This window comes from Argiope bruennichi, chromosome 6, assembly GCF_947563725.1.
Source record: "Argiope bruennichi chromosome 6, qqArgBrue1.1, whole genome shotgun sequence".
NCBI classification, from domain to species: Eukaryota; Metazoa; Arthropoda; class Arachnida; order Araneae; family Araneidae; genus Argiope; species Argiope bruennichi.
In genome coordinates this window covers 89771748-90025270 of record NC_079156.1, presented here as the reverse complement: position 1 = coordinate 90025270, position 253523 = coordinate 89771748, and the positions used below count along the sequence as shown (strand labels likewise).

At 28.2% G+C, this 253523-nt stretch overlaps 4 protein-coding genes across 8 annotated transcripts; 1 reads left to right on the top strand and 3 right to left on the bottom strand.

Annotated features, from left to right (window-relative positions):
- Positions 1–1987: 1987 nt before the first annotated feature.
- Positions 1988–7650, bottom strand: LOC129972907 (beta-1,3-galactosyltransferase brn-like). Of its 2 annotated transcripts, none has more exons than XM_056087218.1 (2): positions 7377–7650; positions 1988–4193 (listed from the first exon to the last, which is right to left on the bottom strand). In XM_056087218.1, exon 2 carries the CDS (start codon positions 4166–4168, stop codon positions 2972–2974), a length of 1197 nt encoding a protein of 398 aa, XP_055943193.1. In that variant the 5' UTR covers positions 4169–4193; positions 7377–7650; the 3' UTR covers positions 1988–2971. The 2 variants fall into 2 exon arrangements, with proteins under 2 accessions (XP_055943193.1, XP_055943195.1); XM_056087220.1 differs by lacking the exon at positions 7377–7650 and adding an exon at positions 6298–6941.
- Positions 7651–18593: 10943 nt separating this feature from the next.
- On the bottom strand, positions 18594–22094 carry LOC129972641 (uncharacterized). The gene has a single exon (XM_056086850.1). The coding sequence runs from the start codon at positions 22002–22004 to the stop codon at positions 18771–18773; it is 3234 nt and encodes a 1077-aa protein (XP_055942825.1). The 5' UTR covers positions 22005–22094; the 3' UTR covers positions 18594–18770.
- A 672-nt stretch (positions 22095–22766) lies between these two features.
- LOC129971453 (1-acylglycerol-3-phosphate O-acyltransferase ABHD5-like) lies at positions 22767–42725 on the top strand. Of its 2 annotated transcripts, none has more exons than XM_056085232.1 (7): positions 22767–23103; positions 25145–25329; positions 30046–30324; positions 33079–33339; positions 36686–36800; positions 39197–39383; positions 42039–42725. In XM_056085232.1, the coding sequence occupies exons 1-7, from the start codon at positions 23021–23023 to the stop codon at positions 42153–42155; spliced, it is 1227 nt and encodes a 408-aa protein (XP_055941207.1). In that variant the 5' UTR covers positions 22767–23020; the 3' UTR covers positions 42156–42725. The 2 variants fall into 2 exon arrangements, with proteins under 2 accessions (XP_055941207.1, XP_055941206.1); XM_056085231.1 differs by having other exon boundaries at positions 25142–25329.
- Positions 42726–51450: 8725 nt separating this feature from the next.
- Positions 51451–221511, bottom strand: LOC129971123 (Na(+)/H(+) exchanger protein 2-like). 3 transcript variants are annotated; one of them, XM_056084615.1, is made up of 12 exons: positions 220265–221511; positions 78574–79034; positions 74668–74924; positions 73259–73476; positions 72054–72256; positions 69325–69414; positions 68509–68582; positions 66147–66365; positions 64642–64810; positions 63251–63533; positions 62023–62250; positions 51451–57363 (listed from the first exon to the last, which is right to left on the bottom strand). In XM_056084615.1, the coding sequence occupies exons 1-12, from the start codon at positions 220512–220514 to the stop codon at positions 56825–56827; spliced, it is 2991 nt and encodes a 996-aa protein (XP_055940590.1). In that variant the 5' UTR covers positions 220515–221511; the 3' UTR covers positions 51451–56824. The 3 variants fall into 3 exon arrangements, with proteins under 3 accessions (XP_055940590.1, XP_055940588.1, XP_055940589.1); XM_056084613.1 differs by lacking the exon at positions 220265–221511 and adding an exon at positions 174393–175830; XM_056084614.1 differs by lacking the exon at positions 220265–221511 and adding an exon at positions 101467–102651.
- Positions 221512–253523: the final 32012 nt, after the last annotated feature.

The following is a 253523-nucleotide window of genomic DNA, read 5'->3' as shown; positions in this document are numbered from 1 at the left end:
GTTAGATCTTCAGTCCTTTGCACCCAGCTTCAAAAGAGAAACGTTTAAAATACCTGGAGATAAAACATGTGCAAGTTTAACTACCAGAGAATATTAATACATTCTATAAATAAATCAAGCAATTTATTTAAGGTAACAGAAAGCCTTTTTACCAAAAAATTTTTTCTTGCAAATAGCAATATTAAAAGAAATGATAAACTTCTTTTCATATTGCTTTATAATATTGATTTCAACAAAAAAAAAAAAGTCAGTTTAACAAACAGCATTATTTTTATATTAAAAAATGATATCTTTGCAAATGCTTATTCAGATCTTGATTCATATTAATTCTCATAGTGTACATATATGAAAGTAAATACAAAAAAAATTTCAAGGCTCTATCTTGAACTGAGGAAAGGCCTTGCAGAACAAAGTACGAAAAAATGTATTTAAAATTTAATTTTATGCTTCTACAATATAGAACTCTAATATCTTAATATGTTTCTTTCCAACTTAAAGAATACTCAAAAACACTATTTTAACTCAATATGATTGAATCCATTCTTTTTAACCAGTGTAATTAATATTTTTGCACAATATTAATTACACTGGTTAAGACAATTATTCTGTTTAACCAAATTCATTTAATCAAAGCTTTATATATTCAAAAACAATTAAAACACAATACACTTCTATAAAATAATAATAATCAATTAAAAATACTATCTTTATACATAAAAAAAATGTTCCAATATCTTCTTAATTTTATTTTAGCACAATTTAGGTAGTTCAATTCTTTTATTGCACAACTTTATACTTCACTGATTTTATTTTCAATATCCTCAACATAGTTTGATGGAATAGAGATATCTTCAATTTTATATGCAGTATCAGCATTCAAAACGCCTGTATTTTGAAATCTTGCACAAGTATCTGCAGATGGCTAATTTTCTGAATTGTTTTCACTAGTCTGCTATCTCTTTAAAACATTGTCTTAGTAATTAAAGGTTGTTCTCAATTAAAGAATGAATAAGAAACAACAAAATATCAAACATTATTAAAAAAAAACATTAAAGCAAACAAAACATTAAAGCTTTCAAATAAAAAAAAAAATCTTTGTTTAAAAATTACTATTGGTCTAGAGAAGTTAAGAGTATTAGTTAGATAGAAATGATAATTCAAAGAGAACACAGAACAAACTGAAACCATTTGAGTAATGAAAGATAACTATTTCACCTAGGGAATTGATTTATCCCAAAACTTTTCTTAATTAATTAAATTTCAAGAATGGAAAATTGCTTCAAAATGAAAACAATACTAATCATGTCTCCTTAATTTGAGATTGACAACTTCAAATATCTTTATAACTATATAGAAGTGAAATCTAAAATTTGGTGTGAAGCTTTCTAACTGTATGAACCATTAAAAAATGCAAAATAAATAAAGGATTTTCACTTTATTTATTCATTTTTATGATAGGTTGTATTTTATTACTGTGCAATCTCAATGAAAAATTGCATGTTGCCCTAATAGCTCACGAATGCAATATGTACAAGAAGTAACATATAGTGCGGTTTATAAAAAAAAATGTTTTATGTAATGCACAATAATAGAAAAAAAAAGAAAAATAAAACTTTTCTGAGAGACATATATATTTTTGAAATACAGATAACATTTGAGGAGAAAACATTTAATTGTAACTATATCTATGCATAGAAAGCATCTTGCAGAATTTAACATTTAAAGACTCCCACCCACCAAATCTTTAGCAGAAAATCTGGTACTGTATGAAAATATTTGTTGTTTTAATACTGCAATAAAATATAAATTCAATTTTCTTATTATATTTTTTGAAAAGGCTACTTATATTATGTTATAAATGTAAATAAAGAGCAGATTATAGCAAAAATATATTTTATTTCAATAATATACATATGAAGAAAATCCACATCTTAAATTTATATTTTATTTGTAAGAAACATCTACAAATTATAAAACAATACATTTTGATTGACTAAAATTTCTGCAAAATTTCTGAGTATAGTATTACAAATAAACACAACAAATTCAATACATAACATTTAAAGTAATAAATATCTTGGTCTGGGCACACAATCCATAATTACTTTCATTAAATATTTTATGACTAGTTAATGGAAAAAATTTGTTGCACATGATTAATATTTACATGAAATGTTGAAGCTGGTACATTGAAAATTAAATAAAAAAGCAAATAACCATCAATCTCTAACAAAATTTACAATATACTTAATAAGATTTAAATGAAATACATAAAAGTCATTGAATCACTATTTATTAAGATCAGTACAAAATTCATTATTACATTCATCATATTATCTATTAAAATTTTCATTTAAAGATGAAAAAAAATCAATACTGTTTCAATATGTTTGAAGAAAACAAACCAACATGTTGCAGATTTATGCAAATTCAAAGATTAATTATCCTTCTCAAATAGAAATGCTACAAATAATCATTACATTTGTCAAAATATTACAATTAGATAATGCAGATGCTATAAAATGCTACCAGAAAAACTTGTCATGCAATCAATTAGAGTGTTATCACATTTTATACGGTAAATTCTGCAGTAAATTTTTCATCCCTATCCATTGTGATGCTTTCATCTCTATCCAAATTAGAACACTAAATCCCAAGATGATCAAAATTGCATTTCATTACTACCAACAAAGTAAGCAGAAAAATTGAAGCTATACAAATTACATGAGTAAAATCAAAATTCTATAGTTCCAATCAAATCACAAGTTAATGAAGAGGAAAATTCTAACATTTAAGAGTTTGGATGAATGAGACTTTGCTCCAAATTACTAGCAATAATCAACATTCAATCCCAGAAGAAATAATAGCATATATGTATAGAGAAGGGTTTAATGACATCGACAAATTGAGAACAAATACTTGATAACCAAACAGGGCAGACCCCAATTTCTTCCAGGGAATGAGTAAAAAATTATGCATGGCCTAGACTTCTTTGTTCTTCCCAAATTTTCTTCAATTCATCAGGATCTTCAAAACCATGAGATGCAATGACATTACTGTACCCTTCTTTGCTATACGGTTTTCTCCAAAAATAAAAATGTTCATTATGAAACGGAGAAATTCCACATTTCTTTGCAACTATGCCCAAATACACATCATCAAACTTAAAATGTTGAGTAAACATACTGGTATAGAACAGATCTTCCAAAGCAGGATAAGATACTACATAAGCTCCAGCAGTAACATAAGGTGGATATTTTGAAAATGGATATTCAGCCAGCGATATATACCATTTACTTGATTTATGTCTCATGGGAGATGAAAAAAATACATATCCAGCAAGAAGTCGACCATCAAATGCACTTAAAACTGGATCAAATTCCGAAAGTTTTCGAATATTAGAACTTCCATTCTTTCTTAGAGTTTCAGAAAAATTCTCTTTGGAATAAAAGTTAACCTTATGTTTATTAGAAAGACTTTGACTCATATCTCGTTTCTTTCTAAACCCAACTCTTTTGTTAAAAGGATTTCGAATGAATTTCAATAAATTTTTGGTAGATACATACATATCATCATCAACAAACATAATAAATTGAGCTTTAGGACAATTCTGAACAACCCATTTAAAGCCCATCATTGTTTTTATGGTGTTATTGTAATATCTATCAATAAAATCAGCTTGAACCATATCTTTATTTCTTGCATATTCTTCATCTATTTTATTTTGTAAGTCAATATCAGAACCAATGCCTAACACAAATATTCTTTTAATATTAACATCAGAAAATCGATTTTCCCATCCCCATGATTTGCGGATGGCATCTCTTCTGTTTTGATTACACAAAGCTGATTTGATAACATATAAAATGACTACCTTTTCAAAATTACCATCATTATCATTTACACATTTTTTTTTATTGCTTATTCTATAAGGATAATTAAATTCATTAACAGGTTTATATGGAATCTTTTCATGGTTCTTCAAAGCTAATAAAACTTCCTCCATATTAATGTCTAATGGAAAGGAAAATTCATTATAATCAACTTCTAAAAGATGTAACAACAAACCAAAGTAATCAATGAAATAGAGTGTAACAATTATATAAATAAATAGTGCAGCTCGAGTTTTAAATAGTGTTCCAAACTTGAATAATTTTTTGAACTTCATTGTCCTTCATTCATTATTTTCACACCTAAAAAAAATTGTATCATAAAATATCAAAATAAAATCCATTTTAAATTAGCATAATTGCTCAAAGTCTCACATAAATTGAAAGAATGTTCAAATAAATAAGATAATAAAAGTGTTTAAAACTAATTTTTATGAAATTCATTTATAAGCCTCAGTAAGATAACTTTTAAATAACAGAAAATTCACATCATTTGGTACATGGTCAAAAAATACCCTTATTTTATAGTTTCATGAGAGTGGAGATTTGCAGCTAATGATCACACTTAATAATCAAGAATTCAAGAAACCATGCAATATTACTTTTAATCAGAGATAAATTTCGCAAAGTACAGCAAATCTTCCTTTGGCTGATTTATAATAAGTTTTTTTTGTGTATGTAATCATTAACCTTAAGACAGCCAAAAAAATACTGTTCAAATAGAATTTTAGAAGTACACATACTCTTCATAGAATGCAAATGAGTGCATCTTCACTTTAAATTAAAAGTGTTAATCTTTAGATGCAAGTTAGTTTAGACACAAACTCTATATAGTTAATTAAATACTCTTAAAATTATTTTAATATCTGACCAGTGGTATTGACATTATCATTTCATTCCCTTCAAATGTTATAATAAATATGGGGACCATAATAAGATAATTAAATTCTAATCAATAGCTTTTGATAGAATTCCAAATACATATCTATATTAATATATTGATTAATATATTAATACATTTATTAATATATTGATAGGAAAGAGAAATGAATGGTAATGTATCATATTAAAAAACAGACAGAATATTAAATCCTATAACTTCTGACTATTGAAATAGTCCTAAGAAAACTTTTGTTCCGATGCAATATAGCATTATGATATAAATATCATAGCGTAGTTTTAAAAGATAGGTTATGATTATTCATAGCTCTAGCAAATACTTAGTTTTAATACATGCATACATATTAGAAAATTCCTTTCACAAAATGCTACAGCAATTATTAGTATTTATTAACTCTAATACATTAAACACTGCATTCATAATTTATATTCTAATATATTTAAAACTTGTATACTATCCAAAAATATAATAATTTTTAGGATTGTATGTATTAGCACAACCTTTTCAATGGAAACAACAAATAAATAAAAATCCTGACATAAGTAATAAGACTAGCAGTGTCTGTATTAGTTTTGATTCAGACATGTAATATGTTAAGTTTGAATGGACTAAATTAAAGAAATGGTTGCAGTAAATTGAAAGCAGTCTCTACAAATTATTTTTTAGCATTTTACAATAATTCCATGTTTATACTCAAAGATATCAAAGGCAAAAATACTTTCTTCATAGTTCAATGGATTAGCATCAAAAATGGGGGAAAAATCATATAAATATACAAAAACATAATCATATAAAATAAAATTATAAAAAACTTTATTTTAAATGAAGTTATTGGTCTCATATGATAAATATTTTACGTAACATGAAACATAATTTTTTACTCCTGTATTTTCCTATTTTCAAAAAAAAAAAAAAAAAAAAAAAAGATACAAAAAATTGATAACTAAAAATCAGTTTTAAAACAGTTAATATATTTGAACTGATACTGATTGCTGCACTTTTATTAAATAAGCTATAAAAATAAGTTCCTATTATAAAAAAGTCATTTAAATATTTAATATTTTTATAAATAAAAATAATAAATGATGCCACCAGGTAGTAAAAAAGGTGGACAAATTACCACTTTTATGGATCAGAAAGTTTTATAAAACACATATAGTCCAAAACATATTAGAAATTTTATGACATCTGAAGAATGAAGTTACAATTGAAAACATAAATTAATGTGATAAATCTTTTTCTCTTCAAGTTATTCAATATTTTAATTCAGTATGCTTCAATTTTCTCAAGCTGTAATAAGCAAGAGCAGCTGACTAGGATACACTTTATGGCAAGCCTCTTTAATAAAACGGAATTACCAAAAATTGCATGACTATCAATATTGGAATTATTTAATTTCTATGAGCAGATTTCTGCCTTTTTAAGCAGCACTTTGTAGAAATAATTTATTATTGCAAGGTTATTCAAAATTACTTAACTATCAAAGAATCTGTATTGCATGCCTACCAATATAAGGATTTTTTTCATTTTCTTCAATGCTCTTTAACCATGATCAGATACCTGTTCTTTTGAGAGGTATTTTGTAGAAAGATGGTCATTGAATCCTCGAGATTAATAATCACATAGTTTTTAACAAAAATAACTTCAATATTTGGACTTCTCTAGTTCTTTACTTTATCAGCAAATATAACATAGATTCATGAAAACATACTATGCTCTAAATAGATTCATGTTTTCCATCTCATCTTAGGAAAAAGACCCAACACGATAAAAATTGCTCCAATGGGACTGAACAAATGGAAACCTGGTTATTTTATTTAACTAAAATTAATTTCTCTTAATAAAGTAAAATATTTTTTAAAAAATCATACTTTTAGATAAATTAAATTTTAAAAAATGCTGAGGTTTGAAAAAAAAAAAAAAAAACTACACGAAAAAAATATAAGATTTCCCCTTCCTTCCTTTTGTCAGTTAAATACACCATCTTGATTCAACTGGTATTATGCATTATCTGAATTCTTTTTAGCTGGATGTAATGCAGCTTCATGCTTCCTCTTTATTCTAAAGATCCATATTAATAATGATTTTTTAAAAGGTATTGTAATAAAAATGAACAATTAAATTTAAGTAATATATGGAGATCTGAAAAATAAAATTCATTTACTTTTTAAGTATTTTGCAGTTCCAAGTAATCAATAAATCAATTGTTTATACAATTAAAAATAATTTATATTTTTTATAATACTATTTTACTCTATATGTGATAATTATTTAGCTTAAATATATTGTATTACTTTTTAATTACTTTTTTTTTACTACATTTCATACATGCATACTCTTCCTAAATTCTATTGAATCATATTTTCCTGTATTGTTCTCAACCTCATTTTTTATTATAATAAATACTTTTTTCTTTCTTTTCAATTCAAATTTCAATATATTGACATCAATATTGACAAAAGTTTAAAAAATTATGTGAATTAAATACTGTAAAAATGACGAAAAAAAAAATGTAATGCAAAACTATGTTTATATTATCCTAACGAAACACAAACAGAATTGACTAACTCTCTCACTATGCCAACCTTTTTTAGTCCAATCATGTGCTTTCTTTCTCCTTCTTCGTGGTTTGTTGCTAACATTGGTTATGGGATTTTGAATAGTTAGAGGATTATATGTTTGTTTACATCATAAACGCCAGGTTAAGATGTATATTTGCATTATTACATTAATGCTTATTTAAATACGATTGAGATGAAACACACAAAACAGCTGCCTAAGAAAAATCACTGTTTCCTTTTGCGTTTTAAATAAAAAGAAAAATTTTAGACTCAAAATACATCCTACCCGGCTTCTATCTTAGCATAAAACTACAAGTTGCCATCAGCAAAACGAGACAACTAAAAATATTTTTTAAATAACATTGCATTCTAAAAAAAATTTATTATAATTTATTATAATATTAAATTAAAAATAAAAATATTAATACATTTTCAACATCCGCTGACCTTTTGATTATAAATAATAATCAAAACATAAACCATTATTGAAACACAGTCAAAAGTTTCAAATAATGGCAATATTGTACACATTTTCAATTAAATATAAAAATGAATATGAAAATCTTTAATTAACGGCCGTATTCAATAACTGTAGTTAAACATCAGCTGAGGATTAATCCCTACTCAGCGAGCAAATCGGTATTCTCCAGACCAAATCATGCGTCAAAATTTCCCTTGTTTTGCCCCGTTGTTTGATCATCCGACAACGTATGAACACATTCTGATCAATTGTTTTTCGCACGCATTTACCGACGTTCGATTTTTTAAAAGTAAGATTGAAGCATAAAAATGTTTGAAAATTTTGTACAATTTTACAAAATTTCGCTGTTAGGTTTATTTGAAATTAATTTAATTATCTATCACGAATGTACAGTTTGATATTTTTGAATTATATAACAATAATTCATAATAGTCATAAATTTCAGGGATATATCATCATTAAAAATTGATATACATGGAATGTATGTGTTGTAAAGTTATTATATAAAAACAAATCATCAGTTTCTATATATGAACAAAACATGAAGTCATATTTATTTATTCAAAACTTTTTAAAATAACATTTTGAAGTACTGTATACTTCAGCTATAAAATTTATTAAATGTTTATATTGCTTTCAGTATAATTTTTTGTTTATTAATAGCAAATTTTATGGATTTCCCTTATTTTCTAAACGATAAATGAATTTGTCTTACAGGATTGATTTTTGCACTATAAAAACTTTCCTGTATGATCTATTTCCATAAATCTATTGAAAATTAAATTTTATATGATAATAATATGCTTAAGTGCAAATTTTCTAATGAACATGTAAATTTATTTTTAATAAAGCTAAATTACAAACATATTTGTATTTGGATAAAAAAAATTCAGATAGAAATTGTACTCGTATTTTCTAAATTTTCATAGCTATTCTATGAAATGAAGCTATGATCATTTCTTGTCTCTCAGAATATAATAATTGGGATCAGAATTTGATTCATAATTTTAAGTGTACAAAGATATGTTTCAAAGTTTGTCAAAAAATATCAAAAGATAGTTTATCATTATGGAATTTAACAAATACAATTTTATTGCATATTACTTTTGTAAAAAGAAGTAATACATTTCCATAGAGTTTAGTTACAAAATACAAATGCATGAGCAAACGTTTTCAACAACAGAAAAAATTTCCTATAATATAAATTAACAGTAACTTAAATTACAAATCAGAAAATAAATATTTCAAATACATTCATGAAGTAACAGGATTTGAAATATAACTGTTTTATTTCTACAAACTCATTTGAAAGAAATAAATGAAAATTATGTTAGTTTTCATCGAAACCATCTACTATCATAAAAGTTGGTTTAATTTACAAACAAGTTTTCTTTTCTTCCAATATTTTAAATGCAGGTTTCTAATACATTATTAAGCGCACAAAACATTTTAAACTAAAATATTTTCTAAATATTCTAAGAATTTGGAGGTAAAACCAATAGAATCAGTTTACTCAATAGTTCGGAAGATGTAAAATTTAAATCTACGAGAGTCAGATGAAGAAAGACTTTGTAGCGCATATAAAATAACAGCTGCTACTGCCGTATATATTGAACAGAATTTGGGGAGAGTATGGTTGTAAGAAGTGTTTCTAAAATAACACCAAAACCGATACGATTCATCGTTTGTGAACTATCCGCAAAGATTGTTTTATAGCCGTTGTACTGGGCACGAGGTTCAAAGAATAGTCGCTGAAGCGAATGTGCATCAATATAAGATTTTTTGAAACCAATAAATGGGTTTATATGATATGGATGGTGTATCCCAAGGAGGAAAGTAGATGTGATCAACAGACAATATTCTCACTTCAGGAAGTTATGTGTCAGAAAAGAAAGATTTCATGAGTTCATAAAATGAACGGATAGCTATCGGAGGAGCATTATAAAGTCACTCTAAGAATCGACTGAGAGTAGTGTAAATTCAAGGATGTCTAGGTGTAGATGAAATTTTAAAATAATATTGCAATGATAATTTCTGGCGAAGCTTAGAAAGTGGAAGTTGATGGCATGTCACACATAAGTTTTGCACTGAGGATGTGCGGAAAGCTCCAGAGCAAATCCTCAAAGCAAAATGATGATTGTATCAATTTTTTTCAAAGTAGAAATGCTTGTTGTACCATATGCTATACAACCGTAGTCTATCCAAGATAGAATAAAAGTTTCATAAACTCGGAGTAATGATGTTAGGGATGACGAATATTTTACGAACGGTTATTACGTAACCAATATCATAAAGTCACAAATACCGGTGATCAATACTTTTCAAAGAAGAGTGTGATTCAAATCCTTGATATGATCTTACTGGTGATATTTCGATTACAGGTTTTGGATCACGATAGAAAGTAACAATCGATACGATATCACTGAAATTTACCGGAGCAGTGACTTCACTAGAGAGTAACAATCGATACGATCTATCCAATGGAAGCTCTTGAACAAAACAGAAAAGGAGAAATCTGTGAATGGATTGAAAAGTGAACGGACCGGTTATTAGAATTATCGTATCATTGAATTGCATATCACTGAAATTTATCGAAGCGGTGACTTCACTGGAAAGTGTGAAGTTGCCGCTCCACTTCATGAGAGTAACCTTGACTTTCCGATATTCGCATTTGATGATGCACTATTCCATACAAATCCTTTTTAATTGCTTGTGACTTGACTTTGCATATATCCCGTTTACTGCTGGCGCCATCTATTGGTAGAATATAGAACTAAAGTAAACAACTTAAAGAAATTACATATATATTTAATTAATTTTTTCAGAAAATGGTTTACTCCAATAAAGAAATTAAATAAATAGTTTTGTAAAAAAATCAAATTTAAGAAGTAAGCTGAAATAGATAAATTAATTTAATCACACGATACTTAAATTAGTAAATTAAGTATTAATTACAATTAATAAATTTTATATTTAATATTAAGTAATAATTTTTAATTAATAATATGATTGAAATAACAGATATTTGGAACAAATATTTAAAAATAGTAATAGAAAAGTTATTTGTTATTCAAAAAATCTTGGATTATGCATCCCTAAATGATGTCCGATCAGCCCTCCCCCCTTTAATATATAGAACCTTTAAAATATTTAGCATTTTTTTTACATTTTTTCATAGAAATGAGAGATTTTGATCAAAAATTACTCCGAGAAAAGGAACTTCTGGGACCACAGGAAAAACTCTGCTGCATATATAAATTTCAGATTCAGAATGAAGACTGCGTTTTCTATAAAAATGGACGCAAGAATTTTTACTTGATAAAACTGTATATCCATTCTGATCGCACTATTTGACAAGACTATTCACAATAATTTGCAGCTGCCTTTCCATTAGTCTCTTGTTTGATCCCTGGCATGGAATTTGCAAATCATCAACATACAATGTGTCTAAAACTGATGAAGAAAGTATTAAAAGAATTTTAGAAATGTGAATGATAAAAAGAGTAACGCTTAATACGATACCCTGAAGAACACATTCCATTTGAATAAAAAAGTCAGATAACGCTGATCCAACACGGATCTTAAAATCACGACGAGATAAAAATTTCTTTAATAAAAATCGGTAATTGATCACGAAACTCAAAGAGGATTCGAAGTGTCCCATAACGCCAAGTCTGATCACACGCCTTTTCAATGTCTATGAATAAGGAGACCAAATGATTTCTCCACACATGCATTACGGATTTCAGACCCCAAATGTAGAATTTTGCCTATGGTAGATCTACTTTTGAGAAGTCCACTTTGATGTAATGGTATACGCTGTTCCAATTCTAGTTTATGGATATGTCGAAAATTAACCATTCTTTCAAAAGTTTTGCTCAGACAGCTTGTAATTGCAATCGGGCAATAATTTAATGATATGTAGGATCTTTCCCTGGTTTCACTGGAATTATAATAGCTTCCTGCCATTACGAAGAAAAATTCCTTCATTCCAAATTCGATTATAAAGGCGAAGAATATTGTAAAGTGAAAGAACACTTAAGTGGCGAAGCATTTGGTATAAAATTCTATCGGGTCCCGGGCTGGTGTTATGAGATTTCGAAAGTGCCTTTTCCAAATTCAAACGTATGGAATTCAGAGTTATATGGGAGGATATGTAGTAATTACAAGTTTATTGTTTGTCGCTCAGCACAGTTCTTAATATTTAGAAACGTAGAATTACAACTGTGAGAGCTAGCCACTTTGGAAAATGTTTCACCAATAATATTTTAAATGTCTCATGGTGAGAGTAAGTAAAAGAATATATATTTTTTTTTAAATAGGGAAGGTAAATTCTTGATGCATACCGTTAGCAGCCTTTACTCTTTTCCATAAACGCTTACTAGAAACAGATTCAATATGAGACGCATATTGAACCAATATTCTCTCTGACTGTGGCAAATGCCTTTGCATAATTGAATGCAACGAGATCTTCGACTGGACGACTTCTAAAAATGTCCCATTATTTACTTTGTACCTTCTCTGCTTCACAGAAGGCATTATTCCATCAAGGTTTGGAAAGCTTAAGAGGTCTGGTAGAATTTTTTGGAATTGCAGTATCAGCGGCATATAATATGATTTCAGTTATTTGTGTAACAGGCACTAGAGATATCCAAACAATTAACCACTGCCTTAGTGATTGTGGCCAACTGCTGAAAGCTGTCCCAATCCGCCCGTTGGAATAAGTAGACAGATGGTCGTTGTGCCATCCTAATACTATCAGCAAGGGCAATTAAAATTGAAAAATGGTTACTATTGAACAGATCTCTTCCAACTAAAAAATTTAAAAGTGGAAGCAACATTGAAGAATATACAGCAAAATCTAATGAGTGAAATGAAAGAGTGGATTTGTGAACATATGTTTTTTCATCATTGTTTAACAAGTAAAGATAATGATAAGAAATCAATTGCTCTATTTGCTGGCCTCGAGAGTTAGTGTCCTCATTTCCCCATATAATGCTATGTCCGTTAAAATTACCGAGCAATATAAAAGGAAAAGGAAGTTGATCTACTGAAGAATCTAATTCTTCTTGGGAGAATTTCGAACTCTTGCTAAACGAAGTCTAGATATTTTATGGAGACGTCTTAGTAGAGATGAAAATTTGAGTTCTCTCTACCGTGATTTCATGCGTCAGGACCAAGATTTTGGTCATGTGAAGAAATGTCATTAAAGAATGAATGAAACTGAACTCGCTGTTTATTTGCCTCGTCATCAAATTCTAATTCCTTAAAATCGTCCACAAAACTTCCGAGTTGTCTTCAATGGCTCTGCTCCGACATCTAATGAAGTGCCCTTGAATTAAATTCAGTTAATTCAACAAGACCTGTTTTCCATGATCCATTTTCGTAAACATGAATTTGTATTTACAGCAGATATCCGCATGTATAGGCAAATCTTAATTTATGCTCATCACCGAGATTTTCAGAGAATAATATGGAAGGAACGTCCAGATAAACTAACAAAAACGTACCAACTCAATACAATTAGTTATGGTACAACTAGTGCATCTTATTTAGCCACTAGAACCTTAAATCAGCTAACAGTTGATGAAAAGGATATTTTCCCAGATACATCCAATGTTGTTCAGTCAGACAGTTATATGGACGACATTTAGTAGGCTCAAATACCTTAGAAATTGCTAAAGATCTGCAAACCCAACTAGTGAATTTATTGGAAAAAGGATGTATGACTCTCCACAAATGATGTTCTAACACTGAAAGTCTTTTCAATAACATTACAAATGATAATGATTATCAATTTAACCACTCTAAAGAAATGAAGCCTGTCAAGGTGTTTTGTGGGAACTAAATTGTGACTGCTTTTCAGATATTTGCAGGATATACGATCCTCTAGGCCTGAATGGTCCTGTTGTTTCAAGAGCCAAGATTTTTATGCAAAAGTTGTGGTTATGGAAACCAAATTGGAACGGCCCTTTATTTAAGGATTTCACTTATGCATAGATTGAATTTATTTTACTTCTTCCATACATTGAGCAAAAGGAAATCCCTAGACATTTTCCTTCTAATGACAGAGTTGCCATTCATGAATTTGCAGATGCTTCTACCGCAGTATATGGAGTTGCAATTTATGTGCAGTGTTCTGCATCTAGTAACTCAAATTCTGTAAACTTGTTCAGTTTAACTCTGAACTTAGAGGATGGGAAAATTCTTCAAAGGATGCCGCTTCAAAACCATCTCAAGTTCTAGGACTTTTAAGGGAGCGTAAAGAAGATCTATTCTTTTGTGACACTAGTCATGTACATATTGCCTGTGTCCAGAAGGGACAAGTTGATGCAGAGAATGGCTTCAATTCGAAAGAGATATGTCAACAGTACAGAAATGAAGGATAATTATACTTTCAGTCAGTTAAATGAAAATACATTCGTTATCACGGAAACAGTTGGAGAATCAATTTTTACTTACAATGTAGAATAAATAAATGCTGCCGAATAAAATGCGACCAATGTAATGTGGGCATGCATGCATTCTATCTCTTGCACCTGCATTGATTATTCTATAGAATTTCTAATTCGCAAGCATACGCATTATATTTGTCAAAAGTTAAAACTCACAACAAAATGCAGACAACATTGAAGACAATTTAAGGTACTTTGGGATTATCCCGTCGACCATTTTCGCCAAACTCGATATTATTGCCAAAAGGTAACTTTGCTCCAATATTTGGAAATTGCTCTTCATTATGATGGCACCAAAGGATTAGGAAAACGCGCCAATCCTTTGGTGCATTTTCGCGAGCGTTGACAGGTCGACGGAATAATCCCAAAGTACCCAATTTAATTATACATAAAGATGTACAAATGGAAAAGCAAGATTGTGAAAAAAAAAAAAAATGCAATAGCTACAACTCTTCAAAAATAATGAAGACATAAATTTTAGAAAAAGGTGAATGATTCAACATTTAAAAAAATTAAGAGTCAACAATACTAGAATGGGACATGTTTCATTCTTTTCCAGATATGGAAGAAAAAATCAGAGCTATTAAGTTTTCAGATTGTAGCTGCATCGACTAGTATTTTTCACAAACAAAAGGAACTTCTAAAAATATCCAAAGCTTCACCAAACACACATATCAACAAAGAAAATTTATAGTAAAAAATAAAAGCAAAATCCCCAATAAAATTTTTTTAAACCTATTAGTTTCCGACTGCAAGCTCCCATATAAATACCTAATATTTTTCTTTGTCATTGTTAAGTTTCTTCTCCAATAGTATCGTATTTAAGTTATGTATTATTATAAATAATATTAAAAATATTAGTCCTTGGGAGAGTTTAGTAGAAAAATGTATACTTCTGTATTCATGTGTATATTTTTTAATTTGTGCTTGCATATAAATAAAGTTATTTCTATTTTTTTTATTTGAAATTTTCATGAATTTACAAGGGCCGTCTAATTATGAATTTAATTCAAATTCTCCTTTGCTTCATTTAAAGGAATGCAAATGATTATACAAAATAAATAAAAAATATCTTCGTGACAGAGATTTAAGTAATTGAATGAAAACAAGAGAATAATTAATAAAAATTTGGATAATCAATTTAAACAAAAAAAAAATGGAGTTCCATTACAGAAAAAAAAGGGTACTTATTAATTAAATTTGAAAAACTTGCAAAAATACATTTTTTTTTTTTTGTATAAACGCTTACAGATGTTTGTTTTCTTCTCGTAAATTGGAAGCACTCCCATAGGCTTTAGTGGGTTTTGAGGAGTTGGCTCTTTCATTGTTAATTAATATCAAAATATATTTAAAATTGGGAAAGTATTGCGTAATTTCTAGAAATCTGAAAAAATCAATCAATGATATAATTCTGCATGAAAACCCATATGGTATTTTAAAAAAGTAACATCTTAATGGCAGTTTTTAATAATGAAATATAATTTTTGAAAAAACAGTTGAGTGAATACATTGCAAACGATTTGAGTCCAACAATAACATTAAAGTGAAAATTATATTCAAATATATTTTTTCAAAGGTAAGATGAAAATACAGAAATCTTCATAAATTACTCTTAACCTCAAAAAAACTTTAATCTACAGTTAGAATATATGTAAATAATATTTAAATCACTGGAAGAGTACTTTTAAATAGTATTAAACAGTAGGTAATGTATCCGCAATATGTATTTTCATTCAATCATAGTAAGTTGTTTGCAATATAAAAATTAATTTTTTAAATTATGTTGGAAATATTCACTCAAGGATGCTGATACTGATAGAACATATTGTAAATAAATTCATAATTTTGAGTAGCATTTATTTGATAAAGTGATTAAAAATATCATTTTGTTTTTCAGATAAAGTGTTTTTATAAAAAATTACATAACTTGGATTCTATTATACGTAAAAATAAAACAAACAAAAAAATCTTAACTTTAACTCCATTTGTTTTTTTAATGTAGTCAGATACCTTAAATCCTCAATTTGGCTTTTACACTTATCCAACATAGCTGTGGAAAAAACATGCAATACAGTTGTGGAAGATAAAAAAACCCAACTTGACATCCGCAATAACTACTTACCTACTTATAAAATCAATTCACACATCCAATCTACAATCATGTTGTGACTAGTCTGATTTTTACCATCTTAGCATAGAAATCAGGTTGCCATCAGTAAAATAGACAACTTAAAACATTTCTTCAATAATGTTGTCATACTAAAAATAAAAATATTAATACATTTTCAACAACCATTCAATCTTGTCTTTCTTACTACTCAGCAATAAACTTGGAGCACTGGGCTAACTTATAAATCCCATCAGCACTGCAGTTTTACTTAAGTAAATACTATCTGAAAAGTCAACCTAATGATATAGGAACTATGATATAAAAGTAAAGAGAGGGGGAAAAAAAAAAAAAAAAGGCACACACACACAGCACATATATATTAATTGCAACAAATTTTCTCTTTAACAACTTTAGAGAAGCTGAGAAGTATCACATTATTGTGAATGCTGTTAGCAAACTAAAATACCATACAAACATACTATTAGTGCATAAAAACATAAATTTCTTAAATATTTCCGATTAACAATTTAATAAACCAATGCAATGTATATATATTAAGCCTTTAACTTCCTGGCTATAAGTTTATAAGCAAGAATAAAATTGAGCCCTCTTTCCTTTTCACATCAAGTGTAATTTTTATATAATAATATATGCAGAATATTTTTGTTTTGTGAAGCTATTAAGATTTAATAAAATTAAGGGGAGAATAAATGTTATATTTATTTGAACTGATAAAGACATTTTTTTAAATTTTGAAAGGATCAGCTTAAAATATCCTACATCCAAAATCAAAATAAGTAAGCCAATTATACAAGTTTAACAATACTTTAATAGCAAAAGCTTATTGAATTTGAAATCTTTTACTTAGTAATAAACGTGAAGTTTCATAATGGTCAAAGAATTAAAGTAATGAAATAACCTTTATTGACTTCATAGTAAGAAGCTTGAAAAAGAAAATTTAAGCATTAACGGTATGTTATTGTAGATACGTTCTGTTTCTTCATAACTGATGACAATATTTATGGGAGTTAAGATTCATTCTGGTTCAAATATCAGGAATAGATATAATATTAGAACTATGGCGAAATAACATTTAAATATGAACGTGACTGTCCAAATTAGTACATGTAATCAGACCTATATGCATTAACCGATAAACAGGGAGACAATTAAACAATCTCATCATGAAGCTGATAGACATTAGAAACATTTAAATAATAAATTATGTTGACTACAACTACCAGTCGTATTTCTTTGTACAAGTTTTGGCTTTGTCTGTTTCTTTTCTAAATGAATCAAGCCTGCTTACTTTTCTTTTAAATTTAAGAACAGTTACACTTCCTTTTACTGTTTAATGCAGTAATGCTCGATAATGAAAATATTTCTATTAAATTTCAGGAAAAAATGGAGATAAGAGTCATTGGACAAGCAGAAATTTCAGAGCATAACTGAACTATTACTTATCAAATCCAAAAATTAAAAAACTTAATTCTTTACTCACTTTTAGAAATGTATACTAACCTGGAATGCAAAATCATTGCTTAACAACTAAAAATATAAATAAAGAAATTCAATGTAAAAGAAATGGTCATATATTACATTAGTATCTAAATTAAAATTTTTTTTAAAAAAATTATAGCAGAAGCAAAGCAAGATATTAACCTTTTTTTAAATTACATTTCATGTACACACACACAAAAAATGAACTTTCTTAAAATTAATTCAGCATAATTAAAAGTCCAATTCAATTTATCACAGCTAATCATACAACCTTAAATATAATTCACAATAATGTACTTCGAATCCATAAAACGGTAGGTAGTTCACATGTACACAACTACATCAGTTGTTATTAGAATAGTCTTAGTTTTTATATACATTTTTAGATTTATCATATTAGATGACCTTCGGGAAAATCGAATTTAGCAATTTCTCATTAGTAGAAAAACTTATTTTTAAGAAATTTAGCAAAGTTAATTTTCAAGCAAAAGCTACTTTTTTATATTAGTTTCCTTCTTTTCCTAATTGCTATAAATTTTACTATTAAATCTTAGAAATGAAATCAAAATTAACATTGCTCCAAGTTTATCTTTTCCAGAATCTAACATAGTTTTAAGAAATAAAAACAGTACATTTACTTTAAATGAGTCATGAAAAAAATAAATTCAAAGGAAATAATAATTAACACACAAGAAAACTTTCAAAAACTGACATTTAATGCCATAAAAATTCATCATGATATATAAATCAAACTTAAAGTTAAGAGAACATAAAATTCAACAAGTGAAAATTTTTAATCACACCAACAAGTTTAAGTAAAAATGAGCAAAAGAATATTTACAATCCCTTTTTATACTAGATTAAAATTAACATCAATCTAACAAATGAATTGAATCTGCAAAAGCATCAACACTATTTTGTTCAGAGAAAACTACACTCGATGAATGATTTAAAACAGATTCATCACTTTCAACACCATCTGACAACAACGACACTGGCATTAGCTCTGCCTCAAAAGCTGAACTACTTGCCAAAATACTATCATCATGATATAAACTATGATTTGTTGAGCAGTCATCATGCAAAAAGTTACTTTTTAATAAATGTTCAGAGCTCTGATCATGAAAAATGATAGATGATGTGAGCATTACATCAGATGATTTAATTCCAGAACTTAACTGGCTATTAGACAGAAAACTTTTAATATCTTGATTATCAATACTGTTTTGATTTAATGTCTCAAAGTTAATAGTTTGTTCAGGTTTTTTCAATTCCAAAGAATGATTACAACAATAATCTGTACGAGCACAGCCACTTCTATTTTCTTGGATTAACTTTTCACTAGTCCTTACAGATTTAGGGTTCTCCATTCCACTTACTTTCACAGAAGCCCGATTTTGAGCTTTACTTCGAGATGATTTTGATGAACCTTTAGTTTTTACCTTTTTTACTTTGCCTGAAGGTGAACTAGTAGTTAAAGAAAAAGTATCTTCCTCTTCATGCATCAGGGCATCCGAGTTTTGAAATAACTGAAGTTGCAAATCAGCTGATGGGTCATCAGCAATACCATCATCCAGTTCTAAATATCCTGATGAGCTTTCAGAATTTTGATTTACCAATGATACAGGCATAGTCAATTCCAATTTTTCAGAAATATTCAATTCTTTACCCTCACCTATTTCTTCAGGATGGAACTTCTGCAAATGCTGTTTCAAAGTTGCCTTGCTGTTGTATTTTTTAACACAGGATCTAATAGGACATGGATAGACTACTTTCAACACACTTGGACAATGCTTTTTAACATGAACATATAGACTAGATTTTGCTGTAAATTTTGCACTGCAATTTTCATGGGGACAGTGAAATGGTTTGTCACCAGAATGTATTACTACATGACCTTTTAAATGTTCAGGCCGCATGAAAGATTTTCCACAACCTGGCTCAGTACAAGTGAATCTTCTTTCACCAGTATGTTTACGCATATGTCTAGTCAATTTACTAGCACTCATAAAGCTCCATTTACAGCCTTCAGCTGGACAAGCATATGGTCGTTCTCCAGTATGATGTCTGATATGTTGTCGCAATCGACAGATTTTGTCATATATTTTCCCACAATCTTCAAATGGACACTTGAAATCATCTTCGCTATATTGATGTGTTCGATAATGCGATGCTATACAGTTAGCAGAATAATACTGTTTCCCACATAATGAGCATTTGTATGGGGCTTCAACTTCTTTATGAACCCTTAGATGCAACTCTAATTTTCTACGGTTATCAAAACTCAATTTACAGTCTTTTGAAGGACAAGTTAAAGAGTTTGGCCATTTATGCCGCTTTTTGTGGGTTTTTAAATTGTATACTGTGGTAAATTTTCTGTTGCAACCTTCGAAGTCACAAATGAAGTCCTTGGAACCTAAATGTGTCTCAGCATGTCGTCGTAACCTGTAGGGAGTAGTAAATGCCCAATCACAACCTTCGTACTCACATTTGAAAGGTCTAATCCCACTCTTATGAGTAATCATATGAACACGCAATTTACATTCCTTGTCTAAAATTTGTCCACAGCCTTCAACAGGACAAACCCAGGTTTTTCCTTTTCTTCCTTTGTTAATAGTCACTGGTACATCTGAAACAAGTTCAACAAATGTTGAAGGAACAAAGGACATTGTATCATCCTCTTCAATATAGTCATTGCTTTTATCAGATTCTTGTTCAACAGAATATTCTATTAATTCTTGTGAATCACCATCGTTAAGCTCTATAGAATGTTGCTCACTATTCTGGAAATGTTCTTCAGCAAGTGTATTGTGCAAATCAAGATCTAAAGACTGTTCATTTACATCTATGCTTTCTGTTTCAATGTCATAAATTTGCTGTCCTTGATCAAGTGTCAAGACAATCTGCATCTTTTTTGATGCTTTATCCCGAGTGATTAAAACAGTACCTGCAGATGAGCAATTCTGATTTATATCAGAAGAGTCAACAGCCTCAACATCCGTTATTCGTACAGTAGGTATATCACATATAAGTTCATCACCTACCTCACATAAATTATTTATTTGCGAAACACAGTTAGAATCAGATTCTTTGAATTTAAAATCAGGTGGTAAATTTGCATTGTCCTCTGTCACTGACTTAATGATATTATTTTGATACAAATCACAATTGTTAGGATCATTATTTACTAAAGTATTCATTTCTTCTTTGAACTCAAATTCGTCTTTGCTATTAACAAAGAATTTATCACCATCTTTCAGTGACGTATACTTGCAAGAAAGATCCTGATCTAAGGGTTGATTCCCAGATTGTGAAGGAGATGTCAGCATTTCTAAACTATTAACAAGTTCAAAATTGTGTGCATCATCAGGTAACTGTTCAACAAGATCTAAAGATGACCCTGGAGAATGCAATCCATCACATTTTTCAAAATCGCCAAGAGATAAATCACCAATATTATCACTTCCATCGCCACAAAGATTTTCACTTGCAACTGCCGTAGTTAAATCTTTATTTTCATCGACTTGGAAATTTTCAGGCAGTAAATCTTCCAAACCAAAACTCTTTGCAATAGCAGATATTGCCTCAGTTACATTTCTTTGTTCCTCTTCTAATGCGTGCGATCCATCTTCGGATTCTGTTTTGTTTTCTTTTTGAAAATCTGATAGTAAATAATTGTCTATCTGTTCGTCAAAACCCTGTACCAAACCTTCAATAGCCGAGAAGGTTTCAATTTTACATGGGAATGATGATCCAGGAGAGTCGGGAAATTTAATATTAGTGTCCGAATCTTGAATTGATTCCACTTCCATGGATGTGTTTTCCAAAGGAAGATCAGAAGATTGCAGACCGGCATCACACACAAAACCGCAGAGGATCTCAGATTGTTGGAAGCCATCTTGAATTGAATTGATGTAATCAGCGTTCTCGGAGGTGGAATCACAAATAACTTCTTGAGAATTATTTGGATACTCGTGCTCAACAGCTTTTACAAGAGATGCATCATCTAACGTCTCACCATCTTCGCAGCCATACTTATTATGAGCAAAATTTCCTTTCTCTGACATTGGAATCCCCGTTGTGTAAACGTGCGCGGGGTTCTCCATATTGTTTTCAAAACTTGTTTTTACTTTTGATATGAAGAAGACGAGAAGTCGTTTCTTAAAATTAAGTGGGGCGTTGTGCAAACATTAATGTAATTAAAAATGTCTTAATATTATTATAATTAAAGCTTTAGTTTAGGAATGCGATGTTATGTAAGACATTTATTATTAGAATAAGGAATATAAATATTTATGAAATGCTTTGAATTGATATGGTGACGCAAATATATTTCTGAAAAATAATAAAATAATGTGATGGAAATTTTAAATAAAATAATTAAAATCAGCACAATGTTATTACCGACTAAACAAATTTAAATATTTGCCGAAGCATATCAACTCTTTCTGAATTGCACTTTGATAGTTGTGTCGCAAAAGAAAGAAATCATATAATAAAAAGAAATCAGTAAATGAATTAATAACGCAGAAGAGGTTGTATTTATAAACATCTGAAAAATTTCTTCCCTTGCAACGTCTATTTTAACTTGCTCCATAAACGTAGTGTCCACGAATTCTTCTTTTGGACATTGCTTACATTCTACATTTTAACTGAGGCAAGGTTAGAAGTTGAATTCAATAATTTTATACACCTATTCCATGCTATGAAAATTGATATTCTTTTCTATCACAGGAAAAAGGCATATGAAACTTGCAGGGGCTTCTTAAAAGTCATCAGTCTTCAGGGATATTGTTCTTTACCGGAAGTACGTCATTAGTACCATCAGCTGTTTTGAGCAGTACGTTTTGCGTTTCCGTTTAGTTATGATTGGGTAGCGTCGTGATTGTTGTCATTTTGAAGTATCTGTAGATTGAATAGTAATATATTTGTATTGAAAGATAAGTATTTTGATAAATCGTGACAATTTTATTGCGTATTGGATTTTGATAACAATTTGACTTATATTTTGGCATCTTCATGTAGTTCTCCACGTGATTCTAAGAACTTGCGCAATGTAAGGAAAATAAATTTTCTGGAATAAATTGTCCTATTTTTGTTAAATATTACTCTAGCGTTTGCCATGGCCAATGGTCACGTAAGAGAGATTCAACCAGACGGACATCCAAAAGTGTACCAAAGAATTCCGAGACCGCATTGGATTAGGTGGGTGTGTATTTAAAAATATTGTAAAATTTCCCTCTGTGTTATTAAAATTTTGGTTTTATCGATACTAGAATTATACCTTGAAATTACATCCTAATTATTGATAATTGATTATAATATTTACTTTTGCTTTATTTTTTAGATGGAAAATAAGGAAAGTTTTTTGTCAGTCAGGGAAGGTTAAATTTCCGCCTCTTGCAGTTTTTAAAAATAAATTCTTTGTTTGGTAATTTCTTCGATTTTTTCCTGTTGTTTCTTGTTAATTTCCCTTTTGTTTCTGAAGTTTTCATTTACCTGCTATAGTGATTATTCTTTAAGAAATGGCGTTGAAGTAAATGCTTAATGCATAGTAACTTCTGCTTCTCTTAAAAGGAAAATGTATGGCCTTTGTTAATTTCTTTTCAAAATAACCAAGTTACAATAATTTACAAAATTTCTATTGTGAAATATTTTCAGCTTTTTGTCATATTATTTGAGAAATTGAGAATTTTATTTTTGCAATTGTATATGTTGCAGGCAAATCGAATGAATTTGCTAAGCTATTTTTTTAAAGACTAAAAATATATGCTAATTCTTAGAAATGATTCATACCTGTTGATATCCAATATAAAAATCTAATGAAATTGGCATGTTTTATCTTTCAGAATTTTTTTAAATTAAATTTTATGCTTTTATATCCACAGTGAAATATTATTGCATGAATTCATATATTAAATAGTCCTTGTTGTAAAAATATCAAAGTTACTTTTTCTTGACAGTTTTTATTCTTGATCTTTTGATTTTTCTTGTGTTGCTTTAGAATATGAAGAATGTTTTATTCAAAACATTTAATGCTTATAACATTCAAATTGAAGTATCATTACTTTAGTTCATATATATTTGCAAATTCATTAATTGATATTTTATTGGTATGAAAATGGTGTTATTTCCAAGATAATTTTGATTGACATTATAATAATCATGCTTTGTTCAAAAATTTTTGCTTTGGAAAAAATTGTATTTTAAATCTATTTGTGCAAAATTCGTTTATTGAAAATAATAAGGAAAATATTTACCCAGGCCCAATTAGTGGTTTGACTTTGCTACTTTTTATTTCATTTGAGAGTTCATAACTTCTAGATATATCATCAGCAATCATCTAACTTCTATTTTTGAGAGAAATTGAAAAAAAAAAAAAATACTATTTTATAGCACATTCTACATGGTAAAATCAGTGGCAACGTTTGCCAATTACGATCATTGAACCTATTTAGTAAAATTTTTATCTTGGATGAAAACTTACGACTCTTAGATAATCGTAAATCATCATCCATCATCTGTCATTTTAAAGTGGGGAAAAAATGCTTCTTCACTTTCATTATATGTAAAGAAAAAAATCTTAAGAGTTCTGAGGTTCATCGATGCCACTGATTTCTAAATATTTTATTTGAAAACCCATAATCTCTAGAATTCAGTGATGTCCATACCTTCATTATTGTTCAGTATTGCAAAGTTTCCAACATTGACAATTTGATTACACAAATTTTTATTCCAGCTCAATGAATGTGATGAATTATCATATTTACTACATTACAAAGGAAAAGTATCTTAAGTATTAGCAATATGTTATCAAGCAGTTTGATGAGATAAAATTTACATGTATAGCTTATATTCTGTTGAAAAGGTTTTACTGATTATTGCATACTATCTGAAACTTTTTTTTTATTTCGGAAATTTTTGCTTCACCAAATAGATGAATTTTTATCATCCAATATTTTATTTATTTTATATGAAAAATTCAAAGAAATATCCCAAGCTATTAAAATTCATAATAACTGCTCTGGCACCCTCTTGCAGAATATGAATATTTTGTCCTATGCATTTCATGTTGCTTGATCATACATTTTACATTGGAAAATTAATAGCTTATAGATCCTTAGAATAATTACTTAATTCACTAACTGTGAATATTAAAAATGATTAGGTAATCAGAATTTTTTGTAAAATGTCTATATTAAAAAAGTTCAGTTTTCATAAACTTTTTCTGCTTTACTTTTAGCAGGTTTCCTCATCCGACTATTTCTCATTTCTCCAAAGCTGAATTCTTTGGATATTTACTAGCATGTATTATTCAGTTTTTCCCCAATACTTTCTGGAAACTCTGTCCTCGCTGGATATCTCGGTGGTTTCGATGGTGTCCAACTTCAACTCAGACACTAGAAAAAGCAGAGAAGGAGGTTCTCAAAAGTAAGTATGATTATGTATAAATATATATTTTGTGTTTAATATTTTGAATTATGGATTTAGTTACCAGTAAATTTATTTTGAATAAATTTTATTTTTATTGGATTTTTTTGTGTAGGTATTATTAATAACTAAAATTACTTGAATGTGAAGCTTTAAAAAATTAAATGTGCAATTTTTTCCACATAAATTGCTAGTGATGTATTATTTAAAAAAATAATTAGCAATTTAATATATCATGTCAGATATGATGTATTATTTTTTAAAATAATACATCATATATTTGAGTAAAAGACAGAACTACAAAGAGTGGTGGAGGCCTAGCTTTCTTAATAAAAGACGTCAAGTACCAAAGCATTGACATTCCTGCAGACCAAACTTCAGATCTTGAAATTCAGGGTATTAAAAGCTTGTGGAGAAGCAAGCCTCTAAATATCTTTAACGTCTATCACCATCCTAATCATAAAAACTTTGCGGCAAATTTTTCCAACTTTATGGACAAGAACTCTATCATTATTGGGGACCTTAATGCCAAACATACTGCTTGGGGCTGTAGTAGTGATAATGACAGAGGCATTGATGTCCTTCAAATGATGGATGATAATTAATTTATAATCCTCAACGATGGTACTCATACCCATTCTTCCTTCAGTTATAACACCTTTGAGGCCTTGGATATTGCCATGACCAGTGCAGAATTAGTTCACCAGTGTTCCTGGTCTGTATTAGATAACATTGGAAGTGACTACTTACCAATTCTTATAGAACTCAACAAAAAGCAAAAGACCTTTCATTCCAAAGAAAACTTCTGGAACTTCAATAAGGTGAATTGGGCTTCTTTTAGCAATTCCGTAGGTAAGGAAATTTCAGCAGTACCCATGACTGGGAATCTGGAATAATTTCAAGAATAGCTATCAATAAAATTAATGCAGAGATCAAACTAACTTATGCTCATCTTAAAAGATCCAGATGGAATGAGTTGTGCAGTAAAATTGATTTTAGAACTCCAAACACTAAACTTTGGAAAATCATCAAAGGTATCCGCAAGGAACAGATTCAAAACGAAGAATGCAATTGAGTCAGGAACCCCGATGGACAAATCTTCCCTGCCGACAAATTTCCGCTCACGGCCTTTCCACTCACTATCAATTAACTGGCAGGCTTCATTTTGCAAACGAAGACAAACCCATTTTAAGTAAAGCCAGAAATTTCGTTCACGATTGTCGCAGCACTGATTTGGGAGACGCAATTCTAACAAAACAATTTTCCATGAGGGAATTACTTATCGCATTGACTTTTCTTGATCTCAACAAGTCTCCTGGATCAGATGGACTTTCTGACCATTTGCTTGAATACCTTGGAAGTATGGGAAAACAAAGGCTTTTTGATCTTTTCAACTTATCGTGGAAGAAAGGACCTTACCACAGGAATGGAAAAAGGCCATCATTATTGCAGTTAAAAAGCCTAACAAGAATTCTTCCTCCCCTGAGGATTTTAGACCAATAATACTTGCATGTACAACTAGCAAGGTAATGGAAAAAATGATCCTTATTCGACTACAATTCTTCCTAAACCAAAACAATCTTATGCTTTGTGAGCAGTATGGCTTTCGAAGGGGCCACAGTACCATTGACCAACTTCTTGACTTTGCACAGACTATCAGAGATGCTCATAACTGCAAGCCAACGCATCATACCCTGGCTGCTTTTTTAGATCTTACAAAAGCCTTCGATAGAGTTTGGAAACACAAATTAATCATTCAGCTGCATAATAGCTTCAACATCTGAGGCAATACTTTGGCATGGATTATATACGGATTATCTACAACAGAGATTTATCAGGGTTAGGTTCAACGACACTTTCAAACAATTTTCATCTTAGCCAAGGTGTCCCTCAGGGTACAGTACTTAGTCCAACACTATTCTCTTTGTTTTTAGCAGGTGTAGAAAAATTTCTCTTTTGGAACACGCATTGGTATGTTTGCTGATGACATTGCTCTTTGGAGCTCTGGATTCGTTATAAACTTTCTAGAGTCTAAATTCAATGAGTCTTTGAAGGCCTTGTCCGAATTTGATGCAGAACTTAAACTCAAATTTAATCCTTCCAAATCGATTACCACCTTTTTTACAACCAATAAACACTTATACAACTACAAACTAAAATTGATGCTTGAAAATCAAGAACTTGCATATAAAAAGCACCAAAATATTTAGGATTTGTTTTGGATTCTGAACTTACAAGTAATAAGCACATTGATTACATTGTCTCAAAAGCAAGAAAACGATTAAACATCTTAAAATATATTGCAGGTAGAGACTGGGGAGCTGACACAACTACCCTTAGAACTACTTATCTAGCTATCATCAGACCTTTACTTGAATATGGATTCCCAATTTATTGCTGTGCCTTCGATTCCAACTTGAAGAAACTTGAACAGGTACAGCTGAGTGCAGCTCGTATAATAACTGGTCTGAAACGAAATTGTCCCTCAGATATTGTCCTTTATGAAGTCGAGCTGAAACCTCTCCATGTTAGAAGACATGCTAACCTTATCAAATATTACAACAAACTTTCCAATTATGGCATACAAAACAACACCTCAAAATACCTAAGTAATTTTACTAACCTCTAGAGAATCAAGAAAAATAGTCCCTTTAGTCAAATCTTGTCTCAGAATGTAATTCCTAAAAATGTAGAGCCACATTCTCTTCACTCCTGTATGAATCCAACTGAAGAACTTACCTGAGTTCACTTTCATTTCAACCTCCCTGTTCTTATTAATAAAAAAGGAAAATGCATCAGAACACCTTAGATAATTGGCCTTGGAAGTCATTAATAAAATCCCTAAATGTGACATTAAATTGTATACTGATGGCAGCAAAATTCGACAATTTTGCAGGTAGTGGCATCTATATTGTAACTCCTCAGTCTAGTTTTACTCTATGCCAACGAAATCGACTTCTGTTCCATTTTTAAAAGCTAATTTCTAGCAATCGATGAGGGACTTAAAACCATTTTACATGAAAATAATTGTAAGAACCTTTGGATTCTTACTGATAGTCGCAGCTCAATGAAACACCTTAACAACTGGACCTATGTTGGTGATAAAGCAAGTTTGTCTATTCTTCAGAAGTTGAAGCTGATTTCACTCCAACATGATTCATTTCCAGTGGATCCCATCTCATGTGGATCTACTTGGTTACAACCTAGCGACTTCATCTTCTGCTGAGCTCACATACTTGGAACTGTTCTCTCAGGTGAAATTCCTAAATAAGAAGAATTGGATTGTACCCCCTACTCATGATTAGTATAGGGCCAATAAGCTGGACCAGTCCTTAATTCTTCCTTGTGATAGAGAAACCAACACTTGCCTGTCGCGCCTTGCCAGTGGCCACCTTAAATGTCTTCTTTTCTCAGTGTGAAAAATCTTACCCTTTTTTGCCCGAAATGCTGCCTACATCGGGCCACTGCTGAACATATTCTAGACTGTAATTAAGAATGTGAATTCCATCACAAAATTGCAAATGTTTTATTTTACACAACAGATTTCTCATTTAAGGTAAAATTTAGATTTTAGCTAATGTGACATAGAATTTGTAATATAGCTAGCTACTTTTGGCAATGAACTCGGCACTAAAGATATTGATTGCATTTTAGACCAATCATTTATCTTGTATTCTTTTTTTTTTTCTTTCTTTTTCTTTTTTTTAGTCATTTAAATTTACACAATATGTATGTTGTGTTCTGATTAGTGAAGCATGCTTAAAAAGTAGTACGAAAGTGTTTATATACTATTTCAATCATGTGCCAGTTGAGGAATAAATGGCTAATTTTTGTTTACTTTTTATTTTGGACAGGGTGGTGAATCTTGAAAATTGTGGCAATGTAACTGCTATAGTACACAAGTACAAATAAATAAATAAATAATTAAAACAATCTATTTCCAGAATTGAGGGAACTCTGACAAAGTTTTTGTGATATGCTTTACCTCTCATTTTTGAAAAATAAGATTTTATAGAAAATAAAAAATTGCAAAATTGTTGAAGTTATGAGTGAATGGCTGATTTTTTGGTTTTGCGAATCATTTTAAATATATAGGTATGTTATGATAGCAGCCATATCACATAAAAGGAATTTAGGAATTGGTTTCAAGCTGCACTACTATGTTCATGGTGATTATGCAATTGTTTCAAGAAATGAAAATGTTTATGTGGCTTTATGCAACTATTCTATTGGGGGGAGGGGACTAATATACAAATATATCTAAGATTCTTACTGCCTTTCTAATGATATGTTTTATTTATACATTATTGATTACTATAATTTTTTGACAAAAATCCATCATACACTAGAATTTAATTAAAAGTGAATTTACTGTATTACTTTTCTTTTATGAATTACTATTTTTTTATAATAAATATTTCCTTTTTTCTGTTTTTATATATAATTTAATTAAGCTTAACATGGCTAAAAAATTTTTTGTTTACAGATTAAGAATATGTTTCTTAAAAATAACCATAATTGCTCAATATTGCATAATAAATACTGTTCATGATTTTAAGTATCCAACACATTTTTATGAAATTATATTTTATACTTTTTACAAAAATTAATATTGATTTGCTAAATGATAAAACTGATATTTTCTGACCTAAAAACTCTTTTTAAATGTTCTTGTATAAAATTTTTCTATATTTGTTACAATTTCCGATGTTTCAGATTTGAAGCATCCATACGAAGTGGAGTATACAAATATTGGGAAATGCTGCGAAAAGGTAGACAGCTTTATAAGGACAGTCTCTCTGAATAAAAATTCTGATAAAACTCCGATAGTTTTATTGCATGGATTTGCTTGTGGCCTTGGAGTCTGGATTATGAATTTAGATAGCTTGTCTTCTTCTCGTCCAGTTTATGCTGTTGACCTATTAGGTTTTGGACTAAGTTCACGACCCCCATTCAGTTCTGATGCTTTAGAAGCTGAAATGCAATTTTTCATTTGTAAGTGCTTTGTTATTATTATTCTCTTAGAAAATCTAAATATAGTTTACATCTAAAAAAATCAAAATAAATTTAGTTTAAATCTACATTAAAACAAAAATCAGATCTGACATAAATATTTTAATGTGCACAACATCTAATATATCTTCTTTTTTTTATGTAAAAAGATAACCAGAAATTTTTTTTAATCAGATGTACTGAACCAGGTTTATTGTAAAGCTTATGACACTGAGTTTGCCATTTTGAATTTCATTTTCCTTTTAATTACATAGCTTTTGCAACTATTTAACAGAGAGAAAGAATTTGCTTTCTTGGGTAATAGTAACTCTGGGGATTGTAACACTTCAAGCAAATAAAGGTGGGAAATAGTGTGAATTACTCTGATGATGAATAGAAATTTAATATATGTCAATATTTTTTAAATGCAAAATGCAATTTGTAAATACACCTATCCAAATCATGTGGTTTTGATCCTTTGAATCTTTTTAAAGTATATATATATATTTGTATTTTAAGTGCTCCTATGTATGCAAGATTGAAAACCCAGGGTGATTTTTTTTCAAAGTATTTCTAATAGGTAACATTATACAAATATATAATTTTTCCTGTTATTCATTTGGAAATCTGTTTTGCCTATTAGACTTTGCCTATTTTGAAATCTGTTATGCTAATGCTGTGCATTTTTGGTAACTGATAAATGTTTGCAAATAAAAATTTGTTTCCTGTAATTAGAATATTGTGATTTGCAAATGATATAGTGAAAATTTTCTGATTAAATAATTATATAAGTTGTGACTATAAAAAAATGCTTAATTGTTTGTATTTCTGTTCTGTGTCTTATAAGTATGGAAATAAACTAAAAATGCTTTCCAGATTGAACACAATAATTGTGATTATTTATTCTCTGAAATTGGGAGTTTTACTGATTAGATATACAGGGAGTTTTTGTTTAGTTTCTATGTAAATTTTGATATTTAAAAATATTTAATTAAAGGTAATATTGCTGGTTTTATAAGTATAATAACAAATTAAATTTGCAGTCCAAATATAACATTGATTTAGTATGTAACATTACCGAAAATCCCCAAAAAATGCTTAATTTTAATGGTCCTTTTATATAAATCTTAAAAATGCTTTTTTAAAAAAATCTAGGTGCTTTTTTTTTATAGGAAAATTTTTTCCTACTTAAAATCAGCCAAATTATATACAATTGCATTTTTTTACAATGGTGGAACTTTCTACATTCATGGAATGCTAGTGAGTTAAAAAGTCAGTGTAAAGGATTTCCTTCAATTTAAAGAAATAGTGATGGTATATTTTATCACTTTCATTAACTAGAATCTTCTTTTATCTTTTGCTTATTTAGGTAGCGAAAAAGTTTTCTTTTCAATAATTTTATTTATTCTTAAAAATGTCAATTTATTTGAAATGAATACACTTCATTATTGTTTTGCTAATACTTCCTTCATTATAGATAATTTGTTTTTTTAATTTTTGAAATAATTTATTAGTAAATTATTTCAGTATTTTTACTGCAGTTTTTGTGCAAAATTTATGGGAAAAATTGTGTAGTATCAGTTGATTATAAAAAGTGCCTATTTTTTTAGAGGATAGAGAGCTAAAGAATTTGCTGCTAATGATATAAAGGAAAAGTTAGGATCTGATTTTTTGGTTAGAACCTGAAAGAAATTTCTCATACAAAAAGAAATTGCTGAAATTGAATGTAAAGCTATTCCACATGCTCAGCAAGCTTAACCAGCCACAGCTGAAAAAATCTAATTGTGAGAAAACTGAACTATTGAAGGAGTTGGCAAAATTTCTAGAAAGAAAGATAACTTTGTTTACATGGTTAATAGTATTTGTTGATTTTTATATCCTAGATTTGTTTTATTTATGTCTTTTCTTTTTCTGGAATGATCTTATGTAATGCTATTTATTTAATACTATGTGTATTTCTTACATTCTGTAATACATACTGGTGATATTCTATATTTATATAAAATTTGGTAATAAACTTGCCTAATTTAATGAATTTTGTCATGGCACATAGTTCTATTATCAAAACTGCTATGTTAATGTTGGCTTTTATTTATTTTCTCTAAGTACTTTAAAGTTTATTTTTTAAGGCAAAATTTAACTATTCATTTTGATAGAAGTTATATTTATGGAAGTCATTTCATTAAATTTAGTTTTATTTCAAAACTGATAGAAAATTCTGCATTTTTAAATTGTGGAGATTGGAAATATGCATCTAATAATTAATGTTACCTTCAAATTAAAAATATTATATTTGAATTAAAATTAACAAATAATATAAAGTATTTGATATCATTTACACTCTGAATATCTTCAAGTGTTCATTCTTTCCTTTTATTTGATTTAATAGTAATTCTTTTAACTTTAATTTAGTAATAGCACAGTATATAATGGTTTTCCAGAGATTTTTATATTGTTCCAACTTATGAAAAAAGTATTCTTTTTCTTGATTATTAGAATCCAGAGTATGTATTTTTTCAGTAGGATGAGGGATAAAAAGAAATACATCCTAGGAATTATGATAAAATAAAAGGTATCGTGAGAAATCTAGTTGTGTTTAGGAAAAAATTTGCTCTAGATCACTGTAACTTATTGTCATTAGTATTTTCTTACATTTAATTGAAGTTAATTATCTCAAATTTCAATGAATTGATTTCGTTGGTTTATTCATGTTTATTTGTCTGTGAATGGAATTAAGAATTTGTATATTTCTATTAGCTTTAGAAAAATGGAGAGAATCTATTGGACTAGATAAATTTATTCTTCTTGGTCATAGCTTTGGAGGGTATATTGCTGCATCATATGCATTGCATTATCCAGAAAGAGTTTCTCTTCTTATACTTGTTGACCCTTGGGGACTTCCTGAAAAACCAATCTCGCATCTTCACCGTTATGATTTGGATTCTTGGGTGAAATTTTTAGACAGTTTTCTTCAAGGTTTCAATTTCTTAGCTAGTGTGCGGGCTGCTGGACCAATCGGTAAGGAATCTTATTAATAGATTTTTTTAATATATAAAAGTAGTTATGGCCTTTTCAAAAGTTCATTTTAAAATTTGACAGCATTTTATTTTTATTTCTGTTTTTCTGGTTTTGCTTATGAGAAAATGAACCAACCACATCCAGTATTTCATTGAATATATTTTACAATAAATTTTTTTACTAATTTAAAATGATTGTTTCATATTTATATAATTCTAATAACTTGTTCCAGGAATTTCACTCCAAAATTAAGCTTAATTACATAAGTTTGGCATAAAGATATCCCTTTCTTATAGTACAAAAGAACAAGCAGATTTGCTTGCACATCAAACATCAGCCAAAGAATAACAGTAACAATGTACCAAAACAGTGAATAAGCCATTAGATTGCATAAAAATAGTTGTCATACAGTATAAATTTGTTATACCAAGTACACCATTCAGTGGTAGAAATATCTTTGATATGTTTCTAGAAAAATCTTTGTAATTATGTACCAAAACTCTAATCAAGTAAATACTCTTGATATTTTCTTTTCCCCTATTTCATTTCTTTTGGAAAGTTTTAAATTCTGATTTGAGTTTTCATATAATAGTATATATTTTTTTTAAATGTTGAATTTATACTAGAAAGCAGGTATGCTGAAAAATGTCCATTAATTGTTCTGTGCTGAAATTGCAACCAGAAAATGGTAATTAAATTTTTTTCCATCAAGTTTTTTCGTAGGGGAAAAAAATATACTCTATATACATGCATTATGGAATGATGTAACATAGTATCTATTTATTACTTAAATCCTTGCTTTAGTTAATAATTTCTGATGGTTTACTTGTCATGTTTGAAATATTTTTTTTACTCATAAGATATAATGAAAATATTTTGATGTTTGGCTGTTTTATTTTGTAAAAGGTATTGCAACAAGACTGAAGCAATTTAAGAATAATTCAAGGAAATATTTTATTGAATACAAAATGATTAAAAATCAAAGAGGAAATGGGAGACAATTATTGTGCACATAATCTATTGAATTCTGAATTGTCAGATGAATAGGCTGTCAGTTGATATGGCATAAAAGTAAATTGATCATAATGACTTGGACATTCAAGGAGATAGATAATATTCATTAATATTTTTCTTGAGTGTTTTTTCATAAAACTTTTTCATAAAACCAGTTTTTAAAAGATCAGTCCTGGTGCAACTTGTTTTGTTGAATTATTGCATCAGAACCAAAAATTTTTTAAATCCATTTGGTACATCGTTGACAAAGAATTGTTTACAAAAAAATGAAACAATGCAAATTTATATGAATATTTTGTACCAAAAAATGCTTTTTCTTAAGTAAAAAAAAAAATGTGTTTTTTTATTATTTTATTATTTATTGTAAAATAAAAAGGGCATATTTTTAAAAGTTTTTATGGTGGTTGAAAATATTATAATACCTGAATGATATCTTTACTCTCTGGAATTATAAAAATTCACACTTTAGCAGTATGAAAGTTGATATTTGTCAGTTTTTTGAAAAATGTCAGCTTTTTTTTCAGCTAATGTATGAAATATTCCAAAATTATTCCACTTGCCTATTACATAAGAAAAATAAAGAATTATATGCATGTAATTTTTGTGCAATTAATGTAAAAACATTAATATTTTAACCAAAAATAAAAATTTAAAACCTTTTGGTTTCTAATTTATATATTTTTGCATATTTTTTTAATTTGTTTTGTAAATGACAGTAATAGTATCTAATATGCATCTTTGGGCAATTTTTTGACAACATTTGTAATAAGAAAATTTAAATTTTATTGCGTTTCCTATAAGTTTTAAAAATATCCTTGCATAGAAATTTTATTCATGATTTTTGATAGTTTAAAAATAATGTATATCAATTACAACTATAGTTGTAATTTAAAATATTTCTTAAATGTTTTATTATATTCATGTTTCTTTTATTGTTAAATAAAATCAGTGAAGATTCTTGTTCTTAAAGTTTTTTTTGGGGGGTGGGGTGGGGGCTTTGTTATGATTAATCACCTAATTTTATTTCATATTTTTTGGGGGAATTTGTTAATGAAACTCTAAAAGGCAGAAACTCTTTAAAGCATTTTTTGATGTATTATTTAATAAGTTTGATTGCTTTTTTTTTTATCAGCATTCTTTTCTCCAGTCTACACCTATTTGACATATTCATATAATAAAAATAAACTATTTTGCTCAATTCAGTGTTGGAATTGGATGTATATATATTTAACAATTTAAATTAAATATTGCATTTGAATCTAGATTAATTGCAAGTATGTCAGCATTGTTTACTTATTAATTTATTTGAATTTTTTAAGAAATATTGCTTAGTCTAAAAATAAGCATCTGATTTGTTTCTAAAATTTCACATTTGGACCTTAGTTTTCATAAATTTTTATCTTGTTTCTATGTACGAAAGAGTTAATTGAAAATGTGTAAACTGTAATTTTTTTTTTTTTTTTTTTTTTTTTTTTAATGTTTAGAATATTAGGAATTTTGCATTTGTTATAATATGTATAATACAGACCTTCCTTTTTTTTTTATTTATCAGAACTAATAATGAAGTTCAGTGTATATGTGTTTATGTGTTGATATTGGTGCTCTCCAGGCTATATTATTTGACCAATAGTTACCAAATTTGACATATCTTGGAGAATAGGAATGTGCAGTTCAAAGTGATTTTTTGTTTTGAAATTTTAATTAAAAATAAAGCTGATTATCAAGCAATAACTTGTAAAAATGAACACCAATTCAAAAATGTAAAAAAAAAAAAATATTTTTAATTATAGCAATTTAATATGAATTTTTCCTGAAATTTGGCATATATTTATTTATTTTGCTTAATTTCCAACTATCTATTACATTGCTGATTTGAAATTCAGAAAATAATTAAAATAACAGCTTTAATATCGGACAATTTAGTGAAATCATGGATGTGAAGTTATATCTAAATTGTTTATCTGAAATTAAATATAATTGATATTCCCAGTAAACTAATTAATCACCTAAGGCAAACATTTCAATAACTAAACAAAGTTACTAATTTAAAATATCATCATGCAATTTTAATTTATTAAATTTAATAGTGTCTATGTTTAAACATATTAAAAATTTAAAAGCTTTAATTGTGCATGAATTTAAATTTATTTACCAACCATGCATTGGATATTAATTCTAAAATAAGATGAATATATTTTAAAAGATAAATGAATTGTTAATGTTCTGTCAAAATTATTAATTTAATATTTCATTATAATAAAAGTATTTTTGTCTTTAATTTTAATTTATATAGAAAATTTGTATTCTTGGTTAAAAGTGCTTTTGATTTTAGGACCTTCTTTAGTACGGCATTTTCGTAGCGATTTGTGGAGAAAATATGGGCGATTCATGGATAATCCTCACTGTGTTTTAGAATACATCTATCATTGTAATGTTCAACATCCCAGGTATAAACATTCTTGTTTTTCTTTTTTCAATTATTTACCTGTTTTCAAAACTCTGTGTGTACTTTTTAACAGTTATTCAAATATGTAGATTCTGATTCATTGAAAAATAATATATATTCAAATACACATTTGTAATTGTGAATTCTCATATACTGAATATATTGTTAAAGAAACATGTAATGTGCTTTAATTAGAACATTCTTAAAGAATAAGGCTAGTCCTTTCAGTGACCCATTTTAGTTTTGAATCATATTGGAGCAAGTTGTATGAATCAATATTAATAACAATTTTAGAAATAAGTAAGGTTTAATTGAAAAATATTTGAATCAAATGTAATTGCCAAAATTATTAAGTTTTTGGAGAAATTATTGTGTGTATGTTTTTGAAATATGCTCTACTAATTCATTTTGGGAAATACTAGAATCATTAGCACATTCTCAATTGTTATCTCATTTAAGAGTTGATGGATTTAGCTCCAACAGAATGAAAGTCAAATGATTGAATTAGCTTCTAAATATTTTATAACCAAATGAGAGGCCAAATAGTGCATTTTTGTCATATCCAATTTTATTGGCTTTATTTCTATGAAGAAACAAACACATATCAATCTCATTAAAAGTTGTACATAATTTTTGATGACATCAAAAATATTAATTATGCCCATCATCAAGACTGTACTGGTGGTTTTGATCTTGATACTCTTAGTCAAGAAGGCCCGCTAAATTTGATTTAAAAGAAAAATATTATTGGAGTCAAATGAGTACTAGATTTTAGGCAGCTGCCTAAGGCCACAGAAGAAAAGCAAGCCACACACATGAGGTTTAAAAGAATATTATTAGGATAGTTGCTTTATAAATAAATTTATAAAAATACAAATCCTGTTTATATAATTTTAATAATTAAGATTTTGGAAATACAACTGGTGAAGTTTATATATATTTCAATAGATTTTCTTTGTTATTAAAGTATTTGGAGACATCAATTGTCTGCTTAATTAGTATTGTATATAAACTTGACTGTCATTCAATCATAAATAGTAATAATTACTAGATGTTATCTCATTTACATCTAATAAATTACTAGATGAAAAATTATTCATAAAATGAATAAAATAAAAAAATAATTTATTGCAAATCATTAACATGTTGATAAAGTTAAAAAAATACATTGAAATTTGAAACTAAATGACCAGTTTATTGAAAGAGAAGATGGGTATCTCATAATGAACACTGCTTTTGATCATAGATGTTTAAATCCACCATTGTCAATTTTATCTTAAATTGCATAAAAGACTGCAGAAATATCAAAATATAAATTTTTTAAGCATTCAGTATCACTTATAAACTGGAATAAATAAAGTTTAGCATTTAGATTCATGAGTTTGATGAAGTTTGTTAGATAACTTGTGCAAACATTGAAATATGATTATATGCAAGATAAATTCTCATTATTTGGAAAATATTGAAAACTTTTGAGGACAGGTGTAATATGCAAAAATGTAATATTTAAAAACTTTTGGTAAAATTTACTATGCTCATCTTGGTTTTTAATTATCTTCTTCAAATGACATTAATTATTCATTAGACAAAAACAATTTATTAGACAATTATTCAATATGGTGGAGTTTTGTAGCACAATTTTACTTTGCAAGTTTAAAAATGTTGACAATTGCTTTCAGTTGAATAAAAGTCATACTAAATCCATCATTTTAATTCAAATTGGTCCTAACTGGACAGCCTTAACAAATTTATCGCTGAAATGTTTGGAGTTTATTAATAATAAAAGAATTGTATTTCGTTATGACAACATGATATCGTATATTTGATCTTATGTCTATAATTTCTATAGCTTAAATGAAATGTATTGCCATATTCATTTGATCTTGTGCTATCAGATTATCACTTATTTTGTTTTATTCAAATTTTCATTCAAATGTAATGTTTGGTTTAGATACATCTGTAAATCAATATTTTGTTCAAATTTTTGTTTATGAAGACTGGACTTTTTATAGGTTAGAAATTATAAAGTTCATTAAAAATGGCACAGGTTAATACAAATAAGCAAATATCATTGGTTCATCTTTGTTTATCATTAGTTCATTGGAATTTATGTAATTAGATGTAAAATATCAAAATTTTCTTGACAATTTAAGAAATCTTAAGTTTACCTAATGTACAAGAGAACATTAACGGTTGCTTTCATTTTTTATCCTTTATTGAGTTACAAGATATTTCTCTCCAAGATTATGTTGATAAATATTTTCTCTGCTTTTCTGTATCATTTTATTTCATATTATGTTAAAATTTATAATGCATTTTATTAATGTGGAAACATGCAAAACATTTTAAATCAAATTATTACTTTATTGATTTTTCTTATTAAAAATTATATTTTAGTGGCGAAGCTGCTTTTAAATCCATGACAGACAAATCTGGATGGGCGAAATATCCAATGATGTACCGATTAAATAGTTTGGATTCCAAGATTCCCATTACTTTAGTTTATGGATCTCGATCATGGGTCAACAGGCAGCCAGGACTGCAAATAAAATATTCTAGGTTGAATTCCTTTGTTGATGTTCAAGTGAGTTTGTTTTAAATGTAATTACTAATTTATTTCATGTAAAGATCTCTGCTGATTTAATTTAATGTGAATTTATTATGAAAACTATTTTTAAAATTATGAATTTAGTTGTTTTCCTAATATATGGTATTTTTTCCCTTTGTTATTCTTAATTTGGAGGAAAAATTACAACTAATTATAGATTGTTTAAATTTAATGTATGTTAACTTATTTATATACAACTCATACATGTCATTGTTTCAAAACAAAACAACATGGATGTACATGTTCTTTTGTTTTTAATTTGACAGTTATACATTAACCAGATATTTATTATGCGATGGAAACCATTGTGTAATCTGTAGTAAGTGGTTGTGTAATCTGTGCATAGTGTTTTTTTATATACTGACACAATTCACAACTCTAACTCTATCTATCAATTTGGATGCCATCAATTTCGGTAAATGAAATTATGAGGCCATGGGAGGAAAATATTAGTTCCAAAAATCATTGATAGGGGGGAAATGGACCTTTGCTAGCTGAAAATACATGTAATTTTTAAGATGCAAATTCATTATTTTATAAAAAGACTATAGTTCTAGCGATATGACTCTACAGTCATCAGGTAAAACTCCAAAATGAACTAATTCAAACTATCAAATTCTAAGTGAAAAAATACTTGATTGTGCAGAGCTGTTTATCAGAATTTCAGTTTAAAAACTGATTATTAAGTTGTTAATAAAAGAGCAACTTCAATCATAAATAATGAAGAGGTACTTAAAATTACAATAAATGAATTTCATTTTTATAAAACAATACGTAAATCAATAGACCTGCAATTGCAACAATTCATTGTTTATTTAATATGATTGTATAAGTGAATATTTACTGTTGATAAAGACTGTTCAAAGGCATTTTTATGTCTTTTTGTTATTATCTGTTGTAGCCACATTATCTGTTATGACAATTTTGAATTTAGTATCTTATGCATTTCACCTAACTGTCTCTTGCATTATTTACAAAGTCGTTTCATGGTTATAACCTTTTGAGTCTTTTTTGTTAGGTTGCTTAAAATCCCAGATGTTATTTGTTGGGTTCCCAAATATAGTGAATTTAAAGAATATATTAAGGACTTAGATAAATATTTGAAGTGCTATTTTACATTTGGCAGTAAGGAATATTGTGCTCCAAGTCCAATATGGACTTTACAAGAATGATGGTTGCAGTGATAGAGATTAATATTCTCACCAGCAAAGTTAATTTGATGAGTGAAGAGAAATCATAACAAATTTTTAATTTCTAAATGTTATATTTTTGTTTACTGTTACGTAAAAAATGAGAATTTTTGGTATTTATATATTAATTGCTTAGAATTTTCATAACTAAAATTTGACTGTTTGTAAATTGCATGTAGTTAACAGGCAATTACCACTTTTTTTTTATTGATAAACACAATACTACAATTATCAGAAGTTGTTTCATTTACAGTATTTTATAAGTTTAGATATAATTGTAAGATTTTTAGGTAATTTTTGTTTTCTACTGTTCATATTGTTTTCAAAGTAAAGTTTCTTAAAAGATTGCAGGGTTATTACATTTTAAGTCTTTATAAGTATTGATTTTTGAAAATTCTTTTAAAATAGTTTCATGAATTTTTATATAAAAAAAAGTATATTGAAGTGTTTTTATTTATTACTCTCTGAACATAAGTGTCAAATATATCATCTACTTGCTTATCATAGTGACTGTTATTTCAGTGATTTTTAACAATTGAACTGATTTTTGCACTGAATTGTTTGTAATATTTATATTTTAAACTATACATTTGTTCACATATGTTGAATTAATTATTAGCCTCGCTAATACGTAAACAAAAAGCAAATGTTCCAATTTTTCATTCTTGTTTATTTCCCTGTTAGTTTATCTATCTCTGCTAATAATAAAGGATAATGTTGCATATATGTATGTTTTCTCTGCAGGCCAACTCTAGTTGGTCTAGGGCTACCAAATTTGGTACAAATATTCTTTGGAGGATAAGAAGTCACTCTGACGTATTTTTCTTTTTTGAAATTTTAATTCAAAGTTAAACCAATTACCATTTTTCTCAAATTATAATGTCCAAAATTCTTTTTATGAAATTTTAGAAAAATACCTTTTCATTTGTACCATTTTATTAAATTTTCTTTTTGCTTAGTTTTGCTACAACATAATCATTTTTGCTTGAAAATTTTATTGCAATTTCTATTAGAAACAAAGGAAAAAAGACTGTGCTTAATATTTGTGGAAAAAAGGAAATGAAGCTACAAATAGGAGAATTAAAAAAAAAAAAAAAAAAAACTTAGAAGATGGGTGAGCCAGGCTATTAAATTTTTAATGGCACTGTGATGTCATGGTATTTAATTCTTTTAGGAAATTACATTTATTGTGTCAATGTAAAGGTTTTAAAATAACAATGCTTTTAATATTTATCACAATTTTATCCTTAAAAGTACTTTTTTTGGGAAATCGTAAAAAGATGAAAATTATGCATAAGAGATTTTATTGAAATTAAACACAATCAGTGTTTCCAATGAATCAGCAGGTAGACAGAGGCGGCTAATAAATTATAATATTAAGAAGTTTGCCAAAACTCTTCATATTTTTGAATAATGCAAATTCTTTATTTTATTTTTATAGGTTATTGAAGGCGCTGGGCATCATGTTTATGCTGATAAACCTCAAGAATTCAATTCCTTGATCAACAGAGTTTGTGACAATTTAGAAAATGGAGTATTTCATATGAGAAATATTTAAATAGCCTATTGAAATAATTTATCATGTTTTTTTTTTTTTAAATCAGTTTATTCATCTTATAGGTTTAATGATCTGTAATTTTTAAGACGTATCTGCAATCTTTTTACAAGTATACATTTACAGTGCATTTTATACCAAAAATTTACAATGCTGTACTTTATTAAAATGTAAGTTTTCTGTAAATTTGAATCTTACTTTTGAAATCAATTTTTATTATAAATGAAATATTTGTTTATGTTGACAAACCTACTATTTAATTTATTTATGCACTGAGTAAAGCAAAATATCTGATGTGTGTAATACATATTTCTCATGTGAACAAGTTCCATGCATACATCTTTTGTTATTTTTTTTACTGTAGTATTTATCTGTTTGTACATATTTTGTATGAAATGCTTAATATTCTGCATTGTATACAAATGAATGTGCATCTTATGTATATTTTTGTTACGGATGCCAATATGTATATTTTATTTTATAAACATGACACTTAATAAGCATATTTGGCATTCTTTTTATAATACTGTGATAAATGTTACTTTTTTAATAAATACCATGAATAGAACAAAATTTTACCTTTCTTTTTTTATTCTCTTTCACTGCACCATAAGGATAAACAGAAAATCGTTTCTGTAAAAATAATGTTGCATTTTACTATATAAATATAATTTTTTAACCTCTAAATATGATCCTCTATCAACTGTATTGATTTGGAAGGCATATTAAAACTGTGGAAATGACATTAAGTCACTTCCTTTTATGTAAGTATTCATTGTGGTATTTGGCAGTTTTGAAAAATTGAAGTTCAGTTTAAAATTATGCATTAGTTGAAACTAATTGTGTATGTATACATGTACACACATACAAACAATCATGTAAAATCTATATGGAAAAAACTTCAGAAGACTACAAAAAAATTCTTTCATGGATAATTGTTATTACCTTTCTATGATAATTGCCATATTTATATATCTGCTTAAAATTTAAAGATACTATTATTGGCATCATTATAAAAGTGTATATTATGTATACACTGCTAAATTTTTCAGTTAATCTATTATTTTAATAAAATGTGAATAAATAGCCACCTTCTCTTGTTGCTCTCTTCTGCGGTTTTATCATTTTTATTTTCTATATAATTATTGAAAAAAATGAGCATCAACTTTTTATAAATCATCATTAACATTTGTCAGTATCTCAGCTTCTATAGCAACAGATTACTTTTATAGGTACACCTACTTTTTATAGTTTAATGAGAAATTGACTGGTTCTTCAGAAATGATTTGATTTGCATATGCTGGGATACTGACCTTGCTAGTGAAAGTCATCTCCGTAAAGTCCGAAATAAATCTGATATTTCTTCCCTGTCATTGGCCTGCCAAGCTGTGTTCTCTTTTAATATAGAATGATTGAAAGAAGCTTATCTAGCATACTAATTCTATATTATTTTGTGCTATAGAATATGATTTTAGGAACAATTTCTAACAAATATATGCTATGTGCTTTTATAATAAAAATGTTCGAAATTTGAGCAAGCTTAGTTACAAAATATCCAACATTACAATTTTTACCTCCAAGCGCATAAGTTTGCAAAAAAAAAAAAAAAAAAAAAAAAAAAACTATTTTTCTGTAAAATGTGCTAAATTGAAAAGAGATATGTAGTGCAATGAAACCCCAATTATATAGATATATTGGAGCCAGCCATAATCGTTCCTATAGTCGAAATTGGATAATTAATGAAAATAGTTATTTCTTAGGACAAGATGTCAACTCTTTATTCCCCCCCCCCAATTGTTATTGATGTTTTTTCCCTTTTTAGAATTACGTTTTTCCTAAAACTGCTGTTCGCTTTTGTTTTGTTGTACTGAGAAACATCTTGAATTAGGTGGATTTTCTCTTTACTCAAATGTATATGTATTTTAAAGAACCTCATTTATATGATCATTCCATCTCAGGAAAGAGTGCAATTCCATACATAAATATTGTGAACAAACAAACGTCTCTTTATCTCTTTCTCACTCAAGGCTAACTGGCATGGTTTAAGACAAAGTCAAACATTGGAGTATAATTATATACCATACAATGCCCATTTCCTCCTTATCAATAATAATAATTATAAAAATTACCAGTATTGATCTGTTACAATTTTTTATTTTTTATTTTTTATTTAAATGATTAGACTAAATCCTTATGTTTCATTGGTTGAATATATATGCTCAGTTTGATCACCATTTCTTTATTACTAGAGATTTTTGGTAGTCACTTTATGCATGTAAAATCAAATAAGGGAAATGTTTTGTTTAAAGATTATATTCTAAATATTTGTGCAAAATATTATATACTTAATGAGGAAATCAATGGTAGAAGTGCAGTTCTAAAGAATAATCAGTTAATATAAATTAAATTAAATTAATTTATGTAATAGAAAGAAGTGTATAGTATTATGTAATAGAAAGAAGTGTATAGTTGTAGTATAGTATTATTGCCCGAAAGTGACATCACTAGTAAATTTTACAAAAAGGCGGAACTGTTTTCTTTTATTCCTTTACTTTAATATATTTTCTTTCCAAATTAGTGTTATAACTATTATGACGCCTGCCATTTAAAAAAATAATTGAATTTTATTCTTTTATAGTAAGTATTTATTTAATACATGATGGATCTCGCATGAACTTATTGAAAAACAAACAGCCAAAATAACAAAATTTATGATAAAGAATGAATTAAGCTAGAGAGGAGATTCTGACTCAAAGAACAAGGAGGGTTTGTTCGCTTAGGTAATCAGAATAAGAAAAAATTCCATAAACACTAAGCTTTCAAATTGCATGAAGTCAGACAGTGGACTTCATTTCCAGAGATGCAAAATGCAGCAGTTAGTGAGTGAAAGGCACTTAGGTATTAACGAAGTAAACATTTAAATTATCAATTAACTATTAACGAAATTTTAATTCTTGGAGTAAATATGTCTACTGTGTCTTGATAGATTGTTCGTTGTTCACAACATAAGCGCCATTTTTTTAACTAGTGGTCCTAGTTTTGGTGTAGCGTGCGCGAATTCATCATAATATATTTATATACTAATAATGTTATCCAACATTAAAATGGCATGTCGATAATTATTGGTAATTCATTGCTGTTTTATTCTTTTTTCCCCCTGTTTATATCTTGGGATAGGAAAGAGATAGTTGTATTTGGGAGTAAGTATTCTTAAAAAAAAAAAAAAAAAAAAAACTTTCGTTATTGACTTATACTTCCTCTTTTTAGGAAAAAGTTTCAGTAAAAAACGGAACTGTTGGAAAGCTAAAAGTATTGTAGGGTTGAGCCGCCATTTTTGTTTTTCAAAACATAAGCCATTTGAAAGATTCATCATAGAAATATCCCAAATAAAGGAAAAGAGATTTACCCATCAATTTGTTGCTGTGAAATTTTGTAATACGATGAATGTCATATAAAAAGTCTTACCATTGGTTTTTACGAATTTTTTTTTCAAATGCAGCGTTGTTAAGTGCAACTAATTTGTTATGTCAAAAATAAATAAAGCCTTATTTTATTTGTTAAGAAGAAAGCTGATCTATATGACTTTTGTTACAGTAATCTTTTGAATTACAATGCTACTGTTCGTTTCATTGCATTATATTAATATTCCGTTACAAAAAAAGTAAAGGCCAACTGCATCTGTTTGCCCTTAAACATTTTTTATTAATTTTGAATGTGTTGCTCTTATCTGTGTTTTCTTATATGCATGTCACTCAACAGTTAAAACAAGATTTTTGAAATATTGATTAGATTCTCTTTTTCTTTTTCTTTTCTTTTTTTTTTTTTTTTTTGTATTTACAAGTTATGCTATGACGACACGTTGGGAATCAGAATTGCAGTAAATCACATCTCCTAATGGATAGCAAAGCAGTGGCATAATGAAGAGAGTAAGAAAAGGAGATATTGATGTTTCCGCCGTCGATCTTGGAAGGGTGTCATGGAAACAAAATATTAAGGTACAAACATCATTTTTGAAGCTAAATATAATGAACAGGCAAAATAATAATAACACCAAATATCGGTGAATCCTATTTACCTTTGTAATCTTATGGGCGAAAAATCATCATTCATCAGATACCATTCATTTTCACTACACTTCTGCAATAAAAGTTCTAGTGAGAACACAACTAAATTTGCATTTATTGGTGGCTTCAGTTACATCTTACCAGTCGAATTGTCATGAAAAGTATCAAAATATTAAAAAAAATATTTAAAGACTTTTTTAATTGGTTAAATTAAATTGTTTAGCTGGCTATGCAAAAGAGGCCTCTGTTTGCATCCGGATATGTTACTAGATAAAGAGGGTTAGGACGCGGTTTTTCGCATTTATAAAAAATTTATTACTCTGAAAAAAAAATTCTAAATTAAAAAGTTGTAGGTAATAAAAAAAATATAGAGTAAGCTATCGATAGTTATAGAAGCTTAGGTCAGGAGAAAAAAAAAAGTAGTTTGGAAAAATATTTGTCTTTTTTTATTTTAAAATTTAAGCAACATTTTTGGAATTTCATTTAATTGCATGTTATATAAAAAGGGACATCTAGTAAAAATTTCAATTCGATAATTGGATTATTTTTTCGAAAATTCCACTTTGTAGGAAAAAAAACAAAACAGGGTCGTCGAAAAATATCTGGTAAATAGCTTTTTATATCAATCAAAATTGGTGGATCGAAAAAAACAAACTATTCTGTGTTATTTGTGATTTCTAATGCTGTCTGTCATAATTACCAATTAAAAAAAAAGGAAATTTGAATTTGAAAGGAAGTGGTGGTGGTGGTGGGAAAGAAGTCTTATTTTGCGACGACGGATTCTCGAAAAATAATAAATAATAATGTTCAAGGCGAGTATAATGGTCATCGGGAAATTAATTTAGGCTTAATAATTAAGACAAATTGTTAACTTGAAATTTAACTTTCACTGCTTGTTATTTTTAAAATAAAACACTTTTAGTTAGGAGGCTTTTTTTTTTTGGTCAGCGTTTTTTGCTTGGTAGAAAAGTAGTAACAGACATTTTTAACCTTTTTTTTTTTTTTTTTTTTTTTTTTTTTACACAGTAGATTTTTTTCTTTAAAAAATGACTCGGGTATCGATGTGAAATTTTTACCACATTCTTTTCTATGTGATATATACTTAGGTAAAATCCCCAAAATGTTACTGAAATTAAAAAAAAAAAAAATGTTTTCCAAATTTATGCTTTTTTAAAAATTTATTCCCTACCGAATTAAGTTGTAATGCAGCTCCTTTTGTAGATCTTCATATTAAATTCAATTTTCTAATTTAAATTTTCTTTTTAGAGTAATATATTTTTATTTAAAGGGAAAAATTAGTGCTTTAGCTGCCACCTTCCTTTATCCTAGTGCGAATTCACAGCCTGTTGTAGAAGCTAACTCTGCAACCTAAAAAAAAGTATTTTTTTTTTCATGTCAAAGTATAATTTGACTGGGCATTAACTTTTCATCAATCGTTGTATCTGCCTGATCTTAAGACGATGATTCTTAATCTTTGGGTCTTATTTTATTTTATTCTAACTGAATTCTTTTTATTTTTTTCTTATACGAATTATAAAAAAAATTATCGTAGTCGTCGAAAAATTTGAACTGTAGATTTTAACGAAGTTTTAGGTTTCAAACATCTCTGAGTTCAAAAAACATTATTTCTGGAATTACGTCTATTTGTCTATGAGTACGATTATTCAAAAATGCTGTGAGTTAAGCGGATGAAATTTGGTATATAGAATTTGCACCAATTTTGTAGATTTGTATCAAATTTTGAACGGAATCCATTTAACAGAAATCTGTCTATCCTGCTGGCCGAATATAAGTGAATTTAAAAACTACAAAACATAGAGAACTAGTTAAATACAATTTGGCATACTTCAACATTTTAACTGTAGATCCATTTCATATTTCGAAACAAATGTATCAAGAGATTGACTTATGTATGTACTTTTGCATATATGGAGCACTGCATGGAATAAATGCTACACATACTTCATAACTCATGTAAATGAAATTTAGTTCACAGTTTTAACATCTGAAGCGTAGATCTGCATCAAATCTATCAAAGATTTGATACAGATTTGACTATTCAAGATTGATATATTATACATTTGATATTGATTTGACAAAGATATATCAAAGATCTAACTATCGTTTGCGTTTCTATCTATTACTTTCGCATGCATATAAATGCGAATACAAAAAACGTAATGAATTAAATAAATGAAATTTGGTAAATGATTTTCTGATTGCAATTACCGTTGCTTGTCAAATTTTGGTTTTAATTGATTGAAAAAGGGTGCTCAAAATAATAATTTGGTTTCCTGGTATTTGTGTATTAATCTCATACCGGCTATTAATTCATCTTCCAAGAAATCACCAAAGATCCATTACCAGGCATTTTTAGTAACTATCATCTGTCAATGGCAGGCGATTAATACATAAGTATCGCTTTGCTTTATTATACCAAGAAGCACAAAACACTTATATGCGAGATTCCGAAATTAAATTGAGCACTCATGGCGCTCATGATTTTGAACAAGATCCAAAATTTTATGCCGGGGTGGAGAGTTAACACCTTTATCAGAGTGTATGAGAAAAAGTTTTGAGGAGAAAACTTCCACTGACCTTACAAATAATACAATACGATAATACAAAAACGCTATGAGGTTAACAGTTAAAATTTAGTACATAGACTTACGAGAAAATTTGTAGATTTCTGTCAAATCTTGTATGAAATGCCTTCGCCGAAGTCTGTCTATTTGGCTGTTCGAGGACAAAGGAATTTCCAAAGCAAAGAACTAGATAGATGACATTTGGTGCTACTGTTTAGCATCTAAATTATAGATTGTTTTTAATTTAGAACAAAATCTGTCAAATGGCCGACCAGCTGTTGGTATGTATTTTCGCATGCATGTGGACGCAACAATTCATAATTTCAGCGATTTTTAATGATTTTTTTTTGTTTTGGGACTGATTGCAACTGTAGTTCTGTGTCAAATTTTGGTGCAAATCAATCCTCAAAAAACACTTCCAAAATAATACTCTCACGATAGATGCAGTAAAAATGCTAGATTCACACCAAAGATCTATATTTCGTAACTACCGTTCACCAGTGCCATTCAAAGTATCGCGGCCTTATCCAAGGTCCACAATTTTATGCAGGGCGAAAGGGATAAAAGTTTTACTGGAACATATGCGAAAAAGTTTTGGGAAGACTATTCCTTCTATTTTAAATCTGGATATTTCTTTGTCTGTTGTAAAACGATCACTAAGAGATCGTATTAATTGCATAGGGAGAGAACAGATAATCTAGGCTGTAGAATAAGATATTCAGAGGTCTTAAAGTGCGTACTCATTTATGAATCAAATAGTTCGCCAACTGCTCGCGAACGGACGTAAACAAGTATTTTTACTTTACGAATAAAACCCGCTGGACTTTTCTTGGAACACAAAGGGATTCGCAGTTCAAATGTAGACGTTCTCTCATATAGTTTATCGTTCCCTGCTAGTTTCTAACGAATCTGTAAGCCAAGACGTATTTCATTTTTGTACCAAGAGATTTTAATCAGTTTTCTTTTCTTTTCTTTTTTCTTCTTCTAATTTTATGCAAATACTTCTTGAATCATACAATTACTATACATTTTAATGCGAATTTCATTTTTTAACTAAGGATAATCTTATTTAATACTAGTATTATACAATTAATTTGATGATGTTATACAGCTTTGTTTTATACATACAACTAGCTATCTTCGGCGATTAATTTGTTCTCCTGACAATATTGGTTTTCATTTCGATTTAATTTGAAATTTAAAACTTCCCCTTTGTTCTCGGTAAGTTTGAAAAATAGAAATTTAAGGAAAATCCAAATTAAAGCAATAAGGAATTACCATTTTCTATACTTGCTTTGGAGCAATGGCATTTTAGAATAAAATATTTTGTTTATGTTTTATTTGTTTTCTATGTTATATATTATGTTATGTTTTTTACATGTTAGCGGTCAAATGTTCAAATTTAATGGTTGAAAGTTAATTGGTAGGAAGAATTGCAAAATATTTACATCAATAAACATAATGAAAGAACAATATGATGGTTTAAAAAACTAAGAGAAATAACCTGATAAAGAGACTAAGTTTCCAAAAAAGTAACAAGAAAAATATAAAAAATGTGAGTTATAAAAAGAAATCAGAAAAAAAAAAGACCACCATATTTTTCTAAATAATAAATTTTGAGACTAAATAAAGTTTTTTTTTTTTTTTTTTTCATTTTTCTTTTCTCGAAATGTATAAAAGAAAAGATATCTGAGTTATAATGAAATTAAAATTGAAATTTGTAATTAGAAAAAACAAACAAACAAAAAAAGGATGTCTGTTATAGCATTGTAAAAAGAATCACTATATATATGGTTGATACGAGGAAATGTTAAATTGTATGAAGCTTGTCAAATGAATTAAAAATTGATTCTTCCAATGAATTGAGAACTGTATTTCAAAAAGTATGTAACATCAAATTGAGTAAATAAACTTATATTTAGAAAGTTCATGAATTAAAGAAAACAAACTTTATTTGACACCGCTTTAAAAATGAGAAAAGATAGTTATTAAATAATTTGATGAAATCGTCAAATTAGTTTGATTTTCACTACAACACTGAAAACACAACACAACACTATTGTTGCAAATCATTAAAAAGTAGTCATAAAATACAGAAATAAATTGTATGAGTGAAATTGATATTACTTAAAAGATGATTTGGATTTTGAATTTTAAAATAATCCTAAAATAATTTTTATGCAAAAAATATTTTCGGAAGGCTATCGAATTTTTTTTTTTTTTTTTTTTTTTTTTGAATAATTACAAATAGATATACCGGAGCTCGACAAGGAATGATTGACAGTTCACTACTTTTCCATCTCTAGCCATGAATTTTAAAATCTCAAATAATTTATATTAAACTACTTTTTGTATTGCTTATATGCGAGCGCCATTTTTTTTAGACGTGACATTTCTTTTTATATTATTGGAATGTATATTTTATTGCTTTGATTTATTAATTAACTTTTTCAAATTTTTTTTGTATGTATTCTTTAAAGATGCATGCTCTAAGTGTTGAGTTTTATTCCTCTAAGATATTCATGACCTGAAAATGTCTTTCAGATTTCCCCAAGGTTAATTACTTATATTTGTATATACATAATTGATGAAAAACATTAAAATTATTCCATAATGGAATTTTCCGATTTTTATTAACAGAAACATACGTAAATAAACAAAACTTTATTTCTCAACACTTTATTACATTTCTCATTGGAATGATAAAATAAATTCTAATACACTAGTATCTCTCTACTGAGCACATAACAATTGCTACAGTTAAACTGCAGTTATAGATTCTAAAGAAGTCAAACTGCTGATATGGCAACCATAGAATTTTACATTGAAACAATTTTTTGGTAGCATAGTGAGAGCTACATTCAATTTTTTAAAACAATCAATCAATAAAAATGTACAACTTCGAAAGGCACGAGCAAAATATTTACAGCAGAAAAAAAAAAAAAAAAAGAAAACGTAAGGCAAAGTATGTACACTACACAAAAAGAAAAACACTCTTATTTAGTACAACGAGGACGGTGTTTGCATACGTTAGATGCTTAGATCTAATATGCGGCTAGGAACAATCTCGCAGAGATCTAAATTGTAATATCTTGCAATCAAAATGCGCTTGGAATGAAATCGCGAGCTTTGCACTTTATGTAGAAGTTCAAATAAATTTTATATTAGATAAAATAAATCTCCAGCATGTAAATATTAAATTATATATATAGAAAAATTTTAAAAATGAATATTTGCAAGTCATCATCGATTTTGATTACATTTGATTTAGTTATTTAATTCCAGAAATTGTGAAACAATTTTCAGCATAAATTCACATTACATATACGTTATTTATAATTTACACAAAAATCAATAAAGGATACATTTTTCTGAAATTATTGTTACTTAATGGCATTTTTAACTTTCTAACTTCATAATTTTTTTAAATGCCATCTGCCAAAAAATCAATTCTTATACATAAAAATGTTTTGAAAAAATGTTGATGTGGAATGTAATTTTAAAAATATAATTTTACAATAATTTCAAGTAGCCTTAAAATTCACAAGAAAAATAAATATATCAAACAGAACATTCTTAATTAAATATTAATAAATATTAAGATTTTTTTTAAAAAAATTAAGTATTTCATACGCTGTTTATGAAGATAATCGTGGCATTTCAATACCATTCTTTACTTCATAAAGAATTCGCATCATAATTTTTTCGAATTTATAAAACGATTCTTATTCAAAGAATTTTCGTTACATAGTTTGAATTTTCAGAATTTATTTTCCTCGAATTGGAAGAATTAAAGAAAAATCACTATAAATTGTTTTCAGAAATCATTATTAGAGATTCACTCAATCTTTTATAAAATCGTTTGCTTTGTATTTTTAATTACTGACTCTTGGCAACAATTTTTAATATTCTTCAAATGTAGAATAAAATTTTAAAACAGCATTATTTGCTAGTTCAAAAGATTTCTATGGAATAATTGATGAATATGAAATGCTTTTAGATGTCTTTCTAATGATATCAGGTAATCGCTATCCCTGGTTTTATGGCTGAATTAAAAGGTAAAATTTATTAATTAAATTCGTTATTATCGCATTATTATATAATATTAAATAAATATTCCATTAGTTTCGAAAAAATGTGGATTTTTTAATATAATATTTATTCAATACTATATAATCTTGAATAAATATTCCATTAGTTCCGAAAAAATGTGGAGTTTTTTTATTGTAATCGATAAAGATTCTGGTATTACATTTGATAAAATTTTTTAAAACATTGTGATTTTTGAAATTCTTTAATGTTTTTCGTTTTTAAGAATACTCAGAGAATCTTCTAACTACAAAATAATATTATAAATGCCTTTAATAAAATTAGAAAATAAATGCCTTTTGATAAAGAATACTTTTTATTAGTAGAAAAGATTAAACAATGTTTATAATTTTAGAATAAATCACGATATAGTATTATAAATAAAAAAAATTAATCATATTTTCACCTTCATGGATCATACTGCTTAACTTTCCTTATTTAATTAAGAATGCAGTTAAAGCAAATAATATGCTTTCTTATTATTCTGAATTTCAAAGAACAGCTATTATACCAAGAACTCTAAATATCTATTATGTTATACACAGCTTTTCATGTTGAGTTTAAGAGCGAGCTAATAATTTATTTCAAGTTTTGATAATTTTTAATATAATTAAATTTTAAATAAATAAATAATAAAAAATTTAAAAGTAATTGATTAAAACGTTTCGTATTGATTGTAAAAATTCGTATCGGAAAAAAAAATGTAATAACATTTTTCACCCCGTAATGCTGCAGAAACTTTCAATAGATATATAAATTTCCACATACATCAAATGCAAACTTCAGACAGAAATTCTTTCATAAAAACAGCTGTCAACACTACACAAAAATATTTCAAACATCTTAAAACACAGAGGTATATATATATATATATATATATATAAAATATAGTGGCTCAAACAATTAAGAATACACCTTACTTTTACGTGATGAATCCGACTTGCGACATAAATATCACATTAAGTGAAATCACAGTGAAAACATGTTTTTATTTTTACACATAAAAAATGGTTTAATTTAAAGTAAAAACAAAGAACAATCAACGAAAAATTTCTAATTTGAAAAGTTCCAGAAGCATTTAAATAAACATATGCAAATTTTTATCTCAAAAAATTGAGAATACACCAATGAAATTTTTGTAATATCTCGCATAGAAAGAAAGTATTAGTATTTAGTTGAATGTTTTTCGCTTTTATAATGCCTCTAAACGTCGTGGTACCGATTCGACCACTTTTTTGTGGTATCTGAAGATTTTTTATCCTATTCTTCTTGCAACGCTCGTTTTAAATGGGTTCTGTTTCTAATTTTGTGTTCTTAGACCATTGTTTCGAGTGTGGTCCATAGGTATTCAATGACATTGATATTGGCGGAATGTGGTAATGTGTGTAATTGCTGTTTACAATGAAAAAGACACCCCATTTTGTCGTCACGTGCATTCTGCTTGGGGTCGTTGTCCTGCTGGAAAATGAAAGCTCCATTTAAACCAAAATTTTTAGCACTTTCCTTTATATTGCTGCCAAGTAAATTTGGTTTATAATGCCATCTATAAGAACTAAATTTTCGACCCCGGCTGAAGCCATACAACCATAAATCATGACGGAGCCACCACCATGTTTAACTATAGGAGATAAATTTTTAGGATCCAAAACAGTATTAGGCTTTCTCCATATGGTGCGACGGCTGTCACCGACAAAAATGTTGAATTTTCTTTCATCACTAAATATAGCTTACTTCCAAAAGTTATTGGTCTTCAATTGATGAGTTTTTGCAAAGTTCAAACGCTTTTTTTGAATTTGCAAGATGATAAACGGTTTTTCTCTAACAATTCGACTTTTATATCCAGCTTCGCTAATTATATTTCGCATAGTTTCAGCTTTCACACTTCCTCCTATGATTTGAAAAATTTCAGCTTCAAGTTGGATGAACCCTATGATCGCAGCAATTTAAAGGGAAGTGGTAAAAATTTGGGTTTATATGGAAATTTCATTTTTTTTTCAGGACAACGACCCCAAACACATTGCATATAACATGTGTTTGGGATCGTCTTTTGCATTGTAAACAGCAGTTACACACATCGCTACAGTAGCCCGACATCAATGCCATTGAATATCTGTTGACCACATTCGAAACAGCGGTCCAAAAACAAAAAAAATTAGAAACAAAATCCATTTAAAACAAGTAAAATATCTTCAGATACCACCAAAAATTGGTCGAATCAGTACCACGACGTTTAGAGGCCATTATAAAATCAAAAAGACATTCAACTAAATACTGACATTTTCTTTCTATGCGAGATATTACAAAAATTTCATTGGTGTATTCTCAATTTTTTTGAAGCAAAAATCTCCGTATGTTTATTTAAAATACTGCTGAAACATATCAATTTTGAAGTTTTTCATTGATTGTTCTTTATTTTTACTTTAAATTAAACAAAAAATAAAAACTTGTTTGTAAAAATAAAACTTGTTTGCATTTCTCGGCAATGTGTTATGTATGATGAAAGTCAGTTTTATCAAGTAAAAGTAAGGTGCATTCTCAATTGTTTGAGCCACTGTATATTCTTTCACATAAATTCTCTCTCACGCATTTAAACATTTAAAAGAGAACATTATTTTTAAATAGACAAATAATGCACTAAAAGCACTGTAACGTATTTTAGTGCCCACATTTTAAATTCTTACATATCACAATAAAGAGTATTTACTTCGTTAATACCTCAGTATTTCATTTAAACGAAAAGAATAAATAAAAAATACTTCTTTCAGCATTTTATGAGAATGTTTCAAGTTCTGCCTTATTCAAGTAGCATAGACTGTGCTATACAGAAATAAGATTTTAATATAGCACCTGAAGTGGGATTTATCAAATTTGTTCCCTTCGTTCAGAAAATATTATGAAATATAGCTATTATTAATTTTTATTTTACTTACAAGATATTCAAAAGGGTGATAAATTAAAAATATGTATTGCTAAAGTCTGTAAAATAAAGATGTACCATAAATTTTTGAAAATGGGCATCTCAACTGAAACTCATATTTTGAAATGGTTTCATTTATGAAGTAATTTGTGCATTAGAAATTTTCGGAAATTGTTAAAGGAAAGCTCGATTCTTTCATGTTAAAATCACACTTTCAATAAGTTCTTTTACTTAGTAAGCTCTTTCTTTGGTATAGAGTCCAATCAAATTTGGATTAAATTTTTATTCCGAATGTGTCCTTTTTAATTAATTTTTTTAAAATTGAAATATTTTTCCAGCATTGTGCTTTTAATTTCTTTATATTTCATATATTTTAAATGCAATTCAAAGCTTTCTCAAAGATAATTTTATAGCAACTACCTAACTATTTCAAACTCTTAGCAATATACATTTAAAGATATTACTGAAGTTTATTGGAAAAATGAATAATAAGATAAATTAAAACTATATTTGAAAAAACTTTTATAAATGCGTCCTATGATTTTATTCTTTACATTTACTGAAATAAAAAGAGCATCTTGATGCAACAAAATCATTATTAACATATTGCTTTCTAAAGATCTTCATAAATTCACTATCAATCAACTACTAGTTTCAAATTTCTAACGTAGTTCTTTCTTTTAGTTGGTATCCCCATTTTACTAAAATTTCTGCGCTAACTAAAAGAATAGATATATTTATCAACAAAATTATAAAAATCGTATATTCTACAGTAACATTTGGTATTACTGCATTAAAGAAAATTTTCTTTTATTTACATAACAGGAAAGGAGCTGTGTCAGCTATGAAATGATGTTCCAGTTCTGCTTTTAGAACATTTTCAGAAACTTCACTTTTGCTCTTAAAAAGCAGTGTCTTTGACGACGTATGATTTTTTTTAAAGCATCATATTCACTGCGGTTGACTTAGCCAGAACTCTTGTTCTAAGAGTCATTTATTTGACAACGACTACAAAAATTAAAGTCTGGTGGCTTGATTTCCCATATCATCTTCATCCTTCAAGTCACCTCGCAGAACTTTGCTCCTTTGACTGGTGCCATTAGCTTTAATCTCTATCACCACGTCTTTGGTACTGTTAGAGTCAATATCTATTCTTGTGGATTTGAGATTGGACGCTGATGTGGGATTATCCTCCTTGATTTCAATACCGTTAGTGCCAATGGTAACAGAGCCCTGGCTGTTCCGCCTTGCTGTTGAGGCATCAGGCAGTTTTGCTTCTGCTTGATTGAAAATCTCGAAGACCGATGGAGCACTTACTCGTTTCGAGGAGGCACCTAAGCGGCTTAACAGAGTATTAGTAGGGGATTCGAAGATGTGATATTCACAATTCTCTACCCAGGCTGGAAATTCTTGTTGGCGGTGCACAAAGGTATTTGAATCTGGAGATCCTCCAACTCCAGTCTCAACGTCACGTTTCCATGGTAAAGTGAGTTCGGTAAGCGTTTTCGTAGGTATCGAGCGTAAAGAATCGTCATTGTCGGATTCTGACGTTCCATCTATGGAAACAAAAGAAAAAGAAAAAAGAAAATAAATATAATTATTGTGATGCGATACAAGCTTTCGGCAAGATATAATTTTTGGATATAATAAGTTTTTAAGCAAAATTATCATTAAAAAGATAAATTGTCATCACATAATTATAAAACTTCCATTGAAATATAATTAGACAGGTTTTATTAGTATATTTGGTTATAATATATCCTTTCTATTTCATACTCTTGAAAATATCATGTGTTAATCAAGAACTCGACCATATTTCAGGTTACAAATTTGGAAACTCTATTTTACTGACTAACCGCCTTTGGCGGCCAGTTGATTAACCGAGGATATTGATTATATTTCATGTTAATTAAATCATTTAGATATACCTTTTTATCCATGACTATTGCCAGACATTAATGCCATGCTAATTCGATTGACTTATATCTGTTCTTTGTGTACATAAACTTTTCTAATCAAGAGCAGTTCCAAAAACGTAAATGCGTGATTCAAATATTTTCTAAATTTTGCAATAATATAACTACTTTTATATTTGCTATATATAAATTACAATTAAACAAAGAATCTTTCTTCTTTAGCTTTCAAAAATGGAAGAAAATCACAGGATTAAATATTTGATGATATAATGAAAGTAGGTTGGGTTTCAGGACAATAATGTAATCTATTATTAGAAATTAGGCAAAAAATATTTAAAAAAAATCGCCCAAATTCAGAAAAAATTTGCACGATTATTAAATTGCTATCATTGAAAAAATAATGCTTTGAATTTTAGGAGACGTAAAAATTATTTCTGCATTTCAATATTTTTGGAGGTTATCATGGAAAAAAGAAAATTCCAGTTTAATTTTTAATTCATTAAAATTAAAATATATATATATATATATGCAGCTGTAGATTCCGCAAATGATCTAACCAGTCGAGCGCCAACGCACGGACGCACGCACACATCTTTATTTATTATGGGTAGAGATTAAAATTTCTTTCTTTTTTCTGGCAGTTAGAAATTAAAATTTTGCGAATTATTGTTAAATATCATTATTATTCGAAAAAAATTTGCAGGTTAGATCACTGGAAGTATTGAAGTATTAATATTATTTATTATAGATTTTAAATTCATTAAAATTCCTTACAAAGTAAACTGAATAAGGATTTTCTTTTTTTAACAGACAAACTATTTTTATATTACATAGTGACATTTTTCTGTATTTAAAATAATAACTGTAGAGAAGGCAGGCAGAATAAGATTAATTATTTTTACTAAATATCTTTACATGATTATGTTCATAAGTTGAATTTTATGAATTGTGAACAAGTTACATGGATGAGGAAAAAAAAAAAAAAAAAAAAAAATCGCACAACGAATTTTATAAAGCAAACCGGTTATTTTAGAGCTATCATATTTGGTAAGTAGTTACTGGTTGAATAGTAGGTACTTCCTAATAAAGGGTTCTTCAATGTTTTGATTACATTTTTTAGTTAAAAATTGAACAAAAATGTTGGCGATTTTTACACAATAATTTCGGAGTATATTATTGCCCAAAACTTATTTTTATACTGACTTAAAGCTTAAAAAATAAAATTCGAATGTTTCTTCTTTCAATAATAAAATTTTATTTCTTAAAATTCCTTTTTTTAATTTTAATAAATTTTTAAGTATATTTTACAATAATATTTTTCACGGCTTTAATAACTGCATTTATGCACATATGCGTTCCGATAATATTATATCGATTTTTCGTGTGCACATTATAGCTGTTACATAATTAAAAAATATTTTAAAAATTACAAATACGACGTATCAAACCAAAAACATTATCAAGCTATGATGTTTCGGACTAGAAATTCGAATTTTCTTTCTTACTTTATTTTTTGGACAATCAAAAGAGTCAGAAATTTCCAACAAAAGAATGTTGATAACTTTTTTTTTTATAAAATCAAAATTAAGTAAGTTAGAACTCTTCAAAGATGTTACAGTTTTGTCAATAAGATAGAGTTTTAGCTAAATGACAAACTTCTTTTTTGTAGAGGTATATAAATAGCATAACGAATTTAGGCAGCATATTTTACGAATTCACTTAAAAATGTCTTTCTTTATTGTTATTAGAATTTTTTAAAAAGCTGTGAAAATTCGAAATATATAAACAAAGAAAGAGGAAAGAGATGGAAAAAGCAATCAACAATTTTCTCTACTCAATAGTGTAAGAAGGTATAATATATGTAATAGAACAGAGCAAAAAAAAAAAAAAAAAAAAAAAAAAAAAGAAAGAAAAAGAAAAAGAAAAAAAGAATATAAAATTTTAAAGAATTTGTTCTTACATGCTAATCAAAAACTATTGAAAAAAAATTATATGAAATTTTAATTCAAAACTAAGAATTTTGGGGAGAAAATGACAAAATAAATAAATAAACAGGATTTGCATTTACGCTAAAATAAATCATTTTACGTTGTTTAGTTTCTAGTAGCGTAATGCATCATTTCATTGATCTGATTCCAGGAAAAGTATACGTAAAAATTATGCACTACATTTTGAGTTTGCGCTTTCTTTTTGAATTGAGTACATTATTTTGTATCTCTTTATTAATTTTATAATTTTTTTTATGAAATGACATAGAATGTACCAGCAGAAGGTGATTAACATTCAAGTTCCTTTCACCTTCTATCTAATAAATTAGTATGTGTTAAATTACATTTATTTAAGTAAAGATGTTATTCTAAATTCAGATGTTTTTTAAGTCAAATGTTTACGACGTGTAATTTCAAAGCAAAATTAGTTGTATATAATCATCTCTGTTTCTTTATCGCGCATTTTTTAAGTCAAATGTTTGCGACGTGTAATTTCAAAGCAAATTTAGTCGAATATAATCATCTCTGTTTCTTTATCGCGCATTTTTTTCTGCATTCTCAATGATTAGAATACCAGATAGGAAATTAAAAAAAATTAAAAAAATCAGAGATTTATTTTGTCGAATTAAAGTAACAGTCTCTTTTATCAAACTTTTCATTTTCGAGAAAGCGACAGCTTACATTTATCCAATGCAGATCATGACATTAAGTTTTTTTTTATAAGAACCTTAAAGATCTTACAGACTTCGGATTTTATATTCTTGGTTTCAGTTCTTCCTTGTAATCTGCTCTTTTATGAGTTCTCTTGCATCCTCCAGCAAAAGAATCAAAACATTCTCTGTGTGATAAAAAGGCGCATTTCATTTGCTCACAGGACTGATGAATCTTTAATATTGTTTAGGTAATTTCAAGTAATTCGAGTAATCTTCAAAACATGTTTAAGATCTTATTTTACAAATTGATGATGTCTATTAAGATCTAATCAGAGAGGAATATATGTCGTCACAACTATTAATTTTGAAAATAAATAACCGCAAGCCTTGATTTGCACGAATCAATCGTCGGGAGTGAACTGAGAATTCAAGATATTTTATAGTTGTATCTGGAATAAACAGATTTGTCTGGATTGTTTTGATAGATGTTTGGAAGATATTATAAAATCAATATTGTCCAGTACATTTTATTTAACTCAATTGATTCAGAATTTATAAGAGATACTTTCTCTCAATTATACAGTTATTTGTCCAATTTCAAGAAATCGCTTCGTTCAAGTATTTACATAAATGTTTCAATATATGAGTAGCTGGTTGAAGTGTAGCAAATAATTGCACTACTGCTATGGGTTCTGATTAGTAATCTCTACGTCATGTATAACGCTATTTTTCCACTCTGTTTCTTGTTGTGCAATCGCAATCAGTTGTTTTAGTTCATCAATGTCAATATCATTGTCATCTTGTTACTTCTTTGCACTTGGCTGTTTCACGATAGATCTCACTCGTCAATCATACGTGGCCATCATTTCGTCCAATAAATTCATGGGTCATGTTAATGAGCTCCTTTCTTCTACTCTTAGATAAATTGTAATACTTCTTTTTTTTTAAAGATAGTATTCTTTTTCAGCCATCAAAGCCTATTATCTTTTTTACTATGAACCATTTCATATCTAGTTCTATATCCTGCTGCTTAATAAAATACTGCAGCAGGAAGAGAGAGACTTTAGAGGAAGAAAAAATACCCGATTTTCCAAAAAAAGTTCAAATGTTTTAGATCTGATGAGCAAATTCAAAATCTAACGCCTAGTTTTTAAATAAAACTTTTATGTCTTCAGGCAACTAACTCAAAGTACTTCGAAGTTTTGGAAGCCAAAAATCATATACAATATAATTTTGGTTTAAAGATAAATTTTAGCGCTTTCCGTCATTTTTTTTACTAACTTTCCGTTTGTGCAAACTGAAGACTCGATATCATTTTTATCATCTTTTTTCCAGTTTATTAGCATGCAAAGACGGAATGTCTTGAGCTGCGTTAGAATTCGATATAATAATCGATTTTCCAGCTCCATTTTAAAATTAACTCATTGACCTTCAAAATGTGTTTGACATATATGTTGAAATGTTTTCTACTTTAAAAAAAGGGATCGATGTTTTCTACGATGCACGACTAAGTTATTAATTTGATATTCTTTCATAATAGTTATATAACATACCGTGAAATAGTTTCTATATTAAATTATTTCCCATGAAATGTTAAATTAAAATCATATATTTATTATAGAGAGAAATTTCTATTATTAAATAAAGTATTCCATTACCTTTGGCATCTGTGTTTTGGTTAGGCGACGGGGTGCGTGCCCCGTGGACTGTGAAGACAATTCCATCATCATCCTGAGCAGATGATACGTCCAAGAGGGAACTATAGGCTGAGAGGGGTTCATCTTTGGCTGCTCCTGTCTGCGTGGGCATGGGCATAGGGTTATCCGAATCTGAAGGATCATCATCGGCCACACTGAAGCGGAGCTTGGGCGGTGGAGGTTGTTGTTCTGTAAAAAAATAGTTATTTACTGAAATTTTTAGCTTTAATTTAATCACTTTATATTTAAAACGAGATCACATATTATAAACACTGTATTACGTTTAATCTATTAATTTACATCGAATATTTATAGAATGCACTTATTCATGCTATTTATACTACTATTAAAACTTGATGTTAAAGATTCTGGATGTTCAAGAATACTGTGTCAACTATTTAAAATATTCGTTTTAATTTTAGTGGACATATTGTTGCGCCTGGAAAAAATTCCATTTTGAAAATTTTCTTTTTGTAATATGTGGGATTTCCCTTTTATCATTTTGAAAATGAATTCACATCGTACATAATTGCTCTTTCTATCTATTAATACAATAAAGAAGGAAACTTATAAATATGTCATAATTCTATGGTATTTCTGTTACTATTTCAATGAAGAAATAGATCAAATTTTCAAAACTGCTTTTTATCCTTTTTAAAAAGCTATGGCAGTTTACAGAGTAAATATTTTTCATCAATTAAGAACACGAAAATTACGAAAAGGTATCTATGTTTTTTGTGCCACTAGTTCTTTATGAATTGAAGAGAGTTTGATTCAAATTCTATTAAAAATGTGTATTATTTGAGTCAGTAGGTTAATAAACTTAACATTTGCAGCAAATGAATCGAGTAATTGGTTTTACCAAATGGGTAAATAGTGTTCAGGTCCTGGTATGTTTCAGAATATTAGTTTCAATTCCCAATTACATTTGTAGTGACATTGCAAATGTTAAGGCAAATGGCATCCGGGGCATAATTTTTCAGCCTCTTATTATATTTGACTTAAAAAATATAGAAAACGACATATACACCCTAAAATTTTGTTTTCATGCTCCCGCTAAGACATCAATTTATCATGGCCTCCCCTACAATGCTACACCATTATAATCATTACATTGCTCGAGTAAATTCCATTTTTCTAAAGAAATGCACCAAGTATAGGGAAAAAGAATGTATTAAAGGCTACTCACTCTTTTTGCCTGTGATAAGGCCTTTAGTGTTGTTACCATCTGAAAATGCAGAGCTTGTGCTTCTTTCTGAGTGTTCCGAATTGTTCTCCGCGTGATTGTTTGGGGTTCTCTTACCATCCTTAGAACTTGGACTTGCAGCGCTATTTGCGTAGCTTAAATTGTTCAGCCTTCTTGGTTGCATCCGATCATTCATCATATGTCGTGTTTGAAGCCGTGATCGTGAGTCTTCAGCTGCGTGTCTACTGCTTTGATCATATGGGCCGCCGTCGCGTCCCATGTATCTCTGTTAGGGAAGATCGTAATTCAGAAGAAAGCAAAAGAAACTCTTAAATTCTTCATCAAATAGATCCATTAAAATTTTTTTTTTCAGATTCAAACTTCTAATGAAATTTCAGCACTTTCATTCAATACTTTAATAAAGTTTCATTGACATCGTTATACGTATAGACATAAATTAACGAAAAAAAAAACTATTTTATTAGAAAATAATATGAAAAGAAATATTTAAATTTACAAAGTCATTTATAATTAAATGTTTGGAAATTTTCTAGATTTTGTCCTTCAGCAATGGAAACAGATATGGCTCATTTTATTTGGCAAAAAAATTTGACTCGAAAATATAATCCCTTTTTTAAATGTGTAGTTACAGCAATTTAACATAAAGGGGAGAGTAGATTAAAATGAGATGTACAGGTTGGAGAAGATATAGTGCTAGAGACTTTCTATGATAGAGCTCTGAAAGTACTAATGCATGTAAATTTGAGAAAATCAGATCGACAAAGTGGTATTTATTTGAGCATTTTAACTAAACTAATATAAAGCCTTTTCAGATGTCTTATTAGTAGAATAAAAAATATTTTTTTGCGATAAGCATCTAAGAGAATTAATATTTTATTGAAGCTTTAGAGATTTGAATTAATTAAATTTAAAGATTGAATTTAAAAGCGTTTTCTTAAAAACGAGAAAAATATCATCTGTTTGAACGAAATAATTTCCTGACAATATATTAAGAAGAATATAAATTAGATTATATTCTCTATAATATTCTGTTCCTCAAATATTTTTTAAATTACACAAGCTCTTCAAAACTGTAATTCTTAAATTTTTCTTCATGTTTATATTATTACTTGACGAACTTAAATTTTTAGGTTAATATTAATTTATATCAGAGTATTTTGAGAGTCCATTATTTCTAAGTGTATAAATATTAATATCATACAGATTATTTTGAGGTATAATGTATAAAATATAGAAATGCTTATTTTATGAATTTAACTTCAATTTATTAATTCTTAAAAATAAAATTATGTTGACAAAGAAATTCTTACAAATACATTTGTAAGTGCAATAGTAAAAAATGTTGATAATATTGAGTTTATCTGATATCGTACCCTTCTTGTAGGCTTGAACATAGCATCTGATAATATGTGATGGAGTTGTGCGTCTGCCAAATCTTTGTGGCTGGGGGAGTATTCCAAAGTGGCAATATCCACATTCAAGAAGCTGGAGTTGTTCCTTGGAATATCAGCAGTCAAGAAGTTTCCTTTCTCGTCGGACGGACTAACATGAAATAAGTAATGGGTGAATATGATCAATCGCATTACAAGCTAATATACAGTTTATATGTTTTCAAACAGTTTATCTGTAGGCGAAAAATCTACAATTTTATTGCCAAATTAATTTTCTTGCAGTGAGAAAAAAAAATCCATTCACAATAGAATAGATTACAAATGTGTTTTTTTTCCATACTTGCTATCTATGTACAGTAGAGCTTTAGTTTTCCGGATGAATTGAGACTAAAAAAGATCCAGATTCCGTTATTCATTTAATAACTAATAGAAAAAAATATAAATTCTCTTAAAAAAACTTATATAAAGTTTGTTTGTAATGTAATAAGCCACAAAAACAGTGTTGTTTACTTTTTCGCATACTTATTACTGCATTAAAGTTTTAGTGCTTGAATATACAATTTTTCTTAACTTTCTTTACTCATTTTACTCGGGAAAATTTTCGTTGTGGATTTCAATGTATCTTTTTCAAAGCAACTCAGATAACTGTCGATCCGGATTATTGGAATTCTGTTCTACTGTACCTCAACTGATAACAATTAAAAAAATGTATTGGTTTTGAGCAAAATATTTTTATTTCATACGATATCTCTATTATTTAAAATTAAAATGTTAATTTAATATATACACATAATACAGAATACGAATGTTTATTGAGAAAAACATTATAACTTGTTATTGAAGTTTCTATTAAAGTAAGTTTTATATTCAATCCAACGATGATTAGATAGAAAAAATGTTCTCTAAATATTATTATATTTTAATAAGAGTAGAATTGCATTTTTTTTTTCTTTTTCTAATATTAAGAAGTTTTTGAAAATGTTCTCATCATTTCTTCAATATTATGAGCAATTTGATGCTTACTGAATACATAACATGGAATATGCATTTCTGTTTTGGAATTTTGTTTCAAAAGTCTTTATTGATCTAGTACAAATTGTCACAAATAATTTTCAAATTTAGTTTATATTTATAAATTACTGTTTTAACCCAAAGCATCTACTTTCAAATAAAGTTTTAGAGAAATGCAAATAAACAGGTCATCAAAACAAATTCAGCCTTCATTTCAAGTAAATCGCGTTGTGAAGAATATCAACTTTATTCTAGGTAACGAAGTATGAGGAATGAAGTATTTCAAACCAAATGCAAATAATTTTGAGAACCATACCCAAAATAGTGTGTAAATATTCAAAATGAATATCAGTGAAAAATAATTATTCTTTTTTTCCCCTTTTATTTTCAAAAAATTGATCTCAAAATTTACTTGTAGAGAACTGTAGTGGGCTGGTATTGTAGAGTACTAGTGGATGCAAAGAAAAATTATCTACCTTTTGTCCATATTTAGTTGCGTATAGGTTCTGAAAATGGAGGAAAGAGACGTTCCTAATCCATTAGCTGCAACTGGTACAAGGTTGGAGTTGGACTTCACAAGATTCATGGCGTCCGCAACGTTTAGTTTCGAATAGGTTTCAAATATCTTGGGTTCGGCATTTTGATGTTCTCTCGTCAAGACTGGTCGTAGATATTTATTGTTATAATATTTGAACCTGATGAAACAAAAATCAAAATGACATTTAGAACTGGATTTAAATATACATCATAATTATGTATGTTTTATGGATAAAGAAATATCATTTCCTTTAAATACTGTTTTTCATCTCAATTAATATGAAGTCTTCATTTCATTGAAATGCAGTTTTATTTCCATTGAAATTCCATCTGGTTAATACAGAGCTTTTTATTAAAAAATAAACGAAGTAGATTTATTATTGGATTCATATACATAAAATTTTAGATATTTACAAATGAGCTTCATGTAAAAAAAAGTAATTTAGATATGCAAATAAATTAACAACTTTGTTACTTATTTGCTGCCAAGTAGAACTGGTTTATACTGGCTTAAATCAATCCAGATCCTTTAATTTTTACCCTTAAATATTACACTGGAAGCTAGGATTTGAATAAAATAGTTTTAATTTTAAATCTTTCTATTTAAAAAGTAAAATAGTTATACGCAAAAAAAAAAAAAAAAATTGTGAAGCATTTTTTTCAAAGAATGTTTTATATATATATATATATATATATATATATATATATATATATATATATATATATATATATATATATATATATATATATATATATATATGCGCTGAATTGACAGCTTATACTTTTAAATCAATATTTATTTAGGATATTACATTTTTAAGGACGAAGTTTGTACTAAATTATTAAACAAGAAGTAAAATGATTTAATAATTAAGTCCGTCCATTATGCCTTAATGATAAAGTATCGTTTCCTGAGCCGGAAGACTCAACGGGTTTTTTCTCTAACCTCCTGTTTGTCACAACTTGACCAGATGTGGCCCTTGTGCCATTGCACCTGAAATAATAACAGCAACTGAGCCAGAAGGATCCGGGTTCGAAATCCAATTCTAAGAAATATCCATCGTATATATGGGTCTAGTGCCCAAAAAAATCCGCTATCATAGGCCAAATGCCCTCCCGCTGGTGTTTTATTGAAATTTGGAGAGGGGCCGCTGCAGTCGCCTTTGTCATTCGATCGGGACTCACAATTAAAAGTTCTATTCCAAAATAGCCCCGGTGTCCTTGCATTGCTTCCAAATGAGTTATTAATATCTTAAAATTAATTATTAAATCTATAATGTAGTTAACAGCGTTTCATTTTTAATGTGAAGTCATGACGAAAACAGAAAAACAAAATGCTAATTTAATGCTATAAGAATACATTAAAAAAAGAAATTAAAAATGTATTAAACTGGCTATACTTCATAGAAAAAAATATTTCTTAACAGTAGGAAAAGCATGCGCATATATATGATGTATAGTGCGATGGGCATTTCTTTGATGGAGGCTTTTGAATTTTCACATTGCTACTAGTTTTAATAATAATTAAGTCTTAACCTGTTAAGCCTTGTTATTTTTCTAAAAGATTGATAATTTGAATTATCAATTCAAAAATTCAGGATAAAAACAACTATGAGATGTAGAAATCACAAAAACAATCTACAATCAAGGGAATGTTCGAGCGGAAACATTTCCTGTCAGAGAAATATGAAATGACGAAATATGAATGACGGGCGAAAATCTCTTTATTTGGGTATACATTACAGTTGGATAATACCAGCACAATTACTGTTTCAAACCAGCGGAAGTGATTTCCCCAAACATTTTTTAGCATATTCTCCAATATTGGTTTTATATAACACCAAAAAAATGTGTTTTAGGGATTCAGGGATGTCTGAAATGTTGAGATTCGACAAAATCTCGAGATCGAATTTTTAGACGATTGTAGTACTTTTTCTTTATTTTGTATCCAAGAATGTAAAAAATGTTCTAAATATTTGCCACTCACAACTGCGCACGCTTTATATGGATAGCGAATGGGTGCCGAATCCTTTTATAAATACTAAATATGCTGCGGCCATTTGCAAAGGGGATCTTGCAAGGAGATCATCTTATCAGCCATACCAGCATTCATATTGTTGCACGTTCTGCATGCTCAGTTAAAATGGTTTCTTATCCCTCCCTAATTTTTTAATGATCAATTTAGCATATGTATATTGATAACATATGCACTTGATAGATTAAAATTAAAATTATTATTTATGGTATAAGAATTCATATTTTCGATTGAATGAGATAATGATGAAAAGTAAAATAGCGTACTTGTCTCTCAAATGATAGTTCCCCATAGTTTGTCCAACTATGTCTTCAATGGCAGCCATTAAATGATCCATAGACTAAGAAATAAAAATATAAAAATTAAGCAACATATGAACAAAGAATTTTCGAGACAATGCTTTAGAAACCACCCTGGCATTGTGAACAATAGAGATATTAAATGTTCTTTGTAATTCATATATAATCATAAACCATAGTCATGAATTATAAATGACTACATTGCATCAGATTCCATTTACCGAAATCTTGATATATTAAGAAGCATCAGGTTTCATTTACCGAAAAACAAACTTATAATTTTGTGTATTCATATAATTTATTTGCAGATTATACAGAAATTGATCTTCCTTTTGTAAATTTTGACCTTCTTCTTTCCTTAAATTTCGCAAATTCGATATTATACAAACTTGCAATCAAAATAGCAAATCAATTTATAAAACATAAAATACATAAGAATTTCAAATGTTCATGGGATTTTAAACATGTAAACTGACTAGGCAATTAGAATATCTTAAAAAATGTAACTGAGAATTTTTTATATATTTATATCATTAAAGAAAAAGGAATAAATAGCTGAAATTGTTTTAAAAAAGTATGATAATGAAAAAAAATATTAAAAAAATAAAACACAGATAGTAAAATATTTTAGACTGATCCTGTAAAAGAAATGATAGTACTTTTTATCATTTCATTTTTAACGAATAAAAATAGAGTATTTTCACAACAGCAAAAAATATAAATTCCGAAATACATAGGAAAGTTAACTATCGATATTTCACTTTAAAAAAAGTAGATAATTACCCTCGTTATGATTCTTTCATTCATGGAAAGTTTTATTTTATTTGTTGTTGGCACATTCAGTATTCTAACCAGAGGTCCAATGGTCATACCCTAAAAAAAGTTTCCAGAATAAGAATGATTGATAAAATTTATATAATTTCTTTATTCATTTTCTAAAAATAAAATAAGTCTTTATTTTTCCTTAGAGATAAATTCGTTCAAATTCCTGAATAAGAAAAAAAGCTATTTAGTATTCTCAACACGTGGATGCTTTAATGACTCCCACATGAGGGTTCTAAAGCATTAATACAAATAAACAAATTCATTTAACCACAATATATAGGATTGTCACGAAGTCATTTTGAGGTGTCTGGAGCTCGATTGTAAAGAATCTGTTCCATCAAATGTAATCGAATTTAAATGTAATTGAATTTAAGCCATCTTTTTCGACCAATTATTCATTTTAATGATATTAAATCAGCCACTCAGTTAACTTTGACAATATCTTATAACAACAAAAGAAAGTATTTTTTTTAAAACTATGCTTGCACAATAAATATAGAGTGTTCTGATGCTTGCTGTGTTTGAAAATTGTCGAAATTGGTCCCGTTGTTGTTTATTAAATTTTAGGGGACTCTAGTTTTTATTAAATTTTATTTTGTGCTATCTCTCGAAATTGGAGGATAATGAAAGACAAGTAACAAATGATGACATATTTAGGAGTCTAATTTTTCATATGAAATAAAAATCAGAGAAATCGTTATAATGATTGGGACTTGGAAAATCTTTCAAGATTTTATTCCATAAATAATATATAAGGAGAAGAGTCCTAAGCTTCTTTATTTTTCAAAAAATAGAGCCTGGTGGAGAAATGATATATAAAAGGATCACTGATGACATATCAAGGGATCATAAGCTTTCATATGAAATAAAAATTAGGGAAATTGGATCAGTTTGGGGTTGAAAGACTTATTTTTGTCAATTATTTTAAATATGTAAATAAATAGAACAATTAATAAAATTTTCTTTCTTAAGAATTTATTTATTTAATTTTTTTGGGGAGAGGGCTATTATTTCCAACATTATTATTATTATCTAATTATTATATATTTTAAAGACAAAGAGGGGGAATATGTTAAATACGATTACGTAAAAGATAGAATCAGGAGAAAATTATTGTTATGCTATTAATCATTTAATTTCGGATTAAAAGACATGGATATAGGACATGCTTTCAAGTGCTTTTTCCTGCCTTCTGTAATAAGTATCAGCAATAACAAAATATAATTTACTGTCGAATTAATGATTTTCTACCATTCTTTTTACTAACTGCCCATTTATGTATACAATGCCATATTGCTGTTTGTATCGAAAATTAAAACTAATTTTCTTCGTTTCTGTGGAAAAATCAAAATTCTATGATTAGAATAATATTTAGAGCACATCTAGCTATATCTGGTTGAATTTTTTTTTCCGAATTCAAGCTCCAAGCATCTGACGTAATAATATGGCATTTCTCTTATTTCTAATCTGCTTTTTATAAATATGCTTAATTATGAGAAAAAATGCTATCACAATATTTTAAGATTATTTTATTTTGCCCACATTATAACTGCAGGAAATCGGTTTCAGTTTATATTTCTTCTATTTCTTAATAAATTCAGAAATACAGAATTCTTATATTTAAGAATTTATAGTAGTTTAAGAGCTGTAAACGAACAATACTTTTAATGCTGTCTTTTGCTTTATGGTACAAAACACACACACACACACACACACACACACACACACACACACACACACACACACACACACACACACACACACACACACACACACACACACACACACACACACATTATTCATAAATATATGAATTTACTATAGAATTTCATTGTAAAATGTTTTTATGTTTGTGCAAAACAATTAATAACATTTCGTGAAATATAAATTATTTCTTGCTGTACCAATTTTACCTTTGACAGAAGTCATTATATTTGAGAGTTATCTGATATTTCAGGTCATCTTTTTTTAATAATAAATTATCAGGATATTCTCCTCAAACCAAATACATAAATACATTTATAAATAAATCTTAACAATTTCATGAATAAATACATCATGATAAAACCATTGTTTCTGAATGATTAAGCTCTTCGTATTAACACACAAAGAAGATATGCCATACCAGTAATTGTAAAAAAAAAAAGAAAAAAAATCTTTTAGCTCAAACTGAAATTGAAGGAAGAGAGATCATACACAAGTAAGAAAAATTAAGAAATGTGTGCCATCTGCTATTCCGTATCTACTGATCTAAAATTGTTATAATTATAAAAAAAAATTATGTAAAGCCCAACTTTTGGGCATAGTAAGTCGTTGGAAATTCATCTTAATACCTATATCAATATAGAAAATTGTTAACTCTGAATAGTTTTATTTTGCAAAATTTTCTTTTTAAACTGTGGATTCTGTTAAAAGGATTGCGCAATTAAATACACGAAATAACATTTTAAATTATTTAAATATTAACTTAAACATAGTCTTTAACTACTACTTTTTAAAATTTTAAAAATACTTTGAATTTTAAAAAAATTAATAACTTACCAATACCAATGTTTAGTTTTCACAGTATTTTTTTTCCAAAATAAAATTACAGAGCTCTGACAAAATTTGTAAACTTGAGCTTGATTGATAATCTTATAAAGCAATTCAGTTTTATGAATTTCCTTTATTTATGACTTCTCAATTACCTGGATGAAAACTGTAAAAAAGACAAGAGCAATGATAGTTGTGACCATCATGTTCTTGGTAGGGATAATCCTGTCCGAGACTATGAGTACCAGGGCAAAGGCTACAGCTCCTCTCAAGCCACCGTAAGCAAGAATGAACTGTGCAACTTTATCAATACGATGCAGCCGGAATCTATTGGCGAGGGCTGTCAGGATAATAACACCTTAGAAGAAATAAGAGAAAAGCATTTATTCTCATTTGAAAACTGGAAAAAGAAATTAGTACATAAATATTTAATTTTGAGTAGTTCCAGAGTTAAAATTTTTCTGGATTTAGTTATTACTATCTTTTTATTTCTTTCAATAATAGATTATTACATTTTTTTCATTAACAGATATCCGATTAATTTTATTATAGAGAGTTTTACTGTAAACCTAGGTACATACTTATCTTTGAATTCTAGTACAATAATTGGCGCTCGGGACGTAAAATTCAATTTTTTTTTTATCTTCCTTCGCTTATTTATCTACTTCTGAGACCACAAACTTCGAGAAAAAAAAATCTGCGAAATTATTATCCTTGTGATATTTCCTCCCAGCACTGGCCCCCGAGGCATTTGTAAGCTATTGGTCATTTCTTGCAAAACATTGTAGCTATGTGAATGGTATTTGACCTTCCTTTACAATGGTGATTTCGTCTAGTGGTCATCTGAATAAGTGGGCACGCAATGAATTTTGCGGTTAGCGTCTATTTTGCGGCTACTTTGTCGAGCGTTCCATATCATGCAAAATGTGGCTTGCATAAGCGATTGTTCCTGAGAGTAATTTCCTTATTCTTGAGAGTTGATTTAATTATTGCTTTAATTCTAAATGGTAGTGAACTTCTGTTTCCCAAGCTTTATTTAATTGTTTTAAGAAATAAAAAGCTTTTATTACAAATCCTAATTCGTTTATTTTGAAAATGAATATAAATGAATAAAAATTCTTAAAGAAACAAATTAAAAAAAGCAGTGATTGAGCTAATTTCTTTTATAGCTATAATAAAGCGAATGAAAAAATTGTAAGTAAAAATCTGAAGAATTCTACAACATTGGAAAAAACCATTTTTAATTAATTAAGATAGTTATATTTAAAATTTTTGATATGAAAAGAGGATATTCCTCTTATTCTAATAATTTGGTTGCGATTGCGAACTGAAGACATTTCAACAAACTTCAGTTACTCACCTATAGTTCTGTAAACAGAGCAGAAAAAGATGGTCATGACGACGAACCATGTATTCCACTCGTGGTTGTCATTGACAGTCGAGACCCCTAGGAAGAGAAAGATGATCGTTTCTGAGGAACTGGCCAACATCTTCATCGCATACTTAACAGTCACATGGCTTTTGTAAGAAATGTTTTCCTCTACATAGTTCTTCATAGTAATCCCGCAGAATGTCAATCTATAGTAAGGAATAGAAAGTTTTTTTAAGTTGTTAATCTCATTCACTTATAACTGTTTTCTTAGTTACAAATTGTAGAAATTATTTGATTTGCAGTTTGTAGTTCATACTAAAATATACAACTAAAAATAATGCTTAATCCTGAAAATGTACATTTCAAATAATTTTTCATTAGAGGCCTATAATTTCAAGAATCCTCTAGCAAATTATTACTAGATATTACATATTTATTCAGTGAAGCTCTATTATGTAAAAAATCAGATTAAAAAGCAAAATTTATGCAAAATGAATTTGTTACAATCTAAGTCGACAAAAATAAATAACATTTCCCCACAGGATTTAGGATCTGTATATTTCCTGTTTTTTATTTTGATGTTCGATTTTTTTTGGTTGCAATAAAAAGTTAAAATTTTATGTTCAGTAAATTTAACATAAATTTATAAATTTAGGCAACAGCATCTGTTTAATGAATAATATCTTTACTCGCAAAAGCCCATAAATGTAATAATACATACTAAGTGAATGGTCACGAAGAAATTTTTACTTAAAAGATTCGTGTAGTTTGAACTATTGGAATTTAATTTTGAAATCCATTGTCCAATTTCATAAGAGAAAAAGGACTTGATGACACTGTACCGTATAAAGCAACATGTATTTAAATTCTGATGATATGTGCAGTTATATTTGTCATACAATGATATCATGCGAACTAACACCATTGCAGGATATTATTGGAAAGATAAAAAGCTATAATATCTTATATGTAATTTCAGCGCAATAAATTTATATTTGTTTTAATATTAAGGTTTTTTTTTCAATCTCAGTAGACCTAAGGTCCTCCAAAAAGTCGCTTTACGACAACGGGAATAGATGGCGTTATTATCTTGGCAAAAGTAAAAAAAAAAAAAAAAAAAAAAAAAAATATGCAATCAAGGTATAATTTAGGAATTTTAGTTTATAATTTTAAAATACTATAAAATTTCAAAATTCTATCAATATCACTTTTAAGATGTATTAATTCGGAAAAAATGACACCAAAATCATATGCTGGTGAGAAAATAAATCTGAAATAAAGCGTTTTATTCAAAATATATTTTCGTTCATATTTTTATATAAAGAATACTTTTATATATGGTCAATCCATATTTCGCATACTTCATTAAATATTCATTTATTTAATGATGCACTCACGCTAATATTCCTGAGAAATGGAATAGTTCTGCACTGACGTATGATAAATAGGCCATGACAAATACGAATAAAGGTTCGATGACTCTGACATGATGCGTGAACCGGGATACAAATGCAGCCAGCAAGCCCCACAGGATACCCACTATAGTGCCACCAAGGGCTACCACGAAGAATGAAGCTACTCCAGCCAAGTAATCAACAGTAATGATGTTTTTGGGACCCATTTCGGCATAACCCTCGAACATGTGATACAGTACCTGAAAAGAAAAAGATTATGTCACTTTATTGGGATATTTGAACAATTATTTACAACTTTTCAACAATTCATTCGAAAAAAAATCACTAATTTATCTTCGTCAAAATTGCACTTGAATGGCCTCTTAATGCATTAAGACCAATTATATCATTCATAAAATTTAGTTGTGTAGAATGCCTTAAAAGCTTGCATATTTATAGAATTTGAAGATTTGATTTGCCATTATATTTAAAGAATAAGAATTATTTTCCTAATCTTATTCAGAATCTCGATGAGATGAAATCTATTTTTAAAGTTAATTCCAGATAAAAATAAGTATGAAATAACTAAAAATGCTTGCAAGATTTAGGAAAAATTATGCTAAAACCGGAAAAAGATTTATTTCATAACCAGTTATTTAATATTTTTTAAGATAACCCAGAAATATTATTTTATAGGTTACGTCACTTTTATAAAAGAATAGAGCAATTCATTAAAGCACCAAGAAACGTTTTTTTCTCTAAAGGAAGAAAGGTTTTAGAATTCTAATAGAAAGTTTTCTCTCGTGTGTCGTGATGATGAAAAAGTTAAAGATTTGTTAATGTTACTGCAGCTCATCAATGTCTTGACAAGAGTACAAAAGTAATTCTTGTTTTACAGCCTTGAACTGCATTCTAGGTTATGTTCGTAACTATTCAGGTAAATGGTTTGTGTTAGGTAAGAATATGTGTTATGTAATAATGGATATAAAATTGTTTACTGCGCTATTAACTGAGATCTATTGTATACCCTTCGAGCAACAAATGTTGATCTCATGGCCTTTAAAATTACTAGACTATTAGGAGTTCTCAAATGTCCCGTAAAACTAACTCTATCCCTTAATATTGACAGTTTCATATTCAAAGACATCAAGTAATGTTGAATTCCGTGAACAGATAGCACATAATTAATAATAAAAGCAAGTTGGATTACGAGATATACTATAACCAGTCTCGTTGAATATCAATCTAAGTTATCGAGGGTTTAAAGCAGAATAATATTTGATTTCACTTTCCACTCATTGTGTTCCTCTTTCATATGCAAATGCTTTTTTAAAACAAAAGCAAAACTTAAAACTTGAAACTTAAATATCGCTTAATATTTTCAGAATCTGAGCATAAGAAATAAAAATGTAAATCTGGATTAAGAAATAAAACCATATATTATAATAAAGAATTTGAAAATTGATCGAAAGATATATTAATTTGTCTACTTTGTTTACAAATAATTCCATTGAAATCTTTAATAAATACATTTCATCAATGGTTATTAATAACATTTTCGAAATAAAAAAAGCTTTATCTTTATTAAAATTCAATTAATTTTCGTATATTCATCAAGCGAAGTAATTTAAAATTTATTTCAAGCATAATTCCAAAAAAAAAAAAAAAAAAAAGCTGAAACACTAGAAAAAGTTATTGGCGATAGATATCCATTTGAAAGATTTAGAGTACTTTAATTCTAGAAATCTAATTTCCAGAAAGAAAGAAGATTTTAAATTTCCAAGTAAAAATATTCTTTTAAATTTAATAACGCTTATATCAGATTAATTTGGTTTGAATTTTCAGAAAATTTTCCTAATTTCAGGAGATTGATTATTTCCTTTTAATCAGGCAGGCATTTGTGGCTTCATGAAAAATTCTAATCAAATTCATATAATGTGTTATAATAGAATTTGAAATCCTAATCTATTTTATGGAATATTTAATGAATAAATCCATATATCTTTTAATTTTAAGACCTTTCATTTCAGTTTTATATTTTGTACCTAATTTTCTCTATTATTAAGATATATGCATCTCTAAGATATATAAATATTCTTTAAAAATGAGGAAGTTTAAATAAGAAGATTTGTTTACTGACTTATTGATTTCTATAAGCGATTTATAAGTAATATTTCATAATTCAGAAAGAATTTTCTCAAGCGCACAAAAGGAAGTAAAAGGAATGTGCCGATATGCAGATGCATTGACTTAAAAGCCACTAAAAGACTTTTACCAAGTTTATATTTTAAAAAAATTTGATGGAAACCTAAGAATAGCTTAGGGCAATTTTGTGAGAATCTCAGCTCTAGATTTCAGCTTAAAAAATTCTATGCATTTATGGAAAGTGTATTAGATCTTTGATGCACGCACTGATTAAACAAAAATCATTTTTATTTATCGACAAATTAAGAAAAAATAACTTTCGGCATTAATATAAATAATTTTTGAGGGAAAATTCTTAAATTATTTAAATTTGATAACGTTAATTCATTTTTAAAATCCGCAATTAAAAGCAAAAGTTTTCCTGTTCTTTAATAAAAATATGAACAGTTATCAGGATTTAATGTTTTAATTGGAATAATTTCATGAATTTAGAAAAGATTTATGAAACTTTTAATAAAATGAAAAAATGCATTACGTTTTATTTTAATAAAGAAATTTTATTTTTAATATTATATTATTATCAATTGTATCAATTCGAATTTTGTTTAATATTATCTTATCAAAAATAAAATGTTTATACGAATTTACATATATTTATGTTATATAAAATCATTTATGTATTATTTAATCATGCGGAGAATTTTAAAACATTTGTTCAAAACTCCATTCAAAATACCTGGACGTCATAGGCTTGTAATATACTGTTTTTAGGTTTGAATAATACCTCTCTTTATTTCAAATTTCCGCACGCATTGCGTCATGCAATTTCAGATAATGGTGTTTCAAATAACTCATTAAAAATAGTTGAACGGAGTTTGCTATTGTGTCTGGAAATGTGCAATTCATGCACGAAGAAAAGTATTTTTACTGATTTGAGACTTCCATCGCTTGTGAAAGGGCATATTTCAATGCATAAATTCCAGTATTCAGAAATAAAAAAAATATAAATAAAATGCAAAACCATTTATCTCTACGTCTTTTGATCGTTTAATCCGATTTTTTTAAAATCTCTATTTGTTTCGAAAACACAAGCTTTACAAAAGTTTAGTAATTAAATAATTAAGAGTAAGTAAATACATTTTCACTGAAGTATATGATATCTACAAGTCTTTGCTTGTTTGGAATAATATTTTCAGAATTTAAGAATACAATCTCTTGGTTTTCTAGGAGCAATCATTAACTATTAAATAGATCAGCATTTTTTTATTTATTTGAATACTAATAATCTTTCATGATATTAATCCCGGTTGTTGCAGAAAAATCAGTGATAAAAATTATTTCCGAACTGGAAGTCATACAGTTTGCTCTTCATGAAATAATATGAAATTCGGCATGTTTATATAATTCAAGAGGGATGGTATTGCATGTGATTTCATTATTGTTTTAGTTATTCATTTTATTCAGTATTCAATCGCTTCAGTTTTTTATTTTCTGTCTCATGATTTTCGTTTTCCATAAGATATTAATTTCTAATTTCTTCTAAATATTACCTATGTCAAAATAAATTTGATATATTCTTTAAAAAATAAATAATAAATTCTTTAAAAAATAAAAAATGAATAATAAATTAAATAAAATAAATTTGATATATTTTGATATATTTTATCCAAATCTCATCTGAATTTGAAATCATATTAAGAGTATGAACTTTAATAAGTAAAATTTAGAAGGAGGTTGCAATAAACAGAATGTATTTGTACTCACCACAGTGACGGCATCGTTCAACAATGATTCACCAAAGACGAGAATGTACAGAACTTCATTCACGTGAATTTCTTCGAAGACTGCCAGCACTGCTATTGGATCCACAGCGCAAGCAATGGAACTGAAGAGCAGAGTATCCAACAAAGGCATCTCTACACCATATAATCCTGTTAGACCTACGGCCCATAAGGACATACCAACAGTCATGGCATTGAAGACTGTCCCCACGACAGCAAACAGTAGGATGGTGACAAGGTTGTCGAAGAAAGGACGGTTGGGCATGTAATAACCGGCATCCAAAACAATGGGCGGGAGCATATACAGAAAGAAGACATTTGGTGTCAAAGGGCCTACGTTGGTCAATCCGGCGTAGAATAGCAACAGACCAATGATGACACCTACGACTATCAGAAGACAACTTTCGGGGCATATCAGTGAGATCTTTGGTGTAACGTGAAAGCCTGAAATGAAACAAAAGCAGAATTATTTTTAGAATGATAATATTAGTTTTAAGTATGTTTGAGAGGCATTGGGTTAGTGAGATAAAGGATTTGATAAGACGAAATAATCTGCAAGTCACTTAATTTAGTATAAAATTTACTTTCAAAGGATGATCGGATAGAAGAATAGAAAAAAGTTTTTAAATCTATAATTAATTGGATAATATTTATTTAATTAAATAGATTTTATCTTTTTTGTTTGAATTTTCTAGAGCACTACTTTCCTTATCACATTTTTCAACAAATTTGGAAAAGAATTCCATCGCTACAGAAAAAGAACTTCATCATATATTTTTATGAGAGACATACCCCCAATTCTTCAGTTATGTCGGAAGTTCAGCAATCTTTCATTTCCTTTATCTAACTTCCAATCGTAAAAAAATCAAAAAAGAAAACAGATAAAAATAGCAGAATAGCTTCTGACACTATTTATGCATACTTTATTTGTTTTTTCAATTATGCATATCTTAAATCATGAAAATGAACTATTCTTTCGACATTCCATTGTATTATTGGCCATTCATTTTGACTTATTTGTCTGTATATTGTGGATGTTTTAAGTAATTTCAGGTTTTTAATGCAATTTAGAATGACCCTATAATTCATTCGGGATGAAATAGAAGATCACAGGACCTTAAGATCTAGATCAAGGACTAAAGGAGAAGTATTTGGTTCCAATTGAATAATTATTTGTTCTAAAATAATGAAGTTTCGGAATTTTAATGAGTACGTGGGTATGTATTATGTTGAAAATAATATATAAATAGTTATTTAGAGAAGCAATTAAAATGCTGGGAATTTTTAATTAAATAAATTCCTTAAATATTATAGAGTAGAAATAAAATTATAGTAAATAAGAGAAAAGAAAGTAAATATGTGTAAAATTTACTTTTAAAAGAAATTAATTATCTTATTTTCCTATAAACTACATCGTTTTATTAAGGATAGTTAAATTGGTTATAAAGGAGTCATACATACTCTTCATAATACATATAAGTGGCACAATATATTTAAATATTATCAGAATTTTCAATAATAGTAAATAGTCAACTGTAGTAAAAATACTATAAAAGTATAGTGGAATATCTTTGAGATTCGTCCTATCAACGTAGGTTACATCAAAATAGCTGTAAAATAGGTTCAAAGTAAGAAAGTTGAGAAAGTAAAGTAAAAGAATTATTTTAGAAACTTTAGTACAATAAAAATAATAATTTAAAGCTATTTTCAAAACGAAATGTATAAATGTTTATAAATTCAGTTACTATAAAGATGCATTAATCTTTTCCGCCATTTCTCTTAAATATTAATCTATTAATAATTCCCTGACATTTATTTTTCAACAATTCATATTATTTGGGGGAAAATTTTATCTCCTAAAGTGAAGTGACTAGACATTCCGGATTAGCCGAGATAGTTCCGAATTTATCTCGAATTTTACTTAAACGTTTAGGATTGTTCAAATTTTCAATCATATATAAAAATTAGAACAAATCGGAAAAATTCAGAAAAATTAAACAACATTAAAATGTTAAAAACACTAGTATATGAAGAATTCTCTTTCCTAATATTTACCATATATGATTACGTCTTGCTTACCGTAATGCGCAGAATTCGGTCACCTTAGTGTTACCAATGAAAATGAATCAGATCAACAGAAAACAATTAACAGTAATAGAAAAATGTTTTTGTTTATATTTCTAAACTATTTCTTGTTCATGATGAAATTTTTTTTAAATAGTTAAGTTCTGATTTTCTAAATATTGTTTAATTGATTACCTACTATTTGGATTATGTTAGTCCCATTCTTTAAGCAATGTTTCAAATTATGCGCTTGGAGTTTAGAGCGCCTCGATTTCCGAGTGATTGAAATTCAGAAAATGTGATGTCAATTTGTATAAACAACGACACTACTTCTATAACCTTTACATGCATTTGTTGGAAGTAGTAATTACTTGCCCATCAATTTAATACAGAAAAGATATACAACTGAATGCATGTACCTTATTCAATTAATAAACTATAAATACAAGTAGCAAGCATTCCAGAGTTCTTTTAAAAATAAATACATGTTATTGAGCACCTACAGTTAGTGAGCAGTGCATTAATAAATTCGGCTGTATAGTACTTCGTAATCTATTATGCATTGTGTCTATCAAATTATATCCTCCTGTAATTTTCAAGGCGAAATTTAATTTCACGTTTTTTAGATCAACCGGTTACGTGACCCGGTTTTTTTCCTTGTTCGTCGAGTGATCAATTTCGAAAACAAACAATGGCATTACTCTTAAAATTTAGACAAGAGACTTCCACAAGCGAAATATTTTTTTTCTATCACTAAATGGGTCTTTGAAGGAAGTATAGGTTTCTAACAATTCGAACGGGTCAAGCTATGACGATTTCTAACCTTTGGCACAAATTCGGATCGAACACGGTCAGTGGGTGATTGTCAAATCTCCAACTATCACACTACTCTTCAATTCTATCTACAATTCGACCGATTTGATCTCTGACCTTCACAAGTAGAAAATATATAGAACCGATTAAATAACCTTTTTTTTTCTCACAATAATGCCATAAAAACTTTATTTATTATGTTTTTAGCTTATTTGGATTCAACAAAAATACTCTTACTTTTCATGAAATAAAATTAAACACTTAACTGTATTAAAATATTTGTTGCACATGCTGGAAGATAACAATTTGTGAGAAATCAAAGTTTGAATGTTGGGTCAGACTTATCGGAATTTGAAAATAATTTCATCTAAGTTAGTAAGCATTTCCTTATAAAAAAATGAAATATTTATCTTTCAAGATGATAATATTTGGCTATGTTTTTCAACCTGATATTTGCTTAATTCATTTATTAAATTAATTCAAAACTCTGAGCGATTTTTTTAGATTAAAAATCAAAACTGTATTTTATCATTACTATTTATTAATTATCATTGCACAAACGTAACGCTTACGAATGAATGCAAATGCTTTTGCAAGTAACAAATTCCTATTTAAATACAAAAATGTGTTAGTGAGTTTTTCACGACGCAGTATCCATGATCTTTTTGACGTGACTGAAAAGACGATAATATTTATGGTGCAAATAGAGTTAATAGATGGATGTCACATACGAAAACATCACAAATCATTATATATCGGAAAAGAATCGTGCGTAACTTTATTATGCTGTTTTCTACAATAATCGTGAGACATTTATAATGTTAGAGGGCAAATAACGAGTACTGGAAGCTTGTTTTGAAGAAACTAAAACATTAATGTAAAGGAAGTTTTTATTGAGGTGAAATGATTAGGAAAATAGGTAGCAACCATCATAAACGTTAATCGATCATAAGTTAATAATTATGTATGAATAATAATAATGGATTAGTTAAGAATCTCGTGAAAGCTTTACTGAAAATAATTTTTGCTGTAATTAAATTCGGTTTTATAAACCATTAAGAGAGAAACATTAAATTTAAAAGCACTGAAGTTCTTAATAGGATAATACCATTCAGCTATTCTTACATTTTAAAACTAGGCAGTTTGTTACACTTTCACGCAAGTAATAAAGAATAAACCGTTGACCTTAATGATCAAAATTAGTCAGGTAGCATTAAAATGAACTACCTTTACTATTTTTCATGCTAATTTGGCAATATTCAATAAGAGGCAACTATCCACTAAAGATTTTTTTTCACATTTCAAAATGGTTTTTAACTTTCAAAATTACGTAACTCTTTTTCAGTCTATTGCGAAATATATAGAACATTTCATAGCTTAGGAAACTCAACATATACAGCCTATATAGGATGGAAAAGTAAAAAGCGAAAATGGTAATAAATACTGTAGCTTAAATACATTGTTGAGTGACAGTTGAAAAATCTGAATATGAGGCTTTTCTGATAATTTCTTTTATCGAAGAACTAAATGTATTGTTATCAAATAAAAAGCAAACATTATAAACAAATAAAATGATGGTATTAAAATGAATTTAGAAACCACATAATTAATCTATGAATCACGAGTAACTGATTTTGTTATAGTTGCAAGAGCTCTCTCTATGTGATTTGGTGTTCGATAAATAGAATTTGACTTTTACGGCTGAGTAATAACAAGGAGTGGCGTAGTTAAGATAAATGACGCCTGGTGTAAAATATTATATTCGCCTTTCTTATTGTCTTCATTGACAAATTAAGAAAAATTGAGCGTGGCGTATGGTGTTATTTTATCTCCGTCTCTTGACATCTGGTTTTAGAAATTGACAAATACATATTAATATCTTATCACCTTTGCACCTACTAAGACTGATATCTGGAGCATCTAAAACCCCATTGTCTCCTTGACATGACAACGCCATTAATCAGGTGCATCAAATACCTTTAAGTTCCGGATTTAAAAAATCAAACTTTACTTGCCCTTTAATCTTAAACAAAATGACAAAATTGCAAATAAAGCAACAATTGCGTTTAAAACAAAATTACCCTCCCACAAATGGTAGACTATATTTGAAACCCAAATATCGTCAGCCGTCTCACAGTGGCAAGTAATTTGCATGTGTCAACATACTCTTCATCACCTTAAAAACAGGCAGCGGTCTTTTAACCCTGGAGCAATACCTAGCCTTGACACGACGAACGCAACCAGGCATCGTTCACCATCGAATTCTTGCCATAATCGCTTTCATGTTCGACTCCCTTTATTTTGTTTTCCTTTTTGCTTCTTCGGGAGCTCTGTTGATGTAATTTCATGTGAAGCCTGGGGCTCTGTGGTATAAAAAAAAAAAAAGGTTGTAAGTGAGAATTTTCCGAAAAGTATGTCTGTATGTCAAGCTCTACTAATCCTCATTTCTCCGTTGCAGTAATTGGCAACTCTCTGGAAAAACTTGATTGCTCTTGCTCTTTTATCCAGAGTTTTCTTAATAAGTTGAAACATTGCATTTTAAGCTGTCACAAAGCATATCTTTTGCATTACTACAAAAATGGCATTTAATGTAAAATAGAAGGAGAAATAAATAATTTACACTTATTTTGATTTTTACTGAAAGAGAAGGAAAAAAAAAAAAAAAAAACTTGGTGTGTGTTGAAATTAAAAGGAAAAAGCACATTCAGACTTTTCTTAAGCATTTTATCGACTTTTGAGTATGTCGTTTTTTTAGTTCCTTCAAATAAAGACGGATGTAATAAATAGAGATATCAATTTCTTAGAATTTTAGAGTATTACAAAGAGGACACGAGACAATGTTCTTTTCATGCTATATAATATAACATTATAACACTTATAATCTGTAATTTGACGCAGGACATCGATATACAATGAAGCAATAAAAAGAAAAATAAGGAAAAATAATGAAAATTAAGGTAATAATACATTAGAATATTATCCAGCTTTTTTTGGTTTTTTTAAAGTATTGGAGGGAATCTGATTATATTCAATTCGTATAGGATGTATGGGCAATAGCTGACATCCAAATAACTTTTATTTATTATTTATTTTAAATTGAAGATTGTCTTTCGTTGTACTCTGACGTTATATTTATCTTTGGATTTCTAAATTAGTTATTTTATTAACCAATTTGTTACAAAAATTAAAAAAAATTGTAAAAGATTTCAGCAAAGATTTTACAAAAAAATAATGATATATGCTCTATCTGAATTTTCAGAAATGCTATTTTTATAAATACTTTATTGCTAATTATTGGCCGGATTATATATTAAACTACTACAAATTTTTTTTATTCACTTTGAATACCCCAAATTAGCGAGTTCAATCTTGCATATCTATCGTCAATGTACTATTGTCATTTCCAATACACTTTTAGTAAATTCCAAAAAAATATATAAATAATGAATTCTGAATCTTTTTATTTAAATAAAAACATTAATATGATGTATCAATACTCCTCTCTGGAAATAAGAAAACTACGTTCCTGAGAAGAGTGCATTAATTGAAATGCTTAAAATTTAAAACAAAAAATTCTCATAAATTTTTTCTTAGTTCTGATTTTTGCAATTGTGGTTTCTGATTAGGACTTTAAAACAAGAGGTTGAGTCCCTCGGTCCATTAAATACACGCCGTCTGTTGACCCAAAAGCCGCTTCGTGTTTTTCTGAACCAATGAACTATTTAACGCTCTTTGCTCTTTTTTTATCACTTTGTCTTTTGACATTTGGGAAACACTTAGCAGTTGAAAAGCCAATGATCATGAGTTCTTGTCGTCTTTTACAAAGATTGCAATAATAATATTACATCATAAAACAGCTGGCATCTTAAACTAAGAAATTTGATTATATAAAGGTTTTTAATGATTGAACATTCAAACATACCATTTTGACAAAAATCACGAAGTTTATTAAAATTTATGACTTGACGAAATTTATTTAAATTATCAAAGAATTTTGTGCAAGATGAGGATTTATTTCTGAACTAACAGATTGGTAACACATGCTATTTTTTTAGCCATTCATTATATTAATTTCGAAATTTTTCGTATGAGATAACTCAAATGCGTCAAAATAATGTAGAATAAATTATACCAAAATTAGGTTTATATGCACATTATATATCATAAATTCAACTAATGAAATTTCAAAGTAAAAACTGATATTGAAATCAAATTAAAACTAGCACTGTTTGATCAAAGTAAAAATACGTTTTTTGAAAAATGAATCCATGAAATATACTCATTTGTGTTATAATCAAAATAAGTTAAGCATTTTATTACATGATATTGAAACCGGTAAAATGATTCAGAAACCATGTTATTATTATTTTTTTTCTTCTGTACTCTGGAGTTTTGTGCGTTTAGATAGCATTATTACAAGTAATTATTTTACGTTGGATTTTAATTTAAATTAATCGCTTTTGTTGACTAGTTGTTTCGGTGGGAATATTGGTTGTGTTTACATTCAGTTTAATCTCTTATGCATAAATTAATTTTCAGGATTTCCCAAGAAAATATTTTAACTATTAAACTGCGACAGAGATAAAAGCCGTTTTATTTGAATAGCCTTAGATATGCTCTCTGCATTATATATATGCTATATTTTAATAGAGTCACATCCAATGACATCATAATGTTTATTAGAAATATAACTGTTTGGTAATTTATCATCTAACATTCGTAATATAGTAGCTTCTCCTCCTTTTCTCTCATGTAAATACATTAAACATAATTCTTCTTCCTATCTTTCATAATGGAAGAAAGATAGGTAATTAAATATTTGATGAAGCAATGAAAACGGTTTAAATTCTAATTCAACAAAAAAAAATATTTTTTAAAAATTTCCAAAAATTCAAGAAAAAAATTGCTTGACAATGATATTGGTATAAATTAAATGACAATTTTTTCAGTTTTCCTTTTTATAAAGAAACTTTTCCGAAAATTTGCAAATCGGTTCAATAATTTTAAATTAATAAGTATGAAATAGGTAATTTATATGGAAAGCAATGTTATAAATTTTAAAAAATTCACGCAGAAATAATTTATAAAAATGTAAATGTTTTTGGATAAAAATGAATTCATTAATTGACAGGAGTGTACACTTATCAACTTTCTCGTTTATTTATATAATATAGCATATTTTAAATTTTACTTTGCAGTATAACAAAAGAAAATTGAATACAGGATTCGGACATTTTTTTCTTGGATTAGTTGGATCTAAAGTTTAATACAGGTCAACAATTTTAGTGCCTACATATCAGGTTTCATTCATATAGCTTACTACACTTTTAGTTATGCTCTCATATGTGTGAAATAAACAATCAATACATTGATAGTCTGATAACAAATTAATCCAAATGCAAGGAATAGTTATACTTACCATGATAAAATCATGTCAGGAATTTCATTTATCGTTAAGTTTGTGTTCATTAAGTTTTTAAATTCCTCGCGCTCATATGGACATGGAAGAACAGAGACTTTTAACGAATTTCATCGAAAATTTGATTAAAATTTATAATTTAGTGTAAACAGCATAAAACCAACTTTAAACTATTTAGCCTTTTCTGTTTTCGAGTTATAGTGTCATCATGTGGCTGTAATTCTAAAAATGGATTATTTAGGACGGGAGATGGAAATTCTTCAAACTCTCAAGATCAAAATTTTTGATAATTACATAATTTCCTCCTTGTTTTTATCGTATACGTGAAACAAGAAGTAATACGAAATTATCATTTTTATTTTCAGGTTCTAAAGACTTGAATATCTACTTAATATTATTTTTTCGTTAGAAACAAAGGCAGCTCTATTTTTTTTCTTTTTCGAAATACGGTTATTACATAGGTAAATAATTCGATCTAAAGCAGAATTTCCCTGTCTTTAATGAATTAGAAACCCTTGGTTACTGAGTGGCATCAATGATTCACGAGACAAGATTCATCCCCACCCAAGAAGACAAGCGGCAAAGAGATGCGACTGCTCTGGCCTTCTCAAATATTTAAGCAGAAAAATAGCCCAGTATCCAGATAACTGTACGTCGAAAGTAAGCATAGAAATAAATGTGCAGTCGTTTAGATATCAATTTGTATCCCACCCAAGGTCAAGAGATATACCTTATAATCTTTTTAATAAAGCAGATCGTGAGGACTGTCTTATATAACTTATTTTATGACGTCCTTCGGTTTTGCTTTAAGATTATATATGCATGAATAATTAATGCTCAAAAAATGTTACATAATACTTGTGTCAATATTTTTTAAAAATTTTTCGTAAACAATGGAAAACTTATCCAATTCCAGCCTTTTTAATTTACCGGTGGTTCGAAATTTTTCTTAGATTTCTTTAAATTCCTATTAACATAATGTTAAAATATCATCTACGACTTAATTTGGTTAATGTGGAAAATGAATCCAAATTGTAAAAAACATTTTTATTTCTAAAATATTTTAGGAGTTTGATTTTTCCCTTCCTTGTATGGAGCAATAATTTTTTTTTCACTTCATTAAAAAAACTTAAAATACGTTGAGCAAAAATATTCTGCACAATTTTTGCATTTAGGGTTTATATAAATATTTATTCAAGCAAATTACTTATTTCTTAAAATCATTTTCAATTTTCCATTATAAATATCATTTTTTATTTATTAAAATTACTTGTTGTTTATTCAATAACTAAGCATTATTTATTAAAACTGTTAAATAATAAAAAAAAACCTCTTTATTTTAGCTTAAAAATTTGTTTTTTCATATTGTACTTAATTTTAGATTCTTAATTCAATGTGTCTGATAAAATGAATTTTTATTTTGGTCCCATCATTTTCGAATTAACGGTATTTGTTGTGCCTATAAAAAATAAAAAAAAACATTATGCTCTAACATCTTATATGTTTAAATTTTCTTGTTTCTATCATAATACTTTTGAACCTGAAATGCACGATTAAGTTTTATACTTTTAGAAATTCAAACCAGATTATTATTTTTATATTATAAAATTCACCATACAAGATATTCACTATACCATATATTATAAATTTCACTATACAAGATTTATTTTATTCTTAATGTTTATTTATCTGAAATCCCTGAATGTAAAACTCAACGTTCTTCTTATTTCTTCTTATCATGCAAAGAAGTTCAAGAGATGTTCTAATTAAATTGAAAAAATACAGTAATACAATATAAAAACTGAGAGTGTTTAAAAAAAGTCGATACTAAAAGTATTTAGCATCTTACTTTTAAGTATTTAGTATACTTATATAAGTACTAAAAATTTATAAAAGTATTTAGTATCGATCACTTTCATAATTTTTGCTTTAGTTATTTTGTAACAAGATCATATGATTCCAGAAAATAAGAATAACTAATACTTAATCACTTCACACCAATATATTTTGCTCTAGCCGTTTAAAATAGACAAATTAATGAAAAGAAATTTTTCAGTTAATTAAATAAAGTGATTTCTCCTTCCTCGAAATACATTAAAAAAATAGTTGAAATTGTGAAACAAAAGTAGCAACGTGATCACATTGGCGAAATACATCACAGCAACATTCTTTTACTCAGTGAAGCTGTTTTTTTCATCTGTGACAGACTGTCACTACGGTTTACTGTATGCTTTTGGTTCTTTATGGATAAATGTTTTGATTTTGGAATTGTTGAACTTATTTTGTTAACATTTAAACAGTTATCATTTTGACAAATGTATTTCGAATACCTCCAGGAAAGTTAAAATAAAGGAGCAGAAGAAAAAGAGCGAGCTGACATGCGGTTGTTATTGAAGTGCACGTGAATCCATTGAAAGCAATGAAATATAAGTAAGGGAAAGAAACTTTCTTTTTTCATATATTTATTATGGCTTTTGGCAAGGTCAAGGTTAGACAACCACATCCGTGAATAAGGGAGGAGCTACTAAAGCACGTGCTAATAGCACAATGCAGCGAATTTTGAAACATAATTTCTACTGTTGTACCCGACCTCTAAGATTGAAGGCAATTAAACAAAGAACTCAGTGGCTCTCCTAAAAAAGAGACGGAAAGACATTTAAACTTCTAATATTTCAAGGCGCTTGTGATTTCTTAAATTTCAGCAAGTTAACATAGCCATTACAATCAAGGTCTTATAGAATAAATTTACAACATTATACTATTTAAGATTAATTGATATTTATAATATATATTTTGAGATGTTGTTTTTAAAGATACTTTTGACAGTATTTACTTCTTCCATTTAAAGAAAACAAAAATCATAAAAATGTAAAATTTATCCAATCATTTTAATTTACTATAAAGGTATTATTATAATCATACTATATTTAACTAATAAAAAATTATTTACTATATTTATAAGTAATGTAAGATAATTAATAATCTGAGTGATTTAATTATTACAAATAAGTTGCAACTGTAATAGTATGAAAATATTTAAGACATTCTTGTTCATTATTATAGAAAGGTTAATTCGAAGTATACGAACGTTTATAGACCTGAGCTTGACTTAATCTGTGGTTTTAATAAATTTAAAGCCAATTAATTTACAATATTTATTTTAAAAGCGTAATAAAAATATTTAAAGAAATGCGCTTTCTAATATTTCTAATGAAAATTGATTCTTTTACAGGGAAGAAATTATTATCATTTAATGAAAAGAAACAACAAAAACTGTAAAATAATGCATTGTTGGAGCAATGGTAAATGAAATCAGATTTTTACGTTTTAAAAATTGTTTACGATTGAATTCTTTGGTTACTTTGCATCACTTAGTATAAATTAGTTCAATTCTACATTTTTTCACATTTTAATTTTTGTACTGTAGATTTTAAAAATTGAATACATCATATTCTTATTCTAAATTTTTGATGCTTCCGTTTTGCTGACATTTTATATTAAAAAATGTGTCATTTTTTAAGAAAAAATTCTTCTGAATAATTTAAAAGCAAACTAAAGTCAAAAAGCAATTGCTATCGACTGAAACTGAGCATACAATTTAAGGCTTATATTATTTTCAAGCAATTAGCAAGATCACATTTATTGTGTAGCCTTTTTTTTATCTATTATAATGTCAGTCTATTTTAAATATCGTTTTGTAATTCACATTTTAAAAATTTTTCTTTGTATAGTTTTGTCGATTTCGTCTGCAATCATCAAAATAAAGTAGAACAAAGTCTAGACGGTTAAAAATTTAGCAGGAAAGAGTGCATGCGCTTGAAATTTCCGGTATTAATTCCAAATATTATAGGATCATTGATTCAAAAGCACAATTCTAAAAACTGAAGTTGACAATGCAGTTTTTGTAATTATTTTTTTTCTTTCAAACTTACAAAATTTAATTTAACAATTCGATTTAAATTTAAATTTTAATAAAAAAAATCTCTTTTTCTTCTCATTAAAACTTTTTAACACTTTAGGTGAAATAGAATTTTCTTAAAAACAAGAAAATAATCTCGTTTGTGAAAAAACCATACGTCACATATAGCAAATTCCTGAATATGAATTTTTTACTGATTTTTTTTAATAGACAACTGTCAAACATTTCTGTTCCAACAGCTTGTTATAAGTAATAATAATATAATTGTTTTCCTCGCAATTTAATTTTTATTGAATTTATTAAAATAAATATAATGAAGATGAACATATTTATTAAATTTGTAAGGAATTTTGGCAAGTTTATTTTATTAGGAAAACAAATGCACCCCCAAAAACGCATGTATTAACTTATTACATGTTGAAAAAAAATTACTTCTATAGAAATACTTTCATCAAGTTTAATAGCTTGTACCCTAATCTTCATGATGAAGAAATCATTTTCATTATTTTGATGAAATATAAATAATTTGTTAATTATAATTTCAATTGATAAAAAGTTTTTAGACCAAAAAATCAAAAACTATCAAATAGTTGTTTAACCACTTTGAACAGGAACTAAAAATACTGTTTCTATGAAATTTCGGATTGAGGTATTTAGACAAAGCGAAGAGGCAAAAGCAAATTATCTAGTCTTGATAAAACTAATTAAAACTATTTTACGCTTTTTCATGCAAGCATTTTTGCAAGTGCAATTAATTATTTGGGCAATATTATGATGAATGATGAATAATGTTAAGAATGAATAATTTCTATGCTGTGGAAACTTAAAAAATATTATTTGTATTCTTTAAACAAAAAGGTATGTGGATCTTTGGATTAGAAAATTCTGCAAAACTCTATTGATTAAAATTTTGACATTTATTTGTTATTGCACCGTCCATTCAAGATATTTTAGCAAAATTTCTTACTTTTCATGAACCTTTTTCTATATGGTTTTAGTTCCTATCCAATGTCTGTTAATATCGATATTTTAAGATTCTAATCAAATATTGGAAGACTTAGTGAAAAATCATTCATTGCCTTAATCAAACTGAACTTTCATTTATTGGCTGAAAAAATATAAGCAAAGCAATATCCAAAACCGTTGCCCTTTCTAAAGATAGAATTCTGCCATTATTTAAAAAAAATGTTCAGCAGATAAAATGCTGAATAATATTGTGAGATGACGTAGTGAACAATTATTTAAAAAGAAAAATACACTTTGATGATTGAAATTGTTTGAAACAAACATGACAAATTATTAAAAATATGTTCATTGAGGAAATATTTGTTAATTTTTATAATATTTTTTCAAAATTGTTCATTTATTAATTTCATTTTGCTATACCAAGACGATTCTTTGAAAATATGCATGCATGTAAGTAAATTTTGATATGGAGTCGCAATAACTTATTATCTTTTTATATTTATTTTTAAAATAACTTGTTTTCCCGCACTCAAGAAATTTCACATATTGATTTTATACAAAAGTGCTGCTCTCATAACATTTGCATAATCTCGCCTTTTCATTCTACCAATTCACGCGTTTTAATCTAAAACAAATCGAAGTAAATGGAATAAAATCATGGAAATTCCGCAGCCACCTATTCTTCTTCCTTCAAATTTATTATGCAATCAGAATCTACATTCCTTTGCATCTATTTTTACGTGGATGTGCGAAAATATAGCGCGCTTAGCTGCGCCAAATAATGGAGTCCATAAATTATTCGTGTTCCTGTCAAAAAACTCATCCATCAAATTCAGAAATAAAGGTTAAACGGAGAACCTTCATTCTTACGTGAGAATGAAGATTGAGAAAAAGAAAAATCCAATTTAAAAGAAAAAACTGTGTGAATTAGTATGGTAGTGTTCTTTCTTGTGTTTTTCCTTTCTGGAATTTTTACGCTATTTTGGACAAAAGACTGTTACTTTAATCAAGTTTAAAGTACTTAACAAAGTTGTCCATTATTTTTCCATTTTTTTAGTGTTTGAATTTTTTTTAACTACAAGCTTCTTTTCTGAAAAATTCCAGAATAAATTTGTTCCTTGAGTAAAAATTGATTATTAATAATAAGACTCCAAAAATAAAATATTTTCCTTTTATCATCTTGCTGTTGAGTAAGAGTATAATTTGCTTGATTTCATATCAAATATAACTATTTTTATACTAATTTTTAAATCGTAGTAGCTTTGAGCATTGCAATTTTGAAAGGAAAAAAAAATTGCTTGCAATGATTTGAGGATAATCAAAGATATTATTGCCTAATTACTTAAACTTTTTGTTATTTCAAATGACCTTTCGATGATTTAGAATTTTAGATTATCCAATGTTATATTATGAGACTTTGTAATTACAAACCTTTTTATGTACATTAAACGATGTCATTTCAAGAACCAAATTGCGGCTTTTAAAAATACTGTTTATTTTTATTATATCCCTTTTTGAAATACATCCAAATTCAAAAATTCGGCAAGGGAAATTCATAAAAATATTTTATTTAATTATTTTTTCATTTTGCTATAGACAAATAAGTTTTTTTCTTAAGGATTAAGTTAATATATTTGCATATTTAGAAAATGAAAAGGATTGGAAAAAGTTAATTTATGTTTCCCTAAATACAGTTTGCCTTGTTTCAATGGTCTTTGTATAAAAACTGATTAATATATGATAAAAAGTACAATGAAATCTATTTAGAGCATATCTCATTGTCATCTCGTTCTCATTATTATTAATTTTTCTTTATGTTATTTATTATAATAAATCGATCTAAAATACCTTTACTTAAACAATAATGAAAATTTTGTATTATTTTGATATACCTTCAAGTAAAAATTGAAGGAATAGAAGAATTTGTATATATGATTACTCAGGATGGGTTTTGCAACAACTATACTGAAATTATCATTAAATGCTGTTAAATTACATTAAAATCTTGAAAATTTTCAAATTTCAAATTTGTTAATATTAACCGATTTTATAATATAATTAACTGAAATAATCAAGAAATGATTTGAAAACGGACTTTCAACTTTGCATGGTATCATTAAAGTAGTAGATTATTGCATTTTTGAATTTAGATTCGATAGTACGTCATTTTAGAGAAAAACTTGGTAAAGAAGTTTAGAAGTGTTCCATAAATCTATAGATTTTTCCCCTTCATTTTATTATCTTGAAATAAAGACAAAATATTGAATGTGTTATAACATCGGTATTTGACCTTTCAAAATTTTGCTATTCACTTCCTTCCAGAATTACTGAAGAATGAAGTCAAGAGGCACTCTTAAGGGACCCTACTAGAAGTTCCCAGCGGGACTTCTCCATTTTCAGGACTTAAATTGGCTGAAAATTCTTTAATGATATTTCTTAATGCCCTCTTAAATCGTGACTTCCTCTTGAGTAAAAACTTTTCCTAGATTTTCTGTGTGAAGCAGGGTCATTTAATTCGAGAGTGCCAAAACTTCATGCATAATTCACCTTGCAGACCGACATACCTATTTCCCAAGATCTAAAATCGAAGCAGTAGGGCAGTAAGAAACTGAGTCAAAACCGATACATTAATTGGACCCAAACAAGGCCCTAACGGATGAGAAAATTATGCCCAGAATAATAATAATAATGATAAATGTTTTTTTTCCTATTTTCTCAGAGTATAAACATTGAAGTTGTTACATAATACTGAAAGAAAAGACAAAGAAATTATTACATATTAATCAGATCAGGACCCGAATAATGAAAGACAATTAATCACCATAAAACTTCTGTGTTTAAAGTTTTCAATTACTGGGAGTAATAAGAAGAACGACAAATCACAAATTCACGAATTGAGTAGTTATATATTGGAGCGGTTTCTGTCGAGGTTCACTTGAAAAAAAAAAAAAGACAAAAATTACTCCAGATATCGATTGACCCACGCCCAAATATTTGGAATGGAGACAGTAGAAATTAACCTAGCTATCCAGTTCAACTTTCCAACCTTTTCCTTTTCTATTTATTATGTTAGGCTCATTTAGACATCGATCAATAACATTCGAATTCCATCTTTCCACTGCTGACAATGCCATAGCCTTGACTAGCATCGGCCTATTGTGAATTGCTTATAAGCAAAGTGGTTTAAGGTGATATCTACTAAATGCTAATGCTATATAATACGGTAATCAGAATTCGCAGAGTTGAATTGCAGAGCAGGATTGGTTATGTTATTAGCTAATTCTTTTAATTGAAGGACACATACCATACGAATGAAATTCATGAACAACTCTTAATTGGCTTCCAATGAAAATAATTAGCATTTCAGAGCGGGTATTTAAATATTACCCAGAAGAAATTCTTTAATATATAATATGGACATTTTAAAATTTTAAACATAAATTGTTATTATAGTTTAGTTACAAGCATGCATAAAATTTTCCAAGTTAGATATTTCCAAAAATTGTGTTTTTTATTATATTTATTATTTTTATTATACTTAAAAATTATATTTTTGTAATATAAAAATATAAGATGTTATGCAAATGCGTTTGCATAGTATTTTGTAAATGTGTTTTTTCAATACAATTTATAAAATGTACTGGGAAAGATTAACTTATTAACAAATATTTAAAACTATTATTTCTTTTATATTTAATAGAACCAATATTTAAATTACGCTAAATTCGAAAACAAAATACTAATTAAAATCAATAATTTTTCAAACTAATTCTCTCATCTCTACTAATAATAAAGGTAATGTGTGTATGTGTTGGCATTCTACAAGGTAGACCGCTTGACCTACAATAATGAAATTTAGTGAATTTTTTTGTGTTTTTTCCGCGATAACCTCCGAAAATATTATAACACAGAAATAAATTTCATACTGTTTTAAAATTTAAAAAAATATCTTTCTAATGATCTCAATTTAATAATCGTGTAATTTGCAATGTTAAAAAATCAGAAGAAAGCATGCAACTGAAGCTTTGTGTCGCATAAACGAAACACTTTATCATCACGAATGAATGTAGATTGTGAAGAAAAAGAAACGACATATAAATGAGAATCTATACGAATATTTTATTGAGTATTTTTTTATAAAAGTCTTCAGGCTGTAAACTAAAATTCAAACATACTTCACTTTTACATCAAGACAGCTTTTTTTGTAACGGTTTTCCCTTAGCAAAAAGAAAAAGAAGAGAACGGAAAAACGCCATCGTAATTATTTCAGGTGTGATCAATTATAGAGAATGACATTCTTTATGAAATTACCCCATTGAATGGTTTCTACACATGTGTTTTGAAAAGCTTTTAAATTATTTCTTTCATTGAATCGTTCCACACTTCTTTATTAAAACAGGTACAAAAGCTAAATTCGTGTTTTACAGAATACCTTTCGAGCTTATTAACATTTCAAGCACGTGGACAAACAGAACACTATGCCTTTATCCTATCTTTTTCTAAACCTACTTTTATGCCATTAATGTAAACATTTTTCCATCTCATTAAAATCTTTATTCCAAAGGCTCCATGTCTCTACTTATGCTAACTACTAGTTTTATAGAACTGTCTAAAGTAAATGAAAAATCACATAAAATTGATTCATGGTATGAAAAAATTCTTTTTTAGAAAATTAACACAAATGACAAAAGGGGTCAAAATAAATAATAACATAAAAGATTTCAAAGATGAAAAATAAAATTTCTGTAATTCAGAGTAACTCAAATTGTGAATTGCGAATTTCGAAAATATCTAATACTGACCTTTTTATGTACTCGGGTTTTTGACTGAAATGAAGCCTTAAATGCTGATTTGTATCTATTAATAGTATATAACTTGCACGTCAAAAGTTGATCGTTAATTGAGTAGTGATTTAATACTGATTTATTCCTTTTAAGTGCAACAATGACTATTATCCTCAAGCAGTTTGGAACTATGTTACGACTGTGCCTTTCTATAGTAAATAATATTTCTGTGCTATGCAAGTTAGTGTTTTATAAATTAGACTTTTAAATTGACTAATTTATATATGCTCTCTTAAAACTCACTATCCCATAACTAATTTTTAGTTCTGAAATAAAAATTAGTTAATAAGATCGTGAATTTTACAATTTATTGGTATTTTTTATGCTGGATTGTACCAGAGGTCACTCAACCGAGATCTGCAATTTTTATTAATTTATATTTATGCTGATTCTTTATATTCTCATTTTATAGATAAGTAAGAGGTTGGTGATATTTTCTTCCAACATTTTTGAAAGTATTTGGTATGATATTTTTTTTCTATTGGTGCATCACTTTTTAACTAAAATCGATTTCAATGATTAATCGTGATTTGCGTGTTCATGAACATTATATGAGAGAGAATTACACAATGGAAGGATAGACAAAACCAAGTGACTTTACATCAGATCAGAAGTATGGTTCACACTATAATAGTCCGACTAGACCGGCTCTTCTTCTAATTTTCTATGTAATTTGATACGTTGTGCAATATCTTGTGTAATAAACATGAATATTGCTAATCATTTCATTGATGAAATCATTTGAATGTTAAGCAGCAGAAATGTGCCGATATTCCATTTTAGTATTCCATTGATTGTTAAGAGTGCAAGTGCAACGAAATTCGAAAGACAACGGATCTCAAACAAAAACCGTATACAGGTGTGTTTATTTATTTTGTTCGTGTAAGTCACGGTCATGGATATAAAGATTTATAATTTGTGTCAAGGGGAGGCCTACGATTATTTGTGCGTTGAAGCGTTGCCATAAGAGTGGAAGATATTCGGGAAGAAGATAGAAACATAAGGAAAAGGGGGGGGGCGTTGATACGAGATGTCAGTATCTAATTTGTAGACAAGTAATAGTTGCATTATATTTTAATCTGTTGGATGTAGGCATGTTAATGATTGTCAAGTGATTATCATAATTTAGTTTCAGATATTTTGTGTAAAAATAAAATACATCCTTCAAAATTAAGAATATTGGAGTACAAAATAATTCGTTTTATACTAGAATGTTTTCTATAGAAATTTCCTAATTACTATCAAATAATTGTTTTAAATATATCAACTGTAAAACTTTGTATCGTAGAAAGATTTTTTAAGTATTTCCTTCGATTAGAAATATGGATTACGCATTTGAATAACAGCCTCCATAATTTTTCAAATTCTTATAACTTTAATGCTAAAAAAATTTTTTAAACTAGTTTTTATATTCTAACTAGTTAACAAAGCGAAAATTTTTTTCATTTGCTCAAACTAATAAAATCTTATTTACATAACATCCAATCAAACACATCACATCTCACACAGTCGCGTTAAATGATTGATGGATTGATTTGGAAAATCTGGGATTTTTAGGTGTGAAATCATTATTTTTTTCTAATAAGACATCAATTTATTTTTAATTAGCTAATTTAAATCAAATATATTAATAAAAAGAATTTTTGCAAACAAAAAAATTCGATAACATATTGTATTTTCCTTAAATTTTCTGTGTATACTCATTGCATATAGAAAATGAATGAATGAAATGGTTTATGATACAAGCCGTACTAACAGATACAATATCTTCCAGTTTTTGAAAAGAAATGATGTCTATCTTTTGTTTTATTTCTGAGGATTAATCAATTTATTTAGGTAAGTGGTCTGATTTTGAAGCGTTATTAAGTTTATAATGAAAGAAAATTCCACAATTTTTTTTAAAAAATATAACTGAAGGAAAATTTAACTATCTTAACTGATAACCAACGCACCCATTTCAAAGCAAAATTATAAATGCAAAAAGAAAGCTAAAAGAAAAAAAATCCTTCAAAAACGAATGTGTCCGACTAAGAATTCGTTTTGGAAATAATAAAATAAATAAGTCAGACGAAATTAATAAGTCAGACGTTCATAGAACAAGCTTCTTAGTATATGACGATGATAAAAAAAATTTCATCTCCTAATGACGTCAAAAACTTTATTTGCCATGCATAAGAAGCTCGACTTCAATAAAAAATTCAGCCATGTTTCTAATAATAAATATTGGATTGTTCGAAAAAAATGAAGGAAAAAAATATCTCAGACTGATATTTATTTCATCTTTCTTAATTTTTTAAGGTATTTTAGTATGATCTATGATGCAATCTGAACAAACTTACATTATTTTATTCATTAATTTTTTTTTCAATTATCATCAATGATATTTAATTAAAATAAAATGTTATTTAAGTATTTTGTATTAGAATATATAATATTTTGAATTTCACCAGATTTGCGCAGAGACGTTAATAATCGCGAGTTTAACCAATTGATTTAATTCTTTTTTTGACTTAGTAAACGAATGACATTTAGGAAAATATTTATTATAAAAGGTTCAATATATTTCCTTTCTGGCATCAAATATATCTTATGGATTGAGAGCTGCTTTTGAGGTTCCGAAGTGAAAATTCATATAATTCATATAATTCCGAAGTGAATATTCATACTGTATATTCCACAGAAATGATATTTTTAAAATTTTAAGAATGCAGAGTATTAAATATATATATTGCAGATCTACTTTATTATACAATTCTCATTTACATTTGTAATTTGCCAATTTTCCCTATTTTGGCATATATATGCAATTTATTCCAGTGAATATAAAATTACAAAAATACTACCTGAAATAACGTTTGCGAACATCAATGTAACGTTAGTCTCCTTATCAGATATATTTTTTAAAATCACGTCATGTCTCAAAAACAGATCTCTTAATAAATCTTATTTGAATTCCCAACCAATCGACTAACGAAGTGAATGCCCTCATCTGATCATCAACTGCTTGAGGGCTCAAAATTTCATATTTCATATATATATATATATATTGAGAGATATTCTTAAATGCGAATGCCCTTTATAAAACTAGGTTGAAACTATTACTGCAATGGTCGAAACGAAGAGACTGCGATAAGGAGTAAGTAGCAAAAGTGATTTGCAAGTAAATAAGGCAGTAGGAGCCGTTATTTCTCGCGGATGAATTGAGCTCAAAAACAACAATATTTGGAGGATCATTATGGGTGCTTTCTTCTTTTAAAACTTAACGGAGGAGATCAATGGCAGGCAATGAAGCGTTGAAAAAAATTTGTCATTTTCCTTTCTAAATAGCCCATTTGAGGAAAAGAAGAAAATAATTTTTTGACAGCTTTTAAAATAACAATTTTTATAGGTTTTATAAATGATGCAGTTGTTTTTTCCACAACGGAAAGAGAAAAATTTCAGATAGGACACATGAACTCGCAATATTTGATTTTATGATTTAATTTATGAATACTATATGACAGACGAAGTCCTCTGGAACTAACTTCATCCTCAAATGACCTTGAAGACTAAAAATGATAAGCTAATTAAGTAAATGTATTCAATTATTTAAAGTACTGAAATTATGTGAGAAATCAAATCAATGTAAGTTAAGAATAACAATTTTATTTTAATGAAATTGAGTTAATAAGAAATAATTAAAACTCTTGAACAATCTATTTACAAAATAACATTTACAGGTTGAGAAAAATGAATTAAAAATGTTATAAAGAATTACTAATAATTTCATTTTTATAAAATTGGCCTCCGAGGAACATTCAAGTTTTAAATACTCATATACATTTTTTTTTTTTTTTTTGCAAAAGTAGCATTTATATTACACAGAAACCGAATAAAAAATTTATAAAGGATAAATTTTTTATGATGAGCTGAAACAAATATAATTCTGCTAAAGTGACGAAACAGTTAAATAATTATTTTTAGATTAAAATTATAATAATTTAATTACGAATATTGGAATTTAAATTTATTTTAAATAATCGCCAAAATTTTCTGGGAAAGTAAAGATTGTAATAAATCTGAGTATTTTAAAATCAGAAAAAAGAAAAACACAGACAAGTTACTGAATCTATGAGCAAGATAAAACTTTTGAAGAATTGCGTAAGATTATTTTAAATAATCGAATTAAAATAAACAAAAGAAATCCTTGACAGAATACTTTTAAGAAATTATTTTGTGGAAAAATTTATCAATATAAACAAACCAAAAAAACATTTCTCAAATTACAAAAGAGTTTCGAAATTCAGTAATTGCATTTATTTAATACCTGTTAAAGAATTTGCGAATCAAAATAAAGGAAAAAAAAAAACTAATTTAATCTAGAATAAATAAGCAAAAGTAAAATAAAGAAATTCTATGAAAAGGGGAAATTTTTTTAAAGCTCAGAATGTTGAAAAATGTTTATTTGTCCAAAAGATTATTTATATTTAAACTGGTATTAAAAAAGTAAAGAGTTATCTTCATTGCCATTTCCAAAAATTAATCAGCACAATAATAATAATAACTTTTAAGAGTTAAAATGCAATCTATACACATTGTGTCCCGAGTATATATAATATAAAAGAATATTTTTTAAACTAAAAAAAAAGAAAGACATATTATATTAGGACGCAGAAATAGAGCACTAACATTAATATAGGTGTTATAAAATATAAATAATTATACCATTTTATTTCTGGGCAATGAAAATGCCATGAGATTTAAAATATAGAACACAGGATATTATATTTATTATAAAAAACAGTGACTTAAATTTAATATTTAAAAAAATTAATTGCATAAAAATATCTAACTTATTTAATACAGACTCACCTATTTTTGTTAAACCCGCTATGAGCATCCATAAAGCTATAAGAAACGGCGTTCCAACATATTCTAATTTTAGTGTTGCCATTTTAAAGCCTCCTTTTTGAGAAGGAGGCTTGTCATTTAGAATTTTCATGTCATGGTGGTAAGAAACAGGAAGTACTAAAGGTCCATCATCTGATGTTTGATAGTCTTCATGCGAGTCCGTTTCTGGCTGTATGGCTTCGTGGTGCTGTCTCGATACAGTGTCATCAATAACAGCTCTCGACTCATCTCCACAAACAATATAAATCAATGAGATCAAAAGCAGTAGAAAAAATAGATTGCAGATCTGACTAGACGCTGGTGACATAATGGTAAAAATATTGCTCTACAGATTAAGACAAGAACTCGGAAAAGTAACAAAAAATATCACAAATGAGCTTTATCAGAGCATGTTCGTTACGAAATTGGATCTCTTTAGCAGTTGCTTTAACAGCTTCAGCAAAAACGCAAACACTCTGAAGAATCAGAAAACAACCTTGACTTCTAGCTCTTTGTTGTTACACCATCCGGCTTGATTTTAACCTCTTTGTTCTTTCAAGAGAACACTACCACTGTTTTAAGATTCGAGAAGATGAACAGTTTGAAAATGGCCAAAATTATCCACTATAAAATAAATTATCTTCTGATCACCAGTTGACAATAGGCAAAAAGTTGTTAACTTTGGTATACTATTTTGTATCAGTGATTATTATTAAGTCGAAGATTTCTGTCTTGCGCAAATATTTAAGCTTAAATAATGTCGTTATTTCTCTATTGATAGAAAAGTTTTTCACAAAAATATTCAAATGCTGTAAAATTGTTCTAGTTTTGGAATAAAAGTCTGCTTGAAAAATTATGGTAGACAAAGTATTCACTTAAAATTTATGAAGGCGAATTCGAATTTTCACTTATAGTAAACGTTTTTGATACCTTTCTTTTTTAACAGAATGTCTTCAATTTTGTTGCATGCACCTACTAAGTTGAAAAATTTTGTGATTAAGACAATACAATGAGGATTTAAACGTTAATATTGTACGGAAACTGCAAAATATATTGCTGTTTTTTCTCCACATAATAATAAAAAATAAAAATTCAGAACTAATCATGAAACCTTTATGATTCCAAAATAAACACAAGATCACGTAACCTAAAGAAATATTCCTTATTGCAGTTATTAATAAAAAATGAACAGCAATTTGAATTTTTTGAAATTTGATGTAATTACCCTTGGAACAATGGTAAAGCTGCTTTTCACAAAGAATATATAAGCCTTTATCGCGTCCAAAATTATCTCGAGGATCGAGATGCAGCAAGTGATGAGCTCTTCCGCTTCTAGTAACTTCTAGCAAAACTTACTCTCTCACACCGGGGGGATTTGATGTTTGCAAACTCGTCCGGAACTGCACGTGTTAACGTCGAAGTTGTCAGACGTGAACAGATGTTTACTGCCATGGGCCCTTTAAAGAACGGCGGGAACCCCGACTTACCAGAGAGGTGAGTTTTTCCTTTCTGTGTCTACTCAACCTGATCCGAAAGCTTCATCATCATCACATCATCGCGATCTCGATCACGTGATCGTCCCCGCAACGTCACGAAAGCCCGGTTATTGGTAAGCAACAGAATAATACTACGACCTGATAGGTAACATTAGGCGCGTTGTTCACATACAAGGCTGATGCAGGGAGGGGGTGACTATTCCGTCGGGCGGTGTTTCGAAAATGAAAAATGCTTGCCAAACCTCTTTGTTTTCACATAGAATAACTGCTTTTTGTTTCCCACATGGTTCCCAAAGTGAAAACGATACTCATAGATAGTAACATTTCGATTTTTTTAAAATTAAATTTCGCCTCTGATTAAATAATGATAATAATCTATGATTTTTGCATTAACGCAGTAGTATATGATAGCATGTTCGAATTGAATTTCTTATCCGATGACCTTCGGTAATGAGGAAGTTTTAGCAAGTTTTGAAACAAAAATATTAAGGTCATGCTTCCATTAGTGGAACAGGTCTTCATATCAACCTTTCGAGCAACTTTTAAGCACGTTTCGAATTGTGATAGACGTATCTAGAGTAATGAAAAAATAATATTGAATATATAATTACACGAAAGAACACGAGTAGCAGTAACAATTTTTCAAGGGAAATGGATCTAATTTTAGATCCGAACTTGAATAAGCGGATTTCATTAATTCGATTTTTAACAGACTGAACTGAACTGAAAAAGCAAATGAATATATTTTTTTCAATATGATTTGCTTTTAGGGAGAAAATAAAATATCAAAAATAATAATTTCATTTTTTTACCATTTTATAAAAAAAAAAAAAAAATTAAGAAATGGCAAAGGAAAGAATTCAGTAGTATTTGGCTGCTATATTCGTGAAACATTTTTAAAACTTATTCTAAATAACACTTTTAAATTCTAATTTTTTAAAATTATTTTATTATAATTCATTTTCATTAGACAGATAACTGAATAACGAATTTTAATCAGTAAATTGGCGTTTTAAAACTCTTTGGCAATTGCGCTGTTTTTATATTGAAGGAATATGAACCGCTTTCTGTCTCAGAGCGGCATCTATGTTTTTTATATTCTTTTTAAAAAGAGGCTTGATGTGGTTATAAACTTAAAAAATGTCATACATTGGAAAATTTTGTTTTATCATTTTTCTTATATCTTAGAATTAGCCAGAATTAGAATTAGTTACTTAGAATTAATTACTATATATAGAGAGAGTTGTCTGAAATGTTCATTGATTTTAAAAATAATTTGCCTGAAATATAAAATTTTTTTTCCAGAAAAATGTTTTTCATTTTTGCAATTAATATGCAGGAAAATTAAAATTTATTTAACGAATTGTTAAGTAAAGTGCACTGAGCAAAAATAAAACGTATTCACATAGGAATTTTTAAAAAGTAATACGGTACGGGTAAAAAATAAAAGGCCAGTAACCGATAAAAACTTTTAATTTACAGATATTTTGCAATTACATATGTGTTGTAGAAAATCCATTTTCCCACATGCTCAGGCGCATATTCTCAATAATTTGATGATGCAATATATGTATATATGTATAACTTTCTTCATGTAATCATGATTCACTCTTCCTTCTACTGTCACCAACATGATGCGCATGCTCACCGGCTTCGCATTCGCAAAACGTTGCGTGTACAGCTCACATAAAAGAGATTTAAATTAGTCCTGAAATCTACCGCACTTTTTAGTTAATTAGGTTAACGTTTCCGGCCATACTTCTCATGTGATATTGGCTGTTTTTGTGTCACTTAATTTCCTCTAACAACTTGTAAGATGAATTTTTAATCAAAAAAGCAAGAATACATGGAAAAGGATAAATAAATAATAGTTTGCTATTAAGAAAATTATTTTATAATTTAGTATCAAACTAACAATAATCTGAAAACAATATTCAAATAGTAAAACGTTTGTTTCGTAGATTAATGTACTTCAATTATGTGCTTGTGATGCTAAAAAAATTTGTTATTTTTGCAGACAAAAGCAATCTAATTTATTATACTCGAGAAAGTATCTAACATCCTTGATAGAAATTTCTGGTAAAGGAAAATAGTTTTACAAGAAATTTCGATATTCAACCTTGAAAGAGGATTTAGTTTATATATTTGAGCTCCTAATAATAAAAATATGCATTTCTTAAATATTATATTTAAGTATGCACTACAAATTTTGAGAGTTGTTTTGCTTTTAAGGACATGAATGGTTATTCCATGAAAAGAAAAGAATAGCATCGAATTATTATTTTAAAAATGTATTGTTAATAATTAAGAAAGAAAAATTGAATGCGATTTTTTTTGAATTATGATCTAAAATAAACAATGATATTTAAAATTTTCCCCGGAAATTTGTTCACGATAGATGAATCATTTAAAGAATAAATAAATTGCAGAAAATTAAAAAAAAAAAACGAAACGAATCATGAGCATTATTTAGCCAAATGTCTAATAATATACAGCACTGAATCTATAAATATAAATAAATCATACCAAAGAGAAAAAAATCAATTGTTATGTAAATATATTGAGGTTTATAATCTTTAAGTTGAAAGATTTTTTTTTTATTTCAGAAAACTACATTATTTATCATCAGTTTATAAAAGTTTAGATATTAATCAAATGGGAGTGAAATAATATGAGAAATAATTTATACTTTTATATTGTTTTTTCGAAAAAGTCCTTAAAAATAGAAAGCATTACGATTCTTATTTGGTTTGCCTGACAGATTCTTAGATCAAAATTGAGGCACTTCAGAGATTAAATATTTAGGAGACGGTTCACAAAAAAAATATCTTATAATGAAATTAAGTTTCGATATTTTTATCGGCTCATTGGCTTTTCCAAGAGAAAAAATAAATAATGACAAAAGTTTCATGCACATGTTTTTAGAAGTATAGTCTTAAAGTGTTAAAAGTTAAAGGTTAAAATATTAAAGTTACAAGTTTTTGAAAACTTGTAATCAGAGGCTAACTTATAATGAATGTATGTTGAAGTGAGTTTCCTAAATAATTTCACATGAGCTTTGTAACTCTTTAATTCAATTAAAACCTTTGCTGCCTAACCAATTTTTCATGTGTAAGCGGAATAATCAACAAACATTGACTGCCAGTTATCACAAGTCGCAGAAAAATAGCCTCAAGAATGTGACCATGCGTCTTATTTCTCTCATGGATGCAAATAGATTAATAATATGCAAATAGATTAATAATATGCAAATTAGACAAAAATAAAGATGCGAAAAATAATTTACTGAGAAAGATATGAAGCTGTGAAGAGCAAACAACCTTATTAAGTTACGAAATGAAAAATGTAATGAAACCAATTTCACATTACATGTAGCCACGTGGCAGACGTAAGGATAACTGCAATATAACATCTAACTGCTTTTTATCTTACATTACACTGCGAGATCGGCCTATGTTTTATGAAAGTCATGTTCGTTCTCATTCTTCAAGATGAATATTAATGTATTTCAATGTGACACGTAACGCGGTACATTTCACATATAACATGAGTCTGAATTGATTCCGATTAAAATTGAAAGAGTGGAAATTCTCTCTGAATTGCAGAAATATTCTAAGGTTTCAGATAATTGAAGAGTTTAGATAGCTAAAGACACAGTCTCTTTAGCTATCTGATGATTGATATAATGATTAGAAATTGAACCTTGGATTTACTTTTAAAGAAAATAGAGTTCATTTCAATTCATAATCTTATATTCACTGAAAATATTTTTTTTAAAATTCTTTAACGTGAAATGTGACGAACAGTTATGGAAAAAAAAATGCCGCCAAGCTTTATTACAGCATCGTTCATCATGCAATACAAGAAAAAGGTATCATTTGAAAGGAATAAAAGCACATTTAAATATTTTTGAATTAAAAATTAATTTCATAAAGGGCCGTGCCGTCTATATATTGAAATAAGAACAAACTTCAAAATTTCCAATAGCAGCACCCATTTTTGTCATCAGCTATCAAAACTGTATCAAAAATTGTTCCTCGAAATCAATTTTTATTAGATTAGATCTATTTAATTAAAAATTATGAGTTAATAAATCTTTGACTTTCTAATATTAAAATAAAATCTAGGACATTGAATCATATCTGACCATTGAACATTGAATAATATAATTATTGATCTAAATTCTTTTTGCTATGAAAGTATAAGGTATTTTGCACATTTTGCAAACTTATTTATCATTTAAAAGTAATTTTTAATATGCGAAAAAATATCTAAATTAGAGGTTAAAAGTTCATAATTGGCAACACAATTAAATTAGCACATAAATTGAAAGCCAAGGGAATTTCATGACGAAATGAAAATTTTCAGCTCATTCATTTGAGTAGTTTTTCTGTTACACAAGCCAAGTATGTGAATGTAACTACTTTTCCGGAATTAAAGGGAACACTAATCCATATTTAATTTTTTTTTTAAAAAAAGGTCTTCTATATCAAAACTTATCCTAGTGAGCAGTTGGCTCCTAAATCATACATCATCAAATCAGACATTTTATATTAATGCTGGTTAAGATCATAAATGAAGGATATCCATAATCTTTTTCCTCAAATTGTTGTTTCTTAGTCATTTTGAGATTTGACCCAAGAGACCACTCGAAACGAAATGTAATAAGCTATTGAAAATAATAAGAATTTGAAATATTATAGAGTTTATAAATCTCAAATCTTTTTCCAAATAAAGATAAATCGAAGCTCTCTTTCAAAACAGTTTGAAACGCAATTTTACATAAGTATGAATTTCTGCATCTCATATTAAAGTCATTCGTGCATTCAGGGTCTGAGTGAGGTATTATCCGGAAAGAATGAAATTGCAAGACAGATAAAAAAAAAATTGCATTTAAGCAGCAGAAGAAGCAACTGAACTTTTTTTAATTAACTTCAGTTGCTACTCAAATTAGATGTAAATGAAATTTTGAAAAATAAATATAAGCGTTTTATGTCTGAACAGACAAGGATAAATTTTAAACGCGCTTGATTATTCTATTGTTTGATGCATTTTGATGATTATTTTGTTTTTCTAAAAATAATTATAAGACAGTTATGAAGCAGATGAAATAATTACATAACCATTTTGGATTCGAAATATATATTTCGTTTGTACTTAATATATATTTCTCTTTTCTTAAAAATTGTTTGAAAGCAATATTTTTTTATTGAAACACATATATGTATGTTACAAATATTTATATTTAAATGTTTATTATTCTTTCAAGTATCTGTATATTTAACAATTATCTATTTTTTTAATGAAATTTATTCAATGTTTAAAGGTAATTAATATCGTTTCTTTAAATTTAGGGCAAATTTTCGTAAAATTGGCAAAGAGTGCGATAGTTGTTATTGATTTTAAAGAAGCTAAGCATATGATTTATAGTAAGGTTTCAAGCGTTTCAATAATGTGAGACTAAAATATCAGAAAATTATTTTGTTTTAGAAATTAATACATTTAAGATATCAGTAATAAATGCAAGTCATTGTGTTCACAAAACTTTCCTAAACACTGCTGTAATCTAAAGAGAATAATTGAGAACTTTATTACTTAGCTGTAAATTCGAAGATCAACCCACTTCCGACACAGAATCCTTTGCTGCTGAAGATTTGAGTTATTTGTAGGCTCTATTTATTTTACACACATATACATTACATTTATATTATTTATTTTACACACAGACAGATCTATGCTGAAAGATGTGGAAGTTTGCGCATCCACCGAAAACTTTTATTCTGCACACATAAATTATATTCGTTATGTGAAACTCTATCAAAATAGGTCTATTGAATACCAGTTTTTCTCCATTTAAGCAATATTTGGTACAGAATTGAAACGTAAATATGTATCCATATATGAGGACCAAAATCTTCTTTTTATCTATAATCCGAAGAACACATTGATATATTCACTTTAAAAGCTCTACGAACGCGACTTGAGTGACTCACAAGTGACAGGTCAGCTCATCTACGAATACTTTCATCAAGATTTCTGATCGTAAGAGGTGCTGACTTATTATTATGGCTTTCTTTGGCTGGATTTTCTGAATATCGAATTTGTGATCTCAAATATCTATTAAAACTTAGGAACAACTATAAGAATTTTCTTTAACAATATGGCTACTTCTATATGATTTTTGATCTACCTCAAACATTACAATGACCCTCAATCGCAGTTCTACTTATAAGTGACACTTTGAAGTCGTTGCAAGAAATTGCCGAATAAATTTGACAACAAAACTTTCAATCCTTCTCTTAAAATGCTTGCAAACACTGCAGATGATGGATTCTAATTATGCAGGTATTGTTATGAATATTGTAGTTTTAGTATATATTACTGAACGACATACACAAATTTTATGGCGATTGGCTTCTTTTTAAAATAAATTACTGCTTTTTTGTGATATGATTTAATTTAAAGGATTTAGATATAAATTATTCAAAGGCTTTGAATTTTTCATTTCTTTAATAATCTTTTAAATATACCATTTTCCAGCATTAATGGCATATAAAATGGTACCAATTGAAATCGAATGGTATCAATGGTACATAAAACAAATAATATTTCTAGATTTGATCAGGAGTTAGGAAATCAATTCATTGTAATATTAATTCCAACAGCAACTTAAAGATGAAGTAATAGATAATTTAAATCTACTTAAACATGAACCTTGTTATAGAAATCAAACCACAAGTAAATTTGCAGAGGTCAGTCACCCAAGATTTCCTGGAGGCGCTCATTTATTTTAGGCTAAGTATATTTGTTAAAGCAAATCAAGCCTATTGATGAAAGAATTGATCATTTCCTAAGTGAAAAGATAGTTCAAACACGGAAAGAGTTTTCATAAAAAAATCTCTTTATATATTCATTCTGGCAATGAGTCTTAGAAACAGGTCACAGCAGAATTCTCCAGAGAATTTTGTGGTGAGAAACTAGTTCGTAAGTTAATGAGTTAATAGCATTTTACACAGCTTTTAAAAAATTTCGATTCTTTGAATGACCAAGTATTTGGATTCTTAACTATGATGTTGAGTAAATTTCGGAGAAAAATTCTGCCTTCCGAGATGTTTTAGAAATGTTTTAATTTTCAAACATCTGAAAATAACTTAAACGCTAATTTACCACAATCAGAAAATTTCTTTTTTTCTAATGTTATAATATTATTTTTGTATCTTAATAAAGAAAAACCCCTCCTCACCTAAATGAATTAACAATACAATACGAATGATCAAAACAGTTATGAACAAATTAGATTTACAGATATTATTACAGATTATTATATATGATAGTAATAATTAAGACAAATAAATTGCTGGGTAGAGGAAAACTATAGAAATAAATATGCATATTAAAACAATATGCTAACATAAACTAATACAACTTAATCTCTTATCCAAATCTGAAAAATAATTAGCAATATGCTCATTTTAACATTTTTCTACCCATATATGTAAAATATAAGCATATATTAAAGAATAAGAATAATTAGAAATGAACTATTTCTGAAATTAAAAGAATATATATCCAGAAATTAAAAGTTGATACATTATCAATTGATGTGTTTTCATTCGTGTATGCTGCAGAGAGAAGATATTCAAATCTGTTATATATTTTCATTTTCTTTCAAGGAAAATAATTTTAAATAATGTGGCATGTTAAAGGTAATTTAACCCTTTTTTTGTCATGAGGGAAAGTATTTATAAATGATATCAATAATGATAAAAAACAGAGGATAAATATTTTTTTTGGAAACAAAGTGTTAATCTTGAAATGTTAATTAAACTGACCTGGATGATACAACATTTTCAAACCTTATCCAAATTCTTTTACTGTTTTTAAAGCAAATATGTAAAATAAATATATATTACATGAAAGAAAAACATATAAAATTTTAAACTTAGTATGAAATTTTTTATTTATAACTTAATGTCTTTTATTCTAAATAATGTAATGAAAAGTTCTTAAATTATTTAATGCATTAAATAAAGGTTAAGGATAAGAATTAGGATAATTTATGTTGCAATGCACATAACGTGAGAGTTATTGACATGCCGTTTCAATTAAAGCATTGTAATGGAGACTACAAGTTTTTAAGCATATAATATCAGAACCGATACGATATTTGAATAAAATTTGATTTTAATTTAATCAGTGGAGAAATTTAAAAGCTTTTTTTGTTTATGGTACAGGGGAAAAACTGTTCTAATATTTCACTCACAAAAATTTTTTTGTCCTTGAACATATGGATGTATGAAAACTTTTTTTTCTTTTAATTTCATCAAAATTATTACTACCAGTTTCTTTACCTCCTTAATATTCTGAACATAATACTAGAAACTGTACTTTTATTCTTCTCACCGAATGGCCGTATACGTGAAAGTATTCTACATTCTGGACACGATTGCTGCGAACTTATAGTAAAGCTGCAAGTGTAGATATATAAGTTATAGCTTTGAATGTTGCTCTTTTTCCCTACAAATGATAGCACTTTGGTCTTTCTACTGAAGATAACCAGATTAATTCAATGCTTATATACCAGCTATTAACATGAGCTGAAATTAAATATTTGTTCATAGCAAAGCTTCTAAATATTGATGTTTTCTTGAAAACTATTAAACTAGAAAACTTAAACAATTGCTTTACATGATTCTGTACAAATGTGGAAATTATAAAATAAGATGATAAAAAGAACACTTTGAATTCACAAGTCGAAGGAATGGATTGTAAAGGATATACTAATTAGGATCAGAGACTATCAGATTGTAATGACTTGTACGACTTTGTTTTTAATTTTTACCCATTAATTCAAATAGTTTAATTAAAATGAGTTCTGATTGAGGCGAACGTAAACAATATTACTACATTTTTGCCATCATGTAAAGAGTTTCAAAAACGAGAAATGAAAATTAAAATGAACCAAACACGTACCAATTTATTAACAAAATATTCAAGATTCAAAATTTAAACATAGTTTGGAAAATTATTCGAAAATAATTGACATCAATAGAAATTTCATAATTCTATGAAACCGAATGCAGTTTTTTTTCTTAGAAAATGTGATATTTTTAGCCCGTTAGTTTCTGATGCAACTGTAAATAGTATATTGTCAAAGATTGGTGCTCAGCCTTCAGAGAAAGTGCGTCGTTTTGTATGGTTACTTAATTACTCATTTCCGAGATGAAAATATTAATAATGAGATCTCTTGATACTATAATCAGTAATCAAAAACAGTGAAACTGCATTTAGCTATAGTATTAAAGCATATTAGAAAAAATATTGTCTGAAATGCACCTTAATTTTGCATCCCAAAGAATTTTAAACTTCACGAATTGACGGTGTAAAAATGAATTCCAATTTTACACTAAACTCTTTATATTTATTAAAAATCAGCTTTGCCGGCGCCCTGGCTTAGGAGACTTTGTCCAGATTCTTGATTTTTTATTATGGAATTTCACCCTGTAATATTCATTGTGCAATACTTAATTTTGACTGTAATATTTTGTAAAAGCAATAGTATCTCAAAATGTGTAAATTGGAATTGTTTCCACATTCCATGACGAAATCCACTTTGCTTTTTCCATATTTTTGCAAATGCTTCTCTTTTTTTCCTCCATTAGACTTAAATAAACGTGACTTTAAATCAAAGTAAGAGACTTCTCGATTTGCAATTATTTGTAACGGATTTCCTATTTTGCTTACTTAATAGCTAATAGTTCATTTTAAAAAAGTTAATTAAACTTAAGTTTTATAAAAGGTAATAATTATATTAGTATTTAGATTAGATTAGTAATTAAATTAATTAATAATAAAAATAGTACCAGTTGATTAGATAAGTATCCGATTAGGTGTTATAAAATTGATTTCAAAAGAATTTCCTACTATCTATAGAATATCTAACTTATCTCTAACTTATCGCTGTAGATGAATCAGGTTGAAGAAAATAGTAAAAGTAATAGCAACATATATTGTCAATTCTTCTTTCTCTATTCCTACTGTTTTTTAGAAAGTTTTAATTGTACGCATTTTATATTTTATCAATTTTCATAATTCTTATTTAATGGAGATTTTGTTCTATCTCCCCAAACATGACTACCCTCCAAACAGCCTTTCGGATTGAAGCTCAAAAAATAAATCTAGGGTCTTTATTGAAATAATATTCGTATATTAAGAGGATATGCCAGGTGAATGGCACTTTTAACACCCCAATGTAAACAATCCCAAACACGATGCCCTTTCTATTGATGCGATGCCACGTGCACTCTTTCAATGACTCCAAAACTCGGAATGTGTGAAATAAATACCACAAAAGACAGCGATTATTGCGTGATATTTCCAGAGTGCTATTATCCTACCGACCTTGCCATCCGAAAATGCATTTTTCACTCAAACTTCTGTACACGATATATATCATTAAACGTCATTTTTCCATTGACTAAAACTGAATAGTTGTTGATCGCATTCAGTTGTTGATCATATTTCAGTAACACACTCCACGACAATTCAAACTAAAGTTCATTGAGATGTGCGCAGCTGGCTGAAAGAGTATAATTTTTCATAATTTGAAACTGAGTGACAAGATACAGCAGATTTGGTCAATTTTTTATACGATGTATCACATTGATACAAGATACTGCTACAGCTGGTTTGATATATATTTTTTTATTTATAAGCAAAGAGCGCATTTAAACAAATATGTTAACTAAATATTTTTAAAAGATAAAAGAGTAATTCAGACAAATTCCCCTTCTCAATTTTGGATATTCAGAGAACATTGATACATAATTTTAATGATTAATAGTTCAAAATTATAATCGAATTTAGTAATTCTAATGATAATCATTAATTTCAGCTAATTCATATTGTTGGATATTTTTAGAGTTGATAAAGCAACTAGGCGTAGTAAATTAATCAATCCGATAATTTCTGCGTTGGTTTTATAACCATCTTGATTCTCCCTCCCCCTCAAAAACTAAAGGGATCGGATAAATATTCAGAAAACCTTCATGATGTTGCTACTTATGGTACTTGTCATAGACAAGCCCGCTGATGAAGTAGCGATTTAAACCGAGTTTATGCAGTAACTTCTGAGAGTAAAGGCCCCTGAGAACTCGAGGGCAAAAGTCTGACTTCTAGCTCATATGAAGATGACACTCACACACTCGCTTGCACAACCCCTTTTTACAGAGGGGATGTTTCACACACGTTACAGATAAAACACAGGATAAAGAACAACCATGCCTGTGCCAGGACTCGAAGCCGCGACGCACAGATCACGGTTAAGACACGCTACCCCTACCCACAGACGCCGGCGAAACCTTCATTTTATCTAAAAGGTTATAGTCTCGAATTTAGAAACAAGTTTTCTGTATGAGAATGAGTATTCTGTATGAGTAATTCTGTATGAGAATGAGTATTCTGTAGGAGTAATTCTGTATGAGAATGAGTATTCTGTAGGAGTAATTCTATATGAGTAATTCTGTATGAGAATGAGTATTCTGTAGGAGTAATTCTGTATGAGAATGAGTATTCTGTAGGAGTAATTCTATATGAGTAATTCTGTATGAGTAATTCTGTATGAGAATGAGTATTCTGTAGGAGTAATTCTGTATGAGAATGAGTATTCTGTAGGAGTAATTCTGTATGAGAATCAACATGTTACGATTAACATGTTGATATTCTGTATGTTCTGTTAATAATGAGAATCAAAAAACATATTACAGCAAAAAATGATTTATTTTTTTAAAATTTTGATTGTTTTTATATTTTATTTCATTAAACAAAATTTTATTTTTACAGAATTTTTTTAATTATTATCCTAATAAATATAACTTTTAAGAAACTGTGTAGAAACTCGTTCAAAAATCCTTCAATATAATCTATTATTTTTTATAAAACAGAAAGCCTTTTAAAAGTGTGTCGCTCAATAGACCGCTCCGAAACGACATATTAACAAGAGCGACGTAGTATGGATTCAAAATGTGATAAATTGCTTATTTTAATCGTACAATATAGATATACATTATAAAAATATTAATCAATTTAGTATATTATTAGTGTTACTATCTCCGACAATATTAATAAAGAAATATTTTTAAATTAAAAAAAATTCAGTTCCGTTTAATTATATTATCCACTTGTTATTAAATAAATGCTTCCATTGCAACAACCTTTCTTAAATAACCATATGTAGAAAATTTGTGTAACCATAACCAATGTGTAAATTTTTTTCCTCGAATTTTATAATGGAATATAGAACAAAAAATGATGGTTAATAAAAAAAAATTTATTATTTTGATTGCATTTTATAAAATTAATACTATCACTGTAATAATTTTTTAAGTAAGCATACATATACAAATATTTCTTTTTTGGATTATAGCGCAGAATATATAATAAAATGTAATTCTCATTAATAGTTCTCGATAATTTTATTTCATGTCATTTCAAAGGCATTATGTCAATTTTATTTTATGTCATTTCAAAGGCATTATGTCAATTTTATTTTATGTCATTCAATTATCTTTAAAAATTAAGTTAATAGTTTTATTTTTAAATCTTTTCCTTTATTTTCTTTCTAAGATTTAAATTGTTAAATGTTTTTTTCAAAATATTTTCTACTTTCAGTTGTGAATTCCATTCTTATTAAATCACTGTGAATTTAACTTATATCATTAAGATTTTTAATTATCATTTTTGTCACACTATCGAGTAACGAATTTATAAAGATTTTTTAAACAGTGAAATCAACAGGATTGATTTGGAACTAAAGGAAAATGTTGTGTATTAAAGTATTTTAACTGTATTTTATTAATTAACTGTATTTCATTAAAATAACTAATAAATTTGTTTAATATTATTTTAATGACTTAAAATTATTTGCTTTTTAATTACACAAACAATTTTCGTTTTTTTATTTTTCATTAATTTTTTGTGCACATTTATCTAATTATTAAAAAGAGGTTTGTAATTTCGTTTCACTAAAATTAGTAATGTAGCGAATTTACTTTTAAACAAAATTTATTTTTAATTACAGAAATTCTCATTTCAGTTTAAATTATCACTTATCTGAAGTAATATTTAAATTTCTTAAACGAAACTCACTAAACTTATTCTTGAATTTGAAAAGCGTTTAATGCATTTTTGTTTGGCGGCATAATGCAAAAGTCTTTCCCTTTTTTCTTCAAAACAGATAGCCAATAAAAGCAAATTGCAAGAAGGGTCTTGGAAAGTATCCGTGAAACTATATTCCTGCGCTGTCGAGAAAAAGTGCTATCTAGCTTTTTTTATTTTAGATATACGAGAAATACAAAGTATCGAATCTATGAATTCTGAAGGAGGGGGTAATCTCAAAATTCATTTTAACTTTGCCAGATTCAGATTCATTGATTGAATTTAAGCTTATGTAATAAATGGGAATTAATCCTTGACAGCTTTTGAATGTATTGCATGCAATAATAGCTAATAAAAACAAATCTTGTTCTGATTGAAATAATAATTATTTTTTAAAATACCATATCATCTTTAATAACACAGTTTTTATATATAATATCAGAACTTTAATTAAGTACTTTAATTTTTTATAACCTATTAAAATTAAGGGAATACATTTAATTTCATTTTCTGTTTGTATTAGAATCATTTGTATTAAATAATATTATTAGAAATTGTCTAATGTGCATTATATTAAAATTTTAATATCTTTATTTATGAGCAGAATCTCGTAGGCAGAATCTCATCAGCAGACCCGGAAACTGAAGTTTCTAAGGCCAGAATGTAACAAACATCTACCATATTCATGGACCTGTGCATGTTAAATTCATTGGAATTCTACCTCTGATGTTGTGTGGATATTTGAAGTAGGCGTTACGGTTAAGGTACCGTTTCAGCATCTGCCCAATATTGTACCTAATTATTTTAATTCAAAATTTTTAAAATATTATTCAAAGCTGCAGAGAGAACAAAAAATTTGCTGTCATTTCGTTGTCAGCTCTGAAATGTCTTCGTTACACAGTAATTATTTCATTCATTTTATTTCCGGGAAACATTAAAAGTTTTTTATAAACACGTTTGTATTTCATAATATTCATTTTTAAGCTTATTGGCATATAGAATCGAAAGTGTGGGGTGAGACAAAGAATGCAGCGCGCACCTTCTTCCTTAAAGATGGGTTTGCCTTTTCTATGTCCATTATTTACAACAACAATTTTCATACAAACAATCAAACTCATTTGGGGCACAGCATTAGACTTTCAAATTGTTAGGGTGAGCCAAACTAAAAGACAATACATCAAAAGAAAAATCATTACAACTAAAGCCCACTTTGTATCTGTAAGTGAATGAACACCTATTAGAACAAGTAGGCAAGTAGCAACACTTTTAATTTCCTGCGTTATTGAGAAAAATTATTGTTTTTCTGAAAAATGAAAAACTTATAAAAATTACTTCATAATGTGTTAAAAATATCCATGGAAGAGTCTTCTGTGTAATTAATTCACATTTATCGACTATAGTGAATAAGAGCTAATTTTATATGAAAATATCAAAAAGTTTTAATGGATTTTAGTAGCAGCTAATGTTGAATAAAATCATTCAACTTGTAAAGACTTTTTTAAGAAATAAAATCTAATAACTGAAATATTATTTTAATTCGGTTTTTTGAAATATAGTTGGAAATAAGAAACACAAATACATTTTAAAACAAAAATACAACAGCAGGGTTATACATTCTCACGATAAATATTTTTGCTTTCTTGGCACCATGTAAATACTAATATAAAATTTAAAAATTATTTCAACACTTATCCATTAAAAAAACATAGATAAGTTTAAATACTGTAGACTGAAAGCGAGAAGGTATAAAATGACATGCTAAAAAAATCATTCTGTTGTCAGGATAATATATTTAGGAAAATCTGACTGAAAATGATTGTCAGACATATATTATCTTTAAATGGGTAATTGCTAACTTCAAATTAAAATTACGAATATGACTAATAAAATAAAAGTTTCAGCAAAAAAAAAAAAAAAAAAAAAAAAGAATCGATAATTAAAGTTAAAAATAGAAAAAAAATTATCCACAAAAAATGGCAGAATGATTGCGTTTTATATAGTCAGATTTTAATCACAACACAAAATGTGTGATTTATGGATGTCATTCCATGCATCAGATTATTAAAGAGGATTCCCTTTTCTATTTTCGGTTTCAGAAGTACTAGTAGTTTACGTTATTTACACTAGAGTAACGAAGGCGCACCGATTTAATCAGGATCATTCAACTTAGCGAATATTTAGAAATAATTAACTTTAAATGTTTTTAACTCATATAAGTCTTAGGGAAATATACAATAAAAATTACGTCCATGAACAATTTTTAAAAAATATTTTATCTTCTTTCCCCATTTTGAAGGAAAAATTTAGTTGTATTTCTTGTCAATGAATACGATGTTTATTTTACAATGATCGTGTATAATGATAATTCTATTTTTTATTGCATTAGCCATTTTAGAATGTTTTAAGTATATTAGAGAATGTATAGATTAGATTATACGGTATACTATATTTATATAATCATATTTATACCACGATATAATGCTTTAATACATCGTTAAATTAACTCATTATATTGATGGATTTTGATGCGCATAGACATCTCATATGCAGAAATTCAAACTTAATGAAATCAATAGCTAAAAAATAGACCTACGGATTTATTGTTTTATTAACTTTATAATTTATATAAATTTCATCAAGATATCCATCAAAATGAAGGATTCGTTTATTACAATGTTAAATTAATGTGTTAAGAAATTATTTCTTTATCATTTTATCAGGTATTTAGTTGATGCAGATAAGACAGACAGATGCAATGCCATGTCTTTGTTGTGTATTAATCATTTCATAAAGAGAACGGAAAATGAATTTGAGCAGATAATTTGTATTTTCCCAAGGAAGTTTCCTCTGTCTGGACGTCGGCGTGACCTTCATCTATATTAAAGCAACTAGAAGCATGCTTTTTATCGTTTTCCTTTGTGTTTGGTTTTCCTCGTTTTTTTTGTATTTGACTTATTTTTTGCATCGGGTTCTCAAATGAAGTTTGGAAATCGCTTTTATTATTCTCGGATTCCAAGAACATGCGTGATTATGCTTTTTATAAAACAAATTAAGTAACAAAAAACGTACTATTTAGTTCTCTTCCTCCAGAATTCCGCCTATTTGTAAATAAATACAGATGGGAAAAATTTCGAAGAAGGCCATTTTGCGGTTATATTTATTTTGGTGGGCGTAGAGATAAAAATTTTTAAGGTTTTTTTTTATCTTCATTATTTCTGATTCAACATTTTAGATAATTATTTTATTTTATGGAGGAAAAAATTTGTTTTAAGTTACATTTTTCAGTAGTTTATATAAAAATCTGATTCCCCACTTGCAAATAAAACCTATCTACGTGACTATTAAAGACGTTTTAGCACTGCAGATCAAGCAATGAATGCAGGAATTTAACAGCTGTAACTAAATAAGTTGCGGACAAGCGTATGACACCATCAGTGTAAAGAAAAAACAGCTGCTTAAACTTAAACATTGTCATGAGCTTTCGGAATTTCAAGTTTGAGGTCTCAAATGAAATGCAAATTTTGAATTGTTATTCTCGATTCCTTCATATGGAAATAGGGATATTTATCGACATTTGTCATAGTAATTCAATTTTATACATTAAAAATGTTTTATTTTGAGTTTATTTGTATATCTTTCAGGTTCCAGTGAAAAATTTCATGTAAAGTGGTGTTAATTCTTATTTTGATTGTGGGGTCGTTTTAATTGCTTCATCATGTTTATTAAAGTTAAATTCTTCTGCATAAAGCTTAACATACAATAAACTAAGTTTCAAAAATAGTTTGAGCTCAGTGCTGTCTTAGCCCGTTGCTCCAAATTCCGGCAGCAAAAAGACCAGCGCATTTGATTAAGATGAGTCAATACAATGCATTTAGATTCGGGAGATTCTCGATTTTTTTAAAGGCAGTAAGGCTAAAATTACGAATTTCCACTGGTTTTTAAGAGCTTTGAACTTTTAAATTTCAGTTGCACTGAATTTAAATTTTACTTTTAGGTTATCACGTTCAAGAAAAACATGGTTCTTTGCAAGTTACAAATATTATGAAATGGACGTTTTATCTTAAGACTTCCCAAACCCCTTTAATTTAAATGTATAAATAGAAAAAATAAAACTACTTTTAAGCCAGCTCTTATATTTTTCTATTTATTCAAACTATAAATAAACGACTTTTTTTTTACTTAAATCAATAATTATTGTTATAAATTTTAATGTAATGTAATTGCTTATGGTCAAATATTTTTGTTTGAATAGTGATTTGCTGAATGATTATTATTACTTTCACCAATCCATCCAATTTATTATTTAATGATCTATACAAAATAATCTATTAGTTACTGCAATTTTTTAAGAAATAATTGGATGAGTGAGGTTACATTATCTTCCATGCATATCATATCTAAATAAAGAGATAAAAATGTGCTTTTCATTAAAATTACACAGATTAGAATCCAGTATTTACACTCGAAAACCTATTGCTATGTTAGAAAATTGACTAATTATTAAAAAAGTATTTTTAATTATTTTAACACGAAAACGTTTGTGAGTATAGCAGTTTAAAACTGATAAACATGAAATTTTTGTATAAACGTACATAAACCGGATAAACGAATTTCATATTTTGATGAAATGACGAATTTTTTTAAACAGTTTTTTTAAGTGAACTTTTTTTATTTCCTATATAATATCAGAATAGGCAATGCAAATCTGATCGCATGTAATTATAAAATAAAATTTGGAATAAAAAAATAATTATAAACAAATGGTGAAACAAACAAAAATAAATATTTTTTTTTTTATATACTCCAATAGAAATTTTTTTTGAAGTATTGACTTGCGAGTCAGTCAGGCAATCAAATGCAAAACAAATTTGACCACACTGATCAGGAAGCGAATTTAAAAGCATGGAAAAAAAATGCCGAAATCCCTACCCCTCCCCCCCTCCCAAAAAATCCAATAATGTTTTGAAATTTAAATGATATTCGTTACTAGTATACGGATGTTGTAAATCACACAAAAGAAAAATTATCATGTAAGTAACGCAAAAAAAAAAAAAAAAAATCTCGTATCCTCAGAGGTATCTAGGGAATTACTGAACTTTTCCTGTTAGTTAATCCATCATTGTGTGCTATAGTTCAACACGTATTTTCAATATTATTGATTAATCTAAAACCAATCTACAAATCTGCGAAAAATATCACATTCCATTTCGCCTTAGAATGCGACAAAAATAGTGTGTTTACTTAATAAATGAACATAATACTTGGGTCATGAAGTTAACTCAGTTTTGTGCCAAGCAGTCTGCACTGACGTCTAATGGGCGAAGTGACTACGCACACTGGTACGCAGTAGCTCCCACAACTGAATCAAGAATTAAATCTTCTTTCTGCGGATTACGACAGTGTTTGCATTCAAACAGATGCTGGAGCGGAGATATTCTTTTATGAAGACAAAAATAGGATCTTTGTACGGAAAGTTCAGAATAGTAAAATAAATGGTTGACTGAATAGATCATCAGCCTTCTTAATATGTCTCAAGTATGCTTCTTTGTTCTTTCCCCCTGCTTAAATTCATTGTCAATGTATTCTAGACATTTTTTTCGGGAATAAGTTCAAAGTGTTCAGTGAAAAATAACTTTTAAAGTATTAGTCTTCATTGGCTGAACCAAATTTCAAAGTTTATTGATAACGAATAATTTGAATGCTTTTTATTCGAACTGATCGTAAGCAGAATTTTTCTCCGTAGGTGAATTTTATAAAAGAAATGTATTGGAAAATTATTCGAATTTATTTCGATTAAATTTGAAGTCAAACCTAAAAATTGTGTTATTTATGAATTCTCTTGTTTTATTTTACTTGGTATTGCCTTAAATCTATCTAAGCAATAAGAATGTTTAATCTTTTATTTTGTTAGATGTGATTTATGCTGCTTATTTTGATGTTTTATTATACAAATGCTGTATTTTAAGTAACTATGTATTGCTTATTATCAATATTTGTTATTATTTTTATCTATATTTTTAAAAATCATTTGTTGTTTGTTTATTTATTAAAATTTTTTAAATTAAAATTCTTAAATATCAAAAATAAATTTATAACTGTACTCATTTTCAGATTCTAAGTTTTTCTTAATTTGAATTTTTTGATGAAGTGAAATTTTATTGTGGTTCCTGTCACCTTCATATTAATCAAATTTCATTGTATATAAAAATTAAATCTAATTTAAAAGTGCTGAAATTCTCTTAGCATGAAATTTCTTTGTTCAATTTTAATTCAAGCAGCTGAATTAAAAAAAAGCATTTTATTGAATGAGAAAATAATTCTGTTAGAAAATTTTATAGTAGTATTTTTTGTTATTTCATTCCATAAAAATGTTGAACTATTTTTTTAAATTAAGAATTAATTATCATTATTAATTTCATTATCATTAATCATTATCAATAATAATTATTATTTTGTTTATAATTCAGAAAAAGTCAACTTCCACGTGATAAATTTTTTTAATGGTAATGCCAATTAAAAAAAATTAGAACAACCAAGAGAAATTTGAAATCGACCATTAAAAAAGGCGTTTAATGCACAATCATATAAGATAATATTTCATTATTTCCTGTTAATTTTCTGTAGTTTTCTTCACTTTATTTGCGTTTAAAAATAAAAAATAAAAATTAATCCAATGTTTCTAGAAAAAGGTCCTCTTTAACATATCAAACAAGCTGTTAAAAGCAGTAAAATCTACTAAATAAATTTGTATTTTTTTAATGCGCATTTTGGAAAGCAATTGCAAATTCATCCAATGGCGGATTTAGATATTTTGCTGACCTTGTCAGTGAACATAATGAGGCCCGCCTCTTAAAAAAATTGTCAATTCAATTTGAGATTATAGGGTATGTTTAATAATTTTTAAGGTAAATATTTTTTATTTTATTAACTTCGTGAATATTCATTTGTTTTTATTTATCTATTATGATTCCAGATTGATTGCACGAAATTCACGTTCGTACAGTAATATAATGAAGCAGATATAATATATAACATTTATAATAATATATTGAAGCAGATGATTGGTTCAATAAATATCTTAATAACTAAATGAACGAAATGAAACCTATAGGAGCTTGGTGAATTTAAATTAAGAAGGTTTAATGTTATTCTAATATTTTATCATTTGTAGAATCTTTATTTTTTACAAATCTATTTATCTGGCAGCTAGGAATATAAAAGCTTTTAAATCGATCTGCCTGAGATTCCCTCTGAACCCTGCGTCCCTAGGCAGATGCTTATTCTGCCTAGCTAGAAATCTACAACTGATCTAATTAGCAATTTAAAGGAAATTATGCCATTCTCCTTTATGGTTATCCTGTACAGCATTTATGGTTTTAAATTTTTTTTTACCTGAATTATTTCATTCTATTGCTAGTAAAATGCATTAAATGCATTTTTTTTTATCTTTAATTCATGGAATGAATGACGAAATTCCATTTTCGAATTACATCGTAATATGAACATAAATGCAAAATAAAGCATAATCAAAAGCAAAAGCATCGCTTTCTCTCTTTCTGTGGCATATGAGGATTTCCCGTACACTTTTTTATTTGCAGACAATCCCCCGAAACATCTCTGACCCAACTTTCACCGTTCAGTTGTTCGGCTGACTGCTTCCAGTGGATTTATTTGCCTCTATTTTATTTTCATCGACTGTCATCAGCGTCTCGTAAACCGGCACAAACGGTGCCTGATCCATAAAAGTCGTTTATACGGACCAAAAACTTCACCTTGGACTAGATAGTTTCAAGCTCACTTCTATTTCATCAGCGGACCCCTTTATTTTCTGCCGTCTTTGTGCTGCAGCTGCATGCAGAAATCGCTTGCTTTCGCAAATCAGATTTTTATTCATTGCACTGGAACCAAACTTTGATTGAAACAATGAATATGCAGAACTGGCAATCCGTTTTGCTTTCTATGCAAAAAGTAGATTTGGAGATGTAGATGAGAGTTAATTATGTTTGTGAAAATTTAAACAAACGATAGGTTAATTAGTTTAAGAAAGCTACTTTAGAGCCTGTTTTTCGCTTAGAAGTCTTTTAGAATTTCTTTTCTTCTATTTATATTTTGATTTTTGCAATCACCTATTTATCATATAAGAGAAAGTACATTGTGAACGACTTAGCAGAAGTTGAATTTCCGTCAGTCAGCTAAATTTATATTTTGTGGATTTTTTATAAGTTCAAAATTGCATTAAGCATGTTAAATATTTGAAATTTTCAGCCAAATGACCGATGTACCTATGTAGCTGTAAAACAAAACTTTTTATTGAATAAAATGAGAGTTCTATTCATTTAACTATTAAACTATTGAAACATTTGACTATTAAAAGTTTCTATTCATTTTTTTTCCTATTCAATAAATGAGTTATTCAGATCGGAACACGCTGATTACAAAATGGCAATTGCATATGTTACATAGATCATGGTTTAGTTTTCTCCAATCCTGAAAACCTTGACTTTATACTAACATGAAAACATTAGTAAATTGACTTAAAATTACATTATAAACTTTAATATTTCAGAAATTCTGCTTTTTTACAAACAATTTTTTTTCTTTTCTTAAGACGGTAATTGTCTTTATTTATTGAGTTGAACAACGCTACGAACCCTATTGATTTCTCTTTTCGTAGCCGATGATGATATTAAAGTAATACATAAATTACATTGAATAAAACATTTGGTCAGTACCGTATGCGTCCAATTAAGGGATGTTGGAAGGCAAAAGTCGAAATTTATAGACATATGTAATTAATGAAGATTAAAACAACAATAAAACGAACGCCATTTTATATCATTTTGAACATTTATTTATATGTTTTGTGTAAAAATTATATTGCCAAAAATAATGTACTCTACCAATATTAGTATATACACGATAATTTGAAGAACTCTACTATAACGTCTTCACTTCTTTTCTATTCCAATATATTTCAAATTAAAAAAAAATGTAACTATTTTCTTACTGTCACAAAAATGAAGATTTTGTGCGAAAAAAAACTTGATTTAATATATTTGACGAATCACATTTTAATTAATTCATCAGTATAATTTATTGGAAAAATAATGAAGTGAATATGTTTCGTTTTTGCGTCCTGATTTTGAGATACGTTCCCTGCATCTTTCTCCAAACGTTTTATATTTCTATTTTCACACTATTTATCCATTTACATCAGTTGTGGCAGAACTATGATAGAAGAATTCCTACAAGTTACTTTTTCTTTGAAAGAATGGTAATGTTATTAAATCTCAGGAAATTGTTCATTGGCAAAGAAAATAGAAAGGATTCTTTATGTGTAATAAACCAGAACAGTGAACTTTTTTTTCATACGAACTGATATTTTAGCTTGATTTTATATGTCTGTCGGAAGGCCAAAAAAAAAATTTGTTTTTTCAGCTGTGTCGTTCTTCAAATGAAACGTCCTGGAAGCACCTCATTCATTTGTATGAATATAAATAAGAGTTCGACACTCTTTCTAAACTGTTTTAGGACCCCATATTTAAGTCTTCATCCGGTAAAAGTGTGTAATTAAGCTGAAATAGCATTCCTCGTTAGTTACTCACTACCGAAAATCGTGAAGAGTATAACTTGTGCCATTAACTTTTAATGAGGTTTTCGTTGCAAACTAAGCATAAAAGTTCTCCCCCAAGTTCAAAGTAATGAGAGCTGAATCGATTGTGATACTCAATTAAGTAGAGGTGCTGTTAGGTTGTGAAAGGACTTTTATTTTATATCTTTACTTAAATAAGATAATGAATCATGACTTCTTACTTTTATTACTCCTTTGTACTTTTAATGCAAAAGAGAATTTTTGCTCCATTGCTTAAATGATTACAGTTGTTCCTGTTCGTACTTTATATTGATAGATAATGAAAGATTGACTGTTTGATTTATAAAACAATGAAATAAAAAAATCATTTCTGATTTGACGCGCTGCCGGTTCATTATCTTATAGTTAAAAAAATAGTTCCAAAATTTTTGAATGCATGCATTGAATTAAACGTTTTTGATTTTCATATTTAGGTATAATTTTATTTTGCTATAAACTGTAAAAAATGGAAATTCTGCATTAAGAATTTCTTTTTGCGGTTTATTGAAAATGACAAATTGTCATTCTGGATTACAATAATTAAATTTAATAAAAAAGGATCTGTTATTTGATTTAAACAAATAAATTAATTTTCCGATTAGAAAATACCTCATTATTAATCTTTGATTATGATTTCAATCAAAATTAATTTTGAAGTTCAATAATCATAATATAAATTTCTGATTCGATTTTCAGGGATTTAGAATTAAAATGTACGTTTTGGCAATAAAAATAAATGCATTTTTTATGGAAGAAGTTAAAGAAACAATAAACGCCATTTACTAAGCTGATTTATGAAAAAAAAGTGTTTTATTGCCAAAAGATTGATATTCGAAAAGCCAATTTTATTAGATAAATGTAGAAATGTTTCTATAAGCATGCTATAATAAAATTTTATTCGATTTGATACGTTTTTAATTCTTTCTGTTTATGAAATTTTTATTTGAAAGAATATTCTGCAATCCGAAGCACAGCGGTTTTATTTCTGTTTTTATTTTTTAGTAAATCATTGCGAAGAATAAATAATCATTTTAATAATTTCTATATTAAATTCTTTAGCTACATGCGGGAAATTCAGAAATATGTGGAGATCATTCAATAATTCAAAATAATATGCACTACAGTCTCTTAAATCTTAGTTGAAAATCAGGGAATGAGTAACAGATTTTCAATATGTAAAAATATTTGTCGTATTTGTCAATAATATTCAAGTTATTTTTCGACAATCTATTAAATATTTTAAATTTATTTGTAAGAGATATTTTTTACCATCTTTCACATTGTTTTTATGAAATATATTTATTGCTTTCTTTAAAGAGAAACCCAACTTCTTAATTTTAAATCCTACACATTCAAAGTGTGTCAAATATTTATTTAAAAAAATATCCTTCTCTTTAAAAACTTGCCAGACATGGAAGTTAACTCGTGTGACTCGCTCACGTGCTGAGTTTTCCCACTTCTGGAACCGGCAAATCAAAGAGATCAAAAGTGTTAAAGGAAGTGCAGCCGTGAAAGAAATGTAACAAGTCGTGTAGGAGTTGTTAGAAATGACACAAGTATTCAATTCATTTCAATATCAGAAACTACTCACGCAATATTCACGTAGCATGCCTTTTTTTCTCTGACCTCTGAATTACCTTGAAGAATGGAATAAATCTCGAGGTCGAAAATAATGCCGCAAATCTGGATCTTAGGCGTTGCATTTCCTTCATTGTGCACATATCTCGTTTCGTTATAGGAACTACTAGTAATGACAATAATACGCACATCCTTGAAGTCTTTTGTAGTGGTCAGAAGTTTGTTTGTTTACGAGGACAGGTAATAATTATGTGGGATTTTTAATCAGCTTTTTAACCGGAAGTGAATAATCGAGCTTGGGCTGTGTCCTTTTTTTTTTTTTTTTTTTTTTTTTTCAGATTCAGCTTGAAAAAACAAGGTGACAAATGACAAAGTTTAAATTGTTGAATTAAGTGGACACGTACAAAGTTTTTTTTCCTTCCATTTTTATGGTTAAGGTATTTGCATATATCGCAGAGCTTAGCATTTTGGGGATAATTAATAGTTTCTGTTCTCCCAAGGAATCCGAGGCAATGGGTGCAAAGAGGTCCACAAGCTGATAAAAGAAGTTAACTTAGTGGCCAAATAAATAAATTTGTGAAGAATACAAATTCTATGAATTGTAAAATATCAGGATAATATTAACACCATATTAATCGTAAATGGTCAAATCTCTCTACATAAAACGTAAACGTACGTGGTACCGAAATAGCTCTTATTACTTATTGCTGAATGGCAACAGAGAAATGGAAACATACCACTATACTATCACTATAAAGACATTTAATGAATCAGACTGATTCATTAAATGTCTTTATAGCTTCACAATTCAATACTTAGCTCATTAATGTAGTTACAAAACATTTTTAGGAATTTTTTGAGAAGGAGAGGCATTCCCTTAAGTCCCAAAAAATAAGACGTAAATGAAATTGAGAAACAGACGTCGAACAGAAAGTTAGCTCTTTAACTAAAATAGGCTTAGCCGTCTCTAGATGGTTAATCGTATGACTAGCTATATCATATTATTCATTAAAAAAGCTCATAATCTGAATGAACAAGCTGATCGCCAAAGGCGGTAGCTTCCTATTTATTTCAATACGTTGACTTCATTATCATAATATTTATAAAGATCAAGAGCCTTTTTATATGATAATGTGTACAAATGTGGATTCCATGTAGTCATGAGTCATTAAAAATAAATAAAAAAGTGTTTTTTGTAAAGTTATTAAATTAAAAATGTAACTTAAAATAAACTATTAACATGCTAATTAAGTTAAAAATTATTCTAATATATGTTACCATGTGAAACTACTGAACTTACTAATTTAGTAAAAGAGGTGACCTGTTGATATACATTCCCTAAGGCCACACAATACCTGAGCCCGCCTCTGTGTTCTCCAATTTTACACCGGGTAAGAAGCTGGAATGTCTAACCGAGCTACCATTAAAATTAATTTACGAAATAAACTATAAGCCTTCTTGTTGTGATTTACAAAAATAAAAAAACCATTTTTTTCATTTAAAAATTCATAAAATATTGGAAATAATTGTCACAAGGCAATATTTCTGATTTTATTTATTTTCTCTCTGTCGAAAAAGCAGACTTTGCATTGGTGTCACCCATAAAATTATATTAAAATAAAATAGTACTTATAATAAAAAAAATATTATAATCTGGAGACAAATATCAAAGTATTTCATTATAATAAACTTGAATACATCATCAGATGAATGACTTTATATTCAAGAATAATAACATTTGTCTTTTGTATTTTCTTAAATTTTTTATTGCAATTTCTTGAGAATATTGTATAACATGCATATTTAATTTTAGGACAGAATTCGGTTTTTCAGAGATATAATTATCCAGAATTTAAGTTCTACCTTCCTGTTGTATTTATAATAACTATGAAGCAATGAACCCTCTTGTATCAAATTGGTTTATAAATTACAACGGTATTTAAAGGAAACTTTTCAACTCCAAATTATGATTCATGAACGAAAACAAATTTATTCATTCTTTTACTGCTGTTCAAAAAATCTATTTTTTTTTTTTTTTGCATAAAAATCAAAGCATTTTGGATAGAGAAGGGTTCAAGCAATTTTTAAATGTCAAATCTGAATATTTACATGTTGACTGACAGCATGCTTTTTAAAATTGGATATTTATAGTGTACATTTGCTGACTTACAAGGTTAAGCACGTAAAAATACTTCTAATAGAAAATATTCGAATAAAATATTTTCATCTATTAGATGATTTATTTGTCTTGAGATCATATATTTTCCATTGTTTAAGAATTATAGCCTTTTTATTGAAACTCTTAATATTTTATTTAAATACCAATTTAACATGAATAATAAGTTTTGAGCAGTAGTTTTAGTATAACACAGATATTAAAGAAAATTTTCATTTCATCCTTAGCGGTTTGATAAGTATGAGATTTCGAAAATTATGAAAGCATAATTCCAATTTTAAATCTTTATTGCAGTTTATTCTTATTCATACTAATTATTGATTATTATTATTAATTTATTAATATTAATTCCATATTTATTATTATTTTTATTTCATTTTTAATGCCTATATGTTGTTTCTTTTCAAGGATATGTAAAATAAGTAGGTGGGAAAAAATCATCTTTCAAAAGCATCTAAAGCGTTTTTTTAGAATAAACGTTTACAAATTTGCTTTTGTTTTGACGTTATTTCCTTATGAGATTAGAATACACAACAGACTGATTGAATTTAAAAGCTTCAAGGAGCGTCAAGAACTGTATCCTTCTTACTGTATCAAATCGTCTAACTGGTTATATCCTTGCCATGGCACATTGTGAATGAAAAAGCTAGAGGCAGTTTTAGAACAGCGGAAAAAAGCTTGATCATTCCAAACCCATTTAATGATTACAACGCCCTCTAGTGTCAATCAAAGGGAAAATAAATTTACATTGGTAATCATGGAGACTCGTTTATAAATATACATTTAATCAAATTCCTTCGAATGTCTTTGCAAAATTCTTCTAAATATCCCAATGCCGCGAAACTCAACTTAAGAATGGACAAACCTAATTATTGCAAGCAAAACAAGAAAAGATACATCTTGCTGGTACAAAAATATAATATTAATCTAAAAGCTATTGCTTTTAGGTTCATTACATTAATATTATATTTTTATAATAATAATATAATAATATTTTTATAATATTGTATTTAATATTTTATTTTTATATTAATATAAGTTTTGTAATTTGGGACAACCATGATTAGAATAAAATTTAATTTATCCAAAAATTTGAAGTAAGAAAACAGGATCTAAAAATTAATGAAATTGGAAAGTGAAGGTAATGTAAAATTTTAAGTTAAAAGTGTCAATATTTAAGTTTAAAGCTTCATTTCAGCTTTAAACTTTAGTACCACAATTTAAATTTATTTTTAACATTTGAATTAAAAAAAATATTTGGGTAATTAATGAATAAATAGCGAAAACTTTAAATAATAAAATTATTGATATTAACTACTAATTTGTAATAAGTCAAATAACATTTTTCAAAATTTTTAAAATAATGAGATAAACAAATAAATTAATATATGATGAATTTTTTAGTTACAGTGCTTTGACTACAATAATTGTTCAGTGAAACTACAAACTAAGCAGCTAGCAGTCTGACTCCATGAAGTATAAACCAAAGTAGATACAAAATACAGAACTATTTAATTAAATACTTCAGTTCCTTATGTTCTGAAATATATTTACCTTGGGTAAAAAAAAATTAGAATTTAAAACAAATTTCACATTTTTGTTTTGTTTTGTATTCGATTTAGTCAAAATTATTTCAAACTATACCCGTAATGCTATCATTTATTAATAAGGAAATTCAAAGGAACGGAATAATTAAAAAATTAGTAAGAATTCTATAATAATTCCAATTTAAAAATTGGATTTACGATAGAATTTTAATTATAAATATTCAAATTATCACTGCTTATATGAGTAATACGAAATTAATTCTGTTGCAAATTATTAAATTTTATAATTCGTTAGGAGAAAGGCCGATTTCAGTAGAAATCATTGGAAGGCAGTTAAAATCGGTACGGAAAATTCTGATTTGAATGTTGATTTAACCGAACGAGAAATAATGTTATAATGCAATATAATCCTTGACATTGAATAGTTTCATTGCGAAATTTCAGTCTTGTATACAAAATTGCAAACCCAGCAACAACCTCTAAACAATGAAATTGCATGAAGTATAATTTTTGTGCTCGAGGTATTTTCGACTACATGGCCATTATATGACAAGATCTTGTGTGAACGTTCGCAATATAACAATGGCAACTATTCATTCGATTATAAATGCGGAAATTTGAATTAAAGAAACGAAAGGGGAGATAATAGATTAAGTTTTGATAAAATCAAAGCTACTTTAGATTGAAAGGAATTTTTCACGCATAAATATATTGTTTAAATTTTATTAGAGTTTTAATTTTTTTTCCAAAAAATTATACTTAACAGATATCGATAAACATATTGCCACAATTTCAATCTCTTAAAGAAGAATTTTTCAAATGCATTGAAACTTCTTTACAACTACTAAATCGTTTTACCTTCGATTCGCTTCATTCTTATTCATTTCAGGGCTTATAAAAACATACCAGTTATGTGATAGTGCCTGGTTTAAAGCCATGGGATATAAATGGTTAAAAAGGATGATTGAGGTTAAAGATATAAATTCAATTAGAATTCCAAATTCAAAGATTTAAAAAAAAGTTAAAATCAACAATTTTTTAAAAACATATTTAGCATTTGTTGTATTGCTATTTACACTAGTTTATTCATTGGCATTACATTGCGCTATGTAAATATGCTTTTTGAATATGATTTTGTAGTATGTTTTCATTAGTGCAGCATTTTGGAGAAATTCCTCTAATAGTGCACAAAATAAATTTATAGTATTTATTTATAAATTGCATTCTGCTTCTAGATTTGTTTCAATCCTGCCAAGGGCAAATTTTAAGTATTTTTTCGGCCGTAGACAGAGAATATTATAAAGTCTTTTTTATAATTTCATTCAATTTAACTTCACTCTTCAACGCATTTTTAACTAAACAACATGTAATTATATATTTTTGTAATTTTGTGAAAATTCATATGTTTTTATTTATATATTAACCGCCTTTGGCTACCAGCCGGTTCGCCAGTCTGAATGTTCATTAAATTTTTCAGTTAAATATTTTATGTAACTTGTCTTTTAATAGCTTCTTCATCAAAATGTTTTAAGTCTCAAATTTTGATAGCCATTTAATTCATTCATAATATTATAAATGCCTTAATACATAATGTACTGTTATCTCTCTAATTTTCTGTCAACTCCCATAAAATTTCAGCTTTAATTTAAAGTGGAAATGATTACACTCCAATTAATATATTTTTTTTTTTTACTGAAACCAAGCATTTTAAAAAAATATGAGTACTGAGAGCAGAGTCGTTCAGCATTTAAAATTTATCGATATTACAGAATAAATTTCATAATTTATGTAATATCTCAAGAATTATTCAACAAAAATTTCTCAGATTCATCATAAAATTCAGTTTTTTGTTTTACTTTCAAAAGGATTGAATTGATGTGAATTCCAATATTGTATTTTTTCGGTCTATTAATATATTTCAAAAAATTATGAAGTCTAAATTTTATGCAGTCATTTGATCCTAATCAAATCTGATCGATTTATGAAGTTTTGAATAAAATAGTTTAGAACAATCATTATTTTCATAATCTTAGGCCAATCAGTCTTGAGAAGCCCTGGGCGCTAAATGGGGTATCAACTTTTAAACGTTCGATGAAGTGGTCTAAAATCACCCGTTTTTATTGACTAGTGATATTCAGATTTTCAAAATCAGTTAGTTTTAGTGGCTAATTTAGTTGATTGGAGTGAAACTCTTTTTATTATATCTCAATATAATAAAATATTAGCATCTCAAGAATATTTTGTTAAATATGATTCACAGAGCAGAAGGTTCTAGATAAAAGCTAAACATTCGACATTTAATAGAGCATTTATAGACTCAAGTTACATATTATATAATTATTTGCTTCATTTAGAACATTTTAATGCATGTATTTCTATTATTAAAAATTTACAAATTAGCTTTTGCGCCCTGAATAGAAAGGATATATATTAAATCATGTGTGCCTTAAATGGAACTGATTTATTGAATTAAGAATGTAGATATTGTAAAAGATCATAAAAAAGTTTGTCTTGGTTTTATTTTTTAGGAAATATCTTATTTCTAATTTATTTCATTTCATATAAAGGCGTGCTGAACATTTTCACTCTTCTAGGTTTGCAATAATACTTCACTAATTTTTTTAAAATTTAAACTTTTGTCAATACGATGACCACTCGTTGACAAAAGGAAATTTTTTCCCCTACACATGTTAAAAAAAGAATATAATTTATAGGTTAAAAATTGTTTTTGTGCGATAATATTTTCAGAAGTTATCTAAAAAAAACGCAGAAATTTCGTTTCATTTTTAATTAAAAATAATTCTGATTAAAAATTCAAAAAAAAAAAATTGCTCCGAAGTGCACATTTCTGACCTTTAAATTACACATGTGCCAAATTTAGTAGCAGTAGGTCGAACCGTCTGGCCTGCAAAGCACTAGCATAGACACACACATTCATCTTTATTATAAGTATAGATTTAGATATAAATATAAATTATTCTTTTTTCTTTAAGATGAATACCAAAGTTAGGAAGCAGTTAAACTTTTTAGGTTCAGTTATTTGCACATTAAAGATTCGACAATTTGATTTAAAATACCTTTTTCAGATGAATGTCCAGTTCAGTTGCTTTATTTGAAATTGTCTATTGATATATTGCTAAAACATTCAAAATGCTTTTTATTTTTATTTTTAGTATGCAAAAATAAAAAAATAAGAAAAATGTACAAATTTAACATTGGATGTGGGGAAAGAATTTCATGAAAATGGTTCATTTCTTATCAGCCTCGACTGAGGCATCAGAGTGAATAACCTGTATACAATAAATTATATGCCCTTTAAATAAAACTGAATTAATTATATAGCTATCTTAAGCGCCCCAGAAAACTTTTGCTCGCATTCATTTTTTTAAAGAAAAATATCACATTTAAGATTTATTCCATTTCATATAGACGCATGCTAAAAATTAAACTTTTCTAGGTTTAATTTGCAGCAATATTTAACTTGTATTTAATTTCAGCTTTTGCCAATTTAATGACAACACGTTGATAAAAGATAATTTTTTACAATGCACACATAATGTGCCCGTGCAGCTTAAATTTTATTTTTATTTTGTGCAAAATAAATGATGAAAAAATAGAATTAAATTATTCTTTAAAATTCATTAAAAATATAAATTTAATTTATAAATTAAAACATTAGTATCATTTAAAAGATTATTTCTTGAACTTCAATATGATGTAAAAATCAATTTTGTGCTATATATCAATTTGGAATAATTATAATAATTATAGTGAAAAAACACCGAAATTTCGCTTAATTTTTAATTAATTAAAATTCTTATTAAAAATTTAAAAAAATAGCTCCGAGGTGCACAATTTCGACCTCCAAAATATAATGTACTAAATTTGGTAGCTTTAGGTCAAACAGTTTGGCCTGTAGAGCGCCAACACACACACACACACACACACACACACACACACACACACACACACACACACACACACACATTGAGCTTTATTATAAGTGTACGATTCAAGACAATGCGGCATTCCTTTTGTATACGGTATTGATTAAGAAGATGTTCGGTATTCATAAATGATATAATTTCGTGAACTTAGTGAAATAGATAGGAACCTGGTCATTATACTTGATAATGCATTAATAAATTTACATTGTTTTATAATTCATAGAATTTTTATTTTTTTTAAAAATAGTTATCTGTCAATTAGGCTTTTAATAAATTTTAAGTATCCCATCTGAGGTTTTCATAATCCCAGTAGACTTAAGCAGCTTCCTACTTTGATCTCTATTTAATACAGATAAAAGTTAAAAAAGCATTAAAAAATGTTTTAGCTTTAGATGTTTCGTTTAAAAATTAATTAATAAGAATGACTTCTCAAAAATGTATTTTTTTTTTCTGAATGCCCATATTTTATTCAAACTTAGTTAAGAAACTAAAAATTAATTGTTTCAACAAACTAAAAATTCAATTTGCTTAAACAATTTTTTTTTGGAAATCATTTCTCCATGAAATTAAAAAAATAAATATGAGGAAGTAATTTCCTCAAAAAATATGCCAACTTAATTATAAATGAAGGTTAAACAAAATCATAATAAAAAAAAAATCGATTTCTTAAAACAGCTCAAAATAATGTCAAGAAGGGAGGGGAAATATGATTCGTCATCAAAATAGAATTTACGCAAGAGGTGTTTTGTTTCTCTCTGCAGTAGTCCAGCTTCTGTTTTCCTGGAACACAACAGTCTTGTATATTCTAATCTAGCTTGTACAGGTTGTTCGTAAATGAATGATTTCCGTCTATTGTCTTTCGATAAACAAAGCACAGGAGTTTTCATTTTAATTTTTAGAATTTTCTAGCGACGGCGATTTTTTTTCTAATGAAAGATTATATCTTAATAGTTATTTGCTGGCATAGGGTAGGTTGTGGATTTTAACTTGCAGCTTGGGAGAGGTTTCATTAATTTGTTCTAAATTTGAAGATAGCACTAACTTCAATGGAGTTTAATCACTAAAATGGAGTTTAATCGCTTCTTCATAAAATTTTCACGAATGAAATAATTTCAAATTTCCTTTTGACATATATTAACAGAAAATTAAAGATTCTGTTATTAGCGTGCTCCTTGTTCTTATTTTTAACAGCTTTTTCATTTTCTTGTTCACAAAGCACTATAACTGTTTAAAATTCGATCCTAAGGTATCGATGAACATACAAACTAATTTAGACAAAAAAGTTTTTGTTGAATCATTTCGGGTTATTTTTCATTGACCTTTGAATGCGATCACTTAAAAAATGCAAAAAAAAAAAAAAAAAAAAAAAAAAGAATGAAACATAAAATGTGGTTTTTACATCAAAAATGAAAATTTCTATCACAGTTTGGTTAAAATCTCTGTAAGGAAAGTCAATCTATCTGTCTTCTGCGTGTGAAAACCCAACAACGGAACGAGCTGGATAAATGCGATTCAACATTTATACAGCTCGTTTTATGTTTACAGAATTTAGAAATACTTTAAGCTGGCGTCCTGGCATAGGGGTAGCGCGTCTTCCCCGTGATCTGGGCGTCCCGGGTTCGAGTCCCGGTTTGGGCATGGTTGTTCTTCTGTTGTTCTATCTGTGAGATGTGTGAATGTGCCCTCCTGTAAAAAGGGGTTGTGCAAGCGAATGAGTGATGCGTGAGTGGCAAAGTCGTACTCTTGGCCCTAGTTGGCGCTGCTATAAAAAATAAGAGCCGTTCCCCTTCAGGCTTAAATCACTGTCTTCGTAACAGCAGGCTTGTCAGTGGCAAGTGCCATAAGAAACAAACAAACAAGAAATATGTTAAATTTTCGATTTAATTAATTAATCATATGACGTCTAAAATATATAAACGATTCACTGTTCTGCTTTGTGAAATAAACAGCAAACTCGCCTCATTGTGTCATAAAAAAAGAAGAAAAAATCGAGGAAAAGAATAAATTTGCTGGTTTGTTACGTGTGATTCATGTGGGCATTCAAATATATTCATAAATATCAGTTGAAATGTTTCAATTAGTTTTTTGCGAGTCTTATTAGTTATCTTTACTCACTTGGTCAAAACTGGGAAAAATGTGAACATCAATTCAATATATTTTAATAAATGATGAAAGGCTGTAGCCACCCTTAACAACATTATGTGGCCATTTCTATTACAAGTCATATATCTGACCTCCGACCCACCATGAAGGCCCACGGAAAAATTACTGGTTGACCGGGCCGCCGCAACAGCAACACTGGCGGGAACTGTGGTTAAGTCCTACGCGTCATCACAGGCCACGGTACAATCCTCCCCGAAGGAAGTACGTCCCTTCATCGATAGGAGGAGTCAAATCCCCCACCTATTTGCGTACCCTTCAGGGTGGCGAGATCCAACCACCATGCCGGAAGCATCTCATCTTCATTTCGAGGTCTCCCCCCCCCGGAAGTTCCATTTTTATTATAAATCATTTCCGTGCTCTCATCATCCGAAACAAAATAGTTAGTTCTATTTAAAATCAATGTTATAGCACAAGCACAATGTTCGATGGAATTTTATATATCTCCTGAAAAACAGATTGTGATAGCGGCGAGAAAGTTGATTTAAACTGAAGTCGAAATTTTAAACCGGTGAGGATTCATTTGTTTGAAATTTAGAAAATTGAAAAAAAAAAATCTTTTTTTCTTATCATTGAGAACAATTTCTTTGCTGATATATGGAAACTGCGGGAGTAATCTACCCAAAACTTTATTGCTTGATCTCTAATAAAGGCTTCCTTGTATAAAATTATGGAAAACCGCAAATGGCTTTTCATGGCATTGGCAAAAAGTAGTTACAAAATATAGATCTTTGGCGTGTATTTAATAGTTTTTTTTTCTGAATTTATCGTGCGAATATGTATTTTGGACGCCTTTTTTCAATTGATTAAAATCAAATTTTCTCATGGATCTACAGTTCTAGTCGCAAGATCACATACCGAATTTTATTAAATGATTGGATTTACTTCCATACGAAAACAATGACCGATGGTCAAACAACCTTTAAACGAATTTTGCTCAGTATTTGATATGAATCTACATTTTAGATGTTTAATCTGTGTATCAAATTATATTACTTAGATCTTTACATTTTGTAGTTATCGAGTTTATTTGTACTCGATCAGCCAGATAGACAGACTTTCCCGGGATATATTTCATTCAAAATTTGTTAGAAATTTCCAATTTTGATCTTAAGTACATGCACTGAATAAAAACCTCTACCTAAAATTCTATTTCAAAACGTCTTTTAGTTATGGTCACTAAAAGACAGACAGACAAACATAATTCCAAAAATGTATTTTTTTGAGTTCAGGGAGAATTCTTTTTGAAAAACAGAGATTTATCAAAATATCAGATTCGAATTTTTTGAAGATTACAATATTGTCTCTATACAAAGTATACAGAAAGTAAGAATGGATTGTATTAATTTAAAAGGTTGCATTTGTTAAGCTAGTCAGGGTTCACAAAGAAAAGAAAAAACAAAAACCGTTGATTTGAGTTTTCACCCTGGAATTGCTGATACACGTAAAAAGGTATTACAAGGGGTACAGAATTCCACCCTTGGCAGTGGGAACAAGATCACTTATTTATTAAACATAATTCATTGTTTGAGTTTTTATTAAATAGCTTAAATAGACAAATTTATTGCTTTGGAGAGATCTTCTTAGTTACTCAAACTGTTTAAAAGTTGTCTTGGTAAGTAAATTATTGTTTTGTAGCAGCAGTTTTTATATTTTTGTTAAAATTTAGGTAATCCATGAAACGTGTAATTTATTTTTTTGCTGAAAACTATCAAAATATATGGTATTTTGTCATTTTTAAGAGGTTGGGGATATTAGCGAATGTGGGGGTTAACGGATATTTTCTCATGTATGTATATACCTGCATTCTTAGTCCAATAGAATAATAAGAATTATAAAAAACTTAAGTTCGACCTAATATCATATTTATATAAGAATGTGAATGTTGGCAATATAAAACGAAACATGTCTCATACAAACATAAATATGCAGGAGATGATAATCAGCAAACGCTTTTCTGAAGAAGCCTATTCCGGTATACAGAATGAAATATGTTGTACCAGAAGAAACAGAAACAAAATTCTCGTGCAATAAACAACTCTCTTGGGATAACCTAAATTCATGTATCGCACGTGGAAGAAATACACCGAATTGCTCGAAATCAATACATCGAAGGAAGAAAAACAGATGCGTCATGATCGTTTTCTTGATGTGTGCTGACGTAAATACTTTCACCCAAAGGAATGAATAGAGCTGCTTTTGGAAACTCTGTCTTCTCACATGCTCATCACGCACCTAAGTGTACGAAATTCCGCATTCATTACTACCATTAAGAGGCGGGTCAACGCGGAAATTTGCTCGTCCGTTCACTCATTCATTGTGCAACTTTCTTACTCTATGCATGCACTTCTTAACTCACAAACAACCATCACCAAAAATAGAAACATCGTGTGACTTGGCGGTGTGGAAGAAAGAACATAATAATAAAAAAATTATTTGGGAAGATAGCTGGAATCATGATTCAAGAAGAGTTCAGGACCCCAAACAAAATTTTATTTATTATTTTTTTCGCACTCTGTACACGTTCTGGATTTCTAATGACGTTTGTTGTAAACAGGAGGGATGTGACATGACCTGGAGAAAAACGAGGTGTCAGGCTGAGGAAGGAATGAGGAACATATTTTTTTCTTCATTGTTCTTGGATGCTTTTAGTTAAATTCTTTAAAAAAAGTTCAGCAAATGAGTTATGTTCTATACATAGGTGTGCACTCCTGTTACCTATGGATCAAAGGTCTTAAACTGTCATAGAGGAATCCATCAAGCAACATTATAGAGCGAGCGTATTTTGATGGAGTAAGGAGATGATGTAAACACACTACTTTAATTAAAGGAATAAAAGCATTTATTAAATATGTGGCACAGATTTCTTCGTTATTACTGTTTTAAACAAAATACCGAATAAGGGAGGGCATTAGGAAATGTGAGGGTCTTCTGAAAACAATTTTAACCAACATTTCAAGAATCTAGTGATTTAGATTTAAGGAAAAGGAGGAATTTTCTCCTTTTGACTTTATCGTAGTTAAGAAAATCGGGACATCTTCCATTCTTCCAAATGGAATCAAAATTTGATACAGATCTAAAATTTGGGGACAAGACTACGTTCGAAATATTCTTTATCTAGTCTGTTGTGTTTTTGATTACAATATTTGCATACCTAAGAATACAAAAATATACATACAGACAATAAACCATTTGATGAATTTCGTATAAAAATTAATGCAAATTGGCAGTTCTAGGGATAAAAACCTACGCCAGATTTCTACATCGTTGTATTTTTAGATTATCATGTTGGCATTCACAAATAAACAGACAGAATTTCCTGTGAATGTAATCTATCGCAATCTATTTGATAGCAGTCTGTAGTTTCTAGTAAAGCCTTTACGGCAAATTTTATTCGTCTAGCTCTATTTTGTTCTTATTTAATGGCATTCTCCTACCGACGACAGCCATAATTTAAAAAATGGTTTTTTTTCGAATTCAAATAAGTTTAAAATATGAAAATTCATCAAAACCTTCAGGTGAAATTTTTTTGGCAATTAAAATGCCTTCTGTTTGTACATTTCATTAAAAAAAGAATAATAATAATAATAAAAACTTGCTCCACTTTTTAACCTCAATTTCTCACTTTCTCGTAATGACGTCCGGGACAAGTACCCAGAATGTTCCACCTTAATTCAGCCCCTGAACTAAGAGAGAACAGAGAACAATCTGGAGAGGGGGCCCTTATGTCCGGGGCCGAGTTGGGAGCAGCTGTCCTAACTGGCCTTTCACCCTAATAAATTAGGTAATCAACCTCACTGGAATAGTGCTAGCTTATTTTAACTAGAAAGTCTTGCTCAATAGGTTTGAATACAGTCTAACTTTCTGCTTTGATGCAAACAACCTTGTTTTTTCTAAAGATTTTCTTTATTTTATGAAATTTCTACAGGAGAGGAAAAGGGGACAGCGCTGTTATTCTTTTGACGTTATGAAAGCCCCAATATAGTGCATTTTGTTCTTAGTTTGATTGTATAGAGAAGAAAATCGAAAATCCCTCTTGGAACAATATTTTTTCGTATTGACTAATTTCATAAATAATACAAACAATTTTGATATAAAGATCAGCCATTATCTTTGCATTTTTAAATTGATACGTTCACATACATAAGAATAGATAAAGAGTTTACCAGTTGCTATACTTGGCTCAAAATTTGATACAGGTTTACAAATTTAATGTTAAGACTACGTACGAAATTTTGACATCCATTTATTTTTTTCAAGTTTTGAATAATTGAATTCATATGCACACGTGCTGAACAAATAGTAGAATTCTAAAAAGGGCTATATCATACTTAAGAAGGTATAGAATAAGAGAATACATAAAAATCTTAAGGTTTAATTTTTTAATAATAGGGATTCTTCCTTTTTGAAATTTTTTCATATATTAGAGAGTGATAAATAGCTGGCACGTTATATTTCTTGCTGTAATTTAAAATACCGAGAACAAATTCAGTTGGAAATACAATGTGATACATTACCTCCAATGTGATAAAGTGGTTGCTAGATATTAATGTTAAAAAATTTAAACAGACTTTATACGATAAGACTTCTAAATAACGTTTTAAAAATAGCAAAACTGCTACAAAAGAATGCAAATATAAACTTTGACGATCAATTATCATAATTTCCTGATGGCCCACTACAACGTAATTTTAACGTATTAGGGAATGATTAATCTTCAATAGAAAGACAGAATTTACTAAAAAAACTAAAATCTATTATCATGTATTTTGAAAAAAATTATTTCTTAAAGGAGAGAATATATAACTAATATAAACGGATTTCATGAATTTTATTTCCTTAAATGTTAAATGCACATTGTTGAACGTCAGTGAGTAGTGTTTCAGAAATTTTTATCATCATTGGAAAACTGACATTATCATTATATCACCGAAGGCCAAATGAGTAATATCCGGTTCTATTATGTAATTGAAAATAAATACAATTAAATGAAAAATGATCTTTCAACTAAGGATGCACGCTAAGATTTCCTTTTGTATTAATAATAATAAATGTTCTTGATCAAAAAGGTTGCGCTTTTGTACTAATTTAATTTATTTCCATTTTTATTTTTTATTAGTATGTGTATGTTTACTAATAGAAAAGATAGAAAAAATAATTGAAATATTCGATTCCCGCTTATCAAAACACGATATAAAAAGTTTCAAAGAGCAAAAATATTGTCATGTGACAAAGAATTTTATTAGAATATTGGAAGATTTGCTTCCATTTAAAATGCTGCTGTATTGTATTCAAAAGGGAAGATAAATCATTTCAACTGAATTCAATTTTGTTCCGTAAATGAAAACTTTTTACCCAAAAACCACTTAAATAAATAAGTACAACTGCTTAGAATTTCAAATTATTTTTAGACCATTATTATACAATTAGTGGCAGAGATTTAGTTTTTTGCTACAGAGAATTTCAATTTTCATTCTCAATTCTGCATAATGAGACGCTACCTGATATAAAAGTAAAATTATTTACACCTTTTTAATAATTTTTTTTAATTGCTTGGTTACACGAGATTGAGTTAATAAGTAACTGCATATTTGTTATAATTATCTGTAGGTTGGTTGTATGGCTTTTAATCCTCGACAGCCACTAGATAGCACTTTTCTCATAGCTTATGACAAGTTTCAGTGTTATTATCTGAATTCGCTTCTCATTACTCTGAAATAATTATAGCTACTCCACTCTCCGTTTGTACCAAAGAATAGCGATCTGTAATACATTCTTTATGGTCTGAGGGTGTATCAGCAGTTAAAATTCGTATGAGATTTTCAGTATAATAAGCGAAGATTGTTTACCCGAGAATTAAAAGTCCAAAAGCAATGGTTTAAGCATGAAGGACTAGAAATGACCAGGATGCTTAGTCATGTCCGCTACCGATGCCAACATTGAACAAATTCTTACCTTGTTTCTAGTCACCAACGAGTGAATACTGATGAAAAACCATCCCTATTAGTTCAAGGTATCTTTCCATATCTTCACGATGTTCAATTCTCTGAATGTCTGTCTCCAATATCGTAAATATATCATAAAAAAAGGTTGTTGGGAATTTTGTGTTAATAAGAATATGTACATTAATCAAGACTCTATGAAAGCATGCATAATAGTCTTAATTTTTATAAAGCCTTCTCGAGAACAAGTTCATTGAAATATATTAGCGCAATCTTGTGAGAATTTGTCACCATTTATCGGATACTATGCTAAAGAAGGTAACACTATTTTTTAAACGAGACATCAGTGGGAGCATGGATTAATAACTTTGGACTAGAGACCAAATGTCAGAGCATGGAATGGAAACATATGGAATTTAGAGTCAAAAAGTAATTTACGAACTCATTTTCTGCAGAAAAAGTAGTGCTCATAGTTTGTTGATATTCATAGAAACCAAGAAGACTGAAACGCGACTACTAAGGGAAAGGAAATGGGCTGCATTGCGAGTTTTTAGAATATTTTATATATAGTTTCGATATCAAGCCGTTGGATTACCATACGTTCGTTACATTTAAAGATGAATAAAAAGCCGTAGATTAGCCTTTGATCTACATATAAAAAATGCGGTATATATGTAACTTTTTGCTTAACCATAAATTTTTTTTCTGAAATTTAGAAAAGCTTGTGCAACCATGTATCAAGTACATTAAAAAAGCAAGAGATTATACTTAAAAATAATATTATTGTTGTTGTAATAAATTAAAAAAAAACTCAGAGCAGACAACTCTTGATTTATTCTAATATTTGCGGAGCAATATTCAGCACAAATTAGGAGAGCACTGAAATATTATTTTTATTAAAAAGTAATAAAAATAAAATAATAATTGAAAACTATTTCACTTTTTGATCAAAAATCTGTAGATCAAAAGAAATTATGAAAGCACGAAGCGATGGAAACTATACTCTCAATAAGATGAAATTTTAAACAAATTTATGATATATTTTAACTTTGATATTTTAACTTGTTGCGGAATTTCCTTATTTACAATATTCATTGTGGTTTATAAGCTTATGGTATGATTTTCGGCTCCTCAAACTTTTGTTATTTTGTTTTGGTTCCATGTTTTTTGACGAAGAAATAATAATTTTCTTTTCCTTGATATATTATTATATATTTAAAAGTATGCTTGTAAAAAGTTTTTTATTTTCATTATTTTCTACTTTTTATCTTTAATATGTTTCTTAATTTTTTTTTAAATACAGCAGAATCCTATAACCAATTTGTTTCCTCAAATTTACTAACAGATGACCCTTTTTATACGAAATTAGAACTTTATTAAAATGGAATCAAAAATTGATCATTCAGTTCTAAAAAAGTGAAATATTATTTGTTCATTGGGAATACGCAACGATATAGAATTTCAGAACTCTTGTATATTAAGAAATAAGCAAAAGTATCGATTAAAAAATTCCGTCTGCACAAACATGAATAAGTAATGTTAAATAAAAGCATATAAACAACTATGCATGGTAGTATATCTTAGTCGAACAAATAGAACCAATGTCACATACAAAGATTTAACATTACTTCAGAGCTGATTTATAAGACTAGATATGTGTTAAGATTTCATCCTTAAGCCAGATATTTCTAAAATTCAAACCTGTACCCGAACCACTTCCTATACCTTTACAACATTCTGGAGAATTTTCTTGCGTAAGGCGACTGACCTATTCATTCTTTGTTATGAAATAGTCTACTTCAAAGTGCCCTTCACGAGAAGATGGGGACTTACTGTGAAAAACCCACAATCAAACAGGAACTATCTCGAGCCAATGTAAATAGTTTCCAAGTGATTCTTCATCATCACGGCTTTTCTTTTTCACAGTTTGCACAGGCCATCTTGTCTACACTCTTACAAGCTTATGTAATTTCTGTATTGTGAAAAGACACTTTCTAAAAGCTTTTAAGCTCGGCATGTTTTAATTTTATTCACGAGGATATTTCATGCACAATTCTGCTTATTAATTTATGTTTAATGCTAAGAATCTTTACAAGTACTCCAGTTTAAAATGTGATAAACCTGTCTAGATGAATTCAGTATTTTTTGTTTGGTTGACAATTACTGAAATATTCAGAATACGGTATAGTTCAAAAATGATACTTTGGTATCAAATATGCATAAAACAACAGATTAAGAGATTGGAAGGGATTAAAACTTGTTTGACAAATATTTTGTAATTTCGCATTTGTTTTATATGCTTTGAGACAGAAAAAAATTTTGGTTTAGCAAAATACTTCGAGAATGATCAAAAATGCTATGCAACTTCAGAACGATAAAGGAATGTGAAATTTGCTAAGCCGAAATAAATTTGAAATTCAATGTATTCAGTACATAAAGATCTGAAAAATTAAATTTAGAAATCTAACAAGTAATTTTTGGATTTTATCAATTCTGTAAATTTTAAAGTTTATTCAAAATAACAAACGTAAAAGAATGCGCGAACATATGCCTACGGACATACACTCAAGCACTAAATGTTAGGAAATCAGAGATGACATAAAAATAGTGATAAACATATTCTTTTTCTCTGGCACGTACCGGTTCATCAAGAGATTATCCATTATTTATGGGTGTCAATTTATTATACAGATACAGCTAAATTTACAAATAGGTGAAATAAAATGCGAAAATTAGAAGCAAAGGAAGTGCATTATTAAAAGAAAATGCATTATAATCAGATTTAAAAAAAGTTTAAAAGAAAAAAAAAAAACTCGCTTTTTATTTCGGATTGGGATTAATAGTTCATATTCGTCGACTTTAAAAAAAACGAAAAAAATCTGAATTGCGAAAAAGTAAAGTATTACCTAATTTTGTGAGTGATTGAAGAAGCTATCATGTTTTTTGTGATAGAGATAAAAATAGAAACGAATAATTAGGTAAAAGCATAAAATTACAACGCAATAATTGCATAAAACCTCATTAATTGCATTTAAAACATTATTCCTGAAAAATGACTTTTTAATCATAAATGTAGATTACAGCAAATACTTCCTAACAATATTAAAAGGAATACTTAGAACTACAAAACTCTAAGATTGCAGAATTTCATAAAGTATATCAAATATTCACATAAAATTGGCTAATTGAATTTATTTCTTTTTGAAAACTAAGTTTAAAGATTTTTTCTATTATAATTATGTGAAGTTATGATTATATACATTTGAAAGAGATTAGAAGTAATTTTTCTAATGAATTAACAATATCAGTTATAAGTTTTTGGAAATTCAATTGCCCAATTCATTGAAGTTATCGAACATTATTCAAAGGCTTTAAGTCAGCGTTTCTCAACCTTTCAGTATTCGTGGCCCAGTGTTCAATCCTAATTTCCATCGTGCCCCCCGCTTACAATAAAATGTATACAGCAATAATGTATATTGAGTATTTTGGATTCTGTTTTTAAATTATTTTTAACTAACTGCCAAGACAAGAGTAAAAGCGAGCCAACATTGGCGAGAAATCACATCTTGCATTTTGGATAAGTGGGTGGTGAATTGATGAAGCGAAAGAAAGCGGGGAAAATTTAAATATTATATTTGAAATGAAAGCCAAACAGGGAGATAACGTTAAAAGAATATGAAAGTAGAAAAATTCATTAATGGAAGTTAACCTAGATGGGGTGAGCTAAATTTAGAAACTGGGATTACATTTTCTCGAATAATAAAAGAAATAAAACAGAAGCATGACTAAACAAAAGTGAAAAAAATAAGCAATGTTTGTGGAAGGGATCCACACGACCGATACAGTCACGAGCATGCGAGGAGCAAATGTTTTCTCATAGGAAGAAGGAAAATGTTCGACAACGCAAGTTTCAATTCCAGCCAGTCTCATTCCAGTCGATCATTTCATCGCTAGCGAATCTATTTTGAATGTGTATGTTATATATCTTTTCGTTTTAATAGCAATTCACCATATTAAATATTCACCGCAGCAGATTTATGCAGACTCATGGATAAATTTTTAAGCGGAAATAAGTAAGCATTACACGATAGTCAAGCATCAACAAGTACACAGATGAGCGTGGTTCCGAAAATAAAATCAAGAATATAGTCTCAAGAATACTTAAATTTTGGGTTTACCAGTACTGAAGTAAATGAAAAAGAAAGGCCACTGCGTATCATTTGCTAAAAAATGTTGGCCGCAGTCAGCATGAAATCTAAAAAACTTAAATGACATTTGTAAACGCTTCATAGTACGTCAATAAACCCAGAGAATTCTTCGAATTAAAATTAAAATCATATGAAAAGCAAAAATCATTTTTTAAAGAAACTTTGTCTCTGAATAAAAAAGCTTTAATTGCATCTTACAAAGTTCATATAAAATATCCAGATGTGAAAAACCTCATACCATTAGCGAAGAGCTTATTTTGCCAGCAGCAATTGAGATTGTATAAACTATGTTTGGAGATAATTTTTCAAAACAATTGCAGTCATACTTCTTTCAAATGATACTGTTGCTATTCGAATTGGTGATATAGCTGAAGATGCACAGTGCCAACTTTTCTCGAAGTAGCGTGACAAATTGTTTTCATGACAGCTTGACGAAGCAACAGATAGTAATAAAGATGCTCATTTAATTGCCTATGTTCGAATTTATGGCAATATGTCAGTAGTAGAAGAACTACTTTTCTGCAAAACAATACAACTCAAAACAACAGCGCTCGCATTATTTGCTATTTTAAAGGATTTTATGAACGAGGCAAACATAGAATGGAAAAATTGCATTGGAATATGCACCGATGGTACTCATTCATTGTCCAGAATATTCCAAGGTATACAAGCTCTTGTAAAACAAAAATCGCCTCAGTACACACATTGCATGATCCACAGAGATTTGGCTTCGAAAGAAATTAGTTGTGGTCTGAATATTGTGTTAACTACAGTTGTAACCGTAGTAAATTATATAAAAATGAGACCCCAGAAATCGAGAACCTTTACCGCACTTTGTAAAGATATGGATTCAGTACATTCAGCGTTACTATTTTATTGCGAGATAAGATGGTCATCATGTGGGCAATTTTTGCAACGTGTTTATGAATTAAGAGAAAAAATCGCCATTTTCCTAGAAGAAGAAAACAGACCGGAGGCCGAGAATTTTCGCGATGATTAATTTGTGATGAAATTGAGGTACTTGGTCGACATACTCGAGAAATTAAATAACTTGAATCTTCAACTCCTAGGAGCAAATACACATATGTTGGATGTGAGTGATAAAGTTAATGCTTTTTGAAGAAAATTGGAATTATGGAGCAGAAATTTAAAGCAAAAGAACCCAACAATGTTTGCAAATATGGATGATTGTACTAAAACTTACAAGGGTGAAGAAGAACATGTAAAAGTTGTTTTTGTAACCATTGAAAATCATTTAGCCCTGCTGGCAAAGAATTTTAAAAAGTATTTTCATGTTGACGACAAACTGATAACAAGTTACGAATGGGTTAGGGATCCATTTCATAAGACTCCCGAAGGACTCTCAATTGATGAGGAAGAAAAATTCATAGACTTCACGACAAGTGGCGAAACTGAAAGACAATATAGTAATAAATCACTATTCGAATTTTGGGCAAGAGTAAGGATGATTTTTCTGCACTAAAAACAACTGCATTTCACATTCCATTACCATTCAACTTCCTACTATTGTGAAACAGGATTTTTTGATGTGGCTTCTTTGAAGACAAAATATAGAAACAGAACTGTGAGTGGCTATTTCTAATATTAAGCCTTCCTTCGAAAAACTTTGCTCTGCAAGACAGATCCAAGGAAGTCACTAATAATTATTAAATTTGTTTTTAATTTAGTATGTTTTGATTTAGTAAGTTGTTTTTCTTTAATAAGTTGTTAAATATGTCTAAATGTATTTTTTTTTACTATGTGTGTTTTTTAATGTGATTTTCTTTTAGTCAGTTAAGCAATTTTTAAAAATAATATTTTCTCTTGGATATTCTTGCGCCCCCCCCTCTAGTATCGTCGCGCGCCCCTAGGGGGCGTGCCCCACAGGTTGAGAATCGCTGCTTTAAACAACAAGTTAATTATTCAATAATATCATGTAAAAAGAGAAAAATATTAGTATCTCTCATCCTATTATTTCTTAGATTTCATCTTTCCTAATCTGAGGTATATTATTTAGTTGATTATTTTCTTTGTCATCGTCATCTGAAACAGATGACTTCGCAAGGGCAGCCATTTTATCTCACGGTAGATCTGATTTCTAACTACTATTAATTTGCGTGAGTTAAAAATGTGCATGTAAATACAGTAACAATGGATATTTCGAAGAATATTTCGTGCGTTATTTTAGAAAAACAAACATAGTTGTTGAATAAATCCCGTTTCACATTTGCTAAAAAGTTCAAACAACCTTTAACTAATCAAACGCTAAGAATATTTTGATGAAGCTTCGACAGCACGCAATGGATATTTCACGGCAGAAATTCTACTCCCAGACAATGGGAAATGATTACAGGTTATCGCTAAGATCTTTAAAGTACTGTTTCGGATCTGAAATAATAAGAATCGGAAAATCATTATATGTCCATGCCAGTATAACTTCGAAGCAAATTAGGTGTCTCCTCTAACCAGATAAGAAAGTTATTCGTGAGAGTGATCTGGAGATTTTAAGTTACAATATTCGGCCAAGTTGAGCCTATGAAATAGCTACAATATGATCTTATAAAAGCTTCAAAATATATCAATAATAATATTTATAATTGCTACTATGAATAATATATAATTTTGCCGGTGTCCTGGTCTAGGGGTAGCGCGTCTTTCCCATGATGTGGGCCTCCCGGCTCTGGCAGGGTTGTTCTCCCCTCCCCCCTCTGTGTTCTATGTGTGAAAGAGCACCTACCTCCCCCGTAACAAGGAATTGTACAAGCGATTATGTGAGTGTCATCTTCATTTGAGTTAGAAGTCAAACTTCTGTCCTCGGGTACTCAGGGGCCTTTACCCTCAGAAGCCACATCACAAAACTCGGCTTAAATCGCTGACTTTGTCCACGAATTTGTCTATGATAAATGTATAAGTAACGACATACGAATTTTTTTAATACATTGGTATTAAATCACAAGATAAAGTAATTACATGGTGAAAATACACAAAGCATGTCATCAAACTTTGTCCATTTATTATCTTACAATATATTATGAAGTCATACATTTTTCCTGCACTTGGCTTCAATTAAAATAGCAGTGTGCATTTAGTATACGTCACTTCAACATGAATTGATTTCATGTTTATATAATATATATTAATTCAAAATCACTATAAAATACGTCAATATATAACATATAATAATAAATATTAGAAAGGGAGGTGCTAACTTAGATGCCGTCTTCGTCACATGACCACAGTTGAATAAGGGCTACGTTTTGAAACAGCCTTAATGTTTCACATAATATTTGGCTACCAAAGCCGAAACTTGATCTAAACCTGAAGCTTCTAAGCATTTGTTCCTCGTTCAAGACAGTCTTTGAAATAACCCTATAGTTTCTGCGGTAGAATCACAGTGAAAAAAAGGAAAAACAAACTTAATCAGTGCAACTATATCACTTTTTTTGTACCTTTCAAGAACACCTGATCAGCGAAGCAACTTAACATTCAAGGGCTAACTGCGGCAATGAGGTAATGGAAGGTTTTAGGGACACCATTGACGTCATTGCAACTTTTTTTTTCTCAGAAAGTTAAAACTCGAGAAAGTTGTTGGGAAAAATGTATCTTTCGTTCCTTTTTGTTTCCTGAGCACGAATAGAGAGCTTGAGAATCACGTGCTACAAGGTGATTTCTAGTATGAGATATAAAAGCTTATAATATATATTCTTCTATTTATAATATAAAAGAAACCCTTTGATTTTGTAATGGATGATTACCTTATAATGACATGATATATCTATAAAAAGCATTTGGACACAGCTTTTTGAACAAAGCCAAAGTAATAAGTTTCTTAAAAAATAATAATAATGAAAAAAAAATTGTCAATTCCTACTTTCGCAAGAATTTAACTCGCATTCTTCACCTTCACGTGAAAAATACTGAAACCCATGTATTTTACCGATTGAGCCACTGCCTGTTGATTTCCATTTTCTTTACAAACTGCTAAAACTCTATTTAAAGTATTAAAAATTAATTAAATGTAATAATTAATGAATTAATATTTGAAAAAATGTATTAATAACAAGTGACATCCACTACAAGTTTAAAAAATGTATTTGAACTTTAATGGATGAATAAAAAATATTTTAATAATGACTGAAAATTTGAACAAGATATATAAATATATATAGTGAGAGTGTAAACTAATAGTAGGGATTGACATAACAACTGAAACAAGAATGAGGAGAGAAAGTTGATATTTACATAGAGGAGAGGAAAATGAACCTAGAATTTATTAGTCGCCAAATTTGCAATTTAAGCCACCCGACCGTACTGCATTAAGCGGAGCATATAAAGACAATGAGTGGAATTTAGTTATATTAACTCCCCGTTTCGTTTTAATGCAACACTAGGGCAATTTTGGACGGATCTCGTAATTTTAAACCACGGTCAGATGACGAGGTCGACAGCTGAGCTGGCATCCCCTCTCCACACCATCCCATACCAGAGGGAGAACGTTCGGCCTGGATGAATTTAAAGTGCACCAGACCCACCTATACGACGGTTCTTCGGTGGAATTGGGTTTCGAGCCTAAAACCCTCGAATTTCGAAGCCGACACCTTACCACCAGACCACTTGGCCAGTTATAAGGGCTGCGGTGACCTGTCAGTAAGGTCTTGATTTCGAGATCGGAGATTTCTAGATTCAAAAACTCATTTCGTTGAAGAACTATCTAGTAACCCGCCCTGGTTGCACGCTAGATCCGTTGGAATCGTTTTTCTTCCCAGTGGTGTTGTAGCATGGAAATTCGGAGAGAGTGTATTTTCTCAGTTGTCATTCTTGCTATCTGACCAAGATCCAGGATTATGAAATCCTTTTGAAAATAGTCTGGGGCTTCAAAGCTGGATGGGAATATAAAAATTCAAGCCCGAGACGGTAAACTTCAGCTCTCGTTTAAAGCTCCAGGAAGTCTCCTTTTCTGTTAAGAATTATTTGGATTTATGTTATTTTTTAATGAGTTTTGTTTTTCCAAAGGACTTCGTTACGTAATTTACTAGAAGGCATTATAATATTCAAGTCATTATAAATTGCTAAACATAGTTCACTTTTCAAAAATTGATGAAATAGATTTTTTTAGGTCATAACAATAAAAATCTGATGTGTTTGTTCGAGTTTGTGATATATGCCTTCAAAAATAATTCTTAATATGCTAAAGAAATTACTTTTAAATATAATTTAAGAAATATAATTTTTCTTTTGTGAAACAAATAACGAATGCTAAAAAAAGAGTCGGGGTTTACGGCTCGCGAATCATTACTTCGAATCTTACTTAAATTACAAAAATTATAAAAAAAGACAGGATTTGGCATTTAAAAATATTTTAAAACGGCTGTAATATTTGTTAAAAGACAAGATACTATTACCTAAAGTATAATTAGATCGTAGTAAAAGAAATAGCGAGATTTGTACCGTTAAATGAAATCAAGTTAAATATCCATTTATCATAACTAAGATATTTCAATTGACTATGTCTTCATTAGAGAAATTCAATTCATGTATGTTTGGTCATTTATATTTGGTAATTCAATTCATGGTTTTGGTTGATTCAAGTATGTAGCTGATATAAATTCAGAAAAATCTTAAAAAATTTTAGTATACACATTTAGCGAATTGTAACTCATTTCCATATTGATTACTGAAAAGTATATGCTCAACGCAGATGGATTTTATAATCTTTTCTTGAATCTTTAAAAATATTTCAAGAGCGTTAAATGCAAATTTTAGGAAGCTACGCAACTTTTCTCAGGCGAGCAGAACACATTTACATTTTATCTCTAAAGCTGACTAGTATCTTTCCAGTACTAACCAGTTCAATGAATATCGCATTAAAAAAATGAACAAAGGACTCGCTCAACTACGTGGAATTGGTTGATCATTAGTCATTTATTCGTGATTCCTTAAATCTTTTCGATTCCATTATTAAATGTCGCGAAGTTAAGAAAAAAAATATGTGAAAGAGAGAATTAATTATTGATTTTTTAGCTATCTTTAATTGCTAACATTTTAAATTGATTTTAAAAATGAAGTAAAATGAAATTAAAGTATAATTTGATGTCGAAAATAAGGTTAAGTAAAAGTATGTAAAAATGAAACACTAGAAATTCCACAAGCAAACTGTAACGAAATTAAAAGTCTTTGCCTACTATAGAAGAATATTTATTAACATTTTTAGTGTTTCATCTACAGTTAGAAATTTTTAACTGCTTATTGATTGCTGTTTACTTTTAATTGCTGTCTTAATAGAGAGAAAAGTATTATAAAACATTATTCAGGTTACATAATAATTCTAATTGGTTTAAATCCTTCTAATTTTCACAAATATCTACGCAATTTTTTGACTTAAGCAATGGTTTTAAATTGTATTTGTTGAATCAAATAATGCCTCTTTAAAGCTAAAGATTTAGTACTTATTTTATACTTATTACTTAGCAGTCAAAATAGAAGTAGAAATTATATCTAATTGTTAATTTCCAAAATAATATGAAAATTTTCTAAAAACATAATGTTTAATCTTGACTTTTTTTAATAATAATTTGAGTGCACTTAAAATGTTTTAAAATAACTATGCTGCAGAATTGCAGATATGATTAAGATATGAAATTAAGGAAATTTTAAATTTTGCATGATTATGATAAGCTGAAAATAACAAACAAGTATGGAAAATTTGTAGTAAAATATGCAAGAGTAAATATTTAAGCCGTTACTACTCAGATAATATTAAATACGGTAGAAAAATATCAGATTTATTAAAACGTCTACTTTACCTAATTTTTTGATACTTTTATGAATCGGAAGAATATTGAATTAATTTATATTTCAGTCTCAAAATCAAATTAAACTTACGAAGCGAAAACTGCTTCTTCATATTTCACATTTTAAATAATTATGTTAATACAGTAAAACAATTTTAGCTATATCGTTCAAACTACGGTTTCAAACGATGATTATTAGTTCAAAATGCGAGGAATTACTTCATTTGTTAAACAGATTAGTAGTTTCAGTTTACTTTCTAAGGAATTCGTAATCATTTATTACTCTTTTATAATTTCAGGCAATGACTATTAAAATATAGGAAACAGTTTTTTTTAATAGTTGAATTACATGCAATAATTATTTATTGCATTAAGCCTTATTGAAAAACAACACCTAGATTTCTTTATTTAATTTTATTATGATATAATTTTTCCCCCATTAATGGCAATTTTCAAATCTTGTTTCAAATTTGAAAAATTCTGTTAATATGTTTGATTATGGACTCTAACTATTGAATCCACCAAGAACTGAATGAATGAATTTATCAATGAATTCTCGAGAAGTTTAACGAATATTTTAAACTTTGAAATGAATAGAAATGAACCGAAACCAAGTCAATACGTTGTTCTAACAAGCGGTGTACTAAGCGAATTTCATTGTCATAAAACTCAAGTTATAATAACTGATATTTGAAGTCATAATTATCCTCATAATTTTACATGGCCTTTTTTCTACAGGATGAATTTTGTATTATACTCCATTTTAATCCAGCATGTAATGCATATCCAGCATTGAATTATATGCTGAATTATAGTTATATTTCTATTAATTACACTTTGAATGTAATAAAACTTTTATATGAATTAGCATTGCAAGTGTTTTAAGTATTCTAGAATTAATAAATATTTTAGAGGAATCTTTCCACGCCTTATAATATGATGATTCTGCTCGATAAGGAGAAAATTCTTCATTTTTAAGACTTTATAAGAAATGTATTATCATGAGCTTGTTTCACCATAATTTTTTAGAGAGTCTTCAATTATTCAGCAAATAATGACACGATCATATATCTATTATTTTTTTCTTAATCCAAGTGGTGTCAATTTATATGATTAGATAGAAAAAGGAGAAAGACTCCAAGTTGGCAGTTATCCAAATACTATTCAAATAGATGAAATTCATTTGTAGGGAATTAGTTTAGTGACGTAGCATATTGGAATCACTTGCTTTTACATTGATAAATTATCTCTATGTTCCAGGATTTACAGAAAATTATACATAATAATTTCTGTCGAACGATTGGATTAACGCTCAAATTACCAAGCAATGCATAATTTTAAGACTGTGGAAATTAAGAACTATTGTAAATTTTTTTCTTTGTGTGTTCTTATAATTTTTTCAAAGAAAGTGCATGTTTCTTTTTTTAAAATTATGTTACAACTTTTTTTAAAAAAAGGAATTGCAGAACAGAATTTTCGATTTATAAATTCTGATTTGATTTGAATTTTTAGATCAACTTTCTAGCACTATACTCTCACAAGGCTTGAAAAATTGAATCGTAAATTTTAGCATTGGTTTTATAAGCTGTTCTGTGCATTTCTACTGCATAGTAGTGCCAGAAATTTTAATAAAAATTCCAGATACTGAGGAATTAAACATGATATATCTTCATTGGAATTAAACCTTATATACAATCTAGTGGTAGTGTTTAATCCCACATGGGACAAAAGTTGAAGGTTTTTATCCATGAGTTTATATATATACTAGCCGCCTTTGGCGACCAGCCGGTTCGCCAATCATAATTTTCGTTAAAATTTTAATAATTAAATATTTTATGCAATTTCTACTTTAATAGCTTCTTCATCAAAATATTTTAAAACTTCAAATTTTGATTATCATATAATTCATTCATAATATTATAAAGGCTTTCAGTCATAACGTAATATGTATCTCTCTCATTTTCTGTTAGCACCCGTAGAATTTATGCTTTAAATTAAAGTGGAAAGAATTTATCTTCAATTAATATAATAATATTTTTTACTGAAACAAAGCATTTTTTTATAATCTGATTACTGAAAATAGAGTCACTCAGCGTTTAAACTTTCTGGGCACTAAAGAATATTTTTTTAAATTTATGTAATATCTCAAGAGTTGGTCAACAAAATTTTCTTAGATTCATTATGAGCAGATCGATTCATTAACAATGTTTAAATTTAAATGCATCAAACACTAAGAAAATAAAACGAATCGTTTAAAATAAACGGTTGAAAACAGGTTTTAAAAAAACTACTTAAAAAACGTTGTACTTAAAACTATAAGCATATACATGTTGTCATGGCAACAATCAGAACAGAATGCGCATGCGTGAATTTTCTTCGCCGGTTACGTAACGGAAATACGTGATTTTTTCTACGCCAGTTGGGGTAACGCTATGCGGATTAGAAATTTTTAATTTCCTTTATTCTGTTTTATTTTAATTCAAAAGTACTTCAGAATGAATCTGAAAGATTGATTCATTAACAATGTTTAATTTTAAATGCATCAAACATTAAGAAAATAAGCAGAACCGATTGAAATAATCCGCCGAAAAATTTTAACCCTAGCCTCATTACTGTTGGGAGAAAAAAACAACGGAAGCCTTTCTCGTTTGGCGCTGGGGATAATGGAAGATTTTTTTGGCGGTAAAGTTGGCGGTGGGAAAAATGGAAGATTCTTTTGGCGGGAAAGTTAGTTTTTAATTAATAATTAAAATTCTAATTAAAATTTCAAAAAAAGGGACCCCAGGTGCACATTCCCGACCTCTAAGGTATACATGTACGAAATTTGATAGCTGTATGTCAAATGACCTGGCCTGTAGAGCGCCAACACACACACACACACACACACACACATTGAGCTTTATTATAAGTATAGATTAAGTACCACAGGGGCACCTCGTAATTTAGGATCAGAAGCTTCCGGCATGGTGGTTGGTTCTTGCCACCCCTGTGGGTACACGAAAAAGTGGGGGTATGATTCCTCCCATCGATGACGGAACGTGCTTCCTACTAGTGAAAGGTTGTGCCGTGTCCGGTGATGGCCCTTAGTTCTCAACCACAGTTCCCACCAGTGTTGCTGCCGCGGCTGTCCGGTTTCTCAAGTGTTTCCGTGTGCCTGCCTGAGTGTCGGAGTAGTGAGTTTGTGATTTATGGATTTATATAGTCAAACCCATGGATAAAAACCTCATGATAAAAGAAAAATACGCCATAATTGATCAAAACGATATTTAGAGCACCTGGGTATGATTTGAAGAAGATTGCGGCTTAGTTTCAATATCTTCGAGGCCTTTTAAGAAAATATGATTCACACTGTTGTGGATGTGTTTCATTTTGAGGGGAACCAAAAATGCTGCTATCAACCATCTCGACCAAAACCAGCGATTTAGTGATAAAGCATACATAGGTCTATTAGATTTTAAAAAAATTAGTACTGTCTGTTCAGAGAGCGCAATCAGAGGATAGAATCTTTACTTTCTTCCGTCATGTTCCCCAGTCTTACCTAATGAGTCAATTGGTAATGCAATTATAATCCTTTGATCTCCAAGACCAGAACCCCGGGACGTGGTGATCGTCTTGATATTTGGAATATTCGCATGGTTTCCAAGCAAATATTCAAATTTTTCACTGAAATATCAAAAGTAATTTAAGCAACGCTTAATGAAGTAATGATAATGTCAAGTGCATCAGAAACCTGTGAAGCTGATTCAGAATCATTTATTTCAACGCATGTTGGTTTAGTTAGTGGAAATAATAATAGAAAACATAGTAAACTAATCATTCATATTTCATAAAATAAAACGAGATTTTTACGATATAGTTAAGACGTTTTTTCTGCGATAAATGATAGACTCGTCTGAAAAGTTTACGTAACTATTTATCACGCAATGTAACTATTAATCTTCGAGAGGAGACGTATTATGCGTTTTTCACTTGACAAATAAACAAAAGTTTCCCAAGAAGTTCTTGCATTTCCTCCAGAAAAAAGTCCAAAAGCGAGAATTTCTTCTAGTAAGCGATAAACTAAAGAATGAAGGGAATGGATAAGAACAATGCAATTAGCAAGGGAAATACGAAATATACACACCATTTGTGGCGTGTTTCTAAATAGAATGGTTTTGTTCAACCATTATCACTTCTTGTATGGAATTCATCAGATGATGAATAGACACTAAAATTATGCAATATACTGCAACATATCTGAAATTTCTGAGTACGATCACATTTGCTCCTCCATTTAAATGTGAAAGAAATATGACAGTTCCAACTGCCAGGAGAAATGGCAATGGCTTTTGTTGCTGTGACAGTAGGTTTAACTTTGAAAGATGACATTTTGCATTCAGTAAAGAGCTTGGAATCTTCTGGATGTTACTTTTTTATTATGACCATTCTCTTTGTTCGACATTCTTTATCAGAACGGCTTGAGCATTTAATTACAATAAGGTTCAGAAAAAAAAAGAACTTTAAAGTTATATATCTATTTTTTGTATTTTATATTTATATTATTCTTATTCAAAATTAGTTTTATCCAAAGATCAAGCTAGCTTCAATTATGCTATATTTCATACCAACTGCGTTGAGATTTCGATCAATTAGTTAGATACAATGAACTTGATCGAAATTTCCAATTATTTATTCACCATAATTCCAAATTTTTATTTATTTATTTCTTATACAAGAATTTGTCATGACATTTCTCATTATCTAATTATATATTTTAAGAAATTGAAAATTAATATAATTGATAAAGAAGTGATATATATATATATCTTGTTCACTTATTAACCTTCCATTGGGCGCAACTAATCTGTGAGATGAAGTCACATTAATTGAGTACTCATATATACTCAAATGTAAGTGAAAAGTTCTGTTTAATATGTTTTTTTTAACATTCAAAAATTGCATTAATTGAGTACATTAATCTCTTAGATGAATTGCGCCCGATCGTGTTAGGATTTGCATTGCGCCCGACGGAAGGTTAAAGAAACTTTCGTAGCAGATAGACATAAATATTTTCTTTTTATATTATAGAAAGAGCAAGTTCTCTCGAACGTACAAGATATATTGAAATAAAATTATCCTTGAATTTTCGCAAAAGGATCAGAGTAAAAGCCGATGTAAAAATCTTACAGATGCGAATGTTATAAAATAAGAAATCATATGTGATATTAAATTTTTTTTATTTGCTTATGAGCAATAAAAGTTTTATCGCATTCACATGGATATGAAATTACATGAGCAAAATTCATCAAAAATCTAGCTTTCATAGATAATACAAAATTTTAGGATAAAATAATATTTAAATGGTAGAAAAATTGCAATTTTTTTTTTTGAAATCTCTAAGCCATCGGCTGGAAATGTAGCATATTTTATATGAATAGTATAAAATATAGTTAGTCTCAGCATATTTTAGTCTCAATAAGCCAGATGAATTAGAAACATGAAAACCCTGAAATGAAAGGAATATAAGATCTTAAAAAATTCTAAATTTGAAAATTTTTAATTGGCAAAATGAATTGGTACGAATTAGTTAGAGCAAACAAAAATTAGAAGCATTATCGTAAACCACTGTCGTCTTTCAGAATTTGAAATTTTAGTTTGTTGCAGATACCATTTGAGATAGAAATTTAAAGTTTGGTCTAAGGTTTTTCGATATAATATTTTAAAGATTAATATCTTCGATTTTAGTCATATTTTCCAAAATACTGATTGACGCAATGCACTAATTTGGAATTCTTAATGTTTTTTTGTGATTTAATTTTGTTAGTTTTATAAAACTTTGTGAATGATTTTTTTATTAGACCGTTATTTTAATAAAGACTGAAGCATGCAAGTGATTATAATTTAGAAATACAGAAACGATAAAAAACGGTACAGCAGATAGTAATGAAATATTTTTAAAATAAAGAATATTTTTAAATGTTACAGTCAATAAAGGCGCACTTTAGAAAGGAAATGCTTTGTCATTTTGTTAATTACCTTTACTTCGTCGATGCATTATTTTCGTCTAAAGATTTAAAAATTTATTCTGATTTCTGAAAACATTTTGGTACTAAACTCCTAAACAGAAAGTTGTTCAATTGAAAATTTCCTTTAAAATTCCAATAATAAATCTCCAGATGTTTGTTATGACTGTCCTGTTGATTTAATTCCAGGCTTTTGTCATGCGCATTCATAATCGAGTTTTCGCAATAAAAAATAATTATTCGAATCGATGCATGCCTTTGATGCAGATGCTCTGTTTTATATTCAGATTCGCGGGTGTTCAAATTCAGATATCACGAAAAATGCAAGAAAAATTTGCACTTAAAACGTTTTCCATTTATATTCTATTATTCCTGAAATGCGGAAAGCAGCCACGTTGTCTGATTATGACGCAAGGCACGCTTTTGAAACATGGGAAAAATGCGATTTAAATATTTGTATTGGTTAATACATACTTAAATATTTTAAGATTGGCAAGTGCGCGCATCTTCCTATTCTTCTAATAACGATTAAAATGAATTCCAGGCATCGCCAGTTGCATATACTTCGAATCTTGTTTTTAATAAGACAGAATCTGTATCAAATTATTTCACCCTTTTACTACGCAGTTATTAGGAGATTTTATGTTACAAATAAGGAATGCTCGTTAAGTGTATTATTTACAATAATACAGTGCAACCGCAAGCGTAATGTACCATTTTAAATATTGTTTATCGGTGAATTTATTATTTAATATTTTAACAATTTTATGGACAGTCATCAGTTTGTTAAACCAAATATTAACTGTGAGCATATATAAGAAATGGATATGAAATTTTTTTTAATATTTAATATACTTATTTGGGGAAACGGCCTAAGCAGAGACCGTTTCATGAACTATTTTTCACTTCCTCATATGCGAAGTATACAAAGAAAATTCGAAAAACACATTTTTGGAATTATGCCTATAATTCAAGAACGTTTTGAGCTAGGGAAAAAAATTTAGTATATGAACTAAAAAATTAGTATAGTAATTAGTATATGGACTACCAAATAAGTAGATTTCTATCGAATATTGAATCCAATCCATTCAGAGGAAAATTCTTTGTCCGATTGTCTGGGTATAAGTGACGATAAATGCAAACCGTAAAGGGTTAGATAAAATTTGGTACACAAATTCAAAATCAGTTATGTAAATTCGATTCAAATTTCGAGGTGGGAGGTCAAAAATTCGTCAAGGGGTTAATTGTCGGTCAGTCTGTACTTCCTCATGCATTTAAACGCAATGATGCAAATGAATGAAATTCGGTATATAATCTCATGATTAAAATTGCAGTTATATATAAAGTTTTGGTTTTAATTGGTCGGAAAAAAGACGTCGAAATTTCCTGGTACTTACGTATTAGCGGCATCTGCGATCAGTCGCCAGACATCGCTCGCTAGATACACGCCATTTATCGATCTTTCGAAACTATTACTTATTAGTGGTATGCAGTTAATAAACAAGTATCGGTTTTTTACCATATTATTACATACAACTTTCATGTGTGGGGCTAAAAATCTAAACACTCGTGGCATTTACGGTCGTGTCCAACGTCTTCAATTTTATGCGAGAAGAGAGATTGATAATGTTCTTATTAGAGAGAGCTTCTCGGAAATCATTCCTGCTAGTTTATTTATGGTAATAAAAAATTCGATCAAAAGTATGGATATAAAAGTTTCGTTATATTGCCAAATTATATATATCTATGACATTCAATTTTGGATCGCAGCTTGCAGTTTAAGAACCATTAAATTAGTATTTTCATTAAAGATTATTGTCAAGTGAAAAAAAAACATTCTCTATGATGAAAATCGTTCTTATAAATGAAATTGTTGAAAAAAATCAGGCTTAATTTTTCCTTATTATATGTAGAAAATATATGTAGAAAAAGTATAGCATGAATTTTAAAATACAGCATTTTTATAGAAAATTCATGCATTTTTAAATATTTATATTATGGGTCTTTTAATCTGACGTTTTGTCTTCTCAATGAAGTGCGCCGATTTCTTATACTGAATTGAAGAAATTTTTACTGAATTTTTATCGAATAATCTTTTGATACGCTACGTAAATCCTGAAATATATTCTATAATACTTCCATAGTTCAATGTTGAATGATTCATCCTTCTGCTTTTATATTTTTATGAACGTGCTTCGATTTAGCAAGCATATTACTTGATTACTCGAAGTTTAATCAACTTCCCTTCCAAGCTCAAACTTCACAATTTAAGTGGAATGAATAGAAAACTAGAAAGCAATTGTATTAATTAGGAATATTGAACTAGAAAGTATTGGGGAAGGAGCATGTTTGTATAAGGTTTCTTAAATGGTATGGGTTACATGATTTTCAAAATTTTTAGAAAGACAAAGCAGAGAATGGCACTAAGTTTAATTTGCCTACAATCTTAAGATTCATTTAAGTTACCTATAATTAATTACATTATTTATTACAATTCAATTGAAACCAATTATTCCGGCGAGCAAGTTGATTGTCAAAGACGGCTAGTATTTGAATAAAGAGTTTTCGACTTTCTCGTTTGCATACATAATATGTAAGTTTTATCTTAAATTTTGTCATATAGTGAAATGTGTTAAGCATTTGCTCTCCTTCCATTGATGGATATTGTTCAAAAATTGATAGAGATTTATAATTTTTATGTCACAATATACCACATTTCATTTATATAGCTAATTTCGTCTTTGAGCAATCGCATCCACACACACACACACATACAGATTAACAGAGAGTTGATACTTTGATGGATTTCGTTCAAAATTTGATACAGACTTATAGTTTTGGGGACAAAATTATATGCATATAATTTTTTCCCCATTTGTGCATTAGATGCTCCATTCATCTAATACACAATTCACTCAAAGTAATCGTTTACATGTAAACTGACAGAAATAATATAAAAAGTGAGTTTTGGGAACTGAGGAATGCCTAAAACAAGTAGAATCATCAAAATCTCGAGATAATGTTTTTATGATTAAAATACTTTCCTCTTCAATTTTTGAATCTAAAGGTGTGAAAGCAAAAATGCAAAAAAATATTTAAGAAACTACAACTAATATTTTTTTAAAAAATGGTTTCTTAGGAAGTGAGACTATTATCTCAGTGCTACTATTTCTAGTTTTTATTTCTTAGAACTATAATTTTGCATAACCCTTGTTGATTGAAGGTACCTACTACTTTTATTTGCTTAGCAAGAAACAATTCGTGGTCATTGGATGAACAGAATAGGATAGTGTCATTCTTTGAGAAATTAATATGCAATTTTCTAAATCTTTTATTGTATCAAAGCAACTAAGAAGTATTTGTCTTTCTAAATTTCCGACCAGAATAAAAGATAAGGTAAAGCTCAGTTGTCAGATGCGCATAGCAAGTAGTAGTAGTTACCACAATTGTGGTGACCTTCAAAATCTGCCACAGATGCTGTTCGTGACAGCTGAACTGATCTACTAGCCTTAAATATGCAACAAAAACACGCGAAGCTTGATTTTAGACAAGTCTTTAAAAATACTGAGCACTCATATTATATTACAGACACCTAACTGCAAACAAATCTTGGTACTTTGATCGTTTTTTAAAGCTGGTAATTTGGATTAGGTATCATGCACACGATTTCAAAAAACTTCTGAAGAATTTCATTATCCGTCTATGTTTTCTGTGAAATTTGTAGACAAGTTCACTCAGGTATTTGCGAATTATGATAAATTAGAGTAATGAAAGTTTCGATAGGCTGTTTTTGGTGACATATTAATAGGAAAAATGAATATAAATATATTACAAATTATTGCTTTTATTTTAAACTTACCGCCTTCGACGACAGCTGATTGTTGAGGATATTGATTACATTTAATTTCAAAACTTTCTTATGCATAACTTCCGGTTCTGATTGAGCCAACAAGCTGTTTTTAAAATCAAATTGTCTTGCATATGCTCTGTTCATTATGTACATGATTTTTTTAAAAGGAAACCAATTTAGTGATATCATACTAAGTAAGTACTACTTACTTAGTATGATATAATAATAAAGTAACTTTTCCGGTACTGCTCTTTTATTATTTATCGTGTAAATTACACAGGTATTGAACAGAATCCTTTTTCCTTCATTTTCTTTAATGGAAAAAAAAAATCGCAGGATTAAATGTTTTAAGAAACGGTTTCACTCTCAGGGCAACAATGCATTTAACAAAATTAATGCATTTATAAAATTAATGTCAATATTACTGCTGTAATTCATTTCTTTAAATACAAGAAAATATAATTACCTACTGCAATCAAATGATTAATTTTAGATGAAAAGAAAAATTTAGGTTTGAAACAATATTTACTAATTGTATATAATGCAAATCAACTATATACCAACAAATTATAATTTAAGGAAGGCATGATATCAAAGAAATTTTTTTAATATAGGATTAAATATTATCCTATATTTAAAATATAAACAATTATAAAACTTGGAGATATTGTTATGTTCAATAAGGAAGAAAACTTGTATAATTTACCGAAATTCCAACGGAATAATTATTTAAAATTATTTTTGAAATGCATTTCTTTGATTTCATCAAATAGAAAACAATGCAAACAACATTTAAAATATTGAAACGATTTGAACAGCTCTATTGAATCAAAATTAATTAATAATTATTAATATATTTTTTAATTTGAGTAGATTTTTTGAATGATAAATAAATAAAAAATCTACAACTAGAAATTCATTAAAAATAAGCAGATTTATTGAATGAGATTATTAAAAATTTGCATCTTTTTAAAAATTTATTAAAATTTTTTAATTTTAATAATTTTAATTAATTAAATTTTAATATTCAGAGATCTCCAAATTTACCAAGCAAGGATTTATTGTTTTTAGTTAAAAAAAGAATTTTACTAAGGAAAATTAAATGAGTCGTAATAAATAGCCTGTTTTCCTTGCTATGCCAGCAACTTTGCTTTATATTAGACTAGCCGCCTTTGGCGACCAGCCGGTTCGCCAATCTTAATGTTCGTTAAAATTTTAATAATTAAATATTTTATGCAATTTCTACTTTAATAGCTTCTTCATCAAAATATTTTAAAACTTCAAATTTTGATTATCATATAATTCATTCATAATATTATAAAGGCCTTCAGTCATAACGTAATATGTATCTCTCTCATTTTCTGTTAGCACCCGTAGAATTTATGCTTTAAATTAAAGTGGAAAGAATTTATCTTCAATTAATATAATAATATTTTTTACTGAAACAAAGCATTTTTTTATAATCTGATTACTGAAAATAGAGTCACTCAGCGTTTAAACTTTATGGGCACTAAAGAATATCTTTTTAAATTTATGTAATATCTCAAGAGTTGGTCAACAAAATTTTCTTAGATTCATTATGAGCAGATCGATTAATTAACAATGTTTAAATTTAAATGCATCAAACACTAAGAAAATAAAACGAATCGTTTAAAATAAACGGTTGAAAACAGGTTTTAAAAAAACTACTTAAAAAACGATGTACTTAAAACTATAAGCATATACAAAAAATATATAACTAACATAAATACAATTTACTTACAAAAGCATGGAACTAACCCAAAAATAATTTAAATCATCCATTGATAACGTTGTCATGGCAACAATCAGAACAGAATGCGCATGCGTGAATTTTCTTCGCCGATTACATAACGCAAATACGTGATTTTTTCTACGCCAGTTGGGGTAACGCTATGCGGATTAGAAATTTTTAATTTCCTTTATTCTGTTTTATTTTAATTCAAAAGTACTTCAGAATGAATCTGAAAGATTGATTCATTAACAATGTTTAATTTTAAATGCATCAAACATTAAGAAAATAAACAGAACCGATTGAAATAATCCGCCGAAAAATTTGAACCCTAGCCTCATTACTGTTGGGAGAAAAAAAAACTGAAGCCTTTCTCGTTTGGCGCTGGATATAATGGAAGATTTTTTTGGCGGAAAAGTTGGCGGTGGGGAAAATGGAAGATTTTTTTGGCGGGAAAGTTAGTTTTTAATTAATAATTAAAATTCTAATTAAAAATTCGAAAAAAGAAACCCCAGGTGCACATTCCCAACCTCCAAGGTATACATGTACCAAATTGGGTAGCTGTATGTCAAACGGTCTGGCCTGTAGAGCGCCAACACACACACACACACATTGAGCTTTATTATAAGTATATAGATTAAAATTTACAAAAGAGTAACGTTTTAAATTCAGGTTAAATAAACGAGAAATTTTCAAGCTATAGGCACAATAGTTAAACGTGAAGATTTAGTTAACACGAAAAAAAATTGTATCATTTGTTAATAAAAAGTTAATTTGTAATGTTAATGCTAAAAATATAATTCAATCTATCTCTGCAACTATTTTTTTCTACACAGTTACGATATCTTCATGAGAATAAGTAAACATTTCTTAAAAATATAACTACAAGGAAATTTAATTTCAGTTTAAGAACAATTTCCATTAAATTAATATACTAGTTTTATTTCAAATCCTCAAATATTTTACCTAAAAATCTTATCCTGTTTCAAGACAATGAGAAATGGTACAAAAAAGTCGAAAGAAATGTAAGAGAAATAATTAGTCCTCAGTCGTCGTCACATAATAATTCAATAACAATACTAGTTCGTATAAGTTGCAAATTATAAAAGGCGTTAGAATCTGATAGATTGTTCTAAATACCCAAGTATGTTTTATAATGAAAAAGTTTATTGGAATGAATTAATCAGTGAAAATAGCAAAGAATTCTGAAATAAAAATAGATATTTTTGTGGAAAAGTTATTTTCTACTTTCTTAAAGTCATTTGCGTTATCATACTGTTAATCATATCCCATCGAAATTTGGAGTCTTTTATGCACATAGATCATTCTTCGTAAATCTTTCTGAATAGGAATATTTTAATTTTAAATGTCCTGTATAAAATATTTAAATGTAAGCAATTTGAATTAATTAAGATTTTAATACCATTGTTATGTTAAACTCCTTTTGTTGAAAAAATGATAATTTTTTTTTATCTCAAATTGGCAATTTCTATGAAATGAATTTTTTTTAAAAAGTGAAAGTACTTGTTATGAAGCCATTCTTAATGGAATAGTAAAAACGTACGATTAATAAATTAGGAACGGAAAGGTCTTAAGATTGATTTTATGTTTCTCGTGAAAGAATAATTTAATTACAAAAAAGCTTTTTCATATGAAATCTCTTAGAGCCAAATCCTCCTAAAAGATCAACATTCTTTTCCTATCCACCAAAACTCCCTTCGGTGTAATTTCAATAGGCGCCATTCAGCTTAGGACAGAAATGATTCTAACAGAAAAAGTAAAGCGAGCAAAAAAAGTAAAAGAAAATGTCGACAGAATTTTATTACTTAGCTGAAAGAAAGGAAATTCTTTTCTAAATTACTTTGAACCTATAAGAATAAGAAAATTACCTTTTATTATAATTTTGTAACATTTTTATTTAGAGAAAATCTTTACAAACCCTTGGAATATGATTTTATTTCGCAATTACAATTATTTAATTCTACGAATTAAACAATCATGATTACTTTAAAAAAGATGTCGAATATATTGAAAATCGATATATTTATTATATTTATCATTGATTTATTTACAAATATCATTCATGAACACAACAACAACAAAAAAGACATTAAGAATCGTTGCAACATCTGATAATATTTTCTATTCTGAGAAATATTTTTATTCTTTTTTAAAACTCTGTTTCTGTGTTTTTGAAAAAGAAATAGATTTTGATAGAAAATTCTAGTAAGTGGTTGAAACTATCATCGCCATTTTTCTCAAAATGGTTATAATTTTGATCAAATTAAAAGTTATTTTTATATTCATTTTGTACGCCTGTTATGTGCTTATTTTCTCGTATTGCGCATGCCAGTTATAAGTCTCTAAAAATTATATTTTTTCTAGTTACACACACACACACACACACACACACACACACACACACACACACACACACACACACACACACACACACACACACACACACACACACACACACACACACACACACACACACACACACACACACACACACACAATTAAAAATAAATTCATTCTATCTCTCTAATACGGAAAAGATTATAAAAGCTAAAAAATATGGATGTAAGTGAACTAAAGTATAATCTTGAAGAACTTTTATTGAAATTATTACTTATTCTAAAAGATAATTTTATTTCCTAGTTAATAATCCTAAGAAGTAAGGAAAATCAATGAATTCAGAATACTACTTATTACATTCAGATGCTCTCAAGATTTTAAATGTAAATAAAATATTCTATTTACCACAGAACAAAATAAATAAATAAATAATAATAATAATAACGTGACCAGCTAATCAGAACAATTTTTATCCATTTCATATACGAGCAGAGCTTAGCTCGTGATTACAGGCATTCAAAACTTCTAGTCGCTGAGAAGTTGTGGGCTGTCCCAAGTATCACCCTGTAGTCTTCCCTTGCGTCAAATAATTTGTTGAAATTTCACATTGCAGTCCTTTTATTACTAGTATATTCTCCTGATTCGCCTCCACTATATTTTTCCTTTGAATGAATTTATTTAAGCAGCAACGATTCTAAAGTTCCGAAGAAGTGCATCAACGAAGGCGGTAGAGAAAATGGCAATGGAAGTCTTGTTATCTCTTGTCTTAGCATTTATATCTTTGTAAGAACGTTGAAAAAAAAATAAACGAGCAGTGTAGTTATTCCGAAGAAAACATTAAACAAACAGCATCCATATATATTCATCGTTCCGGAATAAAATGTTATTTTTGAACTTTATAAGTTACTATAAAGATTTACAATAACAGAAAAATTGTTAAACAACCCACAATTAAAAAAATAGAGCGCCTTATAAGTATTTTTAAGCTCCCAACCATACAAATGCTGCAAAAACTTTAGATTTAATTTTCAGTGACGAACAATTGAGTCTTGTCACTATAATAGCATACTTTTTATATAGTTCTGTTTCCTTTCAATAAAAAATTTGACTAGCTTGCATTCGTATTTGAAGAATTTCAATTACATAGTAAAAACAGTCGATAAAAAAATACTGTATTTGAAAATTCTCAAGGGATATCATTTTATTTTGGAGAAAATTCAAGAACATATTTGTTTGACATTTCTATTTTGTTCAATGACAGCATTCTAGATTTAGAAGCGTTCGTTTATTATTCGATATTAGCGTTCTTTTATATTTCGAATTTTTTTCAAATACCATCGGAGGATGTCGGAGTTAAAAACTAATCGTGCAGTTTTCAAAATATCATTAATAATCTATACTTATAATAAAGCTCAATGTGTGTGTGTGTGTGTGTGTGTGTGTTGGCGCTCTCCAGGCCAGACCGTTTGACATACAGCTACCCAATTTGGTACATGTATACCTTGGAGGTTGGGAATGTGCACCTGGGGTTTCTTTTTTCGAATTTTTAATTAGAATTTTAATTATTAATTAAAAACTAACTTTCCCGCCAAAAAAATCTTCCATTTTCCCCACCGCCAACTTTTCCGCCAAAAAAATCTTCCATTATATCCAGCGCCAAACGAGAAAGGCTTCAGTTTTTTTTTCTCCCAACAGTAATGAGGCTAGGGTTCAAATTTTTCGGCGGATTATTTCAATCGGTTCTGTTTATTTTCTTAATGTTTGATGCATTTAAAATTAAACATTGTTAATGAATCAATCTTTCAGATTCATTCTGAAGTACTTTTGAATTAAAATAAAACAGAATAAAGGAAATTAAAAATTTCTAATCCGCATAGCGTTACCCCAACTGGCGTAGAAAAAATCACGTATTTGCGTTATGTAATCGGCGAAGAAAATTCACGCATGCGCATTCTGTTCTGATTGTTGCCATGACAACGTTATCAATGGATGATTTAAATTATTTTTGGGTTAGTTCCATGCTTTTGTAAGTAAATTGTATTTATGTTAGTTATATATTTTTTGTATATGCTTATAGTTTTAAGTACATCGTTTTTTAAGTAGTTTTTTTAAAACCTGTTTTCAACCGTTTATTTTAAACGATTCGTTTTATTTTCTTAGTGTTTGATGCATTTAAATTTAAACATTGTTAATTAATCGATCTGCTCATAATGAATCTAAGAAAATTTTGTTGACCAACTCTTGAGATATTACATAAATTTAAAAAGATATTCTTTAGTGCCCATAAAGTTTAAACGCTGAGTGACTCTATTTTCAGTAATCAGATTATAAAAAAATGCTTTGTTTCAGTAAAAAATATTATTATATTAATTGAAGATAAATTCTTTCCACTTTAATTTAAAGCATAAATTCTACGGGTGCTAACAGAAAATGAGAGAGATACATATTACGTTATGACTGAAGGCCTTTATAATATTATGAATGAATTATATGATAATCAAAATTTGAAGTTTTAAAATATTTTGATGAAGAAGCTATTAAAGTAGAAATTGCATAAAATATTTAATTATTAAAATTTTAACGAACATTAAGATTGGCGAACCGGCTGGTCGCCAAAGGCGGCTAGTAATGAATAAATGGAGGAAAAAAAACCCCATCGAACACATAATAATTATTTTTCGTATAAAATTAATAGCATAGTGTATTATGTAAAATGATCTAACAATAATGCACTAAAAAACAAAAAAGCTATTAAAAGCAATTATAATAAATAATAAAAACAATTTTAAAAAAACTAAGTGAAAAATAAGGTAATGTTTATACGAAAAAAAATTTGAACGGAATTAAAAAAATGAAAGAATTTGATGCATCCTGTATTGTATCATATACCAGGACGTTCCTGTTATTCCTTATTTGAAGTTACAATTAAAATTTGAGTTATAAGTCTGAAAGCATTATTTATTTCCTTAAAATAAGATAATACGCCACAGATATAGAGATTAATATTTATTGTTAGCGTTTTCCAGAGAATTTCTTTATCAATGCTTATCAAACATGACAAATTTTAGGAATAGATATAAACGAATTAATTCATGGAGACACTTTTTATACGATTAGTTCCATTGCTAGCAAAAAGTAACAAATTCTTCTACGGAAAAATCGTCTTAAAAATCACAGAATTAATTTCAGAATAAAAAAAAATTGTAATTATAATGAAACAGAGAAAATGATTCAAATAAAAGCAGACTTCTATACTTTTTTAGAATTGTTAATAATAAAATTTGGTTTGTCATCATTTTTTACTAATATAGTTATGAATTTTATCGTCTTGATATTTTTATTGACATATTTTTCACAATTTTATATTTGATTTTTTTAACACTGCCACGTATTTGACGTGCATCACTTTGTTGAAAGCTTCAACCATTTGCATAGATTCAATACATTTATAATTAGTTAGCGCCATAAATGAAGCAAATAGTGTTGTATAATTCAAGTGTGCCCATTACATAATTGCATAATTTCATTAACTAAAATGTTTAAATGAATTATTTTTATACCATGTCTTCACACGCAAAATGGGAATGAAAATGTTCTAGAAAAATTTATAGAATAATAATTATTATCATTATAAAAAAAAAACTGAAATAAATTGATCTGAAATATAAACTACAAAGAAAAAAAATCGGAGAGTAAAATTTCTTTCAAAGCCAAAGGGAATTGCAGACATCCATATTTTTCTAAGTATTTTTTTTTCCTTACAAAATCGCTTTAGTATCAGTCTATTACGTAACGTTGGTTTTATTTATTTGGTCATTTTTCATTTTCATATTTTTCTAATGCTAGCGGTTCTGGGTAAAAATGAATACCGTTTGTTTCAGAAGCGTGACTTTATTTGTCCACAAGCGAAAGAGTAGCATTCTGCTAAAATATAGATATTTGTTCTGCTAAAAATATTTTTTCCTTCGTTTTTAGCAATTGTATTTCGAAAGTGGTTTCCTCGTTTTGATTCTGAGAAATGCATGCAATAGTGAATCAGCATTCGGTGCATAAATGATGTTGGTATTCTTTTCCCTTTAGAGTATACCGCTTATAAGTAATAATGATATATGAAGCGTTGATCCCAAATTCTTTTTAAAGTTTCAACTGAATCAAATATCGGCGAAGTTATCTCATTCAATTTTTTTTTAAACATGAATGCTGAAAATGAATTTATGCAAAGTTTTTGAGTGGTTGAATATCTGGGAGTGTCTTGCACTTCAAGTACCTCGGTGATATGAAAAATATTCCGAAAAACTAATTAATTCAAGTTGCGATTTACATGCAGACAATTCATATTTAGGAATTACAAAAAATATCTTTTCACAATTATGAAGCTTTTGTTACCTAAAGACACAAGGAACTAAATATGTTTTTCACAGAGTGACAACTCTTTTATTAAGGAATGTATTTCAGAATGTGTATATGCTAAGATTCCTCACGCCATAACAGATTTGGCTGGCACTTTCTTTGTTGTCTAGAGAATAAGAAATTGAATAGCTGAAGCAAGTGCGGTGTCAAGATGAAAAGCACTTCGCATTTGACACTTTCATTAGAGATTCAGCTGTGAGTTTTACGCCAGTTTTAATCTGATAATAGTTTTTTGCAGATCTCCCGACACGTTTTAGGATTCAGAAACCAAGATATTAAATCACGTATAATTCATTTCATATTGCCGTGAAGCTACTGAAATTCCCTAAGTCAACAAAATGCAGACACGACAATTTTTTTGCTGATTTCTTTTTATCGGTAGCTTTATGCGCGTGGGATTTTTATCACATCTTTTATTGCCGGTATATACCTGTCACGAAGATAAGTAATACGTGCGAGTTGATGATTTGTATGGCTTCTTTTTGTACATTATCATTGCGCAATTAGTACATAATCTGAATTGGCTTTTATAAAACATGCAGAATATAAAGAGGCCATTATCACTTTATTGCTCTCCTAGATCATTTTTCATGTTCCAGTTTAAACAAACTTCCCATATATTATCGTTAATATTGTCTTTTCAAGGAAAAAAGTAATATATTAGAATTTTTTTATCACTTTGTATGAGATAGAATTTTTCTAACTTGGACACAAATATTTGATTAAGTAAAATCATATCATTTAAGCGACGACCGGTGCAATAAGACTACGCAAATAAGATATAAAAGTGTCTTAGATAAACTACATATATTTAAAGGAAAAAAAAATGAGTTATTTTGTGATATATTTGTAAGCACGTGGTTTGGATTTATATTTATTTTTGAATGCCTTTTTCTTGGTCCACAAGGTTTCTTGATATCATCAGATTAGAAATGACAGTGTGTAAGTGATACAAATTTAAAAACACAAAAATTCGTATCGCTAGAATTTAGAGCACCATCGCAATAAATCAAATTAAATAAAAAAATTTCACACCTCTTTTATTAATCTGAAGCACAAAATGAACCCATTTGTCCCAATATGAAGTTCGATATGTAATTTCTTGAGTGTTAACTTGAATTTTGACAGAATCATACAGCAAGTCGAAAAGTAATTTTTGAGATATATTTGAAAATAAAGGTAAAGGCTACTTATTGTATATTATTTTGTTAGACAAATATATTGAAGGATCTTATATAAAATGTGAAATATATATATATATATACTACAGTCAACGTGATTAATCGGTTATTATTATTAACAATAACCCCGGCTAATATTAATAATAAATAAGAAAAATAGATTAATCACTTTAATAGCCATTATTAATATAACCGATAATCGATTAATCACTTTTATCGTTTATCACTGATTATAAAAGTGGTTACTAATAACCGCTTAGTCACATCAACCATAAATTGCACAACAAAATTTTGTTGTTAAGTAAATTTTTTTTACTTATTAATAAATACTTACTTTTATATACTATAAATACTTTTTTTACTTATTAATACTAAATTAAAAAATGCTTAAAAATTATTTTTTTATTCTATTTCTTTTACTTTTATTTAACATCCGCTATATTCATGTTATTTCATATGCAGGTGTCTACGATATTTGAATACAAATAAATGCTTGTATGGATGGTGGTTACGAAATTATATTAGTTTATTTTTTAATGAAAATATAGGCTTTATACTTATGTAATTAAAAATCAATAAAATATTAATATTTTACCAGAAGTATCATGTAAAAAAATGTAAAATGTTCATGTTGAAGTTACAGAAATATCTTGTAGAATATCAGATCAAATTTTGAAAAATGCTTTCATTGAAAGTAGGCTAACCTAAAATGAAAAGAAAACTCACCTGCTTTCACAAGACACGCAACAAACAGCCACAAAGACACCTGCAATGCAGGATTCAGATGAACAATGTTATCGAGAGAAATGAGTTTAAACCTGTGATCTGGCACATGTTTCTTTTTATAATTTTCATCCTCCCCCACTATAGGATCGATTGGAAGATGAACCCTATTCACTTCATCATCTTCTTTGTCGTAATCAATTTCTTTAATATCGTCTTCGGCACTGACTTCTTCGGTCCGAAGAACATCGGCCACATGGGGACCTGGTTCTTCCAAAAACAGTTTAGGAATTGTGGAGTATTCTGGAGTCACAGTTTCCTGCGAAGTTGAAGATCTCACAAAACTATGCAGTGTTATATACAACACCAATAAATACAAAATCAGACGCATGATCTCGAATAGTTGCACTGATTCCAGACACTTTGGTAAGTAGTTCAAAGAGAAAATTAAACTGATGATACAATTTTTGAGTGACCGTGAAATATTTAAACTTTATTTTAGATATTTAAAATATTTAAGTATTCGTCACTAAAGTCTCTAGAAGTTGACGCATTTGTGGTCAGTTGACAAAGCTGTCCATACCGCAGTTATATTGAAGTTCTTCAAAAGTTTCATTCTCACAGAAAAGCAAAATCTTAGATTCAATGAAGTCAGCAGTGAAACAGAATGAATAAACTGTTAGGAAACCTTATCTCATCATAAAACTATAGAGGATCTGGTGATAGAAGAGATCTGTTGAGATTAGGAGTTCAGCCTGGAAGATCGTCTATTTACAAATGCTTCTTGGTGTGACAAAGCACTTAGCGATTTGTTCCGATCAAACTTGACACACCTGAAAATGTGTTGAGAGTAGCGCGTAGACTCATCAATTCATGTACCCAGCGCTTCGAAAGAGATTAAAATAAAGATGCTCGTTGTGTATTCAATTCTAATTCTGACGTAGAGGAGAGTGGCTTCACGATCTCCAATTTCCATCGGAGAATTCATTTTATCTGCTGATTGTAGCTGTAGATATCTTCAAGGGAAACAAATAACTTTCTGTCTGTCACCATCCAGGACTTTGAGAGAAAAGTTGAGACAAACAAACCAAATATCAAAACTCATACCGATCACAACATAAAGTAACACACTACTCTATTCGCTCACATAATATTCTTATTTATACAGATTTAAATACGAACACGTGCTTTTTGCAAAACACATCATCTTAAGAAACATCTTGCAGAAGTTTCTCAAAAATATGTCAAAAATCAAAAGCTTTCGAATTATATTCTGAATTTTCTTTACTCTTCGTACACATTCTCATTTACATGGCTATGTTGATTTATTTTTGGAATAGTAAGTGAACTTGAGTAGGTCAAAGGTTTTACGAATATTCAGAGTAGCGGCGGTAGTTGTCAAGAGGATTTCTGAGGCAAATTACTGCACGTTTCTTAGGCAAATACACCTGTTCACCGGTTGATGTTTTGACGATTCCTTTTCACGGCGATCTCTCTCATTGGAGGAAAATCAGAGACGGAATTACTATGCGATCATTTTGAATGTGACGTAACGGGCCTCTCTTCGTTTTGGTTCGATGAGTTTTACGACAAGATTGTAGAGTTTTGTTAAATGCTTTCCTCATATTTAATTTTTTTAAGAATTATTTCCTGAGCATATTTTTATTGTTCTTTTCATTCTCCGCAAATTGCCTGTTGATAGGAAATGGACTTCTAATTATTTTTTTGTTTGAATATCGCCGCATGCATTAAAGAAGAAGACCATTTAGTTTCATTAAAGAATGAGCACATTTCAATGATGCATATAAAAAATGATGAAAAGAAATTTGAAACTTATTATTATCGCTCCTTCATAATTGTGGTCCGTTAAGGTGGCTGTTTTCTATAAAATATGCAAACAAATCATTTGGAAATAAAAAATTGAAAAGACAAAAAAAAAAAAAAAAAAACCCCTTCCGTGAAGAGTAATTTAATACTTAATATCAAGTTTATGTACGACGGAAAATATTTTTGGACTTTATTTCTCAGGAAAGAAGTGGAGGAAAAAGGATGCGAAGTCACTGCTCAGTGTAAAAAACTTGCAAGTAAAAGCTAGATGGGATATGACTATGACGGCACACGATTAACTCTTGCCAAAATATGAAAATGTCATGAAACAAAATAATTCAAATATTCTGTAGATCACATGAAAGACAATAATTGAAATTCTTCAGTTAAAATGTAACAATTTTCAATAAAGATAAAATATTAATATTGAAATACTGAAATTTCTTAGATTTTTTTTTAACGAAAATCCTTTAGTGGAAAGCTTTCTTTTCAAGTTCTTCGAAATAGTTTTTTAAGTGACCTGAAAAGAAGTTTAACTTCATCTCTTTAAAGTATTTTCAAATTTCTTCTGTAAATCTCAGAGAAAATAAATTAATGACATTTAGTTTCACTTTCTCAAGTTTTTATGGTGACAAAATTGCACACGGGAAGTAAAATTCTTTTATATAGGAGAAAGCTGAGACGTAAAAGAAGCTATTGAGTTCAAAAATAATGAAAATATTATGAATTTAAAATTTATTACTGTAAGAACTTTTGGAAGATTTGAATATGATGCGTGTCATAAAAAAAGCGAAGAGTAAAAAAGTGAAACAGAATAGATTATTCTGTTTTTTCTCTTTTTCAAAATCAGAATCCATCCAGAGAAATTTTGTGACAGATGTCGTAACTTAAATCGCAATTAGATGAGAAGGACAGAACCTGGACTGGTACCCTCCCCTTCAAGTTTACGCACCACACCAACAGGGAATTTGGTCCCGCCGGAGTAAACGGGCATCAAATTCCAAGCCAGATATGGTTTTTTTTGTAACCGCAAACGGCGGTTTTTCTGTAGAAATGGGTTTCAAACCTGGAACCTTCAAACCTGAATTCGATACTTCACCATCAAGACACAACAGTCAAAGAGGTTTAGAAAAAGTTCGTAATGATAGTAACTTTCTTGATCATGGATTGTTAAGTTGAGTGGACATACTACAACTCATTTTTGTATTGAGAAAGTTTTTGTGATTTCATTTTTGGCTGATAACTTTTACTTTAACTGTCACAAACCCTAAAATAAGTAGTTAGATTTTGAAGATAGAGTATCATCTGTTCATAACAAAAAAACGAAATCATATTATAAGAAATAATTAGAATATTTAATGAAATATTTCAAGCTAAATTGAATTTTTAAAAAATTATTTTTGCTTACAAAAGATTTCGAATGTGCAAGGAGATACCACGAGAACTCCTGCTTTCACATTTGAAGTTATGTGTCTATAATTTAAGATGGTCTGGCTGCTTTAAGATTTTATTTTGTTTAAAATTCTATTTATATTATTTTTAAGAACAGCTTTAGAAACATTGCTAATAAATATTATTCTATTTACTAACGAACCTGAAATCTCATATGAAAGAAAGAAATCCAATGTCGCATGATACTGATAACAAAAACGACAGTAATTTTTTATATTTTTTTGTTGTGAAATTCTTTTTTACCTTCATGTAATTTAACGTTCGTAATAGAGAACATTTTACGGCAAGTTTCACTACATAACATAATTTAATTTGCTTCGGTTACGCATATTTAACGAATATAGTTTTCAAAATATCGGAATTAAATATTTATTGAGAATCGTTATATAATTTTTAAAGTTCTTTGAATAGAGGTATTAAAGTTTAATTAAAAACGTTATTTAAGTTTAAATTTTGTTCAGTATCGGCACTATTTCTTTATAAGATTTATATTATTTTTAATTTTCTTATGCAGAAGCATCAAGAAAACGTTAAAAGAAAGGAACAAATATTTAACTGAATGTTTTATGGTTTTATTACATAAAGTCTGGTGATTAAGTGGCATATAGAGCCTAATGTTTGTTGATTTCTTTGTTCAATAGTATATGCTCGGTTATATTCGAATACAAACAAGAGATGCATAGCTTTACACTTTGAAGTTTTAAATATTAGTTCTTTATAGGCATTCTTTAGACTCATTTCAAATAAAAAAATACACAAAAAACAGGCTGATAACAATTTTAAGACAGTAGCAGCATATCAATGTTTTAAAATTTCTGAAAAATGCAAATAAAGTATTTTGAAGGTAATTTAATTATTTAGAAATGCATGCATTATCAGAATTCCCCTCAAAAAAGCATAATAAAAGAATAGATGGCTATTTTATTTCCAAAAACTTTGAAGGAACGTAAGAAATGTAAAGAAAATTTGAAGAAACGTAAAGAAATACCCAATAGTCTAAAGTTGTGCGATACAATACATGTTTCAAAATCTTGTTTAATTTGTTCTTATATAAATTTTATACATAAATGACTGAACTGGGAAAATAATTATATCTAAATATAAGATAATATATGAATCTAAATTTTTAACATAATCATCAAATTACTACCAAGAATATGTATCTGCTTTCTGACAAACTATTTAATTCCCGATAGTATGATTATTTCAAAGAGAAAATGCTTTGCCTTAAAATGGTAATTGCACAGAAAAATTCCCATGAGCATATTCTCATTCTTATTTAATTCCTCATCATTTCACAAATAATCATTTCTTTATAAATATTTTCAATCCTTATACTATCCTAAATTTCTATCAAAAATATGAGGGAAAAAAAAACCCTTCAAAGAAAAAAAAAAAAAAAAAAAAAACTGTTGCTTAAACAGCAATATTGGTATCTAATCTGTTGTTTCTAATAATATTTATTTAAATAACGTGTTTTTTAAATTTCTCCCTTTGAAAAACAAAAATAATGCAAGAGACTTGGAAAAGCATATTCAAAATGGCCAAGACATTTTTCCCCTTCATTATAAACCCACTGGATACGAAAACCAATGACTCGTAAAATATTTCTATTTTGTTCAGGGTGAAATGATGACCTTATTTGTATTTGTAATTCACTAACATTTATCGTGAAAATAAGCAACTTCTTTTCAAAAAAAATTATTTCCCTTAAATTATAAAAATGTTCTGATAAATCTATTTCGAATTTGGAACATTTCTTTAATTCCAGAGTTAACAATGAAAAAGAATGATTTTCGGCTATATGAGATGTGGAGAATCATTGTTATTTCACAATCTTTATTAGCATTTTAGCGGAATTTTTTGAATTGATAAAACTTTAAACATAGGAAATAAAACATTTTTGTCTTTTAATAATTAGATTGCGTCAGCGCATCATTGTAATATACAATTAAATTGAGAGTTATCGTTTTCTTTTTGTTCGTATGAAAAAGCATGAAATGAGGATTTGCATTACGTAATGTTCTTATGCACTATAAGTATTGTTCATTACTTCTATCAAATTTAAATTTATTTATTTGTAATTTACAATGCCTTTTATTAGATATCACTTTTCATTTATTTCAAATTTATCATGTTTATACTTTTTGTTAATTTCATTTCTAAGACCTAACATAGAAAGTATATTATTTATGTCTGATATGAATTTATTATGAAGATTTATGTTTAATAACCTAAAATCTAGAATTACTAAATTTGTCACTATTTGCTTATTGAATAATAGGCACTGGCTAAAAAAAGGAAATTTTTAATTAACAAATAATTAATAGAGATCTTAGTTTTTTTCTTCTCCACCATTAAGATTCAAAATATAACTTTTTAGTAGTACCAATTTTATTTCAGAACTAATCCTTTTCTATCTTTAGAATAATTTTAATCACTATATGCAACAACGCTTTTTATTTTCGTAAAAAAAATTATTATTGCTTAAATGAAATTCTTATAAAGTATTATTTGTTGTTTTCAAATATTTCTGTTGCAAGTTTTTACGAATATTAAGTTTGGGATAGAAAAATTTTCTTTCTTTGAACATTATCTTCAAAGCACAATTTTCATTTCTACTTTTATTAGCATAATAATGCTTCAAGCCTAGCATTATTGCTATGAACTGCGTGATGTAAAATTTGGTACATGCAGAAGGCAATGGCCGAACAATCAAACTGGACGAACAAAAGACAGATGAACCAAGCCTAAGACTTTATCATGCTACATTGATTCGGAATAGACGTTTGGATATCTTTTATTTCACTTTTCGTAAACGAAATATGCGTGAAGTATTACAGTTGTTAAATAATCCAATCTCATATTTTGTAAAATATTTTTCAAATTTTTTTGCATTTATATTCTTTCTAAATAATATGACTAAAAATGGGATGAGTTAAAGAAATGAAATTAATATATGATCTTATATCAAATTAGAATATTTTTATAAAATTTTATATCTTATCGGTGAGGAAAATTTGATACGTTTACTTTATTTTAAAAAAGCATTAAAATACGGGCAAGTTGGAGGAGAATTCTCCTTTTGGCTTAATTTCCAATATTTCTTGAAGATAAAAATACTTCTTTGATCATTCGATTTCATGTTGAATGATCAAAGGAGTAAAGTTATTCTCGTGCACTAGACTCTATCGAATGAATTATATTAATTTAATTTTAGAGTCAATTGCATACCTCGCAGAAGGAAAAATATCATAATATCAATGAAAAGTTTAATGTAAAATTGAATTATTCATAGCTCTAATATTCTTTTTATGTTTGACATTTGTATATAACGCTTCATAAAGATAACCAATTCCAATTGCTTTTATTAGAAAAATATGTTCCGTGAAACTTAATTCTATCGAAAAAAAAGATTGGGGTTATATTTTTCTGCAACACAACATAAAAGAAATTGCTGTTCAAAACTCCTTTAATGTAATAAAACTATATAATCAGAAAAGGTTTTCCTATGCCTTGATGAAACTATAGATTTCAAACACTACATCACAAATAAACACAAAAACTTAAAAACACTCTTCCGTTAAAATTTTTTTCTTCTAAACTGCTTTCTTTGGTTTATCTCTATTAATAATAATGGATAATGTATGTGCTGACGCTCTTCAGGTCAGGCCTCTTAGAGTAGAGTTGTTGAAGTTGTATTCAAATTTCTTTTAAAGGGTGAAAATATGCATCTCAGAGCGAATTAAAAAAAATTATAGTTAAAAATTAATTTAGATTTTAGTACATTCTAAGATAATTTCTAAGAAAAATACCACATAAAATTTATTTTTACACTGTTTTAAAACTATCTTTTTAATTATACAATTTATTTTTCGCGTAATGTTTTCTGAATTTCTACAATTTAAAAATATTTTATGTATAATTTTTTAACAATATGTGCTATTTTTACAATGAAATTTAAAACACTTTACTTTTATAATTTTTAAGAGATTTAATGGAAATAAAGCAAAATCACTTTTCCCTACGAATCAGCTAATTGCCAATATTGAATAATTTCCTTTTAGTGTCGTGTGAAGAAGGTGCTTCATACTTAAAAGGTGTTATTTTAACGTTTCTTTATTTTTCCACTCATAAATCAATAATTTGAATATAGGTATTTGTTTGTTTAGAGAGACAAATAAACGTATTTTAGATTAAATCCTGAATCTGAATGAAAGCTAAAAAAAAAAAAAAAAAAAAAAATCCAATTTTTTTAAGAGTTTTGTTTATATCTACGTTGGCGTTTTTTTTAGCACTGAGCCTTTTGCATTTTCGTGGTATTCAAATACGATGAGTCGGCGCGTGTTTGTTGTGAAACACCAAACATTTTGATGGCAATTATGGATATTTCTGGTGATGCAGCTCGTGGCGAAAGCACGTGGTTTGCCTTCTCTTCGAAAATGAAATATGCGCGAGCAAGGTTAAAATCACCGGAGCTTAAATTTGATGGATAAGAGGAAGCCGCAACCAAGCGGAGCAGTTTTAAGGATTTAAAAACTTTTTCGGTTATCATTATAATGCATATACTGGCTGCGAAAAAAGGCGGAAAATGCTTGGGAAAATAGTCTAAAATTTTTCTGTTATCTATCACGTGAAAAGGAATCATCCTCTTTCATTTAGATTCCTTACTATACAAAGGATCTAAAAGAAATGAAAGAATGGTAATTTCATTTAATTATAGTATATAGATATAAATATCTAAAAAAGGTATTTTTAATATGAGTTTGCATAATAAGAGATAGTGTTCTGCTGATGAAAGTTGATTGAAATATCGCTTTTTTGAATGGCTATTTTTAATCAAATTTTCTGGTATATTTTTTTTCACGAATTTTTTGCAGAATAGGGGATAGTATTCTGCTGATGAAAGTTGAATGAAATGTTGCTTTTTTGCCATAGATATTTTTAATCAAATTTTCTGATATAATTTCTTTTTCAAATTTTTTGCATAATAGGACATAGCATTCTGCTAATGAAATTTGATTGAAATATCGCTTTTTTGCAATAGATATTTTTAATCAAATTTTCTGGTATAATTTTTTTCCCCAAATTTTATGCACAATAGGTGATAGTATTCTGCTAATGAAAGTTGACTGAAATATCACTTTTTTGCAATATGTATTTTTTTTTATCAAATTTTTAATATGATTTTTTCACAAATTTTTGTTGGTTTGTGTCGAACACGAATTGTTCAAAATATTCTAATTTTTTTTTCTCATAAAATCGCAATGAATTTGCTTCGATGATGTAATTAATTATTTAAAAGAATTTCTCTTATTATTCTTTAAGGAACATAGTTTTAAAGAAGTAATTTATAGAACATGGAAAATATTTAAAAAAATAAATCCCCGAAATGTCATATAATAATGATGTGGGAAAATTATAAACGTTATTCTGATAAATGTACATATCTATGAAAATTTCTGTGAATTCATGTTTTATAAAGCTAAATATATGACAGAAATATTAAATAAATAATTAAAAATAATTCATTCTAAATATATGAATGAAATATTTTTAAATACACTAGATTATTATGTATTGTATTTAAAAATGCGTTGATTATCTCTAAATCAAGCAACTATTACTGTAAAGGACAAGCGAATATGATACATCATGTCTATATGAACTTTACAGCAGTGGCTCGTAAACTCAGAAAGCTCAGTATAGAAAAATAATGTTTCAAATGAAAGTTCCTTTTAACTCTTACTAAACAAAAATTCTAAATTTCATGTTATGGCCCATTTTCTTTTTTCATAGCATTGAGTAAGCAAGTTTTAAAATTTGTTCATCTAACTAGTTCGTTTCCAATCAATGCAAAAGCAATTCTTTACAAATTTGATGGTAGATTATGTTTATTTTTCACTTTTATAAAAATTTTCTACTAACTTTTATTTATTTTAACATAAATGATGCATTAGCAAGAGATAATAAATATGATAATATACAGTAAGCAGCGTTTTTTGTATGGATTTTAAGGTAAAGTGATCAGAAAATAAAGTCCAAGAAAACAGTTTTAAATATATATATAAAAGATGTTTCAAAAGTTTTTTTTTATTTCTATACACATTTTGAAATTGAAAACCCTGGTGATATTTAGTTATGGCAAACTGTTTTGTTTAAGTATTTCATTTTGTATATAAAAATACAAATTATTTTATACTTAATCTTACAATTTGGAAAAAAAATTGCTGTTTTCACTTTTAAATATTTTAAATGAAATATTATTAGACCTATAGTTTACTCATTTTAAATCTATTCAAAGTTTAGACCGTTATTGCAAGCATATGAATAATTAATTGTAAAACAAATTTATTGTTAAATAATTATTTTGTATTATTTGACAAAACTTTTGTTTATTTAAACTTCTATTCAATTGTATAAATTATTTAACCATAATAGTCCTGTGAATAATAAAAAAAGATTTTTGCTTGAATGTAAACTGAGTATATTATTTAAAGAAATGTCATAAGATTTATAAAAATAGCTTTTAGATCCTAAATTAACAGAAATATAAGCACCCTTATGAGGAAAAAAAGTAATATTCAAGAAAAAGGGATAACATTTAAAATAATTTTGTATTAAACCTTCACATGGTAAGAAATAGTAAAATAATAATAAGAAATTTTAATATTTGAAAGGCACTTCGACTAGGGAAATGGTATTATTCTCATATGGACGCATTGAAAATTTCTAACAATAGTAGTTAGCTTAAAATGCTACGAATGGCACAGCGCCATCTATTGAAAAATATACTAACTATAATATAGCATTGCGTTAAAATGAATGATGGGAGAAAAATGTTCTTTCTCTTTTTTTTTAATTCCATTTTCTTTTAATGTCTGAAAATGCTTTTGAGTTTCCGAAAGAATCTACAAAATGAGGAAAAGTTAATTATTTACAAGCTGTGAATTTAACTGACAAAATGAAGTTCCATATTACCAAAAATTTTATCAATGTCATTGTCTCAGAACAACACCATTGTTTGAAAAGATGTTTTACGGTTGTCAAGGGTAAAAGAAAAAAAAGGCATTTTTTTTTGTAATGCTTTTTTTCTTTTGTTTTTGTTTTGCATCGAATTTTCGAGATACAAGAGATTTACTTCTCCGTATATAATATGATTTAAAAGCTAGAATTAATTGAAAAAATGAGTGTTTTCTTATTTTGTTAATGTAAAATGCAACGATTATTGCTTTTAAAAAAAAAAAACCCGACAAACCTTGACCTTGGTCCAATATTTTTTTTTCCTTTCCTGCAATGTCAAAGAGAAAAAAAGTAATTTTTTTACATGTTTCTGTTCTTACTGTTACGTATTCTTTTGTTTTGACATCTTATATACCTATCTCAATTTTTTTCTGATAACGAATTGCTTCTTTCTCGAACAAATTAATCAACCGTACATCCACAGTTGAAAGCAAGAGGAGTGGCAATACAAGCAAGGTTACAGTTCCACCCCCCCAAACCTTTGATTTGCCTAATATGTAATTGATATTCAAAACCACTAACATATTTAGATAGAGAAAATTTAAAAAAGTGGGGTATTTTTCTTTTTCTAAGAAAGCGTTAAGGCCATTGAGAAGACACGTGTGTTTAAAAAAAAATTACTCTTTTAAAAAAATTTATCAATGAAAGATTACTACTATTTTTTTTTATTTTCCATGAAAATTTTTTTCTCACTCAAGCGGTCTATTTTCTAATGAAAATGTTATTTAACTAGAATGTTTTTAGATGCTTCTGTGAAAATTTGATTTATATCTGATGTCGAATCATCAAATCTTTAGCTTAACTTTAAAATATGTAAGCACATTGTTAGACTCATTTTGAAAAAATATTTCTGAATTAAAATAATTGTTAAATTATTTTGAATCGATACATGACTAAGAAACAAGATAATTATTCGTTAATATAAATGTATAAAAGGAGCGCACTTGCGTTATTAAATATTTGAATTAAATTGTATTTATTTCTCTCTTACTGAAAATAAGTAAAGGGACAACAAAAGAAAAATACAAAAGCTTGATCTTTGATACAACATATTTTATGAGACTTCGAGAAAATAATAATAATCGTTCGAGATATTGGTCGTCGTTGTATAATACTAAATGTGAATCTTGATATGTTTGCTTGCAATGTGACAATGAAAAATGAGGATAATTTGTATTGACAAATAAAAAAATATGCATAATATTATAATTCAAAATTATTTCTTTCATTATGTTCATCAGATTCTGAATCTTACTTACAAAAGTATTATTTAATCAGGTGCGGAAATATAAAGAAATGAAATTAAAAACAAAGCATAGAGATTTTTGAATATTATGCATTTTTTTTCTAAGAATAACTAAGTGATCATAAAGATAATCAATAAATTAAAAATAGCATAAATAATCATTATGATTTAATTTTCTTTTAGAGCTTACAGATATTTAAAGATTCATGAGGTAAGATCTGGAATTTATATATATAGGGATTTATGTCACATTCTTTTATTTACATTTTAAACTGAAGAAAATGATCTTTTTAAAATAAGGAATTGGGAAATTTAGTAGGCATATATTGAAAAAATATCTAAACCATATATAAACATAATTATAAGAATAAGACGTAATATAACAATAAAAAAAAACAAAGATTTTCTGAGTTTTCAAAAGTCAATCTCATACTTTATATATATTTTTTATAATTATATAAAAGAATTAATAAAGGAATATATGTTTTCAAAAATTCATAATAAAAATGTTCAATGCATTCAACTAATGCTCAAATGTGCAACACAGAGAGAAAATATGCTGCCAGTAAATTTTTAAAATTATTTCTAGAAAAGATAAATAATAATTCATGAGAAACTTTACTTGGACTTAACTTTAATTTGGAGAGGAAAAAACTAAACTTTAATTTGGAGAGGAAAATATTGCATTCAGATGCATATTTCAGGAGAGTTGCATTGCAGATGTTTGCATAAATTTGTAGCAAATCTATGACAAAAATGGATGCGTTTCATTCTGACAAAAGTATATGGTATAAAATTCTACATTTTTTTTACACAAAAAAGTCAATTCATCATTACATGATATGTAACAGCAGATACAAAGGGGGGTTTGATATTTTAATCCATTGTGGATCTTGCAGAAGGATAAAGAACTGGAACTTTTTCTTTTGCCATGGAATGTCGGCTATCACATTTTCTTTTGTGTTATCAAAAATATGATATGGGAATAAGCAAACAGGAAATGTAAAAAATTTATCCATTTCAGCAGGAAAATATTTTATAAGAGAAATAAATCGCTGTACAGCAATAAATTTCATGTCACCATTAAAAAAAATTTCCTAAGAAAATAAAACAGACATTGAATCTTTTAAAGAAATTCTATCCTCTGGTAACCATAGTAACTAAAAGGATTTGTAGCTGATAAGAAGCTAAACCATACCATTTCATTTCTGTAAACTTTTAGTGCAATATTTTAAGTTTTAATAGAATTGGCAAATGAGAAAAGATATTTCTAAGTGCTTTTATAGAAATGAATCTTACTATGAAATGAAAATTGGAAATCGAGTATGTTACTTTAAATTTGCATATTCTTATTTGTTGTAAAAATAGAAAGGAAAATTTTTGAAGAAAAGAAATATAATGATTTGACTCATTTTAAATTAGATAACACCAATAACAACAACAACAAAAAAAACCCTGTTAAAAAGAACTAGACAGAAGCAGATTCAAATTAGAAATGTGTAACTGAACTTAAAGAAAAAAAGAAATTTAATACACATCGAAGTGTCACAAGGTGTATTGTACGAAACTGTACTATAATGATGCATAATATTAAAAGATATCGTGTATTATAAAAAATCCTGTAGGAAATAATAAGATGATAGGTTAAAAATATGCTTTATTTTAGTAACAAACATCATACAATACATTCATCATTAATACAAGCACTGTTTGTTTTAAAAAGATCTATGCCAATACCAATATACTTATTGAAAATATTTTTGACAGAATTTCGTAGCCTTCTTCAATTCAAGAAGAATAAAGAAGACGTAATATGAATTTTTAACTTATTTTTATTAGTAATTTTTTAAAGTGAAAAATCTTCTTTTGAAAATTTTAACAGGGAAATAGTTATTTATTTACTACTCATAGAATAAACCGAAAAAAAATATGCTTGCAAAGCTCACTGAAAATTTAATATTAATATTTAAAAACTATTGAAAATATAATAATGACAGGAAATGTCTATATTTAGAATTCAAATGAAGAATGTAATTAAGTATTTTGAAAATTTTTTTACAATATTTTGGCAAGAATTTTAAATAATAATTTCACATCATCCCTTTTTTGAAGAAATGTCCAAATTATCACACTAAATAATAAGCAACGAGATAAATAAATACAGTTTAATTTTTCTTAGATTAAAAAAATCCCGCCTAATAAAATATTTTGAATGAAGATAGGAGAATTAATTTAATTTTATGAATTACTGACACTATAAGACTAATAACCTGTAATGAAAGGTAAATAATGTTTCTCTTAAAAAAATTTCTGTCTTAAAAACAAGCATTTATATATATAAAAAAATTAAATTCCAATCGTATTTATCAAATGAATATCATTAATTCAATTTATTTTTTAAAATTATTCCTGCTTATAAACTTTCGATTTTACAGCATTTTCTAGATCAAATCCTTTCTTGTAAATGCGAATTTACTGCATTTTGCTAATTTCAACATAACTATAAATCAGCTTAAATCCAAATGATTAACTCTACGGAGTTCATGTCCTTCAATGCCAATAATAGCATCCTTTAAAGTAACGTAAAGCACCAGTATTTCCTGGAGTATATAGATATCGATAATCAATAAGATAGCCTTGTGACACCAGGAACGTGACGTTTCTACATTCTTTGCAAGATAAGTGGATGTTTCGCTTATAACTCAACTATACTTATTCCGATAATTGACTGTATGAAAAATGGGACAGTTCATCATGCAATTCCCGTAGATGGATTCACTTCATGGAAAAATAGGTTATGTTGTAACGAAGAGAGATAAGATTTCAGAAAACATTTGCTTCTGATTTGAAGTATGGAAAGATTGAAAGCGGAACATGGAGCGTTTTAACATATTCACAATAAAATAATTTATTACCTATGTAAATGTTGGAAAGAAAGAGAAAAAGTTTTAAAACGTAGGAAAACCTCAAAGACAAATTTTTTCAAATGTTAAATTTTTTCAATTTTAATCTACTATTTTAGTTAGTAATTAACTTTAGTATTTAATAAAATTATTATTGTTTTTTTTAACATTCGAACAGTTATGAAACAAAGAAATATTATAGTGACAAGAATAATGTAAATAATAACTTCAAAATCGAAAAAAATCTTACTCCCTTTTTAGTGTTGGAGGAGCTTCTTAGAGATCATTAGTTCATCGAGATCCTAATAGATTCATCTGTGGAGAATTGCATCTTTTTCAGATACAAAACTCGACATGGAAACCACTACAAATTCTAAAATAATTTTAAACATCAATTTAATTATTGAACACATCAAACTTAAGCCGAATCAAGAGGACATGAATGAAAAAACAACTCATCTTCCAAATAATATTATAAAAGCTCGTAACAAATCCTACAGTACAAAAAATTTCTGCAATCCCCAATCGGTACATCGGTACATATAAGATCTAGAAATAGCAAAAAACACCCCTACTATTGAAAGTGTTGAATATAATGGGCACCTCATGATAAAAGAACCACCTAAGTGTAGCATTATAAGCATGGACTGATAAAATACATGCGAAGAACTAGGAAAGCAAAGAATTCGATTTGAAAAGTTAATGAACAAAAGCATCGAACCTGTATGGAAATCACTACAATGCCGCATTCAGAAAAGTTATTTAGTCAGTTCAATTAATAACTTTAAATAATCAATCATTGTGGAAGATCATCTTAAGACAACTCGAAATATATCAAAGCAAAACCTTCTCTATTTTTTTTAACAATTTCAACGTTTCCGACGAGACATCTCGGAAATATTTCAGTTACTTCCAATCATGGAGTTTTTATCTAATTCATTCTTAGCAATGAATGTGTTAATATTAAAAAAATAATCTTTTTAATGGTTCAAATTTAATTTCCAATTTTTTCCAATTTAATTGGAAGTATCTGAAAGAAGAGATATCTCGTCGGTAGCGTTGAAAGTGCTAACAACAACTGAATACCCCCCCCCCCACACACAAAAGACAGATCCTTAGGATTTTTCAAACAATGATTATATAAATAAATTTTTAAAACAATTTTGCCAGAAATCATTTTGTAAGGTATACTTTGCAAGAAGTATTTTTCATTTTACTACTTCATAAAATTATTAATTTTAATTTAACGGTTAGTTAAGAGAAGATTTTAAACAGTCGATGTCCTTTAAAATAACTTATTGATTACACATGCAATAACTAGGGGTACTTAATGAGAACTAAAATAAGAAGTGGATATTGAAATGCAATTATATCGTTTATTTTTATCGGAAGAAGGGATAAAAAGTAACTTTTTATCTACTTTAGTTCATTTTTTTCAACATTCATTTTTAACGCAAAAGCTGATGGTTCTTCATTGAGTGCATATAAATGTTCGAAATATTTAAGACAATTATGTCGGTACTATTATGAATTTATAAGAAAGATTTAAATACAGAAACATTTCCAATCTATAAATTAGAAAAATAATCTCTGTTGATATGTTAAGAGAAGGCCAATTAATGAGATTCCTAATAATTTGAATTAAACTGAGAGCTAGACAGAATGCATTTAGAAATGAAGTGCAATAACTTTCTGAGGGGAATAGCTTATCTACTCAAATTAATTGAAGAGCCATTTGAACCGAAATCATCTCCTCCTAATAAAGATGTATTACAAATATGAAATGCCAATATTCAAGTAGACATTTGTATCTATTAAAGGATATCGGCAACTTCACTTTCTTACAAATGAAGGTTTATGTAATAATACAACTCAGATTGGATTCTAGACATTTTGTAATGTTGACACTCTTAATATAGACATTGGATGTAGACATTTTTAATGTTGATAACAGTTTAAAAAATTTGAAAATATTACTGTATACCATTGCTGTCCAAATATAGAGTAATAAGCCACTTTATATTTAAACAGTAATAACGACAGTTCAAACACCGCCAAAATTTCGGTAGGTTCAAATGGCTTTTGAATAACAGCTATTACCATAATAATATGATTCTCAATAAAGCAAAGCATTTCATTAACTAATGCCATTCATAAATTCTATTATTTCATTTTTGCTATTGCAATTAGGGCAATTCCGTTGTTGAGCGTAAAGGAGCAAATAACTGTAATAATTGATTTTAGAGTCTGGAACCTATAATTAAATTTCCTGCTGTAGGATACGAAGCCTATAAGGTATAAGGGGAGCTAAGTCTCTAGAATCTTCAGAAAGGTAAGTTAGTGGGCGGGAATTAATAACATATTCTGAATCACACAAAATAGTATAAAGTTCTTCATAATTCAATACAGCTTTAAATAAAGTACGTCTAAGAAGGTCCTTCAAAGTTCTAACAATTCGCTCTCACCACCCACCCCACCAAGAAGCTGTTGGGGGATTGAATTTCCAAGTAATTCTAAATACATCAACTGTCTTAACAACCCTATTCCAATCAACTTCCCGCAGGCAGTTATAGGCTCCTTTAAAGTTTGAAAGAAGTCCCATTAAAGATGAGAAGATTTATTTAGATATATTTTATTTTCTATGAAGATTTTCATTTAAAAACAAAAATATATAAATAAAGAATATAAATGGGATTTTCTAATCAAGATCTTATTCATTGTTTTGATTGATTAGTTATTTAAAAGACATGTGATTCAGATAAATATAAACTCTAAATAGCTAGTTGTTGGTTGATCAAATTTGGTTTTTTCATGGCATAATAATTCATAATAATGATTATAGCGACCATCTATTTAGTTTTTACTTTAACTATTAAGTATGGAAAAAATAGAATAAATTTAATTACTGCCTCCTTATACCACAGGAATAGCACTTAATTCAAGGTCTCTACAATGATATGTATGGCAACATTTACATAATCGTAGGCAAATATATTTATGAAAAAGAAGGAGGAAGATACTACTGTTATTTGCAGTATAATCAGACGCCGAAAAATAGTAACGAGCGTGACTCTGTATGTCATGTTTTACACAAAAGCGAACGAGCTTACTTCACTTCATTAAAGGGATTCGAATTTGACAGAACGTGAAAAATATTATGGTAATGAAAACTTTTTTCTAGAAACTGATAAACGCTTTCAAACTCACTACACGTGACTATAAGAACAAATGAATTGAAAAAAGAGACAGTAAAAAATAAACGGCATCATTAATGAGTATGAAAAAAAGGAAGTCTCACATTTGTAGGCTTTTCTTAAAACATACGCGTCTTTATATGCGTTTGAAGCAAAGCTAAAGTTACCTGAAAGAAGTGACAATTTAAAAAATATTCGAGGCACATATTTTGGGACGATACATTTATAATTCACATAAGAGGTATTTTAGTGCGTTTGAATGATACTATTTTAAATTAGATTATCTACTGAGGGTTTTTATGATATTTGTCGTCTACGGATAATACTTACTTCTCTTTCCCTAAGATGTTTATTTTAAAAAGTACGTAGGAGGCTTAGAAGTATCGTTGATGATACATCGAGAAAACTTGAATGTACAATATTATTGTACATTTTGATGTATTTGATATATCTTATTAACTTTAAATGATGAAATGCAAACATGCTTACAGTAACAGTGCCTCTTCTAGCAAGCCAATTGCTTGCAAAATTTATAACAGGTCTGGGATTTTATTGTATGAATACATGCAAAATATAATGTATCAAATGTTTTTATTTAATTATATCTACAAACACATGGAGAGACAGAGAGTTCATATTTGAAAGACGTAGTTATATATTATTATAAATTTGTTTGATTTTTTATTTTCGGAATGAAACGAATTGATCAATTTTATGTGGATTCCTGAAGACAAAAAATTGTTTAGTTAACTAAAGTTTCATATTTATGAGTAAGATTAGTAAAGGAATTGCACTCGTTAAGCGATGTTCCATTGTATTTTTAAAAAATAAAGAATAGCATAAAATTAAAGTGTAGAAATGCGCCTATTTAACGGGGAAATTTTTTTATCACTTCCTTTTCTTAAGTAAAGAAAAAATAATCTTTCGTTCAATAATTTGAATCAGAAATTAACAAATTATTTGGAAATTAGAATTATAACTTATTTATTTCGATGATAAATTCGAAGCTACAAATCAAACTAAATGAAAATCACTTCAAAAGCACCTGACCTATATATTTTTTATTTTATTTTATTTAATTATATTTATAACTAGCATCCAGTTCATTTAAAACAGAAAACACCCATTAGTTAAAAATATTATAGCCTTTTATGTAATTTAATAAGAATAAATTATGCTAATAATTAGAAAGCAAACTTCAAATTGAAGAAAAGGAGCTAAATAAAGAAAATACTTATAGAAAAGAATACCGATTCCAATAAAGACTCAATATTTATGTCTTTTATTCTGTATTCATATAGCAAGGAAAAGATAGAAACCAAAGCTCCAAATAAGTTAGATGGGAAATGAAGAAATCACAGTAATTTATATGAAAATAGCCCCTGCAGCTAATTCTGATAAAATCAATAGCATGCAAAAAACACACAAGAGACTTATATAAATGAGATGTTTATATTTTTAGAATCTTTAGAAATCAAAAATAAGACCCCCCCCCCCTTTTTTCTCTTATTTCTAGTACAATACTCACTTCGAAGAAAATAAACATAATTTTCTTCTTATTTTAGTCTTTAGTGATAATTTGGATAGTCTGGAAAGTTAGGACATTATTTCCTGCTTATTAATCAGGGTCGTGTAGACATGAAATGGTTTTAGAACATTTAATCTCTTTCTATTGCTATATTTTAGCCTTGTTCAATTGAAAACAAGTATCTGTGTGTAAGAGTTCAAACGTCACGCGCACGCACACACACACACAAAGTAAGGAGAAACTTGACACGCATACAATTTTTCAAAAAAATAAGGTATTCAAAATTATTTCGTTAAATAGGTAAGATATATTTATTCACTTATAAGATTGCAAAATATGAAGTATTTTAAGCACTAAATCTTTTCCAGTTTACTTCCTTAAATATTACTTATAAAGAGTATTTATTTCGAATGAGTTCAGCACATTCATTTAACATTTATTGAAGAATAGGCTAAATATTTGATATCCGAATCTATTTCCTTATAAACCAGGATAGAGAATGGGTCTCAGAATTAAGATGCACTTTATGTTGCTATAAATTTCGTCTTAATTCTAAGGACATCATGTGCAGATATTAAAATAGTTAATATATGTTTATGATTAATTTTTAATATGCTTTATTATTTTTTAAACTAAAGTTTTTTTGTAACTTTTACTTTTTAAAAACTATTCAAAATTAATCTCGGTACATGCTACGAATTTTTGTTCGATGTCTAGTTTAATATTGTATTAATCATTTCTGAATATATATCATGCGAATTAAATATTTAGTATAGATGGACGCAACATGTCTAGTATATCTAGATGCAACCCAATGGCATAGAAAGAATTAGATGCAGTTTTTTTCGTATTGATATAGAAATATAATCAAAATTAATAACGCGTGAAGTATATTTGAGGCAAAAAGAAATCGTTATTTCTTTATTTACTTTATAATGCTTTAACTATTTTTAATGATAAGAGTTTTTCTACCCACATTATCAGGAAAATTCCTTTTCATATAAAAGCAGTTATTTAATTTTTTTTCTCATTTTATATCTAACCTCGCGAAGCTGGAATAAAATGAGCTTAATTTAAATTTACTAACAGGTAATAAGGAAATTGATTTAAATATTCAAAGATATGTAAAGGATCAATATATAAAAATGTCAGAATTTTTATTTGATGATACTAAAAAGAATTCGGAATTCTTTTCGAAAGAAATAAATACGATTTTAAATGATAGTAACTTCCACAAATATTCAAGAAAACAAAAATTAATGCGACTCAGTGATAAATAAATAGCGAATTTTTCTTCTTAAAAGAAAGCTCAAGATCTGAAACAGAATCACAGATTTCTACTTATTTGCGAATTACTTTCTATCTACTGAATCAATTATTTCCTCATAGTATCTTTTATAAAAGTGGTTTGAGATAAAATCTTTCAACACTTTTGTAAAATATGAAGCATTTCTTTAAGGAAATTAAAAAGGCAAACGATGAATTAGTTTTTGTCAGTCGGTTAATGTTAAGCATTATAAAAGAAAGAAATGCATACGATATCTGATTGAAGCTTTAAAAATCATTTTTTAAAGAATTTTTCCTAAAAGCGGCTACATTAGAAACAATTGTGTTAAACTATATTTACTTGAAATAAATTTATTTGATAAAATGCAAAAATAGAAAAAAACTTTTATAAAATAAACAGAAATGACAAGAATAAAAAGGATGAGAAATTCCCTGGGAATTTATCGTCTTGTAGTCTTTAAGTTATTAATCGCAAACTTTGAATTTTTTATGTTAAAGGCTAAGTAAATGTAATTCAATAAGATCAATAATGTTTATTTAGCTCGATTCCCTCCCCCTTATTAAGGTAAAAAAAAAGAAAAACCCTTTGAAGGAAAAATCCCATTAAATATTTTTTTTTAATGTCAATTGCCAATGAACGGCACGACACGCATTCATAATTATGACAGTTAAAATAATTTAAAAATATGAAAAGATTAATCAATTAGAAGGTGTTTTCTTTCATCACCAGTATATTTAATTAATATCATTAGAGTTTTATTTTGAAGTAAAGCCAAGATAGCATTAATTAATAATGGCCCAATGACTTCTCCTTTATAGACTTACAATGAAAAAAAATTAGAAAAGGAATAAGAATGCAAATAAAAGTTTTTTTACTATTCCAAATAATGGAATTTAATTGTCTTTAGCAGTTAAAAGAAGTTTAATCGTTTCATATCCAACTAAAAATGCGACCATGCTAATTCTATTATTCCAAATTCTTATAGAATAAAATATTATATAAAAATGAACACGATTTGGCGATTAAATATTCACTCTTATTTTCCACTTTTACGAGTTCAAAAATTATTAAACTCTTCTAATAAATTTATATTCGAAGATTTTTTAAATAATTTAATTTCTTTATAAAGATGCATTTAAAACCTTCTCTTTAAATATTTTTTCACATAGAATCTACATGAATTTCCAATTTCCTTAGGCTTAACAAGATAATAAGCTTTCGATAAATTGATAGTAGTTTTTTTCAAAGATATTTTTCATCCACTTTATTTAATAAGGGATCATACTCAATTAAACTCATTCATTCACTTAAATGCGCACTAAACTATTTAGCTTGAATTTCAAATCAATAACTTTTTCATCTTTCTAAATAAGTTTTTTTTTCGTTTAAAAAGAAATGCATTCCATTTCCATTAGGCTTAATAGGATTATGGCGTTCCAATAAATTCATTTTAATTTTACACGGAAATGCTCGTAGCGTAATTGACTGAGCTAAATAAAAATAAGAAACTAAATTAACTTAAACTCCAGCATCGCCCCGCCTTTGCTATCAGGCACGCGAGTGCAATCCAGCAAACGGGGCAATCCGGCAAGAGCAAATGTCAAGGCAATCTAGTGGTAAAGCGCTGGGACATAAATGAAAAAAAAAAAAAAGCTACGGCTTCTGTTTCATTATGGTCCGGATACAGACAGAAGCCTGACATTATTGAAAAGGGGAAGAGAAAATTTCCGGATCTCAGTTAGTTCCCAGATAGAGTAACGGATGAAGAAATCCCGAAGATATAATGAAAAGTCTCCGTTGCATGTATCCAGATACTCTCATTTTAGATATCGATTAATATAGATGGTCATTGGTGGAGTCGGCAATTTGCAGCGCTCTTAAAACTTCATTTGTTCGGCTATGAAATGTTCTGAAACATTCTATTTTACTTAATGGAATTCTTTTCGAAAAAAGCTTAATGGCATCAAGTGACATGTTTACTACAGAATTAAGGAGTAATGCAGTTAATTCATGAAAGGTTAATTTAATTAGAAGCTGTCCGAAACTCATTGAAAATTGATCATTAGTAATTATCCTTCTGCGTTATTTTATCTGCTTTTACCGCATTACTTTGCCTTTAGATTGGCATTTGAATTGTTTTCTCAGTTGTAAAGTAGAAAACAATATAAAATCATTTATTAGAAACTTTTTCTGATTCATTTTAAGCAAAATTAAATTCTGAAATCTGAATAAATAATGAATGAAAAACTTTCTATACTTTCATTACAAATTAAAATTATTGCTTTTTCACCATTAAAAAACAACAACAATAATACTGCTTACTTCGTAGAATTCCATCCACTTGAATGTTTATGATTTCCATATCTCAAATATATTTTTCAAATGTTCTTCCATTAAATGAGAATTTTTAAGTGCTTCCATAACGTTTGTTTCAGCAAATATATTTAAAATCATTCTTAATTTGAAATACTGCACATACGAACAATTATTTTTCTTCTGTTAATTACTTGAAAACTTTTAGAATTAAATGAATATTATTTACTGCGAATCAGTGATGCCAGATAAAAAAAAAAAAAAAATAATTAATCTGATGTTTTTTGAAAATCGTCAGCATTTATGAAGTTGAAATTCACAAATTTTTAAAATCTTTTAAGATTTAGTTTGAAGAATAATTTTAAAATTGTAATTTTAATCAGGCAGTATCAAATATTAAAAATTATTCATTTATTAAATTTGACGTAAATAATACAAAATATTCAAAATGAAACAGTTCATTTTATTAATGCAAATAAAATAAAATAAAAATTCAATGCAACATTTTTATTCTTTTATTATTTATACAATTATCGTTTGGCAACAAGTAATATTAGCTTGATTACAGCTTAAAGAACTAGATATTCTGTGTTCTTAATCTTTTTAAAAATTTTATATGAGTTTTTATCCACTATTATCATGAATTATGTGTTACTTTCTCTTCCTTTCTTCTCTCATCGCAGTTTCACGGGTTTTTGGAAAATACTTTTTGGAACCATTTATAGTAAGTTCCCATTATATTTTTTTGACTTCTGAATATTTTTAAATATAATAAATTTTGATGAAAGTAAATATTGCTAGAAACATCAATGATCACTAAAGTGTAATTTATTTACTAAGTCATGATAACCTAAATTTGTACAACAAATATTTTTTATTTTATTTTAAAAAGTGAGTTAGTTAAAAATAAATTTTTCTGTTTGCATCTTCAATAATATAATAAAAGGAAACAGTTTTCTACATATAAAATTTTTATAAAGAATTTTCTAAACCTTTTTATAACTGACAATCTGTCACATTTTTAAACATGATTATTCATCCGAGACATGCGTTTTGAACATGCAAAGTTTGGAAAGGTATATTTTTGATGAAAACTTTATGAAAGTGTAAAATTTTTTTTTCAAAATTCAATATCAACTCTGGCATTTTTAGATTTGGCCGTATTCCATCTCGTAAATTAAAAATGAATTTTTCATGCTTTATAACTGCAGATCATAAATATGTCTTTTGGTCTGCAGTGAAATCATTTCATATGATGTCACTATCACATTATATATAAAATTGTGAGTATCATATAAAATCTGACTGTGTATTTTCTTACAATGTGATGTCACATCACATAGTCTTTCTTAAATGTCTATGCTGTAATTTCACTTTTATTATTATATGTGTAATTTGCATGTTGAAAAAATCTTCGAAAAGTTCTTTAGAGAGCATCTCTGGGCCTAATACAACCATATCAGCACGTAGTTACTTCTTGCGTAATAGGTGCTCACTAAGAAAGTTAATTTCAAAAAATTACTTAAATTTTTAATTAATAAATTTTCCTTAATAATTTCGAAGAGTATAGCTATACACAAACCCTTTTGCCTCACTTTAAAACTCAAAAGAAAACGTTTCATTTGCATCAATGTTATTGATATTATTATCAATATTAATATCAATTTTTATCTGTAATTTCAAAATATTTTTAAGTATAATTTTTTTTCAACAGTATATTATCAAGCTATGATATTCAGAATGAAGTTCCGAGTTTCCTTTAATTTTTTAAACAATTATTAGACAGTTATGTGGGTGATATTTTTTTTCCCTAACAATAATTCAGTGTTTCAATGCAAAATATATAATGTAATATAGTTCGAAATAGTAATAAGATATAGAGAAACTAAAACGGAATCAGATGCTCTAAAACATTTATAGAATTTCAAAGTTCAATAAAAAAGAGACAATAAGCACTATCGATCTCGGGAGTTTTAATTGTGCACGACCTCAAATATTAATTTATCAGCTTTTATTGGTCTAATTAAAATAATTTTCAGAAAAGACAAGTTTTTTTTTTTCTTCATTTTCTTAGTCCTCCTTCTCAAAGTGGTTTGAAGACAAAGAGACAAAACAAATCCATCGCATTTAATTTGATGAGAGATAAGAAGTAATAAGGTTTTAAGCATAGCTAGAAATAAAAGCTGTCTGATAGAGATGGTAAATAATGTAATGTTGTCTAATGCAGTATAATGTAAATCTGCTAATATATTAATTTTAGTGTAAATTGTAATATAAGATTATTCGAAGGCTTGTTAAAATCACATTGAGTAACAAAAAATAAATTGAAAAGACTTTGGAAAATATATTTTAAAAGTTCAAAAATCAAAATCCACGAATTACAGAGAGAAACGCAGTCATAACATTTAAAATCCTTATCATCTGTACGAGAAAGAAGAAAATTTGCCACTAGCATGCGAATTCGTAAGTCCCAGTTGAAACTGTGCCACCATTATTTTTGTGCCACCACGCCTATTTACCATTAGAGCACAGTAATGAAACTTTTGAATTTTCATTCAAATTTTTAAAATTCTTCGATTGATCGTGGAAATGAGTTTCTTAATTACGCAACAAATTTTATAATCAGGTGAAATCTTAATTGAATTTCACTGTCCTTAAAATGAAGTTCGCAGTAAAAGTAAAAAAAAAAAAAAAAAAATCGATATTTAAGTTTTTAAAGGCTAACAAGAATTTAAAGCTAACAAATATCTTAATTATGAAGAAAATTAAAGTTTATATGACAGAGATTCATAACTTTTAACGCATTTATATCATTTCTAATAACAATTGTACTTTCATAGATAAAATGTTATGTAACTCTCACATAATATGTAATTATATCCAAGATTATAATATCATAAATAGTACTGTCGACACTTCTGAAAATCGCAGACTACGTCAGATGTGTCTGACATATGTGTATTTTCAACTTCTTTAAGCCTGGTTTGACCTCAATCCCGGTCATTTTGAACTGATTTAATTTTTGCTCCCGCCCGCAGTGGAAGATCAGCTTAATCCGATTTAACGCATTTCACGGTAATAAGAAACCAGTGGCCATGAACGCATTCTCATTTATTCAATCCTTTCTGTGAAGAAACGATTTCCTCACAGAAAAGTAATGGCAGCATAAATTGCAGTATTACTTTTAAATCAGATCTTGTTTTGAAGTCTAATATGGATTTACGAAATGTATCGGTGATAAAAAAATGATTTGTAGAAAGTATCAACTAGGATAAAAAAATAAAATACGAATGAAAGCAAATTATCTTCTTCTAACACCGTGAAATTTCATTAAAAACATCAGATGACTTTTAATTTCTTTCTTGAATCTGTTTAATTTCCTAAATTAATGCATTAAGAAAATATTTTTTTTAATATTAATATACAAATCTATAGACTTTAATAATAGGTGTAAATTGTTTGAAGCGATATGTGTAGTGAGGAAATCGTTCAAAATGATCAACAGAGCAGACCGTTGGGCTCAACATCAACAAATTTAGCAGGTATTTATTTCTTGACGAGTATTAATGTTCAATAAGAAAACGATTCTAATTAGTCTTTTGATGGAAACCTATTAAAATTTTGCAATAACCTCAGAGTATATTATTGTACAAAATTTCTTTTTATATGTCTTTAAAATTAAAAAAATCATCTCTTCAGTGATAACAGTTTCATTTTCGTACAATTTTTCTTTAATTTTAATTAATTCTTTATCATTTTATTCTCACCAGCGTTGCGAATATGTATTATTTATATGCTCATTGCCATTGCCATAATTAAGAATAAAATTAAAAAAAATAATATAAAGAGAAATGAATTTTGTCTAAAATATTATAACTCAAAACTTTTAAATTAAATAGAGATTTAATAAATGGTATACTATAAAATATTTTTCGAAAATGATTTTTGCATAATATTAAACTGTTACAATTTTTGAAATATGTTTAAGTATATTTTATAATAATATTTTTCGTTACTTTATCTATATTTATGCTATTCATCTATATTAAGTTAATCATTCGAAGGTCTCTTTAGAGAATATTAACATCACCATGCTTTTGCTTTAAATAGTTGAAATTTGGAAAAAAAAAAATTCGTGTTAATACGTGTAGTAAGTATTTTAAAATCAATCGCTAATACATAAGGGAGTGGATATTTAATTCTACAGTATTGTTTACTGACCAATGAGAAACATGTGTTGAAAGTTTTACTAAAATCGTTCTATCAGGAACTATACTAGAACAAATTTATATACACATTAACATACATATATACGGTAATTTTTATAGATAACAATTTTAATTTCGAAAAATACATGTTATGAATTGACAATAAGCAACATTTAATTTTCAATTCCCTTGTTATTTCTTTTGCAATTTTTATTTTCATTGATTGAATGATTTTATTAGATTATGTTTTTAAAATCCAAATTGCATACGTTTTTATTTTGGATATATAAAATATATAAAAAAATAACCGTAATCTTCCGAAATTCCGCAAATAGAACTGAAGAATAGCGACGATTCAGATTTCCCCGAGTCTGGAAAAACTGATTTTAGAATTGTATTTTCTTACCTTTGCGTGTGTTAACAAATAATTCAAACAGCTAAAAGCTATATGGTTGGGAACTAACTTTAAATAACCTTTTGTCTTAGTACTAAAACAGTAATTAGAACCAAATTCTTCATAGTAAACAAATGTTTTTCTTATAAACATAATCAGTTTTCTATATTATTGTAAGAAATAACGCAGAAAAAAACCAAGTCAGTTGTCCGTTATGTTAAACTAACAAAATATATATGCTTTTAATCAATTATCCATTTACCAAAAAATTATAGTGAATATATTACGTACTTTATGCCCAAAATTATCTCGGAAAAGATAAAAATATTAAAAAAATATCTGAAAAATATCAAATATAATATAAATACTTAAAAATCTTAAAATAATTCTATTAAAAGTATATTAATCTATGTCTCTTTTTATATCCCTGCTTTTTTTTTTATCAAGAATGCATGGCATTAAAATATATATTTCTTTAAAAATAAATTATCAATCGTTTTGTTTTATGAACATAAAAGCGTATAACTAACTTGGTTTTTTTTCTTTTATCAGTTCATCAATTTGTCCATGAGTTTTATTCAAATCATAGTTATCATTCTGTCTCTGATCCAATTTCTACAGAAACAAATGCAGATATTTTATCAAAAGAATTTTGTTATTACCCTAAGGGTAAATTGAACCGGGAATTCTTTTGAAATATGTTAAAAATATTTGTTGATTTATTAAATTTCCTGTTACTGTTATCAATATGATTTTTTAAAAAATTTTTAGTTATTAGAATAAGTTGCGGATAGTTCTTGAAACACTTCTTATTCGTATAATGTATTTTACACTGAAGAACTGATATATAATTAAAATCAAATTTTTTACGTGTATATCTTGAAAGTATTTGAATAAAAAAATGAAAAATATAAATTTTTAACAAGATATTATTATAGATTTAATTAATAATTATACTTGAAGATTATTTTTGATACATTTAAAATTTAGGTTTAAAATTAACGTATCAAAGGAATCACGTTTGCATTTCACTTTCAAACAATTTTTATAAATCGTAATTAAAGTATTGTATGTTTTTAAAATTCAATTTTCTTTATCTTTGGTTTTTACTCGAAAAGCATTTCATAAAATAATATTATTAAACAGAATATTTGAAAGATAACTTCTAAACACTTACAGTTAAATTATGCACACCTCTTCAAATTATTACAAATAAATAATAAACCGAAGTTTTTGAATAACAACAACCCGTAATATATAATAGAAAATATTGTTATCTTAAAAAAAACTTTACTTTTTTATGCATGTCTTCCTTTCGGACATCTACATTTCCTGAGTCAGAGAAATATATTTTTAAAATTATGTCAGTCTCTCTATCAGATTACCAACAAGATGACTCAAAACGTTGATGAGTTACAAACATGATATTTGGTGAAGCCTTTTTCACTACGTTTACAGATTTCTAGCAAATTTTGGACGAAAGATCCCGATGAGAAGTTTACCTATTCGTCCATCTATATCCATAAGAACATAATAACTCAAAAACACAAATTATCAGAAGGTTAAAATTAAGCTTATAGATTTATCAATATAATTGTCGATTTGTATCAAATTCTGTAACGAATCTGTCAAAGGGTTGACTGTCTATCGGTGTGTATGTTTGGGAGTATGCAAGTACTCGGAAATGCAGCGACTTAAACAACTGAAATTTGGGATGCAGTCTTGTCAGAAGTAGATCTAGATAAAATTTTGGACCCAATCAGCGGAAAGGAAATCTAAAATCTACGCTCAGTTATATTCAGAATCTACTCTAAATGCATCGAAATATGTGAACATGCGATAAACATCGACGGAAAAAATACTCTCACTTAAAGTTTTTTTTTAAATATGCTATAAAAGACTTTGCTTTTGCTCTACTTTTTAATCATAATTTCCGTAAATTTCAGAAACTCACGAGGAGAAAAAATTATATCTTGTGAATTCTTCATTTAAAAATTTTTCCATTACTTTTATATATTTATTTTTTGATGATATTTTTAGAAAGTCCTTGTAAGTTTCAATGCCATGTTTGCATGAAAATTTACGTACTGGGTGATGGAAAGCAGAAAGAGATTCTTTTATGTTGTGATTGATTGTTGTAACACAAACTCAGCAGAAAGTGTTTATACTACGTAAAAGACTGGACACGCCGTAAGCGAGCTTTCCAAAAATAGTCGCATTCATTAGCCGAGGAAAATTCCTCCGTTATCTTAGCTTGAGAGTTTTTCACAACTGATAGATTACTAAGTTTTCACAACAATCAAGTTAAACATGTAACATACTCACATTTTCGCAACTGTAAGAATGCAATTCGATTTTTTAATACATGGTAGCTATGATGCGGTTTGAATAACTATTTATTTAATGATTAAGGATATATAACAAAATTTTTTGATCACTTCATTAGAGTTCATCATAATGTAATTCTTTTAAAAATGATTAGAAGGAAAAGTAGCTTTTCAGCTTTTCTCAATGGAATTCTCTTTACATCTTTGCAATGGATTTCTCTTATCTTTTGAGAATGGATAGCTTTTACAATGGATTTCTCTTACTTTTTGGGAACATCTGAAGCACAATATTTATGGCCCCAAATCAGCTAAAATGCATGAAAACTGCCATTGGAAGAGAGCAAGACGAAATACCATTTGTTATTTGTTTGCTATTCTTTTGGTTGACAATATAGGCAACAACTGATCAATAACAACCAATATCATGAATGCTCTGACACCTGATTAAATTATTTTGAGCGATGAAACTCTGACCTAACTATTGTTAACTATTTTGCAGTTGTTACTGTGTGTTTGCCTTTTTGGATATTTCATGAAAGGACTATTATAAAAAAATGGAAACCTTTTTATTAATTACAATGTTCATGCACCTTTTTCTCAAGCAAACTTAAAAGGAAGTGAAAATATTGTAATTGCCAAAAAGTTCAATGAATCGCTACATTTTAAAATTCGAAAAAAAAGAAAATGTTTTCAAAAATCTATCTGTTATATTTAGATAGAGTAGCCTTTAAAAACTGCAATGGTAAAGTAGTTTAAAGTTTGATTTTCCTAAAGTAATCTTAGCATCAAAATTGATAATCAGAGCAAAATTTCATACACATATAAGATAAGCTAAGAGTTCTAAATTCATATTTGATTCACTTCGTTATACCACAAAGCTTGGTCCCAAATACGCCAAACAAAACACTCCAGGAGAGAAAATTCTTACTGGTTAGATGAATTTCATTACATCTGTTACCGAAAAAGATATAAAATTTTGATGTTGTAAGAAATTCGAGAATAATTTAGAAATAGAATTTAATTTCCTGTTATTTTAATCAAACCCTTTATTGTGAATGCAAGAGCAATTAGAAAAAATGCAAGAGAAAATATTCCGAAACGCTAGATTTTGAATAAAATTGATTAGCATAATTAATCTCATTCATTATTGCTGTCATTTTGATATTCAAGCTATAAACAAGGAAATGCGGTCAAATTGCTTTAGTGTTGTTTTAAAGTATACTTCTGAAACTTATTTTTCACTCTAATACTTCTATTCTGAAGCTTATTTTGATGCTAATAAATGCAACAAATGAAGCGCTGCAGTTACGGAAGATAAAGTCAAGGAGAAACAAAATTATATAGTATGTTAAATATATTCGTTTTTTATTGCAAACAATTTGTTATTTTTTTTATTTAAATACAAGGAAGATCTGGCTTAGTTATCAAGGATGAGAATGCTAAATAGATCAACGAAATTAATTCAATTTGAAAGGCAGACATTCTTATTACCTTACAATGACTGGAAAAATTGTAGTTTGTATGCAAGAATTTCATTGCTTGAATGAATATTTCTCGAAGAAGGTATGAATTGAGTTGTATTGAATTTCGAAGGTTTATGTCACAAGAAGCAGAAACAGAAGTGTCTGCATAGGATTTTTCTGAGACTCTTCGAAGGACTTCCCAAATTCGAAATATGGTTTAACCGAAGCTCTTCCGTGTAGGAGGACCGAGAGCAAGTTAAACATTTTCCTGGTCTTGTGAAAAAAAAATCCTTGAAAATGGGTGTGCCGAGTTCATGTCATCTGATCAAAATTACGAAAGTAATTACTAAATATTCTTCATGCTACTTTAAAATAGGATATAAACAAAATTAATTAATTTTTGTACGAAATGCAAAGTAAGATTAAAAAGTGCAAATGAAAATCAAATAAATTTCAAGAAATTAATAAACAATTGTGTTTAAAATAATGTTTTCATGAACTCAAACTAGGGCATAAAAGAAAATTAGACTTCAAAGAAAATTAGACTTAGATTGCATTCTGTCAATAGAATTATAAAATAACAAGCAATTAAATACGTACAAATATCATAAAAATATCCTTTATTGATTATTTAAACCTCTAAAGAAGAACCGAACCTGATCTAGAAATTTAAGTTTTAAATAATAAAAGTTTAAGAATTCTTCCCTTAAACTCATATTAAATATTTTTAAAAGCCATTCGTAACGAAAAATACATTGAATCATTTGAATAATTTATATAGCGAACAATTTTTAAATGTTTTCCACTTTCTACATTCAAATAAATACATTAAACGAGAATCAAAATAAAAATTATTCATGTCTGGTAAATTGTCTTCGCAAACAAATGAAAACGGATTCCGCTAGCGAAGAAGAAAGCAAAGACCTAAACTAATGTTTTGTATCGCCATCTATCGTTGACTCACGTAGCTAAGACAATAAATGAATCGTGCTTAGAATTTGATTATCGCAATGTTTACAGTGAAAAGACTCCAAAAAAGCAAAAGGAAATCCTGTTTCAAACATAGTGAAGCATCAATCTTGGAAAACTTTGTTAGATAAAAGAGAAAATCCATGCCACCATGCTGGCTGTGCGTAATGAGGTCTCTTCAGATTTGGAAGGGATCCATGAACGCTAATGGCGGAGAAACCTTTGTAGCGGAACTCGGTTCATTTACTTCTTATGAATTTGACTTATTAAGTGAAATGACGATTTTCTATTTTTGAAAATTTCTTTGAAGTTAGAGATATTGATTTTTCATGGGAAAGATTAATGAATGAGCTATGATTAATCTTTATCTAATTTGTTCTTGAAGTGTAGAAGAAAAAATGGGATTCTAGAGTTATAGTAGCATATTTTCAGACTCCCCTTGACATATTTATCGTTCAAAAATAAAATGAATTGTCTTTTTTTTTATTTTTCAATCATTTGCCTACAGAAAACACATTGGCGCCAGTTCTCTATAGCTCTTTGTTCTTCCCGTCGCTTCACCACTGGCTTTGATCGAGGGAAATGGCAAAATTTTGAGATTCATGTTTCTTTTCATCAATAGACATTTCATTAAATATGCATTACCAAACCTAAATTATAGAGAAATATTTTGCTAGTACAGTATATATAAATAACGCTTTTATAAGGAAAAGAAACAAGAAGAATTCGGTTTTTCCCGCTCTTAAGATGAATTAAATCTGCTTCCTTCTAAATTTAATATATAATAAAAAATAATTATTTATGTTTTATTCAAATTTAGAATGAACAGTTGAAGAACAGACATTAAATGCCTCATTAAATTTCAGATATTGGGGAAAGGGTAAACTTCCAATAGCTTTGCAATTACAGATCTTGAGCCATTTTAGGACATCAGTGTAGGGTGTATCAGGGTGTATCAGTGTAGGGTGTATCCCATTTCCATTTACTTTCTCCAAATCCCATGAATCAATTTGATTTCACGTATTTGTCAATCTGGACCACAGAAAAAGATTCAGCATATAAAAGCTATTTTTTTAAAAAAAAGTTTTATCAGCAGATTTGCTGAATTAAATACATCTAACATTTGATTGAAATTGAACCACAGAAAAAGGATTTATATTCGAAGGATGGTCTATAGATTTTACTATAAACAAATAGTTTGAAATAATATAGAAGATAAAAAAGTGCCACACTGTGAACATTCTCCTTTGAAAATTTTTAATATAGGAGTATATTTTAACAAATGAGCCATCTATAAAGTGTATTTTAATAAATAAAAATGTCCTTTTTTATTTATTAAAATACATTTTAATAAATAAAATAAGAATTTTTTTTTGAGTTCATGAAATATTCCAAATTTTCAAAATCCATGACCATTAGAGGGGGACTCAGATTGACTTCACGCTTTGATCAAAAAAAAGTAATGTTCTCAAAAATTCCAGAATTAAGTGTGCGAAATTTTCTGTTAACTTCTGTTGAATATTCGGTTGTGTAGATGTTGACTATAAAGATAAATGTTCATTTTTCAAAGTATAATTAATGATGATGTTCTGTATGTATTATGTTTGATTCATTTGATAATAAAAAGAAATTTGACCATTTTATGAAGAAAAATGCTGTTGAAAGATTCCTTTTAACCCAGATTTTATGAATAGTTTAACTTGAGTAGTTTACAATCTTATATACCATTATTTATCATGTAATAAAACAGGAAGGAAAGGAAGAAAAATCATAAAAGATTGAATAACAAATCTTTAATCTTTTCAACCTTCCCCTTTGGAACTTTTTTTGACAAAATCGGGTCATCAAAATTTGCTGCTTATTTGTCGCAATGCGCTAAGTCACACTGGACCACTGCCAACTCTGAAATATAAAATGAGGTTTCGATATGCTCTAACTCTTTCACACGAATACACGACGTTGGAGACATATTCTTGGATTTCAGGGAGTACACCCCCAAAAAGTCGACGAAGATTCATTGAGAAATTTTATTTTATTTTGAGATCTCATTTTCTAACGTAAATAAGTAGGTTCTTTCCCCCTTTCGTTGTAAATGGCGTAAGAACAAGATAAGATAAGAATCTACAAATTGGAATTTCTGTAAATGGCTTTTAGTACAATTTAGAAGAAGGGCAAGGAAAATAGTAATTTTAGTGCGAGTTAAATGTAATATTTGAATGCCAATGCAGAGCTGAAGAAAAAAACATTCGATACAAAATTAATTAAAATTAAAATAGAATGAGCTTTAAAATGAAGAATATATAAAAGCTCGAATTAATTTAGCTTTAAAAAATGAAAGAAAAAAATAGTACTAATTAATTCAGATTATACAAAAAAAATTTCAACCTTTTAAATTGAATAGTATAATTTGCCTTCAGTTGTGAGAACTACATTTAGGGTGAAATATTTGAATAATACCTAGAACTGGAAGAAAAATATGTTTTAATTTAATTTAAAAATACAAAATGAGTCTAGCTTTTCAAAATGAATAATTTTAATTGCTCTAAAATAGAAAGAAAGATAAGCATAAGTTATTAAAAAAGATAAGCATTCTATTTTAATAACTGTTGGATGGGAGATTTTATTATCAAAGTTTATTACCAATTGAATTATAGAAGTTTAATAACTCAGATAAATAAACACAAATTTACAATCTTGTCAGACATTTTATAATTCTAATTAATAACTGCAATGTTTTTTTCAAACTTATTTTATACAAAATTTATGTTTTCTCATAATCAATCAATTGCCAGAAATGATTTTCTGGTAATCCAATGACTCAATCATTTGTCAAACTTGAAACTACTAGAGTACTACAATCTTCTGACAGCGGAATACCATATGAACCTATCAGGATTGCTCATATAGGATAATTTACAAGCATGAGGACTGATTGAACTTTCAGAATTCTATAACCGGTGAAACTTACATGAATTCACAACAGGAATTTGAGCCTGGAACAAAATGTGACATCATGACTGCGTCTCAGATGAATAAAGAGTATTTTCAACAGAATTGAGCAAGAATATTAGGATCATTGCGGTAGAAACATTTGAGAGGCAGTGTTTAATTCTTATCACTCGTTTCAAATTTCATTCTAATAATAATTCATAATAATAATTCTTAGTAGTACTTTTCACAAAAAAAATGTTCATTGCAGACATATTTTAATTAGACGACAGCTAATTATTTTTCAGAAAAATATATAGCGCCTGTTGTGTTTATCTTTATAAAAATTCTATTTAAAATTTATTTACTGTAGCAAAAATGATTATTCTAATTATTTCCTCAAAATGAGCTTCATTATGATGTTTTAGAAGAAAGAGAATATTACAAATTTTAATTTGGATCATATTCTGTATTAAATTATGATTACTGAAACTATTTTAAGAAGTTTATTATAGATTTATTCAACGAATAATAGATGAAAGAGACCCAGAAATAAATCAAATAAATTAAAAACCATCTTACGAATTTTAGAAATTTTAATGCTATTCCTTTTAGAAGGAATGCACAATTAATACACAATATTTATTGTAGAATGCTTTTGTAATTTTCTCTACTAAATGTTTATATATATCTGAATACCACTATCTCTTTTAAGTATAATACAAACAAGTGCAATGATAGATCAATGTATATATTTTTATTTGTAAAAGATACCTGATTGAATTTGCTAAAAGTGATTTGCCAAATACACTGAAGTCTTAATTACTTTATTTATTACCTTATTACAAATAGTTTGATAATTATTTCGATATAAGTTTCGTCTGTGATGCAAAAATAACATTTTAATCTTTAAGTTTTGATTCATTAAACTGCAGAATAAATTCTTTTTTATCTCATCAAAATTTGGCGTGAAAAGGGAAGTCTAGACTTTGGGATTTCTTTTACATTTTATTTCACAGATTTGCCGCAAAGGAAAAATAAACCTTAATTATATTTTTATCTAGCTTTTAGCATTTTTAAATTGTAGCATACACAGACACATAAGCAGACATATTGATGGATAATCAAACGAGTGATAAATGTAGTTCAAAATCTGATTTATAATATAACAAATATTTAACATATAACATTTATATAACAAATTTATAATTCTAATGATAATACTTTGTATGAAATTTTATCCGTTTTGCTTGCGGCTTCAAAAACATTCATGTAATTCGTGATTAAATGAACTTTTTGAATATAGTTACGATAGTTAGTTACATAGTTATTTTTTTAAATTGTGTATATCCATTAACATCTAGCTATAATATTTTTTATACATGTTTTATATTTCTATACTACATCTATTTCTATTTCTATACTTCATATATAAGAAATATAAAAATGAATAAAAACATAGTAACAGCGTGAGGCACAGAAGTGAGAAAAATAGTATGCCATTAATAAAATTCAATTATATAATTAAATTCAGTTCTATAAATGTAATAGATTGCTTTGAATTGGAATAAGACATTCTTAAGTCTCTAGTTTCGGGTAATGCATGGTTTAACTGCTTCCAATTCTACTTAAAATTATTTTTCTCCTTATTTTAGACATAATTTTAGATTTCCAGTGCAATAATATTAATATGCCTTTTTTTGTAAGTTACTTAGCAGATCTTGATGCATAAGATTTTGCCCGATCTTTCTTTGCGAAAACTATTGAATGAAAATTCTAAGGACTAGAACTTAAAAACAAGAATAAACAGTAAAGAAGGGTATTCTAAAAGTCTCTATCAATCCCTTATAAAAATGGATAAATCTTACAGAAAACCACAGAGAGTTTCTTCAAGTAAATTACAGCAGACAGGAACGCAGATGCTACAGAAATGCTTCAGTTTTTCCTTTTGATCTTGAAAGCTTTCATAGGAATTTTTAAAAAAGATTTCTTCTGACTTCTCTTCCTTTACACATAAATAAATTGATTTCATATTTCTCACAAATGCGCTTGCAAATTCTAAAAAACGAAACTGATAGAGAATCTAAATCAATATTGGACTCGATATGTATTTATGGTCGCCATTATTTCTATTTACATCTCTTCGATTTTACATTATGAGTTTGAAAAACATTTCCAACAGATAAGAGGTACGGTTTTCTTTTGCTTAAAATTTGAAGTCCTATACAGGCAAGTGTTAGAAATATTTTCTATTTTCAAAGAAAAAAATTCTTTTGAGACCTTATTTGTGGAAGTAAAATTTTATCTCGGAAAATATTTGGATCGAAATATACAGACGTTGCGGAGAAATTGAATGTTGTTTGGAGCAAACATGTTTATTCACCATGAATATATATAGGATGAATAGGAATATATTTTATTTATGTAGGACGCATTTGTTCTACAAGAAATACTATTCCTTTTCACCAAAACTGATTTTAAATTTAGATTTTTCTCTTGAAACTGGTAACCAGTTTTATAAATAATGATGGACTAAAGAAAATTTTAATAAAATGTGCAAAATCTATGGAGTTCAATGTACTGATGTAAACTAAATTAATATAAAAAAGTTCAAATTTCAAAATGTTTTATGTTTTAATTTTCTAAATTTATTACATTAAATTTTAATTTTTTACTTCAAATATTTATGTGCACTAAACGTTAATTCTGAAAAAGGATAAAGTCATACACTTACTCTAGAAATCTAAGACTTTTTTGAAATTTATTTTTAATCTTATTTTCCATATGTTATAATTATAATATGCCAATGAATAATTATAATCTGCCAATTAATGCCCTTTCGGGAAAAATGATCTCTCCTACGACCCTTTGATCCCACAGCCAAAACTTTATAATCAAACTACACGACCTATAGGTTATTGACGAATGACTTCAAATTGTGAATAGTGGTCATACTATGAGAATCAATTTGAATTGGCATTTCACTTTCCAAATTTTGACTACATGCTAAACCGTCGATATCTCACATATGAATGTACCTAAAGGTCTTTACAAATTTTAAAAGAATTCTGAAGCAAGTAATTTTTGTAACAGAACATGGAATCGGAAATGCCGGGGAGGAGTTTAAAAGTGAATTTTATTTAATGAATGAAATAAAAGAAAAGGATATATGAAATAAAATGTACAACGCATATTTAATGGAATGCAGATTTATAACAGCATAATAACGTTATAAATAACTACATGCGAAGCTTATATTGTTTCAGATGGTAAGTCCTTTGAACACTTATATCATGTAATTAAAATTTGTTTTGGTACAATAAATACATCGTATTGGTTATTCTATATCAGTAAAAATGCGTATGAAGTTTAATGCTGCCATTAATATAATGTGGTGTTATGCGATTGAGAATATCTATTCCATTTAATTTGTTTATATTCTAATTCAGTTCAGTCAGTGGTTGGTTCTGGCTATTTACTGAGCATAATGATGCTGTGGGATTGCGTTACCATCACTCTTATGGTGTGATGTACCTCGAGTGACAGGAACTATACCATGGTAAGCCACAGCTTCAGTTCTTGTCTTCGAGCTTTCATGAGAACGGTAATTTATCTATCCCTGTTAGTTCTTTTAGAAGAGTGGTGATAATTCTTTCGTCACCTTACTAATTTCAGTAGCAAATCAGCCAATATAACTGGAAACACCTTTATATTTTTGCTCACAATTCTATTATAAAAATGATTTATTATTGCATACTTTTCATTTACTCATTTTAATTTATAAATAACTTTTTGGGACACTCTATACAGAGCACTGAAAGCAAAACCGCGATTTCCGAATCGAATCGGAAACTATAATAAAAGCATAGTGGCTAATTATTGAGCAGATTTATGATAAATCTTGCTTGTGCAGAATTTTCAAGTCGAAGCTTTTTTATTCATCTTTGAGAATTAATCACATAATAAAGAATTTGACGCAAATATTCATTGCTTATTAACTTATGGAGCAGATTTCTCAACAATTAGTATTCATTATTTCTTCAACATTCTGATTCAACATTTCAAGATTTTATTGCTTAAAATTACAAAACACTCCTCATTAAAATGGTAAAAGGAATTCTGATGAGTTTTCACTTATATCAACTATGAAATATGACCAGAAATATTTTTAAAAAATTTTTGTCATTCACTTCAAGCATTTATTGAAATAATATGCAAAAAGAACTGCATTACAAAATTTCTCAATGTTACGCAAATAAATTTGATAAAATAAATTCTATTGCAGATTCAAAGTTAAAATATGTGATGATTTATGCAAACACATTGTTTAAATCAAAGCAAATTTCAAAAATTGAATCAGACTAAAATTCAGTTGACACGTTAACCACGTACTCGTTTTATAGTTGCTCCTGATAACGAACTGCCAAAGAACTAAACTGTTTTGTACTACTTTTTCTTTTATCTTGCATCACGAAAGATAACAAATCTGAAAATTATTTACTAACTGGCCTGTACTAGTAGCTGCTGAAATTATCTACAGTATGAAAATTTAAAATGTCTCTCTGAATTTCAAGATCATTGCGAAACAAAGAATTTATTACTTATTCTACATATGATATAAATAAGGGAATTAGTATTCTTGACGCGAAGGGGTTGTTTGAAGGACATCGCTTTGTTTCAATTTTTTCTGAAAATATGCTCCGATTTTTGCTGAAGAAAACTTCTGTGGTAAGGGTCGCGAATAAGAAAAAAAAAATATTAAGAAGCACTGAAACATAATTTCTAGATCTGAAACCAAAGGAAATGGTATTCTCAAAACTTTCGCGCATGCTCTCTGATAAAGGTATATCTCCATTCTTGAAAAAATTATTTGTCTTGAGTTAAGTTAGGCAGTGAATCCGTTGTATAGCATTGTCGAATTATAGGTCTTTGTCACGAATCTAGGGATTTCACTGATCTATAGTGTGATCCTTGGCGATTTTTAGTAGCAGTTCTTCCCTGGCATTCGGTGAACAGCAACCGAAAATCGAAATTATGTTTTAGATTTATTTTATCCTACCGTTTGAAACCAAAATTTGACAGAATCACAATTATAAACAGAAAATTTTATATCAGCTTTCATATATTTAAGTCATTACTTTTTAGATTGTAAAAGTATAGACTGATAAACGGTCAATACTTGATGTTTTTTATTCCAAAGTAAATAGATGGGCCTTTATATTTAGACGTTAAATTATTACTATTATGACAACTGGGCGGACAGACTTCTTTTTAAAAGATTTCGCTCAAAATTTGATAGAAGTCTATAAATTCGGTGTAACGAATATATACCAGATTTCAACTGCCTAATTCAAAACATATTTTAATTATCGAGTCACAGACCAACCGATAGATAAACGAACAGATATAACGCCATAAATGGGCATATCGAACTCGAGGAGACCTGAAAGGTTTAGATTCGACAAAATCTCGAGTTGGAATGTTTTTGACGATTACAATATTTTGTATACTAGAAAATAAAAAAAAATTCGGAACGGCCTTTTTTGACAGAATTCCGATTAGGTATACTTTATTAGCCTAGATGAGCACTAGCACACATAAATGTCGTAAGTTAAACTAATGGAAACTTCTCCATAGATTTTTTTGTATATTTATACAATATGCTGCTTTCTGTGATGAGCGTTTTTTACATAATTAAGTCAATCGAAGTATTCTAAAATTCTCCTCTGTAACCTATTGGGTCAGAATTTAAAACAATATTTAATAATGTTTGCACCCAGATTACATGCCAAATTCATTTGTCAAGCAGGTTCCATTTTCCAGCTATGGTGTATAGAGAAATAGGCATATAGTAAATTGTCTGATGTACAAAATTTGAAACTATCACAACAGCCATTGTAATAATTTGCAAAATTTCTTATTCTTAGCTTCAGCTGTTCTTTCGGTTATTGCATTCATACACATAAAGGAAGATATACTTCCAAAAGTGGTTTTCTCGGATTCATGAAAGTCTTAGGTATTTAGATTCATTTAATTTTCATGCTGAATTATTTGCCGACTATAGTTCTTTCTTTTTTGCGCATATCGTGCACGAGAAAGCAAAAAGCATGTTTTGAGTAGAAGTCATAGAAAGTAATCGGAAGCAACGAAACCATATATGTACGTAGCCGACAATATGTTTTAATAACAAAGATTTCAAAAAGTTTTATGACATTTCTAGCTCAAGGTGGCATATTTCAGATTTATAAATAGAGAGCTTGCCTCAAAAATGTATGTTTTAGAATAATAGCAACGTTGGGAATAAAGGCAATGTGCGTGTTCTCTAGAGGATCCTTTATTGTTAGTAAGGGTCCAATGTCATCAAGTGTAGTTTGTTCCTTGGTGTTAGGTGGGGTTGCTCTTCGGCGGCCCCATCAAGTTTCCAGCATGGCCTCTGGCTAGGTATCGCACAGGTTTTTCGCATGACTGGGGTATCGTACAGTATAATGGCAATGTTCGTTTAGATATATCATCGTTTCGGACGAAAAAAAAATCAAATAAAGGTTTTATTAATTATGGGCGGATGATGATATTTGTAAGATTTATTGTATTTCAGAATCGACAGTAAATTTGGCGCTGTAAGACCAAAAATTAGCTCTTACGCAGTAAAACATAATCCAACCAGCAATCTCAATTTTAAGAAATATCTACTAACCAACTTAAGAAGCCTAATGAGATATCATGTACCTTCTGTCTAAATATTAAAATCATCTACTAGGTCAGATAATGGAAACTTCTAGAAAGGTTCTCTTTCTCTGTATTTTATTTAAGGTCTTTCTAGAGGATTTTTAAAAATAGGTCTTTTTGTTTTCCGCATATATAGAGTTACAAGTATTCTGAGAATAAGTCTCATCATCCTTTTACAACATATGCTACACTCAAACAACTATAATAAAACATCAAACATTCAAAGTAATAAATTCGAGTAATTTATTGGCCATCAAGATAGATAATTCAGACAATTTCTGTGTATAGAAATTTATAATACAATAATACACTAAGGCTGTCACACTCGTAAATATATATTGTTATGAATGTGTACTAAGAAAAAAAAGGGGGAAAATGTACTAGGTATCGATAAAATAAATACAATAAGAATGATTAGCTTCATATTTGTACGTTTTCATGTGCTCACGTGGTTGGTTGTTGATTCATCTGTTTTCAAACAGAAAGAAGTCTCCATCCTCTAGCAAAAATACAGATTTATATTTTATTATATATTCCCTCTATTCTACGGATTAAAAAATGTTTAGAAATCCATTTATTAAGCATGTTAAAATGTAGACATTTTTAAAAGGTCTGAACTAGTCTGAAGATCAAAACCAATGTCCTAAAATCATGAAGAACGAAAAACTATATAAAAAAAGAAATTATGCCATAATACGAATTAAAGAAAATTACTTTTTCTTTATATATTAAAAATTTAAAAGAATACTATGAGTATAATTGAAATTGCAATTTTATTGGAGTGTTCATAACACCGCTTTACTCTTTTACGAGTTTTACTTTGAAGTTACTTTTACTTTACAAGAATTTGTTAAATAAAAGTTATTTTTCTTATTTTATTTCACTAATAAAAGTATACTTTCTAGAAAATTAATTTCTGTTTTCGTACAGTTTTATTATTCAGAAAGAAATTACAATAAGATGTGCAATGGATTATTATAATCTTTACATAATCACTAAGTTTATTATCTTTCGAATCGTTTCAATGAAATTAAAAGAACTTTGTAATAAAAAAAATGCAGTTTTGGGGATGAAATATCAGAAAATCATTTTTAAGAATATTTTTTTCCTTGTCCTTTGATGACATATTTTTTAAAAACATCGGCAATAACCTTGATGAGATTATATACATACGCGTAAGAAAATAAACACAATTTTAAATGATTCAGTTAACAATTTTTGTGTACAACGCCACAGGACGCGAATGAAGGACAACATCACATTTTTACGGCTTAACTTGTAATGAGAATATTTTTTATCACGAATGAACACACTACTGTTATAAATAAAAGAAAATCCGCTCATGCCTTTTTGTCACACATTAGAATGTCTGTCATATACATAACACATTTATACTTTGAACATCTGACAAAAGCTTGCAAGATATTCGTTAAAGAATTAGTACAGCTTTGAGTTTATATAAAGGGTACTAGATATGCATTGCATTTCCCTCGAGAAACTTTTAAATGTAAAGATATGTATGAATCATACGGGAAATAATTTTTAAAAAAATAAAATAGGGACTCTAATAAATAGGGATTAAAATAAAATTCTTAATTGCGAAATCTTTTTTATCTGCTTAACTTTTTGAATACTAGTTTTTTTGTCGTAATAAGAATATTTTACGCAATATGTTATTAATAAAAAGAATGAATGTAAGTTCAAAACTTCATATTAACTCTTACTTTTTATTCCAAAACTTCAGATTTATTCTGTTCTGTTATATATTTTAAATTAATTCAGATTTTAAATTTATTTCGTTATCTATCACTGTAACATTTATTTTTTGTGTTATGACTACACTGCTAGCATTTAATAAAAAGTGTTTTAAAATTTTCTCTACATACTGAAATTTCATAGTGGATCTTATAAGTGAAAAAAGAAAACAAATAAGTGGTTAATTTAAAATAGTAATTTTACTCTGAAGTTTTTTTTTAAATGAAAGATTGAATCTTGAAAAATATTTTAACTCGAATATTCAAGGGAAGAAACTATTTCTAAAATTTATTTAAAACTGGTTATTTCGAAATAGAATGCAGTGAAACTTATAAAAAAAATTGACTCGAAATCAAACACAATTAGTGGAGTTAAACATTATCTGTAAAGGGAATGGAGCTGATGTACGTGTAAAGAATATTTATTACTAGAAATGCTATAAAGATGTATTTCATAGAAATAAGTTGCAATGAAATGATGACATAGACACTAGAAGAAATATATCTTTTATATTTATTTCGATTGGGAAATGAAATATTTCTAAACGTTCCTTTAAGCGTGATACTAGCTATGTGATATTTTATCCTATCACACTTGCTTTATATTATACAGTGTTTTCCAATCATTGGTTATTAAAATTACTTTCGAATAATTGCTTACTTTGAGGGTATTTTGTTTAGTCAGTTTATTGAAAATAAATGGCAAGAAATTAGACTAAGTAAATCTTTCATCTTTAAAATCGCAGCATTACACTTCAGATCATTTATACATTACTAACGTTTAAAAGTGACTAAATAGAAATTCTGGATTTATGAATTCTACTTGAGCTTTTTAAGAATACTTTCTTTATCTTTAGGAACGTTTATATAATGATATGCTCCAAAAATACCTCGCCTTTTTTTATTTAAAAACAATGCACGCTGAATTATTAAGGCATAATTTTATTTTAAATTTTTTTAATGACGTGTTACTGATTGTAACTTGAAAGATATTACTATCCATATTTGCAAAATAATACCCAAAACTCTTAAATATTTTGAGAAAGGCAAAACGACTATTAAGAATAAAAAATAAAATTAAGAATCTCAATATTGTTTCAGTAATTCTCTTTTTTATCGTAGAATTACCGCCCAATATATTTTTTTATGATGTAATTTTAAAACAGTAGAATATATGCCTATGCTGAATACCAGGCCTTTCCTATTTATCAAATGACATTCGTTATTATTAATATTAAAAGAAACAAAGTTCATTTAAAAATAATTTAAGAATTTGAAAGTTTCACCAAAATAGTTTTTCTTTTTCGTTTCCTAACTTAATGATTTTTTGAAATTGTAACAGTATTTTCTAATTGCACAGCACACGCTTATTGTCACTTTCATGTTTCTTTAAATGAGTATTTTTTGTCCAATTATGTAGAATAAATGAATCATTACATCATGCTAGTTATAATTTGCATGTTTTTGAAAATGCATTTAGATTAATATTATAGCACTTAAAGGAAATCCATACATTTTATAAAAACATTTTTAAAATTTTGAAGAAAGAGGTATTTTCCATTAAAGATATTTTCTCGTCTAAGTAAAATTATAGAACAAAATTTCGAAACTGTGATATATTTTCAAATCTTACAATATTTTTACTTGTGAAAAATTACATAGTGAATAAAAAAATAAGGAAAATGGCAGCATTTACATATTTTCGATCTTCACTTAAACCGGATAAATTTTTCTATATGGTAAAGAATGCATGTTATTACGATTAGGCTTCTCATCTTACCAACGCTTTAACTGAATTAATTAAAGTGTTAATATGAACACAATTCTTTTATTTTAAGCCCGATATTATTTTCAAAGACGTTTTTTATAGTTTAAATGTATGACATTGTACTTGCAATAATATATTTCAAAAAGGATTTTTCTATTACGATAATAATTCTTAACCGCTTAGCAGATATTTGGTGTAGTTATTACCATATATTATCATTATGAGACCAGTGAATAGTTTTTAAAAAAAGTGTGATATTATTTGCAAAGTTTGGATTACATTTTTACAATAATTTCATTGTTTCTATACTTCTTTTATACTAATATATTTGGCAACTTTTTTTTGTAGCTCTGATATTATTTTCAAATTGCAAAATACATGTTTACAACGATTTAAAAGATAATGCATCTCGTTCGAGATTACAAGCTACTGTAATCGTCAAAAGGAAAATAAAGCATAGTTTTAAAAATAGAAACTGAAACTTAGAATTTCTTCGCTCTACATCATATAAATTTCAGTGAAATTATCTCTAATGTAATAAAATGAAGAATGCATGGAACTTACCTATTTTGGCGAGGCATGCTATCGCTATCCAGAGTGAAATGATGAAAGGTGTAGAAATATGATGAAAGTCCACCGTGAAGATGGTGATGTGCTTTTTCCTTTCGAAGGATTCACTATCGTTTGATAGAAAATGTTCCACAGATCCCACGGAATGCGACTCGGCGCTATCTTCGTGCCCCGAAGTGGGAAGGAGGGTAAAACAGCAGACGAAAAGGAATGCTAACAAAAAGCGACTCATTTGGTCCTGCATACTAATTATTTTTGAAGCAAGGTATTTATCTATATATATTCTCTTTTAACCGTAGAAGTTTTTTTGAATGGTCACAATTAATCTTGCTGAATATAGATGATGTAAAAGTGCTTTTAGTTGAAAATTTTCTTAGCAAAAAATGGTCCCTTGTTGAAGCAAGTCTCTTAAGTCAGCTGCAAAATAGCACACTTTGTTGAAATATTTTTAAAAAAAAAGGTTTAAAATTAAATATAATGTAGCGAAAAAAATGGCTCAATGCAAAAGCGTTTGGACCAAGTCAGTTTTCTTTTAGAAATAAATGAAATGGACGTTTTCACGCTTTTTGGCAAGAATTTGGCAGTCCGAAATCTACCGAATAGAAGTTTTCCGCACGTTTTTGACCGCAGTAAAACTTTTCTAGTATTTATTATGAACAGTATTTCAAAACATTAGTAAAGTTTTCAAACTTTAAATCCAATTTTCATTCGAAATCTATACAGAATTCCAAGCTTTTCGTTAATAACTTGCAAATCAGTGTCCACTGATAACATTTTAATTTGCTTTCATCAATAAAATGGATGAAATTTATCTTTCTTCTCGGTATAATTTAAGATAGTTGAATATTCTGTCCAAAATTCTCTTCACATAAAACACCAGCTGTATAAATCAAATTCTAAGTCTCTGAAATAGCTATTTAAGTTTATTAGTTTTTCAATTACAAATTTTATAAAAGGCACTAACTTTTAGCCATTTTAACTTGTAAGCAACGGCAATAACTTCAGAAAGTCACGATCAGGATCACAACTTACGGACGGTAAAGTAAATTTAAATAACTGCTATGTCACATGGATAAATAATAAGTCACCCTCATGGGAAGTCGCAACCGCTGTGACTACAGTAATATCAGGACAGTCATGAATAAGTGTGTATCTCGCACCTCAGGTAACTTCCGTGCACCGCACTCGGTAAATTACTGAAGCTCTAATTTTTGCAATGCAACGTATAACGCTGCATCTTCCCGAATTCATCTTTTTCCGAGGAGTGGGGAGCTTTGAGATATAGGGCGCAGCACAGTCGCGCCTTCTTGCGTCATCGTGACGTCACAGTGGGCTGCGCCGAATCCGAATTTTGGTACGGTTGTGTATAAAGGGAGTCAACGGTATGAAATATTGTTATTTAAATACAATTTTGTACATATTGTTGTTGTTTTATTCCTATATTGTCACCTTAGCAAAAGTGAGCATTTGTGGGAAATTGAAAGGTGGAGAAAAGTGAAGTTCCCATTTGTTTGATCAATATATTGATTTCGAAAATAGCGTGTTTTGTCCAGAAAATGTGGTTTAGGTTATACTGCCTTTTGTAATTTCATTTCATTATTAGTAATTTAAAATAAATAAATAAATTATTTGATTAAAATTAATTTAAATAAATCGAAAAAACTTTTAAAGGGAATTTAATCTTATTAGATAGTTATTGAATAATAATAATTTTTCCCGTTAAGTCTGATGTTCAATAGAATTCAAATTATCCGGATAATTAACTAATTGAAGAAAAATATTATTTCTTTGGGGGAAAACCGCTTTCAAAGTAATAATTTAATGACTACAAAACAATGTGTTTATATAGTTTATATTTAATTACTGTATTAAAATATCTACGAATACATTGATCAAAATTATATCGCCATGTTTAATCATTTTTACCTGAGAAGATTTTGTTTGAGAATAATTGATGATCTGCATAGTTTGAATTAGGATAATTGGGATTTTAAGAGCAACATAAATTATATAGATTCCATCGCATATTTTCTCTTCTGAACTAAAATTAAGGGAAAAAAGATTCTTATTGTACCTAAATAAATAATCTGTGAATTATAATGCAAAAAATATCGAAATGTAGAAGAAAAGGAAATATGAGGATTTCGGAAAAGTATAAACAAATAAATTCATTTTCTAAACTCTAATTTAGAAATAATTCTGAAAAACGCATTAAAATTAGTGAAAATAGATAAAAAATTAGTGAATATCTCAAAATGTATAGCCATGATCGCTAAACTTAAAACATTGCTGATAAACGCTTACGATCTTACCCGGATCTCACTCCTGGATGATGGGCTTTAATACTTTAGCGGTCATTGAGACTTAGTTTCGTTTCGTTATATGTATGCTCCGTTTTGAAGAAACTATTCGGGTACAGGATTCATAACGCTGAAGCGTAGTTGTAAGACGAGGACAACATATAGGGCGAAATCTCTCTTATCATATTTCCGCACCACACCAGCAAAAAAATATTTAAATCTGAGGGATTCAAAGAACGCCAGTCCCATTTATGTGGCAGTTCTTCGTTTAAATGAATTTAGAACCAAGAACTCTCCAATTCCAAAACCTTACCCATCAGGCATTTGATCCTTCCTCCAAGACGGTGAAGCCCAACTTTAAAATGAAGTAGTTCATTTACAAAGAAAATGAAATTTATTACTCCGAATGAACATGAATCTTTCTTGTGTTTTGATAAAAATTCCTATTTTCTAGGCAAATATGGCTAATTCTGGATTCGCTACATGTATCTTTGCAGCACAACAATCACAACAGTACATTGTAAACCTTTCAATCAAATTTCATTATTTAGTTGTTAAAATTTCTAAATATGCCTGCTTTTTCATAATAGCTTACAATATTCACCACTAAGAGTTTAGTTTAGTTATATTTACATCCCGTTTCAAAGAAACATTAGGGCTATTTCGGAACGGACCTCGTAATTTTGAACCGCGGTCAGATGAGGAGGATGACACCTGAGCTGACATTCACCTCTTCAAACTTCCACACTACGCTAAGGGGGTGGACATTTAGCCCCGCTTACATTGATTCTTCGGTGGAATTAGTCTCGCCGGTTCCGAAGTCGAGATCTAACCATCGCGGACCTTTCAACAGTAAAGAATTACAGGTCATGTTAGACGCCCTATCACTCCTGTACCAATATAAGCGAATATTTTAGCAGCCCATGATAAAATAATGCTTATCTTCTGTATTGTTGCAAAATGAAATGAAGTGATCATTGCGCGCCTTAAGTAATATGACTTTCATGTTGCAAAATTGGTATATAGAATTATCCATGTTCATACTTATCCATTATTTACATTTACTAAAAGAAAACAAGAACTGTACTAGATTCAAAACTTTCTCCCAGTTTTGAAAGCAATCACTGAAAGCAAGATATTCCACAAAATAGAAAAGAGGGTTGAAGAGAATTAATGCCGTCAGCCGCTCACATATCCTTTTAAATTGTTTAATTGGACGTTATGAGCATTTGAGTTTGATAAGCTTATTCTTGACTTACTTAAAAAGCATTTTTAAAAGTTTCTTTTCATCTAGTTCGAGTTAATATTTGTTAATTACATTAATATTCTATTATTTTAAATTAATATATCATTATTTTAAAATTTGTAGTGAACTAAAAAGAATCTATAAGTTAAGTAGTTTACCCATTACATGTTCAAACAATGATCAATAATATTCGTATTGGGTATATGAAGGAAATTATTCAACATTATTTTGTATTTTGTTCCAAATAACAATTGTAATGTGTATAAATTATGGCGAAATATAGAAAATGAATTTTTTAGCTGTTGTTTATTTATTTTATAGCTATCGTTATTTATGTTTATATACATTTATTATCTTTATGTATCTCCCCCTTATTATGGATGTATTGTGGAAAAGATGAAATACATTGCGTTTGAAAACCAAGCTCGTCATTGAAAATAATTAAGTGTTTCACATCTTTATCACATTTTTCTCTCGATTCAAAAAGTAATAGACGATAGAAAAATAGTTTTAAATAAAAAAACAGGATGCAAATGTAAAAGTAACGATAAACACTTAAATGGTCTATAAAAAACGATTGCAAACCAATAGTTCATTACGGAATCCCGATCGCGTAAAAACCTAGATGAGATGGCTATTTTTTTTTAAAGGAAATATCAGCCTATGTATTTCGACACCAATTCATTTATTAGAAATAATTTCGATTTGTAGAAAAGAGCACTTTTAAAAGAGGGACAATTCGGTAGCTAATAATTAAATCCTCTTATGAAAAATTTTGAATTTCTTTAGTAAAAGGAATCGAAATGAAGTTTGAGTGTCCTAATTTACTAAAAACAGCAGTTATAATGCTTTCAAAGACTTATAAGAAATAATAGTAGCTTTAATGCAAATGTAATTATGACCATGTCTGCTTATTAGCATTGTTAGAAAATATGGTAAATTTGTTTTCACCATTTTTGACCTGGGAATTAATTCTTTTATTGAAATTCTTTTCAGAAAATTTTCTTTTAATTCATAAGAATCATTCCCGAGTTTTGTTGGTGTAGTTATTCTGAAGAAATTATTAAAGGAAATTTTTTAATTTATCCATTTGATGTCGATATTGCATTATTTTTATTGGTTTTTGATTTGCGGTTTCTTAGGGATAGTATTAAAAGTGGTCACCATTACATTTTATTAGTGAGTAATCAGCTTTTAGTTATAAACTGATTTCGGCAGTGCTATATTTTTATTGGCATCTTAATTGTGTTATCACGAAGACAACATTAAAAGCGGTCACCTTTAGGAAGGTGCCCTTTAGAGAGAATTTTTATTGAATTCTTAAGAATAGAATTCCTTTTCTGATCTTAGTTTTCCTCAGCTGACTAATCTATAAAAATCTTTATATGGTAAACTTAAGCAGACCTATCTATGAATACATAATTGAATTACCATATAAAATAAATAAGTCTTTATTATATTGCTTGTTTAGAAAAGAAAATATAATATCAACTGAATTACTTATTGAAATTATTATAATTTTTTCCTGTTTTTACGTAATATATAATTCGTATACATCTGAATGCATTCAGTCTAGCAACAAAAATGTATGGTAAAAGGAAAATTTCCATAAAATATTGATGAAACCCCAAAGAAAAATTTTGTCTATCTGTCTAGCCGTATGAATGTAACAATAATTCAAAACCGCATCTAGAGGCAAATTAAATTAGGTGTATTATATTATTACCAAAATTGTAGGAGTATATCAGGTTTTAAACGAAAATCAGTGAAGCTTTGTTGGCTATCGATATGTCCACTTGTATCTCTGCATATATGCATTAACAGATAGATGTAAGCCTTATATACATATATTGTACATATACGACACCGAAAACCAGAATACAAAGAAAGCTAGACATTTTTTGTATCTAGTTTGTTTTGAATTTTGATGTAAATCCACCAAACAGTTGTCTGTCTATCGGTCTATCTATTCGCGTACGTGTGAATGTTATAACTGAGACAAATTTCATACTTCTAAAAATAAGCTAAACAGGGTATATAGTCTTGATTTCACAGTTAAAGATGTTTATCAAAGTTTGGTGAAATTCGGAAGCGAGAATTAAAATGCAAATTAAATTATGTTTATTACATTGTAAAGTTAAAATAAAACTCATATTATATAAACACGTGGAAACTGAATACATAATTAGTTACTCGATGAAAACATGCACATAATCTAATAAATTCACCGAAATTTAATTCATTTCAGATATAAGGAAAGCACAAAATAATTACTTGAGTTCTCAGTGGCGATAATAATACCAGATGTAAAAGCTAATTAAATATAGTGTAAGTGATAACAGTCGAGTCTTCGATATCTACTTCCAAAATGATTGTATTGTGTCAAGAGGATTCATCTTACTAAGTCTATATCAGTTACATCTGTAAGGGTTGGAAAGACCGATTTAATTTTTTTATATGGGAACGAAGGGGACGATAACAAAAATAGAAACAATGTTGAATAAAATATCATTGTTGCCTACACGTGAATTCCGGATAACCTATATTTCAGAAATAAAAGAAAATTGATGAGCAAATGAAACTTAGCAGATTAGCATTTCATGATTTCGTTTAATATCTTTATACAAATCGTAATAAATTATAAAAACGAAAGACTACAGAATGAAGATGAACATGAAGAGATTGAATGAATATACGGTGCATCCAAATAAATCTAATTTAATTTTTCAATAACTAATTCATATTCAGTTAATGTATAATAAATGCATTTTACAAAAATTGTAATACAACGCAAAGTTATAGTACAACGTAACCTAAAGATAATTTTCATTGCAATTTAACTTATTTTATATACTTATAGAGTATTCTCAAAATTATACAAAAATTTTGTTAGATCTTGAATGAAAAATTAATGATAAACATAAAAATTCCATTGTATTAATTATCTAATGCAAATACAGACTCTTAAATCAACGAAAGTAATTGAACGATGATGAAGATTGCCAGATAACTGCTAATAATGTTAATCCATTGCGTTGGAAATATTGTCAAAAATCTGATTTGCACTTCGATATAAAATCTTTCAGCTCCCTATCGTCTCCAGACTTGAGCTATGAACGCTATTTTTCAAGGGTATCTGTCAAAATGAAATCCATCTGCAATGAAATCCTATGAGTGAGTAGCCAACTCACCTCTGCGTCAACGTCCTCGTTTTACTTTTACTGGAATTTCCTAAAAATTGACCTTCATTCATTCATTATTCAAATATATTAATGCATTGATTCACATGATAATTAATACATTAATTCATTTGAGAAATGACACTTTTATATACTTAGTAAATTATTTTATACTAGTATTATTCAAAGCTTTCGAAACATTCAAGCATTTACTCGAAAAACAAGGTATTTCTTACCTTAAAACTCAATAATTTGCATGATTATACGCGTTTCTTAAGAAATAATATCTGTATAATTAGGAACAGTGAAAAAAAAAAGAAAGTCATTGCCTTCAATACAAGGAACAATGAATGCATTAATATATTATTTAGTATATTATATATACCTAAATTTTAACGTGATAATATTTTTAGGCTGGCATATTTTATGTAAATTTCATTTTGCAATTAAAAAATTGCATAAAAAATAGGTGGTAACTTGATGTTTAATGTCCAGAGTGTAATAATCTACAACATTGATTTCTGGTCTAAAAGTACAAAATTTAGCAGAATGCTATTTCTCGGATAAAAGGTACTCACTAAGAAAGCGTTTTTAAAAATCCGGTTAAATTTTTAATTAATTAAAAACAAAATAAAATTTTAATGCGTTCATTAATAAATTCGTACCACACTATTGCACAGAAATGATTTTTACGCAAGTTTAAAATTTAAAAAAATAGCATTTTAAAGATACATTTTTTTATTTTCTAGCGACTCTTCACCAACTCTAGTATAATTTTCAAAATTAATTTAAAAAAAATTTTATTGTTGAACGAAATTTATATGAATTTTGCCATTCAAAAAGTTTTTCTTCATGTGTTTCTTCCATTGTTAAAGTTATAATCTTAATATATATAAATTACGTGTCACGTTGTTTGTCCGCGATGGACTCCTAAACTACTTAACCGATTTTAATCAAATTTGCACCCCGTGTGCAGTTTGATCTAACTTAAAAGATAGGATAGCCCTTTTTTTGAAATTTTAATTAGAATTTTAATTATTAATTAAAAACTAATTTTCCCGCCAAAAAATCTTTTCATTTTCCCCACTGCCAAATGAGTACGGCTTCACTTTTCTTTTCCCAACAGTCATGAGGCTAGGCTTAAGATTTTTCGGCTGATTATTTGAAACGATTCTATTTATTTTCTTAATGTTTGATGCATTTAAAATTAAACATTGTTAATTAATCGATCTTTCAGATTCATTCTTAAGTGCTTTTAAATTAAAATAAAACAGAATAAATTAAATTAAAAATTTCTACTTTGCATAGCGTTACCCCAACTGGCGTAGAAAAACTCACGCATTTGCGTTACCGTAACTGGCGTTGAAAATTCACGCATGCGCATTGTGTTCCGATTGTTGACATGACAACTATTATCAACGGATGATTTAAATTACTTTTAGGTTAGTTGCATGTTTTTGTAATTAAATTGTATTTATGTTAGTTATATATTTTTTGTATACGCTTATAGTTTTAAGTACATCGTTTTTTTAGTTTTTTTTAACCTGTTTTCAACCGATTATTTTAAACGATTCGTTTTATTTTCTTATGTTTCTTATGTGTTTGATGCATTTAAAATTAAACATTGTTAATTAATCGTTCTGGTCATAATGAATCTGAGAATATTTTGTTGACAAATTCTTGAAATATTACATAAATTAGGAAAGATATTCTTTAGTGCCCATAAAGTTTAAACGCTCAGTGACTGTTTTCAGTAATCATATTACAAAAAATACTTTGTTTCAGTAAAAAATATTATTATATTAATTGCAGATTAATCCTTTCCACTTTAATTTATAGTATAAATTCTACGGGAACTAACAGAAAATTAGAGAGATACATATTACGTTATGACTGAAGGCGTTTATAATATTATGAGAGAATTATATGACTATCAAAATTTGTAGTTTTAAAATATTTTGATGAAGAAGCTATTAAAGTAGGAATTGCATAAAATATTTAATTATTAAAATTTTAACGAACATTAAGATTGGCGAACCGGCTGGTCGCCAAAGGCGGCTAGTTAAAAATATAACACAATGTTCATACTAGTGATTCGAATTTTTTTTATTTTTTATTCAAGCAAAACCAATTTTATGTTTACTAACACAGGAACTAATGGTAACTGATAATTATTATTAGCATACTGAACTTATAAAACCTTAAACAAATATGAGTGAAAATTACATGTACATTACATATACTATTTAAAAAAGATTGGAACTAACATATCAGGAAATGATTAGTTGAGAATATCCTCATTAAATAGTTTTTTTCGATCGCTAAATAAAAATATATAAAAAAATGAATATTACCGTAAAATGGTAATATGTCATAATTTATAAGTAGCTTTTCCTATATAAATTTCTTTGCTAAACTTCATTTGTTATACTGATAATGAAAACTGGGTCCTTGATATTCGCGAACTATCAAGAAAATGAATATGATTGAAAGTAATTTTTCATTGTATTCAACAACAGAAGGAAAACTTCAGAAATGATGGCTTAACACAGCAATAACAGATATTGTTTTGTTTTGAAATATGAGTTTACTTCCATAAAAGGCTTCAAATAAATGATCTGGATAAGAAAGATGCATAAATGTTACTTGCGGGAATAAAAATAAATACAGAAAAAGGTTTCATCGCAAATATATGGCGTAAGAGAAGGATGTTTGTCCTGATATCAGAGACATAAAATCGAATTATTGTTATATGTTCTCCGAATCGTACGTATTAACTACGATTTTAACGTAAAGCAACCGCAATACAGTAAAAAAAAAGGAACTATAATATGTTATCTAACAGTATGCGAATATCAACGTTCAAATTAAAACGCATGTAAAATAAAGTTGCAAAGTATATCTTAAGATGAAAAATAATTATTCGTGCCATGATCGAAAATTAAAAAAAATTCTTTATTAATGAAATAATATATAATTTTCTTTTCAATGGCAACAGCTTTTTATTCCCTTGTTCAGAAAGCTTCAAAATTCAATCAGTCAATTGTTATAAATCAGAATTCAACTAATCAACTGGAGAAGCTAGATGGCGCTATTTTCAAGTGTTTGACTTTAGTGTTAATCACGTAAAATTCGGACTGCTTACAGAGAACATGCACATTTACGAATGTTGAAACGGCAGATATGATGATTTCGTCCAACGATTCTTAATTCAATGAAATATCGAATATTTTGGAAAGAAGTTTCTTAATCTATAAGGTATTACTGTGAAATGTGAAGAATTTTGAATGAAAAGAATTTTGAGTAGTTGTTACGAAACAGTTTGTAAGTATTCACAATCCAAATATAAAGTATCGTGGGAAAAATTATCAACATTATTATAAAGTTGACAAAAAAGTTTTGCAATTTTGATTAATTAATGAATAAATGTTAATGAGATTGGTCTAATTCATTTCATTTTTCGAGCTAACATCTTAGGACAGATATAAATCAAAAAATTCTTTCGGTTTCATAGGAGTTTAAAACGAGGAATGCCATCAAAATCTAAAAGTTGAATATTTTAACGAATACAGTACTTTCTCTTTATAAGCTTCGTATATGAAAAAATAAAAATGATAAAAAACAATTTCAGATCTGTGTCGTCGAAACACATATGAGGAGTACATTATAGCCGTTACGGAATGGATAATAAACGACAAAATGAAAAGATATTTTTGACTTGCCACCTTTGGCAACCAGCTTGCTTGCCCGGAATATTGGCTTTTATGGCTGTTAATTTTTAAGTTCATACACGTAATACATTGTTTAAATTTCCACCTGGTTCATTCACTGTACAATATGAATTTAATCGAACCAGTGCGTTATAAATAGCTGCAAGGGCAATTCAAAAACTGCATATGATGAAAGTTAAAAATCCAACCTTTAATTTAACATCCAAATAAAAGAATTTTTTAAATTTAAATTTTAATATTGGTAAAAGCACGCGACTAAATGATTAGACGGGATAATGAAATTAATTCGAATTTCTTCACTACAATAAAAACATTTAAAAACATTATTACAAATTACATATCAAATTAAATTTTTTTTAAATATCAAAATTAGAGAATATATTTTATGATAATGAAATTGGCATCATCAAAAAAGGTACTTTTTTATGATGCTTTCATACTTTTTAATTTTTAAATAGTATGAAAATCCTCTTTGTAATTATCTAAGATATAGCTTAAAAACGCCATTATCTTTAGTTAAGTTTTGGACATAGAAAACCTGACATGATCTGCCTCTTGTCTTAAAAAATCACATGCGTCAAGTTTCATAGGAGATAGAATATTGTAGATTCGTACAAAGCATTCAACCTTATATAGAAAAATTTGTAAAAGAAAAGAATTTTATCAAATATGACAGAATCATCATTGTTCATGCTTGAAAATATCAATACCTTTGGCAATCATATATTAGGAAAGTACTTAAGCTATAATGCTGTATCCGACTTAACAGACCTCTTTCCTGTTTCATAAGAAGTTGCAAGTGTTTACAGAGATAAATAGAAGAATGGATGCATTATTCATGCGATTTTTTTTAAAGTAGTGAAATTGTTTCAGTACTTAATTAAGATAGTGGTATAAGTCTTACCATTGTTATATGACTTAAGATATTTATTTGACAATAGATTTGATTCAAATTTTAAATGCATTGGTGTTGATTACGGTTATCATGTTCATATGATACACTTCAAATGTTTATGATAATTTGACTTTGAAATCTGCTGCAAATTTTTCTGAAAGAAAAGAAAAAATACTGACATAAAAGATTGTGAAGTTAAATGTTAATGACAAGAGCAATTACGTTTGTCATGCGATTGTGAAGTCACGGGAATCGAGTCATAAACGAGTGAAAAGAAGGCCGTGGATTTTGAAATCCACACATTTTTTGACAGATTTTTAATTGAATATAATAGTGGGTGAAATACGCAAAAGGATTCTATTTTTTATCATTAAAATTTTATTTTAAGACTTTTAACTTAAAATCTGCACTTTCAAAATGTTAGTTTAACAATGATTTTTCTGGAAGAGAAAATGAATCGTGCTTTAATTTTTTCATATATTACGATATGGAAGAGGAGGGCAATCTGAGATTGCTGTCTCAACTCAAAGGTAAGAGAATTCCAGTTCCGAAACCAGATTTCACTAAGAATTCCAATATATGTGTGGTTGGTGTATATTAAATTCGCCTCAATAGCCAATGTTCGTCGGTTGATGTGGCGCGGAATTTTGAAAAGGGGTATCGGTTGAGATGTCACCTTCGTAGTTTGATCATGACTTAAAATTCTGAGCTCATATATTGCTTCTCATCAGAATAGGAAAATAATTAAAATGAACCATCTCAATAAGGAACTTCCAAGTGAATTCTACTTCTTTTATAAGTGTCTTCTTAATATTCTTTAGAAACCAGCAATAGATTTTACTTCAACTTACAGAAGGGCAAAGTTTATTTTAATCACAATTTATATATGGTTAAATGAAGAGTAAACAATATTTCTTGAAATAAATAATTTGCATTCTCAAAACTGAAATAATTATATAGTTAGTTATATTTGTATATCCATACGTTATTTTGTGTGCCATCTGAATTGGGAAGAGATTAAAGTAAGCCTGAATTCTATGGTAGATAAAAAAAGAAGACACTGCTTAACGCAAGACATCCATTCCCAAATTGATGCCTATATGTTGCTTAGCAACCTGAAGAGGTGTGGCGATGGTAGCACAAAAGAAACTCATATAACTTCCACTTTTTGTACATTAATCCCTCTTTTTCGTCTTTTTTATTCGTTTATTCGACTATATAAGAGCCTTTTTTTGGGGGAGGAATTCATTAGTGCCCGTAATGACCTCAAACGAAAAGATACAGAATCGATTGGATTCAGTAAAACTAAAAAATGATGACGGATTTCGCATTTGTAAATAACAAGAATAATAAGCATTTCGTAAATAAGTTTCTCGCATATCGTTTATATAAATAATTTAAGTTATGATCAGTCTATATCTATTGTAATAGTGGTATGTTTTGTAAAATATACCACTATTACAATAAAGGATAATTTCCATTTTCTACAACTTCTTCTACAATCATTTTATTTTTTATATTTTTTTACTAAGGTAATTTTTTAGTATCTAAATATTTAATGTTTGCTTAAATTATTTTGCAAAAACACAATGAATCTAAACGTATTTTCAGTTTTTTAGCCAATGAAAAGTACGATAGAAATAATTAAAATGTTCTTAAACTGAATAAAGCGCATTCTTGTTAAAACCGTATAGACTAAGTATTCATTTTGAAGATAGCAAAGATTTTACTTTATTTATAAAAGGAGTGATAAATAAACTGCAAAAAATCATATGATGTCACAGACTCATGAAAAGCCGAATTGTATATTTGAATCTATGTATCCGTTTGAGCTAAGGAAGGTGTGATATAATGGGCGCCAATTAATTTGATTGCAATTAATACTAGCAATCGATTTATACTATCAAACTCCTTTGGTATCGAACCAAAGTACCTAAAAATAATTTTTAGTGTTATCACTACATCATTTAATGTTAATAGTCACAGTTTTGAATTAGAGAATTGTCTTATTTTTCATTTTCAACCAGTTACTGATATTCGTGGAATTTCTTGCTATATTTATAAAGTCTTTTTTCTGGAAAAGAGCAGTTTTGATTGTTTAAAGGAACAGCCACACTGCCAACTCGGCTTGAAATCTATTGAGGAACTATAAACCACTGTCGACTCCGACTGAATAAGGAAATTAAAATGGAATAAAAAATTTATTTGATCGCTAAAGACAAAATTTAAATTCTTGATAAGTATGAAAATTTGCCTAAAATGAGTCAACGTAACGTTGCAGTGTAGATGGAAGCTTTGCAGTCTCTTTTCTCTTAAAATTTTGAAAAATCATGAGCTTTTTATGCGCAAGATCTAGGCAATAGGCATTCATAATATCAAGAGAGAGGAATGTGTAGAAGAACATTTACCAATCAAGCACATAACATTTTGAAACGCGACATTCATCATCGCCCAACAAATTTTTAAAAAATAAAACAAGTATGAAAAATATATACGTGAAATGTTAAGGAAGAGTTATCGATAACTAACAATTAATAAATTTTTTAAATTACTATTTTGGAAATAAATTATAGATTAGTCCGATGAAATTGTTTTTCCCTTTCTCTTAATGTAATAGAAATATATTTAATTTTACGCAATTCTGTTTTTGTTATCAGTCGGATAAATCTATCAAAATTCGCAGGACTCGAAATGCTCACATTAAGCGGAAGCTATTGTATAGATACTTTTAGGATGAATTGTATAGATACTTTTAGGATGAATTGTATAGATACTTTTAGGATGAATTGTATAGATACTTTTAGGTAATGAATTTCGTTCAAGAATTGACGTAGCTCTACAATTTTGGTGCAAAAAGTGACGTAATAATTTTAGTTGCTCCAGTTTATTTTGTTTCTGAATTATCCTATACAAGCATAGCGTAATTCTTAACTTGATTTCTCTGTACTTAGAACTAAAATGTGGAGATTGATAAAAATTCAGAGATTGAATTCTTTGGGAGTCACAAAACTTTCTCTTTGCACATATATTTCGTTTATTAGAAAGCAAAGTCCTATACGTTCAGATTAAGCTACAAAAATCAAATCCAAACTCATACTTTATTATCTCTTATAGACAAACTATATTCTATACTGAACCCACCAGACCACTTATTTGTCTGTCTTTAGCTATTCCGAACCTACCTCTTCTATTATATTACGAAACCAGCTTTTAGAATGAAAGGCATATTTTAATTTCTAAAAAGGATGATACTTCATTAAATGATTAGAAAATGAAAAGTAATGGATAGTAAATCTGGAGTGCTTTACGAGATCTGAAACCTTAATGAAATTACATTGAGAACACCATTGGCATATGAAATGCATGATTAAATTTTCTGCACTATCTTTCTAAGTGAGAGTCTTATCTTAAAAGTCCAGGTGCATCAGGTGACCTTCTGGCTCTTTGATCCCTACATTTAATGAATGAGTTTGAATTTAACTTACTAATTTAGTAGTATGTATCACTTAGGTCATAAGGACGTTGGTTCTTATATAAGCAGTTATGCTAGTGATACATATTCGTGTTTGTTATGGATGTAATACAAGAGACTCAATTACAATGGAATTTGAGTATTTCGTAATTAACAAGACCATATTAAAAATTCCAATAATCGAAATATTTGTATTGTGAAGGTCGGTTTAAAATGAGTACAGCAAGAGAAAGGGGCAGATTTAAACTAAAATGATAGTAAATATTATAATTTAACAGTTTTAATAAATAATAAATAATGCATAATTAATTAAAAAAGAAAAAAATATATTATACATATATGAAGTAGCAAAGATTATAATTAAGAATCTTTTTAATAAATTGCAGCAAATAACTAATTTTAGTAAACAGATAATATACTGCACTTTAAAAGACACCTCAATATTGTTGTTGCTTTATTAATTTTTGTTGTATTGTTGCTATTAATTTTGTTATATTGTTGCTATTATTAATTTTTTAAGTAAACACACACACACACACACACACACACACACACACACACAGACACACACACACACACACACACACACACACACACACACACACACACACACACACACACAAACAAACAAACAAACAAACAAACAAACATTTCGTTGTATTTTTGATTGGAATATTATAGCAACAAAGTTCACAATTGAATTAAGAATCCTGAAAAATTATTCATTGGTTATTATGACCTACACAAGGTATGGATATTTAGTTTAGTTTAGTTATATCAACTTCCCGGTTTAAAGCAACATGAGGACTATTTAAGGACTGGTCTCGTAAATTTTAACGAAATGATGATGATTGATGTCAGATGACGAGGATGCCACATGAGCTGTCACCCCATCTCCAAACTTCCACACCAAATCAGTAGGAAGACGTTTCGCCCGACGGATTTAACGTGCACCAGACCCGCTTACAAGATGGTTCTTTGGTGGAATCGGGTTTCAATCCTGAAACCCTCCTGTTCCGAAGCCGATGCCTTATTACCAGGTCACCGCAGTGAACTCAACTATATTTAAAACAGTTTTCTAAGAAAGCAAAAAGATACATTAGACCATATATTGAACTCATTAATTTTAGCTAACAATTATTATTTGACTTTTTACACATTTCCAGTATTCTAAAGTATCTAAAAAAACATGGAAACTTGAAAGTTTACATTAATTATTTTACAAGCGAGTATCATTAGGATTATTTTAGCTTTCACAATGGAGTGCAATTTATTGAGTGTAAAGAGAACTCTGCATAAAATATCTTTTGTGTTTATTTACACCGCTTTCTTCAGAAAAAATTATGAAAACAAATTTCGTCAAAAGCGTAATATATTCACAAGTTTTCTCAAAGGATTTATATTCATAATCGGAAGAATTACCAGTTATCACTAATCACGAATTAATACGTTCGCGACCGTGTTCAGTTATCTTAAGCCACTTCCCTAATCTTAACAAGTGGTATGTGAACAATGTCTAGAGCTTATTATCCTACAGCTGTTGATTAATTTAATGTTCTTACACAAACTATTCCACTTACGGATGAATTCATGCATTTTGCCATTAAAAATGTAAAGCGTTACATGCCTGGTCGGAACAAAATACAACATTAAGTAAAAAAGTAATTGCATAAAATATTTCACAGACAAAAGTGAGTGTCACGATATTTCAAATATTTTTAAGCACTTCCTTCAACGTAAACAACTTCATTCTTTTTTCCAGAATTAAAACTATGTGGGAGGAATAACATCTACATAAGCAATGAAACCTAACGAGGAAAAAAACTAAATGAGTTGAACGTAAAACTTCTAATAATGGCTGCGAATATATTTATATCTTCTAAAACATCGTTTCAGTTATCATAAAACAGTTTAATGTGCTTGGAGTAGTTCCTCCAACGGTGACAACAACATTGGGATGACAAAGTCATTTGGCAAAGAAACATCTAAATGGTCTCGTGCCCGATTTGGAAGGTTTCCATCTGGTAGATTACATAAAGCCGTTACCTAAACTCTGCCAGGGAAAATATTTGTAATTCCTTACAACCATAATGGTGTTTATTTTATCATATGGTAAACAAATTAGTTGATCGATTCTCCATCATTTTTAACAAACTTATTGCGTGAGTTAACGCAATAACGTGACGAGCTTAGTAAAGATGAAATTTTTTAATTGGTTTTCTGCTCTTTTAATTTTTCACTGGTATACAGTTTTGGTTAAAATATACTATTTTCATTTTTTCAAAAACTAATATACAATTAAATTTCTCTAAAAAGTTAATTAAATTACATTTTTATCTATATAAAATACACCATCCAATTGAGTACTTGAAAAATATTTATTGCAATATTTGCCAATAATTATAAAAATGAATATTGAAATATCTTAGCGAATAAAAATAGAAAATAATATGTAAAAAACATTTTAAAACAAATACTGTAACTCCTCGATTATCCGTGCTTGTCAATCCAAAACTTTTATTAAAAGTTTAAAAGAAGATTCTGATATCTAGTCCGTAATAAGCTGATGCCTTATTTACCTGTATTCGTATATATTTATTTAAAGTACATATTAAATGTACTTTTTAATTATATAGCATCAATAAAGTACAAAATGTATTCAATATCATCGCAACGCGTACAAGTCTACAGAATAAAATAACGAAAACTATTGTTACAAAAAATAATTTAAAAATTGTTGGAAAATTTAGGGAATATTTATACTATATTTATAATTTTTATTATAATTTAAAAATTTTTTGAAAATAAAACTAAAGTTTTGCATAGAAAAAAATTAACCTAAGTGAAAAAAAATATATAATTAAAATTTAAAATGGTTTTTACGTAAGAATATTCTCCTAGGTTATTGAATAAGATTTTGTTAACTTAAACATTATTGGCTAAATTTTAATTGTTTCTTATGAAAAATTTAAATAAAATTATTTTGAAACCTCTTCTATAGTGATCATTTGCTGCCCCTTAAGTGAAAACGTGCCAAATATAATTATAGCACGTCCAAATCTCTGTCTTTTAGAGCATATTAAATGATTTTTTTTCATGATGTATATCGCAATTTGCAGATACTGCGCCAGGCTATAAATATAATCAAAGAAATTTAAAAATGCATATTAATTAGTATATTAAAATATTTTTCTTTCAAAATACAATGACAATATCAGGAAAATCATGAAGTGCATCATTTTTAAAGTTGAAATAAAGCCATAATGAATATCACGAGAAAGAAAATATCTAGCATCTATTAAAAACTAAAATATGTGATAAATATGATTTAAATTCTAATCTAGAATGTTTGTAACAAATACTTCGAGGCTTTAATATTTATTTCTAGCTACCCCACGTTTAGAACAATTTCTTTAATAGTAATCAACTATAATGATGAGTAATAAAAAGCGGGATTATAAGCATTATCCTATTAAAACCAAGTACTCTACTAACAATTTTATTAAAATACTTTTTTGATATTTTATAGTGACAAAAATATACGAAGTAAATAAAAAAAGAAAATAAGAAATCAAATATTATCATGCAAGATTAGCTGTTGCTAAGTTATACATTCAATCTCGTTTTTTTGTTGTCCTACATCGTATATAATAGATGTTTTATTTTATCCTCTATTACTCTCTAGTACTTTGAAGAATACCTTATTTTTCCTTCAGTGACAAACCACATGAAATTAATATTAAATTCAGTCAACAATTTTTCTTGTGATCTTCTTTTAAATATCTAATATTACTCCTTTTTTGGTTTCTTAGAAATAACATTTTAGTTATCTAAAACGATTCACAGTTAAAAAAAATCTTTCTCAACCCTAATAATCTTTCCCGATATTTCAATAAAAAAATTACAAGCATAGTGCTTTCTCAAGAATTCCATCATTGCGTTGCTTTATTAAATTTTTATTGAAATTTTGGATTGAGTTTTCAAGACGAATTCCTTTGTTTATAGGTTCAAAATTAAATGTTTTCTTATGTATTTTATTTTATAACACAGTTAAATTATTCTTATAGCAACAGCAAGATAGTGAATTGTTTAAAATATTAAAGATTTATCAGCTGTTCTTCTTCTTTTGAGACAAAATTGAATTTTATCGATGTTTTTTTTTGCAATTTCTTTGTGTAAGTAAATCGAATATGAAAGAATTAAAAGTAAACCTTTTTGAAAATTATCTTGTACGATGTTTTTCTAACATTTCAAGAATACAAATTATTGAAATCGAAATAACTTTTGATTGTTTATAAATATTTTTATCATAATGGAATAGGATGTTTTTAATTTTTTGTAGCTCAAACAAGTTTTTACTCTGGCACATGAATTTTCAATTAGAGTAATAGTAAATATAGCCTATGATTCAAATTTACTTCAGTTAATGCGAAATCAGGACTGAAAACTTTATTTATTTACTTATTTTAGATTATGCTTTGTGTCTTAAATGATCACAAATGAATTAATTTTTAAGGCATTTAAACCATTCGATTACTTTACTGCTGCATTATGTATTCGATTCAAAAGCTTAAAAAAATTCAATTAAAGCGTCATTTTTCTAATAGAAAAAACAAAATACGTTATATATGAAGTCCGATTTTATGCAATTGTAGCACTCAAAATGCTGTACACTATTTGTTTAAAAATTACCTAATAAAATTTTTAAATTAGGAAACACTTTTTATTTTAATTATTATTACTTTATCCATGAAAATTATTTACTATTTATAGATTAATTATATAATTTCTATCGAGACTGATGAACTTTGGAAATAAATTGTTACAAGAATTGTAGTTTAAAAAATTGTTGTTTTCTCTTACTCTACTCATTACTCGGATAAATTTTTCTAAATTCGAATTTTTGGATAAATCGTGTTTTTATTGTGATCAGCTTCGCTTGATCTGTGTGCTTCTACACTCGTAAGAACTATTTCTAGCAATATTAAATTAATTTAAAATTCTAAATAAATAATTAAATAAAAATATAGTCAGTTTTCTAGTTGACATCAATCATTCTTTAAGAACTTGATCCGTTTCATTTAATTTAACAAGTTTTCAAATCGATAAATTACAACAAAATAATTTCATCTACCTAATGGGAAACAATGATCAAAGTTGCATCATCATCAATAGAAGTATTCCTAGTTCTTTATGTCCAGCCGTATTTCTAATTTTGAATTGGAAATCAAGTTGCTTCAAATAGCATTATAAGCAAATACGAAAAGAAAAATTGATTTACGTAGTTCGTCTGAAAGTCAAAATTGAAGCCATATTTAATCGAAAATGTAAGATCATAAACAACATTTTGAAAGCAAATATTCAAAAGAATCATGATTCATATTACCACTTTATTAAAGATTATTTGAACTTCTGTAACTAATATTTTTCGAAAAGAAATAAAACTCTTCAGAAAATACTCAAAAATGTTTATAAACAAGAAAAGAGTATCATATTTTTTCTCTGAAATAAAGTACATTACTATTACTTATTTTTTTACTTTTTTTCCCAAGCTTTCAAATTAGGCTGAAGAAGGAGGAAACAAAGAAATATCTATTGCCACATTTATCTTTTTTAATAAACCCAAATAAGATTAAAAAAGAAATATGAAATAAAAATTGTTTAAATATTCTTAAACTGAGCTTTTTAAAAATTTTGTATTAAACGCCAATATGAATTTTTGGGGAAGGGGTGGGGGATGTTCTCATATGTTCCCCAAATAATACATCGGGATAAATAAAGAATTTTATTCTTTCAATTTATAGCATCTCCAAGAGTTTGATAGATGGATTTTGAGAGAATATGTGAACTTGCTTAATTAATTGTTGGATTTATTTGCCATTTAAATATATAGTGAGGAGGAGATACTTTATTTGGATCGTTGCCTTGGCAAGAACTTTATAATAATTTGTTAAGTATTTGGACAGGAAAATAGGCAAGTTATGCTGCAATGGTTAAATTAAGTAAATTTAAGTTATACAACTTTATAGGTATGAGAAATGGAAAAAGTAACGAAGAATGTTGGTTCCAAAGAAACAAAAATTAATCTTGTATCGTGTGTGATGAAACAAAAGAATAAATAATGTAGTGTATAAAATTTCATATTTGGGTTCATGCATAGTGTATTAGTGGGAATCTGAGAATAAAAAAAATTATTTTTGTCTCCATTGTGCCTAAAAAAAAATTGGCAGTTTTTTTTATAAAACCAGTGTTCCAACATAGGAAATTTGGTCAACAATACAATTTTTTTTGCTATATTTTTCTATTCTTATATATATTGCTACAAATAATAATTCGAAAATAAATGAGCTATAAAAAATCTTCAATAATTTTCTGTATTAAGCTTATTTTTAAGCTTATTACAAAAGCAATGTTATGAATTTCGGGGAAAAAAGGGGGAAAAAAACGAATATGCATTTTGATTTCCGAATTGTCCGATTTAGTGTCCATAAAATATTCCAGCTTTAAGCTTTTCTTTTCTTACTTCAGGCATATTTTTACTATATGAATGCAAAGTAAGTTTTAGCTTGATCAAGAATTTTCATGACCTTTGGTTTATATACGTAGAAGGCAAGATGATTCGACGATGTTCGACAAAAGGTTCAAGAATGACATCTCATCTTTCGGCAACAATACTCTATCTGGTAGCACATTTTTTCTGATCTAATGCTATTATTTATCTCTGCTGCCTCATAGGTATAAGAGACAAGAATATTTCCTGTGGTCTTTATATGATCAAGGCAATAATCATATTCAGGTCTATACAAAATACATATTGATATTCACTGACTTTAATCTTTTAAATGATCAAAATTATGTTATCATAAGGACATTTTTAATTCATGAGAAGATCTTTTGGGAAAAACTAAATACTAATATTCTTTCTTCCATTTCTCTTCATGTTATTCTTTTATTTAGAGGATAGCTTATATTTTAAAATTATAAATGCTTTATGATTTACATATATAGACATCAAATGTCCCAACGCAGAGCTGATAGAGAAAAACTACTTTCATATTTGAAACGAGCACAAGAAATATTGGGTAAGTAATAGTAGAAGTGATAGTAGTTGCACAAGTAATATGATTGGTAACAATATGGAGGTGACAAATAGAAGAACTTTAGAGCCCAAATAGGCTAGGCAGTCATTTTGTTTCCAATTCGTTGTTGTTACAAATCTGCACCACCTAATTGAAATATGGGAAGTGGCTATTAGTGCTATTTTGATGAGGGCAATTCCTTTCGGGGAGTCATGGAATAATTTTAGGAATATTTTTTTCCAGAAATATCCTGATCAATATGTTCAAGATCCCGCTCATACAATAAGGGAATGCTACTTTACAGATCGTATATATTATTTTATGGAAAATATCCAGAATCCATTTGTGGACTGTACGGTGAAAATGTCCAACATGATCAGTAACTAATAACAGTGCTTTATTCTATGTGAAAACACTTTATACATGAAGAAAAACATAGACAAAGCGTACAAAAGAACAGCACTTACAGAAAGAAGTAGCACACAAGCATCAAACAGCTATTTAACTATCACAACAACACAAAGCATTCAAATATATTTAGATCAATTACTTACGTTTCTAGGTCTTTTATAGTTTCCGTAATAGGATAATGAGGCTTCTGGAAGGATATCGTGATTTTCTCCTAATCGAGATACCTCCTAAATTCCAGCAGGTTTTGGAACCTTTGTGTTTTGTCCAAAGGGCCACCAAGTTTGTTGCCAAGACTGGTGGTCATTGAACATGCATCCATTGAGCATCCGATGGATTATCTGTAAGACTTTCTTCCTTACCATGAATCTTGCTGTGCAGGGAGATAATATTACAAATTCGTACCAAATGCTTTTTCCAACAGTTTGTTTTTGTGAGCGAAGCCTTTTATATTTGAATGATTTTAATTCTGAGGTAAATGAAACGTCGCGAAGATAAAAGTAAATCTTAACCCTTTAAGATGTCGGTAAGTGCGTCCAACTGATCAAATCCTTGTCATTTATCGACGGGGAAAGTGGTTCTCATTTCAAAGTTTTAAATGCTTAAACGTAAATGTTCCTGCATAAACAAGTATTTGATAAATATTCTAAATTTACGGCAAAATAATGCATTAAAATAAAATATTTCTACGTATTGAGCAGTAAAAAGTAAACGACTCTTCTTCCAAATTTCATTCCAACTCTATTTTTAGTGAAATCAAGGTTGGAGGGAAAACGTGGAATGTTTCCACTTCTGAAAACAAGGAGTTTGTAAAAACGATGGGTTTGCATTTGATTTAGCCGTGCATCTTACTTACGACTCACTCCATATAGATTAGCTAACTCACTGCCAGTTACATACGGAATGTTGGCATTCCGATTTCCAAAAATCCATTTTGAAGTTGAAAAAGATCTGAAAATTTGAAATGTTGTTTATGAACCGTCTTTTAAAATGTCGACCTGACTACGAAATAAATACGTTTAAATCCTTTTGAATTTACTAAACAGCTGTATCTAATAAATTTAAAAAAAAAACGAGCTGTGTAGTTGAAGAAAATCAGATTAATTTTTCCTCAACAAGAGACTTAATTCAGCGAAAATATTAAAGTTTATTTTAACTTGCTTACGAGTAGCAAAGATGTTCAATTAGTAGCATTTTTTCCCTCACTATATAGACTGGTATGGATACTATAACACTGGAATATTTTTTTCTGTTATATTATTAAACCATTTGCTTTTCACTTCCTTTGTATAAATAATCTGCTCTTCCGCTTGTAAACCAGTCAATAGATTTCTTCTTTAACTCTTATATATTAGTATGTTTATTGTTAAATTGGGAGACAAAAATAAGTAACACCACTAGAGGTAGAAATGAATCATTAGTCATATCAGCCATTGATTCAGAGCATATTCTGCTCTGAGTTCTTGTATACTTCATAATATAGCACATTTTATGTTTAGCTTCGTCATGTATGGACGAGAACCGATAATGTATTTTAGGTATCTCACTTTTCAGCAATTGTTTCCAAAATTTGATTCTGATATACCATCATGCTGATAATGCCACATTTTAAATTTTATTTATATTACTTGTTAGGTTTCTGGATTATTGCATTTACACACATTTTAACAGACCATTCAAAAATAGCCAAGCTTCAGTGATTTAATCCAAATTTCATATATATCTACAAACATATGAAAATAAAATAATATGATAATTTTCTCTGTCTATGTAGCCCTGTATTTGATTGTCGGACAACTGCACATTTTTTTTAGTGTTATTGGCTAAACTTTTGTATAAATTATAATTTTGTTTACAAACCAAATTCCCTTTATTTGGCTCTTTCAAGTTTTGGTTTATTTGGTTCACTGATGGAAAGATACAGACATAATTTCAAAAACAATTCTTCAGACCTGGATATTTGCCAAAATCTCGAGATCTAATAATTTGAAGATGATAACGCTTCCTCTTTTTAATAGTTCGCTTATCAAAAAATAAAAAAGAGAGAATGAGGGGAGAGGGGTATAAAATGCATTTTCCAGTTTCAAAACTGAAGTTCAGGTCTCAAGAGTTATTTTTTTTATCTTTTCGTTAACTAAAGATTAATTAATCTCTACAGTTTTAAATCGCTTTCATTTCACGAAGCAATAAGCATAAAGATGTTTCATATAACTCATTGTTGTGGACGAACCAATTGTCTCAAAAGGGTTTCCGTAATGACTGAAATTTCCTCGGGACATCGATTCTGGAAGAAAACAACTCCGGGAAGCAATCCGTTGCAACATTTAACTACCTTTAATTTCCTGTGCAATCCCGTTTTCCATTGAGTCGGCCATTGGCGGGAGAAATTGGTCGTCAGTCTGAGCCAATAATAGAGTATTGTTCTCAACTTGATTATAGATGAAAGTTTCAAATGGATTCAGCCGATAGATTGGCGAAAAATAAGGACATTGTTGATGAAACTTGTTTTAAGGCGCTTCTTTGGTCAGAATATAAATATCTTAATTTCGAAACTCGATGCAAGTAGATACGCGTTTGATTTCGTTGTTCTCAACAGACTGTTTCTATTTAATTCGAGATTAAATGCAAGAGATACATTAAAATGGAAAAGTATATTCGGCATTTGCAACGTAATTGCTTGAAAACAATTTTGTGCTTTAGATTGTAGTGCTAAAATGAATTCAGTCTTAGATAAAGGAATTCACGTACGATATAAATTGTGATTATAAGCTTTATCAAAGAAATGACACTTTTGATTTAATTGTAAACGCTTTGAAAGTTCGTAAATAAATATGTACGATATTTTAAAAAGACGACAAGAATTTAACCTGGAAAAACCTACATAGATTAATTATAAATAAGTTTAATAGAAACAAATATATTTTTTATATCGTAAACAAAGTTTCATTTTCAATTTTTCTCCCTTTTGAAGATAATTTTCTTGCTAGATAATTACTTTCCAAAATTCTTCTATTGAAAATGTTTTGAATTTAAATCTAAGTGTTTAAGTAAAAGTGAAAAATCTGCAATGTTCACTCCTTGTCCCTTTTTATAGGTTAACATAATCTATCGCGCTTTTTTGATGTTAGGCTCATGGAATAACGATGATAATCTTTTCGAAACCGTACCTTTAAATTTCACTAAATTAGTCCAAAGACTTGTCTATATATGAAATTTTTAACCAAAAACCACATATCATATTTCTTTGATCACGTTCATCTTATCTTTGAGTTATTTTGTGCTACGTACATCGTTGATGTAGCCCCATTCTTTTTAACCCTCGTATATCGAAAATTGCTTTTGGTTGAAGCTCACTAGCTGGCACGCTCATACCGGCAATGAGTGCCAATATTGCATATAAATAATGTACGTCATTGCAACTCAGTATTTATTGTAATACTGTTTCAGTGAGTAGTAAATCTTCTGGCATGGTAAGTAGTTTTATAGTCAGTTCAAACAGATGCTGAATGAATGCCGGATGAATGTCACCGTATTTGGCAATAAATTTGGTGGCTATTTAGTATCAAAAAAGAAAGAATATTCAAGAATCTTGGCGATATCTTTGTTAAGGCTTGAGTTTTTCTGACTGTTCAAGAAGTCCCTTTACCCTGTAATGGAAATTATAAAACGCTGAGATACAGAGCCAAGAGTCAGAATAGCAGATCATTCGAGAATTGTTAATTGTTGAGTGAGTTCTCCTTGAGTGCTGCTTTTTATACCAAATTGATGCTGTTGTTTATTGGAAGTGCTGTTTTGTATACGCTTTGTCTCTGTTTGGCTACTGTCATTTCGAGCTTTAATCTATACTTATAATAAAGCTCAATGTGTGTGTGTGTGAATGTGTGTGTGTGTGTGTGTGTGTGTGTGTGTGTGTGTGTGTGTGTGTGTGTGTGTTGGCGCTCTACAGGTCAGACCGTTCGACCAACAGCTACGAAATTTGGCACGTGTATACCTTGGAGGCCGGGAATGTGCACCTCGGGGTTATTTTTTCGAATTTTTAATTAAATTTTATTTATTTAAAAAATAAGCGAAATTTTAGCGTGTTTCTGCTATAACTTCCGAAAATATTACCGCACAAAAAAGATTTTTACATCAAGTTAAAGATCAAAAATTTTACCAATGTAACCAATGTTTTAACCTTAAAATTAAATTTCTATTTTTAATTAATTTTTAAATAAATAATTTAACTATATTTTTCAACAATTTTTTTCGTACAAAATGAAAATAAAATTTAAGCTGCACGAGCACGTTTCGCATTCATGGGGAAAAAATTAGCTTTTTTCAAAGTGTTGCCATCACATCGATTAAAGCTCCATTTAAAAATAAATTAAATCTTTTTGGAAATAAAATCTGCAAAAATATGATTTTCGTCACGTGTCTGTAGGAAATGAAACAAATATAAAATATTATTTTTTTCTAAAAAATAAATTCAAGAAAAATTATTTTATGATCTTTTACACTATCTGTATTATTAATCCAATAAATCAGTTTTATTTTAAGGCAAGTTTTGTTTAATATGAACAGGATATCCATTCAAATCAGGGCCACACTGCTAATTTGTAAACCTTTAGTAATAGACACAGATCTTCTAAAATGGTCTAAATGGAAAATGATTATATTTTATGTAACTTGATCCAATAAATACTCTAATATATAACGAATTTTTGATTTTACATAAAGCTTCTGCTGTGGAAATCAAGTTTTACAAAATGTTCTTGAAACACTAATATTTTAAATAAAGAATTAATTTCCAATCAACAAAATCAATCACTTAAACTGACTGATTTATAAAAATTTGAATATCACTATTCAAAAAAAAAAAAAAGAAAAAAAAAAAAAGGATAATTTTAGATTTTCTATCGATCGTTTTAAAGAAAATACGCCAATCAGCGCGCAGGTTTCTCAAGATTAATTGCCCTAAGATTATGAAAATGTTGAGTTTTTCTAAATTTTTAACATTCAAAACTTCATAAATGTCTTAGTTAATCGTGGAAAATAGAAACATTCATTCATTTATTTAAAATTTGGTGTGTCCAGAATATTTCTCAGAATATGATACCTTACTGCATAAAATTTTGACTTCATAATTTTTGAAATATATTTATAGGCCGGAACAAAATATTATTATTGATTTCATTTCAATCCTTTTGAAAGCAAAACTAAAAACTGAATTTTATGCTGAATCTGAGAAATTTTTGTTGAATTATTCTTTGAGATATTACGCAAATTATGAAAAATATTTTGTAGTTCACATAAGACTTAAATACCGAACGATTCTGTTTGCAGTACTCATATTAAATAATAATAATAATAAATAAATAACAACAAAAATGATAAATAAAATAAAACGCTTGGTTTCATTAAAAAATATCTTTACATTAATTGCAATTTCAGCATTTCCACTTTAAATTAAAGTTGAAGTTTTACTAGAAATGGCAACAAATTAGCAAAATATATATAGTAAATTGAACGAAACGATCTAAACAACAGTATAAATTTGGTATGACTATCAAAATTTGAAGATTAAAAATGTTTTGTTTGGGAAGCTAGTAAGAGACAAGTTACTTAAAATATTTAATTGAAAATTGTAGCGAGCGGTAATACTGGTGAACCGGCTGGTCGCCAAAGGCGGCTAGTGTATAATAAAGCGAAAGCGTATTTATCCGTTATCGAGCTTGTTTGACTTAATCTGCACCGATTGGAGTTTGAATTTTCCGGAACAGTATTGTTTATTTTTGAGATTTGTCTTTTAACGCCAAATGAAAGGATTTCCCTAAATGCAATACCAGAGCTTTCGCATTTTGATTAAAGACTAATGGATTTTGAGTCATTTTCAAATCAATGTAAATTCAAATTAATGCAAATAATTGTTATTTTTTTGGTATTAATATTCGTATCTCCAAATGCGAAGTTTGACTGATTTCTTCATGTCCTTCATGTGGCGGTTTTCCGACTAAGTAGATTAAGTAACTGTCTATGGCCGCTAGGTTGAGAGAGGTTGTAAGCAGAAAAACCGTTATTTTTCTATTTTCCAAATAAATAAGTTTATAAAAATACCAATCATGTAAGTGATAAAATAGTTAAGATATTACTAACACTATATGAAGTGTAATTGGTCAATTAATATATGTTCCATTACATTTGCTTAGTTACAAGAATTTTGTCAAAGCTGAACAGATTATTTATTATTATGTACAACAGATATGACATGTAGTTTAGAGTCAAAATAGATAAATAACATTAATTTATAATATAAAAAATAATATAATATAAAAATGATCTACCTGAAATAATACATTAACTTGTTAAAAAAGCGTAGAAGTGTGAAATTAAATTTAACGATTTATTAAAAGAGAAGCTTCCTGGTATGTGCTACCTAGGGCCGCACAATATCTACATCCACCAAATTTTATAAAGATTTAATCATCTTTTTATCCATATCCAATTTTGAAAAAAAAAATGTAATGAATCCTTTTATACCGCGTCTAACTGCTGTAATTTTTGTTTTGATCGATCTCTTGTTTCTAATGAACTCGGCCAATCTTAGTGCTAACTCATCAAATGTCTCATAGGATTGAAAGTTAACTCTAACGGAATGAAGCCAATGTGCTAACTTCGCAGTAAGCGGCACCTCACAAATAAGAAAATTCTTAATTTTCTCCTATATTATACACATCATAAGTACAAATGAATTACAATAAGATCCATTTATAATTCATAATCCAAGACAATAATAAGTTTTTAAAAATATTTTGTATAAAATAAATCTTTTTGACTAAATTGCTCATTTATTGTTAATCGAAGATAAAATCGGAAAACCCAACACCAAAAGTTTAAATAAATTGTTACTAAATAATATTTTATATAATAGCCGAAGAAAATTATATTCACTTATAGAACATTAAGTCTGTAGATAGCTCACATTGCTCTTTGATATCGTGTAAAAAATCGATTTGATATTTCAGAGTTTAAGATAATAATAAGTTTCAGATTCAACCCTTTTCTAGTGTAGAGTTTTTCAGTGCACAAAAAAAAAAAAAAAAAAAAAAAAAAAAAAACTGTTCTCTGATCATTTTGCTGACAATCAAATTGGACAGACAAATACAGAAAGGTTAAGTAAACTTTTTATGAACTCTTTGTGAACAACATTTTCAATAATACCCAGATAAAAATTTCGATACGCAATTTTAGAACATTAAATCTATAGATAACTATAATTGCGCTTCGATACCTTATCATTTACCACCAACAAGGCAAAGGAATGATTGGCAGGTGGTGGCGGAAAAAAGGAAAAGAAAACAAAAACCATATGTCACGCATCGTTTAGAGATGGATTCACCTTTGTTCATATAGCACCTTTTCCACAGAAAACCCCATTGTAATGGACTGTAAATGATGATAGAATGATTCCACCTTCTAATGCAGACCTTGAACTGCCTGCACTACCCCATATCGGACTTCCTGTTCACCTTGAAATTTTCTGGGTTATGGAAACAAAGGAACTTCTTTGGAAACCTGTCCAGATTAATCTTAGGTTCTGAGGCGAGGGAAGGTGGTGAAATTTCAAATGATAGGTTTAAATCTTGGCGAATTGTAAAAGTTGTGAAATGTATGTTTACTGCATATGGACCAATAACTTCATTCATTGGCAGTGTTGTTATCTTGTTGACACTCACCAATGGAAGGTGTTGAAATTTGGCCAATCTGAAAATACTGCGTAGATCAGAAGCTTGAAAAAATGCAATGGTGGATGGATTGCGTTGTATTCAGGTTTCAGTCCGCTTAATAAAAATCCGTCATTTGGCGTATTTTTTGTGAATTTGTTTTGAATTACGAAGTCGAGTAATGTTTATCCTTATTCTAAATAAACCCGTAAACATTTTATTCAAAAATAATTTTTCATCTAAACATAATCTTTAGTTAAATTAATACATCATAATTTAAGCGTTCACGATTACTAAATAAATACAGGAAGATATGCACTGTCATTTCAAATCTCCGAGATAAATATGTGAAAGTATTTTATATTAGGAATGAATAAGCTAATTTTGAATAATTATTTTATGTGAAATTGATTATAAATTCTCATTCGAATATATCTATATTTTTAGTGCAGTTAGGTATAGATGAGTTTCTCACTCACGCTTCGTTCATTTCCCCCATTTTATTAATTCGATTATTGAAGAATCTATTATTTATTATTGAGTGTATGTCAGAATTTTTTATAATATAGTTAGTTGCTAATAATGATTTGTCAGATATATGTCTTTTGAAATTGTTGTTAAAAAGTTAAATTAAAATAATCCTTCTTTAACTTTTTATAATTTGAATTAGGTATATAATTATAAATATTTGTTATCTAATATGACTTCGTCGCCTTTAAAAAATTATCGAATGTTTTAAATCGTTTCAAAGTCATCTTCTTCCTTTGCTGTCCAATTCTTTTCTTTCACTTTCTAAGATCATTGGATTATACTAGTAGCATGCGAACGTTTGTATTTGCACAACGATGTTTTGTATTTACGGTACTCTATGGTTGTTTCGAGAAAGATTTTATAATTATTTTACCTTCATCATTACGAGCATGACTTTTAAGGTGCAAAACAATCTTTCTAGACATTGAGAGCCATACGTGTGGCGCAGCATAATCAATTCCGGTTTCTTGTGGTTAAAAATTTTAATGTATCTTATCTTACCCAAGTTTTCGATTCATACTAACATGAGAACAACTGAGAATTCGATACGAGAACAAATATTCGGAATTTTTATATCATACGAATAAGACAATCCATTTTAATTGAATTGTCCTGCATTAGATACATACATGAGATTTTTTTTCTGCGAAATCGAATCATGAGAACGCAATCTTTTAATCTGAAGCTCGAGATTACGCTGCTGTATCATGGCAGATCCATTTATTAGAAATAAAAATGGTTAAAAAATTATTCATATCTCATATTCAAATTATCATATATATATATATATATATATATATATATATATATATATATATATATATATATATATATATATATATATATATATATAAAATTTCCATGTGGAATCAGTTGAATTTCATTTTGATTCAAAGAAACATGAAAACTATCTTGAGACGGTCATTTATTTTTTTTAACGCGGTCAGACGAAAAGAGAGATGCTCTTCAAATTTCAGCATCAGAATATTAGGAAAAGAATATTAGAATAGAAAAAGAATATTTGACGAAATGTCAGGCTTAACATGCATCAATTCCATATACATAACTGTTTTTCAATGGAGTAGGATTTCAAACTTGGAATCCTTAGATCCCATTTTACGTGGTCTCTACGGTTTCATATTTTCATATACAGCAAAAATGTCTATGAAAACTTTATTCATATCCTATTAGTTCAAAAATACAATAATAAGAAGCACGTATGAAAAGTGAAGGGGGGCGGGAGGAATCAGTTAAATAATTAAGAACCATATTCTTCCTTAGGAAATTTATATTGAGAAGTCGTTAATGTCTAATGGAAAACTTAACAATATATGAAGTTTATTAAATGTATACATAAAAAGAAAAATAAATAAATAAATGTTAAAAAAAAACATTATACCATTTCTGTAAAAATTTTTTTTACCCGACCAGAAATTGATTCAATGATTGATTACAGATTGGTCACGAATTGTATTGGAAGACATTTGCAATTTTCTGCGTGTTAATTTTCAATAAAACCGAAAAATAATGTAAATAAATTGAGAAACCACAACAAGAAAAAAATGAATATAAATGCATGGATTAAGTAAAATTAATATCTACTATCTTTTTTTAATTATAATTCTATCAAAATATTTCAAATTTAAGAAACCATATTATCGAAACCGTATTTTCCATTCCTCCACTTGAATCAAGCATATAAGAATATGGATAATACAATTATTATAACTTTAATATTAATAAAAGTATACGTGTTGGAAATGTGCACGGTTTATAAGTATATTCACTCATATTCCACATTTTGTTTTGGACGAAAACATCTGCTTTTATGAACAAGAATATTTAGATTGAAAAAAAATTGGCAATTATAGGATATTCTATTGTTGTATGATGCATAATGTGTATGGAAATTGCTTAAGTATCTGAAAAAATTGCAGAAGTAAAAGTGGCAAGAGTTATTTAGAAATATAATTGGATTATAAACAACACCACTAATATCACAATAAATTGGAATAATCCTTATTTCTCACTTATGCAACAAGCTGACTTTTTCAGCTCTTATTTTTTTCCTATGAGTACAAGATACAAATATATCATTGATTCAAGGATAAATTGTTTTCCGAATAAAGATGTATTCAAAATAATTTTGATCTCCCCAAGGATGAATTGACATTTCGCGACAAACGTCAAATCATCCCCAAGAGGCGGAACTAAAGACTCGAAATGATCTTTCTTGAGAAAACTTCACAAGTCAAAAAATAAGTGTCCTTTCCTAACGTCAACCGAGCGAATAAAATGATCAGAAAATGCTGCTATTTTTAAGTACTTAAGAAAAACTATTGCCACTACGCGTAATGTTTGAATTATGAGTAATAAATTGTGAAATCGAAGCACAAATACGAACATTATATTTCAGTATAACATCCATTATATCGCTTACGGGCATAGAAGCAGGTATTTTATAGCAAAGCAAGCATCATTAAATTAATTTATAAAATATGTTGAATTCAAATGAACATGAAAAGGAAAGTTTTAATAAAGGTTTAAGAAATTATTTTATTAGTTAGATAATGCAAGGATTTCTTAATATAAGGAAAAATTTTTGATCTATAGAAGTACAAATTTATTTAGTTCTATTTCAAGGATAGCCTTAATTTTACAACTTTTCTCAGTGTTTCCTCAGAGTTTATATTCTGAGCCTGAAAACAT

Excerpts from the sequence above, each read along its gene's own strand:
- LOC129972907 (XM_056087218.1), bottom strand. The coding sequence starts at position 4,168 with ATGAAGTTCAAAAAATTATTCAAGTTTGGAACACTATTTAAAACTCGA.
- LOC129972641 (XM_056086850.1), bottom strand. The coding sequence starts at position 22,004 with ATGGAGAACCCCGCGCACGTTTACACAACGGGGATTCCAATGTCAGAG.
- LOC129971453 (XM_056085231.1), top strand. The coding sequence starts at position 23,021 with ATGGCCAATGGTCACGTAAGAGAGATTCAACCAGACGGACATCCAAAA. Across the intron at positions 25,330-30,045 it reads AGAGAAGGAGGTTCTCAAAA|ATTTGAAGCATCCATACGAA; the intron begins GTAAGTATGATT and ends CCGATGTTTCAG. Across the intron at positions 30,325-33,078 it reads TGAAATGCAATTTTTCATTT|CTTTAGAAAAATGGAGAGAA; the intron begins GTAAGTGCTTTG and ends TATTTCTATTAG.
- LOC129971123 (XM_056084613.1), bottom strand. The coding sequence starts at position 174,780 with ATGCGTCTGATTTTGTATTTATTGGTGTTGTATATAACACTGCATAGT. Across the intron at positions 66,366-68,508 it reads AACTATCATTTGAGAGACAA|GTTCAAATATTATAACAATA; the intron begins GTACGCTATTTT and ends TTGTTTCATCAG. Across the intron at positions 63,534-64,641 it reads TGTTCAAGCCTACAAGAAGG|AGATACATGGGACGCGACGG; the intron begins GTACGATATCAG and ends CTTCCCTAACAG.